The 288,358-nt window shown below is 27.1% G+C and overlaps 7 protein-coding genes across 9 annotated transcripts; 6 read left to right on the top strand and 1 right to left on the bottom strand.

Annotated features, from left to right (window-relative positions):
- The first annotated feature begins 14,240 nt into the window (after positions 1–14,240).
- LOC142226950 (cytochrome P450 6d3-like) lies at positions 14,241–20,571 on the top strand. The gene is made up of 6 exons (XM_075297212.1): positions 14,241–14,357; positions 14,428–15,018; positions 17,669–17,830; positions 17,896–18,341; positions 20,019–20,267; positions 20,332–20,571. Exons 1-6 carry the CDS (start codon positions 14,335–14,337, stop codon positions 20,493–20,495), a joined length of 1,635 nt encoding a protein of 544 aa, XP_075153327.1. The 5' UTR covers positions 14,241–14,334; the 3' UTR covers positions 20,496–20,571.
- A 54,269-nt stretch (positions 20,572–74,840) lies between these two features.
- On the top strand, positions 74,841–192,949 carry LOC142226947 (glyoxylate reductase/hydroxypyruvate reductase-like). 2 transcript variants are annotated; one of them, XR_012719776.1, is made up of 6 exons: positions 74,841–74,986; positions 78,537–78,968; positions 79,025–79,362; positions 79,435–79,560; positions 81,780–81,974; positions 192,940–192,949. XR_012719776.1 is itself a non-coding variant. In XM_075297210.1 (5 exons), exons 2-5 carry the CDS (start codon positions 78,538–78,540, stop codon positions 81,896–81,898), a joined length of 1,014 nt encoding a protein of 337 aa, XP_075153325.1. In that variant the 5' UTR covers positions 74,841–74,986; position 78,537; the 3' UTR covers positions 81,899–82,019. The 2 variants fall into 2 exon arrangements, 1 of the variants encoding a protein (XP_075153325.1); XM_075297210.1 differs by lacking the exon at positions 192,940–192,949 and having other exon boundaries at positions 81,780–82,019.
- LOC142226946 (glyoxylate reductase/hydroxypyruvate reductase-like) lies at positions 86,971–97,005 on the top strand. Of its 2 annotated transcripts, XM_075297209.1 has the most exons (5): positions 86,971–87,129; positions 90,662–91,111; positions 91,186–91,523; positions 93,769–93,894; positions 96,685–97,005. In XM_075297209.1, the coding sequence occupies exons 2-5, from the start codon at positions 90,690–90,692 to the stop codon at positions 96,801–96,803; spliced, it is 1,005 nt and encodes a 334-aa protein (XP_075153324.1). In that variant the 5' UTR covers positions 86,971–87,129; positions 90,662–90,689; the 3' UTR covers positions 96,804–97,005. The 2 variants fall into 2 exon arrangements, with proteins under 2 accessions (XP_075153324.1, XP_075153323.1); XM_075297208.1 differs by lacking the exon at positions 86,971–87,129 and having other exon boundaries at positions 90,492–91,111.
- On the top strand, positions 102,323–107,266 carry LOC142226945 (glyoxylate reductase/hydroxypyruvate reductase). The gene is made up of 4 exons (XM_075297207.1): positions 102,323–102,774; positions 106,443–106,774; positions 106,836–106,961; positions 107,053–107,266. Exons 1-4 carry the CDS (start codon positions 102,368–102,370, stop codon positions 107,169–107,171), a joined length of 984 nt encoding a protein of 327 aa, XP_075153322.1. The 5' UTR covers positions 102,323–102,367; the 3' UTR covers positions 107,172–107,266.
- On the bottom strand, positions 107,204–115,361 carry Oseg5 (intraflagellar transport protein Oseg5). Its single transcript, XM_075297206.1, has 8 exons — positions 115,126–115,361; positions 114,756–115,033; positions 114,512–114,690; positions 114,127–114,354; positions 110,933–111,312; positions 110,647–110,816; positions 107,899–108,292; positions 107,204–107,780 (listed from the first exon to the last, which is right to left on the bottom strand). Exons 1-8 carry the CDS (start codon positions 115,311–115,313, stop codon positions 107,204–107,206), a joined length of 2,394 nt encoding a protein of 797 aa, XP_075153321.1. The 5' UTR covers positions 115,314–115,361.
- On the top strand, positions 134,365–213,195 carry LOC142226949 (UPAR/Ly6 domain-containing protein twit). Its single transcript, XM_075297211.1, has 4 exons — positions 134,365–134,472; positions 134,750–134,837; positions 171,586–171,771; positions 212,342–213,195. Exons 2-4 carry the CDS (start codon positions 134,774–134,776, stop codon positions 212,548–212,550), a joined length of 459 nt encoding a protein of 152 aa, XP_075153326.1. The 5' UTR covers positions 134,365–134,472; positions 134,750–134,773; the 3' UTR covers positions 212,551–213,195.
- A 34,999-nt stretch (positions 213,196–248,194) lies between these two features.
- Positions 248,195–287,823, top strand: twit (target of wit). Its single transcript, XM_075297205.1, has 3 exons — positions 248,195–248,744; positions 286,498–286,704; positions 286,779–287,823. The coding sequence occupies exons 1-3, from the start codon at positions 248,678–248,680 to the stop codon at positions 286,988–286,990; spliced, it is 486 nt and encodes a 161-aa protein (XP_075153320.1). The 5' UTR covers positions 248,195–248,677; the 3' UTR covers positions 286,991–287,823.
- The last annotated feature ends 535 nt before the right edge of the window (positions 287,824–288,358 follow it).

Genomic DNA, 288,358 nt, shown 5'->3' with positions numbered 1-288,358 from the left:
TAAATAAAATGTTCAATAAATTGTACTAAATTAATCAAAAAAAGCAATAAATATTTAAATGATTAAATTTATAAAATTATAATGAAATAAACTAAATTAAACTATTTTAAATTAAATTCTAAATAAATTGTAATAAATTAACTTAAATTGGTTAATAAGTTTTAAAAATTAATTACTATATGAAATAAAATTATTTTAAAAAAATTATTTGTAACAATTAAATTAGCTAATTTAAGTAAAATTTTAAATGAATTCTAAGAAATTAATTTAAATGGGTTTATTTTTCAATATTAATATTTGAAAAAAAAAAAATACTTTGAAGTTAAATTAATTTGTAATTAAATTAATTAAAAACATTATATTTTATAAATTATATTAAACAAATTTAAATTAAATTTCAAATAAATTTGAAACAAGAATAAAAAATAATTTCAAATAATTTCAAATAAATTTTAATACATTCGAATTTCACTATTGTGAATAGTAAAGCGATCAGAAAATTGTCCTATTATATAAAAAGTTCATTATTCAGAATCAGTATTTTCTTTAAGTTATGAAGGCAATTAATTTTGGTTACACTTTTATATTACAACATATTTTTTTTTTTTTGAACAAAACGTTGAAATTCAAAATCATTAGATTTACTGATTTTGTTTCTTCAATTTTGGAATATTCAATATTAGCAAATGTCTTCTAAATTGTTTCATATAGATGTCGTAATATTTTTTTTTTTTTTTGAGTCATTCGTTACCGTAGATCAAACAATAAATAAGCTGTAATGATTCATATGTTTTTTTTTTATTTCGTAGAAAACTTTTTTTAATTTAATTTAATTGTGTATATTTCTTATAGTTTATTTATATTGTTCTTACAATGTTGAATTTTGTTTGTTTTCTCTTTTGTCATAACAAAATTTCAATATTTGTTTCATATTTCCTTTTATTTTGTGTGTATTAGCAACAACAACAAACAACTATATATAATTATTATTTAATTCTAGTTTAGTTTTTAAAGCAATGAAAATATAATGAGAAAAGTTTATGTATTAAAGAATATTTTCAATGGCCCCCCTATAAAGAAACCTTAAACCTGCAAAAAAACAAACATTGACCTTTGAAACCTATACTCGTATTTATATAAAATATAAATAAATTTTATTTATTTAATTTTATTTTGTAGCCAAGATTTAAACCAAACTTTTGAGTCATATTCATAAAAAACAAAACCTGAATATTCCCTTAACATAATTGTCTTCTATTGTATTTTTTTTAACAACGAAATATACCCCGTGTTTTTTTCCTACAATTTATATTCACTTCAACTATATTTTATTTTGGAATTTGGATATAGATTGTATATTTGTAGTAATACTAAATGCTTTATTATATTTTATTATTAAATATATTTTCTTGTTTTAAGTTCGATTTAAAAAAATGAGAATAAATAAATACTATTAATTAAATAAACATAAGACTTTTATTTTAATTTTTGTTTGTTTTAATAATTTAGTTACATAGAAAAACAAGTGCATCGTTTAACTTGTGAAAAATTTTAGGTTATTTTTGTTTTGCAACAAATGTCTAATTTCTATAGAAAATTTTGTCAAAATTTTATTTCTATCGAAAATTTTGTCAAAATTTAATTTCTATCGAAAATTTTGTCAACATTTTAATTCTATAGACAATTTTCTCAGACACTTATTCCTAGAGAAAATGTTCTCAAAATTTTATTTTCATAAAAAAAAATGTTCAAAGTTTTATTTCTATAAACATTTTTATCAAAATTTTATTTCTATTGAACATTTTGTCAAAATTTTATTTCTATTAAACATTTGCTTTTTATTTTTGTAGAAAATTTTGCCAAAATTTTATTTCTATAGAAAATTTTCTCAAAATTTTATTTCCATCGAAAATTTTGTAAAGATTTTATTTCCATAGAAAATTTTCTCAAAATTTTATTTCCATCGAAAATTTTGTCAAAATTTAATTTTTTTTTTTTAATTTTATTTTATAGAAAATTTTCTCGAATTTTTTTTTTTTCTATTTTCTATTCTATAGAAAATTTTGTCAACAATTTATTTCTATAAAAAATTTTGTCAAAATTTTATTTCTATAGCAAATTTTGTAACAATTTTATTTCTATAGAAAATGTTGTCAACAATTTATTTCTATAAAAAATTTTGTCAACATTTTATTTCTATAGCAAATTTTGTCAAAATTTTATTTCTATAAAAATTTTGTCAAAATTTTATTTCTATAAAAATTTTGTCAAAATTTTATTTCTATAGAAAAATTTTTCAAAAATTTTGTCAAAATTTTATTTCTATCGAAAATTTTGTCAACATTTTAATTCTATAGAAAATTTTCTCAGACACTTATTCTTAGAGAAAATGTTCTCAAAATTTTATTTTCATAAATTTTTTTTCAAAGTTTTATTTCTATAAACATATTTATTTATTTTATTTCTATTGAACATTTTGTCAAAATTTTATTTCTATTAAACATTTGCTTTTTATTTTTGTAGAAAATTTTGCCAAAATTTTATTTCTATAGAAAATTTTCTCAAAATTTTATTTCCATCGAAAATTTTGTCAAAATTTTATTTGTTTTTGTATTTTTTTTTTAATTTATTTTATAGAAAATTTTATTTCTATTTTCTATTCTATAGAAAATTTTGTCAAAATTTTATTTCTATAAAAAATTTTGTCAACAATTTATTTCTATAAAAAATTTTGTCAACATTTTAATTCTACAGAAAATTTTCTCAGACACTTATTCCTAGAGAAAATGATCTCAAAATTTTATTTAAAAAAAAAATTTTTCAAAGTTTTATTTCTATAAACATTTTTATCAAAATGTTATTTCTATTGAACATTTTGTCAAAATTTTATTTCTATTAAACATTAGCTTTTTATTTTTGTAGAAAATTTTGCCAAAATTTTATTTCTATAGAAAAGTTTCTCAAAATTTTATTTCCATCGAAAATTTTCTCAAAATTTTATTTCTATTTTCTATTCTATAGAAAATTTTGTCAACAATTTATTTCTATAAAAAATTTTGTCAAAATTTTATTTCAATAGATTTTTTTTTCAAAATGTTATTTCTGTATAAAATTGTGTCAAAATTTTATTTCTATAAAAATTTTGCCAAAGTTTTAGTTCTATAGAAAAATTTGTCAACATTTTAATTCTATAGAAAATTTTCTCAGACACTTATTCCTAGAGAAAATGTTCTCAAAATTTAATTTTCACAAAAATTTTTTCAAAGTTTTATTTCTATAAACATTTTTATCAAAATTTTATTTCTATTGAACATTTTGTCAAAATTTTATTTCTATTAAACATTTGCTTTTTATTGTTGTAGAAAATTTTGCCAAAATTTTATTTATATAGAAAATTTTCTCAAAATTTTATTTCCATCGAAAATTTTGTCAAGATTTTATTTCTATAGAAAATTTTCTCAAAATTTTATTTCTATAGAAAAATTTTTCAAAAATTTTTTCTATGGAAAATTTTGTCAAAATTTTATTTCTATCGAAAATTTTGTCAACATTTTAATTCTATAGAAAATTTTCTCAGACACTTATTCCTAGAGAAAATGTTCTCGAAATTGTATTTTCATAAAAAAATTTGTCAAAGTTTTATTTCTATAAACATTTTTATCAAAATGTTATTTCTATTGAACATTTTGTCAAAATTTTATTTCTATTAAACATTTGCTTTTTATTTTTGTAGAAAATTTTGACAAAATTTTATTTCTATAGAAAATTTTCTCAAAATTTTATTTCCATTGAAAATTTTGTCAAGAATTTATTTCTATAGAGAATTTTGTTAAAAATTTATTTTATAGAAAATTTTCTCAAAATTTTATTTCTATTTTCTATTCTATAGAAAATTTTGTCAAAATTTTATTTCTATAGAAAAGTTTGTCAAATATTTCTATAGCAAATTTTGTCAAATATTTATATAGAAAAAATTGTCAAAATTTTATTTCTATAGATAATTTTGTCAACAATTTATTTCTATAAAAAATTTTCTCAAAATTTTATTTCAATAGAATTTTTTTTTTTTCAAAATGTTATTTCTATAGACAATTTTGTCAAAATTTTATTTCTATAAAAAATTGTATTTCTATAGAAAATTTTGTCAAAATTTTTTTCTATGGAAAATTTTATCACAATTTTATTTATTTCACTATTCCCCTTCTCCAACCAGACATCCTATTATTTTTCCCCAACCTAATATTAAAAAATCAGGAACCTGATATAAATTTCAGTTTTTCCGTAAAATTTTAGTCGGAGTTCTTTAGTTTTGTTTTCACAAAAACAAACAAAGTAGACGTTATTTGTCTAGACGCCCCCTTCAACCTTCCCTGAAAATTTCAAGCCTTTCTGATACTTTTGTTCCAAGTTTCAAAAAGTCAGGCAAGAGGGAAGTCCCCCTCCGCGACCAGATGTCAAAAAATGAGGTACCCTATTTTTACCATATAGGGTACCTATTTTTAGCGCCCCCTACGATCTCTGAAATTTTCAAGTAAATCGGTTCAGCCGTTTCTGCGCTTACCCGGAACATACAAACAAACAAATAAACAAACATACTTTGGATTTTATATACATATATATATTTTCTCAATGTTTTTGTTTCGATAAAACTTTTGGCAAAATCTTATTTTTATAGAAAATTTTCTCATTATTTTATTTCCATAGAAAATTTTCTCAAAATTGTATTTCTATAGAAAATGTTCTCAAAAATTTATTTCTATAGAATTTTTTTTTTACATTTTTTTTTAATTTTCTCAAAATTTTATTTCTTTAGAATATCTTTTTTTTCAATTTTATCCTACGGCTAATTTTGGCAAAATTTTATTCTACAGCATAATTTGGCAATATTTTATTTCTATCGAAAATTTCGTCGAAATTATATTTCTATGTAAAATTTTATTTTTTATTTTGTCACAATTTTATTTCTACGAAAATGTTGTCAAATTTTCTCAAACTATATTTCTATAGAAAATGTTGTCAAAATTTTGTTTCTGTAGAAAATTTTTTCATAATTTTATTTCTGTAGAAAAGTTTGTCAAAATTTTATTTCTATAGAAAATGTTCTCAAAATGTTATTGCTATAAAATTTTTGTCAAAATTTTATTTCTATAGAAAATTTTCTCAAAATTTTATTTCTATAAAAAATTTGTCAAAATTTCATTTCTATAAAAATTTTTGTTAAAATTTGATTTCTATAGAAAACTTTCTAAAAATTTTATTTCTATAAAAATTTTGTCGAAATTTTATTTCTATAAAAAATTTTGTCAAAATTTTATTTCTATAGAAAACTTTCTAAAAATGTTATCGAAATTTTAATTCTATAAAAAATTTTGTCAATATTTTTTGTCATTCGTTTTGTTATTGTTGGTTTTGTTCTTTAAGCATTGTTGTTGTTTTTTGATTTCAGCTTAAAACCATGCATTGACTAAACTACAAGTGTAGCTTAACCATCAGAGGAAAATAATGTTTGTCAAATTTATTTGGGCAAAGCCCTATAGACTGCAAGATGGTTGGATGGACGCACGTTTCGGAATTACCACATTCCGCATCAGCATCCTCTACTTGCAGCAAAACTATCAACCAATTAGCAGAATAAATTCAGGCAGTTCATTAAACCCAACAATGAACCACACTTGAACCTTCCGGAAAAAGGTTTTGCATGATAGCCGGCTTATGCCGAAATAAATTCGTACAAACATATCTCTTTTCCTAGTAGTAGAAGATGCTGATGAGGAATGTGGTAATTCCGAAACGTGCGTCCATCCAACCATCTTGCAGTCTATAGGGCCTTGCCCAAATAAATTCTTTTCCTATGTTCGTTAAGCTACTCTTGTAGTTTAGTCAATGCATGGTTTTAAGCTGAAATCAAAAAACAACAACAATTTTTTTTTCTATAGAAATTTTTTTCAACATTTTATTTCTGTAGAAAATTATATTTTATATCTATAAAAAATTTGTCAAAATTTTATTTTTATGGAAAATTTTGTCAAAATTTTATTTCTATAGAATTATTTTTCAAAATTTTATTTCTACAGAAAAATTTTCCAAAATGTTATTTCTATAAAAAATTTTGTCAATTTGGTATGAATCTTTGCTGCAACACATTATATGTTTTTGTTTTTGTTTTTACTTATTTCCTTATTTTGTTTTAATTAACTTTTTTATTTATAAAATTTTCCAACGAATCCTAAACCTTCCTAATCCTGATGTATAAAGATTGTAATTGTGAATATTAATTCAAGAATAAGGATATTTGTGAAAGCTATTTAAGATGAATGATATATGAGATATATATAATGAAAACAAAAAAAAAATAAATAAAAAAGTGAATTATTAAAAATATATATACATTGATATATATTAAATTATATATATACAAAAACTGACAAAAAGATAACACTCACCCTATATATAAAACAAAAAATTAAAAGAAATTGCATTAAAGAAAATTCTATTAGACAACAGTTGAATATATACATACGTTGATTCTGTTCAATGTCATCTTTAGCACAGTTTTCTTTCCAAATAATTATCTCCTAATTTTCTATGGAATTTCTTTTGGTAAAAAAACACTTAATTAATGTTTAGGGTGTAGTCAGAAAGTAAATTCAAGGAAATGATATTTAAATTTGGGAAAAACGTATTATAAGAATGTCAATAAGAAAACGCATAAAATAAAACAAAAATAAATAAACTTATTTAGATGTTATCCCTATTTTTAAATAGTTTAGTCTAAAGATGATTTCAATTTCAATAATCAATAATAAAAAAGAATGAAATGTTTTATTGTAGAAAAAAAAAATTATCAAAAAAAAAATTGTTTTATTTTAGAGAATTTAAATAAAAGGTTCCAAAACTTGGAGTGATGGTCCTGGGGCTGGATGTGTAATGGGCTTTCTCGGGAATCACACCGGCTTTTTCACTCCCTGGTGCCATTTATTAAAAAATTATGAGGGCTCCAAAAGTGAATATTGAGATTTGTTTCGCAAACCATAGACGCAATTGGATATCTCCTTTCCTATGCTAAAAGTTGTCAAAATACCATAAAGTAAAAAAAAATTATAAAAATTGATTTCCTTCATCTCATATTGAAGAAATCTATGACTGCTTTAAATTTGCCAGATTTTTGTAATCAATCCCCTTCTTCTTTCACATACAAAATCCATTCATTTATTTTCCAGCATTGGTTTTCCTTTTCCAAAAACACATCCAATGTCTAATCATTGGTGAGGTGAATCCATTCTTCTTCTTTTGTTGCAACATATTTAATGATCTCGCATTAAATAACTTTTGTGGTTGTTAATATTTGGTTAATAAGTCTATTGTAGACATAAGCGCATCCGATAATGACTAAGGCCTCCGTATGTGGTCCGTCCGGTCGGTCTGTCTATCTAGTCATTTGTAAGCGTTTTGTGTTTATTCAATTTTCAATAAGATATTATTTTCCATTTGGTCATACACTTGGGAAAAAAAATTTGTATAAAAATGACATTTCGATAAAAAAATTTTCTATAGATATAAAATTTTGAAAAAAATTTTCTATTGAAATAAAATTTTCTATAAAAATAAAATTTTGACAAAATTTTTTGTAGAAATAAAATTTTGACAAATTTTTTTTAGAAATAAAATTTTTACAAAATTTTCGATAGAAAGAAAATTTTGACAACATTTTCTATGCAAATAAAATTTTGACAAAATTTTCTATAAAAATAAAATTTTGACAAAAGTTTCTATATAAATAAAATTTTTACAAAATTTTCCATAGAAATAAAATTTTGAAAAAAATTTTTATAGAAATAAAATTTTGACAAAATTTTCTATACAAATGAAATTTTGACAAAATTTTCTACAGAAATAAAATTTTGACAACATTTTCTCTAGATATATAATTTTGAGAAAGTTTGCTTTAGAAATAAAATTTTGACAAAATTTTCAATAAAAATAAAATTATGACAAAAATTTCTACAGAAATAAAATTTTGACAACATTTTCTCTAGATATATAATTTTGAGAAAGTTTGCTTTAGAAATAAAATTTTGACAACATTTTCCATAGAAATAAAATTGTGACAAAAAAATAAATTTTTACATAGAAATATAATTTCGACGAAATTTTCGATAGAAATAAAATATTACCAAATTTTGCTGTAAAATAAAATTTTCCCAAAATTAGCTGTAGGATAAAATAAAAAAAATATATTTCCTATGAAATAAAATTTTGAAAAAATTTTCTAGAAATAAAGGTGTGAATAGAAATAAATTTATAAAGAAAATTTTTTATAGAAATAAAATTTTGAGAAAATTTTCTATAAAAATAAAATTTTGACAAAATTTTCTATAGAAATAAAATTTTGAGAAAATTTTCTATAGAAATAAAATTTTGACAAAATTAAAAAAAAAAAAAAAAAAAAACAAGTATATACAGCAGTAAGTTCGGCCGGGCCGAATCTTAAATACCCACCACCATGAACCAAATATTAGGGTTTCCTTTGAAATTTCAGGAGGACTTGAGGTCTTGAGGACACTTCCCGAAGATAAATTTAAAGATTTCACCTATGAGGACTATATCAGATTCTGGATTTATAAGAACCATTTTTGTTTGAGTTTTAGAGGAATCATTAACATCTCTTGTATGTGTGCAAGAAAATTATAAAATAACGTTTTGATTTGAAATCTTAACTCTGTAGAAGTAAAATCTGGAAATTTTACATTGAGTTTCAAGCAATTTTCATGATAAGTGCGCTTTCTACACCCTCAAGAAGTGAAGTCGGTCTATATGGAGGCATTACCAAATGGACCGATAAAAACTTAATCCGATACACGTTTTTGTGAGCCTAAAATACCAGAATATTTACAATTTCAGGCAAATCAGATAAAAACTACGGTTTCTAGAAATCCCAAGGAGTTAAATCGGGAGATCGTTCTTATGGGGGCTATACTAAAATATGGACCGATACTCACCGTTTTCGGCATACCTCTTTATGACCCGAAAATACCTCTAGATATCCAATTTCAGGCAAATAGGATAAAAACTTCGGATTCTAGAAGCCCAAGAAGTAAAATCGGGAAATCGGTCTATATGGAGGCTATACGAAAATATGGACCGATACTCACCATTTTCGGCACACCTCTTTATGGTCCTAAAATACCTCTAGATTTCCAATTTCAGACAAATTGGATAAAAACTACGTTTCTATAAACCCAAGACCCCAAATCGGGAGGTCGTTTTATATGGGGACCATACCAAAACATGGACCGATACTCACAATTTTTGGCGCACGTATTTGTGGTCCTACAATACCTCTAGATTTCCAATTTCAGGTAAATTGAATAAAAACTGCGGTTTCTATAAGCCCAAGAGTAAAATCGGGAGATCGGTCTATATGGGGGCTATACCAAAACATGGACCGATACTCACTATTTGTGGCACACCTCTTTATGGTCATAAAATACCTCTAGATTTCAAATTTCAGGCAAATTGGATAAAAACTACGATTTCTATAAGCCCAAGACCCCAAATCAGCAGGTCGGTTTATATGAGGACTATATCAAAACCTGGACCGATATAGCCCATCTTCGAACTTGACAATTTCAGCACGATTGCTTCATTATTGAAGACTGTAGCGTGATTACAACAGACAGACAGACAGACGGACATCGTTATATCGTCTTAGAATTTCTCCCTGATCAAGAATATATATACTTTATATAGTCGGAAATCGATATTTCGATGTGTTACAAACGGAATGATGAACTTATTATACCCCCGTCCCCATTCTATGGTGGTGGGTATAAAAATGTCAAGTTTTTCTATAGAAATAAAATTTTGACAAAATTTTCTATAGAGATAAAATTTTGATAAAATTTTCTATAGAAATAAAATTTTGAGAAAATTTTCTATAGAAATAAAATTTTGACAAAATTTTCGAGAGAAAAAAAAATTTTGCAAAATTTACTATAGAAATAAAATTTTGACAAAATTTTCTATAGAAATAAAATTTTGACCAAATTTTCGAGAGAAATAACATTTTGGCAAAATGTTCTATAGAAAAAAATTTTGACAAATATTTCTATAGAAATAAAATTTTTACAAAATTAGCGATAGAAAGAAAATGTTGACAACGTTTTCTATACAAATAAAATTTTCTATATAAATAAAATTTTCTATAGAAATGAAATTTTGACAAAATTTTCTATAGAAATAAAATTTGGAAAAAAAATTCTATTGAAATGAAATTTTGACAAAATTTTCTATAGAAATGAAATTTTTAAAAAATTTTCTATAGAAATGAAATTTTTAAAAAATTTTCGAGAGAAATAAAATTTTGACAAAATTTTCTATAGAAATGAAAATTTTTTTTTGACAAAATTTTCGAGAGAAATAAAATTTTGACAAAATTTTCGAGAGAAATAAAATTTTTCCAATATTTGTTAGAAATAAAATTTTTCCAATATTTTATAAAAATAAAATTTTACAAAATTTTCTACAGAAATAAAATTTTCGCACATTTTTCTATAGAAATAAAATTTTGACACATTTTTTATAGAAATAAAATTTTGGACAAGATTTTCTATCAAAATAAAATGTTGTGAAAATTTTGTATAGAAATAAAATTTTGGTAAAATTTTCTATAGAAATAAAATTTTGAGAAAATTTTCTATAGAAATAAAATTTTGAGAAAATTTTGTATAGAAATTAAATTTTGAGCAAATTTCCTATATAAATAAAATTTTGACAAAATTTTCTATAGAAATAAAATTTTGACAAAATTTTCTATAGAAATAAAATTTTGAGAAAATTTTGTATAGAAATAAAATTTTGAGAAAATTTTGTATAGAAATAAAATTTTGAGCAAATTTCCTATATAAATAAGATTTTGACAAAATTTTCTTTAGAAATAAAATTTTGACAAAAATTTTCGAGAGAAATAAAATTTTGACAAAATTTTCAAGAGAAATAAAATTGGACAAAATTTTCCATAGAAATAAAATTTTGACAAAATTTTCTATGGAAATGAAATTTTGACAAAATTTTCTATAGAAATCACATTTTGACAAAATTTTGTATAAAAATAGAAATTAAATTTTGACAAAATTTTTTAAAGATATAAAATTTGAAAAATTTTCTGTAGGTATAAAATTTTGGCAAAATTTTCTACAGAAATGAAATTTTGACAAAATTTTTCTATGAAAATAAAATTTTGGCACATTTTTCTGTAGAAATAAAATTTTGACACATTTTTCTATAGAAATAAAATTTTGGACAAGATTTTTTATAGAAATAAATTTTTGGACAAGATTTTCTGTAGAAATAAAATTTTGACACATTTTTTTATAGAAATAAAATTTAGGACAAGATTTTCTATAGAAATAAATTTTTGGAAAAGATTTTCTGTAGAAATAAAATTTTGACACATTTTTCTATAGAAATAAATTTTTGGACAAGATTTTCTATAGAAATAAAATTTTGGCGAAATTTTCTATAGAAATAAAATTTTGGCAAAATTTTCTATAGAAATAAAATTTTGAGAACATTTTCTATAGAAATAAAAATTTGAGAAAATTTCCTATAGAAATAAAATTTTGACAAAATTTTCTATAGAAATAAAATTTTTTACAAAATTGTCTATAAAAAAAAAAATTTTAACAAAATTTTCCATAAAAAATTTTAACAAAATTTTCGAGAGAACTAAAATTTTGACAAAATTTGCGAGAGAAACAAAATTTTCGAGAGAAATAAAATTTTGAAAAAGTTTGGCAAAATTTTCGATAGAAACTGGAGAAAATTGTAGAAAATTTTCTATAGAAATAAAAATTTGTCAACATTTTCTACAGCAATAAATTTTTGACATAATTTTCTATAGAAATAAAATTTCAATAAAATTTCTTATAGGAATAAAATTTCTTCGAAAAACACCTATTCCATTATCACAATCTCATTTTTCATTTTTGTCAGTGCACATTCATACATACATATGTGGTGTATATTACAATTTAATTGTATTCATTAGAGCATTGTTTCGAGGTGTTTTCATATTCGATTACGGTTGTGGTCAGATGAGCTATTTGTCGATTGTCTATTATCCGACTTTAATTATTGTGTAATATTGCGTTTTAGTAGCGCCTCATTCACAATCCATTCGACGCATTTTAAATTGGGAGGAAGAAATGCTAACAAAAAAATAAAAAATACGCCGCGCGTATGTTGAAATTAGTTTATGTCGACAGACCCCAATTATTGCAGAAGAAGATGTTTATGAGTGAGATGCACATACATGGGAATGTGTTAATGTGTGGCATTATGGTGGTGCTCACCACCATACAATGTCGGAATTTATTTTATCCACGGTAGTGGTGGTGGTGGTGGCGATGCATTTGTCCATGGTGGGCTTTCAGTAAATTGGGTCACATTGTCTAAAGATTTTATTTATGAACTTAATTGATGAACTTGTTTAGAGATCTCTATGTATAAATATTGACATTTATGAAGATTATTAATTTCTCAATAGATGGCGCTGCAGGCGTCTAACAACAGGGCTACCAATCACATTGTGACAATTTAAGTCTCTTTAAAAGAATTCGAATAAAAACTTTTAAAACCCTTCAGTAATGAGTTAAAATAAATGTAATTTGTATTTTGATTTTTTTTTTTTGGTCGTAAAAACAAATAAGCAAAACAATTGAATTTTATGAAGATAATTATTTTTTCAACAGATGTCGTGTTAGAATCGTCTATCTCCAGTGCTACCAATCATATTATGTGAATCATATGTTGTTGGAAAGGTGACAAGATTTAATCTATGACCGTGTAACCCTTAGTATTGCCATTGTTAGTATTTCATTTCGAAAATTTCCTTCTTATTGACCATAAACCAATTATCAGATAATTTCAGAATTTAAACAAATTATCAACACACATATTTTGACATTAAATTCCAAATTAATAAACCGATTTAGCACCATCATTATTATACAGATAGGAGTCATACACAATTTAACTCAAATGTATATGCATTTAGTATTAAAATTGCACTCAAACTGATATGGACTGTGTACAAATTCAAATGCCATACAAAAATAAACAAAACATTTGATATCATGATATTGATGACGTCTTCAAAAGAGAACATTAAATTTCTCTGAGAGACTGTAAACATAGATAATAGAAATACATAGATGTCCCATCCCACCCGACCAAAGTGCCGAGAAATGGCGAAGGTTCGCTAAAGCGAACATTTTTCGAAATAAATTTACGCGCACATTATTCGAGAAAAGTTCGATAATAGAAAAATTTCGAACGTTCGTTGTTTCGAAGTAATAACGAATATTTTTCGGCTTATTTGTTGGTGTTCCGCCATGTTTGTTTTTGACAAAGACAGAGATTAAAAAGTCATTTCAGTTTAAGAAATTGTTAAGTGCGGGTGAAGTGTCTTAGCGAATCTAAAAGAGGTAAGTAATTTATTTATATATCCTTAAAAAAACTACCAATTTTCTTTCATGTTTAATTTTCAGATGTATCCAGGAAAATGTTACTCATTGATTATAGTCCTTTTCAATGGCATAGCCACGACCGGCTTAATAGTAAAATCCGCGCAAAGAAGTCAATGCAGTGCCTTAAATCACTTTAAATATATATTCCTAAATGTAAATATTATATAATTATCTATATTGTGTTGTAATAAAAACAAACTTGAAAATTTTCTTTTACTACACAACTTATAATGGGAACAAAATGGGAATAAAACAGTATAGAAAACCTTCGAAAGCGGAACGATATCGAATACGAAAATGAATTCGAGATAGATTCGTTAACGATCAATTATAGATATCTCGAAACCTTCTTTAACGAATCATTAGCAAGCCTTCGAAAACGAAGAGTCTGCTGGCAGTAACAGCACGACAGATGAACGTTTTTCGAAATTTTTTCGAAGCATTCTCGATATCGTTTTCGATAGTTTTCTTCGAGAAAAACCCGAGAATATTTCTATATCGAATACGATAACGAACGTTGTGGTCAGGTGGGATGGGTGTCAAACTAAGTTTGACAGTTCCGAAGATTAAGAATAAACGAAGAAAATCAAGAGAATTGAGAGATTTTTGGTACTCTTTTTAACACAACAGGGTGTTCTGTAATAAAAAAACTCATCATAAAAAATTAATTGTGAATGGACAACGAATACAAAAGAATCTCTCTTAACGAAAAAAAAAACAAAACGAAATGTCAGAAAATTAATTTTTGGAACTGACACATTTTTTTTTAAGAGAAGAGTGGGACATCTATGTATTTCTATTATCTATGACTGTAAACAATCATACAATGTGAGTATCACCCAAAAAATTTACTGATAACGCTCTTTGAAAACAAAACTCTCTTTATTGTTTTGTTCAGTCTGCATTTCTCTGCATCACCGATAACACTCTACTGCGGCAAAACTAATCCCACAAAAATGTTAACGGTATTTTTGTTGTGTATTACCACGTTCCTAATTATTTTCATTAAGCGACACTATTCACAATGGCAACGATTGGGTTTACCTAGCGATGATTGTACTTTGATACCGTTTGGAAGTCTCCACAAAGTCTTCCGTATAGAACGGCCTTTGGGTTTAGTTATAGCCGATATATATGAACGATTTCATGACACAGCAGCTGTGGGATTGTATATGTTCTTCAAACCGGTAATTCTTTTAAGAGATGCTACACTGGTGCGTCAGATTATGACAACCGACTTTGCCAGTTTTCATGATCGCGGAGTTTATGTGGATGAGAAACATGACCCATTGTCATCACATTTATTCAATTTAAAGGGTCAATTATGGCGCAGTTTGAGAATAAAATTAACTCCATCATTTTCAACGGGAAAACTGAAGGCAATGTTTGAGACCATCGATGAAGTGGGTAACAATCTAAATCGTTATCTTTTGGAGAAGTTGGGTGGGGAAAATAAATACACTGTGGATGTCAAAGATTTAAGTACTACGTAAGTATGGTAAAATAATTAAATTTGTCAAAATTTTTTTTATAGAAAATTTTGTTAAAATTTTATTTCTATAGAAAATGTTGTTAAAATTTTTGGTCTATAGAAAATTTTGTCAAATTTTTTCTATAGAAAATGTTTTTAAAATTTTATTTCTATATAAAATTTTGTAAAAATTTTATTTCTATTGAAAATTTTGTAAAAATTTTATTTCTATTGAAAATTTTGTAAAAATTTTGACAAAATTTCTTTAGAAATAAAATGTTGACAAATTTTCTACAGAAATAAAATTTTTTAAAAATTTTCTACAGAAATAAAATTTTTACAAAATTTTCAATAGAAATAAAATTTTCACAAAATATCCAATAGAAATAAAATTTTTAGAAAATTTTCTATAGAAATACAATTTCGACAAAATTTCCTAGAGAAATAAAATTTTGACAAAATTTTTGATAGAAATAAAATGTTGAGAAAAAATTCTGTAAAAATAAAATTTTGACTAAATTTTCGATAGAAATTAAATTTTGAGAAAAAATTCTATAGAAATAAATTTGTGACAAGATTTTCTATAGAAATAAAATTTTCAATAGAAATAAAATTTCGAGAGAACTTCTATAGAAATAAAATTTGGACAAAGTTTTCTATAGTAATAAAGTTTTGAGAAAATTTTCTATGGAAATTTTGAGAAAATATCTATAGAAATAAAATTTTGACAAAATTCTCTATAGAAGTAAAATTTTGATAAATACTCTATAGAAATAAAACTTTGACAAAATTTGTCATAATTACATTTCTATATAGATATTTTTGTCAAAATTTTATTTTATAGAAAATATTGTCAAAATTTTATTTTTATAGAAATCTTTGTCAAAATTTTATTTCTTCGGCGGAAATTGTTGTCAAAATTTTATTTTATAAAAAATTTTGTTAAAATTTTAGTTTTATAGAAAATTTTGTCAAAATTTTATTTCTATAGATATTTTGTAAAATTTTTATTTTTATAAAAAAATTTTGTCAAAATTTTATTTCTATAAAAAATTCTTGTCAAAATTTTACTTCTAACGAGAAAAAAATCTATAGAAATAAAATGTTGACAAAATTTTCTATAGAAATAATTTTTTTTTGAAATTTACCTTAGAATTAACATTTTCACAAAATTTCTATAGAAATAAAATTTTGACAAATTTTCTACAGAAATAAAATTTTTGCACAATGTTCAATAGAAATAAAATTTTTACAAAATTTTATATAGAAATAAAATTTTGAGAAAATTTTCTATAGGAAAAAAATTTTAAAAAAATTTCTATAGAAATAAAATGTTGACAAAATTTCTACAGAAATTAAATTTTTACAAAATTTTCAATAGAAATAAAATTTTGAGAAAATTTTCAATAGAAATAAAATTTTTGAGAAAATTTTCTATAGAAAAAAAATTGACAAAATTTTCTATAGAAATAAAATTTTGACAAAATTTTATATAGAAATAAAATTTTGACAAAATTTTATATAGAAATAAAATGTTGAGAAAAAATTCTATAAAAATAAAATTTTTACTAAATTTTCGATAGAAATTAAATTTTGAGAAAAAATTCTATAGAAATAAAATTGTGACAAGATTTTCTATAGAAATATAATTTTGAGAGAACTTCTATAGAAATAAAACTTGGACAAAGTTTTCTATAGAAATAAAGTTTTGATAAAATTGTCTATGGAAATAAATTTTCTATAGAAATAAAATTTGGACCAAATTTTCTGCAGAAATATAATTTTGATAAAATTTTCTATAGAAATAAAATTTTGATAAAACTTTCTATAGAAATAAAATTTTGACAAAATTCTCTATAAAAATAAAATTTTGACAAAATGTTCTATAGAAATAAAATTTTGAGAAAAATTTCTATAAAAATAAAATGTTGACAAAATTTTCTATAGAAATAAAATTTTGACAAAATTTTATATAGAAATAAAATGTTGAGAAAAATTCCTATAAAAATAAAATTTTGACTAAATTTTCGATAGAAATTAAATTTTGAGAAAAAATTATATAGAAATAAAATTGTGACAAGATTTTCTATAGAAATAAAATTTTGAGAGAACTTCTATAGAAATAAAATTTGGACAAAGTTTTCTATAGAAATAAAGTTTTGAGAAAATTTTCTATGGAAATAAAATTTTGAAAAAATATCTATAGAAATACAATTTTTAGAAAAATTTCTGCAGAAATAAAATTTTTAGAAAATTTTCTATAGAAATAAAATTTTGACAAAATTTTCTATATAATAAAATTTTGGCAAAATTCTCTATAGAATTAAAATTTTGATAAAATACTCTATAGAAATAAAACTTTGAGAAAATTTTCTAAAGAAATAAAATTTGGACAAAATATTCTCAAAATTTATTTTGTTGGAAATTTTTGTAAAAATAAATGTTCTATAGATGGTTTTGTTAAAATTGTAATTTCTATTATAGGACCGTAGGTCCCAGTGCACAACTGTTGACCTGCATGTTTCAGTAGGAAACGGTAGGCCCGAAGGCCTTAGTGCATCTGTAACTGTAAACAGTGTTATCTTAAATCCATCGGGGATTGGATATCCATATAGAAAGGAAGGAGACCTATTAATATTTAAATTTTATTTAATATCGCCTTTTTCAGATATGCCATCGACATTATTGGTTCGGTGATATATGGTCTGGATAATAATAGTTTCACAAATCCTCAAAATGAATTCCGTTTGATGAGTGATGGACTATTTAAAAATCCGCAGGGAAATGTATTTCATAAGATACGTCATGTCATGGGATTTATTTGTCCTCCGTAAGTGATAGTTTATTTGTATTTATCATAGCTCACTTATTTCGCTAATTTCTCTCATTATCCAGAGTAGCTGGTTTTTTATGTCGTTTAGGAGTTACTGATCCCATAACCTATCGTGTTAGAGATATTGTGCAGCGGACTATAGAATTCCGTGAGAAGAATAATGTTATGCGTAAAGATCTTTTACAACTACTGATTCAGTTGAAGAATACTGGGAAAATCTCAGATGATATTGAACGTATTTCGAATATGGAAACACCGGCAGAGAATTTAAAATCCATAACCCTGGATGTGATATCGGCAAATATGTTGTTATTCTATATAGCTGGATCAGAGACAACCTCATCGACTATAGCATATACATTGTACGAAATGGCCATGAATCCCGAAATATTACAAAAAGCCCAAAATGAAATTGACCTCTGCTTGGAAAAGCATAAACTGCAAGCTCAAGGAAGTCTCAGTTATGAATCTGTGCAAGATATGAAATATCTGGATTTATGTGTTATGGGTAGGTTAAAGGACTTTAATCTAATTAAAAAATTAATTGATACTATTGATTATTGTGATTGATTTTTGTTTCATTTGAAACATTTTTTGAATCAATTAAATTTTTTATTGATTTTTTTATTAAACTCAATTAAAACTTTAATTGAAAAAATTTTTTGTGAAAATTTTTCTTGTGACGCTGGAAACCCGCCCCTGCTTCGAATTTTTTATTTGAAAATGCTCCGATCATCATTGGATCTCTCAATACTGTTGCCCACAAAATAAATATAGAAAATTCACATATTGCGATACTATTCCATGTTCTTTTTATACCCTTCACCACTACTGTGGTACAGGGTATATTAAGTTTGTGCATTTGAATGTAACGCCAAGAGGGAAAAGTCTGAGACCCATTGTTTAGTATACCGATCGTCTTAGAATTAAATTCTGAGTCGATTTAGCGATGTCCGTCTGTCTGTCTGTCTGTCTGTCTGTTGGTGTATTTTTGTGTGCAAAGTACAGCTCGCAGTTTTAGTCCGATTCTCCTAAAATTTGGTATAGGGTCCTGTTTCGGCTCAAAGACGACCCCTATTGATTTTGGAAAAATCGGTTCAGATTTAGATATAGCTGGCATATAAATTTTCCACCGATCTGGTCATAATCGGCGTGTAAATCAACCGATCTTCCTCAAATTCCGGACATCCGAATATTTTATGAGTCTCGAAAAACTTGCAAAATATCAGCCAAATCGGTTCAGATTTAGATATAGCTCCCATATATAGCTTTCGCTCGATTTACACTCATTTGCCCACAGAGGCCAATTTTTTGCTCCGATTTAGTTGAAATTTTGCATAGGGAGTAGAATTAGCATTGTAGCTATGCGTGTCAAATTTGGTTGAAATCGGTTCAGATTTAGATATAGCTCCCATATATAGCTTTCGCCCGATTTAAACTCAAATGACCACAGAGGCCAATTTTTTGCTCCGATTTAGTTGAAATTTTGCACAGGGAGTATAATTAGCATTGTAGCTATGCGTGCCAAATTTGGTTGACATCGGTTCAGATTTAGATATATCTCCCATATATAGCTTTCGCCCGATTTACACTCATATGACCGTAGAGGCCAATTTTTAACTCCGATTTAGTTGAAATTTTGCACAGGGAGTAGAATTAGCATTGTAGCTATGCGTGCCAAATTTGGTTAAAATCGGTTCAGATTTAGATATAGCTCCCATATAAATGTTTTTCTGATTTCGACAAAAATGGTCAAAATACCAACAATTTCCTTGTAAAATCGCCACTGCTTAGTCGAAAAGTTATAAAAATTACTCTAATTTTCTTAAACTTCTAATACATATATATCGAGCGATAAATCATAAACAAACTTTTGCGAAGTTTCCTTAAAATTGCTTCAGATTTAAATGTTTCCCATATTTTTTTACTAACATTGTGTTCCACCCTAGTCCATTAGCCGACTTAAATTTTGAGTCTATAGATTTTGCAGAAGTCTATCTAATTCGGTCCAGATCGAGTGATATTTAAATGTATGTATTTAGGACAAACCTTTATATATAGCCCCCAACACATTTGACGGATGTGATATGGTATCGAAAATTTAGATCTACAAAGTGGTGCAGGGTATAATATAGTCGGCCCCGCCCGGCTTTAGACTTTCCTTACTTGTTTCTAAATATTTTAGAGACAACTCGTAAATATCCTGGCTTGCCTTTTTTGAATCGTGAGTGTACACAAGATTTTCAAATACCTGGCATGGATTTTACCATAAGAAAGGGTACAGCAATTGTCATATCGCTCTTTGGAATTCACAGAGATCCTGATTATTTCCCTCAGCCCATGGACTATAGACCGGAGCGTTTTTTGGAGGTGCATAAGGATTATAATCCGATAGCATTTATGCCATTCGGTGAGGGACCTAGACATTGCATAGGTAAGTAAAGAGCTACTATTGGAAATTGCTATTTGTTAAATATTTCTTCTTATTATTTTCCTAGCACAACGTATGGGCATTATGAATGTTAAAGTTGCTTTGGCAAAAATTTTGGCAAATTTCAATATTGAACCGATACCACATAAAGAGGTGGAATTTATATTTCATACCACTCCTGTTCTAGTACCCAAAGGTCCTATGGAGATAACATTCTCCAAGAGATTTTAGATGTAAGGCTTTATTACAAATTCAGAAATTTCCTAAATTTTCAATAAATAATTACTTATAAGCATTTTATAAAAAATATTTTTCCTATAATGAGGCATTTAAAAAAATATTTTAGGGTTCTTAAAAATGTCAGCCGATATTTAAAAGTAAGTTCTGGGACTTAACAACCACTTCCTAGAAACAAATTCCTAGATACTCTAATGAAAATTACTGGTGAAGAATAGGTGAGTAGCATTTGGGGTGTCCTGAATATATGGCCCACAGGGTTGGAGAGGTATAAACCACGCTATGCCTCGGAAAGCCAACATGCTAGAAAGTCAATATGGGTTGTAATCTATGTTTATTTATTTATTTTATTGCTATAGATAATATTATCGAATATGTTATATCCATATAAAGTTTCAACAGCATTTTTCCTATAGACAATTTTATTTTTAAAGAAAATTTAATTTCTATAGAAAATTTTGTCAACATGTTATATCATTAGTAAATTTAGTCAACATTTTATTTCCACAGAAAATTGTGTTAAATTTTGTACTTCTATAGGAAATTTTGTAAAAATTTTATTCCTATAGAAAATTTTGTCAAAATTTCATCTCTATAAGAAATTTTGTCAAAATTTTATCTCTGAAGAAAATTTTGTCAAAATTTTATTTCTATAGAAAATTTTGTCCAACTTTTATTTCTATAGAACATTTTCACAAACATTTATTTCTGTAGACAAAATTGTCTACAGAAATAAAATTTTGGATTGGATATTTGAAAATATTGAAAATTTTGTCGAAATTTTATTTCTATAGACATTTTTGTCCAAATTTTATTTCTATAGAAAATTTTGTCAAAATTTTATTTCTATAGAAAATTTTCAGAAAATTTTATTTCTATAGAAAATTTTGTAAAAATTTTATTTCTATTGAAAATTTTGTCCAACTTTTATTTCTAGGGAAAATTTTCACAAAATTTTATTTCATTAGAAAATTTTGTCAAAATTGCATTTCTATTAAATGTTTTCCACAGAATTTAATTTCTATAAATGTTTTCCCCAGAATTTTATTTCAATTGAAAATTTTGTCCAAATTTTATTGCTGTAAAAAATTTCGTCAAAATTTCATTTTTATAGAAAATTTTGTCAAAATTTCATTTTTATAGAAAATTCTGTCAAAATTTCATTTTTATAGAAAATTTTATAAAAATATTGTTTTGAAAGAATATTTTGTCAAAATCTTATTTCTATAGAAAATTTTGTCACAACTTTATTTCTATAGAAAATTTTGTCAAAATTTTATCTTTATAGAAAATTTTGTCAAAATTTTATCTCTATACAAAATTTTGTCAAAATTTTATTTCTATAGAAAATTTTGTCTGCATTTTATTTCTATAGAAAATTTTCACAAAATTTTATTTCTATAGAAAATTTTGTCAAAATTGCATTTCTATTCAATTTTTTCCCAGAATTTTATTCCTGAAGAAGATTTTGTGTAAATTTTATTTCAATTGAAAATTTTGTCCAACTTTTATTTCTATAGAAATTTTTGACAAAATTTTATTTCTATAGAAAATTCTTTCCAAAATAATTTCTATAGAAAATTCTGTCCAAATTTTATTTTTATAGGAAATATTATCAAAATTTTATTTCTATACAAAATTTTCTCCAAATTTTATTTCCAAAGAAAATTTTGTCAAAATTTCATTTTTATAGAAAATTTTGTTAAAATTACATTTTTATAAAAAATGTTGTCAAATTTTCATTTTTATAGAAAATTTTGTCAAAATGTTATTGCTATAGAAAATTTTGTCAAAATTTTATCTCTATAGAAAATTTTGTCAAAACTTTATCTCTATAGAAAATTTTGTCAAAATTTTATCTCTATAGAAAATTTTGTCAAAATTTTATTTCTACAGACAATTTTGTCTGAATTTTATTTCTATAGAAAAGTTTCACAAAATTTTATTTCTATAGAAAATTTTGTCAAAATTGCATTTCTACTTAATTTTCCTCAAAATTTTATTCCTGAAGAAGAATTTGTGTAAATTTTATTTCAATTTAAAATTTTTTCCAACTTTTATTTCTATAGAAAATTATGAAAAAATTTTATTTATGTAGAAAATTTTCTCCAAATTTTTTTTCCATAGAAAATTTTGTCAAAATTTCATTTTTATTGAAAATTTTGTTAAAATTGCATTTTTATAAAAAATTTTGTCAAAATTTCATTTTTATAGAAAACTTTATAAAAATATAATCCTTATAGAATATTTTGTCAAATTCTTATTTCTATAGAAAATTTTGCGAGAATTTTATTTCTAAGAAGATTTTGTTAACATTTTATTTCTGTAGAAAATTTAGTCAAAATTTTATTTCTATAGAAAATTTTGTCAGAATTTTATTTCTATAGAAGATTTTCACAAAATTTTATTTTTATAGAAAATTTTGTCAAAATTGCATTTCTATTCAATTTTTTCCCCACAATTTTATTTCAGTAGAAGATTTTGTGTAAATTTTATTTCAATTGAAAATTTTGTCCAACTTTTATTTCTATAGAAAATTCTTTCCAAAAATAATTTCTATAGAAAATTCTGTCCAAATTTTATTTCTATAGAAAATATTGTCCAAATTTTATTTCTATACAATTTTTTTTCTTCCATACAATTTTATTTCCATAAAAAAAATTTTCCAAATTTTATTTCCATAGAAAATTTTGTCAAGATTTCAATTTTATAGAAAATTTTGTTAAAATTGCATTTTTATAAAAAATTTTGTCCAAATTTCATTTTTGTATAAAATTTTATAAAAGTATAATTTTTATAGAATATTTTGTCAAAATCTTATTTCTATAGAAAATTTTGTCAGAATTTTATTTCTATAGAAGATTTTGTTAACATTTTTTTTCTGTAGAAAAAGTTGTCAAAATTTTATATCTATAGAAAACATTTTTTTCCTTTAGAAAATTTGGTCAAAATTTTATTTCTACAGAGAATTTTGTTTTTGTTTTATTTTTATAGAAAATTTTGTCAAAATTTTATTTCTATCGAAAATTTTGTCAAAATTTTATTTCTAAAGAAAATTTTGTCAGAATTTTATTTCTATAAAAAATTTTCACAAAATTTTATTTCTATAGAAAATTTTGTCAAAATTGCATTTCTATTCAATATTTTTCGCCAGAATTTTATTTCAGTAGAAGATTTTGTGTAAATTTTATTTCAATTGAAAATTTTGTCCAACTTTTATTTCTATAGACAATTTTGACAAAATTTTATTTCCATAGAAAATTCTGTCCAAAAATAATTTCTATAGAAAATTCTGTCCAAAGTTTATTTCTATAGAAAATATTGTCAAAATTTTATTTCTATACAAATTGTTTTCCAAATTTTATTTCCAAAGAAAATGTTGTCAAAATTTCATTTTTATAGAAAATTTTGTTAAAATTGCATTTTTATAAAAAATTTTGTCAAAATTTCATTTTTATAGAACATTTTATAAAAATATAATTTTTATAGAATATTTTGTCAAAATCTTATTTCTGTAGAAAATTTTGTCAGAATTTTATTTCTATAGAAGATTTTGTTAATATTTTATTTCTGTAGAAAACTTTGTCGAAATTTTATTTCTATAGAAAATTTTGTCAACATTTTATCTCTATAAAAATTTTTTTTTATACAAATAAAATTTTGACATTATTTTCTATAAGAATAAAATTTTGACAAAATTTCAAAAAAAAAAAAATATTGACAAACATTTCTATAGAAATAAAATTTAGACAACATTTTCTATAGGAATAAAGTTTGGACAAAAAGTTTTAAAGGAATAAAATTATGACAACATTTTCTATACAAATAAAATTTGGTCAAAATATTCTATAGAAATAAAATTATAACAAAATTTTCTGAAGGACAAAAAGGTTGACAAAATTTTCTATAGAAATAAAATTATGACAAAACTTTCTATACAAATTTTGACAAAAATGTCTATAAAAATAAAAGAAAAATAAAATTTTCTGTAGAAATAAAATTTTTACCAAATTTTCTAAAGGGAAAAAGTGTTGACAAAATTTTCTATAGATATACAATTTTGACAAAATTTTCTATAGAAATAAAATTTTGACAAAATTTTCTACGGCAATAAAATGTTAACAAAATCTTCTATAGAAATAAAATTTGGACAAAATTTTCTATAGAAATAAAATTTTGACAAAATATTCTATAAAATTATATTTTTATAAAATTGTCTTTAAAAATGAAATTTTGACAAGTTTTTTTATAAAAATGCAGTTTTAACAAAATTTTCTATAAAAATGAAATTTTGACAAAATTTTCTATGGAAATAAAATTTGGAGAAAATTTTGTATAGAAATAAAAGTTGACAATATTTTCTATAGAAATAAAATTTGGACAGCATTTTCTATAGAAATTATTTTTGGACAGCATTTTCTATAGAAATAAAATTTGGTCAAAATTTCTTATAATAAAAGTTGGACAAAATTTTCAATTGAAATAAAATTTACACAAAATCTTTTACAGAAATAAAATTCTGCAATTTTGACAAAATTTTCTATAGAAATAAAATTTTGACAAAATTTTCTATAGAAATAAGATTTTGTGAAAATTTTCTATAGAAATAAGATTTTGTGAAAATTTTCTAAGAAATAAAATTCTGACAAAATTTTCTATAGAAATACAATTTTGACAAAATTGTCTATAAAAATAAAACAAAAACAAAATTTTATGTAGAAATAAAATTTTGACCAAATTTTCTAAAGGAAAAAATGTCAATATTTTATATGACACTTTTATTTATTTATGACACGTTTTTCCTTTAGAAAATTTGGTCAAAATTTTATTTCTACAGAAAATTTTATTTTTGTTTTATTTTTATAGACAATTTTGTCAAAATTTTATTTGTATAGAAAGTTTTATCATAATTTTATTTCTATAGAAAATTTTGCCAACCTTTTTTTCCTTCAGAAAATTTTGTTAAGATTTTATTCCTATAGAATATTTTGTCCAAATTTTATTTGTATAGAAAGTTTTGTCAACATTTTATTCCTTTAAAAAATTTTGTCCAAAATGTTGTCTGAATTTTATTTCTATAGAAATTCTGGTCAATATTTTTTTTTTTGTTGGAAATAATGTCAAAATTTTATTTGTATAAAAAAAATTGTCAAAATTTTATTTTGGAATATTGTAGTGTGGGGAGTAATAATAAATACTGCCTTTAATTTGATCAGAGTGTCTTCGACTACAGTTGCTGTTTGCGTCCTTTCAAATACTTGTTCCATTTTAGTTCACTTTGATCCTAAACTCTACATATTTTGCAGGAAGTATACATCTGTAGTTTTTTTGACAAAAAATTCTTCTGGCAAATAATCTTAATTTTGAGCCCCACCTTTAATTTAACATCCATACATTATTGATGGTTAGATGGTCAAATGCGATTTGTGTTATTGGCTTTATGACAAGCTATTCATAGATGGCTTTTATTATAACTGCCCATTTGGAATACCAAATAAAGCGGAGTCTATTAAAGCCATACACTAACCATTAGATTTTCTTATCCCGATAGGTATAACTTGGCAATAATCATAAATGACACATTGGTATTGCTTACAAACGCATATCACAATGGATTTGTCAAAGATCCTCATTAGGCATTAATTTCAAAGGTGGTGTAGAATTATTACTGCAGCAATGGAGTTCCAGCCAGAATTTATTACAATGAACGCAAGCAATTAACATGGGAATATGCGTATTTGTACTCTACCCAAATGGTTCCCATTTAGCCATTACAAAGTTGGCATTTTATGGAACATAAAACTAAAGTGGTCATTAAGAGGTTTTGCGAGTGACCAGGAGCAAAAAAAAAAATAAACTTTATACAAATTTACTTGATATAAACTCGATAATGAGAGGCAGGTCATTGAGAGTCCATTGCAATAAAATAAAATTTCGAAGGAGGTCAATAAACAATAAACTAAACAACAATTGAAATATAAAATAGCTGGCTCGCATATTAGGCCTTATGAATCTATACAGTTCTATTAAAATTTTTAAAATAAAAAAATAAAGATTTTTTTACCTTTTGACTGGACAGCGGCCAATATTGTGAACGCAAAGTAAAATTTATTAAAACAATGTCATCGGAATTGGTGCACTAACATAACGTAGGGTGTTCATTAAAGCAATGAATGTATCCTTCCATAGTACGAAATATTTCATTTGAATAACGCTGAGATAATTTTTTAGTGGACTGTATTTATTCAACTCAGGTTATTGAAGGTTTGTTATATTTCCTTGGTGCATCTCCATGGCACTCGAGGTTTACACCTCACGTATATGAAACTCGTAAATATCTTTGCGCAAATTTTTCTTTATTTTTTGGTGTTATTGTTGAATCTAATGACAACTACGGTTCTACTGACATGAAATCACCTGTTTGCTTTCATTCACAGTAATACATTTGGTGTGTTTAGTTTGATTTGACGTTGAGTATGGTGCATTTAGCGGTTTAAGAGAAGTCGCTTAAACATCATTATTAAATAGAAAATTAATTAAAACTACGAAATGTTTTATTGTATTTTTTCAATTGATTTATTAACTCAATTTTAATGACAAATTTTGTTAATATTACAAATTTTTTCTATCAGTGTATGTGGGGCATAACAAAAAATAGAGGAATATACCTTATCTCCATCGGTCCAGTGTAGCTGCATTTTTTAGAATTCGGTTAACCTCACTAACTCATCAAGATTTTATGAATATGTTTGATGCTTGAATTCTCATATTAGGTCTGTTCGCGTACTTTTCCAGTAAAAAATATCCAGTAAAAACTAGCCAGAGAGTAAGAGTGTATTTTACATTCTTTGCTTAGAATTGCTGAAAAGTACACGAACGGTATCCAGTAACTATTTGCACATTGAAAATTTCACCTGCTAAAACATTGAAAACAAAAAACGAATCCTGTATATTTAACTTCCAATCGTAGTTGCCGAACATGTACTTTGTATTGGTACTTTGTTTGTTATCAATAACCAGCTGGCAACGTATGCTATGGTTGCAATGTTGCCACAGTTGGTAGAATTTTACTATAATGTTAGTTTTTTTTTAGTGTTTGGTAGAATTCATGGTACTTCATAAATTTTCTATAGTCAAATAAAAATAAATTTGTGACGAAATTTTCTATAGATATAAAATTTTGACAAAATTGTCTATGGAAATAAAATTTTGACAAAATTTTTTAAAGAAATAAAATTTTGACAAAATTTTCTATAGAAATAAAATTTTGAAAAAATTTCTATAGAAATAAAATTTTGAAAAAATTTTCTATAGAAATAAAATTTTGACAAAAATTTCTATAGTAATAAAATTTTACAAAATTTTTTATAGTAATAAAATTTTGACAAAATTTTCTATAGAAATAAAATTTTGACAAAATTTTCTATAGAAATAAAATTTTGACAAAATTTTCTATAGAAATAAAATTTTGACAAAATTCTCTATAGAAATAAAATTTTGATAAAATGTCCTATAGAAATAAAATTTTGAGAAAATTTTCTGCAAAAATAAAATTTTGACAAAATTTTCTATAGAAATAAAATTTTGAGAAAATTTTCTGCAGAAATAAAATTTTTACAAAATTTTCTATAGAAATAAAATTTTGAGAAAATTGTCTATGGAAATAGAATTTAGACAAAATTGTCTATGGAAATAAAATTTTGACAAAATTTTCTATAGAGATAAAATTTTGACAAAATTTTCTATACAAATAAAATTTTGACAAAATTTTGTATAGAAATAAAATTTTGACAAAATTTTCTATAGAAAAACATTTTGACAAAATTTTCTATAGAAATAAAATTTTGAGAAAAATTTACAATAGAAATAAAATTTTGATAAATTGTCCTATAGAAATAAAATTTTGACTAAATTTTCTATAGAAATAAAATTTTGATAAAATATCCTATAGAAATGAAATTTTGAGAAAATTTTCTGCAGAAATAAAATTTTGAAAAAATTTTCTATAGAAATATCATATTGACAAAATTTTCTACAGAAATAAAATTTGGACAAAAATTTCTATAGAAATAAAAGTTTGAGAAAATTTTCTGCAGAAATAAAATTTTGACAAAATTTTCTATAGAAATAAAATTTTGGCAAAATTTTCTATAGAAATAAAATGTTGACAAAAATTTCTATAGTAATAAAATTTTACAAAATTTTTTATAGTAATAAAATTTTGATAAAATTTTCTATAGAAATAAAATTTTGACAAAATTTTTTATAGAAATAAAATTTTGACAAAATTCTCTATAGAAAAAACATTTTGACAAAATATTCTATAGAAATGAAATTTTGAGAAAATTTTCTGCAGAAATAAAATTTTGACAAAATTTTCTATAGAAATATCATATTAACAAAATGTTCTACAGAAATAAAATTTGGACAAAAATTTCTATAGAAATAAAAGTTTGAGAAAATTTTCTGCAGAAATAAAATTTTGACAAAATTTTCTATAGAAATAAAATTTTGGCAAAATTTTCTATAGAAATAAAATTTTGACAAAAATTTCTATAGTAATAAAATTTTACAAAATTTTTTATAGTAATAAAATTTTGATAAAATTTTCTATAGAAATAAAATTTTGACAAAATTTTTTATAGAAATAAAATTTTGACAAAATCCTCTATAGAAATAAAATTTTTATAGAAATAAAATTTTGACAAAACTTTTTATAGAAATGATATTTTGACAAAATTATCGCACATGAATCACATGCCTTTTTCCGATCAAAACATTCATGCAATTCAAGAAAATTGTGTTTTTGAATCTGACTTTTACAAAATCGAGATTTTTCTTTCGGCATGAACTGGTCTGGTTTTCATAAATTTTGTAGCGGTACTGAACAGGATGAAAATGTATTGTAAAAAAGTACTATAGTATTGCATTTTCCATCCCTGTTATGGTGATGTCCGAATTCTCAAAGGGGCGACATTTTAATGCACACGTTACATTACGATTTGCAGTCCCAACAAAAAAAATTGGAAGTTCTTCTAAAGGCATAACTTTAAAAGTACTTCCTGAAGATGTTTTTTATTTTAACTTCCCAGGAAGTTCTTTTAATACAATTTTTTATAAAATGTTTTTTTTCAAATTTTTAATGTGTAATTTTAACATTGTTTGTTTCAAATAGGTTGCAAACCGAGTACGAATTCATAAAGTGGTACAAATTATTTAAATTTTGTCGAAAAAAATGCTAAATACAATCTGAAAAAATTGTACATTTTTGAAAATATTTGAGGTCAAACGTTTCCGACAAGCGTTAGATTCCATTAAAAATCATAAAAAATTATAAAAATTATATATTTGATAAAATATTACAGAATTTTTTAATTTACATCCAAAACATTGAATTGGGATCACGCCTAAAGAAGTGATGCAAATTCAGTGCAACGGCTGTTGAAATGGAGGACTTTCGTCCTACGATAAGCCCATTTTAAATTCATCGCTTCTGCGTCAATTTTGCACCACTTCCGGATCCAAAAAAAAAAAAAATGCAAAATTGGCGCAGAAACGATGATTTTAACATGGACTTATCATAGGACGGATGTCCACCATTTCAACAGCAGTTGCACTAAATTTGCATCACTTCTTAAGGTTCGCATCACACCAAATCACCTCCAGTGATTTGGATGTGAATTAAGAAATTTTGTGATATTTTGACGAATAAATTATTTTTAAAATTTTTTATGATTTTTAATGCATTATAACGCTTGTCTGGAATGTTTGACATAAAATATTTTCAAAAATTCAAAATTTTTCTAGAAAGGATTTAGCATTTTTTCGCCAAAACTTAAATAATTTGCACTGTTTTATTAATTTTTAATCTATTTTTAACCCATTTGAAACACTAAAACTTTAAATTTCCCATTAAAAATGCGAGAAAAGCGAGATATAAAAAATTAACTCAAATAAACTTCCTGTGCAGTTAAAATAAAGAACATCTTTGGGAGGACATTTTTGGAAGCGCTTTGCTGGGATGATATTACTTTACTGTTATATTGGTTTTATTGTGGGGGGGAGAGAGAGTAAAGACATGATAACATTAGTGATAGGACTATTGTGAATGGATTTCTGTTAATTTTTTTCACGGTTCATTAATGTATAGTTTAAGTGAGCCTGAAACTTAATAGGGCTGCCACTTTAACTTAACCTATATTAAATTTAATTAAAAAAGAAAGAAAATATAATGTTTAATCCCACAATGAGATTTTCCAAGGAAAATTAATTTTTTTTTAGTTATTTCACACTTTTGGTTTTGGTTATCAACATTAGGGCAAGACAAATTAATAAAATAATTATTTCAATATAATATTAACAAAAATTTTAATTTTTTCGAGATCATACACTCAAAGGTATTAATGATTAATTCGAAAAGGTATATTTGATTAATTTAAAACCTTTCCCTCTTTCCCTCAACTTCAAATCCCATCAGCTAGGGTTAACGAGCTCTAAACGGTGGTCATAACTTACTTTTCATGTGTCAACTCGTTTACCAAAAATCTCATCAATTATCCAACTTTCGTAAAAGCACTTCAAACTGTAATTAAAAACTAATTACATACTACATTACCCGCTGACATATTTACAAATGATTATATTTATACCACAACGGTGAGTGTGAAGGCATGAAAACATGTAAAAATAGTTGTTGTATTTTTGCTATAATCCATTTATGAAGAAGTTTTCCACTTGGATGAATAAAGACTTTAGCCAGCAACTCTTCCACACCAACACTATCCTCCCATTCAATGCATGACATGCGGTCATGCATAAATATGACAAATTTTCTCGTTGTTAAACTAATTTATTACAACAATATTTTTAATCGTTTATTTTTTTTTTCATGTTAAAGTTAAAAATATTACAAGGAAAATAATTTCCGGTAATACCAATTATGCCGTTTACCTATAGAGCAATATTAGTTTTTTGGTAATTTATTGGTATTTTCCTATCCACGCGATAAGTGGTTATCTTCTTCGTGATGATGTTGTGTTTGCGAGATATTTGTTAGCTGCCATGTGGCACAAATTATGTGAAGTGCCATATTTGCGTCATTTGAAATTTTTTGAATAGAGACAAATATGCGAGGATGGTAAAAGAAATTAGTATTAAACAATGAATTCTATTAAATAATCTAAAGAAACTAAATATAATAAATATCATAAATATAGTAAATATCAAGGTCACATAAAAACCCAGCAAAAAAATTGGAAGTTGTTCCAACAAACATTTCTTTTAAAGCCCATCCCAGAATCCCCCACCGAGTTTTTCAAACTTCCTTTTGGACAAGTACACAAACATTTCTTCTAAAGCGCATCTTGGGATCGCCCAATGATTTTTTTTCTACTTCCGATGCAGTCCTTGTGGACAAGTATTAGAAAGAACGCAATTAGGCTATTTTAAGTGCAAATTTTGGACAATTAAATTTTACAAAATAATAGAAAACTAATAAAAAATAAAAAAATTAATAAAAAAGTAAAAAAAAATATAGTAAAAATAAAAATAAATTTCATCCCCGATGGGATTTGAACCTGTGCCGTTTGACTTTTTCGCTTCCATGGAAGTTCTTTTGAGAAGGTTTTGCAAATTACGAGAATTTTTATTTTTTTGTTGATTTTTAATGGAAAAAATATATTTATACGAAAATATACGCCGAAAATAAAAAATAAAAACGATGCATAATATAAAAAAAATCATTTTTAGAAAAATATTTGATAAAAAAACGCCGCTGGTGAGATTTGAACCTGCGTTTCTTATTTTTTCGTTCATACTAATAAAGAACATCTCGAGAAGCAATTAGAATGTTATTCCGTGGTGTCGTATTACGATCATATCACAAACATTTGAATTGACCTTCGACACTTTATGTTCAATGGCGTTTGTGGCTGAGTGTGCTAAGGCGTTCTTTTATGGTGCCAGCAAACCCAGGTTCAATCCCTGGTCGGAGCGAAAAAGTTTTTCAAATTGTAAAAATTAGATAATAGGAAAATAATAGTGTTGTAACAAAACATATGGATAAAAAAAGTGAAATTGGTTGAAAACATTTTTTTTTTCGCTTTTTAAATTTCTTCATTCAAATTAACTTCTAAAGCAATGCAAAGGATCCAAAAAGGGGTTCCGTCCTATGACAAGCCCATGTAAAATTCATTGGAGATGATCCAAGTTTGCACTACTTCCGGATCACAGATTGGGGATCCAAACTACTTTTTTGGAAGCTCTTTTTTTTTGCTGGGAATTAAATGCAGGCATCGAAAAGACTTTCTTTTCACCATTCGGATTTATTGCTGGAAAAGGGTCTTTGGTACTTTCTGAATTCACAATTGTACATTAACCACCTGTCTCTGTGGAGTATTATTATATGCAATATGAAAAGGCCTCAATGAGGGTTGATAAAGTTGACACTTTTGTGCTTTTTTGGCACATTTCGACTGTCAAAAGCACCGTGGCACGACCTCAAGTCATTTGGTACTTTTTCATCACAATTACTCTATATAGAGTTATTCTGCCCTAAATGTGATATCTACTCAACTCTAAAAATTGTAAATAGCGGACATTGAAGAAATAAACCAAAATGTATATACCAAAATGAGGTTATTTCAGTTTTTATTACAAGATCTCAACATTTTTGAGAGGAATATTGTCTATACCCGCAAATGTGAAACGTGGAATGTGATTTTTTCCGCCACACTGAGGAGCAGAGTATTATAAGATAGTGTATATATTTGAAACGCCCAGAAGGAACCGAAATACACACATGGGGTCTTTAGCAGTAATGCTTAGAACCAGCCCCTGAGCCGGTTTCCACCGTTGGTAGAATTCTACAAAAAATTTTAAATTTTTTACTGTTTTTTAGATTGATAGAATTCTTGTTTTTGGTAGATTTTGCAAAGAGGTATTTCTTTATAAATTTTCTATTGAAATAATCTTTGACAAAATTTTCTACAGAAATAAAATCTTGACAAAATTTTCTATAGAAATAAAATTTTGACAAAATTTTCTATAGAAATAAAATTTTGACAAAATTTCCTATAGAATAAATATTGGACTAAATTTTTTATGGAAATAAAATTTAGACAAAATTTTCTATAGAAATAATATTTTGACAATAAAATTTTACAAAACAAGATAAAAAACAAGTATATACGGCCGCAAGTTCGGCCAGGCCGAATCTTATGTACCCACCACCATGGATTGCGTAGAAACTTCCTTGGGTTGTGGTATCTTAAAACTTCTTAATATCGTTTTCTAAATTGTGATTTAGTCCATACATGGTATATATTAGACAAAAAAGTTATGTATAGTTAAGTCTACAAAGAATTACGAATCGATATGGTCTTTTTGTACGTAGAGAGCCAGAATTGAAATATGGGGGTCCCTTATATGGGGGCTATATACAATTATGAACTTGATATGGACCAATTTTTGTGTGATTGGGGATCGATTTATCTGAGGGCCATATATAACTATAGACCGATATGGACCTAGATAGGCATGGTTGTTAACGACCATATACTAGCCAATGTACCAAATTTCAACTCACTCGGATGAAATTTGCTCCTCCAAGAGGTTCCAAAACCAAATCTGATATGGACCACTTTTGGCATGGCTGTTAAATATCATATACTACCACCACGTACCAAATTTCAAGCAGATCGGATGAATTTTGCTTCTCCAAAAGGCACCGGAGGTCAAATCTGGGGATCGGTTTATATGGGAGCTATATATAATTATGGACTAATAGGAACCAATTCCTGCATGGTTGGTGGATACCATATACTAACATCACGTACCAAATTCCAACCGAATGGGAAGAAATTTGCTCTTCCAAGGGGCTCTGGAGGTCAAATCTGGGGATCGGTTTATATGGGGCCAATATATAATTATGGACCGATATCGACCAATTTTTGCATGGGAGTTTGAGGCCATATATTAACACCACGTACCAAATTTCAACTGAATCAGATGCATGTTGGTCTTCCAAGAGGTTCCGGAGGTCAAATCTGGTGATCGGTTTATATGGGGGCTATATATAATTATGGACCGATGTGGACCAATTTCTGCATGGTTGTTAGAGACCATATACTAACACCATGTACCAAATTTCAGCCGGATCGGATGAAAGTTGCTTCTCTTAGAGGCCTCGCAAGCCAAATCGGGGGATCGGTTTATGTGGGGGCTATATATAATTATGGACCGATGTCGACCAATTTTTGCATGGTTGTTAGAGACCATATACTAACACCATGTACCAAATTTCAGCCGGATCGGATGAAATTTGCTTCTCTTAGAGGCCTCGCAAGCCAAATCGGGGGATCGGTTTATATGGGGGCTATATATAATTATGGACCGATGTGGACCAATTTCTGCATGGTTGTTAGAGACCATATACTAACACCATGTACCAAATTTCAGCCGGATCGGATGAAAGTTGCTTCTCTTAGAGGCCTCGCAAGCCAAATCGGGGGATCGATTTATGTGGGGGCTATATATAATTATGGACCGATGTAGACCAATTTTTGCATGGTTGTTAGAGACCATATACTAACACCATGTACCAAATTTCAGCCGGATCGGATGAAATTTGCTTCTCTTAGAGGCCTCGCAAGCCAAATCGGGGGATCGGTTTATATGGGGGCTATATATAATTATGGACCGATGTGGGCCAATTTTTGCGTGGTCATTAGAGACCATATACTAACACCATGTACCAAATTTCAGCCGGATCGGATGAAATTTCCTCTCTTAGGGGCCTCGCAAGCCAAATCGGGGTATCGGTTTATATGGGGGCTATATATAATTATGAACCGATGTGGACCAATTTTTGCATGGTTGTTAGAGACCATATACTAACACCATGTACCAAATTTCAGCCGGATCGGATGAAATTTGCTTCTCTTAGAGGCCTCTCGAGCCAAATTTTGGGGTCCGTTTATATGGGGTCTACACGTAAAAGTGGACCGATATGGCCCATTTGCAATACCATCTGACCTACATCAATAACAACTACTTGTGTCAAGTTTCAAGTCGATAGCTTGTTTCGTTCGGAAGTTAGCGTGATTTCAACAGACGGACGGACCGACGGACATGCTCAGATCGACTCAGAATTTCACCACGACCCAGAATATATATACTTTATGGGGTCTTAGAGCAATATTTCGATGTGTTACAAACGTAATGACAAAGTTAATATACCCCCCATCCTATGGTGGTGGGTATAAAAAAAAAACAAATTCTCCAAATAGGCCTAGATTTATATATTTATAATATATAAATTTGATTATGTAATTTTAGCACCTTTTGGCTTCGAAAAGTATATTTTTAGTACTTTTTCGTCAACATCATTTATCATCCCTGGCCTCAATAGATATTTACTATACACACCCCCAGTGTTGCCAGTATTGGGGATTTCTCCCCGAATTGGGAATATTTTTTGGTGGATGGGGACAAAAAATGTTTGAGTTGAGGACTTGGAGATTTGGTGTGGAATTTCCACAAATTTGGGGATTTTTGTGGGTAATTTTCGAAATCTGTTTAGTATAATTATCAGAGTGAGAACTATGGTATATATGAAATTCTTTACTTCTACATGCTTAACAAACGGCTTAAAGAAGTACAGAGATTCTCAAAAATATAAAAAAAGCTTTCCTCTTTAGTCCACGGAATTTATTTGGGTGTCCCAAGAGCTTCTTTACAATTTACTCTTTTTCCTAAGAAATTTTTTACTATTGTGAAATTATTCCGTAAGGACTCATCTGCGTACATCTCTAATTTTGAAAATATACCCCATATCCCGTACATATAGGGTAGAGTTCATATCGGGAACGCAACACATTTTGATCGATAAGTCAATTTTATTTCTTGACTATATGTTTACCGAAGAGGATTTGCATAAGATGACTCGATGACTCTTCATACCAATAATTAACATAACTCTGATGGGAGCTGGTATCGAATGATATTTTGAGCACCCGTCTACTGGTTTTGTGTTTTGAAAGCTTCGTCTTTTTGTAACTCGCAAACTGGTATAATAAATTGCACATTTTTATTTTATTTAAACAATTTTTTTCTATAATTTTTTACGGATTTTATACAGAGGAGTCTATTCGTTTACTTTTTAAAAAAAAAAAAAAACTTGCCAAAAATTTCTTGGGGATTTTTATGGGGAATTTTAAATTTAATTGGGGATTTTTGGGGATAAAAGCGATCCATTTTGGGGACTAGAGCCCGGAAAATACTGGCAACACTGCACACCCGCTTGTATTGCATTTCTTTACTGTTGTTTGGTTTTGTAGAGTAACCGTGTGTGAGAGAGAGAGAGAGAGAGAGAGAGCGAAGATCATGTGTTTTTTGAGATATCACCATTGTTAATGGAAGTTCTGTAGAACATTTCCAAAGATTATGCTTTATTTCAAGCTATATTGCTTATTACAGTTTCCTTCGCCTCTTTGCGAATTAAAAGTATATTTTATTGAATTTAATTAAATTAAATTTAATACATTTATTATAAATTAAATTTAATACATTTATTATAAATTAAATTTAATAAACTACAATTAATTTGATATTTGTGAAATGAATATTTAATTTAATTTAATTAAAAACTTTGAATTCGTTTAAAATAAGCAAAAAAATGTGGAAGTTCTCCCAAAGGCACAACCTTAAAAGCACTTCCAGAAGATGCACTCCCAATGATTTTTTTTTTATTTTAACTACCCAGGAAGTTATTTTTTTTTATATCTTGGTTTTTTCATACTTTTAATGGGTAATTTTAACTTTTTTTGTTTCAAATAGGTTAAAAACAGAGTAAGATTCATAAAATGGTTCAAATCATTTAAATTTTGTCGAAAAAAAAATGCTAAATCCAATCTGAAAAAATTGTGAATCTTTGAAAATATCTGAGGTCAAACGTTTCCGACAAGCGTTAGATTCCATTAAAAATTAAAAAAAAAAAATTTATTTGAAAAAATATCACAGAATTTTTAAATTTACATCCAAACCATTGAATTCGGATCACACCTAAAGAAGTATTGGAAACTCAGTGCAACGGCTATTGAAATGGAGGACTTCCGTCCTATGAAAAGCCCATGTTAAATTCATCGCTTCTGCGTCAATTTTGCACCATTTCCTGATCCAAAAAGAACATTTTCATTACTTTTTTGGCGACGCTTTTTTGCTGGGATATTTTAATTTATTTCAATATAAACAATTATTATTTAATACTGACTTTTAGTTTGGTTTATTTTAATTGAATTTATTAATAATAAAAAAAAATAATTTATTATTTTTTTAATTTTAATTTAACCTGTGTTAATTTAGTTCATAACGTTTAATTAAATATGTTTTAATTATTGTTTACTTATTTGCGATTCATTTCAAATTAATTTAATTTTACTTATATATGAACATTTGGAAAAATGACAACGTGTTATTTCATTTTTGATATAAAATGGATTTTTGGCCGATTGGGAAATAATAAATTGAAGTTATACTAATTCAATCGTTTTATGAATTTGTGTTTTATACTAATTAATATAATTATATAATAAATTGAATAAAAAATAAACTCAATTTTAATTAACATTTTTGCTCGCGATGCATAATATAGCGTTTTGATATAAGCGCTAGTAAAACTGACGAAAGATGACGTTAGTGTACAAAAAGATAAAAATGGCTTTCCAGGTTTAAATGTTGTAATTTATTATTAAATAATTAGTAAGTTGTTTACTATTATTAATAAAAGTTTCCAAAAACAAATTCATTTATTCCAGCCCTCGTATAACTTTGTACTTGCCAAGTGTTTGGTGCAAATGCAACCTATCGGTGTATTTACAAGTGAATTATGCAGTCTTCTCCTTCATGACCTTCCCCTCATTGCTCTTTGTTGGAGCTCTACCATATAAAAATGTAAAAAAGCACATATACACTCGCTCCCCATGAAACAAAGAGTATAAACATCACAACGAGGAGAACAAAGTATGTGTTAAGCTAGTCTCTCTCTCTTCTTCCCCCCAAATATTTTTCACCATTGTGGAGCAGCAGTAGCAGCATTGTTTGTATAAAGAGCTCCAACTCAATGTTGTTATTATTATCTTCAAGTATATGTATGCCCCCAAACAATTCAATGTGTGTAGATGAGTGAGTAAAGTGCCAATGCCTGCCTGCCTGCCTGCTTGCGTCTATTGCCATTAGTTGCTTTGTTCTTGTTGTTGTTGTTGTTAATTTTTGTAGGGGCCCTCTCGATGTGTGTTTGTCATTCAACACTGCCAATGTGGTTGGAGAAAAACAAATTGCTCTGAGGTTTCTTTCGTCGAGAAACTGGGCGCCTATTCTCAAATATCGAATAGAGGGACCTGCTCAACATTTTTGTTGTATTTCCTTTGTATTTTGTTTCATTTCCACTCATGGAGGGAGTGAAATTATGTTGTTGCTTGTTTATGTTATAGGGGAACCTACAGGAAAATGCAGATTTGACCCAAAGAGGGAATATCTGTTTGTTTTGTTTTGCTTTTTTTTACTCATTCAACCCGTTGTTGCTGGTCGGAGGTATTGTTTGCTTTATTTTTTGTACAATAAATTGCTTATAAGAGGCTCTATTTTTCAGGGTTGTCGAGTGATCTTTAGGAGTAATTACGAGATTAGGTATTTTAAACTCCCATAAATAGAATTTTATATGATAGAATAATAGTTAAAAGTTCGAATTGAGGAATATCAAATGAAATTTGGGATGTAAATAAAAAAAATTGAGGAAAGTCAATAAAAATTGTATGAGTGAATCATGAAAGTGAAATCCTTGGAGGAAATCATGCAAGAGGGCGATCATTCGACTTGACTTTCATTATGTGAGTTCTGTAGCATACGAGGGTGACGCGGTAAATACTTTGGCTACCAAAAACAATTATTTTGGAAAAATTGGAAATCTAGCAATATCCTCAAAGTGGCAATACTGGTCCATCCCCTCGTAAATAAAAGATTTGGTTTTTGGTTTAACAAATTCCACTCGCTTCCATATTTGTTTTGTATTTGTAGGGGAATTTGAAATTCGCTTATTTTGCTTGGAGTGAAGGAAATATACTGAGTGATACTGGTTAGAGAAATTTTCTTTGTATGGCCATGGCAGATTTTATTTAAATGCAACCGCCAATGCTTTGGGGGGAAAATTTGATAACATGGAAGATGCTCGTTTTCACTTCATGTACCACAATTTGTTGCTTAAAGGTAGAGATAAAGATATCTTGCATGCTCATCCATATATGAGAGGTCTTGTTGGCTTATTAAGAGCAACAAAAAAGGGACGCCTGCAACACTGTCATGGAATCGTGACACCCCATAAATTAGAAGATAAAAATCGGTTTTTTGTTTGTTTATATTTTCAGAAGAAATTTGAAGAGATGTTGCAATATAACCTTCAATGACCCTTGATGATGACGACAAGTGTAGGATCACTTGTCGACTGTGGAAAAAGTTTTTTTTTTTTTTTTGGAAATCTAGAAATTAAAAGAAAACACAATTTTGTATGTCCTCATCCTCTTAAAGTCCTCTTAAAATAGGAATCGGCAAAGAAAAGAGAAACTTGGTTGACCCAGAGCCAGTAAAGCCGGGATGTAGGTTACTGAAGAGCTATTTTAAGTTATTTTCGTATCCCTATGTTCCTCAAAACTTTCGTTTATTCCTTTTTTCTATAAAAATTTATTTCAATAATTTGACATACACACATATGTATAGTTTGAAATGCGAAAAATCATGTGGTCCATATTCACTTCATAAACCCCCTCGGGTTCCCTACAAATTTCAAGTAAATCGAAGAAGTTTAGATTTTTCAGATTCCAGATATCGAAAATTTATGTACACCTTCTTTCCACGTTTCCTGAAAATTAAAAGTCAATTAGATTTTCCTCTCTTCTTTTAAAAGCAACGTCCCCTTCCCCTTAAATATCTAAACATGACGTAGCGGATTTCTGTCTAGAGACCACACACAACCTTCTCAGAAACTCTTTTTCTATAGAAAATTTTGTCAAAATTTTAATTCTATAGACAATTTTGTTAAAATTTTATTTCTATAGAACATTTTGTCAAAATTTTATTTCTATAGAAAATTTTGTCAAAATTTTATTTCTATAGAAAATTTTGTCAAAATTTTATATCTATAGAAAATTTTCTCAAAATTTTATTTCTATAGAAAATTTTCTCAAAATTTTATTTCTACAGAACATTTACTCGAAATTTTATTTTTATAGAAAATTTTGCCAAAATTTTATTTCTATAGAAAATTTTGTCAAAATTTTATTTCTATAGAAACTTTTGTCAAAAATTTATTTCTATAGAAAATTTTGTCAAGGTTTTATTTCTATAAAAAAAATTTTGTCCAAATTTTATATCTATAGAAAAATTTGTCAAAATATTATTTCTTTAGAAAATTTTCTCAAAATTTTATTTCTATCGAAAATTGTATTTCTATCGAAGCTTTTATTTCTATAGAAAATTTTGTCAAAATTTTATTTCTATAGAAAATTTTCTCAATTTTTTTTTTCTATAGAGCATTTTATCAAAATTTTATTTCTATAATTTGTCCAAATTTTATTCCTATAGGAAATTTTCTCATAATTTTATTTCTACAGAACATTTCTCGAAATTTTATTTTTATAGAAAATTTTGTCAAAATTTTATTTCTATAGAAAATTTTGTCACAATTTTATTTCTATAGAAAATTTTGTCAAAATTTTATTTCTATAGAAAATTTTGTCAAAATTTTATTTCTATAGAACATTTTATCAAAATTTTATTTCTATAGAAAAGTTTCTCAAAAATTTATTTCTATAAAAAATTTTCTCAAAATTTTATTTCTATAGAAAATTTTCTCAAAATTTTATTTCTATAGAAAATTTTGTCAAAATTTTATTTCTATAGAAAATTTTCTCAAAATTTTATTTCTATAGAAAATTTTCTAAAAATTTTATTTCTACAGAAAATTTTCTCAAAATTTTATTTTTATAGAAAATTTTCTCAAAATTTTATTTTTATAGAAAATTTTGTTTAAATTTTATTTCTATAGAAAATTTTGTGAAAATTTTATTTCTATTGAAAATTTTGTCAAAATTTTATTTCTATAGAAAATTTTGTCAAAATTTTATTTCTATAGAAAATTGTGTCAAAATTTTATTTCTATTGGAAATTTTGTCAAAATTTTATTTCTATTGCAAATTCTGTTAAAATTTTATTTCTATAGAAAATTTTGTCACAATTTTATTTCTATAGAAAATTTTGTCAAAATTTTATTTCTATAGAAAATTTCCTCAAAATTTTATTTCTATAGAAAATTTTGTCAAAATTTTATTTCTATAGAACATTTTATCAAAATTTTATTTCTATAGAAAATTTGGCAAAAGTCTATTTCTATAGAAAATTTGTCAAAATTTTATTCCTATAGAAAATTTTCTCAAAATTTTATTTCTACAGAAAATTTTCTCAAAATTTTATTCCTATAGAAAATTTTGTCAAAATTTTATTTCTATAGAAAATTTTGTCAAAATTTTATTTCTATAGAAAATTTTGTCAAAATTTTATTTCTTTAGAACATTTTGTCAAAATTTTATTTCTATCGAATATTTTGTCAAAATTTTATTTCTATAGAAAATTTTGTTAAAAATATGATTTCTTTAGAAAATTTTCTCAAAATTTTATTTCTATCGAAAATTGTATTTCTATCGAAACTTTTATTTCTATAGAAAATTTTGTCAAAATTTTACTTCTATAGAAAATTTTGTCAAAAACTATTTTATAGAAAATTTTCTCAAAATTTTATTTCTATAGAAAATTTTCTCAAAATGTTATTTCTATAGAAAATTTTCAAAAAATTTTATTTCTATAGAAAATTTTGTCAAAATTTTATTTCTATAGAACATTTGATCAAAATTTTATTTCTATAGAAAATTTGGCAAAAGTCTATTTCTATAGAAAATTTGTCAAAATTTTATTCCTATAGAAAATTTTCTCAAAATTTTATTTCTACAGAAAATTTTCTCGAAATTTTATTTTTATAGAAAATTTTGCCAAAATTTTATTTCTATAGAAAATTTTGTCAAAATTTTATTTCTATAGAAAATTTTGTCAAAATTTTATTTCTATAGAAAATTTTGTCAAAATTTTATTTCTATAGAAAATTTTGTCAAAATTTTATTTCTATAGAAAATTTTGTCAAAATTTTTTTTCTATAGAAAATTTTGTCAAAATATTATTTCTATAGAAAATTTTCTCAAAATTTTATTTCTATAGAAAATTTTGTCAAAATTTTATTTCTATAGAAAATTTTCTCAATTTTTTTTCTATAGAGCATTTTATCAAAATTTTATTTCTATAATTTGTCCAAATTTTATTCCTATAGGAAATTTTCTCATAATTTTATTTCTACAGAACATTTTCTCGAAATTTTATTCTTATAGAAAATTTTGTCAAAATTTTATTTCTATAGAAAATTTTGTCACAATTTTATTTCTATAGAAAATTTTGTCAAAATTTTATTTCTATAGAAAATCTTGTCAAAATTTTATTTCTATAGAACATTTTATCAAAATTTTATTTCTATAGAAAAGTTTCTCAAAAATTTTATTTCTATAGAAAATTTTCTAAAAATGTTATTTCTATAAAAAATTTTCTCAAAATTTTATTTCTATAGAAAATTTTCTCAAAATTTTATTTCTATAGAAAATTTTGTCAAAATTTTATTTCTATAGAAAATTTTCTCAAAATTTTATTTCTATAGAAAATTTTCTAAAAATTTTATTTCTACAGAAAATTTTCTCCAAATTTTATTTTTATAGAAAATTTTGTTTAAATTTTATTTCTATAGAAAATTTTGTGAAAATTTTATTTCTATTGAAAATTTTGTCAAAATTTTTTTCTATAGAAAATTTTGTCAAAATTTTATTTCTATAGAAAATTGTGTCAAAATTTTATTTCTATTGGAAATTTTGTCAAAATTTTATTTCTATTGCAAATTCTGTTAAAATTTTATTTCTATAGAAAATTTTGTCACAATTTTTATTTCTATAGAAAATTTTGTCAAAATTTTATTTCTATAGAAAATTTCCTCAAAAGTTTATTTCTATAGAAAATTTTGTCAAAATTTTATTTCTATAGAACATTTTATCAAAATTTATTTCTATAGAAAATTTGGCAAAAGTCTATTTCTATAGAAAATTTGTCAAAATTTTATTCCTATAGAAAATTTTCTCAAAATTTTATTTCTACAGAAAATTTTCTCAAAATTTTATTCCTATAGAAAATTTTGTCAAAATTTTATTTCTATAGAAAATTTTGTCAAAATTTTATTTCTATAGAAAATTTTGTCAAAATTTTATTTCTTTAGAACATTTTGTCAAAATTTTATTTCTATCGAATATTTTGTCAAAATTTTATTTCTATAGAAAATTGTGTTAAAAATATGATTTCTTTAGAAAATTTTCTCAAAATTTTATTTCTATCGAAAATTGTATTTCTATCGAAACTTTTATTTCTATAGAAAATTTTGTCAAAATTTTACTTCTATAGAAAATTTTGTCAAAAACTATTTTATAGAAAATTTTCTCAAAATTTTATTTCTATAGAAAATTTTCTCAAAATGTTATTTCTATAGAAAATTTTCAAAAAATTTTATTTCTATAGAAAATTTTGTCAAAATTTTATTTCTATAGAACATTTGATCAAAATTTTATTTCTATAGAAAATTTGGCAAAAGTCTATTTCTATAGAAAATTTGTCAAAATTTTATTCCTATAGAAAATTTTCTCAAAATTTTATTTCTACAGAAAATTTTCTCGAAATTTTATTTTTATAGAAAATTTTGCCAAAATTTTATTTCTATAGAAAATTTTGTCAAAATTTTATTTCTATAGAAAATTTTGTCAAAATTTTATTTCTATAGAAAATTTTGTCAAAATTTTATTTCTATAGAAAATTTTGTCAAAATTTTATTTCTATAGAAAATTTTGTCAAAATTTTTTTTCTATAGAAAATTTTGTCAAAATATTATTTCTATAGAAAATTTTCTCAAAATTTTATTTCTATAGAAAATTTTGTCAAAATTTTATTTCTATAGAAAATTTTCTCAAAATTTTATATCTATAGAAAATATTCTCAAAATTTTATTTCTATTGAAAATTTTGTCAAGCGTCTATTTCTATAGAAAATTTTCTGAAAATTTTATTTCTATAGTTTTCTAAAATTGTGGTTCTATGGAAAATTTTAAGTAAATCGTTTCAGCTGTTTCGAACTTACTTAAGGGACGCTGAGATGCCTAAAATGTGATTGAAATATTGGTTCTACTATATTGATAAACTTCCGAATTCACAATGAATAATCAGAAACCGTTCACAATTTACAATTGCATTAGCTCATTCCGTGCTGAAATGGGGAGGGAAGGAAAATTACTGGTAGCTTTCGCCATTCATTCTCTTATTCAAACCCAAATCCATGAGGCCTATATTTGATTTCATGTTCTTATGTATAAATACGTGTGTATATATCAGCTATTGTGTGTGCTACTGATAGTAAAGATACCACTCAACCAATGAGACAATCAACGAACATCCAAACAATAACAAATAACGGCACACCATAGGTGTTGAGAAAATGTCAAATAAGTACTGGCAACAACAATGGAAACCCGTACCTACATACGACTACAATCGCAATCGCAAACCAATTCCCAACACAACGCATTGTGCCATTTTGCCCAACTGAAAATTCTGAGCACTTGTTCGTTTAGACGTTGGCATGACAGTGACGACATCGGGGTTGTATCAGTCCATCCATCCATCAGTCACATGTTTGCTGTCAAGCGACAGAGTTAACAGCAGAATAGACAAAGAGAGCGTCACATTTGTGCTGTTATCGTAACGTCAAGCATTAAGAGTTGATGAAATTTAGAAAGTACCAATGTGCAAGGCGGGAAAATAAAATCAAACCAGAGAGTGTACTCGTTTAAAGATAGAGGTGAAGCTCTTGCATATGTGTGGTGGTTCATGCTGTCAAATGTCAAGTGTTGCCAACACTTCGAACAAAGGATTTTCTTGCTTTTGTATGCTATTCCTTCCCTACAAACAGGTGGTGGTGATGGATGATATGAAATTGATATAGGGAGGATTTGTTTAGCATGCTGCCTTTGGGAGAAGCATTTGACTTTTTCCCCTTGTGTGGTAAGGAAACAGTAAATAAAGGAACATTTCTTTTTCCATAGAATCAGGCATGGTGACAGCACACGTTGATTTGTACAGCATTGCTATGGTGAGCGGACCATTTAAATAGTGCTGGAACGACGCTAACGACGATTGACATATGTCTAAATTACGTCAGTCAAAGTGACGCATCGTGTTTTAGTAACAGGAAATCATAATTTTCTGTTAAAAGTTCGTGTCATATTTTCGGATTGCTTAGTGTCTGTATGGGCTCGCGCTTTTTCTTTCCGTTTTGTTTGTTTGGTTTTTTTCTTTTTGGATTTTGGCTTTTCACAGCTGGTTCGTTGTGTGCTTAGTTCTTTGATCCGCACACAACACAATCATCATCACCCCGTCATGTGGTCGAACGTATGTACGTACATATGGAACATAGATGTACAACGTAGCTGCTGCCACCTCCTAATGTGTATTGCACTAGACTTCCATCGCGGTCGTCATCGTCACAACGAACCTATGCGAAAGCAAACACACAAATTGTCATTATATTCCATTTGTCGTTCGGTCGGTGCTGGGTCGTTCTATTGGTTGGGGCTCACCTCGTTCTCTCCTCTATGGCCTAAAGTGGGAAGTAGACAAAAAAGTAATGGAATTACTTCTATCGAAATTGAATCTCCATCCTCTCCCCCATCAATGAGTTAGTGTCCTTAGGTTGTCATCACTGCCATGGGTGTTAGACATAACAATTGGTGTGGTTTTGTGTGCATGGCGGAGGAGGCGTTGTTTCAACCGAGGTGACAACGAGGCGTTGAATGTTTAGGAGCATTTAGTTAGGAAATTGGTTTTCAGAAATCATTGGATGTCTACTCTGGGGGTAAGCAAAGTAAATTGAAGAACCAAAACAGTTGGCTTGAATTATGGGCAAAACGAGGGTAGTGTTCTTAGGCAGGGGTTGATATAACATGGTAATATTGGTTTGTGTATAGTGGTGCCCATCTTGGTATATAATTAGAATGACCTACTATTCGAAAAATCATGGGTTCTATCCCGGACAACGACCGAGGACGTTCTATAAAACGGCAAGTAAATCGGACGACTTCTTCCTGATATGACGATAGAATATCGTCAATTAGGTAGGTATACTCCCAAAGGATGCTAGGCAAACGACCCATTTGTGCTACGCATATATACCAAAAATGGTAGATTTTTTACTAGTTCGTATATTGGATTCTTGATGTTTTAGTAGATTTTGCGAAGCATTCCTCTCCAACTAAGACGTACTTAAATTTTCTGTAGAACTAAAATTTTGACAACATTTTCCATAGAAATTTAATTTTGACAAAATTTTCTATAGAAATAAAATTTTGAGAAAATTTTCTAGAGAAATAACATTTTAACAAAATTTTCTACAGAAATAAAATTTTGAGAAAATTTTCTATAGAAATAAAATTTTGAGAAATTTTCCATAGAAATAAAATTTTGATAAAATTTTCTATAGAAATAAAGTTTTAAAGAAATTTCCTGTAGAAATTAAATTTTGTCCAAATCTCCAATACTCAAATACTAAACCTGTGACAAATTGTGACAAAATTATGACAACATTTTCTATAGAAATAAAATTTTGCGAAAATTTTTTATATAAATAAGATTTTGACAAAATTTTCTACAGAAATAAAATGTTGACAAAATTTTCTATAGAAATAAAATTTTGAGAAATTTTCCTATAGAAAATAAATTTTGAGAAAATTTCCTATAGAAATAAGATTTTGAGAAAATTTTCATAGAAATCAAAATTTCATTTTTTGATTTTGAAAGAAAATTTTGACAAAATTTTCTATAGAAATAAATTATTGACAAAATTTTATACAGAAATAAAATTTTGACAAAATTTTATACAGAAATAAAATTTTGACAAAATTTCCAATAGAAATGAAATTTGGCAAAATTTCCAATAGGCATAAAATTTTGAGAAGATTCTCTATAGAACTAAAATGTTGACAAAATTTTCTATAGAACTAAAATTTTGACAAAATTTTCTATAGAAATAAAATTTTGACAAAATTTTTTGTAGATATAAAATTTTGACAAAATTTCTTGTATATATAAAATTTTGACAAAATTTCTTATAGAATGAAATTTTGCCAAATTTTCTATAGAAATTAAATTTAGTATAGAAATAAAATTTTGATAAAATTTTCCATAGAAATAAAATCTGAAATAAAATTTTGAGAAAATTTTCTATAGAAAAAAAATTACAAAATTTTCTATAGAAATAAAATGTTGACAAAATTTTCGATAGAAATAAAATGTTGACAAAATTTTCTATAGAAATAAAATTTTGAGAAAATTTCCTATAGAAAATAAATTTTGAGAAAATTTCCTATAGAAACAAGATTTTGAGAAAATTTCTTTATAGAAATGAAATTTGGCAAAATTTTCAACAGGCATAAAATTTTGAGAAGATTCTCTATAGAACTAAAATTTTGACAAAATTTTCTATAGAAAAAAAATTGACGAAATTTTCTATAGAAATTAAATTTTGACAAAATGTCTTATAGATATAAAATTGTGACAAAATTTCTTGTAGATATAAAATTTTGACAAAATTTCTTACAGAATGAAATTTTGACAAAATTTTCTATAGAAATTAAATTTACTATAGAAATAAAATTTTGATAAAATTTTCCATAGAAATAAAATCTGAAATAAAATTTCGAGAAAATTTTATATTGAAATAAAATATTGAGAAAACTTCCTATAGAAAATAAATTTTGAGAAAATTTCCTATAGAAATAAGATTTTGAGAAAATTTTCTATAGAAACCAAAATTTCATTTTTTGATTTTGAAATAAATTTTTGACAAAATTTTATACAGAAATAAAAATTTGACAAAATTTCTTTAGAGAAATGAAATTTGGCAAAATTTTCAATAGGCATAAAATGTTGAGAAGATTCTCTATAGAACTAAAATATTGACAACATTTTCTATAGCAATAAAATGTTGACGAAATTTTCTATAGAAATTAAATTTTGACAAAATTTTTTAGATATAAAATGGTTGACAAAATTTCTTATAGAATGAAATTTTTACAAAATTTTCTATAGAAATTAAATTTATTATAGAAATAAAATTTTGATAAAATTTTCCATAGAAATAAAATCTGAAATAAAATTTTGAGAAAATTTTCTATAGAAAAAAAAATTACAAAATATTCTATCGAAATAAAATGTTGACAAAATTTTCTATAGAAATAAAATTTTGAGAAAATTTCCTATAGAAAATAAATTTTGAGAAAATTTCCTATAGAAATAAGATTTTGGGAAAATTTTCAATAGAAATCAAAATTTAATTTTTTTGATTTTGAAATAAATTTTTGACAAAATTTTATACAGAAATAAAATTTTGAGAAAATTTCCTATAGAAATAAGATTTTGGGAAAATTTTCAATAGAAATCAAAATTTAATTTTTTTGATTTTGAAATAAATTTTTGACAAAATTTTATACAGAAATAAAATTTTGACAAAATTTCCTATAGAAATAAATTTTTGACAAAATTTTATACAGAAATAAAATTTTGACAAAATTTCCTATAGAAATAAAATTTTAACAAAATTTCCAATAGAAATAAAAATTTGACAAAATTTCTTTATAGAAATGAAATTTGGAAAATTTTTCAATAGGCATAAAATTTTGAGAAGATTCTCTATAGAACTAAAATTTTGACAATAATAAATAAAATTTTGACGAAATTTTCTATAGAAATTAAATTTTGACAAAATTTCTTGTAGATATAAAATTTTGATAAAATTCTCTATAGAAATAAATTATTGACAAAATTTTATACTGAAATAAAGTTTTGACAAAATTTCCAATAGAAATGAAATTTGGCAAAATTTCCAATAGGCATAAAATTTTGAGAAGATTCTCCATAGAACTAAAATTTTGACAAAATTTTCTATAGAAATAAAATTTTGACAAAAATTTTTGTAGATATAAAATTTTGACAAAATTTCTATAGAAATTAAATTTTGACAAAATTTCTTATAGATATAAAATTTTGATAAAATTTCTTGTAGATATAAAATTTTTGACAAAATTTCTTATAGAATGAAATTTTGACAAAATTTTCTATAGAACTAAAATTTTGACAAAAATTTTTGTAGATATAAAATTTTGACAAAATTTTCTATAGAAATAAATTTTTGACAAAATTTTATACAGAAATAAAATTTTGACAAAATTTCCAATAGAAATAAAAATTTGACAAAATTTCTTTTTGGAAATGAAATTTGGCAAAATTTTCAATAGGCATAAAATTTTGAGAAGATTCTCTATAGAACTAAAATTTTGACTAAATTTTCTATAGAAATTAAATTTTGACAAAATTTCTTATAGATATAAAATTTTGACAAAATTTCGTGTAGATATAAAATTTTTGACAAAATTTCTAATAGAATGAAGTTTTGACAAAATTTTCTATAGAAATTAAATTTATTATAGAAATAAAATTTTGATAAAATTTTCCATAGAAATAAAATCTGAAATAAAATTTTGAGAAAATTTTCTATAGAAAAAAAAAATTACAAAATTTTCTATCGAAATAAAATGTTGACAAAATTTTCTATAGAAATAAAATTTTGAGAAAATTTCCTATAGAAAATAATTTTTGAGAAAATTTCCTATAGAAATAAGATGTTGGGAAAATTTTCAATAGAAATCAAAATTTAATTTTTTTGATTTTGAAAGAAAATTTTGACAAAATTTTCTATAGAAATAAATTTTTGACAAAATTGTCTATAGAAATAAATTTTTGGACAAAATTTTATACAGAAATAAAATTTTGACAAAATTTCCAATAGAAATAAAAATTTGACAAAATTTCTGTAAAGATATGAAATTTGGCAAAATTTTCAATAGGCATAAAATTTTGAGAAGATTCTCTATAGAACTAAAATTTTGTCAAAATTTTCTATAGAAATAAAATTTTGACGAAATTTTCTATAGAAATTAAATTTTGACAAAATTTCTTGTAGATATAAAATTTACTATAGAAATAAAATCCGAAATAACATTTTGAGAAAATTTTCTATAGAAAAAAAATTACAAAATTTTCTATAGAAATAAAATTTTCTCAAGATTTTCTATAGATATGAAATTTTGAAAAAAAATCGAATAGAAATGAAATTTTGTCAAAATTTCCAATAGAAAAGAATATTTCCTATAGAAATAAAATTTTGACAAAATTTTATAAGAAATAAAATTTTGACAAGAGGAAAGAGTGAATGCATGCGCGTGGACATAAGCGGTTGATCTTATTCGATCGAGTACCTAAAACAGCGATGTTCTTATAATCCGCTTAAAATCCTATCGATTAGAGCCTTACTCCCCGACATGTTCCTTGTTTTGGGAGCCACCGTGGTGCAATGGTTAGCATGCCCGACTTGCATACAAAAGGTCGTGGGTTCGATTCCTGCTTCGACCGAACACCAAAAAGTTTTTCAGCGCTGGATTATCCCACCTCAGTAATGCCGGTGACATTTCTGAGGGTTTCAAAGCTTCTCTAAGTGGTTTCACTGTAATGTGGAACGCCGTTCGGACTCGGCTATAAAAAGGAGGTCCCTTCACGCAAAGAAAAAAAAACGTTTGGAAAACGTGTACCGAAAACGTTTTTCTTTTGTTAGAGTTTTTTGAATTGCTTCGAAAATTTTAAACTTTTATCACCAAAAAAATTCGTTTGTTACAAAGTTTTTATTTTTTCAATAAAAAAAGTTATTTTTGAAACAACAACAGAGTCCATTTCGTTTATATCAAACACTGTTCTTTTCTGACTTTTGGTCTTTAATAAAACACATTTTACAGTTCAAAATTTAATATAGTACAATGTAATGTTGAACATTTTTTTCGGAATCTTCCGAACATATGTAGAATGTATGTAAAAAAAAAAAAAACTTTGGTCGAAGCAGGGATCGAACCCACGACCCTTGGCATGAGAGTCAGACGTAGCAACCACTGCTCCACGGTGCCAAACTAAATGTTTGTTTCTGTTAAATAAACTTTGTTTATTCGGTTCGTGGGCGCCGCAAGCTATGCTATATAAATATAACTTATATGGATATTTATCTATTGATGACCATAACAGGTACATAGCTCAGTGGTTAGTGTGTTGGCTTACAAAGTGCATGGTCCGCGGTTCGATTCTCCGTCCAGGCGAAAGGTAAAAAAATTTTAAAAATTTATAAGATCGTATAATTTCTTCTACATTGTTTGTATTACAGAAAAAGGTGCTCAGAACTAAAAATCTTCGTGGAAGTGAGAAAGATGTGAGGGAAAATGCAATTAGCCAGAAAAAAATTTTTTTGAGTTAGTTTTTATGAAATTGTTTTTACATCCTGGAAAAGAATAAACGTTTATCACAAAAAGTATATACTTTTCTTCCAAATACACTTCCTTACAGCGAAAAGCAAATGAGAAACGAACTTTGTTTGTCTAAAATTTCGTTTGGGAGGAAAGAATTATTTTTTTGCGTGTTGTCATTGAGCTCAACATGGAATCGGGCAGCACTCAGTGATAAGAGAGAAGTTCACCAATGTGGTATCACAATGGACTGAATAGTCTAAGTGAGCCTGATACGTCGGGCTGCCACCTAACCTATGTTCCTTGTTTTTGGATTACCATTGCTTTGAATTATCCAGTTTACCAAATTTTTACACTGATCCCTCACACCAAGTATCCATCTATGAATAAAAACTCAATTTAATATTTGTGTTCATTTTATATTGTAATTTGTCGCATTTACATCCGACGCCGACAACGCTGCTGCCAATCTGTCTACCTTGTTGTCTGAATTACCAAAGTCTGGATGTCCGTCCATCCGTCCTTCCTGACTGTGATTAGGTAAATTTCAATATGCAATTGTGGCATAATCCAACATAGATTGCAACACGAAGCCCCGATAGATAGATAGATCCATCAACTCATATTTGATATTCCAAATAGGCCATTTGACATTATGGCACTTTGGTGTTTTGTGTCTTCATACCCCTTTAAAATTTCTTTGGTTTCCTGGTGGGTCTTCCATATCGTCATCGTCATCATCATCGTAGTCTATGCTTAGAGGTGTGGTATGGATGAGCTATTACAGAAATAGCAGCAAGTAAAAGGAAATCACGCGACATAAACAAAATTCAATCCCACCAACCACCAACGCCTTTTTTCACCAACTCAATTGCATTACATTGTGAAGTGGCATGCAACATACATTCATCACAATGACTTTTGTATGTAAAGCCAAAAGATTCTTATTTGAATTACTCAGGGGCTCCGAAAGCTCAACTAGGGTTGACAGTTTTGTTGGGGGATTTTAGGAATTTCAACTTGCTTGCTATCCAATTTGCCCAATCATTTTTCGGACTCATATGAAGTTTTGGAAGAGCCAAAATATATATCTGCCAATGAATGATATCTGTCTTATGTCTATAAGGGGAGCCACCGTGGTGGAATGGTTAGCATGCCCGCCTTGCATACACAAGGTCGTGGGTTCGATTCCTGCTACGACCAAACACCAAAAAGTATTTCAGCGGTGGATTATCCCACCTCAGTAATGCTGGTGACATTTCTGAGGGTTTCAAAGCTTCTCTAAGTGGTTTCACTGCAATGTGGAACGCCGTTCGGACTCGGCCATAAAAAGGAGGTCCCTTGTCATTGAGCTTAACATGGAATCGGGCAGCACTCAGTGATAAGAGAGAAGTTCACCACTGTGGTATCACAATGGTCTAAGTGAGCCTGATACATTACCTAACCTAACCTATGTCTATAAGACATTTGATTCCCTGTTGAAGATCAAAAGATTTTGGTTATACTGTAAGCTAAGGCAAATATCGTTGTAGGAACTCCCTAAACCTTTCGGAATAGGACCACAATTGTTTATCTCCCTCATCAGGGTTTTGTCATATAAACTTGGAAAGTCTCTCCTAAATTGGGTAAGAATCTAATCGGAGATGGCTTTCGAATAGAAATCGTTTTTGAAATGAGTTAATGCTGATCGATAGCTCGGAAGGAATTCGGTTCCCACACGCAGAGAAGGAATATGATCACCTCAAACATGTTTTGAGAGCAAAATGTTATTTTTGGGTGGTGACCATGTAACATGGTTTTCGCAACCATGTTATTTTCTCGGAAATCATGTATCTGATTTCGGCAAGCAGGTTATATTTGACGAGAAAATAACATTTTAGTGACAAACATGTTACATGGTCACCATACAAAAATAACATTTTGCTCTTAAAACATGTTTGAGGTGATCATATTCCTTCTCTGCGTGCAAATAACCGGCGATTGATAGGAACTTCGTTTAGTTGATGATCGCTTTGTATGCAATAGGTAATTGGTGAATTCGTCGGATATTGGCAGTTGATGACGAATTCGGTTCGTAGATGGTTGACGGTCTCATTGGTAATGTAAAGATGGCGAGTTCTCCTATTTGATGGTTACCTTACGCATGATCGGTGGATAATGCCAACCTCAGCTCGTTGATTAAATCTTCATTTCTTGAACCAAAAATCTCGCTATCTTCGTTGATTGATAGATAGTTGATCCTGAGATTATGAGGTCTTCAGCAGTTAAATGGTATCGGTCGGTTTATCTCGCACATTGCCCATAATTCTTATCAATCATCAACTAAACGGCGATTAATAAGAACTTTGTCGATTTTTGTACGATCTGTAATTTGTGCATTCGTCGGTGATTGGTAGTTGATGAAGAATTCGCTTCGTGGATGGTCGACGACTTAGTTGATAATGTGAAGATGGTGAGGTTAGGTTAGATTAGGTGGCAGCCCGATGTATCAGGCTCACTTAGACTATTAGAGTATTCAATCACTGAGTGCTGCCCGATTCCATGTTAGGCTCAATGACAAGAGACCTCCTTTTCATAGCCGAGTCCGAACGGCGTTCCACATTAGCACTTAGAGAAGCTTTGAAACCCTCAGAAAGGTCACCAGCATTAAAGGGTGATACGGTCAAAATTTGGTCAAGGGAAAACGCGTGTAAATCGGTGAAATCGTTTATTTAAAAAATCAAATTAAATTTCTTTTTCAAGTTCAATTAGTATAAAATTCAGGAAAAATATTCAGTTAGGCTTTCGCTTTTCCAAATCCGCATTGCCGGGCCTCACGCTTGACACCTGCCATCAGATTTTATACAGCCACCTTGTCCACCTTCTTCGCCGCAGAAAGCCAGTTTGCCTTGAACTGCTGCTCGTCCTTAACAGTTTTTTTGGTCTTCTTTAGGTTCCGCTTGGCAATAGCCCAGTATTTCTCAATTGGGTGGAGCTCTGGCGTGTTGGGAGGGTTCTTGTCCTTGGGAACCACCTGCACGTTGTTGGCGGCATACGGCTTTGACGTAGGTTTCGTCGTCCATTACCACGCAGTCAATCTTCGTCAGCATCGTCGTGTACAGCCTCCGGGATCGCGCTTTGGCCGTCGTATTTTGTTTATCATTGCGATTTGGAGTCACTACCTTCTTGTAAGTCGATAGTCCGGCTTGTTTTTTGGCTCGATGCACGGTTGTAGACGATACACCCAGCATATTTGCGACATCTCGGAGAGAGAGGTTAGGGTTTCGCTTGAAACTATCGGCAACTCTCTTTGTCGTCTTTGCGTGCGAGTAGCTCGGATTTTCGCGATGCGCGAGCAAAATTTTGATACGCTGCTCTTCTTGCTTGGACGGCATTTTGACAACTGAAGAGTGAATTCCAAAATCAAAATAGGAGCAACATTCTACACACACACCTTCAAAATGAGGGGTGTTCAGGTTTTTATACCCACCACCATAGAATGGTGACGGGTGTATAATACGTTTGTCATTCCGTTTGTAACACATCGAAATATCGATTTCCGACTATATAATGTATATATATTCTTGATCAGGGAGAAATTCTAAGACGATATAACGATGTCCGTCTGTCTGTCTGTCTGTCTGTTGTAATCACGCTACAGTCTTCAATAATGAAGCAATCGTACTGAAATTTTGCACAAACTCGTCTTTTGTCTGCAGGCAAGTCAAGTTCGAAGATGGGCTATATCGGTCCAGGTTTTGATATAGTCCCCATATAAACCGACCTCCCGATTTGGGGTCTTGGGCTTATAGAAATCGTAGTTTTTATCCAATTTGCCTGAAATTTCAAACCTAGTGGTATTTTATGACCATAAAGAGGTGTGCCAAAAATGGTGATTATCGGTCCATGTTTTGGTATAGCCCCCATATAGACCGATCTCCCGATTTTACTTCTTGGTCTTATAGAACCGAAGTTTTTATTCAATTTACCTGAAATTGGAAATCTAGAGGTATTGTAGGACCACAAATGCGTGTGCCAAAAATTGTGAGTATCGATCCATATTTTGGTATAGCCCCCATATAGACCGATCTCCCGATTTTACTTCTTGGGCTTATAGAAACCGAAGTTTTTATTCAATTTACCTGAAATTGGAAATCTAGAGGTATTGTAGGACTACAAATACGTGTGCCAAAAATTGTGAGTATCGGTCCATGTTTTTGTATGGTCCCCATATAAAACGACCTACCGATTTGGAGTCTTGGGCTTATAGAAACCGTAGTTTTTATCCAATTTGTCTGAAATTGGAAATTTAGAGGTATTTTAGGACCATAAAGAGGTTTGCCGAAAATGGTGAGTATCGATCGATATTTTGGTATAGCCCCCATATAGACCGGTTTCAAGATTTTATTTCTTGGGCTTCTAGAATCCGAAGTTTTTATCCTATTTGCCTGAAATTGGAAATCTAGAGGTATTTTCGGGTCATAAAGAGGTGTGCCGAAAACGGTGAGTATCGGTCCATATTTTAGTATAGCCCCCATAAGAACGATCTCCCGTTTTAACTTCTTGGGTTTCTAGAAACCGTAGTTTTTATCTGATTTGCCTGAAATTGTAAATATTCTGGTATTTTAGGCTCACAAAAACGTGTATCGGATTAAGTTTTTATGGATCCATATGGTAATGCCTCCATATAGACCGACTTCACTTCTTGAGGGTGTAGAAGGCGCACTGATCATGAAAATTGCTTGAAACTCAATGTAAAATTTCCAGATTTTACTTCTACAGATTTAAGATTTCAAATCAAGACTTTATTTTATAATTTTCTTGCACACTTACAAGAGATGTTAATGATTCCTTTAAAACTCAAACAAAAATGGTTCTTATAAATCCAGAATCTGATATAGTCCTCATAGGTGAAATCTTTAAATTTATCTTCGGGAATATCCTCAAGTCCTCAAGCCCTCCTGAAATTTCAAAGGAAACCCCAATATTTGGTTCATGGTGGTGGGTATTTAAGATTCGGCCCGGCCGAACTTAGTGCTGTATATACTTGTTTAAATGCAAAATTGAAAGAAATACGTCAAGTTTATATTGACCAAATTTTGACCGTATCACCCTTTAGCTCCAAGATAAAAGATTCTGCGATTTCCAAAGTCTCCCCAGGTTTCCTTTTCAAATCTCACTTTGGTTAGAAAATATCAACAATAGCCCATGGACCAATTGAGAATTAGCTCCACCTGTGTCACTATGACACAATGACAATGAAAATCATGTTGTAGTTGAAAATAGTCGTCATGCGGTTCTTTGAATAAATCAATGGTTTGTGGTTCGCATGTATTGTGGTTGTCCGATGGTTCGTGTCTTCGTTTTCCTACCGATTGTCTGATGGATCGTTACGATTCCCAAGTAATGTACGCAGAAATTCTTAGAGGAATTTCGTCACGTTCCAAGATGGCTATCTGAAAATTCGCTAGTCAAATCACAGTCTAGAGGACTTAAGACTGCATGTGGAGAATTGTAAACATCGTACCAATCCCACGAGAATATAAACTACACTTAATAGACATTCCACATCCAATATACACTGGTAGAAAAAGTTTCGTTATATTAATGAAATGTGTCATTAAAATTGAGCCAATGAAACAAATTCATTGATATAACGAAATTTTTCGTTATTATAACGAATTTTCTGTTAGTCAACGAAACGTTTCGTACTATTAAAGAACATTTTTTATTGTCTTAATGAATATGTGTCGTTGTATCAATGAAAAATTTTCGTTGGCTCAATTTTAATGAAATTTTCTTTGTGTGTAGTGTAATAGGGGAATCCCCCCTTTTGTAGGAATTTCTAAATTATCCAACGACATCTCTATATATAGGGGAAATTAATGTCTGCGAGGGAATTTATCAGTCTACTCACCTGTCCGTCCGTTAATAATTGTCTCTTGGCACTGTCTGTCTGTCTGTCTGTCTGTCTGTCTGTCTGTCTGTCTGTCTGTCTGTCTGTCTATCCATCCATCCATCCATCCATCCATCCATTTGTTTATTCATTTAATTTCATGTAAATAAAATTGCAAAATTTTGCATAAGCATAGATTTTGCTTTTCAATTTTTCCAGGAAATATGCCATTGAATTGGCAAAATGAAGATGATTCGATGGGATGTAGCTGTAGTAGCTGTTTGCTGAACGATATTTGGTGATGGTACTGGCAAAATATCCAATTAAAGGTCAGTGCTTTCGAAAATCAATCTGGGAAGCCAAAAAAAAACTAATTTCCAAGGATTCCTTCCAAGAATTGTATGAAAAACAGATTTTGTTAAATGGAGTTGGTTCTGTTAAAAAAACACTATATATTTAATATTGTTTTTTAAAGAATTTGGACAAAAAATTTTGTCCATATGCAAGATTGTAAATTTAGATCCTTTCGCTTGACCACAAGTCATATGTGACTGATTTTTCCCTGTCAAATTCCTGTCATTTAATTTGTCTAGTAAATTGTTTTTTTTTTTTTTTTTTTTTTAATTTATATTCACCAAATGCTCTTTAGTTCGATGTTGACATTAAAATTCATCCAAGTCCATAATATATTCATTGGCTTTAGGACATTGTTAAATTTTTAAACACTTTGGAAATATCAAGTCATCGGTAAATCTAAGTGAATTATAAATGACACACGCTACATGGAGTCATCAGAAATATGTGGAAATATTAGGGTAGAAATTACGAAAAATTGGCGGTTTTTAGAAAAGTTAATTAAAACAAGTAAGGAAAGTCTAAAGTCGGGCGGGGCCGACTATATTATACCCTGCACCACTTTGTAGATCTAAATTTTCGATACCATATCACATCCGTCAAATGTGTTGGGGGCTATATAAAGGTTTGTCCCAAATACATACATTTAAATATCACTCGATCTGGACAGAATTTAGTAGACTTCTACAAAATCTATAGACTCAAAATGTAAGTCGGCTAATGCACTAGGGTAGAACACAATGTTAGTAAAACAAAAGTCTAAAGTCGGGCGGGGCCGACTATATTATATCCTTCACCACTTTGTAAGTCCACATTTTCGATACCATATCAATCCGTCCAATGTGTTGGATGCTATATGAATCCATACACATATATTCTGTATATCTGGGCAGATCTGTACAGAGTTCTGAAATACTTATAGATTTTACATTTAAGTCGGCTAATGCGCTGAGGTGGAACACAATGTTAATAAAAAAATATAGGAAACATTTAAATATGAACCAATTTTGAGGCAACTTCGCAAAAGTGTATTTATGATTTATCGGTAGATAGATGTGTAATAGAGTAATAGGAAAATGTGAGTCATTTTGATAAGTTTTCGACTTAGCAGTGGCGATTTGATAAGGAAAATGTAGGTATTTCGGCCAGTTTTGCCTAAATAGGAAAAACATATATATGGAATCTATATCGAAATCTGAACCGATTGCAATCAAATTTCACATGCACAGTTACTATGTTGAATCTACTCCCTGTGCAAAATTTCACGTAAATCGGATAACAACTTTGACCTCTGCGGTCATATGACAGAAAATCGGGCGAAAGATATATATGGGAGCTATATCAAAATCTGAACTGATTTCAACCAAAATAAACACGCATATGCAGAACCTTAATTCTACTGCCTGTGCAAAGTTTTAAGTTCAATTCTACTCTCTCTGCAAAATTTCACGTAAATCAGCTTAGCACTTTTGCCTCTGTGGGCATATTAGTCCAAATCGGGCGAATGATATATATGGGAGCTATATCTAAATCTGAACCGACTTCAACTAAATGTTACACAATTAACGATACTATAAAACGTACTCCTTGTGCAAAATTTCAAGCAACTCAGGGCAAAACTCTGGCTTTTGAGGCCATACAAATCCAAATCGGACGAAAGATATATATGGGAGCTATATCTAAATCGGAACCGATACTATTAAACGTACTTGTTGTGCAAAATTTGAAGCAAATCAGGGTAAAACTCTGGCTTTTGGGGCCATATAAGTCCAAATCGGTCGAAAGATATATATGGGAGCTATATCTAAATCTGAACCGATTTCAACAAAATTTGGCACAATTAACGATACTATTAAACGTACTCCTTGTACAAAATTTTAATCAAATCAGGGCAAAACTCTGGCTTTTTAAGCCATATAAGTCAAAATCGGACGAAAGATATATAGGGGAGCTATATCTAAATCTGAACCGATTTCAATTAAATTTGGCACAATTAACAATACTATTAAACGCACTCGTTGTGCAAAATTTGAAGCAAATCAGGGCAAAACTCTCGCTTTTGGGGCCATATAAGTCCAAATCGGACGAAAGATATATATGGGAGCTATATATAAATCTGAACCGATTTGGCTGATATTTGACAGTTTTTACGGGACTGACAAAACATTCAGATGTACAAAATTTGAAGAACGTCGGTTCATAAATACGTGAATTATGATCAAATCGGTGATAACTATATATGCCAGCTATAGCTAAATCTGAACCGATTTTTTCAAAAATCAATAGCGATTGTCTTCTACCCGAAAAAAGTCGTTATGTCAAATTTGAGGACGATCGGACTTAAACTGCGACCTGCACTTTGTGCACAAAATTACATATATAGACAGACGGACGGACGGACAGACAGACGGACATCGCTAAATCGACTCAGAATTTAATTCTAAGCCGATCGGTATACCAAAAGATGGTTCTATGACAATTATTTCTTGGCGTTACATACAAATGCACAAACTTATTATACCCTGTACCACAGTAGTGGTGAAGGGTATAGATATGGGAAACATTTAAATCTGAAGCAATTTTAAGGAAACTTCTCAAATGTTTGTTTATGATTTATCGCTCGATATATATGTATTAGAAGTTTAGGAAAATTAGAGTCATTTTTACAACTTTTCGACTAAGCAGTGGCGATTTTACAAGGAAAATGTTGGTATTTTGACAATTTTTGTCGAAATCAGAAAAACATATATATGGGAGCAATATCTAAATCTGAACCGATTTCAACCAAATTTGGCACGCATAGCTACAATGCTAATTCTACTCCCTGTGCAAAATTTCAACCAAATTGGGGTAAAACTCTGGCTTCTGGGGCCATATAAGTCCATATCGGGCGAAATATATATATGTGAGCTATATCTAAATCTGAACTGATTTCTTCCAAAATCAATAGGGTTCTATTCCGAGCCAAAACACATACTTGTGACAAATTTGAAGTCGATTGGGCTAAAACTGCACCCAGACTTTGATTACAAAAATGTGTTCACGGACAGACGGACATGGCAATATCGACTCAGGAGCCCACCCTGAGTATTTTTGCCAAAGACACCATGTGTCTATCTCGTCTCCTTCTGGGTGTTGCAAACATATGCACTAACTTATAATACCCTGTTCCACAATGTGGCGCAGAGTATAAAAATTAAATTTTGACAAAATATTGTAGAGAAATAAAATTTTTACAAAATTTTCTATAGAAACAAAATTTACAAAATTTTCCATAGAATCAAAACTTTTGACCAAATTTTCAAGAGAAATAAAATTTTGAAAAAATTTTGACATAATTTTCCAGAGAAATTAAATTTTGATAACATTTTCGTTATAAATAAAACTTTGATAAAAATTTATATAGGAAAAAAATTTGAAAAAATTTTCTATAGAAAAAAAAAATTGACGAAATTTTCGATACAAATAAAAGTTTGACGAAATTTTCGATACACATAAAATTTTGACAAAATTTTCTATAGAAATAAAATTTTGACTAAATTTTCTATAGAAAAAAAAATGTTGACAAAATTTTCATTTGCAATAAAATGTTGACAAAATTTTCTATAGAAATAAAAGTATGGCAAAATTTTCTATAGAAATAAAATTTTGACACAATTTATTATAGAAATAAAATCTTAACCAAATTTTCGTAAGAAATAAAATTTAGACAAAATTTTCTATAGAAATAAAATTTAGACAAAATTTTCTATAGAAATAAAATTTTGACCAAAATTTCAAGAAAAATAAAATTTTAACAAATTTTCTATAGAAAACAAATTTTTCAAAATTTTCTACAGAAATCAAATTTTGACAAACATTTCAAGAAAAATAAAATTTTAAAAATTTTTCTACGGAAATAAAATTGCGACAAAATTTTCTATTGAAATACAATTTTGACGAAATTTTCTACAGAAATAAAATTTGGCAAAATTTTGACAAAAATTTCAAGAAAAATAAAATGTTAACAAATTTTATACAGAAATAAAATTTTGACAAAATCTTCTATAGAAATAAAATTTTGACAAAATTTTTTGTGGGAAAAAATTTTTGATAAAATGTTATATAAAATAAAATTTTAACAAAAATGTTTATAGAAATAACAGCTTGACGAAATTTTGGATAAAATTTCCTATAGAAAAAAAAGTTGACAAAATCTTCTGTAGCAATAAAATTTTAACAAAATTTTCTTTAGAAATAAAATCTTAACAAAATTTTCTATGGAAATGGAAAATTTTATTACAAAATTTTTTATAGAAATAAAAACTTAACAACATTTTCTATAGAAATAAAATTGTGACAAAATTTTCTATTGAAATAAAACTTTGACGACATTTTCTACAAAAATAAAATTTGGCAAAATTTTCTGTAGATATAAAATTTTGACAAAATTTTCTGTAGAAATAAAATGTTCACAAAATTTTCTAAAGAAGTAAAACTTTAACGAAAGTTTCTATAGAAATAAAATGTTGACGAAATTTTCTATAGAAATAAAATTTTGACAAAATTTTCTATAGAAATAAAATGTTGACAAAATTTTCTATAGAAATAAAATTTTGAAAATTTTCTTTAGAAATAAAATCTTTACAAAATTTTCTATGGAAAAAAATTTTCTATAGAAATAAAATTTTGATAAAATTTTCTACAGCAATACAATTTTGAAAATTTTCTTTTGAAATAAAATCTTTACAAAATTTTTTATGGAAATAAAAGCTTAACAAAATTTTCTATGAAAAAAAAATTGTGACAAAATTTTCTATAGAAATAAACTTATTTATATATTTATTGTACAAAATTTTCTATAGAAATAAAATTATTTATTTATTTATTGTAAATAAATAAATAAATAAATAATTTCATTTCTATAGAAAATTTTGTTACAATTTTTTAGAAATAAAATCTTAACAAAATTTTCTATGGAAATAAAATTTTGACTAAATTTTCTTTAGAAATAAAATTTTGACGAAATTTTCTCTAGAAATAAAATTTTTATAAAAGAGAGAAGGTTCTTCATTTCCACTGTAAAATGGGCACCGAAATCTCCGCATATCAATCCGGAGCCACTTTCATGTAGTGATGGCTTTGTGGGCCGTTTGAAAACCATATTTCTGACAAAAGTGGTCCATTTTCTGCTTCTGAACAATAAAAGTAAAAAATAAAAAATGTACCGCTTAACTATGTTGCATTACATGTCGGCCTACAGAATGCTTGACATGTAATTTTTTGTTCGTAAATACTATGTAAAATTCTCCTTAGAAATCTTAGCCTATTATTGAAGTTTTTTTTTTTATTTATATTCAATATGTAAGTAATTTAAATATTATTGGTTTAAAGCAGAATTGTTTTTCTTTACCTTAATGTATGACGTACGACTTTAATGTAAGGACGCAAATATCATAGATTTGTGTTCTAAATTTGGCAAAATGATAAAATGACTTTAAAGCGAGTATTATTCTTTTAATTCAAATTATTGTTAAAACCAGGAAAATTTAACGCACTGATGCACTTTTTAGCTGCAATTCACGAAATGACTCTCTGTTATAGAAAAAATGAAATGTTGAACATTTCCCACAAAATAATAAAATTTAACTACAAACAAATAATTTGTTTGCAATGAAAATAAGTTTAAATTATCTTTATTTTAACAATGGACTATTTGTTGGTTTATTTTATATAAGATTTCAATGAAATATTAATAGATTCATTTCGTTTAGGCACACCCCAATATCACTATGGCTATTTGTCGCGTGTTCTATGATATATGCAGAAAAAATCGATCAATGTTACTATTCCCAGCATGGGAGATATATGATATATATTATAATTAGAAAATTTATGTATGCATATGTTTCACTTAATCATATTGTACTACGGCAGTCTAAAGTCCTTCTTCGGTCAAGTTTATTTAAAGTGACCTTTTGCCTACACCTAAGGGATTAATTTTTGAATTGCCGAACAAGGACAATCGTATCAGAAAATGTTTTTGTTTTTTTTTTTTTTGTTTTCATTAACCTTAAAACAATAATAAACACAAACTAGTAGTCTCCACTTCCACAAAAGGACACAAAAAATATTCTCTAACCAAAATCTTTCACTAGGATAATTCCATGTACACAAATGTCCATTTAAAAGCCCCCCCAGAAGAGCAATTTACCATTTGCGAAACTGAATGGGGCCCCTAGTTCTACGTTTTATGACCAGGAGACCATACAAATTCAATTTTAAAATGAGCGATTTTTGACGACATTGTTATTTTTTTATGAACTTGGCAGATGCCTTGCCACAAATGGTATACCAGCCAAATGGCTGAGGGTATGAGATGACAAATGCGCATGTTTTTTCCCCAGCGGTTTTCCTTTTTTTCTGCCTTGTATTCCTCGAGCTTCCGAGGAGGTGCAAAACGACCACATAGCTATGTGGCTATGACAGATATTTCATGCGGTGCCCACCAATTCAATTGTTGCTTCAAGTCATAAGGAAATGATTCGAGTTAGTAATGAAATTGGATTTTATAGTGCAGACATAGTTGTCACGCCAATTTCACGAGACACCACAGATAATTTCATTTGTATTCCAATGACATTTGTGTGATAATTGCTTTTTTGGTAAGGTAGATTAAATTTAAATTCTGAGAAATTGAGTATGTTATCCTTTTCATTTCAATTAATAAAAATATATTTTTAAGAAAATTTAAAATGCATTTTGTTGCCTAGTACTAAAATATAGAAAATTTTGTCAAAATTTTATTTCTATGGAAAATTTTATCAAAATTTTTGTTCTATAGAAAGATTTTGCAAAATTTTATTTCTATAGAAAATTTTGCCAAAATTTTATTTCAATAGAAAATTTTGTCAAACTTTTATTTCAATAGAAAATTTTGTCAATATATTTTTTTTTTTGAATAGAAAATTTTTTCAATATTTTTTTTTGTATCGAAAATTTTGCAAAATTCTATAAGAAATTTTGTCAATAATCTATTTCTATAGAAAATTTTGTCAAAATTTTATTTTCAAAAAAAAAAAAAAAATTTTTGTCAAAATTTTATTTCTACAGAAAATTTTGTCAACATTGAATTTCCATAGAACATTTTGTAAAAATTTTATTTCTATAAAAAATGTTCTCAAAATTTTATTTTCAATAAAAAATGTTTGTCGAAATTTTATTTCTACAGAAAATTTTGTCACCACATTATTTCCATAGAACATTTTGTCAAAATTTTATTTCTATAACAAATTTTGTCAAAATTTTATTTCCTAGAAAATTTTGCCAAAATTTTATTTCTATAGAAATTTTTGTCAAAAATTGTATTTCTATAAAAAATTTTGTCAAAAATTTGTTTCTTTAGAAAATTTTGTCAAAATTTTATTTTTGATAAAAAAATTTATCAAAACTTTATTTTTGATAAAAAATTTTTGTCAACATTTTATTCCCATAGAACATTTTGTAAAAATTTTATTTCTATAAGAAATTTTGTCAAAATTCTATTTCTATAGAACATTTTTTCAAAATTTTATTTCTATAGAAATTTTTGTCAAAAATTGTATTTCTATAGAAAATTTTGTCAAAAATTTATTTCTTTAGAGAATTTGGTCAAAATATTATTTCTATACAAAATTTTGTCAAAATTTTATTTCTACAAAAAATTTTGTCAAAATTTTATTGCCACAGAACATTTTGTCAAAGATCTATTTCTATAGAAAATTTTGTAAAAATTTTATTTTCAAAAAAAAAAAAAAAATGTTTTTGTCAAAATTTCCATAGAACATTTTGTAAAAATTTTATCACTTTAAAAAATGTTGTCAAAATGTTATTTTCAATAAAAAATGTTTGTCGAAATTTTGTTTCTACAGAAAATTTTGTCAACATTTTATTTCCATAGAACATTTTGTCAAAATTTTATTTCTATAAGAAATTTTGTCATTTTATTCCCATAGAACATTTTGTGAAAATTTTATTTCTATAAGAAATTTTGTCAAAATTTTATTTCTATAGAAATGTTTGTCAAAAATTGTATTTCTATAGAAAATTTTGTCAAAAATTTATTTCTTTAGAGAATTTGGTCAAAATATTATTTCTATACAAAATTTTGTCAAAATTTTATTTTCAATAAAAAAATTTGTCAAAATTTTATTTCTACAAAAAATTTTGTCAACATTTTATTCCCATAGAACATTTTGTCAAAATTTTATTTCTATAGAAATTTTTGTCAAAAATTGTATTTCTATACAAAATTTTGTCAAAATTTTATTTTCAATAAAAGATTTTGTCGAAATTTTATTTCTACAAAATATTTTGTCAACATTTTATTCCCATAGAACATTTTGTCAAAGATCTATTTCTATAGAAAATTTTATCAAAAACTTATTTCTTTAGAGAATTTGGTCAAGATATTATTTCTATACAAAATTTTGTCAAAATTTTATTTTCAATAAAAAATTTTGTCAAAATTTTATTTCTACAAAAAATTTTGTCAACATTTTGTTCCCATAGAACATTTTGTCAAAATTTTATTTCTATAGAAGTTTTTGTCAAAAATTGTATTTCTATAGAAAATTTTGCCAAAAAATTTTTCTTTAGAGAATTTTGTCAAAATTTTGTTTCTATACAAAATTTTGTCAAAATTTTATTTCAATTAAAAATGTTTGTCAACATTTTATTTCTACAGAAAATTTTGTCAACATTTTATTCCCGTAGAACATTTTGTCAAAATTTTATTTCTATAAGAAATTTCGTCAAAATTTATTTCTTTGGAAAATTTTGTCAAAAATTTATTTCTATAGAAAATAAAATTTTGACAAACATTTTTCATTGAAAATAAGATTTTGACAAAATTTTATTTCTATACAAAATTTTGTCAATATTTTATTTCTTAAGAAAATGTTGGCAACATGTTATTTCTATAGAGAAAATTTTCACAAAATTCTATTTCAATAGAAAATGTTGACAAAATTTTTTTTCTATAGAAAATTCTGTCAAAATTTTATTCCAATAGAAAATTTTGTCAAATTTTTTTTCTATAAAAAATTACGAAACAAATATACGACAGTCACTTCCAAACCCTTTCCCATGACTTCAATAAATAGTAGATTGGGACAGTACGAATATATCATTAATCTGCTCTTACACGTTATTAGATAAACTGTATTTTTATACAATTTTATAATTAAATGTTTATAAAATTTTATATTTATATTATGAAATAAACATACACAAGTCAATTCCGAGCCATTTACTTTGGCTTCTGTAGATAGTAGATGGGGACAATAGGAATCTAGTTAATCCAACCATTACAAAAAATATGTATTTTTATATTATTTTATATTTTATATAAGTTTTATATTCAATATGCAATAAAAATATAAAAGAGTCAATTTCAAACCCACTCCCTTGACTTCGATATATAGTAGATAGGTACAGTAGGTACCTCGCTAATCTATTAATGCACGTTATTGGAAAAAATTATATTTTTTATATAATTTTTTATTTATATCTTTTTATTGTCTTATATATTTATTATGCAATAAAAATATTCGAATGTTGATTCCGAACCTTGGTTTCATTAGATTGTAGATGGGGGCAGTAGGCATCGTGTTAATCTATTCATTAGAAAAATTATATTTATATATATTAATTTGCATAATTTTATATTTGTTATGAAATAAAAATAAACGAAAGTCAATTCCTAGCCTTTTCCCTTGGCTTCGCTAGATAGTAGATAGAGATAGTAGGAATCTCGTTAATCCATTCATGTGGGTCATTAATTAGAAAAATTATAAAGTTAAAATTTAATAATTTTATATTTAAAATTTTATATAATTGTTATATTTATTGGAAATAAATAGACGAGAGTAACAGTTGAGCTTTTTCCTTGGTGTCACTAGATAGTAGATAGATACAGTAGGAATCTCGTCGAAATATTCATGCTTGTCACTAATTAAATAAAGTCATATTTTTCTTTGAATACCAAAATAACACCTCTTATTGGAAAACTATCCTTGTTTCCACCTAACCTTTCTAATCCTTCTCATCCTTCATCTCCTTAAATTTCCTATTTTAAAACATTTCGATTATGATTCTAAATTCATAACCCCTTTACATTTATAATGGTCTCACCAAAATGTCAAATACCTTGTTCTCGAACATATTAAGGTCAGCAGTTCGATAACATTTCCTTTGTATTGGCCATATTGCAGTAGTTGCCTGTGCCAAATCTACAATTTTTGAGCATTGTAAAATCCTTGTAGCATAGTAAAATCCCATTTCCCATTTCTAGCCAAATTGGTCAGTCGCAAAATGGCAATGACCATGTTGCTTTCCTCATTCCCCAAACCAATGAAAGTCTGGAGCTAGGAATAATAATAGCACCTTTTTGGTGGACATGGAGTAAAACACCCTATTATCTGGCCACAAACAACAATGTCCAACAATGATATCCAAAAATGTGTTATCAAAAACATATAAAAGAACATTGTAGCCATTGCCACACATGCCAGTCTTGGGAAGGAGCATGAGTATGGCCGTAATGTGGTCGAATGTGTTTGCTCCCATTTGCTGATATTAAAGTCATGATAACATGAAACACTCCATGCCATTCCACTCACTCCAGAACCAAAGCTATTCGTTCACATATGAGTGTATCCACCAAAGTACCCCAATGCTTCTCCTGCGTTTTTGTTGCCTTTCCTTTTCTCTATGCTCTAAGGTGGAGAAATTCTGGTTATGTTCTGTTCACTTGGAAAGCCATTTCGAATTCAAGTGAAATGACCTTCCTGAAGAATCTGAGATCCGGTTACATTGCGGACAAAAATGAGAAAAATTTGGGTGTGTTTAGAGGGAAAAAAGTTTCCAGAAAAAGTTAGCTCCTGCCAAAGCACATGCAGGAGATTACCCTGCATTCAAGACCAACAAAGGAACGAAGTGGTTGAGTTATACCTCAGCTATTTTGTTAGGGACCAAAAGGAGCAAAAGACCAGAATCTAACTCTGAACATTGCTTCAGAATAAAATGCAAAAATTCCCTCCATACTCCCAATGACTTCATTTCCAATTGCAGTCCGTTTTGCAAAACCTTCAAACTGTACATCTGTTGCCTTAGCCCATCTCTGTGTGTAGCATTTGGAGGTGCGTGGGCGTTCTTTTGGAGTCTCTTGGGAAATCCCCAACTGGTATTTCGATCAGGCCAACAGCCTGAGTAGTTGGCATTTGTGTGCAATTGGTGCATTTGATTTTCATTCCTCCTCCAAATGACTCCAAAGGAAAGGAAACAGAAACAAACAGACAGACGGACGGACATTCGGCAGTGCAGCAGCAATGATATGGGTGCTTTGTTTAAACAAATGAACTGTACCATTGGAGGGTATTGGAGTCTTTACCCCATTCAGCTAGAATGAGTGAAAAGAAGCTTTCGTTGTTGGATGCTGGTGTCTTTAGATGGTTCTGGATATTGCTGGGGTTTAGCATTGTTCTGTTCTTCTTCATGTATTCAGGGTTTTTTGCGATTTTTCACACTTTTTGAAATGCAGTTTGCAGATATGAGAGGAGGCGATATGAAGCAATAGTCATTAATCATTTTAGTCACGCAATCTGCTCATCTTGTGTATTTGGTGTTTACGGCCTTTTGGAGGAAGATCGATTTTTTTTAATTTGCACTTTATTTCTCCACAGAATAAGACATTATCAATTGCTTTCGAGATTGAAGTATGATTAAGTCGTTAGTATTTTTATTTTTAGTTAATTGCACTTCCATTGAAAAGCAAAAGCAATTATTTGTCTAAATGAAAGTAAATTGGATTGCGAGACTTTAGTTATTATAACTTAAAATTTAAGCTTAGAGTAAAATCTCAAAATTCAAAAATATATTTTTTTAGCATTTAAATTTATTTGTATTTTTTTATTTTCATTTTACTGCCAATTTTAATTTAAATTTAATTTTTAGCCTCATTTAAATCTTAAAGAAATATTTTTCTATTTATTTTTAATTTTTTTATTAATTAATTTATTTTTTTTTTTAATTTGAATTTTATTTTAGTTTTTATTATTTTATGGATTTATTTTAAGTTTAATCTATATATAAATCTTAACGTAATCTATTAACATTTAATACTTTGCTAGATAGTAGATAGAAACATTTGGAATATCGTTAATCCATTCATGGCCGTTACTAGTTGAAAAATTTTATTTTTATATTACTTCATATTTATGTTATACATTCATAATTTTTTTTTAATTAATAGGCAATAAAAATATACGGGTCAATTCAAAGCCTGTTTCCTTGGCTTCACTATATAGTAGATGGGGACAGTTGGAATCTCACTACTCCATTCATGGACGTTATTGGAAAAAATATATTTTTGTAGTTACATATTTTTAAAATTTTATATTTATTTTGCAATATTTTAGTTTATATTATTTTATAGATTCAATTTAAATTTAATCTATATATAAATCTTAACGTATTATATTAAAACTTAATTTTAAATTTAGTTTTAAACTCTGCTTTTTTGTGTAATTTTAATTAAAATATAACTTTAATCTTATTGTATTTTTTCTAATTTTTTTTTTGTAAATATTGACTCTTTGATTTAATTTAGATTCAACTTGTGTTTATATTATATAAACTCAGGTAATCTTGTAACCCTCTAATGCCTATGAATATTTGTATCAACTGGCAAAAAAATTGTGGCATTAGATGGCTAATATTTAATTTCATATATAACTATACCCTGAGCCGTATATACATACATATTTATAGAGCGATAAATCATAAATGCACATTCGCAAAATTGTTTAAAAATTGCTTTAGATTTAAATATTTTTTTTTACTAGCAACCAACAAATTTGAAGAGTTTTTTAAATATACTATACAAAATTTAATACCATAGAAAATTTTGTCAAAATTTAAATTCTAGAGAAAATTTTGTCAATATTTTATTTCTATAGAATATTTTGTCAAAATTTCATTTCTATAGATAATTTTGTCAAAATTTTATTTCTATAGGAAATTTTGCCAAAATTTTATTTCTATAGAATATTTTGTCAAAATTTCAATTCTAGAGAAAATTTTGACAAAATTTGATTTCTATAGAAAATTTTGTCAAAATTTCAGTTCTTTAGAAAATTTTATATCTATAGAAAATTTTGTCAAAATTTTATTTCTATAGAAAATCTTGTCAAAATTTCAATTCTAGACAAAAATTTTGTCAAAAGTTTATTTCTATAGAAAATATTGTCAAAATTTGATTTCTATAGAAAATTTTGTGAAAATTGCAATTCTAGAGAAAATTTTGACAAAATTCGATTTCTATAGAAAATTTTGTCAAAATTTCATTTCTATAGAAAATTTTATTTCTATAGAAAATTTTGTCAAAATTTCATTTCTATAGAAAATTTTGGAAAAATTTTGTTAAAATTTTATTTTTATAGAAAATTTTGTCAAAATTTTATTGCTATAGAAAATTTTGTCAAAATTTTGTTTTTATAGAAAATGTTGTCAAAATTTCAATTCTATAGAAAATTTTGTCAAAATTTTATTTCTATAGAAAATTTTGTTAAAATTTAAATTCTAGAGAAAATTTTGTCAACATTTTATTTCTATAGATTTTTTTTTTAAATTTTATTTCTATAGAAATTTTTGTTAAAATTTTATTTCTATAGAAAATTTTGTTAAAATTTTATTTCTATAGAAAATTTTGTCAAAATTTGATTTCTATAGAAAATTTTGTGAAAATTTCAATTCTAGAGAAAATTTTGACAAAATTTGATTTCTATGGAAAATTTTGTCAAAACTTCATTTCTATAGAAAATTTTATTTCTATAGAAAATTTTGTCAAAATTTCATTTCTATAGAAAATTTAGGAAAAATTTTGTTAAAATTTTATTTTTATAGAAAATTTTGTCAAAATTTTATTTCTATAGAAAATTTTGTCAAAATTTTGTTTTTATAGAAAATGTTGTCAAAATTTCAATTCTATAGAAAATTTTGTCAAAATTTTATTTCTAGAGAAAATTTTGTTAAAATTTAAATTCTAGAGAAAATTTTGTCAAAATTTTATTTCTATAGAATTTTTTTTTTTTAATTTTATTTCTATAGAAATTTTTGTTAAAATTTTATTTCTATAGAAAATTTTGTTAAAATTTTATTTCTATAGAAAATTTTGTCAAAATTTGATTTCTATAGAAAATTTTGTGAAAATTTCAATTCTAGAGAAAATTTTGACAAAATTTGATTTCTATAGAAAATTTTGTCAAAATTTCATTTCTATAGAAAATTTTATTTCTATAGAAAATTTTGTTAAAATTTTATTTCTATAGAAAATTTTGTCAAAATTTTATTTCTATAGAAAATCTTGTCAAAATTTCAATTCTAGACAAAAATATTGTCAAAAGTTTATTTCTATAGAAAATATTGTCAAAATTTGATTTCTATAGAAAATTTTGTGAAAATTTCAATTCTAGAGAAAATTTTGACAAAATTTGATTTCTATAGAAAATTTTGTCAAAATTTCATTTCTATTGAAAATTTTATTTCTATAGAAAATTTTGTCAAAATTTTATTTCTATAGAAAATTTTATTTAAATTTAAATTCTAGAGACAATTTTGTTAAAATTTTATTTCTATAGAAATTTTTGTTAAAATTTTATTTCTATAGAAAATTTTGTCAAAATTTTACTTCTATACAAAATTTTGTCAAAATTTTATTTCTATAGACAATCTTCACAAAATTTTATTTCTATTGAAAATTTTCTCAAAATTTTATTTCTATAGAAAATTTTTTCAAAATTTGATTTCTATAGAAAATTTTGTCAAAATTTGATTTCTATAGAAAATTTTATTTCTATAGAAAATTTAGTTAAAATTTAAATTATAGAGAAAATTTTGTCAAAATTTTATTTCTATAGAAAATTTTGTTAAAATTTTATTTCTTAGTAATTTTTGTTAACATTTTATTTCTATACAAAATTTTGTCAAAATTTCATTTCTACAGAAAGTTTTATTTCCATAGAAAATTTTGTTAAAATTTAAGTTCTAGAGAAAATTTTGTCAAAATTTTATTTTTTCCATTCTTTTTGTTTTGTTATTGTTGGTTTTGTTCTTTAAGCATTGTTGTTGTTTTTTATTGCAGCATAAAACCATACATTGACTAAACTACAAGTGTAGCTTAACCAACAGAGGAAAATAATGTTTGTCAAATTTATTTGGGCAAGGCCCTATAGACTGCAAGATGGTTGGATGGACGCACGTTTCGGAATTACCACAATCCTCATCAGCTCAAAATAAATTTTGTTAAAATTTTATTTCTTAGAAATTTTTGTTTAAAATTTTATTTCTATAGAAAATTTTGTCAATATTTTATTCCTATAGATAATTTTGTCAAAATTTTATTTCTTTAGAAAATTTTGTCAAAATTGTATTTCAATAGAAAATTTTGTCAAAATTTTATTTTTAAATTTGGTCAAAATTGTATTTCTATAGAAAATTTTGTCAAAATTTTATTTCTATAGAAAATTTTGTCAAAATTTTATTTTTATAGTAAATTTGGTCAAAATTGTATTTCTATAGAAAATTTTGTCAAAATTTTATTTCTATAGAATATTTTCTCAAAATTTTATTTCTATACAAAAAAAATCTACCAAAACTTCAAGTATTCTACCATACTACCAATCAGAAATAAATCTACCAGTTTTGATAGAATTCTATCAACCGTGCTTAGTACCCACGTTTCGGAAAATATAATTTTATATTACTTCCTTACTACTTCTTTAAAAAAGTGTGGTTAAATGCTGCCCGCATAATTCTTTAATTAATGCTACTCTGATATTTTATATTCATTAATAGTAAAAATTCTCATATTGCAGTAAGTTCCATTTGGTAGAATCTTATGTGACGTATATGACAAATTTAATAAGAAAAATATTTCAAGTGGCCATAAATGGAATCTTTGAGCCGTACTCAGAAAGCAATTTCTGGCAGAGATGTTGCTCTATCATAGAATCTCGGGGATGCTGATTTTACAAACCTCAATTCTTTTCTTTAAATGTATAGAATTACCGTAAAGTTCGATGAAAATATTTTCACTGTTTATAAAAAAACGTACAAAATTTCTCCCATAATTCTACGGTCAAATTTATTGGAAATGCTGGTCAATGATCTGATCCGCGTTACTAACCGAATAAAAAAACTTTACATACCTTACGACTCACAACGATTAGTAAAATTATTCAGGATGAACTTTATAGGTCATATTAAAACCCTCATTTAATGAAAACAATACAACTAATTCGATTCTAATTAAACAGAATGCTGGTGTAGCCTTTACACCTTCCCTTTAGCACATTTTATAAATACTAGAGACAATAAAATGCAATAGTAAATACCTTTTCGTTTCATATACAAAAATATTTGCTACAGCATTTCAACAGCTTCCAATTGGCAAAATTTCTATAAATTTCTTAAAAAATTCACTGCTAAACTATATAGAATATTTATAAAATTTAATATAAAAAGCAACAATATCCATTAAAATTTGTTACAGTCAACTGTCGAAAGCGGGACCAGCCACAACCGGCCCTTATTGACGACCAATAAAAGTGAAAGTCTAAGGGGTCTAGTAAAGTATTTCTTGTAATTAGTCTAACAACAATCTTACTTGAGGTAAGTAAAAAATAAAAAATAAAAAAAAAACAACAAAACAATTTTTATTTCCATAGGAAATTTTTCGAAAATTTTTATTTCCATAGAAATTTTTGGAAGGTTTTATTTTTATGGAAATAATTTAGGATAATTTTATTTCCATAGAAAATTTTCGTAATTTCTGTGAAACTTTTGCTACAAAATTTATTTCTATAGAAAATTTTCGAAAAATTTTATTTCTATAGAAAATTTTCGAAAAAATTTATTTGTGTAGAAAATTTTCGAAAATATATACCACAATCTTACTTGAGGTAAATAAAAAATAAAAAATAAAAAAAAAACAACAAAATAGGATAGGATTTATAGGATAGGATATTTTATAGGATATAGGATATTTTCGAATAATTTTATTTTTATAGAAAATTTAAAAACAAATCGTTTTTTTATACAAAATTTTCGGACATTTTCATTTTTGTGAAAAATTTTAGGATAATTTTATTTCTGTGAATACTCTTCGAAAACTTTATGTCGTTTACGGCCATTTTCATGTAGCTCCGTTAGGCTTTAACGGCCAGTTAACAGGAATTAAATTGCAAATATCTTCTCTCCGGTTTACTTTAACTGAAAAATTTTCAGCAGTTAAGTTCTTAACTGGTATATGGAATATATAGACAAGATGACAGATATGTTCATAGTGCGGTTTAAAAGTTCGTTAGCTAACGGAGTACTAACGGAGCTTCATGAAAATGGGGGTTAGTAAATTTTCTAATTTTTTTTTAATAGAGAATTTTTGGAAAATTTTACTTCGGTAGAAAAATTTCACAAAATTAAATTTTTGTAGAAAATTTGCAAAAAATTTTATTTCTGTAGGACATTGGCAAACAATTTTATATCTGTTGAAAATTTCCAAACAACTTCAATTCATTAGAAAGATTTTCAAATGTTTTATTTCTATAGAAAAATTTCCGAAATTGTATTTCTGTAGAAAATTTTAATTCTATAGAAAATTTCGGAAATTTTATGTCTTTTAGAAAATTTTCGAAAAATTTAATTTTTATAGAAAATTTAAAAACAAATCGTTTTTTTATACAAAATTTTCGGACATTTTCATTTTTTTGAAGAATTTTATGATAATTTTATTTCTGTAAAAACTCTTCGAAAACTTTATGTCGTTTAGTAAATTTTCTAAAATTTTTTTTTAATAGAGAATTTTTGGAAAATTTTACTTCGGTAGAAAAATTTCAGAAAATTCAATTTCTGTAGAAAATTTGCAAAAAATTTTATTTCTGTAGAAAATTTGCAAAACATTTTATTTCTGTAGAACATTGGCAAACAATTTTATATCTGTTGAAAATTTCCAAACATCTTCAATTCATTAGAAAGAGTTTGAAAAGTTTTATTTCTATAGAAAAATTTCGGAAAATTGTATTTCTGTAGAAAATTTTATGTCTTTTATTTCGGTAGAACAATTTTGTAAAATTTTAGTTCTGTAGAAAATTTGCAGAAAATGTTACTTCTGTAGAAAATTTTATTTTTGTAGAAAATGTGAAAAAAATTTATTTCTTTAGAAAGTTTTGGAAAAATTTTATTTCTATAGAAAACTAGCGTAACCCGGCCCGCTTCGCTGCGCCTTCCGAAGCCTATTTGTAGGAACATTTTGCGTTAATTTTCGGAAACTTTATTTCATTAAAAGAGTTGGTTAAAAGTTTCTTTCTATAGTAATTTTTCTCAAAATTTTATTTCAAGAGTATATTTTTTGCGAAAATGTTCTAATTTCTATAGGAAATTTTGTCAAAGTTTCATTTCAATCTACCAATGTCAAAAAAAATCTATCATTTTAGTTAGAATGCTACGAACCGTGGTAACCTTGATTGTAAACCCTATTCCTTCTCTGAGAGTAATTCTAAAGAGATAACCTTAAGAAAAATTCTCATCACTTATCATGACCAGCGTTGCCACTATCCAATTTTATTTTGGACCAAAATTTTTCCGAAATCGGACCAAAATTCCCTCCAGCGGACCAAATTTCCAACTTCGAAGAAAAATGCTTTAAAAAGTATTTTATTGTTGCACTTAGTGATTTTATTAAAAAAGTAAAGTAAATCAGAAAGGACTGATATAATTTAGCACTTCACATCAAAACATTGACTTTTCAACTTTTTTTTTTAATTGGAAAAAATTTGATAAATTCGAATTTTAAAGTCAATTTTGATTGACATCACCGCGAAATATTCGATTTTCTGTGATTGAAATCGTATCTAATCCCACACTGAAAAAAGCAACGATTTTGATTGGGGTATTGATTTCAAGCCAAAGAATCAGAGGATAGAAGTGACGAGAAATTTACGTCACAATTTTATTTTTATAAAATATTTGTGAACAACTTTATTTATATAGAAAATTTTCGGAAATTTTTTATTTCTATTTCTATGGTCAAAAAATTGTATATTTATAGAAAAAAATTTATTTTTATTGGCAATTTTCGGAAAATTGTATTTTTATAGAAAATTTTCGAAAAAATTTATTTTTATAGAAAATTTTCGGAAAATTTTATTTTTATCGAAAATTTTAGTTTTATAGAAAATATTTGATTCTATTTCTATATAAATTGTTCAGAAAACTTTATTTTTATATTTTTTTTATTTTGTTAGAAAATTTTCGGAAAATTTTATTTCTATAGAAAATTTTATTTTAATCAAAGATTCTATTTCTATATAAAATTTTCGAAACTTTTTTGTTCTATTTCTAACAATTTTATTTCTATAGAAAATTTTGTTAAATTTTTATTTCCATAGAAATTTTTCTCAAATTTTTATTTCTACAAAAAATTCTGAAATTTTTTATTTTTATAGAAAATTTCTGAAAAATTTTATTTTTATAAAATATTTTTGAACAACTTTATTTAAATAGAAAATTTTCGGAAATTTTTTATTTCTATTTCTATGGTCAAAAAATTGTATATTTATAGAAAAAGTTTTATTTTTATTGGCAATTTTCGGAAAATTGTATTTTTATAGAAAATTTTCGCAAAATTTTATTTTTATAGAAAAATTTCGGAAAATTGTATTTCCGGAAAATTTTATTTTTAACGAAAATTTTAGTTTTTGTTCTATTACCAAAATTTTTTTTTGTCAAATTTTTATTTCCATAGAAAATTTTCTAAAATTTTTATTTCTATAAAAAATTCTGAAAATTTTTATTTTTATAGATTTTTTTTTATATATGAAAAACTTTATTTATATAGAAAATGTTCGGAAATTTTTTATTTCTATTTCTATGGTAAAAAAATTTTATATTTATAGAAAAAGTTTTATTTTTATTGGCAATTTTCGGAAAATTGTATTTTTATAGAAAATTTTCGGAAAATTGTATTTCCGGAAAATTTTATTTTTATCGAAAATTTTAGTTTTATAGAAAATTTTCGGGAAATTTTATTGCTATAGACAATTTTTTGATTTTGTTTTCTATAGACAATTTTAGGAACGTTTTTCGGAAAATTTAAATTAAATTCCATGTCGATATAACATTTTCGGAAAATTTTCAAGTTATTAATTTTTCTCTCTTCCTATAGAATGACTACAACTTCATTGGTACGTTCAAAATCTTCAAGCTCAAATGGTGTAACAAAATTCAAAATTTTGGTAACACATCCCGAAATAGCCAAGGAAGCCTTGGATTTGATGAGTCAAACATGCGAGTTGATTATATGCGATAGTGTTCCACCAAATCGTTCGGAGATATTGCAAAAAATTAAAGGTGTCGATGGTGTGTTCTGGGGTTATCACAATCCCTTGGACAAAGAAATTTTGGATGCGGCTGGTCCCCAATTAAAATCAATTTCGACTTTTTCGACTGGCATCGATTATGTGAATGTAGCCGAATTGAAGAGACGTAAGATTCCATTGGGTCATACCGATGTCAATTATGCTGTAGCTGAATTGGCCATGGGTCTGATGTTATCTGCAGCTCGACGTTTTCATGAAGGCTATGGGAAAATTGCAAGGTGAGTTGGCAACAGAATTCAAAATACCAGAATTTTTTGGAACCATTTTGTTCTAGTTCCACATGGGTTAATTGTCACATCGAATGGATGTGTGGCCATGAAATAAGAGGCTCAACAGTTGGATTCTTTGGCTTTGGTATGATTGGCCAATCTATTGCTCAACTTCTGAAGGGTTTCAATGTCCAGCGCATGATCTATACAACTCCCACGCCCGTTTCGAAAAATGTCGAAATGACATACAATGCTTCTCATGTATCCTTCGAGGATTTATTGGTCCAAAGTGATTTTCTGTTCATTGCTGCCCCTTTGACACCTGAAACAAAGGGAATTTTCAATGCAGAAGCTTTCTCGAAAATGAAAAATACCGCAGTTTTGATTAACATAGCTCGTGGTCGTAAGTATCTAGGCGAAGAGGGAGGAGATGTACATTTTTATGAGGATTTTTTTATTTTGGATTTCTTTGTAGCCATTGTAAATCAGGATGATTTGTATACCGCTTTGAAGACCAAACAAATATTTTCTGCTGGCATTGATGTCATGTATCCAGAACCTTTACCTGCCGACGATAAATTGTTGACTCTGCCTAATATTGGTAATAATAAATTTCAGAGATTATTTTATTAAAAAAAAAAAAGAATTACAAAAAAATCAAAAAAAAAAAAAATAATAATAATAATAAATGTCGATATTAAATGAATTTAAATGCAATAATATTAAAGGGGCATTAATTAAATGAAGTCATCCATTTCATTTATTATCATTTTTTTAATCAAGTAAAACTAATTCAAATTAAATTAAAAAAACCTTAATTATATATTGTTTTATATTTTTAAATAATATATTATATATTATATTTTATCTTAAATTAAATTAAATATCCTATTAAGGAAAAAATATTTAAAAAAAAATCTTTTAATTTTTTATGTAATTTTCTTACATTAAATTAAATTTTTAATATTTTTAACTGTTTTATATACATTTTATTCCTTATTTTTATTTTATTCAATTTTATTATTTTATATATTTTAATATTTTATATATTCTAATTTGATATATTTTTAATGACTTTATATAAATTTTATTTCTTTTTTATTTTATTTTTATTGTACTATTTTTGAAATTAAATTATTTTTTTATATTTTTCATTGACTTAAAGTAAACTGTATTTCTTTTATATTTAATTTTATTTTATTATTATTTAAATTAAATTATATATTTATATATTTTTTAATGACTTGATGTAAATTGTATTTCTTTTTTGTTTATTTTTTTTTAATAAAATTAATTTTTATTATTGTTGTAATTAAATGTCCCATTAATGAAAAATATTAAAAAAAATTGTTATGTTATTTGCTTAAATTAAATTAAGCTTCTATATAAATTGTATTCCTTCTTTTGATGTAATTTCATTTTATTGTTTTTTAAAAGTATATTATAAATTTTATATATCTTTAATTACTTTATATATATTTTATTTCTTTTTTAATTTATTTTTATTTTAGTATTTTTTAAATCAAATTATTTTTTATATAAAGGGTGATTTGTTAAGAGCTTGATAACTTTTTTTTTTAAAAAAACGCATAAAATTTGCAAAATCTCATCGGTTCTTTATTTGAAACGTTAGATTGGTCCATGACATTTACTTTTTGAAGATAATTTCATTTAAATGTTGACCGCGGCTGCGTCTTAGGTGGTCCATTCGGAAAGTCCAATTTTGGGCCACTTTTTCGAGCATTTCGGCCGGAATAGAATAGAATTTCTTCGGAAATGTTGTCTTCCAAAGCTGGAATAGTTGCTGCCTTATTTCTGTAGACTTTAGACTTGACGTAGCCCCACAAAAAATAGTCTAAAGGCGTCAAATCGCATGATCTTGGTGGCCAACTTACCGGTCCATTTCTTGAGATGAATTGTTCTCCGAAGTTTTCCCTCAAAATGGCCATAGAATCGCGAGCTGTGTGGCATGTAGCGCCATCTTGTTGAAACCACATGTCAACCAAGTTCAGTTCTTCCATTTTTGGCAACAAAAAGTTTGTTAGCATCGAACGATAGCGATCGCCATTCACCGTAACGTTGCGTCCAACAGCATCTTTGAAAAAATACGGTCCAATGATTCCACCAGCGTACAAACCACACCAAACAGTGCATTTTTCGGGATGCATGGGCAGTTCTTGAACGGCTTCTGGTTGCTCTTCACTCCAAATGCGGCAATTTTGCTTATTTACGTAGCCATTCAACCAGAAATGAGCCTCATCGCTGAACAAAATTTGTCGATAAAAAAGCGGATTTTCTGCCACTGATTTTGGTAATAAAATTCAATGATTTGCAAGCGTTGCTCGTTAGTAAGTCTATTCATGATGAAATGTCAAAGCATACTGAGCATCTTTCTCTTTTACACCATGTCTGAAATCCCACGTGATCTGTCAAATACTAATGCATGAAAATCCTAACCTCAAAAGAATCACCCTTTACATTTTCAATTATTTTATATAAATCTTATACATTTTTTATTTTATGATTTTTTAAATATAAATTTTATATATTTTAATGACTTTATATAAATTGTAATTCAATTTTTTTTAATTTCATTTTAATATTTTGTAAATTAAATTATTTTTTATATTATTTTGTAAATTAAATTATTTTTTATATTAAATTATTTTTATATATTTATTTTTTTTATATATTTTTTATTTGTTTATTTAATTTTATTATTTTTTAAATTAAAATATTTTTTGTATATATTTTATGACTTTATAAAAATCTTATTTTTGTTTTTGTTTAATTTAATTCTTTTGTTCTCATTGTTTTTAGTAATTACTCCACACATTGGATCCTGCACCAAAAAAACACGCACTGAGATGGCCATAGTTGCGGCTAAGAATGTTTTGAAAGGTCTCGCAGGAGAACCAATGTTGTCACCAGCCTATTAAGCTTGAATTAAAAATCTTAATTCAGGATTTGAAAATGTAGAATTTAAGAAAATTTTTAGGTGAAAAACAGAAAAAAGAATTTCCTAACGCTAAAATTAGGTATTTTTATAAGAATCTCTAATATTGTTTTTTTTGTATTTTTTTTTAAATGTTAACTTAGGGGAAATGAAAATTTTGAGAAATTTTTCTCTTAAGAAAAATATCCTAACGATAAAATAAGGTACATTTTTTTTTTTAATTATTTTTGAAACATTTTGAATTTCTATATGAATGTTAACTTATCAGAAATGTCCTAATGACACAAAAAGAAATTATTAATATTAGTTAAGGGAAATGAAAATTTTGTGAAATTTTTTTCTTAAGAAAAATATCCTAACGATAAAATAAGGTAATTTTTTTTTAAATTATTTTTGAAACTTTTTGAATTTCTATATGAATGTTAACTTATCAGAAATGTCCTAATGACACAAAAAGAATTTATTAATATTAGTTTTTATACTATTTTGTATTTTAAAATTTCGACACAAAAACTAATAATATTTAATATTATTTTTTAATTAGTTTTTATATTATTAGAAATTTATATAAACATTTCAGATAATCTAGACAAATTATAATTTAAAAAAAAAATTCTCTTAAAATTATTTCTTAACGTTTTATAAAAATCCAGTTTTTAGAATAATTTATATAAATAAGTAGTTTAGTACCAACAATATGTATGGATATAAAATTGTTTAACATTTAAACAAATGTCATAAAAACAAGCTAAAAAAATAAAAAAAAAACTGATATTTACTAAACGATATTCCCCTCTTTATATGAATTTATTCAGCCCTTATAGCGTTAACTAACAGAAAAAGAGCTTACACAAGTTTCATTTAGCACTGTAGATAATAATACAGTTTAATGTTAAAATGACATTGCAATAACATTATTTTGTGTTTACAGTAAAACCGTTAAATTTAAATCTCATTATTTTATGTATTTTCTTCAGTATTGCCATTCATGTGTTACAACTCTTAATGAGTGGCGAAACGCCATGTTGAGTTCCGTAGATTTTGATGGCCATAGTGCGGTAGAAATTAAACGAACAAACTCTTTTTCTAAGTAATTTTGGTTGACGCGTATTCAATGCGATGGTGCTGAATCCTGGTTAAGATGTTCCTAGTCTGCGGCCGAAATGTTTGTCTGCCCAAAGCTCATATACTGTCTTTAAGACATTTTCCCGATAATATTGGATATTTATTTTAACACGAACGGGGAGCGACCATCGGCTTGAGATGACCAATAGAAAACATATTTTTTTGTCCTCTTTTCGGATGCGGTGGAACACTGTCAGAATCACGGTAAAGAGCAATGGTACGAGTAAAAAATCATTATTCACAATACTGGAGGGCTCTAAAATTTTATTTTTATACCAAAATTTGGTAAAAATTTTATTACTATAGAAAATTTTTACACAATGTTATTTCTATCGAAAATTTTTGGAAATTGTTGTTTCTATCGAAAGTTTTGTCAAAATTTTATTTCTATAGAAAATTTTTGCAAAATTTTATTTCTATAAAAATTTTTGTAAAATTTTATTTCTATAGAAAATTTTTGCAGAATTTTATTTCTATAGAAAATTAAAAAAAAGTATATTTCTATAGAAAATTTTTGCAAAATTTTATTTTTACAGATTTTTTTTTCGAAATTCTATTTCTATCGAAAATTTTGTCAAAATTTCATTTCTATAGAAAATTTTGTCAAAATTTTATTTCTATAGAAAATTTTACCAAATTTTATTTCTATTGAACATTTTGTGAAAATTGTATTTCTATAGAAAATCTTACAAAATTTTATTTCTATTGAACATTTTGTCAAAATTGTATTTCTATAGAAAATTTTCTCAAAATTTTATTTCTATAGAAAATTTTCTTAAAAATTTTATTTCTATCGAAAATTCGTGCAAAATATTGTTTCCATTGAAAATTTTAGGAATCTTTTATTTCAATTGAAATTTTTTGAAAAATTTATTTTGTATAGAAAATTTTGGCAAAATTTTAATTCTATAGAAAATTGTATCAATATTTTATTTCTATAGAAAATTTTGTCCAAATTTCATTTCTATAGAAAATTTTGTCAAAATTTCATTTCTCTAGAAAATTTTACAAAATTTTATTTCTATTGAACATTTTGTGAAAATTGTATTTCTATAGAAAATTTTACAAATTTTTATTTTTATTGAACTTTTTGTCAAAATTTCATTTCTGTAGAAAATTTTGTCAAAATTTCATTTCTATAGAAAACTTTACAAAATTTTATTTCTATTGAACATTTTGTGAAAATTGTATTTCTATAGAAAATTTTCTCAAAATTTTATTTCTATAGAAAATTTTTGCAGAATTTTATTTCTATAAAAAATTAAAAAAAAAAATATTTCTATTGAAAGTATTTGCAAAATTTTATTTTCATAGAATTTTTTTTCGAAATTTTATTTCTATCGAAAATTTTGTCAAAATTTAATTTCTATAGAAAATTTTGTCAAATTTCATTCCTATAGAAAATTTTACAAAATTTTATTTCTATAGCAAATTTTCTAAAAATTTTATTTCTATCGAAAACTCGTGCAAAATATTGTTCCCATTGAAAATTTTAGGAATATTTATTTCAATGGAAATTTTTTTGGAAAATTTATTTTGTATAGAAAATCATGGCAAAATTTTATTTCTATAGAAAATTGTATCAATATTTTATTTTTATAGAAAATTTTGTCCAAATTTCATTTCTATAGAAAATTTTGTCAAAATTTCATTTCTCTAGAAAATTTTACAAAATTTTATTTCTATAGAAAATTTTACAAATTTTTATTTCTATTGAACATTTTGTCAAAATTTCATTTCTATAGAAAATTTTACAAAATTTTATTTCTATTGAACATTCTGTGAAAATTGTATTTCTATAGAAAATTTTCTCAAAATTTTATTTCTATAGAAAATTTTCTCAAAATTTTATTTCTATCGAAAATTCGTGCAAAATATTGATTCCATTGAAAATTTTAGGAATATTTTATTTCCATTGAAAGTTTTTGGAAAATTTATTTTGAATAGAAAATTTTGGCAAAATTTTATTTCTATAGAAAATTGTATCAAAATTTTATTTCTATAGAAAATTTTGTCAAAATTTTATTTCTATAGAAAATTTTGTCAAAATTTCATTTCCCTAGAAAATTTTACAAAATTTTATTTCTATTGAACATTCTGTGAAAATTGTATTTCTATAGAAAATTTTCTCAAAATTTTATTTCTATAGAAAATTTTCTCAAAATTTTATTTCTATCGAAAATTCGTGCAAAATATTGTTTCCATTGAAAATTTTAGGAATATTTTATTTCCATTGAAAGTTTTTGGAAAATTTATTTTGAATAGAAAATTTTGGCAAAATTTTATTTCTATAGAAAATTGTATCAAAATTTTATTTCTATAGAAAATTTTGTCAAAATTTTATTTCTATAGAAAATTTTGTCAAAATTTCATTTCCCTAGAAAATTTTACAAAATTTTATTTCTATTGAACATTTTGTGAAAATTGTATTTCTATAGAAAATTTTACAAAATTTTATTTCTATTGAACATTTTGTGAAAATTGTATTTCTATAGAAAATTTTACAAATTTTTATTTCTATTGAACATTTTGTCAAAATTTCATTTCTGTAGAAAATTTTCTCAAAATTTCATTTCTATAGAAAATTTTACAAAATTTAATTTCTTTTGAACATTTTGTGAAAATTGTATTTCTATAGAAAATTTCCTCAAAATTTTATTTCTATAGAAAATTTTCTCAAAATTTTATTTCTATCGAAAATTCGTGCAAAATATTGTTTCCATTGAAAATTTTAGGAATATTTTATTTCAATTGAAATTTTGTGGAACATTTATTTTGTATAGAAAATTTTGGCAAAATTTTATTTCTATAGAAAATTGTATCAAAATTTTATTTCTGTAGAAAATTTTGTCAAAATTTTATTTCTATAGAAAATCTTGTCAAAATTGCATTTCTCTAGAAAATTTTACAAAATTTTATTTCTATTGAACATTTTGTGAAAATTGTATTTCTATAGAAAATTTTACAAATTTTTATTTCTATTGAACATTTTGTCAAAATTTCATTTCTGTAGAAAATTTTGTCAAAATTTCATTTCTACAGAAAATTTTACAAAGTTTTCTTTCTAGAGAAAATTTTACAAAATTTTATTTCTATTGAACATTTTGTGAAAATTGTATTTCTATACAAAATTTTCTCAAAATTTTATTTCTGTCGAAAATTCGTGCAAAATATTGTTTCCATTGAAAATTTTATTTTATTTCAATTGAGTTTTTTTGGAAAATTTATTTTGTATAGAAAATTTTGACAATATTTTATTTCTATAGAAAATTTTGTCAAAATTTTATTTCTATAGAAAATTGAAGTACCTCTTAGTTGGAAAGAAAGGTTTTGCAAAATCTACCAAAACACGAAGAATCTACCAACCAATCTACCCAACAGTAAAACTTCTGGTAGAATTTACCAATTGTGGCAACCGCGCTCTAAACACTTGTTGTTTTCTAGGCTCAAATAAAGCATAAACTATTATCACGCTTGTATTCCATAACGAATAACTATATATGTGAACGCAATAGATCAAGTCTTTTGTAAGCTTGTAACATGGACTGTCAATGGCAGCTGTCAGATGGTATTCTAGGCCAGAAGAAATTTCTCCTATTTTATATTTTCTTACTTGTTTTTAAATGATATTGGAAAAATTGAATACTTTAAAAGTCCTTTTATTTCATATTTTTCTAATTCGCCCGCATCTCTAGCAATTTTTCCTCGAACAAGTTGGCATCACTGCCATCTACAGCAAATGAGTTCGAGTTCTGTTTGGATCTATAATAATAACAACAACAATAACGCCAAAACAACTAAATGATAAGAGATAGAGCGCGAACCAGTTAGTCAAACACTTGAAATATACAAAAATATCAATATCTAATCGTGGAGAAAAATCAGTTGGTAGTCACCGCCACCAATGATTGTAGAGAAAATATAAATTTTGCATTAATTCCCAAAAGCTTGCAAACAAACAGTAGAGGAGTATTAACAACTACAACAGGGCATTGTTGAATTCAGTAAATAATTGAACTCAAAAGGGTTTAGAACGGCCATAGAGTGCAGCGGCAATTTAGTGTGTGTGTGTGAAATAATTTATAAGAAGTGAGTACATTCAAAAAAATCCCCAAACATTTAATGAGTATTTAAGTGAGAGTGGGTAATTACATCTTGTACTCTTAGTTTTTTCGTTATTGTTTAAAATATATGTAGATATTTATATTATAGAGATGGGGGAGCAATTGCTAGACTAGCGATGGGAAAGTATAGCAGTACACTGTTCGGATAGTACTTTTTTACTGTGTGTACCCATATTTGTCAATGACTGATGAACTTAAATCAAAGAGATTAACAATTTCGAATATATTTGTTTGCGGAAGATCACTCTATCTACACTGAAAAAAAAGCATGACCGGTTCCAAAGATTTTGTCTTTACTTTAAAAAAATTTGGTATTGATTCCGAGCCAAATAAGCGGAGAATACAAGTAAGGATACTTTTAAGGCACAATTCTCTTTTAAATTTGGGTTTTGTGTACTTGCTTCTAGGAAGTAAATTTTAATTTTTCGCTTTCTCAGCTTATTTTCTTCATATGCTATCAAAGTCCTTTAAAAACGAGTTAAGGACAACTTTATTTTTCAAATTAAGACTCGACATCCAGTAGAAATTATGCTATGTTTCATGTAAAAAACATCTTTAAAATAAAGTTTAGAAAAACATGTCCTAAATTTGAACGATTTTTTGTTTTATAGTCAAGACGCAAAAAGGCAACAAATTGAAAGACAAATTCATTAAATTTAAAGAATTTTTCTGAATTATTAAAGTCAAGTTGGCCTTAGCCCAAACATTTTTTCTTTCATGTTATGATATCCATTTTTAAGTCAAATCACTTAATTATTAGGACATTACGACTTCATTGAAAAGATTATCAACTTTTGGACAAAGAAAAAAACTTTATATTAGAGAAATGCGTCGTCTATGCTAAGCAAAATTTGCATTCGGAATTTAAAGACATGAAATCTTTGACCTCACGACAATATCTTTTTCAGTGTAGAGGCAGCGGACTGTCTATATTGGACTGGTCAACAATTGGCTTCCCCCTTTGAGGAGGTATATAACAGAATTGAATCTTCAGGGCTGCAGATGGTTAGAAGAAATGTAAAGTATAATTGAACTCTTGAACTACGGCATAATATATGCCAGGATTGCAATCACGGTTGCCATTCGAGAACAATTTACCAAACAATAAATCTTATTTTGTCCCAATTTTATTCCCATAGAAAATTTTGTCAACATTTTATTTCTATAGACAATTTGGTCAAAAAGTTATTTCAATAGGGTTTTATCAAAATTAAATTTCTATTGGAAATTTTGTCAAAGTTTCATCTCGATAAAAAATTTTATTCCTATAGACAATTTCTGCAAAACTTTACAAAATTTTATTTCGATGGCAAATTTTTGCAAAATTATATTTCTATAGAAAATTTTGTCACAATATTATTTTTATGGCAAATCTGGTCAAAGTTTTGCTTTTATAGAAAATTTTGTCAAAATTTTATTTCTAGAGAAAATTTTGCCAAAATTTTATTTCTATTAAAAAATGTCAAAATTTAATTTCAATTTCTATTTAAAATTTTGTCAAAATTTTATTTATATTTAACATTTTGTCAACATTTTATTCCTATAGAAAATTTTCTCAAAATTGTATTTCTATAGAAAATTTTGTCAAAATTGTGTTTCTATAGAAATTTTTTTCAAAATTTTATATCTATAGAAAACTTTGTTAAATTTTATTTCTATAGAAAATTTTGTTAAAATGATATTTCTATTTAAAATTTTGTCAAAATTTTATTTCTATAGAAAATGTTTATGCAATTTTATTTCTATAAAAAATTTGGTTAATGTTTTATTTTTATAGAAAATTTGGTGAAAGTTTTATTTCTACAGAGACAATTTGGTCAAAATGTTATTTCTAAGGAAAATTTTGTCAAAATGTTATTTCTATGGAAAATTTGAAAATGAAAAATTTTATTTCTATAGAAAATTTGTAAAATTTTATTTCTATAAAAAAAATTCTATTTCTATAGAAAAATTTTTCAAAATTTTATTTCTATTCAAAACGTTTATTAAAATGTTATATCTATAGAAAATTTTGTTAAACTTGTATTTCTATAGAAAATTTTGTTATAATTTTATTTCAATTTATTTCAATATAAATTTATTTCAACTTATGTCAAAATTTTATTTCTATATAAAATGTTTGTCCAATTTTATTTCCATAGCAAATTGTGTCAAAATTTTATTTCTGGCAAAATTTCATTTCTATAGAAATTTTTGTCAAAACTTCATTTCTATAGAAAGTTCTTGCAAAATTTTATTTCAATAGAAAATTTGGTCAAAATTTTATATTTATAGAAAATTTCTGGCCAAATTTTAATTTTATGGGAAATTTTGTCAAAAGTTCATTTCTATAGAAAATTTCTGGCAAAATTTTATTTTTGTAGGAAATTTTGTCAAAATTTTATTTTTGTAGAATATTTAGTTAAAATATTATTTCTATAGAAATTTTTGTCAAAATTTTATTTCTGTAGACAATTTTGTCAAAATTTTATTTCTATATAAAATTTTTGGCAAAATTTTATTTCTATAAAAAATGTTGTCAAAATTTTATTTTTAAAGAAACTTTTGTTTATTTTTTTTTTGGTTTGAAAATTTTGTAAATTTTTTTTTTGTTATAGAAAATTTTGCACAATTTTATTTCTATAGAAATTTTTTGTAAAATTTTGTTTTTCTATAGAACATTTTTTGAATAATTTTATTTCTATAGAAAAATTTTGTTAAAATTATTTTTCTATAGGACATTTTGTTAAAAGTTCATGTTTATAGGAAATTTTGTCAAAATTTCAGTTTTAATTGTAAAATTTTAGTTCTACAGAAATTTGATCAAAATTTTATTTCTATAGAACATTTTTGCAAAATTTTATTTCCGTAGAAAATTTTTGCAAAATTTTATTTCTATAGACAATTTTGTCAAAACTTTATTTCCATAGAAAATTTTGTCAAAATTTCATTTCAATTTACCAATCTACCAAACAGTAAAAATATACCATTGTTCGTAGAATTCTACCAACTTTGGCAAACGTGACTGTAATCCCTAATCCTTTTATGTGAGGAATTTCTATAAAGAGATAACCTTAAGAGAAATTCTCATTACTTAGCATGACTCTCACTCAATGTCCAAATCTGTAGCTTTAAGATAGGCTTTGCTGTGCAAGAATAAAAAGTTTAAATTCATATCATTTCATGGAGCTGGAAGGCTGGAAGTCAAGTTCAAAAGTTTATCTCACAAAGCTAAAGCAAAACAAATTCTAAGTCTGTTCTCAGAAGCACGAGTAGAGCTTTCAGTATTGATCTTTAATGTGCGACAAACATTGACCAACAAGGGGGTTGCCTTAAAAACAACTTCACAAACTCAAGGGAAATCAGTAGTCTTTGGAATTTTGAGCCTTTCACATATATTCTTGGATTATAACGGAAAACTAAAGAAAAAGGAAAATTAAAATGTTAAAAACACAATTTCTTCTATCAATTCTAATTTTTGCTTCGTTGATTTCTTTAAACGATGCTGCTCGGGGCAGAAGTAGAAGCACAACAACTGAAGCCACCATGGAAAGTAAAGAATCTTCGGAATCCAGTGAGGAGGTTACCTTTAAAATTTTAGTAACCCATCCTGAAGTACCCAAGGAGGCCTTGGACTTAATGAGCCGTGGTTGCCAATTGGTTATGTGTGATAGCTTGCCACCAAATCGTACGGAGATTTTACAAAAAGCCAAAGGTGTCCATGGCATGTTTTGGGCCGTAGGTCTGCCATTGGATAAGGAGGTAATGGATGCTGCCGGGTCTCAATTGAAATCCATTTCAGCTATGTCGGCTGGCATAGATCACATAGATGTAGCCGAATTGAAGAAACGTAAAATACCCTTGGGTCATACACCCACTGTCTTGAATTACGCTGTTGCTGATATAGCCATGGGTTTGATGTTGTCAGCAGCCCGGCGATTCCATGAAGGACGTAATAAAATCGATAGGTGAGTTGAGAGATATTTTGGAGAAGTATTAAATTTTTAAGCATTTTATGATTTTGTGTGTGTTTTTCGGACAGTTCCTCTTGGGAAAACTATCACATTGAATGGATGTGGGGTCAAGAGATCCGTGATGCAACTGTGGGTTTCTTTGGCTTTGGTGGTATTGGTCAAGCCATTGCCCAACGTCTGAAGGGCTTTGATATTGAGAAAATTCTCTACACCACCCGTAAACGAGTAGACAAATCTGTTGAAAAGGAATTCAATGCCGCCAAGGTCCCCTTCGATGACTTATTGTCTCAAAGTGATATCCTCTTCATTGCTGCCCCCTTGACACCAGAGACGCAGGGTGTCTTTAATTCAACCTCTTTTGCTAAAATGAAAAAGAATGCAGTTTTGATCAACATTGCTCGTGGACGTAAGTATTGAAAAGGGGATATTCTATTTTCATATTCCGATATTCGGAATTGCAAATCGCAAGAATTTATTTTTCTTCTAACAACAAAATAAGATGCTCTTTTGGAAAAATTGTATTTCGTTAGAAATTTTCTATAGAAATAAAATTTAGACAAAATTTTTTATAGAAATAAAATTTTGCCAGAAAATTTCTAAGGAAATAACATTTTGATAATATTTTTTATAGAAATAAAATTTTGACAAAAGTTTCTATAGAAATAAAATTTTGACCAAATCTTCTGTGGCAATAAAATTTTGCCAAAAATTTTTATTAAAAGAAAATTTAGACAACATTTTTGTACAAAAATAAAATTTTGACAAAATCTTCTATGGCAATAAAATTTTGACAACATTTTCTATAGAAATAAATTTTTAGCAAAATTTTCTATAAAAAAAAATTACAACATGTTCTTATAGAAATAAAATTTTGCCAGAAAATTTCTATAGAAATAAAATATGCCAGGAATTTTCTAAAGAAATAAAAATTTGACAAAATTATCCATAGAAATAAAATTTTGACAAAATTTTCTATAGAAATAAAATTTTGACAAAATTTTCTACATAAATAAAATTTTGACAAAATCTTCTATAGAAATAAAATTATGACAAAAGGTTTTATAAAAATAAAATAAATAGAAATAAATTTTTGACAACATTTTTTCAGAAATAAAATTTTGACAACATTTTCCATAGAAATAAAATTTTGACAAAATTTTCTCTAGAAATAAAATTCTGAAAATTTTTCTATAAAAATAAAATGTTGACAAAATTTTCTATAGAAATAAAATTTTGACAAAATTTTCTATAGAAATAAAATTTTGAAAAAATTTTCGATAGAAATAAAATTCTGAAAAACTTTCTATAGAAATAAAATTTTGTCAAATTTTTCTATAGATATAAAATTTTGACAAAATTTCCTATAGAAATAAAATCTTGACAACATTTTCTATAAAAATAAAATTTTGACAAAATTTTCTATAGAAATAAAATTTTGATAAAAGTTTTTATGAAAATAAAAAAAATAGAAATGAAATTTTGACAACATTTTCCATAGAAATAAAATTAATACAAAATTTTCTCTAGAAATAAAATTCTGAACATTTTTCTATAAAAATAAAATGTTGACAAAATTTTCTATAGAAATAAAATATTGCCAGAAATTTTCTATAGAAACAAATTTCTAAAAAAAATGACAATTTGACAAAATTTTCGATAGAAATAAAATTCTGAAAAACTTTCTATAGAAATAAAATTTTGTCAAATTTTTCTATAGACATACAATTTTGACAAAATTTCCTATAGAAATAAAATTTTGACAACATTTTCTATAGAAATAAAATTTTGACAAAAGTTTTTATAAAAATAAAATAAATAGAAATACAATTTTGACAACATTTTCTATAGAAATAAAATTTAGACAAAATTTTCTCTAGAAATAAAATTCTGAAAAATTTTCTATACAAATAAAATTTTGACAAAAGTTCCTATAGAAATAAAATTTTGACAAAAGTTCCTATAGAAATAAAATTTTGACAAACGTTTTTATAAAAATAAAATTTAAACAAAATTTTCTATGCAAATAAAATATTGCCAGAAATTTTCTATAGAAATAAAATTTTGACAACTTTTTCTAAAAAAATAAAATTGTATCAAATTTTTCTATAGATATAAAATTTTGACAAAATTTTCTATAGAAATAAAATTTTGCCAGAAATTTCCTTTAGAAATAAAATTTTGCCAGCAATTTCCTATAGAAATAACATTTTGCCAGAAATTTCCTATAGAAATAAAATTTTGCCAGAAATTTCCTATAGAAATAAAATTTTGACAAAATTTTCTATAAAAATAAAATTTTTCCATAAATTTCCTTTAGAAATAAAATTATGCCAGCAATTTCCTATAGAAATAAAATGTTGCCTGAAATTTCCTATAGAAATAAAATTTTGACAAAATTTTCTATAGAAATACAAATTTGACAAAAATTAAAATATTTTGTTTGGTAGGTTTTGTGGTAAATTTTTCTCCAAAATTTTGGTAGATTATTTTGGGCTCGAGTGGCAACCGTGAATCCAATACAACTTTAAATTGAACTTTTTTAAAAAAATAAGGCCAAATGAAAATTTTGCGATTCCGAATTTCCAAACATGTGGTCTAATCATGATTATGGGTTTATTAATTTTTGGTGTTTTTTCTTTTTTTTCGTATAGCCATTATTAACCAGGATGATTTGTATACGGCTTTGAAGACCAATCAAATCTTTTCGGCTGGTATTGATGTCATGTCTCCAGAACCTTTGCCTGCCGATGATAAATTGTTGACCTTACCCAATCTTGGTAAGTTTTGAAAAACATTCATGTTTATATTAAATGGAATGAGTCGAACGAAAATTAATACGTGGATGACCCGATGAGTATTTAGCTTGCAAAACGGAAAGGTCTATTTCTGGCCTATTCCACTTTGTGTGATCACAACACCGGAAAATTGGGTTTTCTCGATTAAAAAAATCTGGACAAATTCCCAAAACGGTACACCGAATTTGCTACCACAGAGTATGTGGTAGAAACCAGGATAATGAAGAAAATACGCACTATAAAAGACCCTGAACATTAGAAATGTTTTTTTTTTATTTCTATAAAAAATTTTGTCAAAATTTTATTTTCATAGAAAATTTTGTTCAATTTTTTTTCCATTCCAAATTTTGTCAACATTTTATTTCCATTCAAAATTTTGTCAAAATTTATTGTTTTTTTATTTTCTATGGAAATAAAATTTTGACAAAATTTTCTATGGAAATAAAATTAGACAAAATTTTCTATAGAAATAAAATTTTAACAACATTTTCTATAGAAATAAAATTGTGGCAAAATTATATATAAAAATAAAATTTGGACAAAATTCTCCATAAAAAAAACTTTTGACTAAATTCTTTATAGACATTTTGACAAAATTTTCTATAGAAATAAAATTTTACAAAATTTTCTACAGATATAAAATTTTGCAAAATTTTCTATAGAAATAAAATTTTGCAAAAATTTTCTATACAAATAAATTGTCTACTGAAATAAAATTTTTACAAAACTTTCTATTGAAATAAAATTTAGACAAAATTTTCTATGGAAATAACATTTTTACAAAATTTTCTATAGAAATGAAATTTTAATAAAATTTTCCATTAAAATAAAATAGTGACAAAATTCTCGATTAAAACAAATTTTTGACAAAATTCTTTATAGAAATAAAATGTTGACAAAATATTTTATAGAAAAAAATTTTTGGCAACATTTTCTATAGAAATAAAATTTTGACAACATTTTCTATAGATATAAAATTTTGCAAAATTTTCTATAGAAATAAAATTTTGTAAAATTTTCTATAGAAATAAAAATTTTTCAAAATTTTTATAGAAATAAAATTTTGGAAAAATTGTCTATACAAATAATGTCTACAGAAATAAAATTTTTAAAAAATTTTCTACAGAAATAAAATTTTTACAAAATTTTCTATAGAAATAAAAATTTGAAAAAAGTTCTATAGAAATAAAATTTTGCAAATATTTTCTACAGAAATAAAATTTTGACAAAATTTTCTACAGAAATAAAATTTTTGCAAAATTTTCTATAGAAATAAAAATTTGCAAAAAGTTCTATAGAAATAAAATCTTGCAAATATTTTTTATAGAAATAAAAATTTCCTAAAGAAATAAAAGTTTGCAAAAATTTTCTATAGAAATAAAATTTTGCAAAATTTCCTACAGAAACAGAATTTTGCAAAAATTATCTATACAAATAAATTGTCTACTGAAATAAAATGTTTACAAAATTTTCTATGGACATGACAAATTTTTCCATAAAAATAAAATTGTGGCAAAATTCTCGATTAAAATAAAATTTTGACAGAATTCTTTATAGAAATAAAATTTTGACAAAATATTTTATAGAAATAAAATTTTGGCAACATTTTCTAGAGAAATGAAATTTTGACAACATTTTCTATAGAAATAAAATTTTGCAAAATTTTCTATAGAAATATAATTTTGCAAAATTTTCGATAGAAATAAAAATTTTTCAAAATTTTTACAGAAATAAAATTTTGGAAAAATTGTCTATACAAATAATGTCAACAGAAATAAAATTTTTACAAAATTTTCTACAGAAATAAAATTTTTACAAAATTTTCTATGGAAATAAAAATTTGCAAAAAGTTCTATAGAAATAAAATTTTGCAAATATTTTCTACAGAAATAAAATTTTGACAAAAAATTTTCTACAGAAATAAAATTTTTACAAAATTTTCTATAGAAATAAAAATTTGCAGAAAGTTCTATAGAAATAAAATTTTGCAAATATTTTCTACAGAAATAAAATTTTGACAAAATTTTCTACAGAAATACAATTTTTTCAAAATTTTCTATAGAAATAAAAATTTGCAAAAAGTTCTATAGTTATAACATTTTGCAAATATTTTCTACAGAAATAAAATTTTGACAAAATTTTCTATAGAAATAAAAATTTGCAGAAAGTTCTATAGAAATAAAATTTTGCAAATATTTTCTACAGAAATAAAATTTTGACAAAATTTTCTACAGAAATAAAATTTTGAAAAAATTTTCTACAGAAATAAAATTTTTACAAAATTTTCTATAGAAATAAAATTTTGCAAAAAGTTCTATAGATATAACATTTTGCAAATATTTTCTATAGAAATAAAAATTTCATAAAGAAATAAAAGTTTGCAAAAATTTTCGATAGAAATAAAATTTTGTAGCAAGTTGACATAATATTTTTTTGGTAGATTTGTAGTAAGAAACCTCAGTATGACAATAATAATAATATTAAATTTTGGGAAAGCTGGTGTAAAAGTTGTATTCCAGACCAAAAGAGAACAGACCTTTCATTCTAAAAGTGATTCTAAAATGAAATCCCTCTTTGCCATAATATATATACAGTTTACTTATGAACTGTATTTGTTAATGGCCCAATTACCATCTATATTTACTCCCTCTCTTTGTATATTTACAATTCTTGTCTTTTTTCCTTGCATAAATAATTCTATACAGACTGTCTTTGTTTTTTTTAATTTTTTAACAATAAACATTTCACTTTTTTTCTTTTTGTATTTTGCAGTCATTACTCCACACATTGGCTCAGCCACTCAGCGCACCCGTACTGACATGGCCGTAATTTGTGCTCACAATGTCTTGAGGGGTTTGGTTGGAGAACCAATGTTGTCACCGGCATATTAAACAGAACCACAAAGATCATCGAAGCTGGCTGGTCGATAAAAAAAAAACAAACTGGTTAATTGGACCTATAACATGAACTGGTTTCAGGAAACATATTCGAAGGAGATTTTATGTAAAACAAAAATAAACAACAACAAAGAACATTATATCAAGTATCACCAATGCAAAATTTTTTTTGCAATAAACAAAAATTTCAAACTTCCATAGATGTTTTTATAAATTGATTTTTAAAATCTGGGGGAGCGGGGTGGTCAGTAATTGTCATGGAAAAGTATGGTGAACAAGATTTATGTATGTCCACATTTTTTTTTAATTTAATTGATTTATGAGTCGTTAGTATAGTCTTACTATATTGATGAAGTAGTTTGTTCTTGGAGGCATGTAATTTTCCCATAGTTCAATGTTGCAGTAATTGCAACTAGAGGTTGCGATGAAATAAAATTAAGAAATTTCAGCGAAAAATCAGCTAATCCGATTTGCTTGATATTTTCAAACATTTTGGACTAAGTTTGGGAGCGCCGTCTGATTCTATGTTTAGCCCAAAGACAAGGGATCATTTTTATAACCGAGTCCGAACGGCGTTTCACATGGAAAAACTTGGAAAACTGAAAAACTTGGAAACACTCACAAAGGCCATCAGCATTACTGAGTGGAGATAACCTAACTCTGAAAAAATTTTTGGTGTTTGATCGAAACTGGGATTGAACCAATAAAATTTTTCCATTGAAATAAAATTTTTCTGAAATTTTCTATTGAAATAAAATTTTCCCAAAATTTTCTAAAGAAATAAAATTTTTACAAAATTTTCCATTGAAATAAAGTTTGGATAAAAATTTTTATAGGAATAAACTTTTGGCAAAATTTTTATAGAAATAAAATGTTGACAAAATTTTCCATCGAAATGCAATTTTGACAAAAAATTTTATAAGAATAAAAAACTAAATTTTCTATAGGAATAAAATGTTGACAAAATTATCCCTAGGAATAAAAAAGTTAAGTTTTCTCTCTATGAATAAAATTTTGTTAAAATTTTCTATAGAAATAAAATGTTGACACAATTTTAAATAGAAATAAAATATTAACAAGATTTTCAATAGAAATAAAATATTAACAAGATTTTCTGTAATAATAAAATTTTGACAAAATTTTCTATAATAATAAAATTTGATTTAAGATTAAAATTTTGAAAAAATTTCCTACAGAAATAAAACTTTGTCAAAATTTTTATGGGAATAAAATTTCCACAAAGTTTTCTCTAGGAATAAAATTTCGATAAAATATTGTCTAGGAATAAAAAAAATATTTTCTCTAGGAAGAAAATGTTAAAATTTTTTCTACGAAAATTTGGACAAAATTTTCTACAGAAATTAAATTTTGACAAAATTTTCTCTATGAATAAAATGTTGACAAAATTTTCTCTAGAAATAAAATTTTGACAAAATTTTCTCTAGGTTAGGTTAGGTTATGTGGCAGCCCGATGTATCAGGCTCACTTAGACTATTCAGTCCATTGTGATACCACAGTGGTGAACTTCTCTCTTATCACTGAGTGCTGCCCGATTCCATGTTAAGCTCAATGACAAGGGACCTTGTTTTTATAGCCGAGTCCGAACGGCGTTCCACATTGCAGTGAAACCACTTAGAGAAGCTTTGAAACACTCAGAAATGTCACCAGCATTACTGAAGTGGGATAATCCACCGCTGAAAAACTTTTTGGTGTTCGGTCGTAGCAGGAATCGAACCCACGACCTTATGTATGCAAGGCGGGCATGCTAACCATTGCACCACGGTGGCTCCCGTGGGAATAAAATTTTGATAAAATTTTGATAAAATTTTGTCTAGGAATAAAAAGAAATATTTTCTCTAGGAATAAAATGTTAAAAATTTTTATAGGAAAATTTTGACAAAATTTTCTACAGAAATTAAATTTTGACAAAATTTTCTGTAGGAATAAATTTTGACAAAATTTTCTCTAGAAATAAAATTTTGATAAAATGTTTTCTAGGAATAACATTTTTACAAAATTGTCTCTAGAAATAAAATTTTAACAAAGCCTTCTCTACAAATAAAATGTTTACAAAATGTTCTCAAATTTTTGTAGAATAAAATTTCGGCAAATTTTTTTCTAGGAATAAAATTGTGACAAAATTTTCTCTAGAAATAAAATTTTACCAAAATTTTCTTTACGAGTAAAATTAGGATCAAAAATACAATTTTCTTTTGAAATAAAATTTTGCCAAAATTTTCTATTGAAATAAAAATTTGACAAAATTTTCTAAAGAAATAAAATTTTTACAAAATTTCCATTGAAATAAAGTTTGGAGAAAAATTTGTGTAGAAATAAAATTTTGGCAAAATTTTCTATTGAAATAAAATTTTGACAAAATTTTCCATTGAAATGCAATTTTGACAAAAAAATTTTGTAAGAATAAAAAAAAATAAATTTTCTATAGGAATAAAATGTTGATAAAATTATCCCTAGGTATAAAAATTTTACCAAGTTTTCTCTCTATGAATAAAATTTTGTTAAAATTTCCTATAGAAATAAAATTTTGACACAATAGATAATAATATAGAAATCAAATTTTAACAATATTTTCTGTAACAATAAAATTTTGACAAAATTGTCTATAATAAACTTTTGAAAAAAAATTCTATACAACTAAAATTTTGTCAACATTGTCTCTAAGATTTAAATTTTGACAAAATTTCTTACAGAAATAAAATTTTGTCAAAATTTTTATGGGAATAAAATTTTTACAAAGTTTTCCCTAAGAATAAAATTTCTATAAAATAAAAAATTAAAAATATTTTCTCTAGGAATAAAATGTTAACATTTTTTCTATGAAAATTTTGACAAAATTTTCTACAGAAATTAAATTTTGACAAAATTTTCTCTAGGAATAAAGTTTTTACAATGTTTTCTCTAGGAATAAAATTTCGATAAAATGGTATCTAGGATTAAAAAAAATATATTTTCTCTAAGAATAAAATGTTAAAATTTTTTTCTAGGAAAATTTTGACAAAATTTTCTACAGAAATTAAATTTTGACAAAATTTTCTCTAGGAATAAAGTTTTGACAAAGTTTTCTCTAGGAATAACATTTTTACAAAATTTTCTCTAGAAATAAAATTTTAACAAATTTTACGAGTAAAATTAGGATCAAAAATACAATTTTCTTTTGAAATAAAATTTTGCCAAAATTTTCTATTGAAATAAAAATTTGACAAAATTTTCTAAAGAAATAAAATTTTTACAAAATTTTCGCAAGGAATAAAATTTTGACAATTTTTTTCTAGGAACAAAATTTTGGCAATTTTTTTTTTAGGAGTAAAATTGTGACAAAATTTTCTCCAGAAATAAAATTTTGCCAACATTTTCTACACGAGTAAAATTTGGATACAAAATACAATTTTCTATTGAAATAAAATTTTTACAAAATTTTCTCTATGCATAAAAATTTTGACATTTTTCTAGAAATAAAATTTTAACAAAATTTTCTCCAAGAATACAATTTTGACAAAATTTTCTCTGGGAGTAGAATTTTAACAAAATTTTTTCTGGGAATAAAATGTTGACAACATTGTCTCTAGGAATAAAATTTTTACATATTTTTCTAGGAATACAATTTTTACACAATTTTTTTGTTCTATAGAAATAAAATTTCGGCAAATTTTTTTTTCTGGGAATAAAATTGTGACAAAATTTTCTCTAGGAATAAAATTTTAACAAAATTTCCTACAGAAATAAAATTTTGACCAAATTTTCTATAGGCATAAAATTTTCACCAATTTTTTTCTAGGCATAATATTGTGACAAAGTTTTCTATAGGAATAGAGTTTTGACAAAGCTTTCTATAACATTTCGACAAAATTCGTTTCTAAGAATAAAATTGTGACAAAATTGTGTCTGGTAATAAAATTTTGAAAAAAAAATTTTAGTTTTATTTGTATAGAAAAAATTTGACAAAATTTCCTATAGAAATAAAATTTGAAAAAATTTTCTTTGGGAATAAAATTTCGGTTAGGAATAATTTTGTTTAAGAAACAAAATGTTGACAAATTTTTCTCTAGGTATAAAATTGTGACAAAATTTTCTCTAGGAATAAAATTTTGACAAAATATTTTCTAAGAATCAAATGTTGACAAAATTTTTTCTAGGAATAACATTTTTACAATATTTTCTATAGGAATAAACTTAAAAAAAAACTGTGACAATATTTTATCTGCAAACAAATTTTTAACAAAATTATCAAAAAAAAATGCGACAAAATTTCCTATAGAAATAAAATTTTGACAAAATATTCTCTTGAAATAAAATTTTGACAAACTTTTCTTTAGGGATAAAATTTTGACAAAATTTTCTTAGAATAATATTTTGACAAAATATTCTCTAGAAATAAAGTTGTGAGAACGTTTATTCTAAGAATAAAATTTTGACAAAATTTTCTCCAGAAATAAAAGTTTGACACAATTTTCTCTATAAATAAAATTTTAACAAAGTTTTCTCTAGGAATAAAATTGTGACAATTTTTTTTTTGTAGGAACAAAATTTTGTTTGGGAATAAAATTTTGTCCCAATTTTCTCTAGGAATAAAATTTGACAACATTGTCTCTGGGACTAACATATTGACAAAATTTTTTCTAGTAATAAAATTTTGAAAAAAAGTTCCTAGGAATAAAACAAAACAAAATTTTCTATAGGTAGGTCGAAAACCTTTGTTGTTAGTACCTACCTCATTTAATATCATAATTTATTACGGTTTTAAATTCTTTAATAAAATAAAATAAATAAATTTTCTATAGGAAAACAATTTTGACAAAATTTTTTCTAGGAATAAAAATTTGGCAAAATTTATTCTAGGAATAAAATTTCGACAAAATTTTTTTTCTAGGAATAAAATTGTGATTAAAAATTTTATTTCTCGTGTTAGGTCATACTATGGAAGTCCAAAGTGACAATTTGCCCTGTTGGTGTTAGCTAAAAATATTTAAAACTTCGACACATTTAGAATTGAAGGAATTTGTATACCCCAAATAAATTGTCACTATTAGGAGTGATTATAAAACAATAGATAAACTTCTAAAATAATATAACATATTAGCTTATTTCTTTTGAAGAAACATGTTTGTATAATAACCATAAAAATTTGATCAAAAGTTGTAAAAAAAACTTTTTTAATTTGGCAGGTTTTTTAGCAAAATTTTCTTCAAATTTTTGTAGATTACTATTGGCTCGAGTGGCAACCAAGGATTTATTTAACTTAATTTAATTAACCTTTAGGTATTTACTTTGTATCAACTAAATTCATCATAATGCAATTTTTATAATTAAAATAAATACATATTTAGCCATTACAATTATTATTTAATTTTTCCCACATTTTGTTTTTTTTTTATAATTGTGCACACTGTTCACTCGATAAAAATGTAAATTCGCAATAATCCATATCAAGTAAGAGAAGAGAAAATTAGGTTCTTTGCAAAAGCTCTTTTACTGAGCATATACCTCAATAAACACTGGCGTGAGCAGTTCATTGATTTAAAAAATCCTCAAACAACGAAATGTCATCAGCTGCTCGACGTTTATACAAAGTTTTGGTTACACATCCAGAAGTTCCTGTGCCAGCATTGGACTACCTCCGCCAAAAAGGTTGTCAGACAATTATATGTGAAAATGTTCCACCTGAACGTTCAGATATTTTAAAAAAATTACCCGGTGTTGATGCCATATTTTGGGCTAGCTATCAACCATTGAATGGCGAGATATTGGACGCTGCCGGCACACAATTGAAGGCTGTCAGTACTATGACATCTGGTATTGATTATGTGGATTTGGAAGAATTTAAACGTCGTCAAATGCCATTGGGTCATACACCGGGTGTTGTAAAAAATGCTGTAGCTGATTTGGCCATTGGATTGATGATAGCTGCTGGTCGTTTCTTTCATGCTGGCCGCAAAGATATCGAGAGGTAAGTTGTCATGAGAAGTATTTAGCGTACAAATGATCGAAATGAAAACAGCTGATATGGGAATGAAGCAGAGTTGTTTGCTATTGAATGAGAAGAGAGAGATGCAGCTTTTTATTAACCCATTATATGAGAATGTTATAAATGTCTAGAAGTAACATAAAATAATCAAAACGTTTGTGTAGAGTTTTGAACTTGGTCAAAATTGTATTTCCTTATAAAAATTTGTAAAAATTTTATTGCTACAGACAATTTTGTAAACATTTTATTTCTATAGCAAACTTTCTCAAAATTTTATTTTTATCGAAAATTTTGTCACAATTTTATTTCTATCGAAAATTTTGTTAAAATTTTATATCTATAGAAAATTTTGTCAAAATTTTATTTCCATAGAAAATATTGTCAACATTTTATTTCCATAGAAAATATTGTCAAAATTTTATTTTTACAGAAAAATGTTTCAAAATTTTATTTCTATAGAAAATTTTGCCAAAATTCTATTTCTATAGACAATTATGTCAAAATTCTATTTCTATAGAAAATTTTGTCAAAATTCTATTTCCATAGAAAATTTTGTCAAAATTCTATTTCCATGGAAAATTTTGTACAAATTTTATTTTTATAGAAAATTTTGGAAAAATTTTATTTCCATAAAAAATTTTGGAAAAAATTTATTTCCATAGAAAATTTTGTAAACATTTTATTTCTATAGCAACTTTTGTAAAAATTTTATTTCTATAACAGCATTTTGTAAAAATTTTATTTCTATGGAAATTTTTGGACAATTTTTATTTCTATAGAAATCTTGTTAAAATTTTATTTTCATAGAAAATGTTGTTCAATTTTTGTTTTCCATAGAAAATTTTGCCACAGTTCTATTTCTATAGAAAATTTTGTCAAAATTTTATTACTATAGAAAATTTTGGAAAAAATTTATTTCCATAGAAAATTTTGTAAAAATTTTATTTCTATGGACAATTTTGCAAAATTTTTATTTCAATAGAAATTATGTTAAAATTTTATTTCCATAGAAAATTTTGTTAAAATTTTATTTCTATCGAAAATTTTGCCAAAGTTGTATTTCTATAGAAAATTATGTCAAAATTTTATTTTTATAGAAGATGTTGTCAACATTTGATTTCCTTAGAAAAAATTTTATTTCCATAGAAAATTTTTTCAACATTTTATTTCTATAGAAAATTTTCTCAAAATGTTATTTCTATAGAAAATTTTGTCACAATTGAATTTCCATAGAAAATTTTCTCAAAATTTTATTCTGTAGAAAATTTTGTCAAAATTTTATTTCTATAGAAAATTTTGTCAAATTTTTTGACAAAAAAATTTTAGAAATAAAATTTTGAAAGAATATTCTATAGAAATAAAATTTAGCGAAATTTTCTTTATATATAAAATTTTGATAAAAATTTCTATAGACATGCAGTTGCGACAAAATTTTATTTCTATAGATTTTTTTTTAGAAAATTCTATAGAAAATTATGTCAAAATTTTATTTCTATAGAAAATTTTGTCAAAATGTTATTTGTCAAATTTTTTGACAAAAAAAATTTTAGGAATAAAATTTTGAAAGAATATTCTATAGAAATAAAATTTAGCGAAATTTTCTTTATATATAAAATTTTGATAAAAATTTCTATAGACATGCAGTTGCGACAAAATTTTATATCTATAGAAAATTTTTTTTAGAAAATTTTCTATAGAAATAAAATTTTTAGGAAATTTTCTATAGAAATAAAATTTTTAGGAAATTTTCTATAGAAATAAAATTTTTAGGAAATTTTCTATAGAAATAAAATTTTTGAAAATAGAAATAAGATGTTGACAAAATTTTCTATAGAAATAAAATTTTGACAAACTTTTATATAGAAATAAAATTTTTCCAAAATTTTCTATAGAAACAAAATTATTACAAATTTTTTTATAGAAATAACATTTTGAGAAAATTATATATAGAAATAAAATTTTCAGAAATTTATATATGGAAATAAAATTTTTACAAAATTTTCTATATATATAAAATGTTGACAACATTTTCTATTAAAGTAAAATATAGACAACATTTCTATAGAAATAAAATTTTGACAAAATTTTTTATAGAAATACAATTTTGACAAAATTTTCTAAAGAAATAAAATTTTGGCAAAATTTGCTATATAAATAAAGTTTTCACAATATTTTCTATAGAAATAAAATTTGACAATATTGTCTATAGAAATAAAATTTTGGCAAAATTTTCCATATAAATAAAATTTTGACAAAGTTTTCTAAAGAAATAAAATTTTGCAAAAATTTTCTACAGAAATACTCGTAAAGTTTTGAGAAAATTTTCTATAGAAATATAATGTTGAAATTTTTGATAAAATTTTCTATAGACATGCAGTTGGTACAAAATTTCATTTCTGAAGCAAATTTACTATAGAAATAAAATTTTTAGGAAATTTTCTATAGAAATAAAATTTTTAGGAAATTTTCTATAGAAATAAAATTTTTAGGAAATTTTCTATAGAAGTAAAATTTTTGAAAATTTTCTATAGAAATAAGATGTTGACAAATTTTTTTATAGAAATAAAGTTTTGACAAAATTTTCTATAGAAATAAAATTTTGACAACATCTTCTATAAAATTAAAATTATATATAGAAATAAAATTTTGACAAAATAAAATAAAATTTTGAGAAATTTATATATAGAAAAAAAATGTTTACAAAATTTTCTATAAAAATAAAATTTTGACAAAATTTCTACAGAAATAAAATTTTGACAAAATTTTCTATAGAAATACAAATTTAAAAAAATTTTTAGCAAAATTTGCCATAGTAATAAAGTTTTGGCAAAATTTTCTATAGAAATAAAATTTGACAATATTTTCTATAGGAATAAAATTTTTAGAAAATTTTCTATAGAAATAAAATTTTTAGAAATTTTTTTATAGAAATACAATTTTTAGAAAATTTTCTATGGTGACAAAATTTTCTATAGAAATAAAATTTTGACAAAGTTTTCTAAACAAATAAATGCAAATATTTTATACAGAAATACTCGTAAAGTTTTGAGAAAATTTTCTGTAGAAATAAAATATAGTCAAAATTTTCTATGGAAATTAAATTTTGACAAAATTTCCTATTGAAAAAAAATTGTGACAAAGTTTTCTATAGAAATAAAATATTGTCAACATTTTCTATAGAAATAGAATTATGACAAATATTTATATTGAAATAAAATTGCGAGAAACATTCCTATTGAAATAAAATGTCGAGAAATTTTTTTATAGAAGTAAAATGTTGACAATATTTTCTATAGAAATAACATATTGATAAAATTTTCTATAGAAGAAAATATTACTAAATTTTCTATAAAAATAAAATTTTGGCAAAATTTATAAATTTTTTAATTGTGCAATATATTTATTATATATATTATGGTTATCTCTCACAAAGGGTTAATAAAGAGAAAAAGCTTTCTGCCAATTCTAACTCTACCCTATATATCTTATGCTTATGAAAATAACATAACAGAATTAACAGTGGTGCTGTTACTCACATATAAAAATGCCTCAATATAACATCACCACTGTTATCTCTCATTTTAACATTAACATTTTTTCTCATTAGCATTGCCATTCATTATGTTTCTCTTTGTCCGTTACATTTAAAGCTCTCATTGGGAAACTGAACGTTACGATTGGTTAATGGGACAAGAAATACGTGACTCTACTATAGGATTTTTGGGTTTCGGAGGTATTGGTCAGGCAATTGCTAAACGTCTTCAATGTTGGGATGTTAGAAAATTTATCTATCATACCAGAAATCGTAGAGAGAATGATGGAGATTTTAGAGCACACCATGTGACATTCGATGAATTGCTAAGCGAAAGTGATTTTCTGATTGTAGCTTGTCCCCTAACTTCAGAAACCAAAGGAAAATTTAATGCAGAAGCATTTTCCAAAATGAAAAGAAATTGTGTGTTCGTTAATGTGGGAAGAGGAGGTAAGATGGAGATATAATTAATCCAAAATGGTTATAGTCATTGGTTTGTTTGGTTTTAAAGGCATTGTGGATCAAGATGCTTTAATGAAAGCATTAAAATCGGGCCAAATATTTTCAGCAGGATTAGATGTAATGTCACCAGAGCCTTTGCCACCCGATCATCCTTTGTTGAAGATACCAAATTGTGGTAAGTTTATTAAAAAATAAAAAATAGCAAAAATCAAAAGCTTCTCTTATACTTTACGAAATTAAAAATTTTCATCTTCTCTTTATTTCAGTTATTATTCCCCATTTGGGAACCCAAACCTGGAAAACTACAACAGAAATGGCTATGGTAGCTGCCCAGAATATCATAAATGCCCTGGAGGGAAAACCTATGATATCTCCTGCTTACTAGAAACAACCTCGGCATCTTCTATTACAAATCATTTAATCATCGTTATCCTTAACTGCTAAACTTATAAATAAAGTATCCCATTCTTCACGATTCAAGGCTTGCAGATATTTCTTTCTCTGTTCTAGGACAACATCCATCAGATCCTTTTCATGTTTCTGGGCAATTTCCAATGCTTTACGCCAATTGTGCATACGCAAACATAATTCCACAGCTTCACGATATTTCCGATTGTGAAGCAGAATTGTTTCCGCTTCGATTAGACGACCCAACATAAGAGAATTTTCTGCCATATATTCAGGACTGGAGGGATCCAAAGTTTTGATGTGTTGCAAGTAGCTAACCTTATCGATTTGTAAGGCGGCTGCATAGGCTTCTTCACTTATCTGCAATTGATTCTTACGTGTGGCCACTGCTGCCAAAGTGGCCCATAAATAGGCATTGTGGGCCAAGCGACATATTTTCAATGATTGCTGCCATTGTCCTTCGGCCAGGGTCCGGTGTAGAATTTCGCAATACATATTAACGCTAATGGGCAGCAAGGCTCCCGTACAACGGAATGTTACAATAGAATCTTCAAATGATTCGATGGCTATATTTTTACCGAATTCCCTGGAATAAACGAAAAAGAAATTTATGGCTAAAATTATTGGTTCTACAATACATTCCACAAAATTTCTTTTTCCATCTCTAATATTTCGTTCTCACATTGGGTTTCTTGGTTACTTACGTAGCATCGATTGTCACTGTGGTTAAAGCTATAAGCGTTGGATCTGGTGCGCCCTCACCTGGGCAATACCATATGCTGTAGCATGTATCATGAACACCCACCAATATATTCGATTCACTGGCCCATTTAACGGCAGTCACCTGGGTTCCAATTTTATAGATTTCTCCCGATGTGGTTCCACTTACACCCATAACAGAGCTCCGTTCATTATTGCTATTTAAATTTCTCGTCTCGGTTATATAGAGTTCACGATTATTATCAATCATTACGACAAATTGATCATCTACCGTTCCAGAGCGACATGCAGCAATTTCGGCAATTTGAGTTTTAGCCTTAACCATAAAGGGCTCGTATTGACGTGTAGCCCCCGGTATGAGATCGAATATGTGCAGAACTAAAATCAGAAGATATTATCAATGAGAGAATGGGATGGATGTTATATTTGGACAAATAGAAAATGATGTGATACATGTCTAGGGAAAGCATTGATGTGATACATGTCTAGGGAAAGCATTCTATAGAAATAAAATTGTGACAAATTTTCTACAGAAATAAAATTGTGACAAATTTTTCTATAGAAATAAAATTGTGACAAACTTTTCTATAGAAATAAAATTTTGAGAAATGTTTCTATAGAAATATAAATTTGACAAAAGTTTTTACAGAAATACAATTTTGACAAAATACCCTATAGAAATAAAAATTTTGACAAAATTTTCTATAGAATTAAAGTTTTGAAAAAAATTTCTATAGAAATTAAATTTTGACAGAATTTTCTATAGAAATAAAATTTTCAGGAAATTTTTTATAGAAATAAAATTTTGACAAAATTTTCTATAGGAATAAAATTTTGTCAACATTTTATTTCTATAGAAAATTCTGTCGTAATTTTATTTTTATAGAAAATTTTGACAAAATTTTATTTCTACGGAAAATTTTGACAAAATTTTATTTCTACAGAAAATTTTGTCAAAACTTTAATTCCATAGAAAATTTTGTTAAAATTTTATTTTTATAAAAAAAAATTTATCAAAATTTTATTTCACTAGTGTTTTCACTGAAGTGTTTTCAAGTTTTTGTTTCCTTAGAAAATTGTATCAAAAATTTATTTCCATAGAAAATTTTGTCAAAATTTTAATTCTATAGAAATTTTTGTCAAAATTATATTATTATCGAAAATTTTGAAAAATTCTCTATAGAAATAAAATGTCGACAAAATTTTCTACAGAAATAAAATTTTGAGAAAAATTGCTATAGAAATAAAATTTTGACAAAATTATCTATAGAAATAAAATTTTGACAAAATTTTCTATAGAAATAAAATTTTGAGAAAACTTTCTGCAGAAATAAAATTTTGAAAAAAATTTTATAAAAATAAAATGTTCAGAAAATTTTCTATAGAAATAAAAATTTGACAGAATTTTCTATAGAAATAAAATTTCGACAAAATTTTCTACAGAAATAAAATTTTGAGAAAATTTTCTGTAGAAATACAATTTTGAAAAAAAATTATAAAAATACAATTTTCAGAAAATTTTATATAGATATAAAATTTTGACAAAATTTTCTATAGAAATAAAATTTTGACAAAATTTTCTTTAGAAAAAAATTTCACAAAAATGTCTATAGAATTAAAATTTTAGAATATTTTCTATAGGAATAAAATTTTGACAAAATTTTCTATAAAAATAAAATTTTGAGAAAATTTTCTGTAGAAATAAAATTTTGACAAAAGTTTTTACAGAAATAAATTGTTGACAAAATTTTCTGTAGAATTAAAAATTTGACAACATTTTCTATTGAAATAGAATTTTGACAGTAAGTCTTCGCAGTACACCCCTGGCTCATCTTAATGTGGAGCCCAGATTATCCCTATGCGTATACATTTACATGTCGTTAAAGCAGTAACTCCTGGGTTGTTATCACCACAAATCAGGAATACAAGATGTGATCTTAAAAACAAAAAAGCTGAGAAAATTTTCTACAGAAATAAAATTTTGACAAAATATTCTATAGAAGTAAAATTTTATAGAAATAAAATTTGGCAAAATTTTCTGTAGAAATAAAATTTTGACAAAAGTTTCTATAAAAATTAAATTTTGACAAATTTTTCTATAGAAATAAAATTTTGACAAAAGTTTCTATAGAAATAACATTTTTATAAAAATAAAATGTTCAGTATATTTTCTATAGAAATAAAATTTGACAAAATTTTCTATAGAAATAAAATTTTGACAAAATTTTCTATAGAAATAAAATTTTGACAAAATTCTCTATAGAAATAAAATTTTGACAAAATTTTCTATATAAATAAAATTTTGACAAAATTTCTATATAGAAATATAATTTTGACAACATTTTTTATAGAAAGAATATTGTGAAAACAAAATTTATAGAAATAACATTTTGACAAATTGTTGTATAGTAATGAAATTTTGACAAAATTTTCTATAGCAATAAAATTTTGACAAAATTTTCTATAGAAATGAAATTTCTGGAGGAAGGAGATCTCCCAGGGCAGGTTAGTTTTGACCTATCATTGATTGATAGCAGCGTAGCTTTGCACCCAAGACAATACACGCGTCACATTTTCGACTCTTTACGTTTTACCCCGAGATCACTCTGGACGCATCCATATCTTAGTTGCAGAGCTCCATTGGCTAAGACTTTCCTCCCTAAAGTTCTATCATTGAAACTTCAGTTCTCAGTCCATTGATTCGTAATTTAAGGGTCAGTTCTATAACTTACCCATTGTATCGGAGTTATCTCTAACCACCAAAGTATCCAATCCCAAGGAAATACTTCTCCAATTTAACAAAGGAATCTGAGCTTGGCTTCCAGGATAACGAGGATTTAAATGCAGACGACCAGTATAGGTGTATACCCAAATCGAAGTAGAATCCAAAACCAAGAAAAATCTAAAAAAATAATTTGAAATTAATTTTTTTAATTTAAAATCAACAGAAAATCAAAAAAAAACTATGGATTCCAAAGGGAAATTCTCTTAATTTTAAGAGAAATTTGATAAACTTACTTTTTACCCACTTGTATAACTCTGACATCCGTCCTGCCATCGATAATAATGGGTGTATTTATATACTTCTCATTATAAATATGTATTTGATTAGAGGTAGCCACTATTAGATGACCATAACCCAAAGCGAAATTAATAATACGATCAGTAAAATCCAAGACATCACTGCTTCCATTCACTATATCTTCCAAACGAAGTGATTTACGGCCAGTTGTTGTAGCTTTCAGATTTCTCGATATCAGTTGCTTCTGGACAATATAACCAACGATTAGTTGTCCTGTTGATGTACCACAAGCCACTTGAGTACCATCAGAGGACCATGAGAGAACATGAAATGAACCTACAACGGGTTCATTAAAACGTACTGTGCTGTAGGACCACTGAAGAGAGAGAGAGAGAGAGAGAGAGAGAGAGAGAGAAATAGAGATATAGGGGAAGAGAAATGTGATTGAATGTGATTTAATAAGAGGAAGCATAGAGTACTAAATACATAGAAATTTTAAGAGAATTGAAAGTGCTGTCGACTGTCTGCATACCTTAGAAGTTACGAGACTGTCCTCTTTCTCTAAAATATACTTTGCCATTGTAAAATTTCTTTTTTTATTTTTTTGTGTTTTAATTCCTAATTATTAAATACCTCAATTATCATTATCATCTTGTTTTACATTCATTTATTTTTAACATAATTGCCTTACTTTCCCAATTTCTCATTTGCTTTACGCTCACTTTGTCACCTCATCACTTGGTGCCCATTTAGCTAAATCTTTCTCTTTGTCACTCTCTCTCTCTCTCTCTCTCTCTCTCTCTCTCTCTCTTAATTAATGGTCCTTATAATTTTGATTACTTTTATTTTTATCGTAGTACTGTTCAGGGCTGCCGATAAAATTCCAAGAAGAATGGTCATTTTTTCCGGAGAAATCGTCACTTCCATTTTAATAATCGTCAAAAAATTTGCAATGTAAATAATATTAAAACCAAACTAATTTCTTGGTTAAAACTCATATAGATTGACTCTCCAAATAGAAGGTACATTTTTCTATAGAAATAAAATGTTATCAAAATTTTCTATAGAAATAACATTTTGACGAAATTTTCTATAGAAATGAAACTGTGCAAAAATTTCCTATGGAAATAAACTTTTGACAACATTTTCGATTGAAATAAAGTTTAGCAAGAATTTACTATAGAAAAAATGGCCAAAAATGTTCTGTAGAAATACATTTTTCCACGAATGTTCTATAGAAATAAAATTTTGACAAAATTTTCTATAGAAATAAAATTTTGACAAAATTTTTTATAGAAATAAAATTTTGACAAAATTTTTTATAGAAATAAAATTTTAACAAAATTTTCTATAGAAATAAAATTTTGACAAAATTTTCTATAGAAATAAAATTTTGACAAAATTTCCTATAAAGGGTCGTTAAAATTTCAAGGGCCGATGTTGATTTTGAATAAAATACAAACTATTTAGGAAATTATTGTAATTTTATTTTATTATGATATACTGGTATTACTCAATTATGTATGGAACAAAATATCGGCCAAATGGGCGCCGCGACCACGGTGGCACACCTTCATCCGATGGTCCAAATTTTTAATGACGTTGAGGCATAATGGAGGTTCTATGCCGTTATTGTGCCGAATTATCTCATCCTTTAGCTCTTGAATTGTTGCTGGCTTATCGACGTACACCTTTTCTTTCAAATAACCCCAAAGAAAAAGTCCAACGGTGTCAAATCACATGATCTTGGCGGCCAATTGACATCGCCATTACGTGAGATAACACGGCCATTGAATTTGTTGCGCAAAATAGCCATTGTTTCGTTAGCTGTGTGGCAAGTGGCACCGTCCTGCTGAAACCACATATCGTCCACATCCATATCTTCCAATTCGGGCCATAAAAAGTTCGTTATCATCTCACGATAGCGAACACCATTCACAGTAACTGCCTGACCGGCCTCATTTTGGAAAAAATACGGCCCGATGATGCCGCCAGCCCATAAAGCGCAAAGGAGATATGGGCAAAAGAAGTCACTCTTTGTGGGTGCTTTGGTTTGTCGACAATCACTCCAAATGCGGCAATTCTGTTTATTGACGAATCCACTGAGGTGAAAATGTGCCTCATCACTGAAGATGATTTTCTTCGAAAATTGATCATCCACTGTTGCCATTTCTTGGAACCATTCTGCCCATTCACGAAGTCCATGGTTCAAATTGAGTAAGTCTGAAATAGAGAAATGTCAAATAAAATTCGGAAAAAACTTGGCGTTTAGGTGTGGTTCACATTCAACATCGGCCATTACAATTTAACCACCCTTTAGAAATAAATGTTTGACAAAATTTCCTATAGAAATAAAATTTTGACAAAATTTTCCATGGAAATAAAACTTTGACAAAATGTTCTATAGAAATAAAATGTTGACAAAATTTTTTACAGAAATAATATTTTGACAACTTTTTCTATAGAAATAAAATTTTTACAAATTTTTTTTATAAATTCAATATAAAACATTTCTTTCGAATAAAACAACATTTTTATATATACTAACCACAAAAATTTGATCAACAAATTTAAAATATTTTTTTTTTTTATTTGTAGAATTTTCGTAAAATTTTCTTCAAATTTTGGTGGTACGAGTGACAACCGTGATACAAATACTGTAAAATGAGGTATAGCTCCTACATGTCTGAAATTGTAAACGGACTGATTCTATTCCAAATTTTTGAAAGGAGCTATTATCGTCATTTTTGTTGCAAAAATTGGAAAATCGTCATTTGATATTTTTTGAGTAAAAAATCTTCAAAATGCCGAAAATAAGCAAAATTGGGAACTCTGCTTACTGCTTAGATCTAGATCTGCCCATTCAGCTAGATCTTTCTCTCTGTCATTCTCTCTCTTTCTCTCATTATGAATGACCCCTATAATTTTGATTACTTTTATCTTTATCTTAGTACTGTTACTATTTCTAAAATTTGTTTGTCACTATATTGTTTATTTTTGTATGATGATCATCATTCACTTTAATAACTTCGTATAAATAAAAATCAAATTAAAAACTATATAAAATATTTTGTTTTAATCCCTTAACTCAGATTACTCTATTAGTATTTAACAGAAGAAAAGAGCGCTATCTGTGGTGTACAGGCAAACAACATCACTGTTAATTTGTTTTTATCATCATTTCACTTACCCCTGCTGTTGAACATAGTTTCAGCATATTGAAAGTGCTCACCAACAAAACATCTTTCTCTGGATTAAAAGCAACCGATGTTATGGCAAATTCTTCTGTTGAACTCGTAAATAAATTCGCTCCTTGAGCATCCCAAATTTTAAAGCGATAATCTTCTCCACCCGAGGCAATAATGTTGGATTGCGAAGACCAACTAATAGATAGAACCAGACCATCATGGGCACGCCACTAAACGAGAAATTTTTGAAAAATCGCAATAACACAAATTTTAGCGCATTTTTGTTGCAATCAGATAATGTTTCCAAAAATATTTATATTCGGTATTATTAAATGTTTTTTCTACAATAAGGTACTAAACTGACAAATCATTGGAATAGAAACATACCCTGATCAATTTACTATTGGCCGCCAATGGTTTCACCGAAATGTGGCCACCTTGACAAAATACTATAGAAGTAGAATTGGGGGCCCATCGGGCACAACGTATGGGCTCATCACTTTGAATTACCGTGGAGCGTAGCATACCGGAGCGGGACCAAATTTTTATAACACCATCCTCACCAGCTATAAAGAAAATAAAAATATTTAAAAATGTTTTTATTCTCACTTAAACATAACCGCTTATGTACCCGTTAATAATCCTGCTCCATCTGGACTCCATCTCCCTGAAGATATGGCCGCTGTATGGGCCGATATACTTCGCTCAACACGATAACTTTTATTTAGAATAATGAAACGCCCGTCATTGCTGCATATCAAAAGAGTGTCACTGCCTTTTCCACCACCACTACTACGGCCACCTAACAACAACCAATGCAAATCGGTTGGTATAAAATCCTCTGGTAATTTGGCCACTTCCACAGAATCTCGTGTGGAAGAACTCCATTTGTAAATTTGATGATCATCACTTCATCACAACGAAGATTAACACAATATATTTTATTAATATTTATTTTATTATTATTATTATTTTTTTTTTTTTTTTTTTGATTTTTTTACCTAACAAAATATATCTCATCATTGCTACTCCAATCTACACAACTCAATGGCAAATTGTCCAAATGTTTTCCATTGCCTTTATTCTGATGTCCATTCGAAGAATTTGAATTTGTTGTTGGTATTTTCAATGCATAATCCCCATTTACATGCGTTGGTGTCTTTTTACAAATGTGAGTTTTTAATTTCATTTCGTTTTTTTATTTACTTTTTTACAGCTTAAAAATTGTTCTTTGGTCTTGAAATAATTTCTTTCGTATCCTTTTCTATAGCCATGGCAACGTGGTGGACATGGTTACAGCTATATCAACGCATTTCCACCTGCTGCATGTCTTTTAAATGATAAGATACAGGGTTGTTTTAATGTTAAATTACTGTTAATATTTCCGCTAGCAAACTCTAGATGGAGCTCGAGAATATGGGAATTGCTTGAAAATTTCTAAGCTATTGATTTACCATGATTTTAAAAGTAAAATTTTATTAAACAAAAACAACCAAAAATACCAAAATAATAATAGCTCTATATAGTAAATATACAGGAAAACTTAAAAACTAAAATCCCCCAGTCAACACACAGAGAAAAAAGTAAACTATTTTATGAGAAACATGAACAACTACCTCGTGCCAAAAACGATCTAATTTCTATTTAATTGTTTGCGATTTCCATAATGTGTTGATTAATTTAAAGATTTTTTTTTAAATTTTAAACTACCATTTACGAAGTTATTTCTTCTCATAAAAGCAAATATTTACCCAAAGCCAACAATAAAATCATTGGTACCATATCATTACCATATTAATCACGCTGCAATTCATTCTTACTATATTTGAGAGGCATTCGAAAACTTTTTTCTGCTTTATTTTGTTTCTATACAAAACAATTTTAAAAAAATTGTATTTCTATAGAAAATTTTGTCAAAATTTTATTTCTATAGATAATTTTATATCTATAGAAAGTATTGTCAAAATTTTATTTTTATATAAAAATTTGTCAAAATTTCATTTCTATAAAAAAAAAAATTGTCACAATTTTATTTCTATAGAATATTTTGTCAAAATTTTATTTCTATAGAAAATTTTGTCAAAATTTTATTCCTATAGAAAATTTTTTCAAAATTTTATTTATATAAAAAACAAAAATTTGTAACAATTTTACTTCTATAGAAAATTTTGTCAAAATATTATTTCTATAGAAAATTTTTTCAAAATTTTATTTCTATAGAAATTTTTTTCAAAATTTTATTTCTATAGAAAATTTTGTCAAAATATTATTTCTATAGAAAATTTTGTCAAAATCTTGTTTCTTTAGAAAATTTTATTTCCGCAGAAAATTTTGTAGATTTTTTTTTTCTGTAGAACATTTTGATAAAATTTTATTTCTATAGAAAATTTTGTCATAATTTTATTTCTATAGAAAATTTTGTCAAAAGTTTATTTCTATAGAAAATGTTGTGAAAATTTTATTTCTATAGAAAATTTTGTCTAAAGTCTATTTCAATAGAAAATTTTATCAAAATTTTATTTCTATAGAAAATTTTTTCAAAATTTTATTTCTATACACAATTTTGTCAAAATATTATTTCTACAGAAAATTTTGTCAAAAGTGTATTTCAACGGAAAATTTTATCAAAATTTTATTTCTGCAGAAAATTTTGGTAAATTTTAGTTTCTTTAGAAAATTTTGGCAAAATTTTTTTTTGCCAGAAAATTTTATTTTTGTAGAAAATGTTTTCGTAATTTTATTTCTATAGAAAATTTTGTCAAAATTTTATTTCAATAGAAAATTTTGTCAAAATATTATTTCTATAGAAAATTTTGTGAAAATCTTGTTTCTTTAGAAGATTTTATTTCTGCAGAAAATTTTGTAAAATTTTTGTTTCTGTAGAAAATTTTGTCAAAATTTTATTTCCATAGACATTTTTGTCAAAATTTTATTGCTACAGAAAATGTTGTCAAAATATTATTTCTATAGAAAATTTTGTCAAAATCTTGTTTCTTTAGAAAATTTTATTTCTGCTGAAAATTTTGTAAAATGTTTTTTCTATAGAAAATTTTGTCATAATTTTATTTCTATAGAAAATGTTGTCAAAAGTTTATTTCTAAAGAAAATGTTGTGAAAATTGTATTTCTATACAAAATTTTATCAAAATTTTATTTCTGCAGAAAATTTTGTTTCTGTAGAAAATTTTGACAAAATTTTAGTTTGCCAGAAAATTTTATTTCTATAGAAAATTTTGTCAACATTTTATTTCTATTGAAAATTTTGTGAACATTTTATTTCTGTAGAAAATTTTGTCAAAAGTGAATTTCTATAGAACATTTTATAAAAATTTTATTTCTGCAGAAAATTTTGTCAAACTTTTGTTTCTGTTGAAATTTTTGACAAAATTATATTTCTATAGAAAATTATGTCAAAATTTTATTTCTATAGAAAATATTGTCAAAAGTGTATTTTATGAGGAAATTTTGTGAATACATTATTTCTATAGAAAATTTTATCAAAATTTTATTTCTATAGAAAATTTTGTCTAAATTTTATTTCTATAGAAAATTTTGTCTAAATTTTATTTCTATAGAAAATTTAGTCACAATTTTATTCCGTAGAAAATTTTGTCAAAATTTTATTTCCATAGAACGTTTTTTCAAAATTTTATTTCTACAACAAATTTTGTCGAAACTTTATTTATATAGAAAATTTTAACAAACTTTTATTTCTCTAGAAAATTTTATCAAAATTTTATTTCTATAGAAAATTTTGTCCAAATTTTATTGCAATAGACATTTTTATCAAAATTTTATTTTTATAGAAAATTTTATCAAAATTTTATTTTTATAAAAAATTTTGTCAAAATTTTATTTCTATAGAGATTTTTGTCAAAATTTTATTTTTATAGAAAATTTTGTAAAATTCTTTAAGCATTGTTGTTGTTTTTTTATTTCAGCTTAAAACCATACATTGACTAAACTACAAGAGTAGCTTAACCAACAGAGGAAAAGAATGTTTGTCAAATTTATTTGGGCAAAGCCCTATAGACTGCAAGATGGTTGGATGGACGCACGTTTCGGAATTACCACATTCCTCATCAGCATCCTCTACTTGCAGCAAAACTATCAACCAATTATCAGAATAAATTCAGGCAGTTTATTAAACCCAACAAAAACCACACTTGAACCCTCCGAAAAGCTACTCTTGTAGTTTAGTCAATGTATGGTTTTAAGCTGAAATAAAAAAACAACAACAATTTTGTAAAATTTTATTCTATATAAATTTTTGTCAAAATTTTAGTTTTATAGAAAATTTTGTCAAATTTTTATTTCTATAGAAAGTTTTGTCACAATTTTAGTTCTATAGAAAATTTTGTCACAATTTTATTTCTATAGAGATTTTTGTCGAAATTTTATTTCCATAGAACGTTTTTTCACTTTCGATTTCTATAGAAAATTTAGTCAACATTTTATATCTATAGCAAATTATGTTAAAATTTTTATTTCTATAGAAAATATTGTCAAATTTTTTTTTCTAAAGAAAATTTTTGTCAAAATTTTATTTCTATATAATTTTTTTTGTCAAAATTTTATTTTTATAGAAAATTTTGTCAAAATTTTATTTCTATAGAAAGTTTTGTCACAATTTTATTTTTCTATAGACAATTTTGTCACAATTTTATTTTTCTATAGACAATTTTGTCACAATTTTATTTCTATAGAAAATTTTGTCAAAATTTTATTTCTATAGAAAATTTTGTCAATATTTTATTTCTATATAATTTTTTTGTCAAAATTTTAGTTTTATAGAAAATTATGTCAAAATTTTATTTCTATAGACATTTTTGTCACAATTTTATTTTTCTATAGAAAATTTTGTCACAATTTTATTTCTATAAAAAATTTTGTTCAAATTTTATTTCTATAGTCAATTTTGTCAAAATTTTTTTTCTATAGAAAATTTTGTCGAAATGTTATTTTTATAAAAAATGTTAAATTTTTTTTCTATAGAAAATTTTTTCAAAATTTTATTTTTATATAAAATTTAATCAAACTTTATTGCTATATGCAGTTGCTCCTAACTTTTTTCAGTATTTGGTACGATATACATTTTTTGATGGGGAGGTCCTTAAGAAAATATTTGTGAAAGGACACTGCCTTCTAAAAATCTCAATCACACTTCTTTGGGCCAATGTTCGCACTTCATAAATAAAACTTCAATTTACATGACAATGTAATTACATCTGGGTTAATAAACCCCCTTAAAAATAATAATAGCAATCAAATTAAATGTCATCCATAGTGCTTTTACATTCATAAATCATAACCAAAATATGGGGTTTTCGATGGGTGGATGAAAAAAGGCGCCAAAATAAACAACCGACCGATTTCATATTGTGATTTGGGGGAGTTCTCATTAGCACTAACTAAAGATAGTCCCAACACCGATGAAATCATAACAAAAAAGCCAATTTGATCCAATCACTATGAAATGAAAATGGTTGACAAGTTCCAATTTTGTTTGCTGGAGTTTGTCAAGAAAACAAACAATAGCATGGTGAAGGGAGAGGGAAGTGAGGGTTGTGTAGACCACCTCCTTTGAACGAACCCTAATAACTCAAAGGTGGCTTACAAAAAAATGATTGGATTTGTTTGATGGTAAAGTGGTAATGACCATCGATAGGCCCGTGTGGTATATCCCATCAATTGACATTGTCAGTTACATGTATGACCTGCTTTTCTAGGACAATGACTTGTAAGACTTTTTTCATGTCATTGTTTTAGATCTTGGTTGATTTATGTCCTGTTGGCTACAGTCTTGTCTGTCTTGCTATGCAATGGCAATATTAGAATTTATGCTCCATATTTTTTATAGCCTTCTATCGAAAGTTCCCTTATGACTGAATATGATTGGCTCTAGCGTTGGCCTATATTTTAGAACACAATGTTGGCATTTATGTTTCCTCTTTAACGTCACTACCATATTTCAATCAGATAAAACGAAAAGTGGGACTATAAAATAAGGACACACATCAATCGAATTTTCTACAATAAAACAAGAAATCAAATTCTAACAACATTTTCTATAGAAATTAAATTTTATTGTTGTTTTTGATCTCAGCTTAAAGCCATGCATTGTCTAAACTACAAGTGTAGCTTAACCAACAGAGGAAAAGTATGCTTGTCAAATTTATTTGGGCAAAGCCCTATAGACTGCAAGATGGTTGGATGTACAGCTGTTTCGGAATTACCACATTCCTCATCAGCATCCTCTACTTGCAGCAAAACTATCAACCAATTATCAGAATAAATTCGGGTAATTCACTCAACCCAAAGTGAACTGCACTTGAATCCCGAATTTATTCTGATAATTGGTTGATAGTTTTGCTGCAAGTAGAGGATGCTGATGAAGAATGTGGTAATTCCGAAACAGCTGTACATCCAACCATCTTGCAGTCTATAGGGCTTTGTCCAAATAAATTTGACAAGCATACTTTTCCTCTGTTGGTTAAGCTACACTTGTAGTTTAGACAATGCATGGCTTTAAGCTGAGATCAAAAACAACAATAACGATTGAAGAGAAGCCAACAATAACAAACAAAATAAAATTTTAACAAAATTTTCTATAGAAATGATATTTTCACAAAATCCTCTACAGAAATAAAATTTTGACTACTTTTTCTATTGAAATAAAATTTGGACAAAATTTTCTATAGAAATAAAATTTTGACAAAAATTTCTATACATATAAAATTTTGAATAAATTATCTATTGAAATAAAATTTGGACACAATATTCTATAGAAATAAAATTTTGACAAAATGTTCGGTAAAATTAAATTTTAATAAAATTTTCTGTAGAAATACAATGTGACAAAATTTTCTATGAAATAAAATTTTGAAAAAATTTTCAATAGAAATAAAATTTAAAAAAAAATGTCAATAGAAATAAAATTTTGACAAAATTTTCTATAGAAATAAAATTTTAACAAAATGTTCTATAGATATAAAATTTTGACTAAATTATCTATTGAAATAAAATTTTGACAAATGTTTCTATGGGAATAAAATTTTGACAAAATTTTCTATAGAAATACAATTTTGAAAAAACATTCTATAGACAAAATTTTGACAACGATTTTATAGGAAGAAAATTGTGACAAAATTTTTTATAGAAATAAAATTTAAACAAAATTTTCTAGAGTAATAAAATTTAGACAACATTTTTTGTAGAAATAAAATATTGACAAAATTTACTATAGAAATAAAATTTTGATGAAATTTTCTAAAAACAAAATTTTGACAACATTTTCTATAGAAATAAAATTATGACAAATTTTTCTGTAGAAATAAATTTTTTATAAAATCTTCTATAGAAATAAAATTTTGATAAAATTTTCTGTATAAATAAAATGTTGATAAAATATTCTATAGAAATAAAATTTTTGCAAAATTTTCCTTAGAAGTAAAATATTGACAAAATTTTCTATAGGAATTACATTTTGACAAAATATTCCATAGAAGTAGAATTTTTACAAAATTTTCTGTAGAAATAAAATTTTGACAAAATTATTTATAGGACTAAAATTTTACCAAAATTTTCTGTGGATATAAAATTTCTATAAAATTTTCTATAAGAATAAAATTTTAATAAAATTTTCTATTAGAATAAAATTTTGCCAATATTATTTACAGAAATAAATTGTTTGACACAACTTTCTATAGAAATAAAATTTTGACAAAATTTCCCATAGAACTTAAATTTTGATAAAATTTTCTATTGAAATAAAATTTAGACAAAATTTTCCATAGAAATAAAATTTTAACAAAATTTTCTACAGAAATAAAATGACAAACATTCTTTTCCTCTGTTGGTTAAGCTACACTTGTAGTTTAGTCAATGTATGGTTTTAAGCTGCAATAAAAACAACAACAATGCTTAAAGAACAAAACCAACAATAAAAAAAAAAACAAAAAGAATGGAAATAAAATTTTGGCAAAATTTTCTATACACATAGAATTTTGACTAAATTATCTATTGAAATAAAATTTGGACAAAATTTTCTATAGAAATGAAATTTTGACAAATTTTTTATAGAAATAAAATTTTGACAAAATGTTCGGTAGAAATAAAATTTTAATAAAACTTTCTGTAGAAATACAATTGTGACAAAATTTTCTATTGAAATAAAATTTTGAAAACATTTTCAATAAAAATAAAATTTTGAAAAAATTTTCAATAGAAATAAAATTTTGACAAAAATTTCTATAGAAATAAAATTTTGAAAAAATGTTCAATAGATATAAAATTTTGACTAAATTATCTTTTGAAATAAAATTTTAACAAAAGTTTCTATGGGAATAAAATTTTGACAAAATTTCCTATTGAAATACAATTTTGAAAAAACATTCTATAAACAAAATTTTGACAACGATTTTAAAGAAATAAAATTGCGACAAAATTTTCTATAGAAATAAAATTTAAACAAAATTTTCTATAGTAATAAAATCTTGACAATTTTTTTATAGAAATAAAGTATTGACAAAATTTTCTATAGTAATAAAATTTCTACAAAATTTTTTATAGAAATAAAATTTTGATGAAATTTTCCAAATACAAAATTTTGACAACATTTTCTATAGAAATCAAATTGTGACAAATTTTTCTGTAGAAATAAAATTTTGATAAAATCTTCTATAGAAATAAAATTTTGATAAAATTTTCTGTATAAATAAAATGTTGATACAATTTTCTATAGAAATAAAATTTTTACAAAATTTTCCATAGAAGTAAAATTTTGACAAAATTTTCTATAGAAATTAGATTTTAACAATATATTCCATAGAAGTAAAATGTTTACAAAATTTTCTGTAGAAATAAAATTTTGACTAAATTAGTTATAGGACTAAAATTTTAACAAAATTTTCTATGGATATAAAATTTGTATAAAATTTTCTATAAGAATAAAATTATCTATTGAAATCAAATTTTTGACAAAAATTTCTATGGGAATAAAATTTTGACAAAATTTCCTATAGAAATACAATTTTGAAAAAACATTCTATAGATACAATTTTGACAACGATTTTATAGGAATAAAATTGCGAAAAAAATTTCTATAAAAATAAAATTTAAACAAAATTTTCTAGAGTAATAAAATTTTGACAAAATTTTTTATAGTAATAAAATTTTCTATAGTAATAAAATGTTTACAAAATTTTTAATAGAAATAACATTTTGATGAAATTTTCTAAAGACAAAATTTTGACAACATTTTCTATAGAAATAAAATTGTGACAAATTTTTCTGTAGAAATAAAATTTTGATAAAATCTTCTATAGAAATAAAATTTTGACAAAATTTTCTACAGAAATAAAATGTTGATAAAACTTTGTGTAGAAATAAAATTTTGATAAAATTTTATATAGAAGTAAAATTTTTGCAAAATTTTTCATAGAAGTAAAATTTTGACAAAATTTTCTATAGAAGTTAAATATTGACAAAATATTCCATAGAAGTAAAATTTTGACAAAATATTCCATAGAAGTAAAATTTTTACAATATTTTCTGTAGAACTAAATTTAAAAAAAAAATTCTCTGGATATAAAATTTGGATAACATTTTCTATAAGAATAAAATTTTGAATAAAATTTTCTTTTAAAATAAAATTTTGACAATATTATTTATAGAAATAAATTGTTTTACAAAATTTTCCATAGAAATACAATTTTGACAAAATTTCTCATAGAACTTAAATTTTGATAAAATGTTCTGTAGAATTAAATTTTGACAATAACATCTACAGCAATAAAAGTTTGACCAAATTTTTTATAGAAGTGAAATTTTGCCAAAATTTCTTTATAGAAATGAAAACTTGAACAAATGTGCTATAGAAATGAAATTTAGACAATATTTTCTATAGAACTAGAATTTTGACAAAATTTTCTATAGAAAAAAATTGCTAAAACAAAATCTATAGAAATAAAATTTCGATTAAAATAGTATCAAAATAATTATAAAAGTGTCAAATTTATCAACCCTGCTTCATGCATACTATTCGGCTAATTTTAGCAAAGAGTGTAAAATTTATTCCTACCTTTTGTTAAGTTGTTAATAGAAGAGTTCGCGATCAGGCCAATAGCGATTTCGACCGTTTATAATTTTCTTTTGATATGATCTAATCTACGGAAATAATTTGCATTAATATAAATAGTGTGTGTAATGTCATAAAAAATAAATATAATATCAAGTAATTATTTGATCATTAATATGGACATACCAAAGGATTTAAATGAGAAAACCAATACAGGATGTTGATAAATTAAATGAACAAATGATTGCAACGACAAATGATTAATGGGTTAAGGAGTCTATTTATTAATGGTGAAACTGATACACCTTAATTCCCTATTAATTGTACTACGTGATTTTGACCGGAAATAAAGAAAACTCATTAATAGGTTAATGAACTCGTGATGGATTTTGTTTGTGAGTAGAATTAGAAGTATTTATTATAGACTATTTAATTTCTCTTTATGATAAGGATAAAGGGAAATATATAAACACATTTTGAACCAAATCAAAATGGAGTTTTCGTATAAAAATTTCGATTTATTCAGGATTTGGATGGAATTTTGGATTTTTGGTAAACTCAAAAAAAAAAAAAAAATACTTGGATCCTAAGATTATGACATTCCCTTAACGATTTTGTTATTGATTCCGAGCCAAAGATGTGGCTTCTTTAAAATAAAGACATTTTTAGTGACCTATCTGGCCTATCGAGTTTTCATTCTCTTTTTGCGGTATATTAATTAAGCAATCAACGTACAAACAAATTGCAGTTTACAAATTCAAGTTTGGAATTTGGAATTAAAAATATTTGTTTAATTTCAAAACAATTTTTCATCAAATATGCTAGATCCTCAAAATAAGTCTGAGCTTCTATTGAAGCGATTTTATCTTAAATCTAAAGAATCAATATTTCAGTTAATTTAAGAACGATTTCTTTGATTCAAATATTGTGTTTATTTACTTTAAGGAAAATTTGCTTTAGTTCAAAGACATACGACTTTAATGGAGGGACAAAAATTACCAAAATTTTTATTCTAAATTTAATAAAAAAAAGTGTTTGACGCAAAGATTATAAACTTTAGTTTAATTAAAATTTCATTATTTTAATGTAATTTGTCCTCTATATTTTGAAGATTGCGCATCATAAAATTTAGGATGCATAATCATTAATATCACGTAACCGTTTTTCTTACTGCAGAATTAAAATTTCTTAAATCTTGTAGTTACCAAACAAAACAACAAGTGAAATAAAATTTCGAGAAAATTTGAAAGGTTGAAAAAAAAAATCTATACAAATAAAATTTGAAAAAAAAATGTTGGAAAAATTCTCTATAAAAACAAAATTTTGACAAAATTTTATAAGGAAAGAAAATATTCTATTGAATTAAAATTTTACTTAAATTTCTATTGAAATAAAATTGCACAAACATTTTCTATAGAAAAAAATTTTGCTAAAATTTTTTATTGAAGTAAAATTAAGGCTATAATTTTCTATAGAAATAAAATTTTGCTAAAAAATTTTTAATAGAAATTAAAGTTTGCAAAAATTTTCTTTAGAAAACAAATTTTGACAAAATTTTCTATAAAAATTAAATTTTGACAAAATTTTCTATAAAAATAAAATGTTGACAAAATTTTCTATAAAAATAAAATTTTTACTAAATTTTTTGAGGAAATAAGGAAAAAAATAAAGTTTTATTAAAATATAAAATATAGAAATTAAAGTTTAAAATTTCGAGAAAATTTAAAAGTTTGAAAAAAAAAAAATTCTATACAAATAAAATTTGAAAAAAATGACAAAATTTTTTATAAAAATAAAATTTTGACAAAATTTTATAAGGAAAGAAAATATTCTATAGAATTAAAACTTTCCTTAAATTGCTATTGAAATAAAATCTTGAAATAAAATTTTTTATTGAAATAAAATTAATGCTATAATTTTCTATAGAATTTAATTATTAATTATTAAATTTGTAATAATTTCCTATAGAACGAAAATTTTGCTAATTTTTTTTATAGAAATTAAAGAATTCAAAACTTTTCTAGGGAAAACAAATGTTTACAAAATTTTCTATAAAAATAAAATTTTGACAAAATTTGTATCTGGCGGTTTTTTTCAATGGCTCTGTTAACCATGTTCCTTAATCTATATCTGTCCATAAAGCTCGAAAAATAATTGTATAATTAGATATAATGCATTTGGACGTCAATTGCCTGTTTCGATATCAGGCTAACATGAAATATAACAAAATTTTCTAAGTAAATAAAATTTGATATAGAAATAAAATTTTACAAAAATTTTCTATAGAAAACAAATTTTGTAAAAATTTTTATAAAAACAAAATTTTGCTATAATTTCTATAGAAATAAAATTTTGCTAAAATTTTCTATAGAAATTAAAGTTTGCAAAAATACAGAAGACAATTTTTGAAAAAAATTTCTATGAAAATAAAATGTTCACAGAGTTTTTATAAAAATAAAATTTTGACAAAATTTCCTATAAAAATAAAATTTTCACAAAATTTTCTGGAAATAAAATTTTACATATTTTTCAAAAAGAAATAAAATTTTACTAAAATTTTCTATAGAAGTACATTGTTGCAATAATTTTCTATATAATGAAAATTTTGCTAAACATTTTTTTATAGAAATTAAAGTGAGCAAAAATTGTCTATAAAATTTAAATTTTGACAAAATTTTCTAAGTAAATAAAATTTTATATAGAAATAAAATTTTACTAAAATTTTCTATTGAAAACAAATTTTGCAAAAATTTTTATAGAAAAAAAATTTGCTCTAATTTCTATAGAAATAAAATTTTGCTAAAATTTTCTATAGAAATTAAAGTTTGCAAAAATAAAGAAGACAAATTTTGACAAAATTTTCTATAAAAATAAAATTTTCACAAAAGTTTTTATAAAAATAAAATTTTCTAAATAAAATTTTCACAAAATTTTATAGAAATAGAATTTTACGTAAAGGAAATTTTGCCATAATTCTGTATAGAAATAAAAATTTGGTAAAATTTTCTATAGAAATAAATTTTTGCAATAATTTTCTATATAATGAAAATTTTGCTAAAAAATTTTTTATAAAAATTGAAGTGTTCAGAAATTTCCATAGAAAACAAATTTTGACAAAATTTTCTATAAAAATTAAATTTTGACAAAATAAAAGAATAAAATATAAAAATAAAATTTGTACTAAATTTTTTAAGGAAATAAGGAAAAAAATTATTAAAACTTTCTATAGAAATAAAATTATGAAACGAAAATATAGAAATTAAAGTTTGCACAAATTTACAGAGGACAAATTTTAACAAAATTTTCTAAGGAAATAACATTTGGTATAGAAATAAAATTTTACAAACATTTGCTATAGAAATAAAATATTGCTAAAATTTTCTATAGAAATAAAATTTTGCTAAAATTTTCTATAGAAATAAAATTTTGCTAAAATTTTCTATAGAAATAAAATTTTGCAATAATTTTCTAGGAATGGAAATATTGCTAAAGTGTTTTTATAGAAATTAAAGTATGCATAAATTTTCTGAAGAAAACAAATTTTGACAAAGGATATACATTTCTAAGGAAATAAAATTTTGACAGAATTTTCTAAGAAAATAAAATTTTGACAAAATTTTCAAAGGAAATAAAATGTTGACAAAATTTTCTAAGGAAATAAAATTTTGCTAAAATTTTCTATAGAAATAAAATATTGAAATAAAATTTTACAAAAATTTTCTATAGAAATAAAATTTTGCTAAATTTTGCTGGTAATTCCGAAACAGCTGTACATCCAACCATCTTGCAGTCTATAGGGCTTTGCCCAAATAAATTTGACAAACATACTTTTCCTCTGTTGGTTAAGCTACACTTGTAGTTTAGTCAATGCATGGCTTTAAGCTGAGATCAAAAAAAAAAACAATAATTTGCTAAAATTTTCTATAGAAATAAAATGTTGCTAAAATTTTCTATAGAAATAAAATTTAGCCAAAATTTTCTATAGAAGTATTTGCTTTTAATTTAGGGTTATTATTTTTTTATGTTGTACAAGCTTAAGTGTGTATACAGTTATAATTGCAGGATGATCATCTAATTGAAATTATGCATTATTAGGTAGATTACGAGCTGTTGAAATAAAATGTTGCTAAAATTTTCTATAGAATGAAGATTTTGCAAATTTTTTTTATAGATATTAAAGTAGGCAAACATTTCCTATAGAAAATAAACAAAAATTAAATAAGAATAAATAAAATAAAATTTTGAAACAATTTTCTATAAAAATAAACTTTCGGCATAATTTTGTGTAGAATTAAATTTTTGAAAAAAATCTATACAAATAAAGAACAAATAATGTCCTTAATTATTTTTTAAACTTCGCGTAAATATTTTTTCATTGTGTGATCACAAATTAAAGAAGCGTTCCGCTCTAGGGGTTTTATATTTTTTTTTTTGGGAATAATTACGAATTAAGTTCCTTTACGCTCTAAGGCTCATAGTTTAGGAGATATGAACAAAATACATTTCTCATAAAAAAATTAAAATTTTTTCAGGATTTGGATGGAATTTTCACGTTTTTGGGATTAATTACAAATTAAGCTCCTTTTCGCGCTAGGACGCGTAGTTCAGTATATACAAGGAAATCTCGAGTTTCATATACAAAATTTGACTTTTTCAGGATTTGTGTACTTATCGGACCATACTTCAAAAAATGTTGCAAATAAAACTTTATTTTTATGAGATAAACAATGTAATAAATTGGCTACTTATTATCGACTCTCTTGTAAAACCGATATAGGAGACCGAATTAATGTCATTCCATTTTATTTATGCTGCTTTTAGAAATCCAACTTTAATGTTTCTTTGCCAATGTCACAAAGTTTAAAAATCAACTTGTCTTTATGACTTTGTGGAACACCAGCACCTTTTCTTTCTGGTGATTTGACTTACGCTACGCAATTAATTGATTGGATTTCTATCACTAGACTCACCAAATACATAACGCGTGCAAATCATAAGGACAAGTGGTCTTCGGTCATTATCCTAGTATGTTTGTCCAAATGTGCCCCCCTATAAAAGTTATGGAGAATACTCCTCATAGATCCATTAACACAATTGTCTGTGTGTGTCATTTTGGAAGTCTCTTTTGACAGAGATAACAGAATTAAAACCAATTTGGCCAAAAATAGTTTTGTGTTGTTTTTGTTTTTTTTTTCTCTCTTTTTGATGGTTGTTGGTGTTTGCATGATTTCTGTAAGACACAAAGTCTCACACACACACGTGCACTCATCCAACATGTCATAGCTTTTACAACAACAAGCCAATCATGCAATGACAACTACAAAAAATATAAAAAAGAGCAACAAACCGAAATGTGATTTTACTCTATTTTAGTCTAGGGGGAAATTTTTAGTGTTTTTTTGTGTGTTTTTCTTCATTTGATTTTTTGTTAATAATTTTTCCTTCTTTTCCCGTACTGGCAATAAATGGTAGTGGTTATTCCACGCGTAGCATTTTTTTGCTTTTGCGAAGATCATTGAGGGAGTGTAACATAGTATGTGAGATTGTATTGTTGAGGGGAGAAAACTATTTGATGTACGTATGGGTAAAGAGTATGTGTTTGAATGAACGTTCACAAACAGTGGAACGAAATGTTATTTTAAACGAAATTATAGAATTTTTCCTTTTACTGAAAAACTGTTAATTAATAGCAATAACCCAGCAAAACAAATTTGGAAATTGCCCTAAAGGCACACCTTTAAAAGCACTTCCAAAAATGTCCTCCAAAAAGATATTTTTTATTTTAACACACACAGGAAGTTATTTTAATTAAATTTTTTATAACTCGTTTTTTTCACATTTAGGCAATTTTAAAATTATTTTAAATTATTTTATTCAATACACGTGGCTCGAAATGGTCGTGACTTACCAGATGATCAAGTCAACACCGTAAGTGTGCGTGATCTACCTAAAAATTTTCCTACGTGAGGGTAGGTCACGAAAAAATCTTGTCGTGAGCAACATTTTTGGAAATAACTTACGATCAGTCCCGAGTTTAATCATGCTCCAGACTTCTGCAAAATTTCTCCGAAAAGTTTGCTTAACATTGCATTCAAATAGAATGCACAGATATGAGAAATTTGTTCTTTTTAACCTTGAAGGAGTTCTTGTGTTTAAAATGGGTGAGGATAACACGCCTTTACTGAGACACTTTGAAAACTTCTGGAGTTGTGTTTACGCCCTATATTGAATTTCATAGGCAAATGAGCATGTCTTAGATTTTGTACAATTTCCTCGCAAAAGACTTGAATTCTAAGGCATGACTGCACACAAATTTTTTTCTGATTTTATAAAGAAACTAATTGATCCAATTAATTTTTTAATTGAAATGTCTTCAGTCAATTAAAAAATTAATCGATTCAATTAAAAAATTAATTGATTCAATTAAAAAATTAAATGATACTATTAATTTCTGCGATTGATTTTTGGTTCAATTAACAAATTTGTTGAATCAATTAAATTTTTAATTGAATATTTTTTAAAACTCAATTTGGATTTTAATTTTTCGTGAAATTTTGTTCTGTATGTATGAGTATTGCCACTCGAGCCAAAACTAATAAATCAAAATTTGGAGAAAATTATATTTCATGTTAGCCTGATACCGAAACAATTTTTGAGCCCAAAATTGAGTTATCTCTCCCAGCCAGGTCTATACTTAAGGCTGTGGAAAGATTCATTCGCCCGAATCGAAACATGTACAGTCCAGGCGTGTATAGATTTGTATCTGGCGTTTTCTTTTCAATGACTCTATCAGTCATGTTCCTTAATCTAAATCTGTCTATAAAGCCCGATTAATAATTGTAAAATTTGGAGAAAATGTTACCAAATACTATCAAACAAAAAGATGCCGAAATTAGAAAATTTTGTCTCAATAAAAACTGTGTCATTTTTTTCCAATAAAAAATTTTGTCAATTTTTTTTCAATAAAAAAATTTGTCAAATTTTTTTTCAAAAAAAAATTTTTTTTGTCTAAAATTTTTTTCTATAAAAAATTTTGTCAAAATTTCATTTATATGGAAAATTTTGTCAAAATTTTATTTCTATAGAAAATATAGAAAATATTATTTCTACAGAAAATTATGTCAACATTTTATTTCTATAGAAAATTTTGTCAATATTTTATTTCTATAGAAAATTTGGTAAAAATTTTGTTTTTATAGAAAATTTTTACAAATTTTATTTCTATAGAAAATTTCGCCAACATTTTATTTCTTTTTTATTTTAATTTATTTATTTATTTTGGCAAAATTTTATGTCTTCAGAAAATTTTGTAAAAATTTTATCAACATTTTGTCAAAATTGTATATGTATAGAAAATTTTGTCAAAAATTTATTTCTATAGAAAATGTAGAAAAATTTTGTCAAGATATTATTTCTACAGAAAATTATGTCAACCTTTTATTTCTATAAAAAATTTTGTCAACATTTTATTTCTATAGAAAATTTGCTCAAAATTTTGTTTTTGTAGAAAATTTTAGCAAAAGTTTATGTCTACAGAAAATTTTGTCAAAATTTTATTTCTATAGACAATTTTATCAAAATTTTATTCCTCTTTTATTTTAATTTACTTATTTATTTTGGCAAAATTTTATGTCTTCAGAAAATATTGTAAAAATTTTATCAAAATTTTGTCAAAATTTTATTTCTATAGAAAATTTCGTCAAAAATTAATTTATATAGAACATTTTGTCAAAATTTTATTTCTATAGAAAATATGGAAAATTTTGTCCAAATATTATTTCTACAGAAATTATGTCAACATTTTAATTCTATAGAAAATTTTGTCAACATTTTATTTCTATAGAAAATTTGGTCAAAATTTTATTTCTGTAGAAAATTTTGTCCAATTTTTATATCTATAGAAAATATAGAAAATTTTGTCAAAATGTATTTCTATAGAAAATTTTGTCAAAATTTTGTTTCTATAGAAAATTTTGTCAAAATTTTATTTCTACAGAAAATGTTGTCAAAATTTTATTTCTACAGAAAACTTTGTCAAAATTTCGTTTATGTAGAAAAATTTCTCAAAATTTTATTTCTATAGAAATTTTTATCAAAATTTTGTCGATAGAAAATTGTGTCAAAATTGTATTTGTACAGAAAATCTTGTCAACATTTTAGTTTTATTACAAATTTTGTAAAAATTTTATTTCTATAGAAAATTTTGTCAAGTTTTTAATTTTATAGAAAATTTTGTCAAAATTTTATTTATATAGAAAATTTTGTCAAAAATGTATTTATATAGAAAATTTTGACAAAATTTTATTACTATAGAAAATTTTCTCAAAATTTTGTTTCTATAGAAAATTTTGTAGACATATATATTATTATTTATTTCTACAGACAATTTTGTAGCAATTTTATTTCTATAGAAAAATTTCATGAAAAAAAAAAATTTAGAAAAAAAAAAATTTCGAAAATTTTTTTTCTATAGAAAATTTTGTCACAATTTTGTTTATGTAGAAAATCTTTTCAAAAATTTATTTCTATAGAAAATATAGAAAATTTTGTCAAAATATTATTTCTACAGAAAATTATGTCAACATTTTATTTCTATAGAAAATTTTGTAAATATTTTATTTCTATAGAAAATTTGGTCAAAGTTTTGTTTTTTATAGAAAATTTTGCCAAAATTTTATTTCTATAGAACATTTTGTCAAAATTTTATTTCTTTTTTATTTTAATTAATTTATTTATTTTGGCAAAATTTTATGTCTTCAGAAAATTTTGTAAAAATTTTATCAAAATTTTATTTGTATAGAAAATTTTCTCAAAAATTTATTTCTACAGAAAATTATGTCAACATTTTATTTCTATACAAAATTTTGTCAACATTTTATTTCTATAGAAATTTTTGTCAAAAATTTATTTATATAGAAAATTTTGTAGACATTTTATTTCTACAGACAATTTGGTAGCAATTTTATTTCTATAGAAAAATTTTATGAAAATTTTATTTCTATAGAACATTTTGCAAAATCTACCAAAGCATCAAGAATTCTACCAATTTACCAAACAGTAAAAAATCTACCATTTTTGGTAGAATTCTATCAAATGTGGCAACCGTGATTACAAAGCTCTTTTATACCATGAATTCCTTCCATGGTTTCGGTCTGGCCGAACTTTTGCTCACCCAGCACAAAACTTTGGAAGTTCTTCTAAAGGCACAACTTTTAAAGCACTTCCAAAAATGTTCTCCAGAAGATGTTCTTTATTTTAGATACACAGGAAGTTCTTTTAATTCAATTTTTTATAACTCTACTTTTTCATATTTTTAAAGGATATTTTTAACATTTTTTGATTCAAATATGTTAAAAACTGAGTAAGAATTAATAAAATGGTACAAATTATTAAAATTTTGTCGAAAAAAAATGCAATATCCATTCTAGAAAAATTGCAAATTTTAGTACAGACAAGCGGTAGAATGCATAGAAAATCAAAAAAATTAAATAAATTATTTATTTAGCAAAATATCACAAAATTTTTTAATTCACATCCAAAACACTGAATTCGGATCACACCTTAAGAAGTGATGCAAATTCAATGCAACAGCTGTTGAAATGGTGGACATCCGTCCTATGACAAGCCCATGTTAAATTCATTGCTTCTGCGCAAATTTTGCACCACTTCCGGATCCAAAGAGAACATTTTCACTGATTTTTTGGCGACGCTTTTTTTTGCTGGGCATATATACTTGTTTTTGTTTTCTTTCGTAACCACTGTGCCCTAGTAATAGTAGTGTGTTGTGGATGATAGTACTACGAACTTCAGTCTGAGATTTTTCATTCACACCAATGTTTTGCTGGGCAGGTCGTTTAAACGAATGCATGCTTTTATATTTTTTGGTGTCGATGGGTGTGTGTGTGTGTGTGTGTGTGTGTTAGCACTCACAACTACATATGGGACCTTATATTAGCAGCATTTATACGAACGACTGAGCTCCAACTTAATTTTCGTTGCATTCAATTCGTTTACATTCTATTCACCGGTCTCTTGCTTGCTTGTTTGTTTGTTTGCTTGCTTGGTGGCTTCGTCTCCACCATTGTAGTGAGTGTTGTGATAGTGTGAGTGCATTAACCGAACTCACTTCAGTGGATTCAGGGGGATTTTCATTTTCAATTTTATTTTAGTTTGTGTTTAGTTGTCAACGCGTTGATTTCGCCAAGGAAGCAAAAAAAAATTCTGCTAACGAGGAAGTGAAGAAGCAACAAAAAAATATATCTCATAAAAAAGTAAAAAATTGAAAAATTTATTAAAAGCAATAAAAAAAGATAATAAAAGAAAAAGATTAATTTAAATTGCCAAGAGCTTTAAATTAAAGCAAAGTTTTATATTGTAAAAAAGTTATTGGAATAAATTGAAAAAAAAGAAAAAACGAGAGAAATTATATAAATAATTGCAGAATTAATTAAGGATAAAGTGCTAATTTTGTGAATACAAAAAAATCGAAATAACTAATAAAAACGTTTTTAATAAAATATATATTTTTTTAATTTTTATAAATAACAGTTAATCAAATAAAAAGAAATAAATATGCCATCATCTCGGGGATATATCTTTGCATTTGTTCTAATTGCCATTTTGTGCCTTACCTCAGGTTAGTATCATTTCTACCTTGCTGTTGGATTTTATCTTTCAATATTTTTCATATATTAAGATCAAATTTGATCCCACTTTTTTTAACAATTATACACTGTACCCAAATATGGGTACAGTCTCATGTTTAGAAAGATCAGAAAGTTTTACAATAAGGTGTCTTTGCAAAATTAGAAAGAAGAACGAAATTTAAAAATAACTTTAATTCCTCACTTTCATAATTAAAATTAAAATCAAAAATCTTCTATTATAGCCTAAGACTTATTTTGAGGATCATGCATCTTCGGTTTAAAGTTTTTGTTTTGGAATAAAAACAAATCATTTTTTCCCGTTACAATTTGGATTTTTTGCATTCAACGTAAACAAAGAATGAAAATTCGATAAATGAGTTTTGCAAATTTAAAGTTATGTAGACCCCTAAATAATGTATTTATTTTAAAGAAATCATATCTTCCTTAACGGAAGGTCAAAATCTTTGGATCCAAGTAAACTTTTTGGAGTGTATGCTATATACTTGTAATTTAACATAGCGGAGCTGTAAAATTAGGCAAAATAGCATACGCGGAGGTCCTACGATGATATTAGGGTAAAAGGTAGGGAAAAAAAAGAATTTTTCTTAATAGGAGTTCCTCAGTTTTTTTATTTGGAATAAATTAAAAAAGTTTGCTTACACCAAAAATTGTGGCTTCGCTTAAGCATTTCGGAATTTGAACTAACACGTGATTTCCGTTAAATTAAAAATGTATTGAGGAATAAATTAGTAATTGAAAATTGGAAATTAAAAAATTGTAATTGAGATTGCATTGGGGTCACGGTTGCCACAGTTGGTAGAATTTTACCAAAAATTGTAGATTTTTTACTGTTTGGTAAATTAGTATAATTCTTGATGTTTTGGTACATTTTGCAACTATTTTACAACTATAAATAAATTTTCTATTGAACAAAAAATTTGACAAAATTTTCTATAGAAATAAAATTTTGACAACATTTTCTATAGAAATAAAATTTTGAAAAAATTTTCTATAGAAACTAAATTTTGAAAAAATTTTCTATAGAAATATACAACTGTGACAAAATTTTCTATAGAAACTACATTTTGACAAAATATTCTTTAAAAATCAAATTTTGGCAAAATTTTCCATTGAAAAAAAATTTGAAAAAATTTCCTATAGAAATAAAATTGTGACAAAATTTTCTACAGAAATAACATTTTAATAAAATTTTCTATATAAAATAAAATTCTGACAAAATTTTCTATTGAGAAAAAATGTTGACAAAATTTTCTATAGAAATATACAATTGTGACAAAATTTTCTATAGAAATATACAATTGTGACAAAATTTTCTTTAGAAATCAAATTTTGACAAAATTTTCTATTGAAAAAAAAATTGACAAAATTTTCTATAGAAATAACATTTTAATAAAATTTTCTATTGAGAAAAAAATTTGACAAAATTTTCTATAGAAATACAATTTTGACAAAAGTTTTTTTAGAAATCAAATTTTGACAAAATTTTCTGTTGTTCTATCAACTAATTATCAGATCAAATTCTAGTTGTTCACCAAATACAAAGTTAACCACACGTGAACCTTCCGAAAAAACGTTTTTGCCGAAATAAATCTTTGTACAAACATTTCTCTATTGTTTTGCTGGGTTTATTTTGAGCGTGCTTTCTCTTACTTCATTCGCTTTGTTTTGTTATTGTTGCTTTGTACTTCAATAATATTTGTTGTTTTGATCTCAGCCTAAAAACCATTGCGTTGACTAGACTACAATTTTGACAAAATTTTCTACAGAAATAAAATTTTGACAAAATTTTCTACAGCAATAAAACGTTGACAAAATTTTCTGTAGCAATAAAATTTTGACAAATTTTTCTGATGCATTTTTTTTAGCATTTTTTATAAAATTTTTAGAATTTTGGAATTTTTAGCAATTTTTATAGAAATAAAATTTTGACAAATTTTCTATAGAAATACAATTTTGACAAAATTTTTTATAGAAATAAAATTTTGACTAAATTTTCTATAGAAATAAAATTTTGACACAATTTTCTATAGAATATTAATTTTGACAAAATTTTCTATAGAAACTACATTTTGACAAAATTTTCTTTAGAAATCAAATTTTGGCAAAATTTTCTATTGAAAAAAAAATTTTGACAAAATTTTCTATACAAATAAAATTTTGCCAAATTTTCTATAGAAATAACATTTAAATAAAATTGTCTATATAAAATAAAATTTTGACAAAATTTTCTATTGAGAAAAAATGTTTACAACATTTTCTATAGAAATACAATTTTGACAAAATTTTCTATTAAAAAAATTTTTGACAAATTTTCTATTGAAAAAATTTTTGACAAATTTTCTATAGAAATAAAATTTTGACAAAATTTTCTATAGAAATAAAATTTTGACAAAATTTTCTATAGAAATAAAATTTTGACAAAATTTTCTATGGAAATAAAATTTTGACAAAAATTTTCTATAGAAATAATTTGTGACAAAATTTTCTATAGAAATAAAATTTTGCAAAAAATTTCTACAGAAATAAAATTTTGACAAAATTTTTCTCTAGAAATAAAATTTTGACAAAATTTTCTATAGAAATAACATTTTGAAAAATGTTTTTATAGATTTAAAATTTTGACAAAATGTTCCATAAAAATAAAATTTTGACAAAATTTTCTATAGAAATAAAATTTTGGCAAAATTTTCTATAGAACTAAAATTTAGACAAAATTTTCTGGAGGAATAACATTTTGTCAAAATTTTCTGAACCAATTTTTTAGCAATTTTTATAGAATTTTTAGCAATTTTTATAGCAGTACAATTTTGGCAAAATCTTCTACAGAAATAAAATGTTGACAAAATTTTCTATAGAAATAAAATTTTCTATAGAAGGCACACAATTTCAGCAACTATGATTTCTTAAAATTTCTGGAAGCGAATTTTGTCTATTCCCCAAAAATTTGTAGGAAGTCGTCTTTTCCATGCTAAGCAGTGCTAACACTGTACGGCTTTAGTGGCAAGTTAGAAGTTTTTTGTAGTCTGGGATATTTTTGTGCCACTGAATGTCGTACTTTTTTAAATTTTTGTGCAACATTTTTGTCATATTTTGCCACTTTTTAATTACACGTTTCACAATTCCTTATTTGAAGGAATAGTTATCAATGAAATGGAGCTAAAATGATTGTTACGTTAGATGAGAACGAACTGGAAAAAAGCAACTAACACAGTTTGCATCTTTTTGTGCCACTTTTTTAAGTTTAAAATATGTGCCAAATTTTCTTTTGGGATCGGCCCTTTTTGTGCCACCTTTTTAGAAAATCTCTACGATAACCCTGATTCTAAGCAAATCCCGAATTCGTATTTTAAGGACATGAAATCTTTGTGTTCATGACAATATTTTTCCAGTGTATACAACACTCCATGTTTCATAACATGTTTATTGCATGAAAATCCTGTCACGAAAGGATTATGTACTCATATATCCACGTAGCACATAGATATATGAGTACATTGACGTTATCCCATATTCACCTGTCTGCCATTATGTCTGACGGTAATTGGAGGTTTTGTTCCATGTTCCACGAGAGTATCAAGCAATCATTAAAAGCGTATTCATATAGAAATTTTCATTAAAAAATAAATATTCGATTTAAATACAAAAAAAAACCATGTAAACTTATAAAATAATCGGAAAATCACACAAAAAAAGTGAGTTTTTTTCTCCGAAGTTTCTAAATGCATTGTTAAAAAAAACGAGAATTTACTGATTATTTCTAATTTTATGAAATTATTCCTTCTCTTAAAATCATGAAATAAAAGTAAGAAAAAAATCATTGGCCCGAAATCAATACACTCAACAATAAGTTTACTTGGATCCAAAGATTTTGACCTTCCCTTAAGGAAGGTGATTCCGAGCAAAAAATATGGGTTTTTTAAATAATAACATTTTTAGCAACATATCTGGCTTTAAATCTAGGATAAATAAATTTAGAATTCATATGAAAATCTCATTTATCAAATTTTTATTCTCTTTTCTCGGTATATTAATAAAGCTATTCACGTGCAAAGAAATTAAATTATAACGGATACTCCAGTTTAAGAAATGTTTTTTTTTTTTAATTAAAAAAAAAAGTATATACGGCTGTAAGTTCGGCCAGGCCGAATCTTACGTACCCTCCACCATGGATTGCGTAGAAACTTCTACTAAAGACGGTCATCCACAATTGAATTACTTGGGTTGCGGCCGATGGCAAGGCATATTAAAACTTCTTAACTTCATCTTCTAACATAAATTATAAGTTAGTCCATGCGGTATATATAGTAGACAAAAGAAAGGACGATATGAACTTTTGTGCGGTAATTATAGAGCCAGAATTTAAATATGGGGGTCGCTTTATATGGGGGCTACATACAATTATGAACACGAGTCTACCAAAAATGACAGACTTCTTACTAATTGGTAGATTGGTATAATTCTTAATGTTTTGGAAGATTTTGCAAAATAGTCCTCTCCAACTATGAAATGCTTCATAAATTTTCTATAGAAATAACATTTTGACAAAATTTTCTACAGAAATAAAATTCTGACAAAATTTTCTATAGAAATAAAATTTTGACAAAATTTTCCCTAGAAATAAATTTTTGACAAAATTTTTATAGAAATTATATTTTGACAAAATTTCGTAAAGACATAAAATGTTGACAACATTTTCTATAGAAATAAAATTTTGACAAAATTTTTCTATAGACATATAAATTTTGACAACATTTTCTATGGCAATAAAAAGTTGGTAGATTATTTTTGGCTCGAGTGGCAATCACGATTTTTCTGTGATTGGGGATCGGTTTATCTGGGGGCTATATATAACTATAGATCTAATCGGACCATACCCTAGCGAAATGTACCAAATTTCAACCGGATCGGATGAATTTTGCTCCTCCAAGAGGCTCCGGAGGTCAAATATGAGGATCGGTTTATATGGAGGCTATATATAATTATGAACCGATATGTACCAATTGTTGCATGGTTGTTAAAGACCATATACTAACCCCACGTACTAAGTTTCAACCAGATCGTATGCAGTTTGCTCCTGCAAGAGGCTTCGGAGGTCAAATATGGGGATCAGTTTATATAAGGGCTATATATAATTATTGACCGATATGGACCAATTTTTGATGTTTGTTAAAGACCATATGCCAACACCATGTACCAAATTTTATCGGGATCGGATGAAATTTGTTTCTCTTAGAGGCTCCGCAAGAAAAATCTGGGGATCGGTTTATATGGGGCTATATATAATTATAGACCAATGTGAAACAAATTTTGCACGGTTATTAGAGACTATATACCAACACCATGTGCCAAATTTCAGCCGGATCGGATGAAATTTTCTTTTCTTAGAGACTCCGCAAGCCAAATCTGGGGCCAGTTTATATGGGGGCTATACGTAAAAGTGAACCGTCATGGCCCATTTGCAATACTATCCGACCTACATCAATAACAACTACTTGTGCCAAGTTTCAAGTCGATAGCTTGTTTCGTTCGGAAGCTAGCGTGATTTCAACCGACAGACGGACGGACATGCTTAGATCGACTCAGAATTTCACCACGACCCAGAATATATATATTTTAAGGGGTCTTAGAGCAATATTTCGATGTGTTACAAACGGAATGACAAAGTTAATATGCCCCCCATCCTATGGTGGAGGGTATAAAAAAAAAACTTTAAACCAAAGATGCTAAATACTCAAAATAAATTTTAGCCTACACAGAAAACTATTTTTCTGATTCAAACACGAAATGAATTGATCCAATTAATTTTTTAATTGAAATGATAGTACCAGTTAAAAAATTAATTGAAAGTCAATTAAAACTTAATTAATCCAATTAAATATTTAATTGATACTATCAATATTTGTGATTGATTTTTGTTTCAATTAAAACATTTGTTGAATTAATTAAATTTTTATTTGAATATTTTTTTAAATTCAATTAAGGCTTTAATTGGAAAAAAAAATTCTGTGTATATTTTAAGCATTTTTATCTCAAATCTAAAGATTCAATATTTCAGTTTGAATCAAATATTTGATTTTTTTTATTTTAGGGAGAATTTCCTTAGTGCAAAGACATACGACATTACCGGAGGGACGGAATTTGTGTCGTAAATTTTATAAAAAAAAGTTTTGATAGAACGATTATAAACTTTGTTTTAATTAAAAATGAATTTTTTAAAGAAATTTGTGCTTAATAAAAAATGGCAGATCCTTATGTTAAGGTTACCAAATATTTGATATCACATAAATATTTTTTCCAGTGTACCATAGTAAGCACACCGTAGTTCATTCTCACTATTTTTATAAGTATATTAAAAACTTCTTCTGCTTTAGTAAGCATTGAACTTATTTGTGTGGTCATTGAAATTTATACCCACGTTTCCTTCATAAAATATTTGAAATTTTTTTCTAATTTTAAAAATTAACTAAAACATAATAAAGTTTTTGCCATACATTTTAAGTTAATTTTAGCATTAGCTTAACAGTTGACTTTTTTGTTTGCTGAACAAGATCTTCCCCCAAAAGCCTAAAATCAAATGACCATCATTTTAAGAATGTCGTCTTTCCTCGAATACCCAAGAAAATCTATCAAAATAAAAAAGATATTAATTTACGCCCCTCAGACACAGTCTATCGGCGGACAAATTGTTATTCGTTTTTGATTACTTGTAGCAAATGCCAAAAACCAAAATTGGGCTTACAACCAAAGCAACTAACCCATAATTACCATCCAAAAAGAGTTTCACTGAAATGTGTAACAACGCTAATTGTTAAGTTTGACCGAATCAATAGCAAATAAAAAAAATCATCAAGAAAAAAAACTTTGTCAATAACACTACTATGCATAATACCAGTGATTATTATTCAAATCAGATATATAAACAAATAATAATAATAACAATAAAATCAAGCGAACTGATGGATAGCCATGGATGTGGATACCTTCAGACGGCGATAGTGAGGCGATCGAAACCAGACACAGATTAACACCCAAATGCAATCTACCAATCCGGAGCAGTAGAGACATGAATTAGCAAAAAGCAAACATCAATTCTGGGCCATTTTGTGATAGCTTTGACAATAATAAAAAAAAAAAAACAAATAAAATAATCAAAAATCCTCGAATCAGCTTAGGTTGATGATGGTATACCCTACCTAATATCCTAAAAAAAATACTTCTGTAACATATAGCATTTTTACTTCAAATGAAACCTTTTTCAAATCAACTGAAACCTTTTGTCAAATGAAATGAAACTTTTTTAATTTCAAATGAAACTTTTTTCGTTTCAAATGAAACCTTTTTAATTTCAAATGCAACCTTTTTGAAATCTGTAGTTTCTAGTACTTTTATTGGGAGCCACCGTGGTGCAATGGTTACCATGCCCGCCTTGCATACACAAGGTCGTGGGTTCGATTCCTGCTACGACCGAACACCAAAAAGATTTTTAAGCGGTGGATTATCCCACCTCAGTAATGCTGGTGACATTTCTGAGGGTTTCAAAGCTTCTCTAAGTGGTTTCACTAGAATGTGGAACGCCGTTCGGACTCGGCTATAAAAAGGAGGTCCCTTGTCATTGAGCTTAACATGGAATCGGGCAGCACTCAGTGATAAGAGAGAAGTTCACCACTGTGGTATCACAATGGACTGAATAGTCTAAGTGAGCCTGATACATCGGGCTGCCACATAACCTAACCTAACCTAGTACTTTTATTGGTCCTTTCTGAGTAAATAAAGTACCATAATGTCCCTGCGAAACATTTAGTACCTTTCTTGATTATTTATCAGGGCATAATTGTATGATCAGAAACAGATACAAAAATAATATGATAGCTTAAATGAATTTCAACATACATTCCTAGTAATTTAGTTGTAAAAACTGTCAGTGACTTTTGTACCAAATATTACATCAAACAATTGGTAAAAAATATCGGAATCGGTAAGAATTGTAATCCATAGACTTAAATAAATAAATAAATAAAGGACCGATAACATTTGGCACCATCATATCTGTCCCACACCGTTACGATTCTTCGTGAGGTTTTCTCAAAAAAAAAAAAAAAAAAAAAAAAACAATATCAACATCGTTCCAAAATCACGGTATTTTCTTGATTTGGCTTTGTGTAATTTCTGAATGCTCAGCAAAGTCAAACTATTGCTGCGGGAAAACCGTTTAGAGTTTTGAAAATATTTAAGCTTTATACAGTGTTCTTGGCTTTTGTCACCAAAATGGAATGCTTTCGTCCCCAAAAATCAGATCAAGATGTTGAAATACAAAACCAGGAAGGAGAAGGGTGATCAAAATATCATACGATCACGACCAATATATGAAGAAAATTTTATCAAAAGTCTACAAAATTTAAAAATCTTATTTTTACAATTTTGATCAAATTTTGGTGGTTAGGTTAGGTGGCAGCCCGATGTATCAGGCTCACTTAGACTATTCAGTCCATTGTGATACCACATTGGTGAACTTCTCTCTTATCACTGAGTGCTGCCCGATTCCATGTTAAGCTCAATGATAAGTGACCTCCTTTTTATAGCCGAGTCCGAACGGCGTTCCACATTGCAGTGAAACCACTTAGAGAAGCTTTGAAACACTCAGAAATGTCACCAGCATTACTGAGGTGGGATAATCCACCGCTGAAAAACTTTTTGGTGTTCGGTCGAAGCAGGAATCGAACCCACGACCATACACGAAAATTAACATTCTTAAAGATATTAAATTTATAAAAATTTTGTCAAAATTTTTATTTCTATAGAAATTTTTATCAAAATTTTATTTGTAACGAATATTTTTTTAAAATTTTATTTCTATAGAAAATTTTGCAAATTTTAGTTCTAACGAAAATTTTTGTTTTTTATAGAAACTTTTTTCAAATTTTTATTTCTGACAAAATGTTTTCCCGTAGAAATTTTTGTCAAATTTTTTTTTTCCAAGAAAGTTTTGTCAAAATTTTATTTCTATAGAAAATTTTGTCAAAATTTTATTTCTATAGAAAATTTTGTCAAAATTTTATTTCTATAGAAAACTTTATCAACATTTTATTTCTAAAAAATTTTGTCAAAAATTTTATTTCTTTAGAAAATTTTTTCTAAATTTTATTTCTAAAAATTTCAAAATTTTTTTTATATCATTTTTTTTTTAATTTTTATTTCTTACAAAATGTTTTCCCGTAGAAATTTTTGTCAAATTTTTTTTCCAAGAAAATGTTGTCAAAATGTTATTTCTATAGAAAATTTTGTCAAAATTTTATTTCTATAGAAAATGTTGTCAAAATTTTATTAGAAAACTTTATCAACATTTTATTTCTATAAAAAATTTTGTCAAAATTTTATTTGTAACGAATATTTTTTTAACATTTTATTTCTATAGAAAATTTTGCAAATTTTATTTCTAACGAAAATTTTGTCAAAATTTTATTCTTATGGAAAATTTTGCATATTTTATTTCTAACGAAAATTTTGTCACAATTTTATTCTTATGGAAAATTTTGCAAATTTTATTTCTAACGAAAATTTTTTCAAAATTTTATTTCTAACGAAAATTTTGTCAAAATTTTATTTCTAACGAAAATGCTGCAAATTTTAAAAAATTTTGTCAAAATTTTATTTCTAACTAATATTTTGTCAAATTTTTCCATAGTAATTTTTCCATAGCAATTTTTGTCAAAATTTTATTTCTTTAGAACATTTTGTCATTTTTTATCCGTAGAAATGTTTGTCAAAAAAAAAAAAATTATAGAAAATTTTGGCAAAATTTTATTTCTATAGAAAATTTTGCCAACAATTTATTTCTAACAACATTTTTTCCTTAGAAATTTTTGGCAAAATTGTTTTCCCAATTGTTTTGTCAAAATTTTATTTCTAACGAAAATTTTGTCAAAATTTTATTTCTAACGAAAATTTTGTCAAAATTTTATTTCTATAGGAAACTTTATCAACATTTTATATCTATAAAAAATTTTGTCAACATTTTATTTGTAACGAAAATTTTTTTAACATTTTATTTTTATAGAAAATTTTTTTAACATTTTATTTTTATAGAAAATTTTGCCAACAATTTATTTCTAACAACATTTTTTCCCGTAGAAATTTTTGTTAAAATTGTTTTTCCAATAGTTTTGTCAAAATTCTATTTCTAACGAAAATTTTGTCAAAATTTTATTTCTATAGAAAATTTTGTCAAAATTTTATTTCTAACGAAAATTTTGTAAAAATTTTATTTCTAACGAAAATTTTGACAAAATTTTATTTCTTTAGAAAATTTGGTCAATATTTTATTTCTATAGAAAGTTTTGTCAATTTTTTTTCTGTAGAAAAATTTTTTCCCATAGAAAATGTTGTTAAAATTTTATTTCTGTAGAAAATTTGTATATATAGAATATTATAGAATATTTCTTTGTTTGAATATCTTTGTTACACTGAAAAAATATTGTCGTGAGGTCAAAGATTTCATGTCTTTAAAATACGAATGCAACTTTATCTAAGCATATAAGACGCATTTCTCCAATATAAAGTTTGTTTTCCTTGTCGATAAACTTTTCAATGAAGTCGTAGTGTCCTTATAATTAAGTGATTTGACTGAAAAATGGGTCTCATAACATGAAAGAAATTTTTTTTGGAGCAAATACTATATCATAAGCTCAAGCAATTCGAGGTAATCAACGAAAATTCTCCTTTGCGTAAAGGGTGATACGGTCAAAATTTGGTCAAGGGAAAACGCGTATAAATCGGTGAAATCGTTTATTTAAAAAATCAAATTAAATTTCTTTTTCAAGTTCAATTAGTATAAAATTCAGGAAAAATATTCAGTTAGGCTTTCGCTTTTCCAAATCCGAATTGCCGGGCCTCACGCTTGACACCTGCCATCAGATTTTGTACAGCCACCTTGTCCACCTTCTTCGCCGCAGAAAGCCAGTTTGCCTTGAACTGCTGCTCGTCCTTAGCAGTTTTTTTGGTCTTCTTTAGGTTCCGCTTGAAAATAGCCCAGTATTTCTCAATTGGGCGGAGCTCTGGCGTGTTGGGAGGGTTCTTGCCAAACCAGATATTTCTTTGCGAACTTTGACAGTTTTATGTGCTTGAAAATATCTGCTACCTTTCCCCTTCCTTTTGCCGTATAAAACTCCTGTCCCGGAAGCTGCTTGTAGTCGGCTTTGACGTAGGTTTCGTCATCCATTACCACGCAGTCAAACTTCGTCAGCATTGTCGTGTACAGCCTCCGGGATCGCGCTTTGGCCGTCGTATTTTGTTTATCATCGCGATTTGGAGTCACTACCTTCTTGTAAGTCGATAGTCCGGCTCGTTTTTTGGCTCGATGCACGGTTGTAGACGATACACCCAGCTTATTTGCGGCATCTCGGAGAGAGAGGTTAGGGTTTCGCTTGAAACTACCGGCAACTCTCTTTGTCGTCTCAGCGGCTTCCGGTTTTCGATTTCCCCCCGATCCAGACTTCCTGGCTGTCAACAAACGTTCCCCAAACACTTTAATTACATTTGTAACGGTTGATTTGGCAACTTTTAGCGATTTTGCCAGCTTTGCGTGCGAGTAGCTCGGATTTTCGCGATGCGCCAGCAAAATTTTGATACGCTGCTCTTCTTGCTTGGACGGCATTTTGACAACTGGAGAGTGAATTCCAAAATCAAAATAGGAGCAACATTCTACACACACACACCTTCAAAATGAGGGGTGTTTAAATGCAAAATTGAAAGAAATACGTCATTGACCAAATTTTGACCGTATCACCCTTTAAAATAGAATCCATACTCGAAAAGCAGATAGAAATGACGAATACCCTCATAAACATGATGTCTGTGTTAATAAGTAAAATATGAATTCCGACATCATAATTGTAGAGTGGAATGCTAATGGCATTTCTAATCATATTAATGAAATAGAAGTATTTTTAAGTATATAATATAGATATACTAGTCATTTCTGAATCGCATCTCACAAGCAAATCGTATATTCATGTCAAAGGATTTGATCTGATAACTGCCAATCACCCTGATGATCGCGCCCATGGTGGAGCAGTCATTCTTATTAAATCAAGAATAAAATATGAAATACTAGAAGAAATCTCTGAGATCCATATTCAAGCTGCGGGGGTTAAAATAATTGGGTTAATATATATGGTATTTAATTTAATTGAATTTAAAGACAATTTCATTAATTTTAAAGAAGTTGTCTGAATTATTCTATGCTAAGCAAAATTTGCATTCGTGTTTTAAGGACATGAAATCTTTGGCCTTACAACAATAGTTTTTTTTTTTCAGTGTACGAAAGACATTAACACTATCCAGTCTTGTCAGGTTGGGGGCTTTCCCCCCAAACTTAGGAGTTCTTTCATGTTTGGGGGGGAGTTTGAGTGGTAAAATTTATTTTGGGGGATTTTTAGGAGTAAAAACATATTTTACTCCTTATAAAGCTGAACATGAATTTGGAGAAAAAAGATATGGGTGGTTAATCCAAGTTCCTGAATATAAGCAAGTATGCATTAGAATTACTTTCTTTGCCTATATTCTCTCACTCTCTACATTAATCCCTAAGTTCACACAATTTACATATTTTGACCTTAAATAATTACAAAACATTTGATTAATCGGTCACTTGGTCATGTAGGGTATCCAACGATAAACCAAATCTACAGTACAAACTTTAAAAATAAGCCTACCCTCTTTGCAATCCATGTACGAGTAGACAGGTAGGCCTGCGCACATGACATTGAATCGAACTTTGGAGATTGTGTAGAGTAGAGCCATAATGGTGGCAATTGAGAGTGAAGTTAAAATCCATGCGATTTGTTTCTCCGCCCTGCTAATGACGGTGGGTAAAACATACGCAGAGTTTCTACGTTCCATGGCTCTGGATGACATTTACACCAACTGTCGGTCACGATTAAAATCTTTTTGGTTTACTCACAACAAACTACAAACTCTGGTGGAGAGACGGACACACAAATTCATACAATCAAAACAGCGGCTAAGACACATTGTAATAAATCTTTGACAGAAGAAATACAAACATGCGTTTTTGGTTAGCATGTGTTTTTTTTTTTGTTTTTTGAAAATTTAGAAGTTTTACTTCTTTGCCAGAAATCTTAACAAATAAATCTACATTATCCACAAGAAAATACTACAACGACGACTTGAACGCAAATCAAATGGTCTAAGCAAATTGCTCAATTGATATTGGGAAATCACTGAAACGATATGGACCCAAAGATAGAAGCTAAAAGGAATAGTGCAATGGAAAATATATATTTATGTGTGGCATATAACATTGTTGCAGATATCAAAATTTAAAAATAATTAATTGCTCTAAGTGGGGATATAAAATATCTTAGAAGAAAAATTTTGGAAAATTAAAAAAAAATAAATAAATAAATATTTTTTATGTTAAGGAGGAGAATACTCCAGATCGGCATGACATTCGTCTAATTATAGGTTTTTTGAGTTCTGTAAGTTTATATAAAATTTTTGAATTTTTCCGAGTCAAAAAAGTAAAGAATCGAAGCAAGCTTACAATTAGGACCAGAGAAGGTCCGAATAGCATTTTTTTGGTTTTCTTCTGTCAGAAAGTAGTTAACGTCGAAAAGTTCATATATGTACATACCTGCACCCAGAGAAGGAATATGATCACCTCAAACATGTTTTAAGAGCAAAATGTTATTTTTGGGTGGTGACCATGTAACATGGTTTTCGCAACCATGTTATTTTCTTGGAAATCATGTATCTGATTTCGGCAAGCAGGTTATATTTGACGACAAAATAACATTTTAGTGACAAACATGTTACATGGTCACCATACAAAAATAACATTTTGCTCTTGAAACATGTTTGAGGTGATCATATTCCTTCTCTGCGTGTGTATAAAACGTAAAACAAGTAGCAAATAAATGTGAAGAATACTTAAAGGATATTTAGATTTGATATCCTAAGGCATGAAAACACTTTAGAATTTTTGATAATAATAACCCAGCAAAAACATTTGGAAGTTTTTCTCAAGGCACAACTTTAAAAGAACTTCCAGAAATGCTCTCCCAAAGATGTTATTTATTTTAACTGCACAGGAAGTTCATTTGAGTCAGTTTTTTTATAACGCGCGTTTTCCATATTTTTAAAGGGAAATTTATTTTTATTTGTTTCAAATATGTTAATAACATATTAAGAATTAATAAAATTGTACGAATTATTTAAATTTAGCCGAAAAAAGTTAAATCCTTTCTAGAAAACTTGCGAATTTTTGAAAATATTTGATGACAAAGACAAGCGTTATAATTCATTTAAAATCATAAAAAATTTTAAAAATTATTTATTTGTCAATATATCACAAAAATTCTTAATTCACATCCAAAACACTGAGTTCACCTCACACCTTAAGATGTGATGCAAATTCAGTGCAGCGGCTGTTGAAATGTTGGACATCCGTATTATGACAAGCCCATGTTAAATTCATCGCTTCTGCGTCAATTTGGCACCACTTCCTGATCCAAAAAGAACATTTTCACTACTTTTTTGGCGACGCTTTTTTTACTGGGTAAGAGGTACTTCACAAATTTTTATAGATATCATTGTCTATAGAAAAAAATTTTGAAAATTTTTCTATAGAAATAAAATATTGACAAAATTTTCTACAGAAATAAAATGTTGATTAAATTTTCTATAGAAATAAAATTTTGACTAAATTTTCTATAGAAATAAAATTTTGACAAAATTTTCTGTAGAAATAAAATTTTGATAAAATTTTTTATAGAAATAAAATTTTGATAAAATTTTCTATAGAAATAAAATTTTGATAAAATTTTCTATAGAAATAAAATTTTGATAAAATTTTCTATAGAAATAAAATTTTGACAAAATTTTCTATAGAAATAAAATTTTGACTATATTTTCTATAGAAATAAAATTTTGACTATATAGAAATAAAATTTTGATAAAATTTTCTATAGAAATAAAATTTTGACTAAATTTTCTATAGAAATAAAATTTTGACTAAATTTTCTATAGAAATAGAATTTTGACTAAATTTTCTATAGAAATAAAATTGTGACAAACTTTTCTATAAAAATTAAATTTTGACAAAATTTTCTATAGAAATACAATTTTGATAAATGTTTTTTAGAAATAAAATTTTGACAAAATTTTCTATAGAAATAAAATTTTGATACAATTTTCTATAGAAATAAAATTGTGACAAAATTTTCAATAGAAATAAAATTTTGACAAATTTTTCTATAGAAATAAAATTTTGACAACATTTTCTATAAAAATAAAATTTTGATAAAACTTTCTATAGAAATAAAATTTTGACAAAATTTTCTATAGAAATAAAATTTTGATACAATTTTCTATAGAAATAAAATTGTGACAAAATTTTCAATAGAAATAAAATTTTGACAAATTTTTCTATAGGAATACAATTTTTGACAAAATTTTCTATAGAAATAAAATTTTGACAAAACTTTCTATAGAAATAAAATGTTGACAAAATTTTCTATAGAAATAAAATTTTGACAAAATTTTCTATAGAAATATCGAAAAATAAAGTAGCTGTTATTTGCCTAGACAACATTTTCTATAGAAATAAAATTTTGAAAAAATTTCTATAGAAATAAAATGTTGATAAAAATTTCTGTAGAAATAAAATTTTGACAAAATTTTCTATAGAAATAAAATTTTGATACAATTTTCTATAGAAATAAAATTTTGACAAAATTTTCTGTAGAAATAAAATTTTGATGAAAATTTTTATAGAAATAAAATTTTGACAACATTTTCTACAAATTTTGACAAAATTTTCTATAGAAATAAAATTTTGACAAAATTTTCTATAGAAATAAAATTTTGATAAAATTTTCTATAGAAATAAAATTTTGATAAAATTTTCTATAGAAATAAAATTTTGACAAAATTATCTATAGAAATAAAATTTTGACTATATTTTCTATAGAAATAAAATTTTGACTGTATAGAAATAAAATTTTGATAAAATTTTCTATAGAAATACAATTTTGACTAAATTTTCTATAAAACTTAAATTTTGACAAAATTTTCTATAGAAATACAATTTTGATAAATGTTTTTTAGAAATAAAATTTTGACAAAATTTTCTATAGAAATAAAATTTTGATACAATTTTCTATAGAAATAAAATTGTGACAAAATTTTCAATAGAAATAAAATTTTGACAAATTTTTCTATAGAAATAAAATTTTGACAACATTTTCTATAAAAATAAAATTTTGATAAAACTTTCTATAGAAATAAAATTTTGACAAAATTCTATAGAAATAAAATTTTGATACAATTTTCTATAGAAATAAAATTGTGACAAAATTTTCAATAGAAATAAAATTTTGACAAATTTTTCTATAGAAATAAAATTTTTAACAAATTTTTCTATAGAAATAAAATTTTGACAAAATTTTCTATAGAAATAAAATTTTGACAAAACTTTCTATAGAAATAAAATGTTGACAAAATTTTCTATAGAAATATCGAAAAATAAAGTAGCTGTTATTTGCCTAGACAACATTTTCTATAGAAATAAAATTTTGAAAAAATTTTCTGGAGAAATAAAATTTTGATACAATTTTCTATAGAAATAAAATTTTGACAAAATTTTCTGGAGAAATAAAATTTTGACAAAATTTTCTATAGAAATAAAATTTTCTATAGAAATAATATTTTGATAAAATTTTCTATAGAAATAAATTTTTGATAAAATTTTCTATAGAAATAAAATTTTGACAAAATCTTCGATAGAAATAAAATTTTCACAAAATTTTTTATAGAAATAAAATTTTCACAAAATTTTTTATAGAAATAAAATTTTTGACAAAATTTTCAATAGAAATAAAATTTTACAATATTTTCAATAGAAATAAAATGTTCCAAAATTTTCAATAGAAATAAAATTTTGACTAAATTTTCTATAGAAATAGAATTTTGACTAAATTTTCTATGTAAATAAAGGTTTGACTAAATTTTCTATGGAAATAAAAAAAGTTTACGGCGTTTTTGACATATGGCAAAATACGTTATAAATGTGTGTTAAATACCTTACAGTGTTTTTACGACAAAATTTTATTTCTATAGAAAATGTTGTCGAAATTTTATTTCTATAGAAAATTTTGTCAAAATTTTATTTCTATGAAAAATTTTGTTATAATTTTATTTCTATAGAAAATGTTGTCAAAATTTTATTTCTATTGTAAATTTTGTCAAAATTTTATTTCTATGGAAAATTTTCTCAAAGTCTTATTTCCACAGAAAACTCTGTCATCATTTTATTTCGATAGAACATTTTGTCAAAATTTTATCTCTTTAGAAAATTTTGTCTAAATTTTATCTCTTTAGAAAATATTCTCATATTTTTTTCTATAGAAAATTTTCTCAAATTTTTTTTTAGAAAATTTTATTTTTATAGACTACTAGCGTACCCCGGCCCGCTTCGCTGCGCCTCCCGAATCATATTTTCGTTAACTTAGTCAAACATATCATTCGATGAAAACAAATTCGAAAAGATTTGAACTCTTTTAAAGAATAGGTTCAGGGGCAGTCTGACACAAAAACTGAAGTAATAATTAATCACTTCATGGTTTCCACACGCTTGCCCGTACATTTCAAAACATCGGACTACTTGCCTTTTTGGTATATATACAGAAATATGGCGGTTATGCAGATGTAAAATGGACCGGCTTAAAAAAATCCGGTAGGGAGTGTTCCTTTTCAACCAATTTGTTGTTTTTTAATTGTTCTGTATTCAAATTGTTGGACAATCTTCTACATTTCCTGTGAATTTCAAGCGTGGTTTGTCAAGGGGAGATATACTTCTCCTCAACATACGGTCCAATAAATCGGAAAAAGTAAAAGTACTTAAAAAGTGGCCATGTTAACATTTGTTAAAGTGTTGGACGAGGAGAACTTGCCTTTCGCAAACATATACCGGGAAATGAAGCACCCTCTACGTTACCTACGTCCCAGAAAATTTCAAGCAAACTATAAGTCCAGTTTTTAAACAGCATGGCAAGGGGAGGCCCCTCTTCCCTTCCGAATATCACAAAATCAGATATCCATTATAATAATATAACCTACCCCACATCCTCTGTAAATTTCAAGTAAATTGGAAAAGTTTAATTGTTTCACGGTATGTACTTGAAGAGAAGGGAGGTCTTCCAGTACCATTTTATTTTTCCCCGACCAAATATTAAAAAATCATATACCCCATATAAATTTCAAATTCTCCCCCAAGTTCTCCGTAAAATTTCAGTAAGTCGAAAACTTTCAGTTTTTTCACTGTACTTTAAAAAAAAAAGTCGGACAAAGGGGAGGCAGCCTCCTCGACCAAATATCGACAAATAAAGTAGCTGTTCTTTGCCTAGACGCCCCCTTCAACCTTTTCTGAAAATTCCAAGCAAATCAGATAATTTTGTTCCAATTTTCAAAACGTTGAGCAAAGGGGAGGTCCCCCTCCCAGTCCAAATATTAAAAAATCAGGTACCCGATAATTAATTCATAACCTCACGGCGTATTCTTTGTAAATCTTAAGTAAATCATAGAATTGGTGGTCCAAATATCGAAAAATAAAGTAGCGGGTCTTTGTCTAGACATCACCGCTAACCTTCCTTGGAAATTTCACCCAAATCGGAGAACTTTGGCCCAATTTTGAAAATGTCGGGCAAAGGGGATGTCCCTCTCCCCCACCAGATATCAAAAAATGAACTACCCTATTTTCACCACATGATTACCCTCTACGTTCTCCGAACAATTTTCATGTGAAAAAATAAAATTATTTTATAACAAAAGCAACTGCGATGACTTCAAATTATATATATTTTTTTAATGTGCGCTGTGTGGGAAAAAATTCCGCTTTTCCTTTGAAACATTTCTTAAATTTTCTTTGGTGTAAACCTCACAGAGTCCGATACCTTTCCAACGAATGTAAAACAGTGGAAATCGATTCGAACGTTCTGGAGTTATTGCGGCAGGAAGGAAAATCTGACTTATTTTTATATATTAGATTTTGTAAAAATTTTATTTCTATTGAAAATTTATTTCCAAAGAAAATTTTATTAAAATTTTATTTCCAGAAAAAAGGTTTGTCAAAATTTTATTTCTATAGATAATTTTTGCAAAATTTTATTTCTACAGATAATTTTTGCAAAATTTTATTTTTATAGAAAATTTTGTCAAAATGTTATTTCTATAGAATATTTTCTTAAAATTTCATTTCTATAGAAAATTTTGTCAAAATTTAATTGCTATAGAAAATTTTGTCGAAATTTTATTTCTATGGAAAATTTTGTCAAAATTTTATTTCTATAGAAAATTTTTCAAAATTTTATTTCTATAGATAATTTTAGCAAAATTTTATTTCTCTACAAATTTTTGTTAAAATTTTATTTCTATAGAAAATTTTGTTAAAATTTTATTTCTATAGAGAATTTTCTTAAAATTTTATTTCTATAGAAAATTTTGTCAGAATTTTATTGCTATCAAAAATTTTGTCAAAATTTTATTTCTATAGAAAATTTTGTCAAAATTTTATTTCTATAGAAAATTTTGTCAAAATGTTATTTCTATGGCAATTTTCTTAAAATTTTATTTCTATAAAAAATTTTCTTAAAATTTTATTTCTATAGAAAATTTTGTCAAAATTTTATTTCTATAGAAAATTTTGTCAAAATTTTATTTCTATAGAAAATTTTGTCAAAATGTTATTTCTATGGAAATTTTCTTAAAATTTTATTTATATAAAAAATTTTGTGAAAATTTTATTTCTATAGAAAATTTTGTCAAAATTTTATTTCTATAGAAAATTTTGTGAAAATTTTATTTCTATAGAAAATTTTTTCAAAGTTTTATTTCTATAGAGAATTTTCTTAAAATTTTATTTCTTTAGAAAATTTTGTCAAAATTTTATTTCTATAAAAAATTTTGTCAAAATTTTATTGCTATCAAAAATTTTGTCAAAATTTTATTTCTATAGAAAATTTTGTCAAAATTTTATTTCTATGGAAATTTTCTTAAAATTTTATTTCTATAAAAAATTTTCTTAAAATTTTATTTCTATAGAAAATTTTGTCAAAATTTTATTTCTATAGAAAATTTTGTCAAAATTTTATTTTTATAGAAAATTTTGTCAAAGTGTTATTTCTATGGAAATTTTCTTAAAATTTTATTTCTATAAAAAATTTTGTCAAAATTTTATTTCTATAGAAAATTTTGTCAAAATTTTATTTCTATAGAAAATCTTGTCAAAATTTTATTTCTATAGAAAATTTTGTCAAAATTTTATTTCTATAGAAAATTTTGTCAAAATTTTATGTCTATAGAAAATTTTGTCAAAATTTTATGTCTATAGAAAATTTTGTCGAAATTTTATTTCTATAGAAAATTTGGTCAAAATTTTATTTCTATAGAAAATTTGGTCAAAATTTTATTTCTATAGAAAATTTTGTCAAAATTTTATTTCTATAGAATATTTTGTCAAAATTTTATTTCTATAGAATATTTATTTCCATATTATATTTTAATGTATATTATAATAGAACATCTATGGCAATGAAAACCTCCTTGTAAAATATTTCAAACATTTTGTATATGTCAAATTGTTTGTATCCAAAGTCCATCCATAAAGGAATATTTTTCATTGTATACTATACATAAATAAATAAATAAATTGAATGAATTTAGCTGTACTCGTGATAGGTGCAAAAATTCTTGCATCAAAAAAAAAAAAAAAAACAAAAAAAACATTTTTCCATATGGGAAATTTCAAAATATGTGGATGTGAAGATCATGACACACAAGTGTATATATAGATTAGGTCATACCTCCAAATAAATCAATAGAACAATTTTTCTACATTAGATATAATTCATAATAGTGAGAAATAAATATTTGAGGTCTAGTGGACCATCTACTTTAAAGTCTATACCAAAATCAAATCATTAAAAAACGAAATCTGGGAAGTTATAATGTTAATTGTCGTCCATTTGTTTTAGGACTTTTAGAGTCTATGTCATTGCCACTTTTTATTATTTATTATAAATGGCACCTTGTGTGATATATTTTAAAAACCATAAATGCTAAAATTTTATGCTAGTCAATGGTTTTATATTCATCCAATGATGTAGCATATTCCCACTCTTAATTATGAATAGAATTCCATAAGCTTATTATAAATAATTCAATTCTTCTGTTAAGTTATGAAGTATAAACATTTGCCTATATTCATAATAATTTACTGTAGGTTTGTCGAAGGAATTTGTATGGTAATAGTAGGTTTAAAGTTTACTTTAACTTTTATGAATATGGTCTATTGTCTTTAAACATTTTTGTTATTAAATATTTCTTTAAGAAATATTAGAAATTTTCCTAAAACAATCTCAGTCGATTATAAAATATTTTACAATAATTTCATTATTGATAAAAATATTTAATACAATTATGTCTTTCATCGTCTTTCCTACTAGGATTTCCAATAACATAAAATTCATTTTATTTTTTGCGCCATTATTAGCTTTGATTTTCGTTTTTTTTGCTAAGCTTATCATATTTTATTTTTTCATCACCCATAACCATGGGACATGGACAACCCCATGGAATATGACACTTACATTAAATTCAACTAAACATCCAAACTAGTATCTCTTCGATAGTGAAAACCAAGTCAATACTGATATGCAAATGATTGTCTGATATTCGTATGTCATTCGTTTCATTCATCCATTGGACCAAAGATACATATACTTTTGTATACTTCGTATACATTTGGGAGTAATATGATATGGTCATATTAGAGGTTTTGATTGTTTATCTTTTCTGGCTCTAAATGTCATATCAAATGACTCTGGAATAATTGTATTTGGTAATAAAAAATAATAAATTAAAAAAAAAATAATATAAAGTAGTTTATAAATCTTTATGGTTAATATTAAACAAGTATATACACCGAAAAAAGTGAACTCTTTTATAGCAAGAATGAACTACTTCGCAGGAAAATTGAACTAAATATTGCTCCACATTTTGAGATTTCCACAAAGCGTTGTTAAAACCAGGAAAATGTTGTACTTTTTAACTGCAGTCCACGAAATTACATCCTCTCATAGTAGAAAAAATGAACTAAAAATAAAGAAGAAAATCATTGGCGCCAAATCATCACCATTTGAACCATATAGTAGTTCATTCTTACTAATTTTGGGAATCGTTTGCTTTAGTTCATATTGAACTTATGTGTACGGTCATTGAACTTTATACCCACGTTTAGTTCATAAAATTTTGGAGACATACTTAAAAAAAGTAAGATTTCATTAAGCTGTAGAAAATTTCGAAAAAAAAAATAATAAAATTTAACTTCTAGCAAATAATCTTTTTCCAATGGAAATAAGTTAAATTTAGCGTTAGTTTAACTACGGACATTTTTTTTCTGTGTACGGCCGTAAGTTCGGCCAGGCCGAATCTTATGTACCCTCCACCATGGATTGCGTAGAAACTTCTACTAAAGACGGTCATCCACAATTGAATTACTTGGGTTGCGGCCGACGGCAAGGCATCTTACAACTTCTTAACATCATCTTCTAAATTGTAAGTTAGTCCATGCGGGATATATAGGCCGATATCAACTTTTGCGCGTTAATTATAGAGCCAGAATTGAAATATGGGGGTCGCTTTATATGGGGGCTACATACAATTATGAACACGAGTCTACCAAAAATGGCAGATTTTTTACTAATTGGTAGATTGGTAGAATTATTAATGTTTTGGAAGATTTTGCAAAATAGTCCTCTTCAACTATGAAATGCCTCATACATTTTCTATAGAAATAACATTTTGACAAAATTTTCTACAGAAATAAAATTCTGACAAAATTTTCTATATACTCAAAAAAAAGTTTATTTGAATCCAAAGATTTTAACCTTCAATTTAAGGATTTTGGTATTGGTTCCGAGCCAAAGATGCGGCTTCTTTAAAATAAAAAAAAATTCTACGTACATCCCTGGATTTAAATCTAATAGGATCGATAAAAGTAAAATTGGATACAGATCGCATTCCTCGAATTTTTATTATCTCTTTGCGATGTATTAATAAAGGTATTCATGTACAAAAAAAAATCCAGTTTCAAAATCCAAACTATGACAAGTACTTCAAAGTAAAAACAGTTTTCTTAATGCTAAAAAAACTTTAAGCCAAAGATGCAAATCCTTTAAATCCTTAAGTCTTAACCTTTATTTGAAGCGTTTTATCTTAAATTTAAAAATTCAATATGTCAGCTGAGTTAACGACGATTTCTTTAAATTAAAAATGTTTTTCTTTATTTTAAAGAACATTTGCCTTACTTCAAAGATCTACGACTTCAACAGAGGGACGCAAAATTTCAAGATTTGTGTTCTAAATTTAATGAAAAAAAAATTTTGAGGCAAGGATTATAAACTTTCTTTTAAGTAAAATGTCATTATTTTAAATAATATTGTCCTTAGCATTGCGTATATTTCGAGTCATAAAATTTAAATTGCATAATCTTCCATATTAGGTCAATATTTTTTTCAGTGTAGAAATACAATTTTGACAAAATTTTCTATAGAAATACAATTTTGAGAAAATTTTCTATAGAAATATACAATTTTGACAAAATTTTCTATGGCAATAAACTCTTGGTAGATTATTTTTGACGATATGGACCAATTTTTGTGTAATTGGCCATCGGCTATATATCACTATAGACCGATATGGACCAATTTTTGCATGGCTATTAGTGGCCATATACTAGCGCAATGTATCAAATTTCAACCGAATCGGATGAATTTTGCTCCTGCAAGAGGTTCCGGAGGTAAAATCTGGGGATCGATTTATATGGGAGCTATATATAATTATGGGCCACTTTTGGCATGGCTGTTAAATAACATATACTACAATCACGTACCAAATTTCAATCAGATCGGATCATTTTTTCTTCTCCAAAAGGCACCGTAGCTCAAATCTGGGGATCGGTTTATATGGGGGCTATATGTAATTATGGACCGATGTGAAGGAATTCCTGCTTGGTTGTTGGATACCATATACTAACATTACGTACCAAATTTCAACCGAATCGGATGAATTTTGACCTTCCAAGGGGCTCCGGAGGTCAAATCTGGGGATCGGTTTCTATGGGGCTTATATATATAATTATTGACCGATTTCGACCAATTTTTGCATGGGTGTTTGAGGCCATATATTAACACCACGTACTAAATTTCAACCGAATCGGATGAATTTTGCGCTTCCAAGGGGCTCCGTAGGTCAAACCTGGGGATCGGTTTATATGGGGCCTACATATACTTATTGACCGATTTCGACCAATTTTTGCATGGTTGTTAGAGACCATATACTAACACCATGTACCAAATTTCAACCGGATCGGATGAAATTTGCTTCTCTTAGAGGCTCCACAAGCAAAATCGGGGGATCGGTTTATATGGGGGCTATATGTAATTATGGAGCGATACGGACTAATTTCTGCATGGTTGTTAGAGACCATATACTAACACCATGTACCAAATTTAAACCGGATCGGATGATATTTGCTTCTCTTAGAGGCTCCGCAAGCCAAATCGGGGGATCGGTTTTTATATGGGAGCTATATGTAATTATGGACCGATGTGGAACAATTTTTGAGTGGTTGTTAGAGACCATATACTAACACCATGTACCAAATTTCAGCCGGATCAGATGAAATTTGCTTCTCTTAGAGCAATCGCAAGCCAAATTTGGGGGTCCGTTTATATGGGGCTATACGTAAAAGTAGACCGATATGGCCCATTTGCAATATCGTCTGACCTACATCAATAACAACTACTTGTGCCAAGTTTCAAGTCGATAGCTTGTGTCGTTCGGAAGTTAGCGTGATTTCAACAGACGGACGGACGACGGACGGACATGCTCAGATCGACTCAGAATTTCACCACGACCCAGAATATATATACAGTATGTCAAGAAAGTCTTTTGACATTGCCAAATATTTCAAATTCCAGAAATAATTGAAATATTAAATATTTTATTAAATTTTTAATTCTGTGTACGTATGTATACTTTGCAAAATACATAATAAAATTTTTTTTTTAAATTTCATTATATTTAATTTTGGAACAAAACATAATTTTTATCCCATTGTCAAAACACTTTCGTGACAAACTGTATACTTTATGGGGTCTTATCTAATATAAAAAAATCTAATATAAAAGATTTTTCTTTAAAAATGGGTATCTTTGTTGGTCAACTAAGGTCAACTTGGTTTTAATATTCTCTAAAAAAATCTTCACAATAATGAAATCATCTCTATCTTTGTTTATTTGGTGATTTGTTGTATCTTGACCACAAAGCTAAAAAGCGTTCAAAAAAGTAGGAGTTGTCCTTAAAACGTTTTTAAAGACTCTGATGGCACATGCAGAAAACAAAAATCTGACAAAAAAACTTATAAATTCAATCTTGTCTCCTTACGTAGTAATTAAAAAAAAAAAGAAATAAAAATTTTGACAAAATTTACTATAAAAATAAAATTTTGATAAAATGTTGTATAGAAATAAAATTTTGACAAAATTTTCTATAGAAATAAAATTTTGACAAAATTTTCTATAGAAATAAAATTTTGACAAAATTTTCTATAGAAATAAAATTTTGACAAAGTTTTCTATAGAAATAAAATTTTGACAAAATTTTCTATAGAAATACAATTTTGACAAAATATTCTACGGAAATAAAATGTTGACAACTTTTTCTATAGAAATATAATTTTGACAAAATTTTACAAATAAATAAAATTTGGCAAAATTTTATATAGAAATAAAATTTGGCAAAGTTTTATATAGAAATAAAGAAATAAAATTTTGAAACTAATTTCTATAGAAATAAAATTTTCTATAGAAATCAAATTTTGATAAAATTTTCTATAGAAATAAAATTTTGACAAAGTTTTCTATAGAAATAAAATTTTGAGAAAGTTTTCTATAAAAATAAAATTTTGACAAAACTTTCTAAGGTGATGTAAGGTTTCGAATGACTTTAACTATTTCTTAAGTTATGTCATTAACATGACATAATGAATAAATGACATCATTTGAATGAGATGGCTCAACAATAATAAAAGGTCTCTAGTTAGGTTCACAAAATCTCAACTCAAAGACCGCCGAGATGTGTCAGCGACCTCTATCAAGTGTAACGACAATGGAAAACTCCAATTACAATTTTCTTTAATCTTTTGTAATTTTCCAATCATTTTTAGTTGTTACTCGCATATTAGATAATTGCAAAACAGCAACTAATTTTCTAATTAATTTTTTTACTTCTAATGCTCATCATGGCACTTGCCATTGGGAAGCTCCACATATGGCGTTTTATGTTGTTTGCTTTTTTTCCTCTAGCGATAAACTCTTTAATTTTGCAGTACTAATTGCATATATTTTAACTTAACATATATATGCATAAGATAGTTGAAGATATAATTTAAATTAACCCACTGAGGACCGCTGAGTTAAGTGTTAGGAAGAGAATTAAATAACATTAAATGTAGTAGATTATTATGAAAAATTAATTTTAGAGGATTTTGATCAGTTGGCCCCTGTACATGGTCGTCTAGTCCTTTGTGAAACGACATCTAAAAAATATGAGTACTGTGCAATAACAAATAGAGACCTATTCACGACATCTTATAGGCAGTACTGCCAATTTGGCGGATTTCTCGGAATTTTGACGCTGTTTTACTCAAAAAATAGAAATTCCCGAAAATGCCGATATACAGGAGGTTATATCGAGATTGTATAATTAATTCGATTGTAGTAATTCAATGGTCTTTAGAAGAACTTCGTACGGAACCCATAATGGAGGGCACATATTGGTTTAGAAAGAAACGCTTGATAAATGTAGGATAGATTTGTGAATACCATGACATATCAAATATTTTTCAAAAATTTCAGTTGATGAATAATTTAAATATGTAACTCCTTTTATAGTCTAAGAAAAATTAGAAATTTTGTAACAATGGACAAAAATTGACCAAATTCCATTTGATCAGGCCATCAGAAAAAATTTAAAAATTATTTTCTTTTTGCAATCTTTTATTTCTATAGAGAATTTTAGCAAAATTTTATTCCTATAGGAAATTTCGTCAACATTTTAATAGTATAGAAAATTGTTCTTCTATTGAAAAATTTGTCAAAATTTTATTTCTATAGAAAGTTATGGCGAAATTTCATGTTTATATAAAATTTTTTAAATTTTATTTCCATAGAAAATTTTGTCAAAATTTTATTTCCATAGAATTTTTTCAAAATTTTAGTTCTATAGAAATCTTGTCGAAATTGTATTTCTTTCGAGAATTTTGTTTTACATTTCTAGAACGATTCATCAAAATTTTATTTCTTTAGGAAATTTTGCAAAATTTTATTTTTATTGAAATTTTTATCAAAATTTTATTTCTACAGAATTTTTTCAAAATTGTATTTCTATAGAAAATGTCAATATTGTTTTTTTCTATGGAAAATTTATGCACAATTTTAGTTCCGTAGAAATTTTTGTCAAAGTTTTATTTCTGTAGAAATTATACACCAACTATAGAATTGTGCTTTTAAAATTTTAATTCTATAGACAATTTTGTCGAAAGTTTATTTCTAGGGAAGGTTTTGTCTTAGTTTTGTGTCTATAGCAAAATTTCTATAGAAAATTTTGCAAAATTTTATTAAAATAGAAAATTTTGTAAAAATTTTATCTCTATATTATTATTTCTATAGAAAATTTTTGCAAGACTTCATTTCCATAGAAAATTTTGCATTTTTTTTATAGATTTTTATTTCTATAGAAAGTTTTGCAAAAATTTTATGTCTACAGAAGTATTTACCAAAATTTTATTTCTATTAAATATTTTGCCAAGATTTTAGACTATGGATTTTTTTTAGAATTTTAATTCCATTGAAAATGTTGTCAAAATTTTATTTCTATGGAGAACTTTGTCCTAGTTTTGAATCTATAGAAAAATTTTGCAAATTTTTATTTCCATAGAAAGTTATATCAAAATTTTATTTATACGGAAAATTTTTGTAAACTTTTTTTCCGTAGAATATTAGAAAAAAAATCAAAATTCTACTTCTATAGAAAATTTTGCCAAACAATTTTTCAAAATTCTACTTCTGTAGAAAATGTTGTCCAAATTTTATTTATATAGCAAATTTTGTGAAAATTTTATTTCTATAGAAAATTTTGTAAAAATTTTGTTTTATAGAAAATTTTGTCAAAATTTTATTTGTATGGAAAATCTTGTCCAAATTTTATTTATAGAGAAAATTTTGTGAACGTTTTATTTATATAGAAAATTTTGTTAAAATTTAGTTTTTTTAAAAAAATTTTGTCAAAATTTCATTTCCATAGATTTTTTTTTCAAAATTTTAGTTCTATATGTTTTATAGAAAATTTTGTCAACATTTTATTTGTATGGAAAATCTTGTCCAAATTTTATTTATAGAGAAAATTTTGTGAACGTTTTATTTATATAGAAAATTTTGTTAAAATTTAGTTTTTATAAAAAATTTTGTCAAAATTTCATTTCCATAGATTTTTTTTTTCAAAATTTTAGTTCTATAAAAACTTTTGTCGAAGTTTTATTTCTTTCGATAATTTTGTCCTAGTTTTACGTTTCTAGAAAAATTTACCAAAATTTAATTCTTTAGGAAATTTTTTGCAAAATTTTATTTTCATTGAAAATGTTGTCAAAGTTTTATTTCTGTAGAAATTTTTTATACACCAACTATAGAAATTATTTTTTTTTTTAAATTTTAATTCTATAGAAAATTTTGTCCAAATTTTATTTATATATAAAATTTGGTACAAATTTTATTTATATAGAAAATTTTGTCCAAATTTTATTTATATAGAAAATTTAGTAAACATTTCATTTCTATGGAAAATTTTGTCCTAGCTTAATCTATAGAAAAATGTACCAAAATTTTTTTCCATAGAAAATTTTGTCAAAAATATATTTCAATAGAAAACTTTCTCAAAATTTTTTTTATAGAAAATTTTTTCAAAATTTTATTTCTATAGCAGATTTTTGCAAAATTTTATTTCCAAAGAAAAGTTTTTAAAAATTTTAGATCTACAAAAATTTTCGCAAAATTTTATTTCTATACAAAATTTTTGCAAAATTTTTTTTCCATAGACATTTTTTTCAAAATTTTTTTCTACAGAAATTTTTCGCAATCTTCAATTTCTATAGAAAATATGGCAAATTTTATTTTTATTGAATATTTTGTAAAATTTTTTTCCAAAATTTTATTTTTATAATTTTTTTTTCAAATTTTTAAATTTATGGAAATTTACGACGAAATTTTATTTTGGTAGAAAAGTTTTTAAAAATGTTATTCAAAATTTTATTTCTACAGATTTTTTTTTTCAAAATTTTAATTCTATAGAAAATGTTGTCAACGTTTGTTATTCTATTGAAAATTTATGCTTTAGTTCCGTAGAAAATTTTGTCAAAGTTTTATTTCTGTAGAAATTTTTTATACACTAACTATAGAATTTTGTTTTTTTCAAAATTTTAATTCTATAGAAAATTTTGTCCAAATTTTATTTATATAGAAAATTTAGTGAACATTTTATTTCTATAGAAAATTTTGTCCAAATTTTATTTATATAGAAAATTTAGTGAACATTTTATTTCTATAGAAAATTTTGTCCTAGGCTCAATCTACAGACAAATTTACCAAAATTTTATTTCTATAGAAAATTTTTGCAAAATTTCATTTCCATAGAAAATTTTGTCAAAGTTTTATTTCTGTAGAAAAATTTCTCAAAATTTTTTTCTATAGAAAATTTTTTCAAAATTTTATTTCTATAAAAGATTTTTGCAAAATTTTATTTCCATAGAAAAGTTTTTCAAAATTTTAGATCTATAAAAATTTTCGCAAAATTTTTTTTCTATAGAAAATTTTTGCAAAATTTTATTTCCATAGACATTTTTTTCAAATTTTTTTCTTCTACAGAAATTTTTCGCAATCTTCAATTTCTATAGAAAATATAGCAAATTTCATTTTTATTGAACATTTTGTAAATTTTTTTTCCAAAATTTTATTTTTATAATTCTTTTTTCAAAATTTATGTCGAAATTTGATTGTGGTAGAAAAGTTTTTCAAAATTTTATATCTATAGAAAATTTTGTCAAAATTTAATTTTTACAGAAAAATTAAAAAAAAAATGCCAATTTGTGGAAAATGGCCAAAAATCAACCAAATTCCATTAGCCTGACCAGCGGAAGAAATTTAAAAATGTAAATTTTTGATGACGAATGTTGGTGCGATCGGTCCAAAATGGCTATGGTGGTCTGTTGTTCTCTCAACGAGATGCTCCAAATTGTCTTTTTTTCTAACAATATGTCTTTTTACTAAAGTGATATTTAGGAGTTTTGGTTTTACAAAGGGAGTATTGCAGTGTAATAAAAATAAATAAAAAATTTTATATAAATAAATAAAATAAATAAATCTACAAACCCTCTTCAATTTCCTCAAGATGTCTTCGGCCACAGTTATTATTTATCCTCGTGTTTATACTCCAATATCAGGACTCGTAGACTAAATACTATTGAAATATATGGGTTTGTCATTGGAGAAAACCAAATGACTATTTTATGCACTACCAGTATACACCTGAAGAACTAGTTTAATATCTTTTCTTATTTAGACTTTCTATCATTAAAATGTGAGTACTGAAACATCGAGCGTAGTCTTATCTATCTAAAGAATTGACTTTCGGTCCGAACAAAGGGTCTCAATCACTTATTATTGAGAAATTCAAATATCCTCTCTACATTCCTTAATGGGTTAATACTCCTTTAAATTGAATTCAACTTCACATGTGTCACTATTATAATTGAGGCCAACCACACCAACCCAACTCAGTGGCAAGTCAGCAGTTTATAGTTTGCAAAAAACTTTTATGAATATATGGTGAATAGGAAAAATCTCATTGCTTTTCTTTCTTTAATATAGGGATAGCAATCAACGTGTTGCTTTAACTAAACACAGTCCTGGTGTCGTCTCTATCTTTTGTTGCGTATCTATGTTGCACCAATAGCTTCCCATTGCAACGATAATGGTGCATGCAGTTGTGTCAGAAATTTCCTTAAGATAAGACACGTTGAACAAGCTTTTCCCCCTTTTGCAATGTTCATTCATATCATGAATGGCTGGGAAAAACTGGCTCAGTGATAAGTTTTTAATTTTTCCTTGGCCAACAACAATTCAATTGTGGGAAATTAGCTTCTGCATTTTATGTTGGTAGATAATAAACAATGACGTCTTCACATTTATGTTGTATACTCTTTAATTAAAGGGTTACTGGCATAAGTGGTCTTGGAGGAAAATTAAGAGGCCCTAGGGAAATTCTGTGGTTATCAATCAAAAAGTCAATATTTTCAGGAGAAAGAAAACCCAAATACTTTAAACATATATCCTACCTATATAATGTATATAAATATGGTTCAAAGGCCTAATGTTTTTGTTTTTTGTAACGGGAAACATTTTGGAACATGTTTGTCGCAACCCTGTTATTTTGTCGGAAGTAACGTATCCGATTTTTGTGACAAAAATGTTCCATGTTCCCTGTCCAAAACACGATACTATTCTTCAAACATATTTGAGGTGATCCAATTCCTTCCCTTTTAATTTGAGGTTGCTTGTGTTGATCACGGTTGCCACATGCCAAACAAAGTCTACCAAAATGTTAAGAAAATGTTGCCAATCCCCAAGAATTCTTATTTTGAAGTTTGTCAAAATTTTATTTCTATAGCAAATTTATTCAAAATTATATTTCTTAGAAAATTTTCTTTAAATTTTATTTCTAAAGAAAATTTTATTTCTATAGAATTTTTTTTTATTTTCATAGAAAATTTTGTAAAATTTTATTTCCACAGAAAATTTTGTCAAAATTTTATTTCTATAGAAAATGTTCCCAAATTTTATTTATGTAGAAAATCGTCTCAACATTTTATTTCCATTAAAAATTTTCTAAATTTTTTTTTATTTCTATCGAAATTTTTCTCAAAATTTTATTTCTATAGATAATATTGTCAAAATTTTATTTCTATAGAAGACTTTAAAATTTTAAATAGTACTGAACATGGTTGCCACTTATGCCAACATTAGCATACCAAGATTTAAAGAAAATTTTACCAAAAATCTACCAACTTCAAAAAACAGTATTTTGATGGTGGTCAACATTTTATTTCTACAGAAATTTTTGTCAAGATTTCATTCCTATAGAAAATTTTCTTAAAATTTTATTCCAATAGAAACTTTTCTTGAAATTTTATTTATGTAGGAAATGTTGTCATCTTTTATTTGTATAGAAAAATTTGCCTAAATTTTAATTTTATAGAAACTTTTGTCTAAATTTTATTTCCATCGAAAATCTTCTCAAAATTTTATTTCTATAAAAAATTTTATCAAAATTTTGCTTCTATAGACAATTTTATTTCTATAAAAACTTTTGACAACATTTATTTTTTATAGATATTTTTATCAAAATTTTATTTCTATGGAAAATTTTGTCACAATTTTATTTCTATAGAAAAATTTGTCAAAATTCTATTTTTGTAGAAAATTTTGTCAAAATTTTATTGCTACCGAAAAATTCGTCAAAAACATTTTGAGAAAAATTTTCTTAACATTTTATTAATATAAAAACTTTTGTCAAAATTTTATTGCTATAGAAAATGTGAAAATTTTATTTCTACAGAAAATTTTCTTTTTGTTACAATTTTATTTCTATAGAAAAATTTGTCAAAATTCTATTTTTATAGAAAATTTTGTCAAAATTTTATTTCTACCGGAAAATTCGTCAAAAAATAGTTCTGAGAAAATTTTCTTTTTGTTACAATTTTATTTCTATAAAAACTTTTGTCAAATTTTTATTTCTATAGAAAATGTCAAAATTATATTACTACAGAAAATTTTCTTTTTGGCAAAATTTTATTTCTATAAAATTTTTCTAAACATTTTATTTCTATACAAAATTTTCTTAACATTTTAAGATTTTAAAATTTTGTGAACATTTTGTTTCCATAGAATATTTTGTCAACATTTTATTTCCATAGAAAATTTTCTTAAAATATGAGTTTTATCGAAAATTTTCTCAAAATTTTATTTCCATCGAAAATTTTCTCAAAATTTTATGTTTATAGAAAATTGTCTCAAACTTTTATTTCTATAAAAAATTTCGTCACAATTTTATTTCTATAGAAAATTATGTCAACATTTTATTTCTATAGAAAATTTTGTTAAAATTTTATTTCTACCGAAAAATTCGTCAAAAATATTTCTGAGAAAAATTTTCCTAAAATTTTATTTCTATAAAAACTTTTGTCAAATTTTTATTTTTATAGAAAATGCCAAAATTATATTTCTACAGAAAATTTTCTTTTTGTCAAAATTTTATTTCTATAAAATTTTTTCTCAAAATTTGTAAGAAAAATTTTCTTAACATTTTAAGATTTTAAAATTTTGTGAACATTTTTTTTCCATAGAATATTTTGTCAACATTTTATTTCCATAGAAAATTTTCTTAAATTTTGAGTTTTATAGAAAATTTTCTCAAAATTTTATTTCCATCTAAAATTTTCTCAAAATTTTATTTTTATAGAAAATTGTCTCAAACTTTAATTTCTATAGAAAATTTCGTCAGAATTTTTTTTTCTATAGAAAATTTTGTCAAAATTTTATTTCTATAGAAAATGTTGTCAAAATTTTATTTCTACCGAAAAATTCGTCAAAAATATTTCTGAGAAAAATTTTCCTAAAATTTTATTTCTATAAAAACTTTTGTCAAATTTTTATTTCTATAGAAAATGGCAAAATTATATTTCTACAGAAAAAATTCTTTTTGGCAAAATTTTTTTCTCAAAATTTTATTTCTATACAAAATTTACTTAACATTTTACTTCCATAGAAAATTTTGTGAACATTTTTTTTCCAAAGAAAATTTTGTCAACATTTTATTTCGATCGAAAATTTTCTTAAAATATGAGTTTTATAGAAAGTTTTCTCAAAATTTTATTTCTATAGAAAATCGTCTCGAAATTTTATTTCTATAGAAAATTTCATCACAATTTTATTTCTATAGAAAATTTTGTCAAGATTTTATTTCAAAATATAAATTTTTGTCAAAAATATTTCTGAAAAAAATTTTCTTAAAATTTTTTTTCTATAAAAACCTTTCCTTCTGCGAATGAACCTTTCCACAGCCTTTAGTATAGATCTGGCTGGGAGAGATAACTCAATTTTGGGCCCTTTATGCTAACTCCTTATGGAGAAAACATTTGAAAACGTTTTCTTTTCAATGGCTCTATTAACCATGTTCCTTAATCTATATCTGTCCATAAAGCTCGAAAAATAATTGTATAATTAGATATAATGCATTTGGACGTCAATTGTCTGTTTCGGTATCAGGCTAACATGAAATATAAAATTTTATTTCTATAGAAAATTTTGTTAAAATTTTATTTCTTCCGAAAAATTCGTCAAAAATATTTCCGAGAAAAATTTTCTTAAAATTTTATTTCTATAAAAACTTTTGTCAAAATTTTATATATATAGAAAATTTTGTTACAATTTTATTTCTATAGAAAATTTTGTCACAATTTTATTTCTACCGAAAAATTCTACAAACATGTTTCTGAGAAAATTTTTCTTAAAATTGCATTTTGTCAAAACTTTATTTCTATAAAAATTTTTCTCAAAATTTTGTTTCTAAAGAAATTTTACAATTTTTTGAAGTTGAAAATTTTGAATAATTTTGTTGCCATGAAAAATTTTGCCAACATTTTATTTCCATAGAAAATTTTCTTCAAATATGAGTTTTATAGAAAAATTTCTCAAAATTTTATTTCTCTACAAAAAATTCTTAAATTTTTATTTTTATATAAAAAATTTCCTACAAAAATTTTATTTCTATAAAAAATTTTCTCAAAATTTTATTTCTAAAAAAATTTTCAAAACTATTTTCCGGTAGACATTTTTGTCAAAATTGTATTTCTATATACTTATAGAAAATTGAAGTAGTCGGAGAGGTAGATTTTGAAAAGTCTACCAAAACATCAAGTATTCTACCAAACTTCCTACACCCAAAGAAAAGTATACTTCTAAAATCAATTTTCAAATTCTTATTTTTAGCCTGAATTAGCACTTAAAATTTTAAGTATGCAAATACTAAGTTATACTCATATTAAGTACAAAGTGTGCTTATTTGTGTAATTCAAGTACTTAAAGTTTTGTCAAAATTTCGTCAAAAGTTCGTCAACAATATTTCTGAGAAAAATTTTCATAAAATTTTATTTCTATTAAAACTTTTGTCAAAATTTTATTTCTATAAAAACTTTTGTCAAAATTTTATTTCTATAAAAACTTTTGTCAAAATTTTATTTCTATAAACATTTTTCTGAAAATGTTATTTCTATAGAAAATTTTCTTAAATTTTTTTCACATTGAAAATTTTGTGAAAATTTTGTTGTCATAAAAAATTTTGTCAACATTTTATTTCCGTAGAAAATTTTCTTAAAATATGAGTTTTATAGAAAAATTTCTTAAAATTTTATTTCTTTAAAATATTTTCTAAAAATTTTATTTTTACATAAAAAAATTGCCTACAAAAATTGTATTTCTAAAAAAATTTTCAAATTATATTCCTGTAAACATTTTTGTCAAAATCGTATTTCTTTATACATATAGAAAATTGAATTACCTATTAGTCGAAGAGGTAGATTTTGAAAAGTTTACCAAAACATCAAGAATTCTACCAATCTACATAACATTAAAAAATCTACCATTTTTGGTAGAATTCTACCAACTGGGTTCCCACAGGTATTGGCCTGCGGGTTCTAATTGCCTTTGCCATACATCATAAAGCCGTCATCCTATAGTTTCCCCAATTGAATCCTGAGTTAAATTTAATATACATATTTTTTTGTTATAGCGAAAAAGAATGTTTGTATACTCCTTTGTCATCGGTTTGTCATATAACTGCGATAATTGCTCTTTTTTTAGCAGACAGATTTTAATTATGGACTACTGTGTGTTAAAAAAAATATATATTCCCAAAATGAAATTTTTGCCACCTTTGCATGTCAATGTTTTAAACAAATAATTTCTAATGTTAGTACCTCCATTAGATAATGACAGTTAATTGTAATTTTGCATGTAGCCAAGGTCCACACAAAATATTCCAAAGATAAATGTCAGCAATTTCAATTGTATGGCTTAACAAAATAGACAAAATACTATGACATGATATTCAAACTTAGATCACCGGTGAGATGATTCAGTCAATTGTCGTCGTGATTTATGAAAGACTAAAAACAAATTAAATGAAAAGTATTTTTTTCTGTTGTCAAATTACGACCAAGTAATAGGTTGGGTTCGAACAACACTCATATGAGTTGAAACAGCAGTAGACCATAACCAATTTGCGCAGTAGCACATTGTCTCCTAGCTTATTAAATGATAAGGAAGTAAATGGAATATTTACATTGTATTTAAAATAGGTGGGTTATGTATGACTAAAGGGGATAATTAAAATAATTAAATGTATAACTAGAAGATTTTTTTATTATTACTTTGTTACTAAAATTTTTTAATATTTTTTTTTTCAATTTTTCAGCCGATGGTGTCCTTAAATGTTGGCGCTGTTCCACAGATGTTTCCAATGGCGAGTTCTGCAATGATCCCTTCGATCCCAGTGCCATTACGGATCAACAACGTTATTGGAGTTATGTAAACTGCACCTATACAGCAAGTGTTAGGTCTGTGAATGCCAGACCTGTCTGCAAGAAACTCGTCCAAGAAGGTAAGTCCTTGTAGGCAACTTATGACAAAATAGTAGCAATTACTTGTTATAATCTTCATGATCACGTGGCTTCTATTAACTTTGCATATAACTTATAGAAAATTCTAATGAAATTGATTATCACGCTGTAATCTTTCTCAAGTAATCGTTTGCTAAATGATGAATTAATTAATGGGTTTGAAAAGCATTTCTAATATTTTTTGTTCTATGCTTTTATTTTTAAGGCATGCAACCATATGGTATATAGTAATTTTTATTTTTTTGTTATAAATCTTTATCTAAATGAATTGCGCAGTTCATATGAATATAAGTGCATCTGCCAAAGTGTAAACCTAATTGGCCATATTGTTTAATTTTTCAAATTGCTTGGATGATGATTAACGACATGTAATGTAAAGGGTGTATAGCCACAATCCAGTTCATTGCATGTTTATTTTGATGATACGAGATAAAGATGAATGTCAAGAAAACGTGATAAAATTCTATTGATGATGCCGATGTTTTTTCTTAGTAAATCTATATATTAGATATAAAGCCCTAGGAAAGCAGCTCAACACTGAAACCATCTTGGTGTAATAGTCTGTTGAATCCCTCTTCCGACCTAAGGGCCTGTTCGAAACCGTAACTTTTTACTATGTTGAGATACCAATTTACTGAGGAAAAAAAATTATAGAAAAATTGCTCAACATTTTATTTATATAGAAAATTTTGTAAAAATGTTATATCTATAGAAAATTTTGTAAAAATTTTATATCTTTAGAAAATTTTTTAAAAATTTTATTTCTAAAATTTTTTTTTTTCAAAATATTATTTTTATAGAAAACGTTATCAAAAAAATTCTATTTCTATAGAAAATTTTGCCAAAATTGTATTTACATACATACTAAAGGTGTGCACGTGAATAATAGTTTACTCACGCTCACGCACACTCACGACTGAAAAATCATACTCACGCACACTCACGCACGATAGTTTTTGGTAGGACTCACGATCACGCACACTCACGAAAAGAAAATTTGTACTCACGCACGAAAACGTCGTGACTCACGAAAAATACCGTGACTCACGAAAAATATCGTGACTCACGAATAATTTTATGATTAATTTACCTTACCGAAGTGTCTGAAAACATGAGCATTATTAAAATCGAGAGTGTTATTTAACTCTTAACATCCCAGGTGTCACTAGAATTGTTATTGAATTTAACTCTTTAGCGTTTTATGTTGGTGAGCAGGAATATTTTCGTTAGTGTAATTCGTTACTCACGCACACTCACGAAAATATTATTTTCGTGACTCACGCTCACGCACAACATTTTGGTTTGTTAATCACTCTCACGCACACTCAGGCTGTTGTCATGAGCGTGACTCACGCACGTATCACGAAAATTTTCGTGAGTCACGACAATTTCGTGTCACGTGCACACCTCTAATACATACATTACATAGGAAAAGTTTTGCAAAATTTTACTTCTATAGAAAATTTACTCAAAATGTTATTTCTCAAGAAAATTTTCCCAAACTTTCTATAAAACATTTTGCCAAAATTGTATTTATATACGAAAATTGTTGCAAAATTTTATTACTGTAGAACATTTTGTCAGAATTTTATTTCTATAGAAAATTTTCTCAAAATTTTATTTCCATAGAAAATTTTCTCAAAAAATTTAACTATTGAAAAATTTCTCAAAAATTTTAACTAACAACATAAAATTTTTCGAAAATTTTATTTCTGTATTTTTAAACCCACCACCATAGAATGGTGACGGGGGTATAATAAGTTTGTCATTCCGTTTGTAACACATCGAAATATTGATATCCGACTATATAAAGTATATATATTCTTGATCAGGGAGAAATTCTAAGTCGGAAGAAATTCTGTCTGTTGTAATCACGCTACAGTCTTCAATAATGAAGCAATCGTGCTGAAATTTTGCACAAACTCGTCTTTTGTCTGCAGGCAGGTCAAGTTCGAAGATGGGCTATATCGGTTCAGGTTTTGATATAGTCCCCATATAAACCGACCTCCTGATTTGGGGTCTTGGGCTTATAGAAATCGTAGTTTCATCCAATTTGCCTGAAATTTGAAATCTAGAGGTATTTTATGACCATAAAGAGGTGTGCCAAAAATTGTGAGTATCGGTCCATATTTTGGTATAGCCCCCATATAGACCTATCTCCCGATTTTACTTCTTGGGCTTATAGAAACCGCAGTTTTTATTCAATTTACCTGATATTGGAAATCTAGAGGTATTGTAGGACCACAATTATGTGTGCCAAAAATTGTGAGTATCGGTCCATATTTTGGTATAGCCCCCATATAGACCGATTTCCCGATTTTACTTCTTGACCTTATAGAAATCGTAGTTTTTATCCAATTTGCCTGAAATTTGAAATCTAGAGGTATTTTATGACCATAAAGAGGTGTGCCAAAAATGGTGAATATCGGTCCATATTTTGGTATAGCTCCCATATACACCGATCTCCCGATTTTACTTCTTGGGCTTCTAGAATCCGAAGTTTTTATCCTATTTGCCTGAAATTGGAAATCTAGAGGTATTTTCGGGTCATAAAGAGGTATGCCGAAAACGGTGAGTATCGGTCCATATTTTAGTATAGCCCCCATAAGAACGATCTCCCGATTTAACTCCTTGGGTTTCTAGAAACCGTAGTTTTTATCTGATTTGCCTTAAATTGTAAATATTCTGGTATTTTAGGCTCACAAAAACGTGTATCGGAATAAGTTTTTATCGGTCCATTTGACCGACTTCACTTCTTGAGGGTGTAGAAAGCGCACTGATCATGAATATTGCTTGAAACTCAATGTAAAATTTCCAGATTTTACTTCTACAGATTTAAGATTTCAAATCAAAACGTTATTTTATAATTTTCTTGCACACTTACAAGAGATGTTAATGATTCCTCTAAAACTCAAACAAAAATGGTTCTTATAAATCCAGCATCTGATATAGTCTTCATAGGTGAAATCTTTAAATGTATCTTCGGGAAGTGTCCTCAAGTCCTCAAGCCCTCCTGAAATTTCAAAGGAACCCCTAATATTTGGTTCATGGTGGTGGGTATTTAAGATTCGGCCCGTCCGAACTTACTGCTGTTTATACTTTTTTTTTAATATTGTTTCTGTAATTTTTTTTAATCTTATTTCTATAGAAAATTTTGTCAAGATTTTCTTTCTATAGAACTTTTCTAAAAATTTTATTTCTAACAAAATTTTGTCAAAATTTCATTTCTATAGAAAATTTTCTCAAAATTTTTTTTCCATGGGAAACTTTCTTAAAATTGTTTTTCTATAGAAAATTTTTTCAAATTTTTTTTTCTATAGAAAATTTTTCTAAAATATTTCTATAAAAAGTTTCTCAAATGTTTATACCCTGTGCCACACTATGGAATAGTGTATTATAAGTTAGTGGATATGTTTGCAATACACAGAAAGAGACGATATAGACAAATGGTGTCTTTGGCAATATTGTTCAGGGTCGGTCCCTGAGTCGTTCTAGCCATGTCCGTCTGTCTGTGAACACATTTTTGTTATCAAAGTGTAGGTCGCAATTTTAGTCCAGTCGACTTTAAATTTGGCACAAGTATGTGTTTTGGGTCAGACGAGGACCCTATTATTTTTGGAAGAAATCGTTTCAGATTTAGATATAGCTCCCATATATATCTTTGGCCCGATAACTACACTCAAAAAAAGTGAACTCTCTATTTCACTAAAGCCGATTTAACTTTATTTTAGTTCATGGAATTATTATGTTTGGAGAAAGTTTCCTTTAAAAATTTTATTACCGTAGAAAATTTTGTCAAAATTTTATTTCTATAGAAAATGTTCTCACAATTTTATTTCTATAGAAAATTTTCTCAAAATTTTTAACTATAGAAAATTTTCTCAAAATTTTCAACTACATAAAATTTTTCGAAAATTTTATTTCTATATATATATATATATTTTTTTTATTTTATTTCTTTCGAATTTTTTTTTCAATATTGTTTCTGTAATTTTTTTTTAATCTTATTTCTATAGTAAATTTTGTCAAGATTATCTTTCTATAGAAACTTTTCTAAAAATTTTATTTCTAACAAAATTTTGTCAAAATTTCATTTCTTTAGAAAATTTTGTCAACATTTTATTTCCATGGGAAACTTTCTTAAAATTATTTTTCTATAGAAATTTTTTCAAATTTTTTTTTATATAAAAAATTTTTCTAAAATATTTCTATAAAAAGTTTCTCAAAGGTTTATACCCTGTGCCACACTGTGGAATAGTGTATTATAAGTTAGTGGATATGTTTGAAATACACAGAAGGAGACGAGATAGACATATGGTGTCTTTGGCAATATTGTTCAGGATCGGTCCCTGAGCCATGTCCGTCTGTCCGACCGTCCGTCTGTCTGTGAACACAGTTTTGTTATCAAAGTGTAGGTCGCAATTTTAGTCCAGTCGACTTTAAATTTGGCACAAGTATGTGTTTTGGGTAAGACGAGGACCCTATTACTTTTGGAAGAAATCGGTTCAGATTTAGATATAGCTCCCATATATATCTTTCGCCCGATATGCCCTTATATGGCCCCAGAAGCTAGAGTTTCGCCCCAATGTGCTTTAAATTTTGCAGATGGAGTAGATTTAAGGTTATACATGCCAAATTTGGTTGAAATCGGTTCGGATTTCGATATAGCTTCCATATATATATAACAAATGTTTGTCAGATAGGGTCAGATTTAAATATATGTATAGGGGAACAGAAACTTTTATATATAGCACCCAACACGTTTGACGGATTTGATATGGTATCGAAAATGTGGATCTACAAAATGGTGCAGGGTATAATTTAGTCGACAACGTCCGACTTTAGATTTTCCTTACTTGTTTTTCCTATAAAAATAAAATTTTTGTAGAATTTTTTTTTAACTTTTATTTCTATAGAAAATTTTCTCAAAAGTTTGTTTTTATAGAGAATATTCTTCAAATGTTATTTCTATAGAAAATTTTCTCAAAATTGCATTCTATAGAAAAATTTCTCAGAAAATAAGATTTTATTTCTACAGAAAATTTTGTCAAAATTTTTTTCTATAGAATTCTGGTCAACATTTTATTTCTATAGAAAATTTGGTCAACATTTTTTTTATAGAAAATTTTGTCAACATTGTGTTTGTATAGAAAATTTGGTAGAAATTTTTTTCTATAGAATTAAAATTTTGGAAAAATTTTCCATAGCAATAAAATTTTGCCAAAATTTTAATTCTATAGAAAATTTTTACAAAATTTTATTTCTATAGAAATAAAATTAAATTTTATTCTATAGAAAGTTTTCTCAAAATTGTATTTCCTTCAATTTCAAGGATCCTTCCCTGTCCTTCAGCCCGATTAGGTAGTTGCCCAGAGAACTTATATTCGGTGTATGCGAGCTCATATGCGATATCTCTACGCATCTTAATATCTACCTCTCTCTTCTCAACCCACTTGTCACACATTACGAGACATCTCTTCAAGAACCTAGTAGAGACAACACACTTTTCTTTGTGTTTGTAGCGATCATGGGAATTAAATGTTTACTGAGACCAAAGATGTCCAAAGATTTTTCTCCTCTGCGTGCTAAACGCGAAGTCACACAATGAAAAATCAAGATGATGATAAGCCTTGGGCATGTGTTTGTGATGCCGAAGAACTAAATATAGTTTATACTTTAGCAAATATACTAGATCAAGTTTTTGCCATTATTACAAACTTCCAGTTTAGTTTAATTCAAATGCAAATTCATATTAGTCTGATTGTTTTTAATACAACTGAAGAAATGTATTTCAAATTAAAAAAAAAAACAATACGAGTGTAGTATTCGATTAAAATAATTAAAATGTGACCCCTTTGAAATATTTAATTGAATTGCATTTTATATTGTCCACAGTAATATTTATCCTAGGTTTTCTTTGAATACATTTACCATATGTACTCGTATATTTAGTATCTCAAAAATAGATTTAATAAATAAAAAACAAACATTTTAAATTTAATTGTTTATGATTTTTATCATTATTAACATTGCATGTGGCAATATCCATATGCAATAGAATATTTCCTGCCCAAGACATGCAAAGCGGCCATAAAGCAAGGCCAATTTTGGATGGCCAGTTCGATTTCAAGGAAAACTTAAAAAAATACATTATAAAAAAATGTATGCTTTTTGTTTAACATAGTGGTAGAGTAAATTCCACTAAATTTATAGAGAGTTTTCTTTTGTGTTTTTGGAACTGTGTAGACTATTAATTTTTGTCCTGTAAATCTTAAGGTCGACTTTGACCTCTACAGAGGTCATTTACTTCCGCCCGATTTTACCGCACTATTAACACTTTTAATTTTATTTATTTTATTATCTATTATCTATATATATAAAATTCAATCTATGTTTGTTTATTTGTTTGTTTGTTTGTTTGTATGTTCCGAGTTGACTCCGAAACGGCTGAACCGATTTACTTGAAACTTTCAGAGATCGTAGGGGGCGTTCATGTGGTGAAAATAGGGTACCTCATTTTTTGACACCTGGTCGCGGAGGGGGACCTCCCTTTGTCCGACTTTTTGAAAATTGAACCAAAGTTGACCGATTTGCTTGAAATTTTCATTGAAGGTTCGGGTTGGCATCTAGATAAAGATCCGCTACTTAATATTTCGATATTTGGTGGCGGAGGGGGATCTCCCCTTTGTTCGATTGTTTTTAAAGTACAGTGAAAAACTAAAATTCTCTAAATTATCTGAGATTTACAGAGAACATGTGGTGAGGTTATGGAATTAATATGGGGTACCCGATGATTTCATATGTGGATGGGGAGGCGGACCTCCCCCTTGCCCTACTTTTTGAAACTTGGAACAAAATTATGCGATTTGCTTGAAATTTTCATTGAATGTTGGGGTTGGCATGTAGACAAAAATCCGCTACATTATTTTTCGATATTTGGTCGGGGAGGGGGGCCACCCCTTTGCCCGAATTTTTTTGTTTGAAAGTGCAAACAAAACTAAACTCCCCCGACTGAAATTTTACGGAAAAAACGGGTTATGAAATTTATATCAGGTTCTTGATTTTTTAATAAAAATAAAAGGGCATAGGGAGACATCCGCTTCTCTTAAGTACATACAGAGAAACAATTAAACTTTACCGAGTTACTCGAAATTTACAGAGGACTGGGGAGAGGTTACGATATTAATAGTTGATACCTGATTTTGTGATATTTGGACGGAAGAGAGGCCGCCCCCTTAGGCTTATAATTTGCTTGACATTTTCTGGAACGTTTACAAAAGATACGCTACATCACTTTTCGATATTTGGGGAGGAGGTCCTCTTCTAAAACTGGAAGAAAAACAAAAAGTCTTAAGTTTTCTTGAAATTTACAAAGGCAGTGGGGGAAGGTTATGAACGAAGAGGCAACCTTCCTTGCCCCACACTTGAAGGAAAGTTTCAAGAATTTTCAGGGAAGGTTAGGGGTGCTATTCACTACGGTGTTTGTCGATATTGTATCGGGGAAAGTGACGTCCCTTTAAAACAATAGAGCAAAATTTAACCATCTCCGATCTACTTTAAATTTACAGGGAACGTGGGAGGAGGTGATTAAATTTATACATGATTTTTAAATTACTATATGATTTTTCGATATCTGGTTGGGGAAGTGGAAATTGAAATAAACTTTGTCGATTTACTTCGATAGAATTTATAGGGACCATTGAGTAGTTTCGAAATTAATATAGGGTACGTGATAGTCCGATATCAGGTCGGAGTGGAGCAAAGGTGGGGGGAGGGTTCCCTTTTGTCCGTTTTTGTTTTTGTTTTTCTTAAATTGAAAGTAGAGGGTTGTCCGTAAATGGGAACTCGGTACATAATTTTATGATTTTTGCACAGGCTTCTGCCAGATTTCTTTTTAGTAAAGAACTTAAATTTACATGAAATTGGATGCCAACGTAGGGGGTGCATCATTTTCCAACATTTTAGCAAATGTTAATGAGGTAAAATTTTTTACTATTTTTGATTTTTCCGATTTTTTGGATGGGAAACAGTAATTCTTTGTATGTTATTATAATATAGTGCTTAATTTTCAGATATGTTGAGGAGAAGGATACCTTTCCTTGACAAACCACACTTAAAATTCACAAGAAATATAGAAGGTGCACCCTCTCCCGCCGTATTTGTACCTATAAACGAAAAATCAAGTAGTCCGATTTGTTTAAAAGAATTCAAATCTTTTCGAATTTGTTTTCAGCACGAAGTATATAGTTGACTAAGTTAACGCACAATGTTCCTCCAAATACGTTTCGGAAGGCGCAGCGAAGCGGGCCGGGTTACGCTAGTATCTAATATATTTCGTTTATAATTTCCATATAAAAGTACAAATTTGTTTGTAATAATTTGGTTATTAAATCTCCCAAAAGCAATCCATTTTAATTTGAGTTTCTGTTCTAAGTAAAGTTTACGTCCATTGCTTTTCTTTTGCTTATGTTTGTGACCTATTTGAAGAGCTAACAACTGCAGGTTTATTCTTACTCATCAATATCAATAATAACAACAACAATAGAATAGCCGTTATCCCCATTGAGAGAGTTGATGAGAGGGTCATTATTGATTTGTGATTCTAGTATTCTATTGCATATAGAAATAACAGAAATTAGTATCAATAACAACAACAATAGGATTGTAGTTATCCCAATTGAGAGAGTTATCCCCATCGAAAGAGTAGTTATTCAGTTGTGATTGTCATTCTATTGCATATAGCGATGATATTTAACCCTTCGTTGCATGACATTGCATATATGCAATGTTAGTTTCTTGCCTGTCTAGCTCCTATTCTTTTACAAATAAAGCGAAATTAAAATAAGCATTTTGAGTACCTCGAAAAATTTAACTTATTTGTTTTAATATTATGAAACTTTCTTAAAATTTTTTTTAATGTAAATATAAAATGAAAAGTTTAATCTATCCTAAACGCTACGTGTATAGTTTTATAACACAAATTATATTTACAAGTGCTCTACAATGAATGATATCATATCTGCAATTTCATGCGTTTGAGCCGATATGAACTGTCATTGCATATATGCCATATAATTGCATATGTGCAATGTTATGCATTCAATCAATTTTTGTTACTACTAGGACACTTAACGACGAATATGAATATAAAGACGAGTATTTTGTTGATGATGGAGATTTAAACACCGAGTTTGATATAAATCGAGGTCGTAGAAGAAGATTTGAGTTGATCCTTGCCATACATCGTTGGAGAATCATATAACATACAAGCTGCTGGGTTGTAATTGTTACACGTATATCATCGTGATAGATAGGTTAAATGGGTTCAACATTTTTTTGCGGTGGTCTATCCCCTGTCAATATGTTGGTGACAATTTTAGGTGTTTAAAAGCTTCCTCATGGTGGAAGACCGTTCGAACTCGGAACTATAGAGCTTAATATTGAATCGAACTACACTCAGTGATAAACAGAAGGTCAATATTGTGGTATCATAATTAACTGAAAAGTCGCCATTATACCTACCCTAAGTAAAAACGAGGGTCCAGATTTCCGTGTATCATATAAGCTGGTATATACCAAAACCAGTTTTCAGCATGTTACGCTCCAACTTTCTACGTTCTGTTCTACGTGGAACAGTGCAATGGTAAACGGCAAACGGTCTCGCATCTATGGGATTGCGTTCTCCAAGTTCACATCCCTTTGTGTTAAATGCAAAACTGGGGAATTCTGTGCATCAAAAAAGGCAGAAATTATTTAGAAACCCAAGAGTTTGACTTTTAATATTGCACCCCGAGAAGGAATATGATCACCTCAAACATGTTTCAGAAGTAAAATGTTAGTTTTCGATGGGGAACATGTAACATGTTTGACGCAACCATGCTATCTGATTTTGGCAAACATTTTATGTTTGGCGAGAAAACAATTTTTTTAGTAAAAATGTTCCATTTTCCCCATCCATCAATAAAATTTTTCACTTAAAACATTTTTGATCTCATCGCTTTTCTCCTCTACCTGTGATATATAGAGATAACAACGTGGACTAAAGAAATTGATTATCTGCATGAAATTGCATATATGCAATGTTACGTAACTTTTGCTTCAGTGATCAGAATCGAACGAAAATTGGTTTACGGTATCATAACTCCATATACAACAATTCTAACATACTAAATAATTTTTATCCTTGCTCAAATTAAATCATGCAACGAAGGGTTAAGATACCTTAATCATGAGAGGTCAGTGAATGTATGTATGGATGACATATGTAAATAAAATCATAATTATGGGGTACTAGGGTGGGTCGTCTTTTGGATAGTTTTTATTGAGTTTCCAATAAGAGGTTGAAAATATTAAAAATATGTCATTGTATCATATAATAGCAAATATACATGATAACAATTAAAAAATAATAAAAAATGTGAATGTTTTTTAGTGTAAAAAATACAGATTAATTACTGAACATTAATTTAAAAACCAAAGGTTATAAATAAGTCAAAATTTAATGAAAATTATATTGGTTTAATTTTGTTGAACATTAAATTTAATTTTTTTTCATTATTTTTTTTACGTATTTGTGGATTGCGATATTTATTTCTCAAAAATTTAAAATTTGACTTTAAACTGCTAAATAGCGTATTTTCTAAGATTGGTCCAAAGACCTTTATCGGAAGTGTAAAGAAATTGACGGAGCATCGCGTGATGCTCTTATAAAGAAATTTTTTTTGGGGAACAATTTCCATTTTTTTGCTGGGTTCTTGGTGTTGGCGTACTCATTATTTTTTATGCATTTTAGCTGAATACACAAACACAACGAAAAAAAGCTATAAACAATTTTTATATTTTTAAAAAGATTACTTCACAAATATTTTTTAAACAAATTTCTGTTGCATTTCTTTGGAGGTCTTTTGAACGCATCATCACCATACATTCATTATTAGCTCATTTTTTTTTGGCACATAAGCAAAAATGCATTTTCCTCTATTTTTGTAAAAATGACCACATAGCGTTTTATTTTTCTCCGACTGCAAATGAAATTTATTTTGTGATAGACAGTTAATATAATTGTAACAATTATAAATGTTTGTCCAAAAAAAACGACAAATATTAACAGCATTCTCATAGTGAATAGCAAATTGCAAGAGACAAATGCTACAGTGGCATGCTACTAACCATTAAGTCTGCACATAGATTTTCAACTCGTGAAATTAAAAAAAAAATGTGTCTCAAAATATGAATTGAAAATTTTCATCTAATACATTTGGAAAATATTGATCACAGTAAAAATTAGATTAGTGTTTGAGATGAGAAACTGCTTACCTAATTGCTTATGCTTGGGATTATCCCTGAGAATTTTCCAATATTTTTTGGTTGGTAGCCCTGATGAAAGAAAACTCCAACGACCTAACATATTCAAACTCCAACGATCTATTAACAAAAATGTACAAGATTTTCTTACTACTCTATATCATATTATACTATATTAAATAAATTCGAATTTAAATTTATTTTTTTATTTAAAAATTTAAATTTACATTTCATTAGTAACCCGAGTATAAAAATTATTTGAAAATTAATTTTTTAAGATAATTTTATTTTATTCGATCTTGTTTTTTTTTTTGTATCAAATAGAAAATAATTTTTTTTTATTACATAAATATTATATTTTCTCTTGGTGTATACCATAGACCAAAATGGCTATAAAACATATTGAGTCGAACGACAAAACAAATGCCTGCATTTAATAATTAAAAACGCAACATTTTTAGACAAATAAGCAGCGAAAATATATATAGTCCACAACAAAATCCCCAATATAATAATAATTAAGTTGTTTTAATTGAAAACAAGAAACTCACAAAAAAAATCAACACCACAAAAACAAATTAATACTTTTTTTGATTGAGTCTTAAAATTTCCAAGTGTTAGAGTTGGATTTTTGCTTGTTTTGTAGTAAAGTCTATTTGAGATTTTATTTCGACGATTGAAGACAATCATTGTTGTACCGTTAAATTAATTACTAGACTTTAGACTATCCTCGCTTAAATGGATTTTTCGCAAAATGTCTATTTGAGTTGCTTTAAAGACGGCAATACTGATGTGATAGACAATGATGGCAACGATGATGATGACGACGACGACAAAGGAAACATAACTAAATACTCAAGTTATTGCATCATATTCACATAATTTATGAGGTGAACTGAAATTTGTGTGAACGAAAGGAGTTGCCATATTGATGTGAAAAATTTTCTATAGAAATAAAATCTTGAAAAAAAAATTCTACACAAATAAAATTTTGACAACATTTTCTATTGAAATAAAATTTTTAGAAAATTTTATATAAGAAATAAAATTTTTAGAAAATTTTATATAAGAAATAAAATTTAGAGAAAATTTTATATAAGAAATAAAATTTAGAGAAAATTTTATATAAGAAATAAAATTTTGAGAAAATTTTATATAAGAAATAAAATTTTGAGAAAATTTTATACAAGAAATAAAATTTAGAGAAAATGTTATATAAGAAATAAAATTTTGAAAAATTTTCTATAGAAATAAAATGTTGACAAAATTTTCTATATAAATAAAATATTGAAAAAATTTGCTATAAAAAAAATTTTGACAAAGTTTTCTGTACACATAAAATTTTGACAAAATATTTAAAAAAAAAATGAAAATTTGACAAAATTTTCTATAGAAATATTTTTTTTTTCAAAATTTTCTATAGAAATAAAATTTTTTCAAAATTTTCTATAGAAACAAAATTTGAAACAAAAAATCAATAGCAATAAAATTGTAACAAAATTTTTATAAAAAAATTCACAAAATTTTACTTGAATAAAATTCTGATAAAATTTTCTATAGAATTAAATTTTGACAAAAATTTCCTTAGAAATAAATGTTTGAAAAAAATGTCTATTTTCTATACGAGTACAAATAAAATTTTGACAAAATTTTTATAAAAAACAAAAATGGAAAAAATTTTATATGAGAAAAATTTTGATAAAATTTTCTAAAGAATTTAATTTTGAAATAAAATTGAAATAGAAATAAAATTTTGAAAAACATTTCTATCGAAATAAATGTGGACAAATTTTTCGATAGAAATACAATTTTGAGAAAATTAACTTTAGAAATAAATTTTTTACAAAATTTTCTATAGAAATGAAATTTTGGCAAAATTATCTATAAAAATAAAATTTTGACAAAATTTTCTACAAAAATAGAATTTTGACAAAATTTTCTACAAAAATAAAATTTTGACAAAATATTCTATAGTAATAAAATTTTGACAAAAATGTCTATGGAAATAAAATTTTGACAAAATTTTTTATAGAAATAAATTTTTTTCAAAATTTTCTACACAAATAAAATCTTGATAAAATTTTCTATAAAAATAAAATTTTGACAAAATTTTTGATAGAAATAACAAATGACAAAATTTTTTTTATAGAAATAAAATTTTGAAAAAAAAAAATCATAGAAATAAAATTTTGACAAAATTTTCTATAGAAAAAAAAACTTCGACAAAAATTTGTTAGAGAAATTAAATTTTCACAAAATTTGCTATATAAATAAAATCTTGACAAAATTTTTTTATAGAAATAAAATTTTTGATAGAAATAACATTATGACAAAATTTTTTTATAGAAATAAAATTTTTAAAAAATTCTCTATAGAAATAAAATTTTGATAAAATTGTCTTTAGAAATAAAAATTTGCTATAGAAATAAAATTTTGAAAAAATTTTCTGTAGAAAAAAAATTGGATAACATTTTTTATAGAAATAAAATTTTTACAAAATTTTCTGTAGAAATAAAATTTTTACAAAAATTTTTATAGAAATAAAATGTTAACAAAATTTTCTATAGAAATACAATTGTGACAAAATTTTTGATAGAAATAACATAATGATAATTTTTTTTATAGAAATAAAATTTTGAAAAAAAAATCTATAGAAATAAAATTTTAACAAAATTTTCTTTAGAAATAAAATTTTGCCAAAATTTTCTATAGAAATAAAACTTTGATAAAATTTGCTAGAGAAATAATATGTTGATAAAATTTGCTATAGAAATAACATTTTGGCAAAATTTTCTATAGAATAAAAAAATTCATAAAATTTTCTATAGAAATAAAATTTTGACAAAATGTTCTATAGAAAAAATGTTTACAAAATGTCGTGTCGCATGTGAACATATGTTTAATCTCACAGAGATTAAAGCAATCAATCCACTGTTTTGCATTATATTGGCAACACTTGACATTCATCTCACTAGCTCACTATGTCACCGGAATGATGCCATTCAAGTGTATCTGTCTGTCTATCTGTAAATGTCCACGTTCTTCATGATGAAGTTGGATAATTGAGTCCATTGATCTTTTTCGTACAGCCTGCGTGTATACTCTGAAGCCACATCTAGTCATAGTAATGGACATTATTTGTGGTCACCACAAACCTGTAGATAGTTTGGATGTGGACGATATTGATAATGATGGCTAAACTGCCACCGGATGGTTAGATTGCTTAGAGAGAAGTGCGTGAAGTTGTGAATCGATTGTCGATGCTGATGTTGTTGTCGCCGTCGTCGTTGTCGGTTTACTTCAGCAGCCATAATTTGGGAATATTTGTTTGTTTTTTCTTTTTCGATTTTGATTTTTTTGGTTTATGCCGGTTAAAATTTATGGTCACAACCAGATCCAAACCACTCACTTCGATCACAGTTATATACATACATTTTCTAGGTTTGGAGTGAAGTGAATATTGCTTGAATTTTGATTTCTTGGTTTTGAGTAAGGAACAGAACAGAACAGGGGAAAGTTTAAATTTAGTAACACATTAAAACACCGGTGAATTTAAAAGGATTATTCGCATTTTTCATAAAAAAAATAATTTTTTAATAAGGTGAGATTTAAGGTTTTCATTAGTTGGGGCTCCTGTTTATGGTGGTATGAAAATGGAACCCCAAAACCCAAATGAAACAGGACCTCAAATGTGGGGCGAAACTTCATAATGAATATGAGTCTTATAAAATTGAGCCCAGAGATATCCATGGTACATCCACTTGGCACTCCGTCCATTGGAGGAAATCCTAAAACCCGGTCGAAGAGCGGCCACTTATGTCACTTTGGAATCGCGTTAGCCCTTTTTTGAGCTATTTTCATAGGATAAACTCGTAAGCAACGGCCGAAGTCCGGCCAATTATGTCACTGTTGAATCACCACAGACCTTTTTGATGTCTGTCCATAGGAGAAAGTTATAAACCCGACAAGGCCACTTTGGATTCTGTAGAATCTCGTTAGCCAACATTGGATTCCGTCCATGAAAGAAAGTCTAAGACTCCGGCCGAAGGCCATCCACTTATGCTACTTTGAAATCACGCTACCCAATTTAGGACTCTGTCCACAGAAGACAGGTATAAATCCCTGCCGATCTTCGGCCACTTATATCACTGTGGAATCACGATAGCCTACTTTGGAGAAAGGAATCACGATAGCCCACTTTGGACTATGTCCGTAGGGGGAAATCTATAACTCGAGCAGAATCCATAGGAGAAAGTTGTAAGCCCCGGCTGAAGTCCGGACACATATCATTTTACTATGTCCATACACGCAAAGGAAAAAAACGTTTGGAAAACGTGTACCGAAAACGTTTTTCTTTCGTTAGAGTTTTTTGAATTGCTTCGAAAATTGTAAACTTTTATCACCAAAAAAATTCGTTTGTTACAAAATTTTTATTTCTTCAATAAAAAAAGTTATTTTTGAACAACAACACAGTCAATTTCGTTTATATAAAACACTGTTCTTTTCTGACTTTAGGTCTTTAATAAGACACATTTTACAGTTCAAAATTTAATATACTACAATGTAATCTTGGACCTTTTTTCGGAATCTTCCGAACATATCAGGAATATATGTAAAAAAAAAAACAAAAAAAAAACTTTGGTCGAAGCAGGGATCGAACCCACGACCCCTGGCATGCAAGTCGGACGTAGCAACCACTGCTCCACGGTGCCAAACAAAATGTTTGTTTCTGTTAAATAAACTTTGTTTATTCGGTTCGTGGGCGCCGCAAGCTATGCTATATAAATATAACTTATATGGATATTTATCTATTGATGACCATAACAGGTACATAGCTCAGTGATTAGTGTGTTGGCTTACAAAGTGCATGGTCCGCGGTTCGATTCTCCGTCCAGGCGAAAGGTAAAAAAAATTTAAAAATTTATAAAATCATATAATTTCTTCTACATTAGTTTTTATGAAATTGCTTTTACATCCTGTAAAAGAATAAACGTTTATCACAACAAGTATTATAAAAATTATAAACCTCACTAACCCACTTTGGACTTTGTCCATAGAAAAAAATCTTCAACCCCGGCAGAAGGCCATCCACTTATGCCACTGTCAAATCGCGTTAGTCCATTTTAGATTCTGTCCATAGAAGGAAAATAAGAATCTCAGCGGAAGGACGAGAATTTATATCGTTTTAGAAAGACTCTTTCCATAGGATTAAGACGTAAGAACGTCCTCTAATATCACTTTTGAGTCATTATAGCCCAGTTTGAACTGTGCCCATAGAAGAAAGTTTAAAAACCCGGCCTGAGTTCTTGCACATACTTCACTTCGGAATCGACCACTAGTCCACAGTTTGACCTCCATCCGTTGGCCACAAGAGAAAGTCTGAAAACCTTTCCGAAGACTGTCCACTTATGCCACTCTGTCCATAGAAGAAAGTCATAAATTGTAGAATCGTGTTGGGTCACTTTGGACTCTGTCCTCAGGAAAAAACATTTAATGCCAGGCTGACAACTTCTTCGGGCTCTTTCTAAATCGTAATCCCCGCCCGAATCCCGGACACTGCCTATTGAAGAAATTCTTAAACTCTGGCCGAAGGCCGTCCACCTATGCCACTTTGAAATCGCTCGCTTTAAACTCTGTCCATAGGAGTAAACTTTAAATACCAGCCGGAGGCCGGCTACTTACATCACTCTCTAACCGAGTTAGCCCACTTTGGACTCTCTCAGTAGGAGATGGTGTATAACTCCGGCCGGAGGCCTGCAACGTTAAAAGGTTAAAGTGGCAGCCCGATTTGATTCAGGCTCACTTACACTATTCAGTCCATTGTGATAAAAGCCTTGGACGTACATCACTTTGGAATCGCATCTCTTCGGACTCTGTCCATGGGAGAAATTTTAAAACAACGGCCACTTACATCACTGTAGAATCGCGATAGACCACTTCAAAGGTTGGACTCTGTGCGAAGGGGTAATCGCTATAACCCACTTTGGACTGTTGGAGTAGCTTATAAACCTCACTATTCCACCCTGTACTCTTTCCATGGAAGAATTTCTTAAATCCCAGCTGAAGACTGTCCATACTTGCCTTCTTAATTTCGCTTTAGCCAACTTTGGATCTATCTTGCAATACAATGCTATTCCGAACAATAAGACGGTATTGCTATCGTAGCTAAAATAGCCAAAATGCAAAAAGAGGCCCCACTTGAAAGCGAAGCACAGTCTCAAGGCTTTATTTTCATAATGTAAACGGGCCCCAGAAATAAAACGAACATTTGAAGTTGTTGGTTTCCATATCATTTTTTAAGGCCCTAATTCATTAAAGTCAAAGGGCTCAAATTCATAGAGCTTATTTTTACACGGTTGAAATTAGCCTAAATTTTGTTGGTATCGATTTTCATGCTTCAGTTAATTTTGTTGGAATTTATTATATTTTTTTCTATTACTTTTAATACATATTTTTTTTTGTATATAATTAAAAAAAAAAAAAAACAAATTAAATTCTTACACATTTTGGCAATAAAAATTTTCAATTTTCCATTTCAAAATCCCACATCCCCCTTAAGCATATTTAATTAAATTTGTATGTGTCTCTCTGTAAGTGTTCCAGCAATTTTGTTGTTTTTTTTTCTTTACTCGATTTATTCATTTTTGTTTGCTATGTTGGTTTTTCTTTTTTGATATGTAATTCCAATCACGTTTTATGTCTGCCAACTTTATTATGTTTTAGCCAACATTTGGCAAATGTCGTCTACAATTTTCAGATCATAAACAATTTTCAATTTTCAAGTGGTTGCTGTTTGGTGCTTTGGCTTCTGGTGGCCAAAATGCAGACTGTGATTTTCATTTGTTTCTTAGATTGAGGAGTTGGAGTATGGATCACAGATATGATGGAAATCAAAAGTGGTTTTTCCTATTCCAATCCAACCTACCCCGTTCATATGGCACGCACATTTGTTACCAACACTGACAAACAAACTTGTTTCGAAGTAACCGAATTATTTTTATGCCAATCTAATATCCTACCAACATTTTGTGGGATGTTGTTAGTTTATGGTTTTGTGAGGCGGTAAGAATGAAATGGAAATTTTTTTGTTTATGTATGAAAGCTAGAAAAGTCCATTTAAATGTCAATCGTCGGTCAAATACGTGAGGGTTTCACATATTTAATCTTTGGGAAAATTATTCAGATATTTTTGTAAGATATCGTTGTATTCGACGGGAAAAGGAAAGTTGAAAAAACTGTATCGCCTATCTGCCACATCACTGAGTTATTAGGATTTACAGGTCCTTCGTAGATTTCATCCGATCTACATCGCCTCCACTGAGTTCTTCCATCAATGAGTTCTTTAGATCAACAGTTCAGTCAAAGCTTCCCCACTGAGTCTTCGGACCAACGGTTCAACTACTGACTTCTTCGGATCTAATCTTCCATCAGTAAGTTCTTCAACACTTCAATCACTGAGTTCTTTAGATCTTCAGGTCAAAACCAGTTCTTCGGATTACCAGTTCAAGCACTGAGTTCTTACGATCAAATGATCCATCAGTACGTTCGTCGGATCAACAGTTCGACTACTAAGGTCGTCGGATTTAAAGTTCAATGTTTCATCAGTGAGTTTTTCAGATCTACAGTTTCCCCACAAAGCTCTTCGGATTTAATATTCCATCAGTGAATTCTTCGTATCTACAGTTTCCCACTGTTTTCTTCAGAATTATAGTTCAACAACAGAGTTCTTCGAATCCACATTTTCCCCACAAAGGTTTTCGGACGTAATATTCCATCAGTGAGCTCTTCAGATTTATTTCTTTGGATCTAATATACCATCAGTAAGTTTTTCGGATCAACAGTATCCCCGCAAAGTTCTTCGGATCTTTTGTTCCATCAGTGAGTTCTTCAGATCAACTGTTCAACCACAGGTTCTCCACTGAGTTCCTCGGATCAAATGTTCCATCAGTGAGATCTTCGGATCAACAGTTGAACAATTCAGTTCATCGGATCTTCATTTTCCTCACAGATTTCTTCGGATCCAATGTTTCATCAGTGAGTTCTTCATATCTGAATTTTCTGGACAGAGTTCGTCGGATCTATTGTTCTATCGGTGAGTTCTTCAAATCAACAGTTAACCCCAGTTGCTTATGAGTTCTTAGGATCAAAAGTTCGACTACTAAATTATTCGGATGTACAGTTTCCCTACAAAGTTTATCGGATCTAATATTCCATAAGTAAGATCTTCCGTTCAACAGTTCAACCACTGAGTTTTTCAGATATACAGTTCATTACCAGCTCTTCGGATCAGCAGTTCAACCACTCACTTCTCCGGATCAAATGTTCCATCGGTACGTTTTTCTTCCACAGAGTTTTTTGAATCAAATATCAGTCAGTGCTTCGGATTAAGAGTTTAACAACTGAGTTCTTCAGATCTTCAAATTCCCCACAATGTTTTTCGGATCTAATGTTCCATCTGTGAGTTTTTCAGATTAACAATTCAACTACAGTTTCCTCACTGAGTTCTGAACGGTTCGACTACTGAGTTCTTCGGTGGACCTACATTTTTCCCACAGAGTATTTTAGGTGTAATATCCCTTAGATCTACATTTAACCCACAAATATATCATCGGTGAATTTTTCGGATCCATAGTTTCAGCACTGAGTTCTTTAGAAATATAGTTCAATATCAGAGTTCTTCGTATCAACAGTTTCCCCATAGAGTTCTTTAGGTTAGGTTAGGTTATGTGGCAGCCCGATGTATCAGGCTCACTTAGACTATTCAGTCCATTGTGATACCACAGTGGTGAACTTCTCTCTTATCACTGAGTGCTGCCCGATTCCATGTTAAACTCAATGACAAGGGACCTCCTTTTTATAGCCGAGTCCGAACGGCGTTCCACATTCTAGTGAAACCACTTAGAGAAGCTTTGAAACCCTCAGAAATGTCACCAGCATTACTGAGGTGGGATAATCCACCGCTGAAAAACTTTTTGGTGTTCGGTCGTAGCAGGAATCGAACCCACGACCTTGTGTATGCAAGGCGGGCATGCTAACCATTGCACCACGGTGGCTCCCAGAGTTCTTTGGATCTAATGTGTCATCAGTGAGTTCTTCAGACCAACAGTTCAACCACAGGTTTTCCACTGAGATCTCCGGGGCTAATGTTCTTCAGATCTACATTTTCTGTACAGAATTCTTCCGATTTCATATCCCATCATTGAGTTCTTCGGAACCACAGTTTTCCCACTAAGTTACTCGGATATTCAATTCCTCAACTCAACGTTCTTAAAGCATCCTACGAATCATCCGCATCCGAAGAGCCCATAAATTTCCGATCGCTTATGACTCAGCAAATGCACCGATTTCGACCACTGATAAATCGGAGAACTCAACAGTTTCAAACGCTGTTCGGGATGTCCTTTCGCACATGTGGTACCATAGCACTGAACTGCTGTAGAGTGTTAAGGGACTTCCAATTTTTTTCAAAACTTAAAAATTCCTTTAATGGGCTGCCCTGAGTATAACAGCAGCCCATTAAAGGAATTTTGATTTTGATTTGATTTGAATTTGATTAATTATAACACCTTAGGAATAAGTTAATGAATAGATACAGAGGTTTCCCCTATTTTAAGGTCGAAACCTTGTGAAAAAGACCCCCAATGAAAGTGAGGATATTGTTAGTCATCTTGCTTCGTCAGGGCTTGGCTCTAGGTGATTTGACTTTCAAAATTTCTGAGGATTTCCTTAGAAATCAAGTAGATTGTAGTAAAACCTCTGCAAAATTTATGGGAATCCTTTGGGTTATCCAATAAGAATCCGTGGGAATTTCAAAATAATCCCGGGTGGCTTCAAAAGAAGTCTTGAGAATTTCCATAAATTTCTAGTGGGGTTTACCACAATCCCTGAGACTTTAGTAGGATATGACATGATTATCGAATAACTTTGAATTATCAAAAACTGAACTTACATATATTTGCACAGTGACAAATATTCCAATAAATAAAACAAAAACTGAACCCATAAGAGCTTTAACATAACAAATTTATGAAGAAATTCAATACAATTCCAGTGGGATTCTGTGGAAGAGCCATCGATGGAATCCCGCATTACTTCAATAGATTCCTAGTGCACATCAGTCATAGGAATCCTTAGAGATTTTAGTAGAATCCATGAGAATTTCATGAAATACGTAGGGACTTTTGATGTATATTCGGGCATTTAAAAATCTCAGATGACTTCAAGGAGTCGATAGAGATCTCAGTTCAATAGCAAATTCCCGCAAGGTCTTGAGGTACAAAAAATCTTGAGTACTGAGGAAGAACCTAGAGAATAGCCTAGAGAAAGTAAAAACTAAAGAATTTCAATAATCACTGGATGGTGAAATTGTCCGACCACATGTCTATACTCGTATGTTACGAAATCATATCCCCGTAACTGAATGATTTCTATTAAAAAACCCCATTGAATTATGAGATTTTTTTACCATACATGGGATCTTTGGAGAAGTCGGTATGAACTTCAAATCGCTATAAGCCTCATCCCCGGCAGCTTCAGTAGATTTCAGGGAACTGATATTGGTATTTTTGGCTAAGTTCAGTTTCATCATAGAATATATGCAAAGCTTCTCTAAGTGGTCTCATGCAATTTGGAACGCCGTTCGGACTCGGCTATAAAAAGGAGGTCCCTTGTCATTGAGCTTAACATGGAATCGGGCAGCACTCAGTGATAAGAGAGAAGTTCACCAATGTGGTATCACAATGGACTGAATTGTCTAAGTGAGCCTGATACATCGGGCTGCCAACTAACCTAACCTAACCTATATTCAATACGTGGCAGTGTTCAAGACCTATTTTCTCAAGGCCAAATCATGAAAAACATTTACCCGTTTTTTCCGCGTCAAATTCAATAGAATCTCAGTGAACTGAGACTGCTTAATGGCCTCGACTTAAGTGCATTCATTAGTCCCTAAAACTGAAGAACATATCCAGCAAGTGGCAGTGTTCATGGCATATCGTCCCCAGGGAAAATTTGTACGGAAACCTTAAGAAGCGTGATTGTTTGGAGCTTCAGTAGATTCCCTGTGAACTTTTGGATTTAAGACCTCTGCTGCCTTGTAGGTTAGGAATAGTTTTAGTACGTTAGGTTCACTTACACTATTCAGTCCTTTGTGGTCCCACACGTGGCGAACTTCTCTGCTACAAAACTTTATGGTGGTTGGTCGAAAACCATGACCCTTTGAATGAAAGGCTGTCTGTCTAACCATTGCACCACAGTGACTCCCTCATTTCCCTCTCTATGTGCATCTTGGCGCAGTCTTCCCTAATTTTATGTCACTACATTCCTCGTTGTGGCGGACTCGCGCAATTTCCTCTGTGTCGTCTTTGATGCTGATTTCCCCTTTTGCTGATTTCCCTTTTTGGATCATATCCATTTTGCAATATCGAAGATTGATTTTTAGGAACCACCGTGTGGCTATGGTTAGGATGCCCGCCTTGTATACACAGGGTCATGGGTTCAATCCCACTTTCGTCGAAACGTTAAAAAAGTTTTCCAGCGGTGGATTATTCCTGCTGGTGACATTTCTGAGTATTTCAAGCTTCTCAAAGTGGTTTCACAGTAACGTGGAACACAGTTCGGACTCAGCTATAATAACGAGGTCACTTGTCATTGACCTAAACATAGAATAGGGCAGCACTCAGTTATAAGAGAGAAATGTGGCATCACAGTGGACTCAATAGTCCTAAAAAATTTGACTACCCTATAACTAACTTAACCTAGGAGAGGAAACCTCTTATTTAAAACCAGATAGTTTAAACAGTTATCACCTATGCCCTCCTCAAATGGTCAGGTATTTCGTCAGCATAGACAGAGAGGCTTAGAGTGTGGGGGAGAGGATCCTGAGGTTATCCGTGGGAATAAAGCCTGTTGTGCTGAATGATGGTTGGGTGAGATATCCCCCTCCGAGGAACGTTACTGATGAGACTGATGCATTGAGAACATATGGAGTTGAGGTTGGGGTCATGTTGAGGAAAGTATTGGTCTTTTTGCGTAATTGTGGGGCATTGTGGACATGATTGGTTTTTTGGAGAGAATCGTATTCGAGGGAACTTGACGCCAGCGGCACTTCTAGTTTTACTTGACCACTCAGATCTATGCCAAGCCTGGTTTAAATCGGTGAATGTTTCGAGCGATCTCCCAATTTGATTTTTTGAGGCTAGGAGTGATGTGTTCATGAAAAACCGTTAAAGAATAATCTCACATGGCGTTTGCAATAGTGAGATCTTTGATTTACTTCACACGAATTTCCTTCAATACAAAACCCACATTCTTCTCTCTTAAAATATGATTCCTACGGTCCTATCGGCCCAAGTCCATAAAGAACTAAGCCAAATTTGTTTCATATCAGCCTCATAAAAACCTCGGCTTGACTTCTTGATGGCATGGATTGGCTGTTTTCATGACCAACCTTTTGAAGATTTTCTCAGATATTGAGACCTTTGGTTTTCTTATCTCAACTCTGGCTTCCCTACAAAACTCACTTTCTTCTCCCTTAAAATATCGACCCATGGTTTGTTATCGACCCCATATAAATTAATTCCAAGAGGTATTTAAGTCCTATGCTAAATTTGGTTTATATCAGCCCTCATAAAATCCGATCATCCGGTTTGCCTTTTTGAGGGAAGGGATGTCTGTGCTCATGACAAACCTTTAAAGATTTTCTCAGACGATCCCCATTTTGGAATCTTGGGTCCTTTGATTTCCTTCATACATGAATAAATTCAGGCCTTGCTTTCATATAAAACCCACTTTCTTGCCACTTGAAATATTTCTGCCTCTACTACCCTCTCGGTTATATTTTAATATAGACTCCATATAAACCGATCCTCCGGTTTTGTTTTCGTCCGGGAAGGGAAGGCCATGTTCATGACAAATCTTTAAAGATTTCCTCAGACGTTTCCGCACATTTTCACCTTGGAACCTTTGATTTCCTTCACACATGAATAGACTCAAGTCTTCCTTCCACTTTCCTCTCCCCCATTGAAATATCTCCGACCCTATTTGTCAATCGATTCTGATACCAAGTGATTTGTGACGGGCATATCACTTTTACCCATTTGTGACATTTTCACAGCGAGATGTAAAAAACCTCTCAACAAAAACTAAGACACAAAACCCAAAAGAAAAATAAAATTAATGTACGTTTATGGAATTTTTGAAATGGTATCCATTGCCGCTGGGCATTTGCAAATGCCAGTCAACGACGAACCGAACAGTTGCCTGTAATGTCAGCATTATTTAAATTTATGGCCTCATGCAAAACTCAAGAGTGTGGTTTTTTCGTTTGCAAATACCTGCCCGATTGTGGAGGAGGGCCTGAAGAAGGGGGACTGGAAAAACCTAGATCAGCCTCTTTTTCCATGTGAGTATGGAAATCTCGAAATAAGAAAATTACTTTGTTTATAAGTAATGCTCATAATGACTTCTAGAAATCTTCGAAAATTTTCCGTCCTCTTTTATCCTAGGGAATGAGGGGTCCCGCTTTGTGTTTACTTTGTTCTATGGGTCACACCTATGAATGGGCTCATTGCATATGGTCTGGCCTGAGTTTATTCACAAAATACAAATGAGTGCCATGACACTTGAAACGGTTGGAGGTATCGGTGTTGGCTACATGGAGTGCACGAGTTGCATGTGGCGCTAATTTGTTGCAATTTCCACAAAAATCCACACAATCGTCATTCATCCATTTTGGATAAAGTCGTGCGGGTGTGGTGCTTAAGGAAATCCACTTCGATCATTTGGGGTTTAGTCCAATGAAGGCTTTTTTTGTTTTCATTTCTTCCTTTGGAATTCGAAATCTGAATTCTCTTGACGAACTTTTGTGTCATAAATTTACATTAAAAACAAGTGTGTGCCTAACAATTGTGTCAAAATCGCTTGAATTTGACCAACGCGCGCCCACATCATTCACTTGGATGCCTAACGGCTGCCAAACAACCACTCAACAGCCTTCGTAGTAACTCATTTGTTATGGCCCAATGACTTTAGGCCAACTGACAGTTTTTGGCCTAACATATCTCTCATTATTAATCGTGTAAATGCAAATTATCCTCACTTGCTGACCCAATGAAGTTTCAGGGACCATTGAAGCTGAATGAGAGGGAAAATGGGACAGGCAATCGTATTACTAAGCGAGAACAAAGAGTGGCTGGAAATTTTTTGGTGTTCTGCGAAAATTTGTATAGTGCGAGCAAGACTTCTGGATTTTGGAGCAGATATGGTAGCTATGAGACCATGGTGAGTCTTTTCTCTGGAAGTAGGCACTGATTACAAACTGTCACAATAATTGGGCATTTAAAAAAAAATTGCTGTTTCCCAAACTATGCTACCTTCAATGAAGTTTTTACCTATGCCCTCCCTAAATGGTCTTTTAGGCTTAGAGTGCAGAGGAGACAGATCCTGAGGTAATCCGTAGGGATGAGGCCTGATGTAATTGATGATGGTTGTTTGAGATATCCCTCTCCGAGCTACGTTAACGATGAGGCCCGAGTATTGAGAACATATTGAGTTGAAGATCTGGAGCAATCTCAAACGATATGATCCCGGACATGATTGATTTTTCAATAGAATCTCGACAAACAGAAAACATGTTCTGCTAAATGCGAAAAAGTGACGCGTCTCATGGTTCCAATTGGGACACACGTCAGCTACGCTGCTATCAATCACTCAAAGGTAAGAATTGAGGCGGCTGCACTTGGCTGATCTTAGATGGGCCCAAACTACCCTGGTCTGTTGCTGGAGGTCTCTCTCTCTCTCCTCCGGTGCTATGGGCTGTAGTCGAGCTCCAGGAGCAGAATTAACCTTGTAACATTTCAAAGCTTCAACTACAGTGTCCTCATGAATCCTGAGGATTGCAAGATCAATCCTGGGTGGTGGTTGCCTATCCCCAATATGGTGATTTGGATCCAGAGTGATCTGGTGGTGAGTCTGGTAAATTTAACAAGGCAAGCGAAAAGATGACGAGTTTCAGGTGACCCTTGGTTACAGATGGGTCACAGGTCAGCTACGCTGCTATCAATCACTGATACGTAGGAATTGTGGCGGCTGCACTTGCCTGATCTTAGTGGGGCCCAAACTACTTTGGTCTGCTGCGGGAAGTCTCTATCTCTTCCGGTGCTATGGGCGCTATTCGAGCTCAGAGAACAGGATTAACCTTGTAACTCCTCACCGCTTCAACTACAGTATCCTCATGAATCCTGTTCAAACATGTCCGGTATGCTGCCTGATCCAGAGGCTCTCTTGTGTAACCCTGGATCTCGTACTCTAGGAGGTGAAGATCAACCCTTACATTCCTGGATGGTGGTTTCCTATCCACAAGATGGTTATTTGGATTCAGACCGACCTGGTTGTGAGTGGTGCAGGTTTAGCGCTTAGGCAAGCGAATAAGTGACGAGTGTCACTACGCTGTTATCGATCGCTGATAGGTAGGAATTGTGGCGGCTGTACTTGCCTTATTTTAATTGAGCCCAAAATATCCTGGTCTACTGCGGGAGGTCTCACTCTTCCGGTCCTATGTAGCGCTGGATCTCGGGCTCAGAAGGTGAAGATCAACACTTAACATTCTGGGTGGTGATTGCCTACTGCGACAGCAACTGAGGACATACTGCTTTGACGGGAGCCACCGTGGTGCAATGGTTAGCATGCCCGCCATGCATACACAAGGTCGTGGGTTCGATTCCTGCTTCGACCGAACAGCAAAAAGTTTTTCAGCGGTGGATTATCCCACCTCAGTAATGCTGGTGACATTTCTGAGTGTTTCAAAGCTTCTCTAAGTGGTTTCACTGCAATGTGGAGCGCCGTTCGGACTCGGCTATAAAAAGGAGGTTTGTCATTGAGCTTAACAGTGATAAGAGAGAAGTTCACCAATGTAGTATCACAATTGACTGAATAGTCTAAATGAGCCTGATACATCGGGCTGCCACCTAACCTAACCTACTGCTTTGACAATATGTAATTGTGTCTGAGCACTGGAATGATCTCGGTCTCCATATAAAAGTGATTCACGGGTGTACTGCGGAGACAACCTGTCCCAGTTCTTAGTGAAGCGTTTTGACGGGACTACACTGCATATCGTTAGTTTGTGGTGTCCACACTGGCCCCCAGAATTTCGAACTGAACCGCTTCCGTGCATTATTTGATTCATTTTTTTCTGTATCCCCTCATTCCGTTGTCGTCGATCAGATGATCACTTGGATTTAATTCTTTCCTAAAGTTAAAACTAGTGGAACTGAGATAACGGGCCGCAAATGGAATAGCCTCCCTTCATAGCCTGCTCCCACTAAAGGTAGATGATCTTCCTAAAAGGGCAACCCTCTACCGATAAGTCAGCAATGCATCCATAAACAATTGCATGTTCAATAATCTCAGTTATTGATGTACCTCAGATTTTTGAAGCGTATGACAGCACTTCAAGAACCACAGATCTTATTTCTCAGCCTTACCTTCCCCCTAATCTTCACAATTGTTAGGTAATATTCCAGTAAGGACAACGCCATACAGATAGGTCAGCATTGCCTCCTGAATCGCTTCTCAGTTTCTTCTATGTCCTTAATTTTTTTTTTGTGCCGATAAAATGACCAATTGAGTTTAATTCTTCCTAAAGTTGAACTTGATAAGTCTCGTCTTTCTAGATAATCTACTCGCTTTAAATGTAGATAATCTTCCACCAAGGAAAAGCTGTACTGATAGATCAGAGGTGGTGCCTTGGGAAGGATCCTACCTATTGCATGTTAAAGGTGTTCATATTTCTGAAGTTTGTAAAGTGGTTTAGGGGCGATTTGGCCTCTCTGAAAGCATCGGGGACTCATGCTGGAGGTACTCCGCAGGCGTAATATAGAGATTGATTGGAGTTGGAATATTACAGATTTTGTTTTTTACACACAAACTTCTCTCGTTTTCCCTAATGGTAAATGGCGTTCCCGCAAAGACAACGATATACCGATAGGTCTGCTGAAAATTTTCAGTGTCAACCAGCTCCTTAAACCCTTTCATCTCTATTGCCACCGATCAGATGACAAAGTGAGCTAATTTCTTCCTAAACTCGAACCTACTGGATGTAGCTAGTTCGCTAGAGATCCTTCTTAGTTTTGGCATTTTTAACGTGTTATGTTAATAAGATGCTGGCGTAGGTAATGTAAGGAGCGTGTAATGTGTGTCTTTCACTGGAGTTGGAGGCGCTCCCCTGATACCTTTCACTGACAAATTGTCTTGGAATTTACGGAATACGGCTGCGAATGATAAATCTTCAGTAGCATACAGATAGCTGACTGGAATTTTGACATCACATATACGGTCTTTCTAGATCACCTACTCTCGCCTTCATTACAGGTAGGTGCTTCTTGAACAAAATCCATGGAAACTAGTCTCAATAGTGTATGTACCCTGTCATCTCCATTGACGTCGTTCAGATGACCCGTGACTCGTTGGGTCCTTTCTACTTTTGTACTTCTGAACTTTATGAGCTGCTGGAGGGTGGACTCATTGAAAGAATCATGAATCGTGCTGGAGGTGGAGCTCTTGAGATATCTGTGAATAAAAAGGCGCTGCGATATTACGAAGTTCCGGAACGAAAGATAGCTTTTTAGGTAGTTGGGCGGGGCTGGAGTATCACCGAGTTTGCCTCCCAATGTTACTTTCTCTCGTCTTCCCTAATGGTAGCATTGACTTCTGAGCAGCATCCAAAGCATCGAACCTAATGGGGATGTATCGTTCGGAAGGATATCTTTTAACTGTGACATGTCTAAGGTGTTCCGTATTCTGAGGTTTAAAAGGCGCTGATGAGTTAGAAGGATGCGATGGGGACTTTGAGTGACAAAGTTTTGCTATAGTTACAAACTTATGGATAGCTCTTCAGGTATCTAAGTTTACCTGAATGGAACTGTGGTATCATAGATCTGACGTCTCCTGTACCCTTTCCTCGCCGTTGTCACCATTCAGAAGACTAAAAGAGGTAATCACTTCCTAAGGTCGTACCTGTTAGCGGTGGCTAGTTCTGTAGGATCCTTCTGGCCGGAAGTGGGCATATAATTAATATTTTATCTCTAGATTGTCCTCCATGGTACGGGCGTTGCCAGCATTACCTCCTAAACCGATACCGTGTGAACCGGGTTTAGTGCTTCTATACCCTTTCATCGCTGTTGTCACAACCAATTAAAATTTTTTCCGTTCGCTTCAAGATGGTCCTGAGTCGTCGGGAAGGATCTCCTCCAACTGTGGCATGAATAACGTTTCCTGTTCTCCCCCATTTAATAAGGTGCTAGAAGGTCAGAAATGTGCCACAACTGTAAGCATTCTGTCATTTTAAGGAGTTCTATATCTAAAGAGAGACCTTCAAGTACCTAAAACACCAATCCGGAGCTGGTATATTGTATTCCTAGATAGACCGGCACTAAGGTCAAAACTTTACTAATAGTTCGACCATTTCCCCATAAACCTGCCTCAGTGCTGCATGTACCCTTTCATGGCTTCTGCCGCCGATCGGACAACCAATTGGGCTAAGCTCCTTCCTTTAATTGAACCTGATGGAAGTGGTTCGTTGGGAAGGATCCCTCCTAACTTTGGATTACGACGTGTAAGGAACGTGCACTAACTTAAAACGTCTTGGACTCGTATTTAAGTTGCTCCCCAGGTGCCTCTCAGTGACAATCTGACTCGATATTATTCGTAAGAGAAAGATAGCTCGGCAGGTACTTAGGGATTTAAGCACATTTCAAGCATCTACATCCAGTTCGAGGAAGTAGGCTATATCAACTCGGCCCCTTATCTGCAAAATGAGGAATTACATCAGCGCTATGTAGAAGTTGCTCATAATCGGGACATTGTCCACAAAAATCAGCGCTAACTCGGTTGTTTTGTAAGTAGTTGGTACTGCCTCTCTCCCTTACAATCCTGCTGAAATAGTGCTCTATTTTTTGCTGGGTTTAGTTGAACCTCAGGGAAGTGGTTCGTTGGAATGGACCACTCCTAACTTTCGATTACGGCGGGTAAGGAACGTGCACTAACTTAAAACGTCTTGAACTCGTACTGGAGGTGATCCTCCAGTGCCTCTGAGTGACAATCTGTCTCGATATCGTTCGCAAGAGAAAGATAGCTCGGCAGGTACTGAGGGATTTAAGCACATTTCAATCATCTACATCCAGTTCGAGAAAGCGGGCTATCCCAACTGGGCCCTTCATCTGCAATTCCCGCTACCTCCGCTTAGATGTTAGGTCACATGAACAGAATTAGATTAGCAACATGAATATGGAGGTGGGATGGTAACTCTATGTGCACTCTCTGAAGCTTGGCTTCTTCTTATTAATATATGTTCGATAGAAAGAGTCGATGAGATCGAAAGTTTTGCCAATTATAGAATTTATAGGGCGACAGGGGGACTAGGTTAGGTTAGGATAGGTTATGTGTAGTCCGATGTATCAGGCTCACTTAGACTATTCAGTCCATTGTGATACCACAGTGGTGAACTTCTCTCTTATCACTGAGTGCTGCGCGATTCCATGTTAAGCTCAATGACAAGGGACCTCCTTTTTATAGCCGAGTCCGAACGGCGTTCCACCTTGCAGTGAAACCACTTAGAGAAGTTTTGAAACCCTCAGAAATGTCACCAGCATTACTGAGGTGGGATAATCCACCGCTGAAAAACTTTTTGGTGTTGGGTCATAGCAGGAATCGAACCCACGATCTTGTGTATGCAAGGCGGGCATGCTAACCATTGTACCACGGTGGCTCCCACAGGTGGACTATATACGATGTATATATGTCCTTTACTGAAATGCACCTTCCGGATTGGTACAAAAACATGCAGTGAAAGATGCTAAGATTCTATCGGGGAACATGCCTTGGAGTTTTTGCCGCTGTTCCGAGAACTCGCGATCACTGAATAGTTTTTCTCGTCGCTTTGTGAAAATAGGCTCGACAATTTATAGGTAAGATATTTCGAGGTCCTGTTCTGACTTGTCATACCTTTAACTGAAGTTTGAGATAATTCTTCGTTAATAATTTAATAGCGAAATTTTAAATAGTTAATGGTGGTATCAGTACACAGAGAAAAAATTTCACGAAAAATTTTCCAATTAAAATTTTAATTGAGTTTTGAAAAATATTCAATTAAAAATTTAATTGAATCAACAAATTTTTTAATTGAAACAAAAATCAATCACGAAAATTAATAGTATCAATTAATTTTTTAATTGACCTTCAATTAATTTTTTAATTGATACTATCATTTCTGTGATTGAAGACATTTCAATTAAAAATTAATTGGATCAATTAATTTCGTGATTGAATCAGAAAAATTTTTTTTTGTGTGTACGAATTACAAATGAATCCTATTTCATACTCTCATGGGAATTTTTGCTTTGGTGGATTTTTTATTACAATTTTATTTTGTCATTTTCGATTTTTTTATTGTTGTTTTTTTGTATTTTTAGTGTAGGTTTTCAATTTGGTGTTAACAATAATTTTAATGGTACTTAGAAGTTGTATTTAATGGATTTCAATTCTAAAATTGAATCGAACTCGTAAAATATTTTGAAATGTCATTTTCATTTGTGTGTTCATATTTTCCGTTCGAATATTTTTTTTTATTATTTTCCGTTTTCGCAACTAACTAAGCAATAGTTATTGCATTAGTTTTTGGTAGTTAGTAGATAAATTTTAAGCAAATTGTAAATGCTGACATCTCAACAAGCCATAAACAATTTAAATGATGTTTTATAATGGATGCAGTTTTGTGTAAAACATGCCATAAAATTTGAATGTGGTCAAGTTATGTTTTTCATAACCAAGACTACAGTGAAGAGGATGAGTTAATAAGTTCTTCACTCAGTTTGTTTAATACAGGTAGTAAAATTTTATTTCTTGAATTGAATACTAACACCAATTATAAAACAAAAAAAGAAATTACATTTAGAGATATATATAAAATTTTGACCAAATTTTCTATAGAAATAACATTTTGACAAAATTTTCTATAGAAATAAAATGTTGGCAGAATTTTCGATAGAAATAAAATTTTGACAACATTTTCTATAGAAATAAAATTTGGACTGAATTTTCTATAGAAATGAAGTTTTTACTAAATTTTCTATAGAAATAATATTTTTACTAAATTTTCTATAGAAATAAATTTTTGACAAAATTTTCTATAGAAAAAAATTTTGGCAAGATTTTTTATGGAAATGAAATTTTGACAAAATGTTGTACAGAAATAACATTTTGATAAAATTTTTTATGGAAATAAAATTTTGACAAAATTTTCTATACAAATAAAATTTTGGCAAAATTGTTTTGAAATTTTGAAAAAAAATTCTAAAGAAATAAAATTTTGAGAAAATTGTCTGTAGAAAAAAAATATTGACAAAATTTTCTATAGAATAAAAGTTTGACAAAATTTGTTATAGAAATAAAATTTTGAAAAAATTTTCTACAGAAAAAAATTGTTGATAAAGTTTTCTATAGAAATAAAATTTTATAAAATTTTCTATGGAAATAAAATTTTGACAATATTTTCTATGGGAATAAAATGTTGACAAAATTTTCTATAGAAATAACATTTTGAAAAATTTTTCTATAGAAATAAAATGTTGACAAAATTTTCTAAGAAATACACTTTTGAGAAAATTGTCTGTAGAAATAAAATGTTGACAAAATTTTCTATACAATAAAAGTTTGACAAATTTTGTTATAGAAATAAAATTTTAAAAAAATTTTCGATGGAAATAAAAGTTTGACAAAATTTTTTGTGGAAATAAAAGTCTGACAAAATTTTCTATAGAAATAAAATATTGAGAAAATTTTCTATGCAAATAAAATTTTAACAAAATTTTCTATAGAATAAAATTTTGGCAAAATTTTCTAAGAAATAAAATTTTCTGTAGAAATAAAATTTTTAAAAGTTTCTATAGAAATAAAAGTTTGAGAAAATTTTCTATAACTAAAATTTTGATAAAATTTTCTGTGGAAATAAAATTTTGACAAAATTTTGTAGGGGAATAAAATTTTGACAAAATTTTCTATAGAAAAAAATTTAGATATTTTTTCTGTAGAAATTAAATTTTGACTAAATTTTGTAAGAAATAAATTTTGTATAGAAATAAAATTTTCTGTAGAAATAAATTTTTTAAAAGTTCTATGGTAATAAAATTTTAACAAAATTTTCTACAGAAATACAATTTTAAGAAAATTTTCTATAGAAATAAAATTTTGACAAATTTTTCTAAGAACTAAAATTTTGACAAAATTTTCTATGAGAATAAAACTTTGACAAAATTTTCTAAGAAATAAAATTTTGACAAAATTTTCTATGGGAATAACATTTTGACAAAATTTTCTATAGAAATAACATTTTGAAAAAATTTTCTATAGGAATACAAAATTTTCTATGAGAATGAAATTTTGATAAAATTTTCAATGGAAATAAACTTTTCACCAAATTTTCCACGGGAATAAAATTTTGACAAAATTTTCTATAGAAAAAATTTTAATATTTTTTCTAACTATAGAAATTAAATTTTGACTAAATTTTGTATAGAAATACAATTTTCTGTAGAAATAAAATTTTTAAAATTCTTTGTTAATAAAGTTTTTCAAAATTTTCTACAGAAATAAACTTTTAACAAAATTTTCTAAAGAAATAAAATTTTAAGAAAATTTTCTATGGAAATAAAATTTTGACAAAATTTTCTATGAGCATAAAATTTTGACAAAATTTTCTATAGAAATAAAATTTCGAAAAAAGAAATTCTATAGAAATAAAATGTTGGCAAAATTTTCTATACAATAAAAGTTTGACAAAATTTGTTATAGAAATAAAATTTTGAAAAAAAATTTCGATGGAAATAAAAGTTTACAGGATTTTCTATAGAAATAAAATATTGAGAAAATTTTCTATAAAAATAAAATTTTGATAAAATTTTCTATGGAAATAAAATTTTGACACAATTTTCTATAGAAAATTGTGTCCCGTATACGGGTACAAAATGTTGACAAAATTTTCTATAGAAAAAAATTTAGATATTCTTTCTATAGAAATTAAATTTTGACTAAATTTTCTAAGAAATAAATTTTGTATAGAAATAAAATTTTCTGTAGATATAAAATTTTTTAACGTTCTATGGTAATAAAATGTTAGCAAAATTTTCTACAGAAATAAAATTTTAAGACAATTTTCTATTGAAATAAAATTTTGACAAAATTATCTATATAAATAAAATTTCGAAAAAAAAAATTCTATAGAAATAAAGTTTTGACAAAATTTTCTAAGAAATAAAATTTTGACAAAATTTTCTATAGAAATGCAATTTTGACAAAATTTTCTATAGAAATAAAATTTTGATAAAATTTTCTATGAGAATAAAATTTTTAAAAAATATTCTATAGAAATAAAATTTTGACAAAATTTTCTAAGAAATACAATTTTGACAAAATTTTCTATAGAAATAAAATTTTGAAAAAATTTTCGATAGAAATAAAAATTTGACAAAATTTTCTATGAGAATAAAATTTTGATAAAATTTTCTATGGAAATAAAATTTTGACAAAATTTTCTATGGGAATAAAATTCTAACAACATTTTCTACAGAAATAAAATTTTAACAAAATTTTCTACAGAAATAAAATTTTAACAAAATTTTCTACAGAAATAAAATTTTAAGAAAATTTTCTATAGAAATAAAATTTTGACAAAATTTTCTAAGTAATAAAATTTTGACAAAATTTTCTAAAGAAATAAAATTTTGAAAAAATTTTCTATGCTAATAAACCTTTGATAAAATTTTGACAAAATTTTCTGTTTGAATTCAATTTTGAAAAAATTTCTATAGAAATAAAATTGTGACAACATTTTCTAAGAAATAAAATTTTCTATAGAAATAAAATTTTGGCAAAATTTTCTATAGAAATAAAATTTTAACAAAATTTTCTATGGGAATAAAATTTTGAAAAAATTTTCCATAGAAATAAAAATTTGACAAAATTTTCTTTAGAAATAAAGTGTAGACAAATATAGAAATAAAATTTTGACAAAATCTTCTTACTATATAAAAATAAGTCGTGTTTTCCTTCCTGACGCAATAACTCCAGAACGCACGAACGGATTTCACGGCTTTGCATTCGTTGGAAAGGTCTCGAGCTCTGCGTTGTTTATAGCAAAGACAATTCAAGAAAAGTTTAAGCGGAAATGCTGGAAAATCTTTTTTTACATACAGCGCACGTTACGAAAAATTTATCATTTGAATTCATCGCATTTGTTTTAAAATGATTTTATTTTTTGACATGAAAAATGTTTGGAGAACGTAGAGGGTAATCATGTGGTGACTTTTTGAAAATTGGAACAAAATTATCCGATTTGCTTGAAATTTTCAGGGAAGGTTGAAGGGTGCGTCCAAGCAAAGAACAGTTACTTTAATTTTCTATATTTGGTCCCACTTTTTTAAAGTACAGTGTAAAAACTAAAATTTGTCGACTTACTGAAATTTTACGGAGAATTTGAGGGAGTTTATGAAATTTGTATGAGGTATTTAATTTTTATTATTCGGTCAGGAAAAAATTAAAGGGCACAGGGAGACCTCCTTTCTCCGCAAGTCCATATCGTGAAACAATTAAACTTTTCCAATTTACTTGAAATTTACAAAGGCCGTAGGGGAAGTTGGGTAATTTGTGAAATGAATATAGGGTACGTGAATTTACGATATCTGGTCGGGGAGGAGCGAAGGAGGGGATTACCATTTGCCCGATTTTTTTTTAAATAGAAAGTAGAGGATTGTCGATAAATGGGAATTCGGTACATAATTTTATGATATTTCCATAGGCTTCTGAAATAAACTTTTGCAAAACATTTTTTTTGGTAAAACTTTCTCCAAATTTTGGTAGAATTTTTTTGGGTCGAGAGGCAACGGTGATTAGAACCCTGCGTTTCCGCAGGTATTAAGCAATGGATGGTGTGTGTATTAAATTCGTTGCTGCTTCACCAAACAGTGTCATTTTATTATTTTTTGGTTTTTTGGTGGTATATGAGTTACTCTATAACCATAGTTTATGATAGCTGTAGGCTAACAATTTTTTTATGTATGTTATATGAAAATTTAAATATTTTACAATAGTTACAAGTAGTTGCAAAAAAAAACAAACTTGTGAATATTTTTGAAAATTTCAGAAATTATATGTTTTACACATAAATGATGTATGTTTTTCAAAAATTTATGTTTACAAAAAATTTCCAAAAACTACAAAAAAAATTTAAAAAATTTTAAAATAATCCATATTTTTATGGGCTGTTTTTTTTTATTCAATAGAAGTCGTTTTCTTTTTTATGCGTAAATTTATGGTTTTCACACACAGACAAACAGACACACACACACAAATACTCGCCTAACATCGCCATTTGGTGAATATTGAATTTGTCTGCAGAATTATATTTGATTTTGAAAAGTTGTTGAATGCAGTTTTATTACTGAATTATTATTGCATATGCTGAAAACTACAATACATCCACTATGGGACAGATGAATGGACCGACATACGGACAGAAATCTAGGCAAATGGATAGACAACAGACAACTACATAGACATTTGGACACTGTATACAGAGTTAAGATAAACCTTGAACCTATTCTACTGTGTATACAGATTTCTATAAATTTTCGCCATTATTGTTTAGTTTGCGACCGACTGCAAGAGACACGCAATAGGCTGAAAGCCATAAAATGATTTATTGTTGTTATTGCACTCTTACAGTTTTTTGTTTTTTTTTTTCTTCAACAAAATCGTCTATAGAAAAATTTGTCTCAAATTAATTTCAGAAAATTTTGTCAAAATTGAATTTCTAGAGAAAATTTTGTGGAAATTTTATTTCTATAGAAAATGTTGTCAAAACTTTATTTCTATAGAAAATTTTGTCAAAATTTTATTTTTATAGAAAATTTGGTAAAAATTTTACTTCTATAGAAATTTTTTTTAAAATTTTATTTCTTTAAAAAATTTTGTCAAAATTTTTATTGCTTTAGAAAATGTTGGAAAAATTTAATTTTTATAGTAAATTTTGTCACAATTTTATTTCTGTAGAAAATTTTACTAAAATTTTATTTCTATAGAAAATTTTGTCAAAATTTTATTTCCATTGAAACTGTTGTCAATAATACGTAAAATTTTATTACTATAGAAAATTTTATCAAAATTTTATTTCTGTAGAAAATCTTGTCAAAATTTTATTTTATAGAAAATTTTGTCAAAATTATATTTCTGTAGAAAATTTTATCAAAATTTTATTTCTGTAGAAAATCTTGTCAAAATTAAAGTTTTATAGAAAATTTTGTCAAAATTTTATGTCTATAGAAAATTTTGTCAACATTTTATTTCTATAGAAAATATTGTCAAAATTTCATTTTTATTGAAAATTTTACAAAAGTTTTATTTCTATAGAAAATTTTGTCAAAATTTTATTTCTATAAAAATGTTTGTCAAAATTTTATTACTATAGAAACAACATTTTATTTCTATAGAAAATATTGTCAAATTTTAATTTTTATGGAGAATTTTGTCAAAATTTTATTTCTATACAAAATTTTTCAAAATTTTATTACTATAGAAAATTTTGTCAAAATTTTATTTCTATCGAAAATTTTGCCAAAATTTTATTACTATAGAAATTTTTACAAAAAATTTATTTCTATAGAAAATTTTGTCAAAATTTTATTTCTATAGAAAATGCTGTCAAAATGTTATTTCTGTAGAAAATTATGTCAAAACTTTATTTTATATTTATTTTTGTCAAAATGTTATTTCTATAGAAAATTATGTCAAAATTTTATTTCTTAAAAATTTTTCTCAAAACTTTATTGCTGTTGAAAATTTTGTCAAAATGTTATTTCTTTAGAAAATTTGTCAACATTTTATTGCTATAGAAAATTTTGTCAACATTTTATTTCTATAGAAAATTTTGTCAAAACTTTATTACTATAGAAAATTATGTCAAAATTTTATTCCTTTTGAAAATTTTATCAAAAGTTTATTTCTATTGAAATTTTTGTCAAAATTTTATTTCTATAAAAAATTTTGTCAAAACTTTATTACTGTTGAAATTTTTGTCAAAATTTTATTTCTATAGAAAATTTTATCAAAATTTTATTTCTGTAGAAAATCTTGTCAAAATTTTATTTTATAGAAAATTTTGTCAAAATTTTATTTCTATAGAAAATTTTGTCAAAAATTTATTTCTATAGAAAATTTTGTCAAAATTTTATTTCTATAGAAAATGCTGTCAAAATTTTATTTCTATAAAAAATTTTGTCAACATGTTACTTCTATAAAAAAAATTGTTCGAAATTTTATTTTTATAGAAAATTTTGTCAAAATTTAATTACTATAGAAAATTTTGTCAAAATTTTATTTCTATAGAAAATTTTGTCGAAATTTTATTTCTATAGAAAATTTTGTCAACATCTTATTTCTATAGAAAATATTGTCAAAATTTAATATTTATAGAAAATTTTGTCAAAATTTTATTTCAATAGAAAATTTTGTGAAAACTTTATTACTATAGAAAATTCTGTCAAAATTTTAATCCCTTAAAAAAATTTGTCAAAATGTTATTTCTATAGAAAATTATGTAAAAATTTTTCACGATTTATTTCTATAACAAATTTTGTCAAAATTTATTCTATAAACAGTTTTGTCACAATTTAATTCTATAGAAAATTTTTTCAATTTTTTGTTTTTCTATAGAAAATTTTGTCAAATTTTATTTCTATAGAAAATTTTGCGAAAATTTTTTTACTATAGAAAATTTTGTCAACATTTTTTTTCTATAGAAAATTTTGTCAAAATTTTATTTGTATAGAAAATTTTGTCAACATTTTTTTTCTATAGAAAATTTTGTCAAAATTTTATTTGTATAGAAAATTTTGTCAAAATTTTATTTCTATAGAATATTTTTTCAAAATTGTATTTCTATAGAAAATTTATCAACATTTTACTTCTATAGAAAATATTGTCAAAATTTAATTTTTATAGAAAATTTTACAAACATTTTATATCAATAGAAAATTTTGTCAAAACTTTATTACTATAGAAAATTCTGTCAAAATTTTGAAAATTTGAAAATTTTGCCAAAAGTTTATTTCTATAGAAAACTTTGTCACAATTTTATTTCTATAAAAAATTTTGTCAAAACTTTATTACTGTTGAAAATTTTGGCAAAATTTTATTTCGTTAGAAAATTTGTCAACATTTTATTTCTATAGAAACTTTTGCCGAAATGTTATTTGTATAGAAAATGTTGTCAACATTTAATTTTGATAGAAAATTTTGCCAAAATTTTATTTCTATAGAAAATTTGTCAACATATTATTTCTATAGAAACTTCTGCCAAAATGTTATTTGTATAGAAAATTTTGTCAACATTTTATTTCTATTAAAAATTTTGTCAAAATTTTATTTCTATTGAAAATGTTGTCACTATTTTATTTCTAGAAAAAAATTTTGTCAAAATTTTATTTCTAGAAAAAAATTTTGTCAAAATTTTATTTCTAGAAAAAAATTTTGTCAAAATTTTATGTCTATAGAAAATTTTGTCAAAATTTTATTTCTATAGAAAATTTTATCAAAATTTTATTTCTGTAGAAAATCTTGTCAAAATTTTATTTCTGTAGAAAATCTTGTCAAAATTTTATTTCTATAGAAAATTTTGTCAAAACTTTATTTGTATAGAAAATTTTGTCAACATGTTATTTCTATAGAAAAATTTGTAAAAATGTTTCTTTCTATAGAAAATTTAGTCAAAATTTTATTTCTATAGAAAATTTTGTCAAAATTTTATTTCTATAGAAAATTTTATCAAAATTTTTCTTTCCATAGAAAATTTTGTCAAAATTTTATTTCTATAGAAAATTTTGTCAAAATTTTATTTCTATAGAAAATTTTGTCAATATTTTATTTCTATAGAAAATTTTTTCAAAATTTTATTTCTATAGAAAATTTTGTCAAAATTTTATTTCTATAGAAAATTTTGTCAAAATGTTTTTCTATAGAAAATTTTGTCAAAATATTATTTCTATAGAAAATTTTAGTTCTGTAGAATTTCCGACTCCTGGTTTTAGCAGATTTTCTTTATGAGTGTACACTGTACAGTTAATTTTCAAATTTAATTTTTTAAATTAAATTCTCCTGATTTCATCTGTTCTAACTTTTAGTTTTCTTTCTTATCTTTTACAGTTTATGATAAACGTGTAATATCACGTTCCTGTTTCTATGAGGATATTGATGATCCATCGGACAAATGTGCCCGTGACACCACCTCCTCGTACATCAAGACCATTTATTGCGAGACGTGCAGTACCGATGGATGCAATGGAGTTTCCGGTCTGGTGCCCTATGGAACGCTATTGGCATTAGCAGCCTTCTTAGTGAAATTGATAAAATAAAGTGGTGGACAGTCTCTTTATGCCACTGAGAATTAAAGGTGGCACATGAGTGCTGGAATAAAATGCGCTTTAAATTGAATCTCTTATTGTTTGCAATATGAAAAAACAAAATTAAATCAGATAAATCACATAGTTTTTAAGTAAAATTGGATACAAAAAGAAATTCTTAAAAGCTCTATATTTAATTTATATCTTTGGCGAAATCATGCAATTAATTTATCGAATCTTCATGGGAAAATTTAGTCTGTAGATGTTTATTCTCAAAATTATTTCGATTTTTGCTTCTTTCTTAATTTCATTCAAATTCTGTACTTCTGTTTCATTTTATTTTGTAGTAAGCTTTAATTACAAATATTTATTTATATATTTTTTAAATGGAAAATAAAATTGCCTTTAATTTTTTTATGTAGAAAATAAATTCAAATTTAAATTTATACAAAATTATTGTCCCATTTTTGTGAATTTAAAAAAAGAACACATCTTATACATCACCATAGCACCTTCCCCATTGGCACCTTATCAATCAGCAATGTTTTATACTAGACGTGAAAATTCATAAAACAATATCAAAATCATGTGTAATATTTTTTAGTATTATTTTATAAAGTTCAATAAAGAAAACAAAACAAAAAAAAAAACTACAAAGCCTGTGATGTATTTATTTATTATTATTTTTTATTTTTGTCTATAGAAAATTTTGTCAAAATTTTATTGCTAGAGTAAAATTTGTCAAAATTTTATTTTTAGAGAAAATTTTGTCAACATTTTATTACTATAGAAAATTCTGTCGAAATTTTGTTTCTATGGAAAATTTTGGCAAAATTTTATTTCTGTAGAAAATTTTGTCAAAATTTTATTTCTATAGGAAATTTTCCAAAAATTTAATTTCCATAGAAAATTTTCCAAACATCTTATTTCTATAGGAAATTTTCCAAAAATTTTATTTCTATAGAAAAATTTGTCAAAATTTTATTTCAATAGGAAATTTTCCAAAAATTTTATTTTCATAGAAAATTTTCTTATTTCTATAGGAAATTTTCCAAAAATTGTATTTCTATAGAAAATTTTCTTGAAAGTCTAGAAATATATGCCTCGTTTTGTTTGATAAATTATTGTCATTTTAAAGGTAATTTCTTAGAAGCCCTCATTCTGTTCGCAAAAAAAAATGAGATAGTTTATGTTGACAAGCCTCTCTTGAAGCGAGGTTTGGAGCTTCTGGCTTTGTCCTGGTGTTACACAATTTCTCTCCTCTTGGACAAAGCCTTCCAGTGTTTGGTGTATTTTTGGCATAGAAATTTTCGAAATGGAATCGAGTAAACCAAATTGCCCATGATTGGATTTTATCAGGACCATAGGTGACGCCAGGCATTGTGGCAGCCCGATATTTTATGTTCATTTAGACTTTGCAGTTCATTGTGATACCACACATGGTGAACTTCTCAATGAGTGTTGACCGATACTGAGCGGCGTTTTAAACCACTTAGAGAAGCTTTGACACTCTCAGATATATCACCAGCATGGTTGAGAGGGGAGATTAGGTTAGTTATAGTGGCAGCCTTTCATAGACTCTTCAGTCCATTTTGATACAATAGAAGAGAACTTCTCTCTCGTCATTAAATGCTGCCCGGCATTTAGCTCAATGACAAGGGACCACTTTTTATAGCCGAGTCCGAACGGCACTAATGTGAGTACGGTGAAACGACTTGGAGAAGCTTTGAAATTCTCGGAAATATCACCAGCATTACTAATGGATGAGAGAGGCAAAACCACTGGATGAGAGGGGTTAAACCAACGCTTTAAAACTTTGTGAAGCTTGGTTGAAACAGCGTTTGAACTCACCACAATGAAGGTGGTGGTTCAGAACCATAACGGCTATTGAAATTTTCAGCCGCCAGGCCGATTTTTGGTTCGTCTGGGAGAAAACCCAATATTCGACTGTGATCTTACTACTTTTTTCCAACACATCTTTCCTTTAATCCTGGTATTCGGTGTTTCTAAGGAAGTCCCAATTTTGTTTTCAGACCCTGACCCTGGACTAGGTCCCGGCGTATCTCCACAACGGTTGCCACTCGAGCCAAAAATAATCTACCCAAAATTAAAAAAAAAAAATTACCAAAAAACTCCAAATAAAAAAAATCAAATTTCTATAGAATATTTTGTCAAAATGTTATTTCTATAGAAAATTTTGTCAAAATTCTATTTCATAGAAAATTTTGTTAAAATTTCGTTTCTATAGAAAATTGCGTCAATATTTTATTTGCATAGAAAAATTTTGTAAAAAATTTTATTTCCATAAAAAATTTTGATTCTATAGAAAATGTTGTCAAAATTTTATATCATTATTAGGGCTGTTTTCTTTTAGCACTGGATGCATCATTTGTATGAGCTATCCAGAACATCGTTGCACTGGTGTTCTACCCAGAACATCTCATCAGTGCAAGTCGCGCCGATATTGCCAGAGTGTATTTTGATTTACAATAACAATTTATTGCGACAAATTTATCGAAAAACATGAAATTCAAAGTGGTGCAGTGTCACAAATAATCGCAGCAGTAAATATTTATTACTAGTTGGAGTATTTCATATATTACAAATGCACTTCTTCTTTTCTGTGATTGTTTTTAAACAGCTGATGACAGTGTTGCATAAATATTTTTGGAGATGTCCTGGATAAAGCAAAAATCTGTTTTCTTTTAGTCCTTCACGGCTTACGGTATCCAGTGCTAAAAGAAAACAGCCCTATTGTCGTTTTGATCTCAGCTTAAAACCATGCGTTGACTAAACTAAATTTTTTTCTAAAGAAAATTTAATCGAAATTTCATTTCTAAGGAAAATTGTCCACAATTTTACTTCTATAAAAACTTTTATCGAAAAACATGAAATTCAAAGTGGTGCAGTGTCACAAATAATCGCAGCAGTAAATATTTATTACTAGTTGGAGTATTTCATATATTACAAATGCACTTCTTCTTTTCTGTGATTGTTTTTAAACAGCTGATGACAGTGTTGCATAAATATTTTTGGAGATGTCCTGGATAAAGCAAAAATCTGTTTTCTTTTAGTCCTTCACGGCTTACGGTATCCAGTGCTAAAAGAAAACAGCCCTATTGTCGTTTTGATCTCAGCTTAAAACCATGCGTTGACTAAACTAAATTTTTTTCTAAAGAAAATTTAATCGAAATTTCATTTCTAAGGAAAATTGTCCACAATTTTACTTCTATAAAAACTTTTGTCAAAATTTTATTTCTAAAAAAAAAATTATTTCAATAGAAAATTTTGTCAAAATTTTATTAACATAGAAAATTTTGGCAAATTTTTATTTCCATTGAACACTTTGGCAAAACTTTATTTACAGAGAAAATTTTTTCAATATTTTATTTCCATCGAAAATATTTTTAATATTTCATTTCCATAGATACTTTTGTAAAGATCTTATTTCTATAGAACAATTTGTCCAAATTTTATTTCTTTCTATAGGACATTTTGCCAAAATTTTCTTTCTATAGAAAATTTTTCAAAACTTTATTTCTATAGAAAATTTTATAAAAATTTTATTTCCATAGAAAATTTTGTAAAATTTTTTTTTCATTCGTTTTGTTTTGTTATAGTTGGTTTTTATCCTTAAGCCATTGTTGTTCTTTTTGATTTCAGCTTAAAACCATGCATTGACTAAACTACAAGTGTAGCTTAACCAACAGAGGAAAATAATGTTTGTCAAATTTATTTGGGCATAGCCCTATAGACTGCAAGATGGTTGGATGGACGCATGTTTCCGAGTTACCACATTCCTCATCAGCATCCTCTACTTGCAGCAAAACTATCAACCAATTATCAGAATAAATTCAGGCAGTTCCCTAAACTCAAAAATGAACCACACTTGAACTTTCCGAAAAAAGGTTTTACATGATAGCCGAAATAAATTCGTACAAACATATCTCTTTTCCTTTGCCACCGTCAAATCATCGATTTGAGTGCAGGGTTTTAAAAATGTTGTCAACGTTTTATAAAAATTTTAATCAAAGTTTTGTTTCATAGAAGATTTTGTTAAAATTTTTATATAATAGAAAATTTTGTCAACATTTTATAGAAAAGTTTGTCAAAATTTTATTTCTATAAAAAATTGTATCAAAATTTTATTTCCTTAGAAAAATTTGATATTACACCTCCCTGTGGCAATCCTCTAGTGGTCCTAGCCAGTGTTGTCAGTATTGGGGATTTTCCCCAAATTGGGGATATTTTGTCCTGAATGGGTACGAAATTTCTGATATGGGGACTTGGGGATTTGGTGGGGAACTTCCATAAATTTGGGGGTTTTTGTGGGGATGTTTTCGAGAAATTGGTTTAATATTTTTTTGTAAAAATTTTAATACAATAGAAAATTTTGTCAATATTTTATTTCAATGGAAAATTTTTCACAATTTTATTTCCATAGAAAATTTTGTCAATATTTTAATTCTATAAAAAATTTTGTCAACGTTTTATATAAATTTTAATTAAAGTTTTGTTTCCATAGAAAATTTTCACAAATTTTTAATAGAACAGAAAATTTTGTCAACATTTTATAGAAAAAATTGTATCAAAACTTTATTTCCTTCGAAAAATTTGATATTACACCTGCCTGTGGCCATCTTCTAGTGGTCCTAGCCAGTGTTGTCAGTATTGGGGATTTTTCCAAATTGGGGATATTTTGTCTTGAATGGGGACGAAATTTCTCATATGAGGACTTGGGGATTTGGTGGGGAATTTCCATAAATTTGGTTTTGTGGCGATTTTTTTTCGAGAAATTCGTTTAATATTTTTTCCAAAATTTTATTTCTGTGGAAAATTTTGTCAAAATTTGATTTCCATAGCAAATTTCGTAAAAATTTTAATACAATAGAAAATTTTGTCAATATTTGATTTCAATGGAAAATTTTTCACAATTTTATTTCCATAGAAAATTTTGTCAATATTTTATTTCTATAAAAAATTTGTAAACGTTTTATATAAATTTTAATTAAAATTTTGTTTCCATAGAAAATTTTCTCAAATTTTTAATATAACAGAAAATTTTGTCAACATTTTATAGAAAAAATTGTATCAAAACTTCATTTCCTTTGAAAAATTTGATATTACACCTCCCTGTGGCTATCTTCTAGTGGTCCTAGCCAGTGTAGTCTGTATTGGGGATTTTCCCCAAATTGGGGATATTTTGTCGTGAACGGGGACGAAATTTCTCATATGAGGACTTGGGGATTTGATGGGGAATTTCCATAAATTTGGTTTTGTGGGGATTTTTTTTCGAGAAATTGGTTTAATTTTTTTTTCCAAAATTTTATTTCTGTGGAAAATTTTATTTCTATATAGAACATTTTGTCAGGAGTTTATTTCTATGCATACCTCTATGCAAAGTCTACCAAAACATCAAAAATTCAACCAATCTAGCAAACAATAAAAAATCTACCATTTCTGGTAGAATTCTACCAACTTTGGCAAAGAAGAACTCCCATTTTCCTATATCCAGTATTTGAAAAACGATGTGGTTCGAAATCTTGATGTGTTTGCAGCTTGCAGGTTTTGACAAAAATTTGTTTTATTTTTTTTTTTTCAAAAAAAGAAACTTGTCAAAAATGTATAGGGATTTTTGTGAGGAATTTAAATTGAAATGGGGGATTTTTGGGGACGAAAACATTATAATTTTGGGAGAAGAGCCAGAAAAATACTGGTAACACTGGTCCTAGCCTTCCTGTGGAGTTCGCCAGCTCGACCACCATGTCTCAGCTTAGCAACATCAACTCGATCCACTTTATAACGAATTTCTCGACGACACCATTCTTCTCTAATGCCTGTACTACATTATAAATTTTCGTATAATTAAAAGCACCTTCATTGTCCAGAAACTCCGCCAATGTATAGTCGCCATATATCGTAGATCTTTTTATGTGATGCCCTACTGAGTGCAGGGCAGATTCTACATATCTCCCCTTAATGTAGGCATGCTAACAGATTGATAGTTTAATGCCTAGCTGAATCCTTATATGATCATCCAATATCCTCTCCATCGTCTTTTGCAAGAAGGATGATTAGGTTATTGGTGTAAAATTCTTCGCCGTTCCATTCCGCTTTAGGAATGAATATTACCTTAACCTTCCGTCAAAATTTTAATACAATAGAAAATTTTGTCCAAATTTTATTTCTATAGAAAATTTTCGCAAAATTTTATTTCCATAGAAAATTTTGTCAAAATTTTATTTCTAAAGAAAATTTTATCAAAATTTCATTACTATGAAAAATTGTCCAAAATTCTATTTCTATAAAAAATTTTGTCTAAATTTTATTTCTAAAGAAGATTTTATACAAATTGAATTTCTATGGAAAATTGTCCAAAATTCTAATACCTCATACACATTAGGCTCGAAATCTATTAAAAATTGATTTTAAATTCCTTATTTATAAGGCAAATGACAGTTAAAATCTAGTTAAAGTGGATTTTGGAAGTGTAATGTGAATGAGGTATAATTCTATAAAAATTTTTGTCAAAATTTTATTTTTCCAAAGCTACCAAAACATTAAGAATTCTACCAATCTACTAAACAGTAAAAAATCTAAAATTTTGGTAAAATTCTACCGGCTGTGGCAACCGTGGTGTCGTATCTCAAATATTCCCCTCTCTCATTAATTTCCTTAATAGCTCCTTCATACGAATACCTCAAATTCATTCAGGTTGATGTCATTTGGTCGACTCCTCCCATCCAAACGTACTCCCATCCAAATATAGAGTGAACACATTAATCATAATGACACCAAAAACGTTCAATATTTAACTAATTGCGTTGAAATAAACATATTTCATATGCCCAGTACAAATCATTATGTGGTACGTGATAAAAAATTTTGCCTATGAAATTTGCCTAAAGCTTACAAAAATTTAATAAAAAAAAAAACAAATCACACCAAATAATGTCTCAATACCAAAGTTAGTAATGATGACATCAAACTCTTTGCTGGCACCAAATCAAATATTGCCAATGACAAAAGTGGCACATTTATTATGGATAGCAAACAATTAAGGCTATTTTGCATAATAGAAAAACAAACAGAGAAAAACATAGTAGTCAATTACTTGGCACTCCATGAAAATCTTTGCGAATAATTTTTTTCAATTGATTTTTTTTTTTCTTCATTAATAAAAAAAGCCTTAAACCAAATTTGTTCGAATAATGAATTGACGACATTCCCCCTTTCTTGAGCTACAAATCCTGAGTAAGACCAACCCACATTGGATTTCTGCAGAACACACACACACACACACGAGCACACAAATAGCTTGAAGGGGACCAGGCTTGTAACTCAATTAGAATGTCACTGCCAATTGACGGGCTGTAGAATTGGCTACGCATGCGCATGCCAGACTTTTTATGGTCAATGTTTTGCATGAATTGCAGGACAGGCGGGTGTATGGCAAACTTCTCCCCTTCCCTTTTGTTTGCTAATGAATGGATTAATTAAAGTTACAGATTTATGTTGATTAATGAACCTTCATAGAATACTAAAAACGAGCTGACCCCAATGAACTATTTGTCATTGCCTGAAGCTGCTAAACAAATAAAAATTGACAATATTTATTTTTTTCTATTTTATTATTCTTTTTAATAAATACAAAAGATAGAAAAATAGCAATAAAAGTGTCATTCGCAATGTGGCATTAAAAATGCCACACTTAAATGAAGAGTTTCCTCCGTCTGCCAAGACTGTCTAAAAAATTTTTAAAAAGGAGACAAGGAAAGCTACAAAAATGGACTTTATCCGCGTGATAGAGCAACTTTCTACTATTAAGAATACAGCAAGACTATGTAAGTTTTTGTCCAAGCAACCTAAGTTTAGTGGTAATTTGCAAAACAGCAATGGAAAATGGAGCTAATTATCGGATGAAACTATAGACCTGCTATTGGAAACGCACTTCCCAGAGTGTGAGATCAGAGACACAACGGATATTCGTATTTCTATGGACCACAGAGGAAAGGGTAATACGGTCAAAATTTGGTCAAGGGAAAACGCGTGTAAATCGGTGAAATCGTTTATTTAAAAAATCAAATTAAATTTCTTTTTCAAGTTCAATTAGTATAAAATTCAGGAAAAATATTCAGTTAGGCTTTCCCTTTTCCAAATCCGAATTGCCGGGCCTCACGCTTGACACCTCCCATCAGATTTTGTACAGCCACCTTGTCCACCTTCTTCGCCGCAGAAAGCCAGTTTGCCTTGAACTGCTGCTCGTTCTTAGCAGTTATTTTGGTCTTCTTTAGGTTCCGCTTGACAATAGCCCAGTAGTTCTCAATTGGGCGGAGCTCTGGCGTGTTGGGAGGGTTCTTGTCCTTGGGAACCACCTGCACGTTGTTGGCGGCGTACCACTCCATGTCCTTTTTACTGTAATGGCAAGATGCCAAATCCGGCCAAAACAGTACGGAACAACCGCGTTTCTTCAGGAAAGGCAGCAGACGTTTATTCAAACACTCTTTGACGTAAATTTCTTGGTTGACAGTCCCGGAAGCTATGAAAATGCTGCTTTTCAAGCCACAGGTACAGATGGCTTGCCAAACCAGATATTTCTTTGCGAACTTTGACAGTTTTATGTGCTTGAAAATATCTGCTACCTTTCCCCTTCCTTTTGCCGTATAAAACTCCTGTCCCGGAAGCGTCGTCCATTACCACGCAGTCAAACTTCGTCAGCATCGTCGTGTACAGCCTCCGGGATCGCGCTTTGGCCGTCGTATTTTGTTTATCATCTCGATTTGGAGTCACTAACTTCCTGTAAGTCGATAGTCCGGCTCGTTTTTTGGCTCGATGCACGGTTGTAGACGATACACCCAGCTTATTTGCGGCATCTCGGAGAGAGAGGTTAGAGTTTCGCTTGAAACTACCGGCAACTCTCTTTGTCGTCTCAGCGGCTTCCGGTTTTCGATTTCCCCCCGATCCAGACTTCCTGGCTGTCGACAAACGTTCCCCAAACACTTTAATTACATTTGTAACGGTTGATTTGGCAACTTTTAGCGATTTTGCCAGCTTTGCGTGCGAGTAGCTCGGATTTTCGCGATGCGCGAGCAAAATTTTGATACGCTGCTCTTCTTGCTTTGGCGGCATTTTGACAACTGAAGAGTGAGTTCCAAAATCAAAATAGGAGCAACATTCTACACACACACCTTCAAAATGAGGGGTGTTCAGGTTTTTTAAATGCAAAATTGAAAGAAATACGTCAAGTTTATATTGACCAAATTTTGACCGTATCACCCTTTATATTAGGTTTGGTGACCATGGAGAGCGTTAAATGGGCGATTGACAGTTTCGGCCCACATAAATCTCCAGGCCTGGACGGGGTATACCCATGTATGCCTCAAGAGTCTTTCGATCTCTTCGGTAAATCCTCATTGCGTCTTGGATATATACCAAGGGCCCGACAGAAGATTAGGGTAATCTTCATTCCTAAAGCGGGGAAGAAAAACGGCGAAGAATTTTAGACCAATAAGCTAAAGACGATGGAGAGGATATTGCTTAAGACGATGCAGAGGATATTGGATGATCATATAAGGAATGAGCAAGGCATGAAACTATCAATCTGTCATCATGCCTACATTAAGGAGAGATCTGTAGAATCAGCCCTGCACTCAGTGGTTCATCACATAGAAGGTTAGGTTAGGTTAGGGAGCCACCGTGGTGCAATGGTTAGCATGCCCGCCATGCATACACAAGGTCGTGGGTTCGATTCCTGTTTCGACCGAACACCAAAATGTTTTTCAGCGGTGGATTATCCCACTTCAGTAATGCTGCTGACATTTCTGAGGATTTCAAAGCTTCTCTAAGTGGTTCCACTGCAATGTGGAACGCCGTTAAGACTCGACTATAAAAAGGAGGTCCCTTGTCATTTAATTATACGAAAATTTATAAAGTAGTACAGGCATTAGAGAAGAATTGTGTCGTCGAGAAATTCGTTATAAAGTGGATCGAGTTGATGTTGCTAAGCAGTGGTGATCGAGCTGGCGAACTCCACAAGTAGGGCTGGGACCACTAGAGGATTGCCACAGGTGGAGGTGTAATATCACCTTTGTTATGGCTATTGGTGATGAACGAGGTATTGATTGGGCTGACCAGTAAGAGCATCAAGGTAGTGACATACGCGGATGACATTGTGATAATGGTATCGGGAAAATTCCTGGATTCTATTTCGGATGTGCTGAGCGGATCTTTGCAGTATCTTTCGGAGTGGACACGAGGATGCGGATTAGGGGTGAACCCTGGAAAGACGGAGTTGGTACTGTTCAACAGGAGGAGAAAGGTTATGGGTTACAAGTCTCCTGAATTCCAGGGCACGAAGTTCAGCCTCTCGAAATCAGCAATGTATTTGGGAGTTCTTTTGGATTCCAAACTGAACTGGATGTAGAATACTGCGGATCGCCTATTCTGAACACGAGTATGCGGATTAAGGGTGAACCCTGAAAAGACGGAGGAGAAAGGTTATCGGTTACAAGTCTCCTGAATTCCAGGGCACGAAGTTGAGCCTCTCGAAATCAGCAAGGTACTTGGAAGTTATTTTGGATTCCAAACTGAACTGGATGGAGAATACTGCGGATCGCTTATTTTGGACACGAGTATGCGAATTAGGGGTGAACCCTGGAAAGACGGAGTTGGTACTGTTCAACAGGAGGAGAAAGGTTATCGGTTACAAGTCTCCTGAATTCCCGGGCACGAAGTTAAGCCTCTCGAAATCGGCAAGGTATTTGGGAGTTCTTTTGAATTCCAAACTGCGGATCGCCTATTCTGGACACGAGTATGCGAATTAGGGGTGAACCCTGGAAAGATGGAGTTGGTACTGTTCAACAGGAGGAGAAAGGTTATCGGTTACAAGTCTCCTGAATTCCAGGGCACGAAATTGAGCCTCTCGAAATCAGCAAGGTACTTGGGAGTTCTTTTGGATTCCAAACTGAACTGGATGGAGAATACTGCAGATCGCCTATTCTGAACACGAGTATGCGGATTAGGGGTAACCCTGGAAAAACGGAGTTGGTACTGTTCAACAGGAGGAGAAAGGTTATCGGTTACAAGTCTCCTGAATTCCAGGGCACGAAATTGAGCCTCTCGAAATCAGCAAGGTACTTGGGAGTTCTTTTAGATACCAAACTGAACTGGATGTAGAATACTGCGGATCGCGTAAAGAGAGCTTATGCGGCATTATACTCGTGTCAGAAATTGGTCGGGCAAAGATGGGAATGAGGCTTTCTCTTTTTGGCTGGCTTTATACCGCGGTTGTAAGACCTGTGACCACATATGGTTGTTGTTGTTGTAACAGTTTTTAATGTAGTTTCATCCATTTTATTCTATGCTTGTGTAGTTCAGCTGGTAGCCAGATCAAGGAACTCTGCGACAAGGATGGGGTGTGTCCAGAGTGATCTGGTAGTGAGACAGGTAGGCTTAGCTGGGCAAGCAAAAATATGACAAGTGTCATGAGGCCCTTGATTACAGATGGGACACCTCACTTCAGCTACGCTGCTATCAATCACTGATAAGTATGAATTGAGGCGGCTGTACTTGCCTGATCTTAGTTAGGCCAAAACTACCCTTGCCTTCCGTGGGAGGTCTCTCTCCTCCGGTGCTATGGGCGGCGGTCGGACTCCGAGAACAGGATTAACCTTGTAGCTTCTCACCGAGGATACTGTAGCTGAGGATACTGTAGCTGAAGTATCCTCATGAAGTCTATCAGACCTGTCTGGTATGCTGCCTGATCTGCCACATATGGTTGTCATGTTTGGTGGACAATCGTGAGACACCAAAATCATATGTCGAGAATAAATAGGATAAATAAGACAGCACTTACATATTTATATGACAGGCGCTATGAGGACCACAGCCACTGCCGCTTTGTAGATACTGATGGGAGTTATCCCACTCGATTTACACGTAAGGAAGATAGCAGAGCTGACACTTCTTAGACTTAAGAGCTTGAACACGATGTAGAGGACTGCCTGCAGGCATACTGAAATTCTTGCCGGCCGGTATAGAGAGACGGACCATATGGCCACGGAGCATGTTTATCATCATAAACCGACACACATTACATCAAGTATAGAGGAGTGGGAAGACAGGAGGATACCCTTTGAAACCCTGAACATGTATACGTACGGATCAAAGATGGAGGAAAGAGCGGGGCAGCGGGATCTATTGTAGTGAACTGGGAATAAGGGAGTCTTAGACGCTGGATAGTGATTGCAGTATTTTTCAGGCAGAGATTTCTGCGATTACAAAGGCTGCTGAGTCGCTGTTGATGAGATCGTTATTCAGAAGCGATATCAGCTTTTTCAGTCAGGCAGCTATAAAAACATTGTGCAGTGCTGACATAAGGTCTAAGGTAGTCAGCCGCTGTCGGAGAAAACCTAAAGTTTTGCACTGTGCTGGGTACCTGTGCACTGTTGGATAATAGGAAATGAGGAAGCGGATGTGCTGGCTAAGGAGGGAGCTCGTCCTAGCAGACGTTTTTCCTCCACTATCTTCTTATCATTACATGATAGAGGTCAAATATAATGAACTATAGCGAAGACGGGGGGCTCTTCGGATGGCTGCGAGCAAACCAAATTGATATGGGACGAAAAGAAAAGTAGGAACTGCGAAATTTTGATGTTGATGAACAGAGAGGAATTGCGGCCAAGACATAACACACTTGGAAAACGCAAAGTAAGAATAGGCCTTATCGATTATTACATCTGTAGATGGTGCCTGGACCCGGAAGTTACAGAGGACACGTACCACTTCGTGTGCCAGTGTCCAGCTTTACCCTTTAGAAGATACTGGGCTCCTTTTCTTTCGGGCTTTCACTGATTTGCGGGAGTGCAGCCTAAGGAACATACATACATTCATCAGGGCCTCTGGTTCTTCTAAGTTTTCTTTTAAAGAAAAAGAGCAGGTGGAAGTTCTGGGACTATTTCAAAGGCGATCGTATCGGAAGAAGGAAGATGGAAATATCACATCGAAGAATCACAATGGACCTATACTGGTCTAAGTGGACATCAATTCAGAAATTAATGTCATCATCTACTAACCTAACCTAACCGAACCTTCCTCTGTCTGCTGGAAAAAATTGGTTTGGGAAAGGGTCCGTAACCGATTTTCTTTTTTGGGAAATTACAGCGGAAGTGGTGGGCAATGTTTGTTTCTGCGGAAGTGAAAGGCAAAATTAGAAGAAAATTACCAAAAAATTATTCTACAGCAAATTTTGCCAAAACTTTATTTCTATAGAGAATTTTGTCAAAATTTTATTTTTGTTGAAAATCTTGTCTACATTTTATTTTTATAAAAAAATTTGTCTACATTTTTATTTCTATAGAAAATGTTGTCAAAATTTTATTTCTATAGAATATTTTGTCAACATTTTATTTTTATAGAAAATTTTGTCAAAATTTTATTTCTATAGAAAATTTTGTCAAAATTTTATTTCTATAAATAATTGTGCAAAAATTTTATTTCCATAGAAAATTTTGTCAAAAGTTTATTTTCATAAAAAATTCTGTCAAATTTTTAGTTCTATAGAAAATTTTGGCAAAATTCTATTTCCATAAAAAATTTTGTCTACATTTTATGTCTATAAAAATTTTTGCCAAAATTTTATTTCCATAGAAAGTTTTGTCAAAATTTTATTTTCATAAAAAATGTAGACAAACATTTTATGCCTATAAAAAATGTCAAAATTTTATTTCTATAGATAATTTTGTCAAAATTTTATTTCTATAAAAAATGTTGACAAAATTTTATTTCCATAGAAAATTTAATCAAAATTTTATTTTCATAAAAAATGTTGGCAAACTTTTATTTCCATAGAAAATTTTGGCAAAATTCTATTTCCATAAAAAATTTTGTCTACATTTTATGTCTATAAAAAATGTCAACATTTTATTTCTATAGATAATTTTTTCAAAATTATATTTCTATAGATAATTTTGTCAAAATTTTATTTCTATAAAAAATGTTGTCAAAATTTTATTTCTATAAAAAATGTTGCCAACATTTTATTTCCATAGAAAATTTTGTCAAAATTTTATTTTCATAAAAAAATGTTTCCAAGTTTTTATTTCCATGGAAAATTTTGGCAAAATTCTATTTCCATAAAAAGTTTTGTCTACATTTTATGTCTATAAAAAATGTCATAATTTTATTTCTATAATAAATTTACCAAAATTTTATTTCTAAAGAAAAAAATATATTTCTATAGAAAATTTTGCCAAAATTTTATTTCTATAGAAAATTTTGAGAAAATTTTATTTCTATAGAAAATTTTGTTAAAATGTTATTTCTATAGAAGAATTTGCAAAATTTTATTTCCATGAAAAATTTGCAAAAATTTTATTTCCATAGAAGAATTTAAAATTTTATTTCAACAGAAAACAAATTAGTTTTCATGTTAGCCTTTACAATTAATTATTTTTCGAGCTTTATGGACAAAGTAGATCAATGAAATTGATCAATAGAACCATTGAAAAGAAATACACAGTGGGAGTTAAGATGATTCAATTTGTAAGAAGAAAATTCCCAAATGTTTTCTCCATAAGAAGTTAGCATAAAGAGAACAAAATTATCTCTCCCAGCCAGATCTAAACTAAAGGCTGTGGAAAAGTTCATTCGACCGAAATGAAACATGTACAGTCCAGGTGTGTATAGATTTGTATCTGGCGTTATCTTTTCAATGGTTCTATTGATCAAATACCTTGATCTACTTTGTCCATAAGGGTCGACAAATAATTAATTGTAAAAAAAATTAGTTCTATTGAAAATTTTCTCAAAATTTTATGTCTACTGAAAATTTTGCTAAAATTTTATTTCTATAGTTTTCTATTTTTATTTTATTTCTATAGAAAATTTTGACAAAATTTTATTTCTAAAAAAAAATTTCTATAGAAATAAAATTTTGACAAAATTTTCTATAAAAATAAAATTTTGACAAAATTTTATTTCTATAGAAAATTTTGTCAATATTTTATTTCTAACGAAAATTTTGTCAAAATTTTATTTCTATAGAAAATTTTATCAAAATTTTATTTCTATAGAAAATGTTGCTAAAATCTACGTTTTTTAGTAGAATTCTACCATCTGTGGTGGACAAACGCAATGCTCAGCTCAAACCCATAAAACCCGTCTGTGATCATTTCACTCGATTGCAGCAGCTCAATGTAAACCAAACCACCCAGCTGATCCCAAAATCCTTCGGCTGTCTGGGATGTTCTTTGACTTGTATTAAATCTTAATCCTAGATTTTATTTCACATATTTGAAAATCTCATATTCTCTCAAAGTTTTGATATTTTCAGCATTCCACCATAGTTTTTTTTTACCATTCGAATATGATTTTGCATTCCATATTAAATGACTTCGCTGACTCTTAAACTCATGTCAAAGATGACAACAGAAATTTGCGTGGATGGCCCATTAAAATTTTTACAAGGAAATAAAATTATGCTTTAACGCAGTTGCCATAGATGACATGCAGCGTTTTTTTTTCGATTTTGCTCAATTACCATAGAATTCTTTACATTTCCGTTTAGTGCGCCAATGATGAAGTGAATCGTCTGCAATGGCAAACACTATGAGAAGATGCATAAATCGTAATGCATAAAATGCGATGGAAAAAATTAAAGCAAAACAAAAAATAAATACAATATAAGCAATTCCACAAAGTCATTGTCAACGGAAATGTGATGTGAAATTTTACTGGTAAAAGGGGGAATAATGACAAATAAAAAACTGAAATCATTAAAATCATTCATTGCCGCCTTCAGTTAATTAATGATAATATTAAATTTCACAAAAAAAAAACAACATAAGCTTAGTTGACAGAGATTCTCTGGCAATGATTTCAAATAATATCAACAATGACATTAAAATAATACAAAAAAAGTTTACTCAAATAGGAACAATATAATTTGAATTAAAAACAATTGAAATTTGTTAATTAGTCTATGCTGTATATTATGAAAGATAATCATGAAATGTTCAATGTTGCAGATGTTGTAAATATTTTAACAATTTTTGACAAAAATAGAAATAAAATTTTGACAAAAATTTTGTATAGAAATAAAATTTTGACAAAAATATTCTATAGAAATACAATTTTGACAAAAATTTTCTATAAAAATAAAATTTTGAAAAAAAATTTTCTATAGAAATTCAATTTTGACAAAATGTTCTATAGAAATAATATTTTGAAAAAAAAAATTATATAGAAATAAAATTTTGACAAAATTTTCGATAGAAATAAAATTTTGCCAAAATTTTCGAGAGAAATAAAATTTTGACAAAATTTTCTATAGAAATGCAATATTGACAAAATTTTCTATAGAAATAAAATTTTGACAAAATATTCTATAAACATGAAATTTTGAAAAAATTGTATATAAAAATAAAGCAAAATTTTCTATGGAAATAAAATTTTGACAAAATTTTCTATAGAAATAAAATTTGACAAAATTTTCTATAGAAATAAAATTTTGACAAAATTTTCTAAAGAAACAAAATTTTGACAACATTTTTTATAGAAATAGAAATATGGCAATAACTTCCAGATAATTAAAATTTTGACAAAAATTTCTATAGAAATAAAATTTTGAAAATATTTTGCTTAGAAATAAAATTTTGATAAAATTGTATATAAAAATAAAATTTTAACAAAATTTTCTATAGAAATAAAATTTTGACAAAGTTTTCTGTAGAAATAAAATTTTAACAAAATTTTCTATAGAAAATAAAATTTTGACACAATTTTCGATAGAAATAAAATTTGTTCTGTAGAAATGAAATTTATATAAAATTTTGAGAACATTTTCTATAGAAATAAAATTTTGACAAAATTTTCTATAGAAATACAATTTTGATAAAAATTTCTATAGAAATACAATTTTGACAAAATTTTTTATAGAAATAAGATTTTGATAAAATTGTCTATAGAAATAATATTTTTACAACAAAAAAGAAACAAAATTTTGACAAAATATTCTATAAAAATAAAATTTTGAAAATATTTTGTCTAGAAATAAAATTTTGATAAAATTGTATATAAAAATAAAATTTTAACAAAATTTTCTATAGAAATAAAATTTTGACAAAGTTTTCTGTAGAAATAAAATTTTGACGCAATTTTCGATAGAAATAAAATTTGGATAAAATGTTCTGTAGAAATGAAATTTATATAAAATTTTGACAAAACTTTCAATAGAAATAAAATTTTGACAAAATTTACTATAAAAACAAGTATATACAGCACTAAGTTCGGCCGGGCCGAATCTTAAATACCCACCACCATGAACCAAATATTAGGGTTTCCTTTGAAATTTCAGGAGGGCTTGAGGACACTTCCCGAAGATAAATTTAAAGATTTCACCTATGAGGACTATATCAGATTCTGGATTTATAAGAACCATTTTTGTTTGAGTTTTAGAGGAATCATTAACATCTCTTGTAAGTGTGCAAGAAAATTACAAAATAACGTCTTGATTTGAAATCTTAAATTTGTAGAAGTAAAATCTGGAAATTGTACATTGAGTTTCAAGCAATTTTCATGATCAGTGCGCCTTCTACACCCTCAAGAAGTGAAGGGGGTCTATATGGAGGCATTCCTAAATGGATAATCCGATACACGTTTTTGTGAGCCTAAAATACCAGAATATTTACAATTTCAGGCAAATCAGATTTACGGTTTCTACGGTTTCTAGAAACCCAAGGAGTTAAATCGGGAGATCTTTCTTATGGGGGCTATACTAAAATATGGACAGATACTCACTGTTTTCGGCACACCCCTTTATGACCCGAAAATACCTCTAGATTTCCAATTTCAGGCAAATAGGATAAAAACTTCGGATTCTAGAAGCCCAAGAAGTAACATCGGGAAATCGGTCTATATGGGGGCTATACCAAAATATGGACCGATACTCACCATTTTCGGCACACCTCTTTATGGTCCTAAAATACCTCTAGATTTCCAATTTCAGACAAATTGGATAAAAACTACGGTTTCTATAAGCCCAAGACCTCAAATCGGGAGGTCGTTTTATATGGGGACCATACCAAAACATGGACCGATACTCACAATTCTTGGCACACGTATTTGTGGTCCTACAATACCTCTAGATTTCCAATTTCAGGTAAATTGAATAAAAACTGCGGTTTCTATAAGCCCAAGAAGTAAAATCGGGAGATCGGTCTATATGGGGGCTATACCAAAATATGGACCGATACTCACCATTTTTGGCACACCTCTTTATGGTCCTAAAATACCTCTAGATTTCCAACTTCAGGTAAATTGAATAAAAACTGCGGTTTCTATAAGCCCAAGAAATCAAATCGGGAGATCGGTCTATATGGGGGCTATACCAAAACATGGACCGATACTCACCATTTTTGGCACACCTCTTCATGGTCATAAAATACCTCTAGACTTCAAATTTCAGGCAAATTGGATAAAAATTACGATTTCTATAAACCCAAGACCCCAAATCGGTAGGTCGGTTTATATGGGGACTATATCAAAACCTGAACCGATATAGCCCATCTTCGAACTTGACCTGCCTGCAGACAAAAGACGAGTTTGTGCAAAATTTCAGCACGATTGCTTCATTATTGAAGACTGTAGCGTGATTACAACAGACAGACAGACAGACAGACGGACATCGTTATATCTTCTTAGAATTTCTCCCTGATCAAGAATAGATATACTTTATATAGTCGGAAATCGATATTTCGATGTGTTACAAACGGAATGACAAACTTATTATACCCCCGTCACCATTCTATGGTGGTGGGTATAATAACATTTTGACAAAATTTTCTATAGAAATAAAATTTTGATAAAATTGTCTATAGAAATAAAATTTTGAAAAAATTACTATAGAAATAAAATTTTGATACAATTTTCTATAGAAATGAAATTTTGACAAAATTTTCTATAGAAATAAAATTGTGACAAAAATTTTCTATAGAAATAAAATTTTGCCAAAATATTCTATAAAAATAAAATTTTGAAAAAATTTTCTCTAGAAATAATTTTGATAAAATTGTCTATAAAAATAAAACAAAAAATAGACAAAATTTTCTTTAGAAATGAAATTTTGGCAAAATTTTTTATAGAAATAGAAATATGGCAATTACTTCCAGATAGTTGAAATTTTGACAAAAATTTCTATAGAAATAAAATTTTGAAAAAATTTCTATAGAAATAAAATTTTGATAAAATTTTCTGTAGAAATAAGATTTTGACAAAATTTTCTATAGAAATAAAATTTTGATAAAATTTCCAATATAAATAAAATTTTGACAAAATTTTTTATAGAAAAAAAATTTTGATAAAATTTTCAATAAAAATAACATTTTTGAGAGAATTTTCTGTAGAAATAAAATGTTGACAAAATTTTCTATAGAAATAAAATATTGACAAAATTTTCTGTAGAAATAAATTTTTGACAAAATTTTCTATAGAAATAAAATTTTGATCAAATTTTGACAAAATTTCCAATATAAATAAAATGTTGACAAAATTTTCTGTAGAAATAAGATTTTGAAAAAAAATCTATAGAAATAAAATTTTGATTAAATTTCCAATAGAAATAAAATGTCTCAAAATTTTTTTGTAGAATAAGATAAAATACCATAATAAAACATTTCATTCGAAAATAAAAAAATTTTTCATTATTCACAAAAATTTGATCAGTAGCTTCAAAATAAGATTTTGTTTTTAAATTTGGTAGATTTTTTGTAAAATTTTCTTAAAATTTTCACCCAAACACCAAATAGTTTTTCAGCGGTGGATTATCACTACTCAGTAATGCTGGTAACCCTATAGGCGTGCCAGTCAACTGTTTGTCCTTTTATCAAAGAAAATTTAAAATGAAAACAAAATGACTCCATGGAAATCCATGGACAAATTTTCTAGTCCACATGGTTGTGTGTGAACAAAAACTTTTGTACGTGGCCTCAAAACCCCCATTTAGAATATAAGGACCCACGCATGTGTCATTTATCCAGTGGCAATTTGGCACTTAGTTGTATCTTAGCTTATCATAGTTTCCATCAAAATTGCTCCAGATACAAGCTACAAAATACTACTACAAAAAGATACAAAATACTACAATTTCAAAGATTCATTAGCTTCTCTTATTGCCAGTGAATTTTTGCATTTGCCATTTTGTCAAACGGCACTTAACCTCCCAGCTAAAAAAATTGCCAAAATAAAACTCTAACCCATGGCATGGAATGGATGCTGGAAACTGTCAACAACCATTTAAGCCTAGCGTAACACGCAAAACTAACCTCTCATTAACCCTTAGATGACAGGCATTTCATTGAGGCCAAAATGCACTTTAAAGCAATAAATTCCCCAACTTAGGCTCCCATGAATTAAACGACGAACCAGCATCTAAACTTGAGATTTATGAAGCCCGCATGGTTAATATTTTAGGCTAAAGTGTTAGCCACTTCATTTTTTTGTAGGTCTTTCTGTCTTGGTCCAATATGGGGATATATGGGGAGTTTGCGTTTTGTCAAATATTCTCTATTAAAATTTATATTTATTTTAGTTTTATTACAAAAAAAAAAAGAAATAAACGGTGATGTGTGTCATTATCGTTAATCGCGGTTTAAAATCTCGTTAGCCATTTTAAGTTTTTCTGTTTTTTCTGGTATCTAAAAAAGCAAAAAAAATGCGTGTGTGACTTTTTGTTTTGGGTATAAAGAAAAATTGAATAAAAAAAATTTTGAATTGAGACAAAAAAGGCACACACGATTGGCAAAAGGCAAAATGCATGACACTGTCGCGATTTGCATATTAAAATCAAATAAATAAAAAAGGCATGAATGGATTAGCTACGAGAGGCATTTACAAAGGGAGGATATAAAAAAAAAAAAACTATTACATAAAAACCAATTCAGCAACATCTGATTAAATAGTTGTAGTGAATAGCTGCTTATCAGGAGCATGTTTACCATACCCTCCCTTGCAGAACGTTTTTTTTTTAAATTGAAATTTGTCTATATTAACCTTTTCTATTGAAAATTTTGTCAAAATATTATTTCTATAAAAAATTTATGTGAAAATTCTATTTCTACAGAAAATTTTGCTAAAATTTAATTTCTATGGCAGATTTTGTCAAAATTCTATTTCTATAGAAAATTTTTGTAAAAATTCTATTTCTATACAAAATTTTATTTCTATAGAAACTTTATGTGAAAATTCTATTGCTGCAGAAAATTTAGTAAAAATCTAATTTCTATGGTGAATTATGTCAAAAATTGATTTCTAAAGAAAATTCTTGTCAAAATTCTATATCAACAGCAAATATTTGTCAAAATTTTATTTCTATACAAAATGTTTTCAAAATTTTATTTCTATAGAAAATTTTGTCAAAATTTTATTTCCATAGAAAGTTTTGTACAAATTTTGTGTATATAGAAAATGTTGAGTGAATTTTATTTCTATAGGAAATTTTGCCCAAATTTCATATCTTTGGGAAATTATGTCAAAATTTATTTCTATAGAAAATTTAGTAAATTTTTTTATATAGAAAAGTTTGTCAAGATTTTATTTCTATAGAATATTATATCAAAATTGTATTTCTATAGAAAATTTAGTCAACATTTTAATTCTATAGAAAATGTTGTCAAACTTAATTTCATGTCTTTGGGAAACTTTGTCAAAATGTTATCCCTATAGAAAATTTTCTCAAATTTTTTTTCTGTAAAAAATCTTGTCAAAGTTTTATTTCTAAAGAAAAATTTGTCAAAATTTTATTTCTATAAAAAATGTTGTCAAAATTTTATTTCTATAGAAAATTTTGTCAAAATTTTATTTCTATAGAAAGTTGTGTCGAAATTTTATTTTTATAGAAAATTTTGTCAACATTTTATTTCTATAGAAAATTTAGTCAAATTTTTATGTCTGTAGAAAATTTTGTCAAAGTTGTGTTTCTATAGAAAATTTTGTAACAATTTTATTTCTATAGAAAATTTTGTCTAAATTTTATTTCTATAGAATATTTTGTCAAAATTGTATCTCTATAGAAAATTTTGTCAAAATTTTATTTCTATAGAAAATTTAGTCAAAATTGTATTTCTATAGAAAATGGTGTCAAAATTTTATTTCTGTAGAAAATGTTGTCATACTTTATTTCTATGGAAAAATTTTTTTATAGAAAATTTAGTCAAAATTTTATTTCTATAGAAATTTTTTTCAAAATTTTATTTCTATAGAAAATGTTGTCAAACTTAATTTCTATGGAATTTTTTTTTCAACATTTTATTTCCATAAAAAATTTTGTCAAAATTTTATTTCTACAGAAAATTTTGTCAAAATTTTATTTCTATAAAAAGTTGTGTCGAAATTTTATTTTTATAGAAAATTTTGTCAACAATTTATTTCTATAGAAAATTTAGTCAAATTTTTATGTCTGTAGAAAATTTTGTCAAAGTTGTGTTTCTATAGAAAATTTTGTAACAATTTTATTTCTATAGAAAATTTTGTCAAAATTTTATTTCTATAGAATATTTTGTCAAAATTGTATCTCTATAGAAAATTTTGTCAAAATTTTATTTCTATAGAAAATTTAGTCAAAATTGTATTTCTATAGAAAATGGTGTCAAAATTTTATTTCTGTAGAAAATGTTGTCATACTTTATTTCTATGGAAAATTTTTTTATAGAAAATTTAGTCAAAATTTTATTTCTATAGAAATTTTTTTCAAAATTTTATTTCTATAGAAAATGTTGTCAAACTTAATTTCTATGGAAATTTTTTTTTTCAACATTTTATTTCTATAAAAAATTTTGTCAAAATTTTATTTCTATTGGAAATTTTGCAAAATTTCACTTTCAAATGAAATGTTCAAATATATGGCAATTTTTAAAAAAAAATTATATCTATAGGAAATTTTGCCCAAATTTCATTTCTTTGGGAAACTTTGTCAAAATTTTATTTCTATAGAAAATTTTCTCAAAATTTTTTTGTGTAAAAACATTTTGTCAAAATTTTATTTCTATCGAAAATTTAGTCAAAATTTTATTTCTATAGAAAATTTTGTAAAAATTTTATTGATATAGAAAATTTTGTCAAAATGTTATTCCTATAGAAAATTTTGTCAAAACTTTATTTCTATAGAAAATTTTTTCAAAATTTTATTTCTATAGAAAAGGTTGTCAAACTTAATTCCTATGGAAAATTTTTTCAACATTTTATTTCTATAAAAAATTTTGTCAAAATTGTATTTCTATTGGAAATCTTTCACTTCTATATGAAATGTTCAAATATATGGCAATTTTAAAAAATATATATATCTGTATTATCTCTATAGAAAATTTTGTAAAAATTTTATTTCTATCGAAAATGTTTTCAAAATTTTATTTACACAGAAAATTTTCTCAAAAATTTATGTCTTAGAAAATTTTGTCAAAATTTTATTTCTATCGAAAATTTTTTCAAAATTTTATTTCTATAGAACATTTTGTCAAAATTGTGTTTCTATAGAAAATTTAGTCAAAATTTTATTTCTATAGAAAATTTTGTAAAAATTTTATTTATATAGAAAATTTTGTAAAAATTTTATTTCTATAAAAAATTTTGTCAAAATTTTATTTCTATAGAAAGTTTTGTCGAAATTTTATTTCTATAGAAAATTTTGTGAACATTTTATTTCTATAGAAAATGTAGTCAAATTTTTATTTATATAAAAAATTTTGTCAAAATTGTATGTCTATAGAAAAATTTTGTCAAAATTGTGTTTCTATAGAAAATTTTATTTCTTTAGAAAATTTTGTCAAAATTTTATTTCTATAGAAAATTTTATCTCTATAGAAATTTTTGTTACAATTTTATTTCTATAGAAAATTTAGTCAAAATTTTATTTCTATAGAACATTTTCTCAAAAAATTTTTTTTCTATTGAAAATTTTGTCAAAATTTCATTTCAATAGAAAATGTTGTCAAAATTTTATTTCAATAAAAAATTTTGTCAAAATTTTATTTCTATAGAAAATTTTGTAAAAATTATATTCCTATAGAAAATTTTGTCAAAATTTTATTTCTATAGAAAATTTTGTCAAAATTTTATTTCTATAGAAAATTTTGTCAAAATTTTATTTCTATAGAAAATTTAGTCAAAATTTTAATTCTATAGAAAATGTTGTCAAACAAAATTTCTATGCAAAATTTTTTTCAACATTTTATTTCTATAAATAATTTTGTCAAAATTTTATTTCTATTGGAAATTTTGTCAAAATTTCACTTCTAAATGAAATGTTCAAATATATGGCAATTAAAAAAAATTATATCTATAAATTTTGTCAAAATTTTATTTCTATAGAAGATTTTGTCAAAATTTTTTTTCTATAGAAAATTTAGTCAAAATTTTATTTCTATAGAAAATGTTGTCAAACATAATTTCTATGCAAAAATTTTTTCAACATTTTATTTCTATAAACAATTTTGTCAAAATTTTATTTCTATAGAAAATTTTGTCAAAATTTCACTTCTAAATTAAATTTTCAAATATATGGCAATTTTAAAAAAAAAATTTGCCCAAATTTCATTTCTTTGGGAAACTTTGTCATAATTGTATTTCTATGGAAAATTATCTTAAATTTTTTTTTCTGTAAAAAATTTTATTTGTAAAGAAAATTTTGTCAAAATTTTATTTCTATAGAAAATTTTGTCAAAATTTTATTTCTATAGAAAATATTGTCAACATTTTATTTCTATAGAAAATGTTGTCAACATTTTATTTCTATAGAAATTTTAGTCAAATTTTTATTTATATAGAAAATTTTTTCAACATTTTATTTCTATAGAAAATTTTGTCAAATTTTTATCTATATAGAAAATTTTGTCAAATTTTTATCTATATAGAAAATTTTGTCAAATTTTTATCTATATAGAAAATTTTGTCAAATTTTTATCTATATAGAAAAATTTGTCAACATCTTATTTCTATAAAAAATTTTGTCAAAATTTTAATTCTATAGAAAATTGTGTCGACATGTTATTTCTATTAAAATTTTTTTCAAAATTTTATTTAAAAAAATTGTCAAAATGTTATTTCTATATTAACTTTTGTCCAAATTTTATTTTGATATGAAACTTTGTCAAAATTTGATTTCTATAGAAAATTTTGTCAAAATTTCACTTATATAGGAAATTTCTGGGAAATGTTTGCCCATATTTAAATTACCAACATTTCCACCTCATCCTCCTTTAGCCTGCAAACATATCACCCGACACACAAATATTAAAATAAATGACATGTATTTTCCAACAGAAAACAGCAATAAAACTCTAAGCAACAATATTTACAACAATAATGGCAACAATAACAGCAACAACAACAACTAGAATGTTTTGGCGGTAACGGCATATGTAAGTGGTGGTTGGTGAATAAATGCTCCGCACCTCTTAACCAATATCATTGTGTTGTTCTTAACGGCGCACCTCCTCTCCGACCACCTTAACTTGAATTAGACATTACAATCACTAGAATGAACCGCCAGCTGAGCCAATAGAAGCTGCGAATTCGCAGCCTCGGCAATTATTATCAACATAATTTGGTTTAACTACCACATTTGGCAGTTTTAACAGGTTTAAATGCGTTTTATGGTAATTTTGTTGTAGTTTTTTTTTTTTTTTGGTCTTTAGATTTTTTGAGTTTTTTTCAATCGTTCCACATAAAGCCAGAGGGGAGCTAGGAGACGATAAATCGAAAGATGGAGAATGAATGAATGGAATGGAAAAGACCACGAAAGATCATATTATAATGAATGAGCCAAGCGATAAATGGTGGAAATGGGCAATAAAAAATCCGCTTACCAACGAAATTGACAATCGAAAGAACAAGTAATAATTTGCAGGTAACAACGATAAAATTACCAAGATAATAAAATCATAAATAACACTCAACATAACAATAACTTAACGGAGAGCGATGAGAGCTTCTCAAACTGTAGGACAGTTAGAAATTTGACATGTGAACTAGCAGAGACATTAACCGGATATTAAAAGCTTTTGGATAGTATTAGAAAAACAAAAGCTTTTACTCAATGTTTTTGGCTTTTACAAGAAATATCGAATAATATCGTTAGCTTAATGTGTAAAAGTGCTAAGTCAAATTTTTGAAATTTTACACGAGAGACAAAAAACTTAATAAATTGTGAAATAAACCTATTTTCGAAAAACTGTAAATATAGTTACCATAAATGCTTTCAATATAAACAGTACACTTTCGTACACAAAAATTGCTATTAAAAATTTTTAGCAAAGCCTACTCAACCTAAAATTTGATTTAGCACGTATATTTTAACAGGTGCTGACTTAGCACTTTTACACATCATTACCAAACAGGGATAAAAACAGATATTTAATATATTTTTTTGGTAAACTATGTATTTTTGATTTATTTATCGATTTGCATCTTAATCCATTTTATGTAAAAGGTTGACTTAGCACCTTTACACATTAAGCTAACTACATGTATATTATACTACAGATGGAACGAAAACAATATACACAAAATTCTCTATACAAATAAAATTTTGACAAAATTTTCTATAGAAAAAAATTGACAAAATTTCTATAGGAAAACAATTTTGTCATAATTCTCCACAGAAGTAAAGGATTTAAAAAAATTTCTGCAGAATTAAAATTTTGACAAAAAAATTGTGGAAATAAATTTTGACAAAACAAAAAATTTGTGGAAATAAAATTTTGACAAAAAAATCTTTGGAAATACAATTTTGACAAAATTATCTATAGAAATAAACTTTTGACAAAATTTTCTATATAAATAAAATTTTGACAAAATTTTCTATAGAAATAAAATTTTGACAAAATTTTCTATAGAAATAAAATTTTGACAAAATTTGCTATAGAAATAAAATTTTGACAAAATTTTCTATATAAATAAAATTTTGACAAAATTTTCTATAGAAATAAAATTTTGACAAAGCATTTCATAGGAAAAAAATTGACTAAATTTTGTATAGAAATAAAATTTAACAATTATTGAGATTGTTCGTTTGGCTTGAGGTCATGAATAAATGAAAAAGCTGGTGTAATTGCGTTTCATTGATAAAATTTTCTATAAAAATAAAATTTGGACACAATTTTCTATAAAAATAAAATTGTGACTAAATTGTCTATATATGTAAAATTTTGAAAATGTTTCTATATAAATAAAATTTTGACAAAATTTTCTATAGAAAAACTTGTTACAAAATTTTCTATAGAAACAAAATTTTCCTTAGAAATAAAACTTTGAAAAATTTTTCTATAGAAATAAAATGTTGGGAAAATTTTCTATAGAAATAAAATTTTGAAAAAATTTTCTGTAGAAATAAAATTTTGACAAAATTTTCTATAGAAATTAAATTTTCAGAAAACTTTGTATGGAAATGAAATTTTGACCAAATTTTTTATAGAAATAAAAATTTGACAAAATTTGGAAAAAATTCTCGATAGAAATAAAGTTTTGAGAAAATTTTCTATAAAAATACAAAATTGAGAAATTTTTCTATAGAAATAAAATGTTGACAAAATTTTCTATAGAAATAAATTTGTGACTATTTATGACAACTTTCGACGTGGATTAACTCATCAATAGTGCCAGGATGAACTTAATTCACTTTTCGGCGATGAAGCTCCTTCAAGGACCACCGTTTGTCAATGGTATGGTGAATTCAATCGAAGTCGTATCTCACTCCAAAATTAATTTTGTGAAGTCGTCAAAATCATTTGCTGTTCCGGAAGCAATTAATGCTCTAAGCAATCTTTGTCAAATGATATAAAAGTACTTGGTTCAAATTCCTCGCATAATGCAATTTTTTGATGCGACAAAAAATTTGTCTCATGAGAAAAATTTCACCAAACAAAAATTATATTATGGGATAAATTTTCACAAAAAAAAATTATCATCGACAAATTAAAAAAAAAATTGTTTGTAAATTTTCAATTAAACATTCTTTTTATTTAAATTTATTAATTATTTTAGTAAGATAAAATTAGTAAAATAAATAAATAAACTGTGGAACAACGTAACTAGTTCCTAAATCGGTTACCAGTAGTGTGTAAAGTAACTTAGGTAGTGAATAAGGTAACTAATCATAGCCATATTCAGGTGTTTTATACGTTCTAGCATTTGGAGAAATTTTTACCAAGAACCTACCAAACAAAAAAAAATACTACCTTATACACTACAAGTAACCGATTGGGTAAGAACTAACTACCAGTAACCGCTTGGGTAACTAGTTCCTATATACACTACAAGTAACCTATTGGGGAACTAGTTCCTATATATGCTACCAGTAACCGCTTGGGGAACTAGTTACGTTGCTTCACAGTCGATTGGGGATGTTAGTTCCTTCTATACACTACCAGTAACCGATCGGGGATGGTGCGTAAAGGAACTAGTTCTTCAATCTTTTACTTTTAGTGAATAAGGATTACTGGTAATGGCTAAGGGAATCGACTGTGGAACAACGTAACTAGTTCTCCAAGTGGTTACAGGTAGTGTATATAGGAACTAGGTACCCAATCGGTTACTGGTAGTGTATAAGTGTATATAAAATGGTGGTGGTGTGTAAAGGAACTAGTTCTACCCAATCGGTTACTTGTAGTATATAAGGTAGTCATTTTTTTGTTTGGTAGGTTTTTGGTAAAAATTGTTCCAAATAATCGATTGTGAAACAGCGTAACTAGTTCCCCAAGCGGTTACAGGTAGCATATATAGGAAGTAGTTACCCAATCGGTTACTGGTAGTGTATATAGGAACTAGTTACCCAATCGGTTACTGGTAGTGTATAAGGTAGTCATTTGTGACTGTGGAACAGAATAACTAGTTCCTAAATCGGTTACTACTAGTGTGTAAAGTAACTTTAAAAACAAAAACGCATTATTAGTTAAGCAGTGCATAAGGTAAATAATCATAGGCACATTCAGGACTTTTATACGTTCTAGCATTTGGAGAAATTTTTACCAAAAGCCTACCAAACAAAAAAAAAATGACAAGTAACCGACTGGGTGAGAACTAGTTCCTTTACACACCACCAGTAACCGATTGAGGAATTAGTGTGAAAAGGAACCGATTATAGAACTAGTTTTTTTTACACACTACCAGTAACCGATTGGGCAACTAGTTCCCATATACACTACCAGTAACCGTTTGGGGAACTAGTTTCCCAATCGGTTACGAATTACTGGTAGTGTATAAGTTTGTTTGGGGAACCGTTTGGGGAACTAGTTCCCCAATCGATTACTGGTAGTGTAATGCACTGGTAAACTAATTCAAAATGCTAACTTATTTAGCAAACTCGCATTATTGAAGTGAGAACAGTACACTCCAAAATATTGCCTATAGTTGTATTTGTAGATTTTGTAATTGTACTTGTAGATTTTGGTAATTTAAAATTGAATACGCAATTATGCGTATGTCATAAATAGTCTTCAAGAAAAATATAGAAGTCGATATTTCTAAATTTGAAATATTCAAAATTCAGGTACAAAAAGTCAAAACCCCGTAGAGTTAAACAGGGATATTGTTTCCAATTTAAATAATTTTTACCCATAATATTATTATTATATTTAGTCTTAAGTCATAATGTTTATATAATATTGTATTCAATATTTTGGAGTAGTTCTTTTTTATACCCTCCACCATAGGATGGGGGTATATTAACTTTGTCATTCCGTTTGTAACGCATCGAAATATTGCTCTAAGACCCCATAAAGTATATATATTCTGGGTCGTGGTGAAATTCTGAGTCGATATGAGCATGTCCGTCCGTCTGTTGAAATTACGCTAACTTCCGAACGAAACAAGCTATCGACTTGAAACTTGGCACAAGTTGTTGGTATTGATGTAGGTCGGATGGTATTGAAAATGGGCCATATCGGTCCACTTTTACGTATAGCCCCCATATAAACGGACCCCTAAATTTGGCTTACGATTGCTCTAAGAGAAGCAAATTTCATCCGATTCGGCTGAAATTTGGTACATGGTGTTAGTATATGGTCTCTAATAACCATGCATAAATTGGTCCATATCGGTCCACTTTTACGTATAGCCCCCATATAAACGGACCCCCAAATTTGGCTTGCGATTGCTCTAAGAGAAGCAAATTTCATCCGATCCGGCTGAAATTTGGTACATGGAGTTAATATATTGTCTCTAATAACCATGCAAAAATTGGTCCACATCGGTCCATAATTATATATAGCCCCCATATAAACCGATCCCCAGATTTGAACTCCGGAGCCTCTTAGAGGAGCAAAATTCATCCGATCTGGTTGAAATTTGGTACGTGGTGTTAGTATATGGTCTCTAACAACCATGCGAAAATTGGTCTATATCGGTCCATAATTATATATAGCACCCATATAAACCGATTCCCAGATTTGGTTTTCGGATACTCTAAGAGAAGCAAATTTCATCCGATCCGGCAGAAATTTGGTACATGGTAGTAGTATATAGTCTCTAAGAACCATTCAAAAATTGGTCCTTATCAGTCCATAATTATATACAGCCCCTATATAAACCGATCCCCAGATTTGAACTCCGGATCCACTTGTACGAGCAAAATTCATCCGATACGGTTGAGATTTGCAACGTGGTGTTAATATATGGCCTATAATAACCATGCCAAAATTGGTCCATATCGGTCTATAGTTATATATAGCCGATCCCCAATCACACAAAAATTGGTCCATATCGGTTCATAATCATGCTTGCCACTCGAGCAAAAATAATCTAGCAAAATTTTATTTCTATAGAAAATTTTGTCAAAATTTTATTTCTATAGAAAATTTTGTCCAAATTTTACTTCTATAGAAAATGTTGTCAAAATTTTATTTTGTCAAAATTTTATTTCTATAGAAAATTTTGTGAAACTTAATTATATACGTATTTAATCGGTCATTTTAAGTTTAATATATACCACGTATGGACTACGTGGTATATATTACGATATTAGGAAGTTTTAAGATACCTTGTCATCGGCAAAAGTTACCGCAACCCAAGTAATTCGATTGTGGATGACAGTCTTCAGTAGAAGTTCCTACGCAATCCATGGTGGAGGGTACATAAGCTTCGGCCCGGCCGAACTTACGGCCGTATATACTTGTTTCTTGTTTAGTTTTCTTCTTTTTGTGTCGTTAACATTGAATATTTAATCCGCAGCAAAAAAATTCGGGCACTAGAGTGTTATTTAGAAAATTAAAAAAAATATAATTTTTATGACGGACTTTTTTTAATTCGATAAATAGTTAATTGTAAAGTTAATTAATTGCGTTTTGTTGACGCCACAAATGACCGGATCTGTCCACGCCAAGTTTCAAAGTCTCCAATTTTATTTTCATATTTCTCAGTAATATTGCTCAAATTTTCAAAATATTGCTTTCAGAGAAATATTTTAATCTGTAATGTTAGTCAATGTTTCCATAAGCTCTCTCTCTCTCTCTCTCTCTCTGTTGTCTGTTAACATTTTACGCACCATCAATAAAGCTTTTCCGCACTGTTAACGCCTTTTATTAACTATGTTAAAATTTTGGCGCCTTAATGGCTGCAGCATATATACACAAAGTTCGCATGTACACGACAAATTGGCGCCAATTTCCTGATGAAAATCCTTGAAGACATAGACAATTCTTCTTGTTGCCGTTTTCCACAAAAAAATTTCATAACGATTTTTGTTGGTAGTGACTAAATGACAACAACAAGAACACAAAGAAATCATTTATTTGTCGTGTTATGTTCATGTAGAGCTGCTGACTGACCGACTTAAAAACATAAAACCCAATGAAATAAACACTTGTCGTTCGCAATCGTTCGTGTTGTGCGTGGCGAAAGGACGAATTGAAAAAACTATTGGATTTCGCAAAAAACAATCATCACAAACCCCTTCCCGTCCCACTCACTGCAGGGATAGCAACCACACATCACCCGCTTTCAGTTATGCTCATGATGGGTTTTAAATGTGTGTGCTTTGCCAGAGTCGAAAGCGGGCATGACGTTATATAGTACGAAGGATTCTATATGCGGTGCTACGTCATCCCGCTCATCTATACAATGGGATACGACAATTAATATATTCAAATTTATTTATTTTAATTATATTATTGTAATTTAATTTATTTTATTTTTTGTTTTAATTTGATTTAAACTTTAATGTTTGTGGAAAGAAACTAAGCAGCAAACATTAACATTAAAAGTAAAATTGAAATATAAAAATAATAGAATAATGAAATTAAATATGAGATAAAAAAAATGTCCTTATATGACAAACTTAATAAAAATTTTGTAAAATTGATCAGATGAGACAAAATGTTGGTGAAAATTTGTGGCATAAGTTTTGGTGAAATTTGTCGCATGAGACAAAAATTTGTGTAAAAATATGTCGCATGAGATTATATTTGTGGCATGAGATAAAGTTTGTGATGAAAATTTATCACATGAACAATTTTTTCAGTCGCATAGTACAAGAAATTGACTCATTTGTCGAACTTTCACCGTAAATTTATAAAATGTATTGCATGAGACAAAATTTTTTGTAAACATTTGCCGCATGAAATATTTGGTGGAAATTTGTAAACAAATTTTCCCGTCGTATGGTGCAAAACTTGTCTCATTTAAAGAACTTTCACCATAAATTTATAAAGTTTATCGCATGAGACAAATATTTTGATAAAAATATGAGATTAAATTTTTGGTGGAAATTTGTGGCACGAGATAAAATTGTTGAGATAAGTTTTTTCCCTCTCATGGTACAAAACATTGGCTCACTTAACGAACTTTCATCAACAATTTATAAAATGTTTCGCACGAGACAACATTTTTGTAAAAATATGTCGCTTAAAATTAAATTTTCGCTCTAGCAAAATGAGTTTTTTTTTTGTGGGTTTGGCTGGTATATTTTATTTTTTGGGGGTTCTGATAATTTGTCGCATGATATGAATATTTCACCAAAAATTCTATCTTTCACCACTAATTTTATCCCATGCGATAAAATTTTTTGTGAAACTTTCTCGAATGCAAAAAAAATATTTGTTTTTTATCAGAAGCCATAAAATGTGTGTCGAATCTGTCGTATGATATAAATTTTTTGATGAAACTTTGTCGCATGCGACAAAATTTTTGGTAATCATTTATAGCATGAGATAAAATTATTAGAGAATTTTTCACCAAAAACTCTACGTTTCACAAATAATTTTATCTTATCGCACGCTATAAAGTTTAACCAAAAAATTCAATCTACCAAAAAATCTATCTTTCCTAAAAATTGTATCCCATGCGTAAAGTTTCTCCAAAAAAATTATGTCAAGCGGCAATTTTGCAAAACTTTTATCGCATGCGATAAATTTTCTCCAACATTTTTGTCACATGCGATAAAAATGTTGATGAAAATAAAAATGTTTGGATTCAATTAATGCAAATTTGTCGTATTATATAACTTTTTTGGTGAAGCTTTATGCATGAGATAAAATATTGATGTAGATAGAAGTTTTGGTAAACATTTTGCCAATAATTACATTTCATATTTTTATCGCATGTGACAAAATTTTTGGCAGATTTATTGCATGAGATACATTTTGGTAAAGCTTTACGCATGGGATAAATTTATTGAGGAAAGATAGAATATTTGATGAAAATTGACATGCGATAAATTTTCACCAACAAACAACAAAATTTGAGATAAATTGTTTGGAGAAATTTTGTCGTATGCGATAAAAATTTTGGCGAACATATATGACATGCTATAAAATTTTTGGAAAATTTGTCGCATGATATAGTGTTTTAGGTGAAACTTTACTCATGGCATATATATCACATGCTATAAAATTTTTGGAAAATTTTTCGCATGATATTGTTTTAGGTGAAACTTTACGCATGGTATAAAATTATTTATTTATTTATTTAAGTCTATGGATTACAATCCTTACAGACTAGCAGAATTAAAAGTAAATTAAATCTAAAGTAGAGTTAAACTTATTTAAGGACATTGCAAAGTCCAAATCATGCAAATTTGTGGCAAATTTGCCGCATGAGATATTTTTTGTGGCAAATTTTTCCCATGTTGTAAATTATATCGCATACGATAAAACTTTCACCAACATTTTTATCGCATGCGATAGTTTTAATATTTGGTGAAAATATATAGCATGCGATAAAAAAATTAAAAATATCGCATGTGAAAATTTGTCACATGCTATAAAAATTTTGTTGAAAATGCATAGCATGAGAAAAATTTATCTTGTGCGCCAAATATGCCCAAAATATTATAACACGCGATAAATTTTCTTCAAAATATAAAAATTATCACTTGCGATATATTTTCAACAAAAATTTGCCACAAATTTTGTTGCATTTGATAAAAAAAAACATGTTGGTGAAATTTTATCGCATGCGATAATTTTTATATTTTGATGAGGCTTTATCGCATGCTATAAAATTTTTTCTGAAAATGTATAGCATTAGGAAAATTTATCTCGTGCGCCCAATATCCCAAAAATTTTATAGCATGCGATAATTTTTCTCCAAAATGTTTACCGCATGCGACAAAATTTCACCAAAAATAAAAATTATCGCATGCGATATATGTTCATCAAAATTTGTATCGCATGCGACAAAATTTTCACCAAAAATTTGCCACAAATTTTGTCGCATGCGATAAAAATGATGGTGAAAATTTTGTAGCATGCAATAATTTTTATTTTTATGTGAAAAAATTTGCATGCGGTAACATGCATGGGATAACATAGAATTTCAAACTTTGTCGAATACAATTGGCTGTTTTTGGTGAAAATTTATAACATGCGATAAAATTTACGCTGGGATAAAATAATTGGGGAAAGATAAAATGTTTGGTGGAAATTTTATCGGATGCGATAATTTTTATTTTGATGTGAACAAATTTTGCAAAAAAAAAACTATAGCATGCGACATAATTTAAACATGGATTAACATAGAATTTCAAACTATGTCGAATACTATAAAAATGTTTGGCAATTTTTTTTGCCAGTTTTTGGTGAAAATTTATAACATGCGATAAAATTTACCCATTGGATAAATTTTTTGGTGAAAATTTCGTCAATAATTTTTTACCATGCTAAAAATTTTCAAATTTATTTATCAGATGCTAAATAGTTTCACCAAAAAAAATTTATCGCATGCGAATATTTTTACCAAAAATATTTTAAATTTAATTTATTATCATGAAGCTTCATGTACAACCGATATGTAAATATGTATTTCAACCTATATTGTGTACTCACACGTCAGTTAGGAACGGTTAAACATTTTCAGTTAAAAGTAAACCACATCAGTAAAACTATTAATTTACTTTTTTTTAACTGAGAGTTAAAGCCTTAAGAATCTACGTGACAATGGCCGTTAAAGTTTAAATTTTTCTAATGTAATTTAATTTGATTTCATATGTATTAGTATTTTGCCACAAATTCACCCCCACTGTGTTAGGCCACACTCACTCAACGACAAACATCAACAAGATACACGAATGGTGGAAAACTAAATATCGCCGCAATGTTCGTTTTTCAATTTTCCGTTGTGGCTGAGCTTCTTCTGTCTATGGCTATGGCTGTTACAATCAGTTGCTCGTCAATTTAGATAGCGTTTGCATCGTAAGGAACTCTTTTTTCCTCTGCCTGTTACTCGACGGTGTTCAGTTGATGTGGATACAATACAAAATTAAAATTAATAAACAAAAAAGGGAAACAATTTAAAAAAATATATATTCATTTGAAAACAGAGAAAAAACATATTACATATTTTTGTACTTGCCAAGAAATCAATTTAGGAATTTGAAATATTTTCTTTGAAGAATTATTGGCACAATCACCAGAAAAAGCTAGTGCAATAGCCGGTTTGATTTCTTCGTTTCCGTTTAACCCAAACGTGTCAATCATAATTTGTTTGTTTTGAAACAAAAAAAGGGAAAAAATATTTTGTAAAAACAAACGCATTTAATTGCTTGTTCGCAAAAAATAAATAAATCACATTCATTAGAAAATAAATCATATTGGCTTTTGGGTTTTGAGAATATTGTGTGCCTCCTTTCGCTGTTGTAACCAGAAAAAGTTTGAATTCCAAAATGTCGATTAATATGAAGTTAATGATTTTTGCCGTTTTCATAATGACAGCTGTTTTAAAGGTGAAAGGTTAGTAAATCTTATTTGTTTTTTTAATTTTAATAAAATTTTATTTTTAATTACACAAAACAATGGAAACGTTGTTTTCACGACAAAAAGAATGAAATGTTAATATTATTACTACGTTTTAATTATTAATGTTGTACAATCCTTTTTATAAGGATTAATTATAATGAACAACAGCGAATACGTTTGATTTAAATTTAGCATGAATGTTAACGGATTTGTGTGTACATCAATGTTAAGATAACAGTGGCAGTTATTCCTTGCAGATTTGGTATATTAAGATTAAGAATTTCATATGCTTCATTGGCCAAACATTTTTCTGAGTAAAATTTTCGGATTATAGAAACAGGAAAATAACAAAGAAGAATTAACGCCTCTGAGGATAGTAGGACATATTATTTGATGTCGAGCTTAACCAACCTTCCTCTATATATTTGTCAAATTGATTTGGGTAAATTTTCTATAGAAATAAAATTTTGCAAAAATTTCTATAGAAATAAAATTTTGCAAAATTTCCTAGAGATATCAAATTTTGACAAAATTTTCTACAAAAATAAAACTTCGACAAAACTTTCTATAGAACTAAAATTTTGACAAAATTTTTTATGGAAATAAAATTTTGACAAAATTTTCCAAACAATATATTTTGACAAAATTTTCCATAAAAATAAATTTTTATAAAATTTTCTATAGAAATAAAATCTTGACAAAATTGTCTATAGAAATAAAAGCTTGACAAAACTTTCTGAAGAAAAAAAATTTAAAAAACTTTCTATAGAAAAAAAATGTTGACAAAATTTTCTATAGAAAGAAAATGTTGACAACATTTTCTATAGAAATAAAATTTTGACAAAATTCTCTATAGAAATAAAAGCTTGACAAAATTTTTTATAGCAACAACATTTTGACAAAATTCTCTATGGATATAAAATTTTGACAAAATTTTCTATAGAAATCAAATTTTGACAAAATTTTTTATAGAAATTTTGACAAAATTTTCTATAGAAAATTTTTTCAAAATTTTATTTCTATATAAAAATTTGGTCAACATTTTATTTCTATAGAAAATTTTACAAAATTTTCTATAGAAATAAAAGCTGGACAAAACTTTCTACAGAAAAAAATTTTGAAAAACTTTCAATAGAAAAAAAAAATTGACAAAACTTTCTATAGAAACAAAGTTTGACAAAATTTTCTATAGAAATAAAATTTTGACAAAATTTTCTATAGAAATAAAATTTTGACAAAATTTTCTATAGAAATAAAATGTTGACAAAATTTTCTATAGAAATAAAATTTTGACAAAATTTTCTATAGGAATAAAATTTTGACAAAATTTTCTATAGAAATAAAATTGTGGCAAAATTTTCTATGGATATAAAATTTTGACAAAATTTTCTATAGAAATCAAATTTTGACAAAATTTTTTATAGAAATTTTGACAAAATTTTCTATAGAAAATTTTTTCAAAATTTTATTTTTGTAAAATTTTCTATAGAAATAAAATGTTGACAAAATTTTCTATAGAAATAAAATTTTGAAAAAAAAGAAAAAAATTTGACAAAATTTTCCATAGAAATAAAATGTTGACAAAATTTTCTATAGAAATAAAATTTTGACAAAATTTTCTATGGATATAAAATTTTGACAAAATTTTCTATAGAAATCAAATTTTGACAAAATTTGCTATAGATATAAAATTTTGACAAAATTTTTATAGAAATTTTGACAAAATTTTCTATTTTATTTCTATAGAAAATTTTACAAAATTTTCTATAGAAATGAAAGCTTGACAAAACTTTCTACAGAAAAAAATTTTGAAAAACTTTCAATAGAAAAAATGTTGACAAAATTTTCTATAGGAATAAAATTTTTGACAAAATTTTCTATAGAAATAATATTTTGACAAAGTTTTCTATAGAAATAAAATTTTGACAAAATTTTCTATAGAAATAAAATGTTGACAAAATTTTCGATAGAAATAAAATGTTGACACAATTTTCTATAGAAATAAAATGTTGACAAAGTTTTCTATGGAAATAAAATTTTGACAAAATTTTCTATAGAAATAAAATTTTGACAAAATTTTCTGTAGAAATAAAATTTTGACAAAATTTTCTATAGAAATAAAATTTTGACAAAGTATTCTATAGAAATAAAATGTTGACAAAATTTTCTGTAGAAATAAAATTTTGACAAAGTTTTCTATAGAAATAAAATGTTGACAAAATTTTCTATAGGAATAAAATTTTGACAAAATTTTCTATAGAAATAAAATGTTGACAAAATTTTCTATAGAAATAAAATTTTGACAAAATTTTGTGTAGAAATAAAATTTTGAAAAAATTTTCTATAGAAAGTAAATTTTGACAAAATTTTCTATAGAAAAAAATGTTGACAAAGTTTTCTATAGAAATAAAACTTTGACAAAATTTTCTATAGATATAAAATTCTGACAAAATTTTTATAGAAATAAAATTTTGACAAAGTTTTCTATAGAAATAAAATTTTGACAAAATTTTCTATAGAAATAGAATTTTGACAAAATTTTCTATAGAAATAAAATTTTGACAAAATTTTCTATAGAAATAAAATTTTGACAAAATTTTCTATAGAAATAAAATGTTGACAAAATTTTTTATAGAAATAAAATTTTAACAAAATTTTCTATAGATATAAAATTTTGACAAAGTTTTCTATAGAAATAAAATGTTGACAAAATTTTTTATAGAAATAAAATGTTGACAAAATTCCTACAGAAATAAAATTGTGACAAAAATTTCTATAGATATAAAATTTTGACAAAATTTTCTATAGAAATAAAATTTTGACAAAATTTTCTACAGAAATAAAATTTTTACAAAATTTTCTATAGAAATAAAATTTTGACAAAATTTTCTATAGAAATAAAATTTTAACATAATTTTCTATAGAAGTAAAATTTTGACAAAATTTTTTTATAGAAATAAAATTTTGACAACATTTTCTATAGGAATAAAATTTTGACAAAATTTTCTATAGATATAAAATTTTTACAAAATTTTATATAAAAATCAAATTTTGACAAAATTTTCTATAGAAATAAAATTTTGACAAAATTTTCTATAGAAATCAAATTTTGACAAAATTTTCGATAGAAATAAAATGTTGACAAAAACAAAATAAAATTTTGACAAAATTTTCCAAAGAAAAAATGTTGCCAAAAATTCTTTTTAGAAATAAACTGACAAAACTTTCTGAAGAAATAAATTTTTGCAAGATAATATTTTTTTGGTAGTATTTGGTATGATTTTCTCCAAAAGTTGGTAGATTATTTTTGTCCGTGACTGTAATGGTTCGCATTATTTTAGTACGCGATCGATAACTTCTTATCTGGAAAGTGTTCGTGTGGAAGCGTAATGTAGAATCACCGACTTTTTTTGACTAAAACATTCTTCGTGTTTTTTGACTATGGCTTTTACAAAATCGAGATTTTCTTCCCGCATGAACTTGTCTTGCTAAATTTGTAAAAGGCTATTAGCAAATAATTTTTTTAAAGACTTTACCAAAATATTAAAATAAAGGGTGATTCTTTTGAGGTTAGGATTTTCATGCATTAGTATTTGACAGATCACGTGGGATTTCAGACATGGTGTCAAAGAGAAAGATGCTCAGTATGCTTTGACATTTCATCATGAATAGACTTACTAACGAGCCACAACGTCGAATTTTCAGTGAATGGGCCCTAGAAAAGTTGGCAGAAAATCCGCTTTTTTATCGACAAATTTTGTTCAGCGATGAGGCTCATTTCTGGTTGAATGGCTACGTAAATAAGCAAAATTGCCGCATTTGGAGTGAAGAGCAACCAGAAGCCGTTCAAGAACTGCCCATGCATCCCGAAAAATGCACTGTTTGGTGTGGTTTGTACGCTGCTGGAATCATTGGACCGTATTTTTTCAAAAATGCTGTTGGACGCAACGTTACGGTGAATGGCGATCGCTATCGTTCGATGCTAACAAACTTTTTGTTGCCAAAAATGGAAGAACTGAACTTGGTTGACATGTGGTTTCAACAAGATGGCGCTACATGCCACACAGCTCGCGATTCTATGGCCATTTTGAGGGAAAACTTCGGAGAACAATTCATCTCAAGAAATGGACCGGTAAGTTGGCCACCAAGATCATGCGATTTGACGCCTTTAGACTATTTTTTGTGGGGCTACGTCAAGTCTAAAGTCTACAGAAATAAGCCAGCAACTATTCCAGCTTTGGAAGACAACATTTCCGAAGAAATTCGGGCTATTCCGGCCGAAATGCTCGAAAAAGTTGCCCAAAATTGGACTTTCCGAATGGACCACCTAAGACGCAGCCGCGGTCAACATTTAAATGAAATTATCTTCAAAAAGTAAATGTCATGGACCAATCTAACGTTTCAAATAAAGAACCGATGAGATTTTGCAAATTTTATGCGTTTTTTTTTTTTTTAAATTATCAAGCTCTTAACAAATCACCCTTTATTTTGTCAAAACTATTGAACCCTAAATCTGATATCGTCTCAAAAATGTCTAAATCATTCGCGTCGGTACTACAGTACTAATCAGTGTGAAAAAAATGCTATAGTACTGCAATTTCCATCCCTGATATACATTATACAGTCAGAGATAGAGAGAGAGAGAGTAATGATGTTATATTAGCTCTAACAAGAATAATGTTGCTCTCATTTATTCTTGTTATACTTAGCAGAGCTAGTGTAACATCACTTCTCCTATGTAGTTTAGAGCACAATACATGCCTACATAATAAACAGGCAGAGAGAGAGTAGTGATGTTACACTAGCTCTACACTGTTAGAAAAATATGTTTTTCATATGTTCCGATATAAACAAAATGTGTTTCGGGCACAATTTTTAAACACAATATATTTAAGTGCAAACATGTAATGTTCCTATACTAACACAAAATGTTTGGGACACATATGTTAATATGTTAGAATATATTATGTTTGGGGCATGAATGTTTCATAAAAATAATATGTGTGAATGTAAACATATATAAATTTACAAATTTCGAGTAAACATATATATGTTGTGATACTTTATTCAGAGAGCGACAGAGAGAGAGAGAGAGAGAGAGAGTTAGTATAGAGAAAGAAATAGATATGGAAACCGGGAGGGTTGAATAAAAAATATCAACATAACACAGCGAGAGAATGAAATGAGAGCAATTTCTGTGAATGTATGTTGTTTCGGAAAACTGTTTTATAATAAGTCCAAAAATTTGGTATGCTTATGTCTAAATATTATTTAATTTGAATAGTAGAATGAGTATTCGGAATAAAGAGAATAGATATTCGGAACCAAGAGAATAGACATTTGAAAAAAAAACAGCATATTTGTATTACAGAAAAAGATGCGAAGAACTCAAAAATTTCGTGGAAGTGAAAATTATGTGAGGGAATGAACATAATCTTCTTTGGGGAATTCTTCCAAGCATATACTATTCTTGGACTCAAAATGCTTCCAAACATATAATATGGTCACATAAAACAAACATATTAATGTTTCGGCGGTATCCAATAATATATGTGCTTCCTGCAAAATATGTTTGGAACATATGTTAGAGAAGCGATTTTTTTTTGAGGGTGTATTAAGTATAACAAGCACAATACATGCCTACATAATAAATAAGCAGAGAGATAGAGAGAGTAGTAATGTTACACTAGCTCTATTAAGTATAACTATATTTTTAATAATATTTTATATATAACTATATTTTTAAATTAATTTTATTTAATGAAAGTGTTTTGATTTTTCATATTCACCTCCGTTTTGATGAAGCTCCGTTAGTGCTGCGTTAGCTAACGAAGTTTTAAACCGTACTATGGGCATATCTGTCATCGTGACTATATATTCCATATGCCAGTTAGGAATTTAACTGCTGAAAATTGTTCAGTTAAAGTCAACCGGGAGAAGGTATTTGCAATTTACTTTCTATTAAGTGATAATTAAAGCTTAACAGAGCTACATGAAAATGGTCATCAATAGCATTTTTCCCTAACCCTCTAATGCCCCAATTTTTTTGCCAGCTGACTAAAAACTCAATGTTAACGATACAAAATCAAGAAAACGACAAAAAAAATTATACGGTAAAATTCAGTATATGCTGCAAAGCCTCTTGAACAGTTTTAACTAAATTTTCTTCTTATTTTACCCAGTTTTGTTGGCGCAAAGTGTGTTTTACTAAAGGCTTCCTCATATAACGAAGCCCGCCTAAAGGCGGGATTGGGCATTAGAGGGCTAAGATAAATAAAATTTATTTTATATAATGCAACTATTAATAATAAGTAGATGGACAGACCCAGTAAAAAAATGTTGCCAAAAAGGCAATAAAAATGTTTTTAAAAGTTATTGTTAAAATTTTAATGAATTCTCAAGCCCAACATTTGAAAATATTCTAATACAAACGAAACGAACTTTAAAAAAAATGGTTCGAGTGATTAGTGATTCTTTCGAATGATTTTCGTTCGATATATAGGAACTGAACATTATGATTATATTTGAGTTAAGTTCTTTACCTGCTTTGTTCTCTGTTAACTATTCCATTTTTCTCAAAATACATAATTTCTAATTGCAGTCTATAATAATAAAAACAGATTTCGTTCTTGATAAAAATGAAATTTCTATCTCTTTCGAATGGGAAAGGTTATCATAAAATTTACACCTAACATTCAATGGCCTTGAATCGTTTTTAATATTCATAAGAACTTAAGTTAAGTAATAATTTGCATGTCTACTTTAATGAAACAAAAAAATATATATTTGAAAAGTAGTGGAAGTTGTTATGAGCTTTTAGAGTAAATTTGAAATTGGCGTGACTAAAACTTGACCTAATCCTTGTTGGCATAAGTGAAAGTGAAAATGAGCAGAAAAAGAAAAATATTATCTTTTAATGATGGACCTTAATTAGCATGACTTACCACAATTACTGACAGCAATGCAAAAGGTAGGCTATAAATCATTATGTTTAGTACTCTGGACAAGGACAATAATGAAAATGCTACGAACACTCCAAAAAATTAACATGGATCCAAAAATGTTTACTTTCATTGTGGGTTTTTGTGTATTTATTTCGAAATTCTTTTAAATAAATATATGAGGGATCCGACAAAATCCAAAATTATTAAAAAAAAAAAATAAAAAACCTATGTTCTCGATTAAAATAAAAACAAATAAAATTCTTTAATGCCAATATTTTAAAACTCAGTTATTTTCTACCTCTTTAAATCTCGATTTTTTTATGTTGCATTAAGTATAACCAGAATTACTACAAAGACCCTTTATAATAGAAAAATAAATTTTCAAAATTGGGACGGTAAAATAAACTCCCATAAGTGGACACTTTAAAATTCTGGCCAAAATGTACACGGCTGTTTTCTTAAATCCAAAGATTTTGACCTTCTCTTAAGGGTTATATTCTGACCCAAAACAAAAACTTGTGCCAAATTTGAAGTCGATCGGACTAAAACTGCGACCTGGACTTTGATCACAAAAATGTGTTCACAGACAGACGGACACGCCCAGAGAAGGAATATGATCACCTCAAACATGCTTCAAGAGAACCATGTCACTTTTTCACGGCGACCATGTGACATTTTGGTCGCAAAAATATTTTTTTCTTGTCGCACATAACATGCTTTCTGAAAACAGATATATGATTTCCGAGAAAATAACATGGCTTCGACAAACATGTTACATGTTTTCCGTGAAAAAGTAAAAGTAATATTATATCCAAAATTTTTATTTCTATAGAAAAATGTTTTGCAAAATTTATTTCTATAGAAAAATGTTGCAAAATTTTATTTATATAGAGAATTTTTCCAAATTTTATTGTTATAGAAACTTTTGTCAAAATTTTATTTATATAGAGAATTTTTGCAAAATTTTATTTTTATAGAAAATTTTATTTCTGTAAAAATTTTTGCAAAATTTTATTTCTATAGAAAATTTTTGCAAAATTTTATTTGTGTAGAAATTTTGTGCAAAATTTTATTTCTGTAGAAAATCTTTATTTCTATAAAATCTTTATTTCCAATTCAAAGAGCAGTATCATCATTTTAATTTAATCTTATGTACCATCCACCATGGATTGCGTACAGACTGTCATCCACAATCGAGCGGTAACAATTGCCGATGGTAAGGTATCTTAAAACTTCTTAACACCGTCTTCTAAATTGTAAGTTAGTCCATACGGGGTATATATTTAACAAAATAAAAATATATGATAAAATTTTCTATAGAAATAAAATTTTGATAAAATTTTCTATAGAAACAAAATTTTCACAGAATTTTCTATAGGAATAAAATTTTGACAAAATTTTCTATAGAAATAAAATTTTGACAAAACTTTCTATAGAAATAAAACTTTGCAAAATTTTCTATAGAAATAAAATTTTGAAAAATTTTCTATAGAAAAAAATTTTGAAAAAACTTTCTATAGAAATAAAATCTTGACAAAATCTTGTATAGAAATAAAATTTTGACAAAATTTTCTACAGAAATAAAATCTTGACAAAATTTGCTATAGAAATAAAATTTTCATTGTTGTTGTTTTTGATTTCAGCTTAAAACCATGCTTAACCAACTTAAGCTACAAGTGTAGCTTAACCAACATAGGAAAAGAATGTTTGTCAAATTTATTTGGGCAAAGCCCTATAGACTGCAAGATGGTTGCATGGACGCACGTTTCGGAATTACCATATTCCTCATCAGCATCCTCTAAATACTTGTAGCAAAACTATCTACCAATTATCAGAAAAAAAGGAAAAGAGATATGCAAGTAGAGGATGCTGATGAGGAATGTGGTAATTCCAAAATGGACGCACGTTTCCAACCATCTTGCAGTCTATAGGGGTTTGCCCAAATAAATTTGACAAACATACTTTTCCTCTGATGGTTAAGCTACATTTGTAGATTAGTCAATGCATGGTTTTAAGCTGAAATCAAAAACAACAACAATGATTAAAGAACGAAACCAACAATAACAAAACAAAAGGAAATAAAATTTTGATAAAATTTTCTATAAGAATAAAATTTTGACAAAATTTTCTATAGAAATAAAATTTTGATAAAATTTTCTATTGAAATAAAATTTTGACAAAATTTTCTATAGAAATAAAATTTTGAAAAATTTTCTATAGAAAAAAATTTTGAAAAAATTTTCTATAGAAAAAAATTTTGACAAAATTTTCTATAGAAATAAAATCTTGACAAAATTTTGTATAGAAATAAAATTTTGACAAAATTTTGTATAGAAATAAAATTTTGTATAGATAAAAATTTTGACAAAATTTTATATAAAAATAAAATGTTGGTAGATTTTTTTGGCGATATGGGCCAATTTTTGTGTGATTGGGGATCGGCTATATAAAGGGTGGTTAAAATTTCAAGGGCCGATGTTGATTTTGATTAAAACACTAACTATTTAGGAACTTATTGTTATATTATTTTATTATGATATATTGGTATTACTCAATTATGTATGGAACAAAGTATCGGCCAAACGGGCGCCGGGACGTATCGACGTACACCTTTTCTTTCAAATAACCCCAAAGAAAAAAGTCCAACGGTGTCAAATCACATGATCTTGCCGGCCAATTGACATCGCCATTACGTGATATAACACGGCCATTGAATTTGTTGCGCAAAAGAGCCATTGTTTCGTTAGCTGTGTGGCAAGTGGCACCGTTCTGCTGAAACCACATATCGTCCACATCCATATCTTCCAATTCGGGCCATAAAAAGTTCGTTATCATCTCACGAAAGCGAACACCATTCACAGTAACTGCCTGACCGGCCTCATTTTGGAAAAAAATACGGCCCGATGATGCCGCCAGTCCATAAACCGCCCAAAACAGTCACTCTTTGTGGGTGCATTGGTTTTTCGACAATCACTCTTGGATTCTCATTCGCCCAAATGTGGCAATTCTGTTTATTGACGAATCCACTGAGGTGAAATTTTCTTCGAAAATTGATCATCCACTGTTGCCATTTCTTGGAACCATTCTGCCCATTCACGACGTCCATGGTTCAAATTGAATAAGTCTGAAATAGAGAAATGTCAAATAAAATTCGGAAAAAAGCTTGGCGTTTAAGTGTGGTTCACATTCAACATCTGCCCTTACAATTTAACCACCCAAATTTGGGGATCTATTTATATTGGGGCTATATATAATTATGGACCGATATGGACCAATTTTTGCATGGTTGGTAGAGACCATATACTAACACCACGTACCAAATTTCAACAGGATCGGATGAAATTTGCTCCTCGAAGAGGTTCCGGAGGTCAAATCTAGGGATCGGTTTCTATGGGGGCTATACGTGAAAATGGTCCAATATGACCTATTTGCAATACCATCCGACCTACATCAATAACAACTACTTATACCAAGTTTCATGTCGATAGCTTATTTCGTTTGGAAGTTAGCGTGAGTTCAACAGATGGACGGACATACTTACATCGACTCAGAATTTCACCACGGCCCAGAATATGGGGTCTTAAAGCAATATTTCCATGTGTTACATACGGAATGACAAAGTTAATATACCCCCATCCTATGGTGGAGGGTATAAAAATAACGAAGATTTAAAACTCCTTTAAAAAACTTTTTTTTACCTAAATATTAAAACAAGTTTTTTAAGTGGAAGCTGTTTTGCTGTGTGATACACCTCTCAAATAAGGTTACAAAAATCTTATCGTAGAACCGGGTAGTGGTCATAGATAAAAGAGCAATTCCCTATCTGCAATATCATACTGGACTCAATTGTCCAGAGAAACATAATGTCAATATCATCTAATCTAAGCTAACTAAATCAGAAGAACAGGTCAGCAGGACCAATTTTGACCGATGCGGCTGGAGTGAGTGCCAAGTGACCCCGTTTATTCTATAATTTTGATTCAAAAATTTGGCATAGTACAGCCTCTTTGCTTAACCCTTAAAATCATCATCACATGGACACTGTTTTCAGTTCATTTTTATATACGGACCACGTCGGGCAACATAAAAGCAGGCGAATAGTAAGTCCATTTTTTTCTAACGAGGGCCATCTCATCTCATGCATTCATCACCCCCAACTTAATTGTATTGATGAAAAAAATATGAAACATGTGAAAAATTTCACACCTCTAAACAATGACAAATGTCAATCACAAATCATTCACTTTTCCAAAATAATTTCAAAACCCCTTCAAAACAAACACAAAACATTTTGTTTTCAGATCGATCTCAAGTGCGAACATATTCGACATCAGTCATCTGTGAAGAAAACAATTGTTGATCGGCTAAAATAAAAAAAAATTAAATCAACACACACCACACAGCGGTCAAAAATCAATGAACTAATAAAAAAAGAAAATAAATACGATTTCATTTAAAAATAGCATGAAAAAAAATTATAAACAAAAAAAACGAATTATACAACCGAAGAGCGAGGGAATGGAAATGCTACTAAGGCTGACCAACCCACAATCTTAAAATATCATCTCATCATTGTTACTGGACATGTTTACACCTTCCTTTAGTACCAATTACTTAAAATGCTACCCAAAAACAGCCATCCATTCATCCATTCCACCACCATGACGGCCACATGCAAATTACCAGTAAGAGCAAAAGCAAAAAAAAAACTCAAAGCAATCACAAGAAATATGGACGAGAAAATCGAAATTAACAAGAACATTATTTCCAATTTGTTTGGGATAATTACATGCTCAGGTCTATAATGCATGAAGGTCAAAAATAATGATGATCTTCATCATTGTTAATCTCACCTGGTGCCAAGGAGTAATGGTCAGAGAATTTTCCAGTTTTTTTCTTGTTTAGAAATTTTAATAAAGCAAACAATAAGTGGAATGAAAATTCAAAATATATAAGACTCCAGGGCAGCATAGTGGGCAAATTATGTACATCAAAAGAAAAATATTGCTAAAATTTTCTAAAGAAATAAAATTTTGTAACTAATTTCTATAGCAATAAAAATTTGCAAAAAATTTCTATAGTAATAAAATTTTTAGGAAATTTTTCTATGGAAATCCATTTTTAAAAAATATTACATTGAAGTACATTTTTTGGAAATATTTTCTTTAGGAATAAAATTTCATAAAATATTTCACAGAAATGAAAATAATAAAAAAAATCCTACAAAAAAAAATGAGAAATAACATATTGCAAAAAATTTATATAGAATAGACATTTGGAAAATTTTTCTATCGAATTGAAAATTTGGAAAATATTTTGATATAAATTTGGCTGCGCAAAAATTTTCTAAATAAAAATCATTTAAGAAATAATTTCTATAGAAAAAATTTTCTACAGGAATAAAATTTCATAAAATATTTCACAGAAATAAAAATAATAAAAAAAAAATCCTTCAAAAAAATGTGAAATAACATATTGCAAAAATTTTTATATCGAATAGACATTTGGAAAATTTTTCTATCGAATTGAAAATTTGGAAAATATTTGGATATAATTTTGACTGTGCAAAAATTCTCTACATAAAAATCATTTAAGAAATAATTTCTATAGACAAAAATTTCATAAAATATTCGGATGTACGGAATTTTAGGAAGATCGGTTGATATACACGCCAATTATGACCAGATCGGTGAAAAATATATATGGCAGCTATATCTAAATCTGAACCGATTTTTTCCAAAATCAATAGGGATCGTCTTTGAGCCGAAACAGGACCCTATACCAAATTTTAGGACAATCGGACTAAAACTGCGTGGTGTACTTTGCACACAAAAATACATCAACAGACAGACAGACAGACAGACGGACATCGCTAAATCGACTCAGAGTTTAATTCTAAGACCATCGGTATACTAAACGATGGGTCTCAGACTTTTCCTTCTAGGCGTTACATAAAATGCACAAACTTATTATACCCTGTACCACAGTAGTTGTGAAGGGTATAAAAATTGGGCAAATTTCTTATTGAAATAAAGTTTTGCAAACGTTTTTTTTGTAGAAATAAAATTTTGGAAAATTTTCTAAAAAAAATAAATATTTTCCAAAAATTTTTTGCCAACATTTTCTCTAGATATAAAATTTCGCGAAAGAAACATCTGTAGATATAATTATGAAAATTTGAAAAAAAAAAAAAAATAAAAATTCGCAAAAAAAGCGCATAAAAATAAAATAATGCAAACATTTCTATAGAAAAAAAACGAATTGACCAAAGTTCCTATTGAAATAAAATTTTGCAAACGTTTTTTTATAGAAATAAAATTTTGCAAAATTTTCTATAGAAATAAAATTTTGCAAAATTTTTTTGCCAAAATTTTCTCTAGACATAAAATTTCGCGAAAGAATCCTCCGTAGATATAAAATTTCATTAAGAAAATTGTATAAAAATAAAATTTCGCAAAAAAACGCACAAAAATAAAATAATGCAAATATTTATATAGAAAAAAATGGCCAAGGATTTTATTGAAATAAAATTTTGCAAACGTGTTTTTTTATAGAAATAAAATTTTTGAAAATTTTCTATAGAAATAAAATTTTGCAAAAAATTTTTACAGAATATAATAAATAATTTTATAATAATTTTTTTCCAAAAATTTTGAATAGAAATAAACTTTTGAAAAAAAAAAATCAAAAGAATTCTTGAAGAATGAAAAACGACTAAATTTTTTACAAATAAGAGTATGGAAATTTTTGAATAAACGCAAAATTTTGGAAAAAAAATCCGGTAGACCCAATGTTGAGAAAATTCTACATAAAATTATTTTGCAAATAATTCCTATAGAAACAATCTATACTCGTATATATAAAATTCAAAATATGTTTTTTTATAATAAATAATTTTTTTCCAAAAATTTTGAATAGAAATAACTTTTGAAAAAAAAAAATCAAAAGAATTCTTGAAGAATGAAAAACGACTAAATTTTTTACAAATAAGAGTATGGAAATTTTTGAATAAACGCAAAATTTTGGAAAAAAAATCCGGTAGACCCAATGTTGAGAAAATTCTACATAAAATTATTTTGCAAATAATTCCTATAGAAACAATCTATACTCGTATATATAAAATTCAAAATATGTTTTTTTATTTGTTTGTTTGTATGTTCCGGGTAAGCTCGGAAACGGCTGAACCGATTTACTTGAAACTTTCAGAGATCGTAGGGTCGCTCATGTCGTGAAAATAGGACACATACTTGGTCGCGGAGGGGGACCTCCCCTTTGTCCGAGTTTTTTTTTTATAAAAATACAGTATAAAATATTCTACAAAAATTTAATTAATAAATCAATATGTTTTCAATAAAATTAAAATTTTGCTTAAAAAAAATCTATAAAATAAAAATTTCTTTAGAAATAAAATTTCTAAAAAAAAATGTATAAAACACATTTTTCCATAAATAGAAAAGTTATATATGTGTTTTCTATAGAAATAATTCTTGTAAAAAAATTTAAAGATATAACATTTCGCATAAATGTTTAAAAAAAAAAATTGCAACAATTTACAGTACAAATAAAAATTTGCAAGCATTTGTTATAAAAATATAGTATAAAATTTTCTATAAAAATTTACTTTATATAAATTAAATTTATAAATCAATATGTTTTCAATCAAATTAAAATTTTGCTAAAAAAATCTATAAAATAAAATTTTCTTTAGAAATAAAATTTGCAAATTTTTTTTTTATAAAACAAAATTTTCCATAAATAGAAAATTTGTCAAATAAAATAAAATATTCCAAAAATTTCCTACAAAACTAAAATTTAGCGAAAAATGTGTGTTTTCTATAGAAATAATTCTAGGTAAAAAATTAAAGATATAAAATTTCGCATACATTTTTAAATATTAAAACGATTTTGCAAAAATTTACAGTAGAAATAAAAATTTGCAAACATTTGTTATAAAAATGTAGTATAAAATTTTCTACAAATGTTAAATTTATATAAATTAAATTTATAAATTAATATATTTTCAATCAATTTAAAATTTTGCTAAAAAAAATTATAAAATAAAATTTAAAAAAAAATTATAAAACAAAATTTTTCATAAATAGATAAGTTGTCAATAAAAATAAAATTTTCCCAAAATTTTGTACAAAAATAAAATTTTGTGAAAAAATTTTTATAAAAAACTTTCTTTTACGCTAGTAAGAATCTTTCATACTTGCAATGATCAGGTTTACTCATTTGCCTCCAAAGGTGAAAGTTATCAAATATGTTCTAGTCATTAGTCCATGTGATCTAAGACTTTTCATTTTGGCATTCAGTTAATACTTATGACGTCACTTACAAACCACAACTTCTGTGTTTTGTTTACTCTGTTAAATATTCTTGTGGTTGTTTATAATATTTTTATTTGAAATATTTAAAATAATAACAAAGAGCAAGTACTTAGAACATACCAATATTCATACACGTGTATGTATATAGAAAAAATAATTATAAAAAAAAAAACAAGAACAAAAATGCTCTTAAATAATAAAATTTTCTTAAGAATTAATATGCATGTATGCCATATTAGCTGGAACGAAAAAAAATACAAAATATCCATTTTTTTCAATTTTCATTCATAATTCGAAATTAAATCGCTCATCCATAATATGTATTCTAAAAGCAAAAAAAACAACAACAAATACATATACTTAAATGGCATTTTTCGGTTATTGCCAAAAATTCAATGTATAAAAGAGGTCATGTACATGGAAAAATTAAAATAATATTTTTTTATTCATAAATGGCAAGATAACATACGATTGTAAAAATCTACTTTTTTACATAGACCCAAGAAAATATACGATTGTAAAATTCTACTTTTTTTACATAGACCCTACTTAAATATCTGCTAATCATTTGTTTGCCAAAACCAAATATAAACTTTGCAAAAATAGTGACATGTAATTTATTAGTCGCTCCATGGTGTGCCACTGACTTTTTAAAATGTGCGTGTAAGTCATGCCATTTCATTGGCATATCTCTTCCATATGACTGTCTTATGGTGTTTTCCGGATGTCGTGTTGCGTTGTAGTTCATTGCCCGTTTAATTAACTTTTCTCTTTCGTTTTTTGCCATAGGAATAACTGCCTGTTTTAATTTTGCAAAATTAATTCTATTTTTGTGAGAGGTAGAAGGGAATGTCATAATATCCTCTCCCCTCCCAAGTCGAATCGTACCCCATCAAAAATCATTAGAAATGAAATTAAGGCTAATGAATAAACAAATATACAGCTAAACGAATGAAGTTACAGGTAGTATTGATTTTCTTTCTTTGTTTGACTTAATTAAGGTGTGGAGCAAACAAATCAATAATGAAGTGGCCCATATTGCGAATGAGTATTGTGATTTATTGACATTACGCATTCGCCCTATAGGCCCGTGAATAGCAACAAGTTTTACATTAAGGCTGTTTTATTTTCTTAGCACTGTATGCAACATTTATATGGGCTATCCAGAACATCGTTGTACTGGTGTTCTATCCAGAACTTCTCATCAGTGCAAATTGCGTCAGTGTTGCCAGATTTCATTTTGGTAAAGTGACGCTTTTTGGATTCACAATAGCAATTTATTGTGACTAATTTATCAAATAATATGACATTCAAAGTGGTACAGTGTCATAAATAATCGCAGCAGTAAATATTTATTACTAATTGGAGAATTTCATATAATAAAAATGTAAGATTTCACTAGTGATTCAGCTGTTTAAAAGCTGATGATAGTGTTGCATATTTTTTGGAGATGTCCTGGATAAACGAGTACGCTGTTTTCTTTTAGTCCGTGACTGCTTAGGGTATACAGTAATAAAATAACAGCCCTATTATCACTCAAGAAAGTCAGTGCAAGGTATTATAATCATGGTAACTAGCCAAACGAGCCCCTACCAAAATTTTAAGAAAAATTTACCAAAAAACTACCAAATCAAAAGATTTTATTTTGCAGTTTTTGATCTAAAAATATATTTGGGTTTAAAATATCGCTTGAATTACAAACGTGTTTGCACCACATTTTGATAGTATCACCTAAAACGAAACGAAAAAATTAAAATTTTTAAATATATTTTTCAAAATTTCATTTCCATAGAATATTTTATCAAAAATTTTATTTCCATAGAAAATTTTGTCAAAATTTTATTTTTATATCAAATTTTGTCGAAATTTTATTCCCAGAGAAAATTTTGTAGACATTTTATTCGTAGAGAAAATCTTATCCAGATTTTATACCTAGGACAGTTCGTCAGAATTTTATTTCTGTAGAAAATTTTGTCAAAATTTTAATCTTATAGAAAATGTTTTCAAAATTTATTCCTAGAGAAAATTTTGTCTAATTTTTAATTCTCTAGAAAATTTTGTCAAAATTTTGTTTTTAATGGACGATTTGTCGAAACTTTGTTCCCAGAGAATTTTTTTTTTTCAAATTTTATTCCAAGAAAAACTTTGTTAAAATTTCCTAAAGAAAGTGCTGTCAAAATTTTATTCCTAGAGAAAATTTTGTCCAAATTTTATTTCTATAGCAAATTTTGTCAAAATTTCAGTGCTATAGAAAATTTTGTCAAATTTTATTCCGCCTTGCATACAAAAGGTCGTAGAGAAAATTTTATCCAAATTTATGCCTAAGACAGTTCGTCTGAATTTTATTTCTGAGGAAAATTTTGTAAAAATTTTAATCTTATGGAAAATTTTTCCAAATTGTATTCCTAAAAAAATGTCTGTATTTTATTCATGGAGAAAAATTTGTCCAAATTTTATTTCTAGAGCAAATTTTGTCAAAACTTTAGTCCTAGAGCAAATTTTGTCAAAATTTTAGTCCCAGAGTGGGAGCCACTGTGGTGCAATGGTTTGTATGCCCGCCGTTCATACATAAGGTCGAAGAGAAAATTTTATCCAAATTGAATACCTAGGACAGTTCGTCTGAATTTTATTTCTGTAGAAAATTCTGTCAATATTTTAATCTTATAGAAATTTTTTCCAAATTTTAATCCTAGAGAAAATTTTGTTCATATTTTATTCATGGAGAAAATTTTGTCAAAATTGTATTACTAGAGAAAATTTTGTATACATTTTATGTACATAGAAACATTTGTCAAAATTTTATTCCCAGAAAAAATTTTGTCAATAATTTATTCCTAGAGACAATTTTCCCAAAGTTTTATTCATATAGAAAAATTATATCCCAAAAAACAATTTCGTCAAAATTTTATTTTTAGAGAAAATTTTGTCAATATTTTATTCCAAGCGAACACTTTTGTCAATATTTTGTCAAAATTGTATTTTCAAAATTTTATTCCTAGAGAAAATTTTGTCAAAATTTTATTACAAGCGAAAATTTTTGTCAATATTTTATTCCTAGAGAAAATTTTGTCAAAAATTTATTCCTAGAGAAGATTTTGTCAAAATTTTATTCGTGGATAAAATGTTGTCCAATATTTATTTCTTTAGAAAATTTTATCAAAATTTTATTTTTAATTGATAGTTCGTCAAAATTTTATTTCGTGAGAAAATTTTGTCAAACAATATTGCTAGAGAAATTTTTGTCAAGATTTTATTCCAAGCGAAATTTTTTGTCAATATTTAATTCCTAGAGAAAATTTTCCCAAAATTTTATTCCTATAGAAAACATTGCCAAAATTTTATTTTTGAAGAAAATTGTATGACAATTTTATTCCTAGAGAAATTTTCGTCAAAAATTTATTCCTAGATAAAATTTTAGTTTTATAGATAATTTTGTCAAAATTGTATTTCTATCGAAAATTTTGTAAAAATTGTATCCCTAGAGAAAATTTTGTCAATTATTGGGCAGTTCGTCATAATTTTATTTCTAGAGAAAATTTTGTCAGAATTTTATTCCTAGCGAAAATTTTTGTTAATATTTTATTACCAGAGAAAATTTTTTCAAAATTGTATTCCTAGATAAAATGTTGTCAAAATTTTAGTTCTCTAGAAAATTTTGTCAAAATTTAATTTTTAATGGTTTGTCAACATTTTATTCCGTGAGAAAATTTTGTCAAAATTTTATTCCTAGAGAGTTTTTTTTTTCAAAATTGTATTCCTAGAGAAAACTTTGTCCAAATTGTATTCTTATACAAAATTTTGTCGATACTTTATTTTATAGGAAAGTTCGTCAAAATGTTTTTTTTTTCTAGAAAAAAACTTTGTCAAAGTTTTATTACAAGCGAAAAATTTTGTCAATATTTTATTTCTAGAGACAATTTTGTCAAAAAATTATACCTAGAAAAGATTTTAATACAATTTTTTTTCCTAGATAAAACATTTTATTTCTCTAGAAAATATTGTCAAAATTATGTTTTTAATAGACAGTTCGTCAAAATTTTATTCCTAAAGAAAATTTTGTCAATAGTTTATTCCTAAAGAAATTTTTGTCAAAAATTTATTCCTAGAGTAAATTTTGTCTAAATTTTATTTACATAGAAACCTTTGTCAAAATTTTATTCCTAGAAAAAAATTTGTCCATATTTTATTCCAAGAGAAAATTTTCCCAAAATTTTATTCATATAGAAAAATTTGCCAAAATTTTATTTCTAAAGAAAATTTTGTCAAAATTTTATTCCTAGAGAAACTTTTGTCAAAAATTTTAGATATTATAGATAGGTTTTTCAATATTTTATCCCTAGAGAAAATGTTGACAAAATTTTATTCCTATAGAAAATCTTGTCAAAAATTTATCCCTAGAGAAAATTTTGTCAAAATTTTATTCCAAACGAAACTTTTTGTCAATATTTTATTCCTAGAGAAAATTTTGTCAAAAATTTATTCCTAGATAAATGTTTTTTTTTTAATTTTAGTTTTATAGATAAGTTTCTCAATATTTTATTTTTAAAGAAAATTTTATCAACATTTTATTCGTAGATAAAATTTTGTCCAAATATTATTTCTCTAGAAAATTTTGTCAAAATTCTGTTTGTAATGGACGATTTGTCAAAATTTTATGCCGTGAGAAAATTTTGTCAAAACTTTGTTCTCAGATAATTTTTTTCAAAATTTTATTCCTAGACAAAATTTTGTCAAAATTTTATTCCTAGACAAAATTTTGTCAAAATTATATTCCTAGAGAAAGTTTTGTTAAAGAACAATTTTTTATAGAAAAGTTCGTCAACATTTTATTTTTATAGAAATTTTGTCAAAATTTCCTAAAGAAAATTTTGTCAAAATTGTATTCCTAGAGAAAATTTTGTCAAAATTTTGTTTCTCTAGAAAACTTTGCCAAGATTTCAGTCCTAGAAAGAATTTTGTCAAATTTTATTCCTAGAGTGGGAGCCACTGTGGTGCAATGGTTAGCATGCCCCCCTTGCATACACAAAGATGTGGGTTCGATTGCTGTTTCGACCGAACACCAAAAAGTTTGTCAGCGGTGGATTATCCTACCTCAGTAATGTTGGTGGCATTTCTGAGGGTTTCAAAGCTTCTCTAAGTGGTTGCCCTGCAATATGGAAAGCCGTTCGGATTATGCTATAAAAAGGAGGTCCCTTGTCATTACGCTTAACATAAAATCGGGCAGCACTCAGTGATAAGAGAGAAGTTCAACAATGTGGAATCATAATGGACTGAGTAATCTAAGTGAGCCTGATACAACGGGCTGCCAACTAACCTAACCTTATTACCAGAGAAAATTTTGTCAAACTTGTATTCCTAGATAAAATGTTGTCAAAATTTTAGTTCTATAGAAAATTTTGTCAAAATTTAATTTTGAATGGTTTGTCAAAATTTTATTCCGTGAGAAAATTTTGTCAAAACATTATTTCTAAAATTTTTTTAAATTGTATTCCTTGAGAAAACGTTGTCCAAATTTGATTCTTACATAAAATTTTGTCGATATTTTATTTTATAGGAAAGTTCGTCAAAATGTTATTACTAGAGAAAATTTTGTCAAAATTTTATTACAAGCGAAAATTTTTGCCAATATATTATTCCTAGAGAAAATTTTTTAAAAAATTTATACCTAGAAAAGATTTTATACAAATTTTATTCCCAGATAAAACATTTTATTTCTCTAGAAAATGTTGTCAACATTTTATTTTAATAGACAGTTCTTCAAAATTTTATTCCTAAAGAAAATTTTGTTAAAAATTTATTCCTAGAGAAAATTTTATTCCTGGATACAATTTTGTCAAAACTTTATTCCAAGCAAAAATTTTTGTCAATAGTTTATTCCTAGAGAAAATTTTGTCAACATTTTTTTCCAAGAGAAAATTTTGTCCACATTTTATTTACATAGAAACTTTTGTCAAAATTTTATTCCTAGAAAAAATTTTGTCCACATTTTATTCCAAGAGAAAATTTTCCCAAAATTTTATTCATATAGAAAAATTTACCAAAACTTTATTCCTAGAGAATTTTTTGTCAAAAATTTATTCCTAGATAAAACTTTTTTAAAATTTTAGTTTTATAGATAAGTTTTTCAATATTTTAATCCTAGAGAATATTTTATCAAAATTTTATTCGTAAATAAAATTTTGTCAAAATTTTGTTTCTCTAGAAAATTTTGTCAACATTTTATTCCTTGAAAAAAAATTCTCTTCATTTTATTCTTAGAGATAATATGTTATCCAAATTTTATTCCTATAAAAAATTTTGTTGCCAAAGAAAATTTTGCCGAAATTTTATTTGTAAATATTGAAAATTTTGTCAAAATTTAATCCCATAGAAAATTTTGTGAAAATTTTATTACTAGAAAAAATTTTGTCATCATTTTTTTCCTAGAGAAAATTTGGTCAAAATTTTATTTCTGTAGGAAATTTTGTACAGAGTTTATATCTGTTGAAAACTTTTTACATGTTTTATTTCTAAAGAAATTGTTGAAGTAAATCTTAGGTTGAGAATATTTTGCAATATCTAACAAAACATGAAGAATTCTACCATTCCATATAAAAAACAAACTCTTTTCTTATTCCGTATGTTGCTCCCAATTGGCTTGAGATATCTCATTTGTTTCTTTTTGTAATTATTCCTTCTTATAGAAGCGATATCTTTAATATAAATATCCTAGATTTTTCTGGGAATTTGTCGACAAGTACTTAACAAATAAAATTACATTTAATGACAGATTTTCATATTATCTTCCATAGCCAAAGATGAGCCATGACTATAATGATGACAACAACAAATCAAACTGTTATTTTTGTCCATGAAAAATTTCTAAGGGCCCAAGAGAATATTGGCGCCACTTAGACGATTGTCCCAGATACTAAGATAAATAGAGAAAAAAAAACGAACAACAACAAAACACATCATACGCCCAAGGACCATCCATAATAGATTCAACTCAAATTTCCTTAGAGTTATTGTACTCCAGAAAGGCTATGTGTGTGTGCGTAAATGTGTAAGCGAGTGTCTCCATAAACTGGGGTATCGTAAACTGAGTCCAATTTTACGCATTTTGCAATAACAGCTGCTTTTGAAAAAATTCATTATCCTTTACATAATGAAAGTCCAATACCTATCAATTTTAGAGGTGGAGGAAATTACATATTCATATGTATGTAGATGTGTTTTTATGTATGTGAAAGTGACATTGTATACATTGTCATTTAGATGTAGATGATAATAAAGATATTTGTTTACTCCAGATGATTCACGAGATATAGCAACACCTTCGAAAAGCGATCAAATTCACTATAAAAAGGGAGGATGGAAACCGCGGGAATTCATCTATTATATTGCTTTGTTTTTTATTTTCGAACTTTCGCCCTAATGGTCATCACTTCAACTTTAAATTAAACGAATGTTGACAATAACTCACAACTCATCAGTCAACAAGTATTGGTGCCAGAAAGGTTAATCATATATGAAGGGTAAACATAAGCAAAACAAGTCAGGAAAGTCTAAAGTCGGGCGGAGCCGACTATATTATACCCTTCACCACTATGTATACCAACATTTTTGATACCATCTTAACAACTTCAAATTTGTTACGAGCTATATAAAGGTTTATGTTCCCATATACCAATATTTAAATATGAATCAATTTTGGCAAAATTTTTTAAACTTTCACAAAATGTCTAGACTCAAAATTTAAATTGGTTAATAACCGGGACGGACCACAATGTTAGTAAAAAATATTGGAAATATTTAAATTGCATAAAATTTCGCAAATCTGAATTTATGATTTATAGGTCGAAATATACGTATTAGAGAATAGGCAAATTTGAATCATTTTTGTGAGTTTTCGACTTAACAGTGATGATTTTACCAGGAACATGTGGGTATTTTGGAAGAACATATATATGGGGACTTTATCTAATTCTGAGCCGATTTTTATAAAATTTGGCACACATTGCTAAAATTTTAATTGAACTCCCAGTGAAAAAGTTCAAAATTTTCGAAATTAAACGTTGGCCTCCGAGGTCATATGAATCTAAATCGGGCGAATATATATGAGAGTTAAATCTAAATCTGAACCGATTTTGACCAAATTTGGCATGCACTGTTAGAAAAATATGTTTTTCATATGTTCCGATATAAACAAAATGTGTTTCGGGCACAATTTTTAAACACAATATATTTAAGTGCAAACATGCAATGTTCCTAAACTAACACTGTTAGAATATATTATGTTTGGGGCATGAATGTTTTATAAAAATAATATGTGTGAATGTAAACATATATAAATTTACAAATTTCGAGTAAACATATATATGTTGTGATATTTTATTCAAAGAGCGACAGAGAGAGAGAGAGTATAAAGAAAGAAATAGAGATGGAAACCGAGAGGGTTGACGAAAGATATCAACATAACACAGCGAGAGAATGAAAAGAGAGCAATTTCTGTGATGTTGTTTCGGAAAACTGTTTTATGATAAGGCCAAAAATTTGATATGCTTAAGTCTAAATATTATTTAATTTGAATAAAGAGAATAGACATTCGGAACGAAGAGAATAGACATTTGAAAAAAAAAAACAGCATGTGTTTTCGTCTTGAGAGCAGCATTTTATGTATGTGTGGACATGTGTTTTGTTTATCATTTTGGCATTATGGGCACAATTTTTTTTCTTGGTTCGTTAAAAGAAATCGGAACGTATGCTGACCACTGCTCCACGTGGCCAACAAATGTATGTTTCTGTTAAATAATGTTATGTTTGCATGGGCTCTTGGGCGCTGCAAACTATGCTATATAAATGTAACTTATAACGCTAATTGTCTATTGGTTACTATAACAGCTACGTAGCCCAGTGGTAGTGTGTTGGCTTACAAATTACATGGTTCCCGGTTCGATTCTCTGTCCAGGCGAAAGGTAAAATTTAAAAAAATTATTAAATTGAATAATTTCTTCAACATTATTTGTATTACAGAAAAAGGTGCCAAGAACTAAAAATTTCGTGGAAGTGAAAATTATGTGACGGAATGAGCACAATCTTCTTGGGGAGAAAATTCTTCCAAGCATATAATATTTTTGGGCTCAAAATGCTTCCAAACATATAATATGTTCACATAAAACAAACATAATAATGTTTCGGCAATATTCAATAATATATGTGCTTCCTGCAAAATATGTTTGGAACATATGTTAGAGAAGCGATTTTTTTTGAGGGTGTGTGTAGCAAGAATGTTTGTCCTACTCAGTGTGCAAAACCTCAAGCAAATCGGAGTGAAATTTTTGCCTCTGAGGCCATATAAGTGCGTATCGGACGAAAGATATATATGACAGCTATATCTAAATCTGAACCAATTTCAACTAAATTTGGCATGCATAGTAAAAATTTTAATTCCATTCCCTGTGCACAATTATAAGTAAATCGGAAGGATTTACCGTAGATTTTGATCTACAGTGGTTATATGACTGCAAATCGGACGACAGATATATATGAGAGCTATATCTAAATCTGAACCGATTTCAACCAAATTCGGTATGCATATTTATAATGTTAGTTCTACTCCTTATGAAAAATTTTACGTAGCTCGTGGTAAAACTTTGGCCTCTGGGGCCATAGGAGTGTAAATCGGACGAAAGCTATATATGGGAGCTATATGTAAATCTGAACCGATTTCAACCAAATTCGGTACGCGTATTTAGAATGTTAATTATACTGCCTGTGCAAAATTTCACGTAAATCGGAACAAAATATTGGCCTCTGGGACCATATGAGTATAAATCGGGCGAAAGCTATATATGGGAGCCATATATAAATCTGAACCGATTTCAACCAAATTCGGAGTGCATATTTATAATGTAACAGAAATAACATTTTTCAAAAATGTTCTCTAGAAATAAAATTTTACAAAAATTTTTTATTGAAATAAAATGTGAACATAAATTTTCTATAGAAATGAAATTGTGACAACATTTTCTATAGAAATAAAATTTTGACAAAATTTTATATAGAAATCCAATTTGGCAAACACTTTGCATAAAAATAAAAATTTTCAAACTTTTTATAGAAATAAAAATTTGACCAAATAGAACATAGAATGTAGAAATACATGTTTCGAACATTTTCTGTAGAAATAAAATTTTGAAAAAAATCATAAAGTACAATTTTACAAAATTTTCCTACAGAAATAAAATTTTGCAAAATTTTCCATAGTAAAAAATTTTGTATAGAAAAACAAATTTGCACCTTTAGAAATAAAAATTAATAATTTTCTATGGAAATACAATTTTGAAAAAAATTCCAATGGGAATAAAAAATTACAAACATAATCGTTATTGTTGTTTTTGATCTCAGCTTAAAGCCATGCATTGACTAAACTACAAGTGTAACTTAACCAACAGAGGAAAAGTATGCTTGCCAAATTTATTTGGGCAAAGCCCTATAGACTGCAAGATGGTTGGATGTACAGCTGTTTCGGAATTACCACATTCCTCATCAGCATCCTCTACTTGCAGCAAAACTATCAACCAATTATCAGAATAAATTCGGGTAATTCACTCAACCCAAAGTGAACTACACTTGAACCTCCCGAAAAAGGGTTTGATAGTCGGCTACTGCCTAAACAAATTTGCAAGCATATCTCTTTTCCTTTGCCAAACTCAAATCATCGATACAAAAATGTTCTAGTGGAATAAAATTTTGATAAAAAAATTCCTATCTAAATAAAACTTTACAAATAATTTTCTATAGAAACAAAAATTTGAAAAAATTTTCCATAGAAATAAAGTTTGCAAAAAGTTTCTAGTGAAATAAAATTTTGATAAAAAAAATCCTATCTAAATAAAACTTTACAAACAGTTTCTATAAAAATAAAATTTCGCAAAAAAATTTCTACAGAAATAAAATTTTGACAAAATTATCTACGGGAATAACAGTTTGCAACAATTTTGTATAGAAATGCTAGTTTTCAAACATTTTGTATAAAAATAAAATTTTGCAAAAATTTTTATAGAAATAAATATTTAATAGAAAAAAATTGCAAAATTTTTCTATAGAAATAAAATTTAGAAAAAATTCTTATTGAATTAAAATTTTACAAAAAATTGAAATAAATTTTGCAAAATTTTCTGTGGAAATAAATTTTGCAAATATTTTCCATAGAAACCAATTTGAAAAAATTTTATATAGAAATACTACTTTGCACAAATTTCTCATAAAAAGAAATTTTTGCAAAAATTTTGTATAAATATTTACTTTTTTCCACCTAGAACATAGAAATTAAGTTTTGCAAAAATTTTCCATAAAAATAATATTTTGAAAAAAAAAACATCCTATAAAAACAAAATTTTACAAAACTTTTTCCATAGAAACAATTTTGAAAATATTTTATACAGAAATACAACTTTGCACAAATATCCCATAAAAAGAAATTTTTGCAAAAATTTTGTATAAATATTTACTTTTTTCCATCTAGAACATAGAAATAAAATTTTGCAAAAATTTTCTATAGTAAAACTTTTGTATAGAAATAAAACTTTGTGCCAAAATTTTCTATAACAATAAATTTTTGCAAAACTTTTTTATAGAGATAAAACTTTGCACAAACTTTCTATAGAAATAAAATGTTGATAAAATTTTCTATAGAAATAAAATTCGAAATATTCTATAGAAATAAAATTTTGACAAAATTTTCTATGGAAATAACGTTTTGACAAAATTTGTTTACAAATAAAAGTTTGACTAAATTATTTATAGAAATAAAATTTTGACACAATTTTCTATAGAAAAAAAAATTTGACCAATTTTTATTAGAATAAATTTTTGATAAAATTGTCTGACAAAAAAAATGAAGAAAAAAAAATTTGACCAATTTTTATTAGAATAAAATTTTGATAAAATTGTCTATCAAAAAAAAATTTGAAGAACATTTTCTCTAAAAATAAAATTTTGACGGAAGAAAATACAAATCTAAAAATTTTTTGTAGGAATAAAATATTGCAAAAAAAAATAATAGAAATACAATTATGAAAAAAAAACAATAGAAAAACAATTTTGCAAAGTTTTTTGTCCAAATTTTTCTTCATAGAGAAAATTTTGTGAAAATTTTATTTCTAGAGAAAATTCAGTCCTAGAGAAAATTTTATCCAATTTTATTCCTAGAGAAAATGTTGTCAAAATTTTATTTCTAAGGAAAACAATGTTCAAATGTTATTCCCAGAGAAAATTCCGCCAAAATTGTTTTCCTAGAGAAAAGTTTGTCTTAATTTTATTCCTCATTAATAAATAAATAAGATAAAATTAATTTTATTCCTAGAGAAAACTTTGTCCAAAAAAATTTATAGAAATGAAATTTTGAAAAAAAAATTCTATAAAAATAAAATTTTGCAAAAATTTTCGATGGACAAAAATTTTTCTATACAAAAAATAATTTTCTACATAAATAAAATTTTGCAAAAATTTTCTATAGAAAAAAAAATTCAAAAATTTTCTAAACAAAAAAATTTTGACAAATATTTCTATGAAAATAAAATTTTTACAATGTTTTCTACACATGAAAGATTTTGACTAAACTTTAAATGTTTACAAAATTTTCTATATTTTATATATTTTCTCTAAAAATAAAATTTTGATAGAAAGGAAAAACAATCCTATCAATTTTTTTATTTTAAAACAGCTATGTATTCATTTCCTTAATTGATCCCCTTTATTGAGCTAAATCCTTAAAAGGATTATGAAAGTTTATGTCTTTGTTCCCATTCAATTACGTACTCCTTTGGCAAATAAAATCCATAAAACAGGGAATTTATCTTGTGGAATAATTATTGGTCATGAAATAAATTTTTTGCTGAACATTTAGAGAACATCGATTTCATGAAATTTGCAATAAAATTCACAAAACCAGACAATTATTTAAGAGAAGACGCCATGAAAGTACCCACAAAGTATATGGCATGGGCAGGTATTAGGCAAGAAGAGAGTACGGACAAGAGGTTCCGCCTAGAAAAAAAAAACAGTGCTAACACACAGGATGACCCCAATCCAAAGTCGTAACATAATATATGAAAAAAAAACCAACTTTTACTCCGTCAATCATTTTGAAGGATACTTCTTCCAACAATTTCCTTTTTATTGAATTAAAACCAAAGGTACAACTAGACTAAATGTAAAGAAATTTAATTTCTTTGTTTGCTTTTCATTGTTGATTTTGGAATTGGGTCATGGTATCAGATTTTATTGGGGAGGAAAAAAATTTTAAAATTTTTATAATTACTAGAAAATATCATGCATTAAAAAGAAATAAGGTCATAGAAATTCACATTTTTTTTTATAACCACACATGAGCTTACGTGAGATATTTACTACACAACTACCGGCTAGCATAGAACTAATGGTTCTGATTACCTGTCACAATGTTTTGTTACCTACGACCAAGAAAGTATAAAACAAATTTCATAGAAAGTGAAAGTTCACCTAAAATTGGACACTCCCTGGTTTTGGCATTAACTACAAAATCTCCTCCCTCTCTGTGGAGGTGTGAAGATTAACATGCAATGTTCATGGATGTGAAATAAAATTAAATTGAAATTTTAAACCAATTGTTGAAGTGAATTTATGGCATACATTTTATTGAAATTTGCGGTTGCGGTTTGTATGGAAAACAATTTTCCTACATTTAAATTTCTATAGAAGATTTTGTCAAAATTTTATTCCTGTAGAAAATTTGATCAGCTTTTATTTCTATAGAAATTTTTGTAATGTTTTTTTTCTATAGAAGTTTTTGTCAAAATGTTATTTCTATAGAAAATGTTTGCAAAATTTTATTTCTATAGAAAACTATTGCAACATTTTATTTCTATAGAAAATTTTTGCAAAATTTTATTTCTATAGAAAATTTTTGCAAAATTTTATTTCTATAGAAAATTATTGCAACATTTCATTTCTATAGAAAATTTTTGCAAAATTTTATTTCTATAGAAAATTTTGTCAAAATTTTATTCCCATAGAAAATTGTGTTGAAATTTTATTTCAATAAAAAGTTTTGTCAAAATTTTATTTCTATACAAAATTTTCTCAAAATTTTATTTCTATAAAAAATTTTCGCAAAATTTTACTTTTTTTAGAAAATTTTTTCAATATTTCATTTCTGCAGAAAATTTTGTCAAAATTTTATTTCTATAAATAAGTTTGTCAAAATTGTATTTCTTTAGAAAATTTTGTCAAATATTTAATTTCAGCAGAAACTTTTTCTTAAAAAATTTATTTCTATAGAAAATTTTGTCAAGATTTTATTCCTGTAGAAAATTTCATCAACTTTTATTTCTATAGAAAATTTTGTAATTTTTTTTTTTCTATAGAAGATTTTGTCAAAATGTAATTCTATAGAAGATTTTGTCAAAATTTAATTCTATAGAAAATTGTTGCAAAATTTTATTTATATAGAAAATTTTTGTAAAATTTTATTTCTATAGAAAATTTTTGCAAAATTTTATTTCTATAGAAATTTTTTCCAAAATTTTATTTCTATAGAAAATTATTGCAAAATTTTATTTCTGCAGAAAATTTTTGCAAAATTTTATTTCTATAGAAAATTTTTGCAAAATTTTATTTCTATGGAAAATTTTGTCAAAATTTTATTCCCATAGAAAATTGTGTCAAAATTTTATTTCTATACAAAATTTTCTCAAAACTTTACTTTTTTGAGAAAATTTTTCAATATTTAACTTCTGCAGAAATGTTTGTCAAAATTTTATTTCTATAGATAAGCTAGTCAAAATTTTATTTCTATAGAAAAAATTGTCAAAATTTTATTTCTATAGAAAATTTTGTCAAATCTTTAATTTCAGCATAATTTTTTTTTTTCAAAATTTTATTTCTAAAGATAAGTTTGTCAAAATTTCATTTCTATAGAAGATAATTTGCTCCAAATTTTATTTCTATAGAAAATTTTGTAAAGATTTTATTTCTATAGAAAATTTTGTCAACATTTTATTTCTATAGAAAATATTGTCAAAATTATATTTCTATAGAAAATTTTGTCAACATTTTATTCCCATAGAAAATTGTGTCAAAATTTTATTTCAATAGAAAGTTTTGTCAAAATTTTATTTCTATACAACATTTTCTCAAAATTTTACTTTTTTATAAAATTTGTTCAATATTTAATTTCTGCAGAAATTTTTGTCAAAATTTTATTTCTATAGATAAGTTTGTCAAAATTTTATTGCTATAGAACAATTTGTCAAGATTTTATTTCTATCGAAAATTTTATCAAATATTTAATTTCTGCAGAAATTTTTTGTCAAAATTTTATTTCTATAGATATTTTGTCAAAATTTTATTTCTATAGAAAATTTTTGCAAAATTTTATTTCTATAGAAAATTTTTGCGAAATTGTATTCCCATAGAAAATTATGTCAAAATTTTATTTCAATAGAAAGTTTTGTCAAAATGTTATTTCTATACAAAATTTTCTCAAAATTTTACTTTGTTAGAAAATTTTTTTTCAATATTTAATTTCAGCTGAAATTTTTGTCAAAATTTTATTTCTATAGATAAGTTTGTCAAAATTTTATTGCTATAGAAAAATTTGTCAAAATTTTATTTCTATAGAAAATTTTGTCAAATATTTAATTTCAGAAGAATTTTTTTTCAAAATTTTATTTCTAGAGATAAGCTTGTCAAAATTTCATTTCTATAGAAGATAATTTGCTCAAAATTTTTTTCTATAGAAAATTTTGTCAAGATTGTATTTCTATAGAAAATTTTGCCAACATTTTATTTCTATAGAAAATTTTCTCAAAATTTTACTTTTTTAGAAAATTTTTTCAATATTTAATTTCCGCAGAAATTTTTGTCAAAATTTTATTTCTATAGATAAGTTTGTCAAAATTTTATTTCTATAGAAAAATTTGTCAAAATTTTATTTCTATAGAAAATTTTGTCAAATATTTAAATTCAACAGAAATTTTTTTCAAAATTTTATTTCTAGAGATAAGTGTGTCAAAATTTCATTTCTATAGAAGATAATTTGTCAAGATTTTATTTCTATAGAAATTTTTTGCAAAATTTTATTTCTATAGAAAATTTCGCCAAAATTTATTTCCTATAGAAAATTTTACCAAAATTTTATTGCTATACAAAATTTTCTCAAAATTTTACTTCTCTGGAAAATTTTGTCAATATTCAATTTCTGCAGAAATTTTTGTCAAATATTTAATTTCTGCAGAAATTTTTTTTCAAAATTTTATTTCTAGAGATAAGTTTGTCAAAATTTTCTATAGAAAATTTTGTCAAGATTTTATTTCTATAGAAAATTTTGACAACATTTTATTTCTATAGAAAATTTTTGAAAAATTTTATTTCTATAGAAAATTTTGTCAAGATTTTATTTCTATAGAAAATTTGTCAAAATTTTATTTCTATAAAAAGTTTTGTCAAACTTTTTTTATTTGAATTTATTGAAATTCAGTAAACAATTTTTAACATAGGGGCTAAAGGTTATTATTGGGACAAGTTATGTTTTTAAAGAGAATTTTGTCAAAATTTTATTTCTTAATAGAAAATTTTTGCAAAATTTTATTTTTGTGGTAATTTCTATAAAAAATTTGGTCAAAATTTTATTTCTATTTATTTTATTTCTATTTATTTATTTTTGCAAAATTTATTTTCTATTGAAGATTTGTAAAAATTTTATTTCTGCATAATAATTAAGCAAAATTATATTTTTAGTATATCTTTGCAAAATTTTTTATTTCTATTAAAATTTTTTGCATAATTTTGATTTCTATAGAAAATTTGTGCAAAATATTTTACTGCAGAACATTTGGTAATTTTGGTTTACCTGTAGAACAATGTGCAAAATTTTATTTCAATGGGAAAAAAAGAAATTTAAAAATCTATAAAAAAAAATTTTGCAATAATTGATTATTATTTTTGCAAAATTTAATTTTAATCTAAACTTTCATTTCTTCAGAAACGAAATTTTTTGCAACTTTCTTTTAAATCGTGTTTCGGAATTTTTTGCCAATAGAAAATTTTGCAGAATTTTATATAATTTTCTAAGGAGGAGGTTGTCTGTACAACAATGTCTTGAATGAGCACCATAGATGATAATTTTATCTCTCTGAAATTCTAGTTTGTTGAAAATTTTTGGTAAATTTTATTTAATTTAAATAAATATGTTTTGGCAAAATTCATATTGAATTTTATTTTATAGAAAATTTTGGCAAAAATGTAATTTTGGAAACTTATTCCAAATTTTTAATTTTATTGACAATGGTTACAAAATTGCATTTCTTTAGAAAATTTTAGCAATATTTACCATCTATGGAAAATTTTTAAATTTAAATTGTTTTATTTCTTTAGAAAATTTCATTGAATTTCCACTCTCTCTCTCTCTCTCTTACTATATCCCCTCTCCGGTTCAAGGGATTTGCCAACCTACTAAAAATATTTATTTATTATTATTAGCACAGATTGCAAATTGGCGCCACAGAGACTGATAAAAGTAAAAGTATTCTTGTCTAGCTCATCTTTACTGGGTCATGTCACATAGCAGTTCCTTCGCCAGTAGGTTATTGTAACACTGGATGATGTCAACATTCCGATGGCAAAACAAAAACTCTATGAGCAATAATAGGACAAATAGACAAATATAAACATAAAAAACGAAAGGAAATAAAGGATGATGAGAGAGATGACCTCCACCCACATTTTTTGATTGTTAAGAGTCAAAACTTTTGGCAAAATATTCTCACGCCGGAGTGGATATAAACTACTCCGAATTTTTTTATTTCATATGAATCATAAATGAATAATACGTTATGAAATTTAAAATTGTAAAGGAAATTTTATATGTCAACCCACTCATTTTTGTATATGGTATCCTTGGGTTTGGAGTTCAAAAGATCAATAACATCATCCACTCACTTTGTGGCAGACAAGTCGTAGCCACTGCGAATGATGAGAACAATAAAAATATTTGCAAAATAAAGTTCATGGCGACTTTGGTTTAGATTCACATTTTTATTATATGCTAAAATTTTAATTGTTATTAATTACCTCACGTTTTGCAATGCAATGGAAACTAAATTGTATATCAAATAGCCACTGTTGATGATCCTGCTGTTAAGCTCCATTTTCCTAACAATTTTTAATGAAACTGACTTTGGTTTCACAAAGCAACAATCTGATTTTATTCATTTTTGTGTATTTTGATAAAAACTTTATTGGCTTTTATATAAATAATAATAGTATCAAACTCAAAAACAATTTATGCGATTGCACTGTTGCGCCACATAATATTTTAAAGCTGATACATGCACCGCCTAAAAGTATGCAAACATTTTTATAATTAAATTGCTCATTAAATGTAAATTGAGCACGGTTGCCACTAGTACCAAAAATAATCTCCCAAAATTTGAAGAAGCTTTTACGAAAACTCTTAGATAATTTTGTGCAATTTTATTTCTATAGAAAATTTTGCCAACATTTTATTACTATAGAATTGTTTCCAAATTTTATTTCTACAGAAATTTTTGGTCAACATTTTATTTCTATAGAAGATTTTGTCAATATTTTATTTCTATAGAAAATTTTGTCAACATTTTATTTCTACAGAAAATTTTGTTACGTTTTTATTTCTATAGAAAAATTTGTTTAAGTTTTATTTCTATAGCAAATGTTGTTAAAATTTTATTCCTATAGAAAAATTTTGTTAAAATTTTATTTTTGTAGAAAAATTTGTTTTAATTTTATTTCTACAGAAAATTTTGTCAAAATTTTATTTCTACAGAAAATTTTATCAAAATTTTATTTCTATAGAAAATTTTGTCAAAATTCTATTTCTATAGAAAATTTTGTCAAAATTTTATTTCTATAAAAAATTTTGTCAAAATTTTATTTCTATAGAAAAATTTGTTTAAATTTTATTTCTACAGAAAATTTTGTCAAAATTTTATTTCTATAGCAAAATTAGTTTAAATTTTATTTCTATAGCAAAAGTTGTTAAAATGTTATTTCTATAGCAAAAGTTGTTAAAATTTTATTCCTATAGAAAATTTTGGCGAAATTTTAATTTTATAGACAATTTTGTCAAAATTTTATTTCTATAGAAAAGTTTGTCAAAATTTTATTTCTATAGAAAATTTGTCAAAATTTTATTTCTATAGAAAAATTTGTTTAAATTTTATTTCTATAGTAAATGTTTTTAAAATTTTATTCCTATGGAAAATTTTGTTAAATTTTTAATTTAATAGAAAATTTTGTCAAAATTATATTTCCATAGAAAATTTTATTTCTATAGAAAATTTTGTCAAAATTTTATTTCTATAGAAAATTTTGTCAACATTTTATTTTTTTAGAGAACTTTGTCAAAATTTTATTATTATAAACGATTTTGTCAAAATTTTATTTCTATAGAACAATTTGTTTAAATTTTATTTCTATAGCAAATGTTGTTTTGTTGTTTTATTTCTATAGCAACTTTTGTCAAAATGTTATTTCTATAGAAAATTTTGTCAAAATTTTATTTCTCTAGAAAATTTTGTCAAAATTTTATTTCTATAAAAAATTTTGTCAAAATTTTATTTCTATAGAAAATTTTGTCAAAATTTTATTTCTATAGAAAAATTTGCTTAAATTTTATAGCAACTTTTGTCAAAATTTTATTTCTATAGAAAATTTTGTCAAAATTTTATTTCTCTAGAAAATTTTGTTAAGATTTTATTTCTATAAAAAATTTTGTCAAAATTTTATTTCTATAGAAAATTTTGTTAAAATTTTATTTCTATAAAAAAATTTGCTTAAATTTTATTTCTATAGCAAACGTTGTTAAAATTTTATTCCTATAGAAAATTTTGGTGAAATTTTAATTTTATAGACAATTTTGTCAAAATTTTATTTCTATAGAAAAGTTTGTAAAAATTTTATTTCTATAGAAAATTTTGTTAAAATTTTATTTCTATAGAAAATTTTGTCAAAATTTTATTTCTATAGAAAATTTTGTCAAAATTTTATTTCTATAGAAAATTTTGTCAAAATTTTATTTCTATAGAAAATTTTGTCAAAATGTTATTTCTATAGAAATTTTTTCCATAGAACATGATTCCAAAATTCCATTTCTATAAAAAATTTGGTCAATTTTCTCTGTAGACTCTTTTGTATTTTTTTATTTTTGTCAAAATTGTATTTTCTGTAGAGAATTTTATCAATTTTCTCTGCAGACACTTTAGTAATTTTTTTTTCTCTGGAAAAGTTTGTCAAAATTTTATTTGTATAGAAAAGTTTGTCAAGACTTTACTTTATAGAAAATTTTATCGAAGTTTTATTTTTATAGAAAATTTTGTAAAAATTTTATTCTTATAGAAAATTTTGTCAAAATTATATTTCTATAGAAAATTTTCTCAAAATTTTATTTCTATAGAAATTTTTTTCAAAATTTTATTTCTATAGAAAATTTTTTCAAAATTTTATTTCTATACAAAATTTTGTCAAAATCTTATTTCTATAAAAAATTTTGTCAAACCTTTTTTCTATAGAAAATTTTTTCAAAATTTTAGTTTTATAGAAAATTTTGTCAAAATTTTATTTCTATAGAATATTTTGTCTACCTTTTATTTCTATAGAAAATTTTGCCAAAATTTTATTTCTATAGAAAACTTTGCCAAAATTTTATTTCTATTGAAAATTTTGCCAAAATTTTATTTCTATAGATAATTTTGTCAAAATATTATTTCTGTTGAAAATTTTGTCAAAATTTTATTTCTATAGAAAATTTTGTCAACATTTTATTTGTATAGAAAATTTTGTCAAAATTTAATTTCTATAGAAAATTTTTTCAAAATTTTATTTCTATAGAAAATTTTGTCAATTTTTTTTATAGAAAATTTTATTTCTATAGAAAATTTTGTCAAAATGTTATTTCTATAGAAAATTTTTTCAAAATTCCATTTCCATAGAACATGTTTCCAAAATTCCATTTCTATAAACAATTTTGTCAATTTTCTCTGTAGACTTTTTTTGTATTTTTTATTTTTGTCAAAATTGTATTTCTATAGAAAACTTTGCAAAAATTTTATTTCTATAGAGAACTTTGCCAAAATTTTATTTCTATAGAAAATTTTGTCAAAATTTTATTTCTATAGAAAATTTTGTCAAAATTTTATTTGTATAGAATATTTTGTCAAAATTTTTTTTCTATAGAAAATTTGTTCAGAATTTTATTTCTATAGAAAAATTTGTTTGAATTTTATTTCTATAGCAAACGTTGTTAAAATTTTATTCCTATAGAAAATTTTGTTAAAATTTTAATTTTATAGACAATTTTGTCAAAACTTTATTTCTATAGAAAAGTTTGTCAAAATTTTATTTCTATAGAAAAATTAGTTTAAATTTTATTTCTATAGCATGTGTTGTTATATTTAAATTTTATTTCTATAGAAAAATTTTGTTTCTATAGCAAATGTTGTTAAAATTTTATTCCTATAAAAATTTTGTTTTAATTTTACTTCTATAGAAAATTTTGTCAAAATTTTATTTATATAGAAAATTTTGTCAAAATTTTATTTCTATAGAAAATTTTGTCAAAATTTTATTTCTATAGAAAATTTTATCAAAATTTTCTTTCTGTAGAAAAATTTGTCAAAATTTTATTTCTATAGAAAATTTTGTCAAAATTTTATTTCTATAGAAAATTTTGTCAACATTTTATTTCTATAGAAAATTTTGTCAAAATTTTATTTCTATAGAAAATATTTTTAAAAATTTAGTTTTATAGAAAATTTTGAAAAATTTTATTTCTATAGAAAAATTTTTTTAAATTTTATTTCTATAGCAAATGTTGTTAAAATTTTATTCCTATAGAAAATTTTGTTAAAATTTTAATTTTATAGAAAATTTTGTCAAAATTTTTCATAGGAACCTATAGAAAATTTTATTGCTATAGAAAATTTCGTCAAAATTTTATTTCTATAGAAAATTTTGTCAAAATTTTATTTCTATAGAAAATTTTGTCAAAATTTTATTTCTATAGAAAATTTTTTCAAAATTTTATTTCTATAGAAAATTTTGTCAAAAATTTTATTTCTATAGAAAATTTTTAAAAATTTTATTTCTATAGAAAATTTTATTGCTATAGAAAATTTTTTCAAAATTTTATTTCTATAGAAAATTTTGTCAAAAATTTTATTTCTATAGAAAATTTTTAAAAATTTTATTTCTATAGAAAATTTTTAAAAATTTTATTTCTATAGAAAATTTTTATTTCTATAGAAAATTTTGTCAAAACTTTATTTCTACAGCAAATTTTACCATTTATGTTAGAATTCTACCAACTATGGCAACCGTGACTGCAACCCGAAGGTCTCAATGTTTGAATTACAGTTTCGATATCCCAAAAACTGTGATATCCCAAAATTAATTCCATTTTTTTCTTTACAGCCGCCGGTGTCCCCAATACACCCCTGGTATGTTGGCATTGCAGCTCGGATACAGTGGGGGCAGATGAATTTTGTGGAAGTGAATTCGATGAGGATAAAATACCGGCAGATTATATGAAAGAACGCAACCTAAATGCTGGTCGCTTTTGCAATAGCACCATCAATTCGGAACAGGAACGTCCTGTATGTCGTAAAACCATTGAAGAGAGTATGTTTTGTTTTAATGAAAATTAAAATTAAATTTTATTACTAAATATTGTTTTTCTTTTATTTTGCTTACAGTTAATGGTAAAATGGTAACCAAAAGATTCTGTTATTACACAAACAAATCGGATGATTTGAAATATTGCATGAATGATCCCACCGAGAAGAATATTAATCGTATTTTCTGTGAAGATTGTTTGACAGAGAAATGTAATGGCGCCAGGAAAATGGTCGGCGGTAGTGCTTTGACTTTAATCGCCGTATTCATGGCCAAGGCTATAAATGTCTAAATGGAAAAAGAATTCTGAATGAAATTTTGATGAAATATTTTTTGAAATTGCTGTGAGCAGAAGATTACGAGAAACTAAACGAACAAACAAAAGTGGCAATTCCAGCTTCTTCCTTTGGTTCCCAACTAGAAAAAAGCAAACAAACTTCCTTTTTTAAGATTAAACCTGAAAATAAGGTTTAGTTAAGAATATAAACAGTTTTATTATTCTTTTACCGTTTTATGATACTCAAATCATTTTGTATAATTTACTTAATTACTTTATAAATTGTTATAGTTAAGTATAGTTTTAAGTATATTTGAAAAAAAAATAGAAAATAGTTATCTTGTTTTTTAATCCAATAAAAATGCCAACATTATTTATTTTTTAATGTATTATATACCAAATCGCCGAAAATATACGAAACTCCCTTCTCCCGCAATATCCAAACGCACACTCATGAAAGAAGTTTAAACCCATATACCCAAGTAATAACATACAACCTTAGTGTTCTTCCGTTTCCTCTGAGAGCGGTTAAATGTATAAGTATTGGTGTTTCCTGTAATTAAATGTCATTAGAATATACCAAATATTTATTTATTCCTGTTTAGCTTAGTTCTATAAGAATTTTAATTTAATTAGTTATTAAATATTAAATATTACCAATTTTTAAGAGAATATTTATTTAGGTTTCATTTCACTGTGATGTTGTTTTAAATTCCTTTCTGTCATATTCTTTCATAAAAAACCAAACTTGTATTTGTCAAATGCATTTGATCTATTTATTAACTGAATTAAATAATAATACTCATATAAATGAATGTATGTTAATATTTAAATTCAATTGATTCTCATCCAAATTGTGTTTTAATTTATTTAAATGGTGTTTTTCTTCATATATTTGGAGATTAATTCGGTTTGTATTAGGTGGTAAGTATTGCGACTGAAGTGTGGTATTCAGAATATTCAACATTATAGTAAGAATAGTATGATATATAAGAATCCCTTCATTTTGATTGATCAGAATTTTGTAAGAATTGTGTTGTACTTTAATTCGTGTAAATAGTCCCTACACTAAAAAAAGCATGATATGTTTCAAAATTTTTGTCATTTATTTACACTTATGATACGACGAAATTTTTGTCAAAATTTAATTTTTATAGAATATTTTGTCTAAATTTTCTATTAATAGAAAATTTTGTCAAAATTTTATATTAATACAAAATTTTGTCAAAATTTTATATTAGTAGAAAATTTTGTCTAAATTTTATTTCTATAGAAAATTTTGTCAACATTTTATTTCTATAGAAAATTTTGTCAAAATTTTGTTTCTATAGAAAATTTCGTCAAAATTTTATTTCACAAAAAAATGTCAGAATTTTATTTTAA

This window comes from Haematobia irritans, chromosome 2, assembly GCF_050003625.1.
Source record: "Haematobia irritans isolate KBUSLIRL chromosome 2, ASM5000362v1, whole genome shotgun sequence".
NCBI lineage: Eukaryota > Metazoa > Arthropoda > Insecta > Diptera > Muscidae > Haematobia > Haematobia irritans.
The sequence above is the reverse complement of the archived record's forward strand: the minus strand, read 5'-3'. Positions and strand labels throughout refer to the sequence as shown.

Bases quoted from the DNA above. Each gene is read 5' to 3' on its own strand.
- LOC142226950 (XM_075297212.1), top strand. From the start codon at position 14,335: ATGACTGTAAACAATCATACAAT. The intron at 17,831-17,895 runs GTAAGTGATAGT...CTCATTATCCAG, and splicing joins ATGGGATTTATTTGTCCTCC to AGTAGCTGGTTTTTTATGTC. The intron at 20,268-20,331 runs GTAAGTAAAGAG...TTATTTTCCTAG, and splicing joins GGGACCTAGACATTGCATAG to CACAACGTATGGGCATTATG.
- LOC142226947 (XM_075297210.1), top strand. From the start codon at position 78,538: ATGACTACAACTTCATTGGTACGTTCAAAATCTTCAAGCTCAAATGGT. The intron at 78,969-79,024 runs GTGAGTTGGCAA...ATTTTGTTCTAG, and splicing joins GGCTATGGGAAAATTGCAAG to TTCCACATGGGTTAATTGTC. The intron at 79,363-79,434 runs GTAAGTATCTAG...ATTTCTTTGTAG, and splicing joins GATTAACATAGCTCGTGGTC to CCATTGTAAATCAGGATGAT.
- LOC142226946 (XM_075297208.1), top strand. From the start codon at position 90,585: ATGTTAAAAACACAATTTCTTCTATCAATTCTAATTTTTGCTTCGTTG. The intron at 91,112-91,185 runs GTGAGTTGAGAG...TTTTTCGGACAG, and splicing joins GGACGTAATAAAATCGATAG to TTCCTCTTGGGAAAACTATC. The intron at 91,524-93,768 runs GTAAGTATTGAA...TTTTTCGTATAG, and splicing joins GATCAACATTGCTCGTGGAC to CCATTATTAACCAGGATGAT.
- LOC142226945 (XM_075297207.1), top strand. From the start codon at position 102,368: ATGTCATCAGCTGCTCGACGTTTATACAAAGTTTTGGTTACACATCCA. The intron at 106,775-106,835 runs GTAAGATGGAGA...TTGGTTTTAAAG, and splicing joins CGTTAATGTGGGAAGAGGAG to GCATTGTGGATCAAGATGCT. The intron at 106,962-107,052 runs GTAAGTTTATTA...TCTTTATTTCAG, and splicing joins GTTGAAGATACCAAATTGTG to TTATTATTCCCCATTTGGGA.
- Oseg5 (XM_075297206.1), bottom strand. From the start codon at position 115,313: ATGAAATTAAAAACTCACATTTGTAAAAAGACACCAACGCATGTAAAT. The intron at 110,817-110,932 runs GTAAGTTTATCA...TTATTTTTTTAG, and splicing joins GTTATACAAGTGGGTAAAAA to ATTTTTCTTGGTTTTGGATT. The intron at 107,781-107,898 runs GTAAGTAACCAA...CGTTTATTCCAG, and splicing joins ACAGTGACAATCGATGCTAC to GGAATTCGGTAAAAATATAG.
- LOC142226949 (XM_075297211.1), top strand. From the start codon at position 134,774: ATGCCATCATCTCGGGGATATATCTTTGCATTTGTTCTAATTGCCATT. The intron at 134,838-171,585 runs GTTAGTATCATT...TCAATTTTTCAG, and splicing joins CATTTTGTGCCTTACCTCAG to CCGATGGTGTCCTTAAATGT. The intron at 171,772-212,341 runs GTAAGTCCTTGT...TATCTTTTACAG, and splicing joins CAAGAAACTCGTCCAAGAAG to TTTATGATAAACGTGTAATA.
- twit (XM_075297205.1), top strand. From the start codon at position 248,678: ATGTCGATTAATATGAAGTTAATGATTTTTGCCGTTTTCATAATGACA. The intron at 248,745-286,497 runs GTTAGTAAATCT...TTTTCTTTACAG, and splicing joins AGCTGTTTTAAAGGTGAAAG to CCGCCGGTGTCCCCAATACA. The intron at 286,705-286,778 runs GTATGTTTTGTT...TTTTGCTTACAG, and splicing joins TCGTAAAACCATTGAAGAGA to TTAATGGTAAAATGGTAACC.